This window comes from Athene noctua, chromosome 18 (genome assembly GCF_965140245.1).
Source record: "Athene noctua chromosome 18, bAthNoc1.hap1.1, whole genome shotgun sequence".
Lineage (NCBI taxonomy): Eukaryota > Metazoa > Chordata > Aves > Strigiformes > Strigidae > Athene > Athene noctua.
The window spans coordinates 3,239,607-3,504,521 of record NC_134054.1 but is presented as its reverse complement, the minus strand read 5'-3'; the positions used below and the strand labels follow the sequence as shown (position 1 = coordinate 3,504,521).

Genomic DNA, 264,915 nt, shown 5'->3' with positions numbered 1-264,915 from the left:
AAAATCAACCAGGTCTCCAGGTTTTGCAAACAAATGCAGGATTTCTAGTGAAAGTGCTTGGGGTCGGGTGCTGAGGTAACGTCCCAGAGGTCGTCACCTTGCAGAGATGCAGATGCCAGAGATGAGAAAGCACAGAGCAGGGAACAATTCCCCTGAAAGGGAAAGGACTGCTGCTGTGAGTACCTCCATGTGGTACCCGATGGGTGTGGAGACCTCTTTGAGGAGGGTAAGGGAACGTGAAAACATGGGAGAAGAGAGCTGGGGTAGCTTGTAAGCACTAGGGCAAGAGCTAGGGAGGATCTGCACGGGCTAAAAGTGCTGCTAAAGCTTGGAGTTAAATCCATCCTAACAAAGCCATTGAAAAAATCGGTGGCTTTTGTAGGTAGTTCCATGTTTATTGGGCTTTGAACCATAAAGATGCATTCAAAACAAACTTAAAGCTTGAGAAGGGCCCCAATAAAAACTGGTTTCAGGAAGAAGTCATTCTTAGATGAGTGTTTTTTTCCCCTTGGAGCTGGTATACAGATGGCTGAGAGTTTGTGCTGCTGGCAGTCCCAGATCCCTAACCACCAGGATACTTCAGTAGCAATTGCTTTGCTTCTCTTTCTAAGTTTTTGTTATTTTTTTTTCCCCCTGCAAAAATCTTACTTAGCCACTAGATCTGTCCATTAATAGCTTTATTTAAAGCTAAACTTTATTATCCTCCAATTTCTCTCTGTGGTTAAGAACTATGGTGTTAACTCTTTTCCTAATGCATATATTTAAGAATGTAATAATACTGACTAATTAGTTATAAATCATTCAAACATTTCAATGCAAGGTAAGTGTTCAGTACCGTATGTAATGGTGTCTTTTATTATAGAGAGGAATTCCTGTGTCAAATTTAGCATTGGTACCTTCAGCTGGAATAAAACCTCATGGCCATTGCGAGTCCTCAGCTTCCCGTCAATCAAGATTTCACCGTTTGCAGAATATAATTAATTTCTTTAAAATACCTGTTCCAGATCACTGCAGAGTCCTATGCCCTCATTCACTGGGACGGAGCAGCTGGTACCAAAGATACAGTAGTTGGTTGATCTGGCTATTTCTAAACTCTTCTCACTAAGCTGTTTGCTGTTTACTGCCGCTTTCCCTTATTTTGCAGCAGACCATGGTTCATCCTGCAGGATACTGAGATCTTAACTTCTGCCTCCACAATTTCCCCCTGTCTCTGAGAAGGGTCTTACAAATAGGACTGGAAGAATCAGCCACTGTAACAATTTGGTTAAAAACTGAAAAGCATTCTCCAGGAATATTATTTGCAACTATTTATGCAGTCAGCTATAATTGGGAGGCTTAATTTATGCTCATTAAGTCCTCTCAGGTGCTTGATGAGAAGCACTGCAGCAGTGCTAAGTATTACTGGTTATTCAAGCTGCTTACAGCAATGGAGGCATCACCATTTGTCTTGATCTTTTCCCATCCCACCAGGAGCTGGTAGGGAGGACATTGGTAGCATCTGTCCTCAGGAACAAAGTCTGATCTGGATATTGGGCTCTTGCCAGAAATTACATGCTGTGGCCTGGTAGCAACCAAAGTTCTGAACAAAGGAATGAAGTTTTAAAATAATATGCTCAAAAATTGTCTTGGCAGAGAAGATGCAACTGGCTGCTTTGACATCTAGGTTATTTAGCTGGGAATTTATGTGTCAAAAGCTTAAAAGCTTCACCAAAGAAAATTTAAGAAAGCACCGTGTTTCCAACTAATTAAGTAATGTCAGCCAAATATAATTTATTTCTCACCATCACTCATGTCTACAGCAGAATTATCTCATTTTTGATTTCTAATGACTTTCTCTCTCTCATTAATCTGGCCATGAATTATTTTTATATAACTTTTTGGCACTGAAGCAAAGAATTTTTTCTTTTTAATAAGAACAGCATCCCTAGATAATTCTGCATCACCCTGGAAAGGGGGCAGGGTCTCTAGCTTGGGTTTCATGGCATAACTCTAGCCTCCCTCCCCAGGAATCCTTGTAGACTCTACTCCAGGTCTTGCCCAGGACCTCAGCTTGTCCTTGCTCCCTGAAGCCTCCCTTGTCATTTTGTCCAGTACAAAGTTGGGCATGCAGGTTCTGGTTTAGCCATTTATTCTAATAGATGAAGAGGCTTTCTCCTGCAGGTCTCAGGGAAATTTGTCAAGTGCTTTTCACAGAGTATCACTGGCTATTCTGTTCCTTGCAGCAGCCCTGGCATTCCTCATAGATACCAGCTGTTGCAGAGATTTTGAATTGGTTCTTCCACCTATCATCTGTGGCTCTATCCCACGCATGTGTGTCCTGGTTATTGAAAGTGTTTGTTTTTCTGCTTTACTGCTTTGGTTCACATCTTGGTTTTTGCTAATGGTTTGCTATCTGAAGTTCAGCTCTTTTCCAAGTCCCTGGAGCAGGCTCTGAGAATGGTCCCATACAGGACTTTCTTAGACTGCATCAGACATGTAGTTTGCATCCAGTATCCCATCTCCACCCCCAGCTAGCTCTATGAGCAAGGAACTGGAGGTGAACAGAGGTGAATCTGTAGTTTGGAGGTCCATGTTCTGCCTGGGTTTTCTCTAGCAGTGCATCTGAGTCCCTTCTCTGGTCAAAGCAGACCTTGAACATAGTCTAAAGAGATTAGCAACTACCCCTTCTTATGCAACTTCCAGTCCCAGCTGCAGATCAAAGAAACTTGGGTAATTTAGAAAGGCATCCAAGTACTGAGTGCTTTATATATATTGGCCTGAACCTCCAAAAAACCCCTTTGTTTCCAGCCACCGCAGAAGCAGAGCCTGCTACCCACAGTCACCGAGAGCATCTCCTGTGGGAGGAACTGTTGTTTCCAGCCAGCCCGGGCTGCTGCAAGGTAAACTGGTTGGCAGATGACCCGGACAGACAGCTAGAGCTGCTCCAACACCTCCCTGGGGAAAGCAGGAGGGAGCACACAGCCAGAAATGCCAGGCAGGCAGAGCCTCAGCTGGCAGAGATTCACTGCCTTCAAAGGGTGAGCTGGGGAGGAAGCTGCAGGCAGTAAACGGATCGCTGAAGGGTGATAGAGAAAATGGTACAGGGATGCCTCAAACATTGCCTTTCTGTGCCCTTTACACGGGCAGCGGATGCTTAGAGGTACTTCAGATGTAAGAGGATTTCTAAAACCCAGTGGGTCATGCCCACTGAGATAATAAACACCTAATTTAAGTTGGATATGGTTGACTAACTGCAGCTCTTCAGACTCTCATCAGGAGTGAAATTGCACTTCTGGATGGTTTGGGATAAGTCACCTACAGCTCAGCATTTCCCTAGTGCTTCACCAACAGCACTCAGGGGGAATATGGTTACAGCTGGCTTGGATTTACCATGGTCCTCCCCTCTCACCTGTGTACTCTTGGATGTCCAGTCAGGCTCCAGTACTGAATTCTCAAATCTGAGCTCAGGGAGGAACAGGGGGAAAGTGAGCAGGTAAACACATCCATGGGGTTGCAGCCCATAAAGCTGGAGGCTTCTGTTTGGTTCTTGGCGTGTCACTGCTGAGGGCTGGGAGAGGCTCTGGCCAACCTGCCCCAGATCCAGGGTCCCACATCTCGGTGGCACATGAGGGACTGTGTTGTTTTCAGCCTGGTATAGGAGATGCAGAGCTGCTCTACACTATGTCTTACTCTACCCTCCTCCTAAGTCAAAGCAAAACTTGAAAAACAAAAAGCCTGACAAGCAAAACTCCCTTAAAACCCAAAGGAATTTTTTGACTCACTTCTCCCCCCCAGATTTTCATTATTTCCTATGGAAAATCCACTTCACCTGTGGAAAACTGCTCTGCAGAAACTTCCATGTAGTTAAAAAACTAAGAAAACAACTTTTTGGAAAATGGAGTGGCACTAACACTTTTTTACTAATTCTGACCCAGCATAAGGCAGCCAGATGGGGCAGCGGGGATCAGAGCATGGACCCAGCCAGCTGGATGTGTCTCTGCAGCAGGAAGGGAAGTGAAAGCCCAATGTCTCAGCTGGTTTCTGAGCAGACTTGCAGATGAAGGTCTCCCAGGCAGATACGGAGGTGTGCTGGAGCCCCTGGGCTGTGCTGCTGTTCAGTCTCAAGCTAACTGCTGTTCAGTGATGGACTAAAACAGAGTCGAGACCAGAAGTGTCAGACTGCACTTGGCTTTCATTAATCACAAGAATGATGGAAAAAGTAAACTTCAAGCCAAGTACTAACATGGCTCAGCTAGGGGCAAACTCAAAAGCAAAGATCTCCTAGGGCCCAGCAGCACCAAGAAAGCATGGGGAGGTCAGACCTGCTAAAATGCAGCGACAAATTTAGCAAATACTTGCCCAAAAGTTGGGACCACAGTCATGTACAACTGTGGGTGTGTTGCATTTCCATCTGCAGTATGGGCTGTGAGCTGCTCAGGTGATCCTGAGACATGGACAAATCAAGATCATCACAGAATAACACTGTATTAATTATTTTCAGGTCTTTCTGTCAAATTCCAGCGTGGAGGGCCAGATCCTCAACTTGGTGTAAATCAGCCTCACTTAGCACACTGCAGCTGAAGTTGTCCAAGGATTTCAGTGGATCAGCAGAGCTTATAGCAGCTGCTGGGATCTTCTTCTACAGAGCTTCTAGACTAAGTACAAGTCTTCAATAGGCAGCAGCAAATGCCTGGGCAGTCAGATACTTCCCCTCCACTCCATCCTGAGCAGCCCTGTGGTACTGGTCGAGATTGTCTCTTACTCTGCCTACCTTGACCTGGCACAGATACCCGAAGCGATACAGTTGTACAAGAGATCCAGCTGGCTGTCAGTCCCTGGGGAACTCATACGCCGTGTGTTGGGCTGGCGTTATTCATCCCTGGAGGGGTAACAGCACAGCGATCTCATTATACTTCCTCTGTGTATATTTGCTTTATACTGCTTTGTTTGAGAACATGCTTGGCAACTCAGTTGTTCCAGTATTGTGCTGGAAAATACACAGTATTTATGTATCAACAGTGAATAACAGTCTCCAGACAAGCAGAAGGATGCGAGGGTGAGGGCTCTTGCACAGGACCTCTCAGAGTAACTGGGGCTTGGGACGTGAGAACTGGACTAGCTGTGGAAGGGCAGCATATGATATATTTGCTGAGTACCTGTGTCATTTGTGGCAGAGCCCACCAACAGCCACCAGTGAAACGGGTTAACACTTGTGCTCACATGTAGCTCTTCAAGGATGAAGCCAATAGCCCCTTTTTGGGTCTGCACAGATGACCAAACCAAGAGGACACTGCAGATGGAGAAGGCCACATTCAGAAGTTCTGACTATTTCAGGGACTCAGCTCCCCTTTTTGCCCTTCTCAAGAATAATGGTGGGAGACTCGATCTTCTGGATACTTCTTGGCATTTCACAGGCAATCTACAAGATTTGCAATTAAGTGCTTTTCCAGTTCTGCGCAATCCCATTTCCAAAAGTAACCTGGGCTCTTAGCATTCATTTTCCTATGGAAAGCTGATGGGAATTAAGTTCCTATGGCCTCTAGGTTCAAAATATAACAGCAATTTGCTTGCATTGGCACTGCTGGAAGTTAGATGCCTAATTGGGATCTGGGCTTCAGGACCAATTATTTCTGAAAATGTTACCTCAAACATTTAAAACCCAGGTGCTTGGGCAGTTTCTCAGGTTCTTCACAGGTTCGCAACTCTGTTAGGAGGTCAACTAAAAAGCGGAAAAGAAATCCTGCATTTTGAGAGGCTTGTTTTATGTTACTGGATTGTTTGGATTTTTTTTTTTTTGGCAAGCTACTTACCATGCCTACATGCCTATTTTCTTTCCATCCTGAAAGCAGAGCTCCCGGTTCTGCCTCCGCTTACCCTGATGGCGTTGTTGATCCTGGTGCAGCACTTGGATACTACAGCTGGATGTATGTTTATCTCTCTTGCTGTTCACCACCTTCACTCTCCTATTATAAAGTGTAAATAATGATGTGTCCTGGGAATAAACAGTAAGTTCAGGAAGAGCTTATAGGTTAGAGAAGATTGACAAATTCTTGGCAAGGGCAAGTTGGCATAGACTTGTTGACTTCAAGTAAGCTGAATTGATTAATGCTAGCAATGTGGCTGGCCCTGTTTCTCCAGATGTTCTGGTGAATGCCTGCAGACAATGAATCCTATCTGGGAATCTGCAGAAATCTATGAATATTTGTGGGATAAAGATGATGTTACATGGGTTACCATGACCAGCTCCAGGCATGGCTCAATGCAGGGCAATAAGCAGCCTCACTCTGCTTGCTGAGGCACTGAATGCTGCCAGAGAGACCCTGATTCAGCTGTGGACAAAGCTGCTGCAGTTGCTGCTGAAGGTGGATTTATCAAGTGAGTGATCGTATCTTGCTGCTTCTCGTGTGTGTGTGACATAAACATCTATTATCTTCATTTGTAAAATTTCTCTGCGGCTCACCTCAGGGCAGATACTTCTGAGAGCTCAATTACAGGCAGTTAGTTGCTTGACAACACTTCTGGCAGATGCTAGCGGAGTGCAGGCTCTGTATCCCTGTCAGACAGCAGATCTCTCTGTTTATTAATGTACTGTCATCAAGCAGTGCCTAAAGTCACCTGGGAAGCTGCTGGGTTTCTCAAGGGGATAGAAAGGGATGCAGCCTGGAGCATGAGGTCCTTGTGACTGGTACAGGAGGTCCCAAGAGGTCTCCAACCCAACTGGGATGGAAGGGCAGCATCCCTGTGTAACAGTCAATCCTTGTCCCTGAAGACCGTGACATTCAGACACAAGAAATTTCATCCCTGTACCACAAATGTAAAGGGACAAAGTGATTTACCCAAGGACATGCAGGAAACCTGTGGCAGAGCTGGCGATCAAAGATGAATTCCTGGCCCTCAGCCCACAGTTCTTGTTCACAGCATTAAAGCAGATAGAGATCACATCTGAGGACTGGAACTCTGCTCTCCTGCAGGATCAGAGAACAGAAACTCTGTCCCTGTGCCAGAGCCACCAACTGGAACAGCCCCTCGGGTGCCAGAAAGGATGGTCCCTGCTGTCCTTTCCCTAGGTGTCTCCCCACCTGGCAGGTGACTATGGCGAGGAAGGATCTCCCGTAGGCTTACAGCACCCAAATTATGCCTTTTGAGGCAGCTCTCTCGCATCCTCCTGCTCTGCTGACTGACACTATAGGAGTAGGACAGGGCTAAGAGTCTCCTGATAGTGGTTTGGGATCTTTTAAAGTTTTATTTATTTAAAGAGACTTTCATTTCCCTTCTAAAAGGCAATAGAAGGGCTCTGCATGGCCAAATGGCACCTCCAGTGATCAATCAGTTCTTCCTAACGACCAACATCATGCAGCAGTGAAGGGTCACAATCAATCACTACCTATTATTATTACATGATGAAATTGTAATTATGAGAGGGAAACACTGCATTACACTTTCCCATCCATCACACCAGAGCTGCATGCTTAGGTGGCACCTTTCAGTCAAGTTCAGCAAAGTAGTTAGCGAAGGTCCATTAGCCCCCTCTTCCCTCCCTGCCAACAGGCCTATCTGCCTCCTTGTTTGACACAGGCAGCGCGAGAGGCAGAAACAAGGTGAGAGAAAAGTATGTAGAAGAGAGGTTATTGCACTGAAATTCTTCAGAGTGAATCCCTCAAGGGTCCTTAATGCTCCACAGGTGGCACGGTATAACCCCAAACCAACTTGTGTCCTTGGTCCTAAATGAATGGTCCTTGGATCTGTGCAAATCGGAATTAGTTCTTTTTGCTGGCAATTCTAAACAATTTTTTTAAATGAAACCAGCTTGAAGTTCCTGGCAGATCACAAAGCTTAAAAACAAGTAAAGAATAACCCCCTGGAGTTTTGGTTGCCCCAAGATGATTTATTTTGCTGGAAACAATCTGAAAGTTCAGAAGTGTCTCTCTTGATCAGCACATTAAAGAGTTTGATTCTGTTTTGAAAATACCTGAAAAGGTGCCTTTAGAGACTTTTTATACATGAGAAAAATGAATGGGATATTTTGTACTCAGACAAAGAAAAATATTTTTTTTAAATATTGGTCCGAAGCTTCCCACTTATTTCAAAGGGGTCAAATATCTGTCAGAAATGAGCCTTTTGTGGGGCAGTTGGATGGATTCAGATGACCTCAAGGTCCCTTCTAGACTACCTTCTATGACCCTATGACATTAATCTCTGTTCTAATGGCTTGATCATCAATTATTACTGGATAAAGGGAAATGTCATTTGAAAATACCCCTCTGGCTGCATTTGCACAGGCTGCTCCCTAGCCCTCACCCCTGCAATGCAACGTGGGAAAAGGGTCTGTGGTGCACCTGTACCAATTTTTGGTTTCCACTGTGGATTGTTGGGAAGCTGCTACAAATTATGCTGGGGCTGGATATGTTCCTGTACTGCCCTGAAGCATGGAGAGAATAAAATTCCCATCATATCTCCCAGCAGAGACCTCCTCAACAAACCGAATTGGCACAGATGGGCCCAGGTGCCTTGCTCTGGCTGTTGAGGGTAGAGGGGACCCAGGTCAGTTATATCCCTGAGTTAAGCATTTCCTGGGACTGAACTGAATCTGAACCAAAATAAGCATGTGACTGATCTGTAGTCCCAGGGCAGATCTGATAAAGTGGACAAGGAGGTTTCTCTGCAGCAAAACAGCAGTAACTCGTGAGCTGCTCTGGTTGCACATACACGAGTAGTTGTTTCTCTCTTGGTCAGAAGATCTCAGCCAATTTAACATATTATCTTTCTTCTTTTTCTCTCTCCTTGCTCTTTTTTTTTTTTTTTTTTTAGGAGGATTTAGTCTCTAGCCCTGCCTTTACCCCAAGAAGATGGCTTCCCTGCCCTCATGAGGTGCCTTTTTTGTTTTTTCTTTTCCCCTTTCTGCCCCCAATTGCTTTTATATTCACATGGTCAATCTTTGCACTGTCCTGTTAGGTGTTTGTGTGATGTTGAAATGCTGCTGCAAAACATCCAAAGTGTCCTGTGGCTGTCTCTGTTTGGAGTAGCCAGGTGCTGTGCCAGGGAAGCTGGTACTCAAGCACTTAATCTCTTTGTCAGCTTCTCTTGATCTTGAAGATTGGATTCACACTGAACTCCTGGTAAGCTCTGCCTTGGGGAGGATGCCGTTGAGCTGGAGAAGGCCCTGAACTGCTGGTTCCAAAGACTTCTGAAGGTCCAAAAGACTTCTGACTTTCTAAATACAGAACAGAACAGGAGTGGGGGAAAAAAAAAAAAAAAAAAGCAGCAGCACTGAGATGATCTTTCTCTTACAACAAACAGTACTGAGAGTTATCATGTCCGCTGGCAAGGGAGTCTCTCCAATTATTCTTAGACAGACCTCGTTTATAAAAACGTTAGTACAGAGTTCACAATAACAAAACCCTAATCGACCTAGAGTATTAAATAAATAATAAATGGGAATAAAGTATCAATGAATGGTGTCTATAGCAGACATCTGTTTTCTCACTGGCCTGCAGCCATACCTCTCTGGGCTGTGAGCTCATCAGCCAAGCGAGGTCAGCTGAGTTCAGCTTTTGGATGACTATAAGCATGTGGATGGCAATGCTAATGGGAGTTGTGTGCTGGTAGGGCAGCGCCTGGGTTCACTGGTACCTGCCCAGTCTGAAAGCAGAAGGAAGGACAGGCAGGTCATCAACCTCCCAGGGATCATCTTGTAATCCTAGACCCACTGACAGATTTCAGCAGATAGCTGTGTGCTGCCTGTAGTTTAGCAGCAGCTTCTGTCTAGAGATTGTTCCTGAAAGCTATGATATATTCCAATGTTTTTATGGGGTGCTGAATGGCAGAAAGGCGCCAGAGTTGCTTCTTGGCAAGCAAACAGCATAAACACCCAAACAAATGTTGATCAGTGCTATTCCCAGGAAGGATCCAAAGGTGTAGCAGATTTCAGAAGGGTTTCAATAAAAAGGAAAGCAGAGGTGTGTTTTCACAGTGATAAAGCAGTTTCAGATGGAGCTGACTGATGTTAGTGGGGCTTTGGCAGAGAGCAAGAGGAGAGCAGCCCATAGGATGACCAGATGTGGGCTGCCTGACATACAGGAGGAGAGGTTTTGGTTTGGAGAACTAGATCGTCCTATCTAGAGCATAGATAGGAATAGATGCAAAGGTCTTTCCCGAGGTAAAGAAGCAGGTTTTTTCAGTTTTAGCCCCTTATTCCTAACAGTAGACTCAGCTGTGCCTTCAGTACACTTAAGATTGTGGAATTGCCCGTTGCAGTGGCCCATAGCTGTCAGTCCCTATTCTGTGCACGCTGTGAGCAGAGCTGAATACAACTTGCAATGTGAAAAACAGCATCTGGGTTGTAGCTTCGGTGGAAGCAAATCTGCTGTTTCAAACAAAATACCCCTTTCAGGCCAGAATTTCCCTTCCCTGGCTCCCATGGCTGCCCACTGACTGTGCTGGCGTGGAGCTTTCCCTGGGCTGAGCAGAGCATTTTGCTGCTTAACTGCACTTCAAAGAGCTTTTCCTTTCCGCATCTGCCCTCTGCCACTCCTAGTGCCATCAGCTACTCAAAACCAAGATTTCTTTACCATTGCAGAAGGCTACGTGGGAAAATTTGCCAGAAAGGCAGCATTCACTGGGCTCAGCCTAGAAACCCCTTTCCTCCTATCTGGTTATCTCTCCTTTCCAGTCCTTTGACTTGGACAGCTTGCCCAAGGCTGTGTGTCTCCTGCATAATGCTTGTTTTGGGGCAATGGATAAAACACCTGGCATAATTACACTCGTTCAGGCTATTTGGAGGAACAATTTGGTTTTGTGAAGAAACGGGGTTGCCTTGTTCAGCCAAGCTTGGACTCTTGGGCTGCCCCTGCACACAGAGAGATGTGGGAGATGGTACAAGGTCCCTCCGTGCTTTTGGGGGTTTAGTGCCACTTTGAGTGCATTAACTGGAGCCAGAGCCTTGTTCCTGACACATCACTTGAGCTGAGTAATATCTTAAGTGATTCTGAGTCTAACTTTGCTGATGGAAATGAGGGCATGATGGCGGGGGCTGTATGTCTGTTTTGCTTTGAATTAGCTTCTACTTCTGAGGCCTCAGTTACACTCGGGTCATGATTTCTAGTGTACTTTTTTTTTTTTTTTTCCTTCCAAGCATTAATGCTAGAAATAGAGTTAAATTAGAGACTTGAGAGTTGCATATATAATAGTGTGTGTCCTTGTGTTAGGGACTTAAGAGAAATGCCAGATATAATGGATTTCATGATAAAAAAACCTGCAGAAAACAGTAGTTCTGTGTGATGACAGCTCCTGGAGTGGAGCAGAAGTTGTGTTGATGTTATCTACTTAATTAGATGTTTTAAGCCTGAAAGACTTCACACTGGAAATGTCATTGGCTGCATGTAGTTTTAAGGGAGGGTTCATAAGTAGTATTTGGCCTCTGAAAAAGACCAATTAGTCTAAATGACACTTTAGCCAAAATGACAGAACATGAGCGATTGCCCAGGAGGTGGGTTACTAATGGGTGGCTTTCAGTTCGTGTCTGTCTGCTTAAAAGCTGTCAGAAATCTTATGTCGAGACAAGCAGTTTCTTGTTTCCACCTCCTTGGTGTATTGTGGGGAAATGGCTGCTCCTCTCTGGTGTGCTCCAAAAGGTGTGGACATGTACCTGCCCCAAGGGGGTGGAAACGGAGCCAGAGCCCTTCTCCCGCTGTCGGTGAAGGGTCAGGGCAAGCCCCAAGGGGCTGAGCAGAGAATTACCCAAAGCTACCTCAAATCCAGGATCTACCCAGTACTGTCATGATGAAATACCTTCCCCTTCTGCTCATGGTTTTCCACCTTGACCCAGCTCCCTGCAGCCCAGGCGTTCCCCCCTCCGCAGCCCCTTCGGCACTTCTTCCTTGCCAGGCATGGGGTCATCCTGCAGCAAAGTAGCAGGGCATGCAAAGACCAGTACCTTAGGCATCAAATTCCTCCTCCGGTATTTATCCATGCTGGTTTCTTGTTGTAAGAGGTCAAAATGAGACACCTTCATACCTTGGAAGACCTGGATTAGAGACCATGAGTGGAGCGAACTGGGAGAGTCTTGGGAGAGCTGGTCCCTCCTGGCTGCTCAGACAAGGTGGCTCTGGAAGCTGTGAGTCTCAGAGATTGACATCTAGGGACAATGCAGGTCTTTGCTTCACCAAATTGGTGAGAGGAGGAGCAGGGCAGCTCAAGGTGCTCCATCTACACTGCACGTGGGAGTGAGTCAGGCCAAGAGGTGCACCATGCTGGATTTAATTCAAATTAATGAGCTTTGGAGATTCGCCAGTCTATGAGGGAATGGGAATGCTCTTTCAGGATGCCCACCCACAGTGTAGTCACCATTTTTGGAGGAAAGCTGTCACATGTTCTGTCACTTTGTTGAGAAACAGTAACCCAGTAGGACTCAGCATCAAGAGTCCCTTGCAAGAGCCATGCTTCAGCTCCCAGGCAGTGCAGAAGTGGAAATGAATAGGAAGCTCAGGGTTGATTTCTCCCTCTTGAGGCTGATAAAACTCAACCAAGGTTCTAACTCAGCAGCCAGGAGCAACAGCACTGAAGCCTGGGGGGAATAGAGCTGGTGTTCCTCCAGCACAGCAGTAGCAAATACAGCTCAGGTGGGTCCTTTCTATGCCACTGTGCTGAACTTCATAACCTCACACTTCTACAGAAACTTGCATTCAGGCCTGATCTTCCTTTAAATTTATCTTAATTATTAATGCAATACATCTGTTAAAAATTGTGTAAACTCAGAGTAAGGGAAGGGGTTAGGATAAGGTTTTGGATACATTTGAAGTGTCTACTGTATTTAGTATTTCTAATACTTAAATGTTTAAATGAACAGAAAGGTTTTCCTGGGGACCTGTGTCATCAGCTCATTACTGAATTTAAGGTACAGTATGACTAATTAAGATTTAGGAGATTGCATTGTATAGGTAAATGCCCTTCCTGTGCTTGCATGCAGGATGAGACTCAACATCAGAAAACCTTCATGGGTCTCATCCGCCTGGGCTGCGCGCTACGGCTTGTGTGCAAGCCCCGAGCTGGGATCAGAGGCAAAGCCTGAGGGGTTTGCATGTCCATGTGCACACCCCAAGGCAGGGCTGGGGGTCTCAGGGAGCACATTCCAGCCCTAGTTCTGCCACTGGCCTTGGAAAATGGCTTACCATTCCCAGCCCTGCAAATGAGAATCATTTTTTTTAGGCCGTCACAGAGCTTTCAAAGGCTCCTGCCTTTTACTAGTGAGAAGAGGTAGAGTGTAAGGGTGCACAGCACAAGGAAATGTACCTCCAAAATGTCAAGGACTGAGCCAGAAGTAATTTTATATAGCTGTGGAGTCCTAAATCCACATTTAGGCTCTCTCAGTAGTCAGCGGAAAGCTGGGTACGCTTCCAAAATGTGGCTGAGGTTAGCTGTCTGTGGAAGCATAGACCCAAATGGTAGGTATGATAGATCTAGGCCGAAGCTAATTATCTCAGAAAGAGTAATCCTGTTGGGTGCAGGCAAAATACTGTTTGGCTTGCATTTACATGTTGTCTGAAATAATTTGTCAACAATCTTCTGTAATTAGATCTTGATTTAGGCTAATCATTATATGCCTTGTTAACTCAAAGTGTGTATTTAAGTCCCGATTGAATGTAATAGGACACAAGCACATGCTGAAGAAATATGAAATGCTTCTAGAGAGTTCACAAAAACACTGAACTAAAATACTCAGCCTTTTTGCTGTTTCAACTGTTCTCTCCTCTGGTAAAAAAAAAAAAAAAAAAAAATTCCATTAATCAAATTACATGAGCTGTCTCCAACTATTTTGCCAAGCTGGGAAATTAGTGACAATTCCACTCTGGAAGTGTGCAAGCAAAATGCACCAGTACATTAAAGTGTTTTAAAGCCATTGCTGAAAAAATGGTGATATGGTGGTTTTGTTCCAGTTTTCTATCTATGTGTTTGGGGGTTTTTACCTTTGTCCCTACAGAAATTCCAAGACTGAGTCAATTTTGCAAAAGTCACTTAGATTCCACCAGGACTGATTTTGCAGCCTTGCTAATGTAATTAACATCTATTAAGCACGTGTGTGCCCTGAGCAGCTTAATAGGAAAATCTAATAATGTTTCCTATTGGAATGTTCCCTGTTAAATCGTCAAAGTGCTTTAGTGTGTTTTCTGTAGGCAGCATTGTTTAATGGAAATGTTACACAAATTAGTATTAGGCCCTTGGTGAAATGGGATCTTTAATTTAATTTGATTTTACAGCCAGGACGCAGAACGATTGCCGCTTTGGCCTTGCCAGCATGCGGCCAGGCAGAATTAGGCTTTGCTGGGATCACCTTTGTAATGACTCCTCCATAGCTCTCGCCTACAGAGCGGCTGAGGCTCGGTTATTAGCTGAGCTGTAAATGGCATTAATAATGTCCTTGTGGAGCAATAGCGTGGCAGGATGGTCTCCATAAAAATAGGAATCCTGTGGCTGACCAGTGTTTTGTTTTATTTCTTAAGGTGGGTAATAAAAGAAGAAAATGGAAAGCTTGTGCCTTTGTTTTTGTTTGGCCTAACGGGTGATGGGAGCGGAGGTGCAGATGTTTATATAAAGCCCCGCTTGTTCCACGGGCGCTGCTGCCCGCCCCACTTTCTGTTTGCTGAAGCCCCTGTTGAGTTTGCTTGGGGTTTTGCAGTGGTGCTTGATGGAGCAGGGCCAGTGCCAGAGCTCCCCAGGGACCCTCGTACTGAGCTCCCTCCCCAACCTTGTCTGTGTCCTGAGGTTGCAGAGAAAACAGCTGGTCCCGGGCCGAGGAGGGACAGGCAGGATGGGAAAGAAAATACAGCCACTGTCTGCACGGCCTGTGTGGTTCCCGTCAGCAGCTCTGAGTGCCCATACCCTGACTGTGTCTCCATCGTCCCTGTTTTACCCCTGGTGGCAGAGCTGCAAGGAGGGCGATGCTCCCATCCCCTCGAACCTGGGAAAGTGGTGAAATCCCAAAGAAAAGGAGTTTCTTCTCTTTTCTGTAACTACACAGTCTCCTTGGTCAGGGTCTGGCTTACAGGGAAGGATGCCAGGGCTAGTAAATGCCCCAATTTAGCTACAAAGTCAGAGCAACAAACGCTCACACTGCAGGAGGGAGATGCTGGGATTGGCTCAGGCTGGGGTGGTGTAGCTCTGAGAGTTTAGTCTTGGCAAAATGTTAACTGTAAAGGCAAGGTTTCTTCCTCTTTTAGTTGTTTCTCTTCTGGAAAGGGGAAGGGATGAACATCCCCCTGGATTTGAGGAGAGCAAGGAGGGCAATTTGTTTAGGAAACACTGAGATGGTGCAGTGTATGTGCCGTTTATATGTAAAGGGAAAGGTCTGCCTCTCTCTTCAGGCTGCTGCTTTAACTCTACCCAGGAGGAAACTGCCAGGCCAGGGGTTCTTAAATTTTTCATCATACAAGCAAAGCCGTTTCCTTCCCTAGCAAGGAGATTTTCTTCTTCAGAGTAGACTGATTAATTCTCTCCTATGCACCATCTCGTTCTTTGGGTCTCATAGCACAGTTCCTGCCGTCCCTTTTGCAGTGTCAGGCGCTTCACAGATGTGTCTGAAGTCAAGGTCTCCTCCAGGAGCTGCTCCTGGTGTAAATCGGGCTGATTGTGCTGCAAGAATAGCAAATTACTGAACAATTTGCTGAGCATCCCTCTTCAGCTCCGCTTCACTTAGAGCACCAATATGCGTGCAGGCAGCTAACCCTGGGCTGTCCAGCCAGTGTCCAAGCCAGCCCTGAGCCTGGACAGCCAGGATGGATTTGGATTTAATTGCAATTTCCCCTAAAGCACTGGCCCAGCAACCCACCCCTACATACTATAGTGTCTGAGTTCTCTGGGGCACTCTGTCTTTCAGAAAAGCCCCACGAACAAGGCAGGGGCTTACCTGGGTACAGTTCTCCTCTGAGCACTGAGATGCTAAAATGAAGCCAAGAGCCCAGGAGCAGCCACAGTTTTCCTGGCACAGCGAGCTGCTGTCCTGATCTGGAAGAAAATTGAACTTTTCTTTCTAAAAAAGTGGATAGGTAGGGGAATTCTGACAGACAAAATTTCCTTCCTGGCTTACAATAGCATTTAAGCAAAGTTAGAGCTAAATCAATACCATTGGTGTATAAGGGCAGGGGAGTAGGAAGGGGATGTAGACAAGGAGAAATATTTGGGCAGTTCTCAGTGGAAAATGGTTTTAACAACAAAAACCCCATTTTGCCTGCTTGTAAAACAATGAACTTTAAATCCTGGTATCCTTTGAGAGAAAAGTCCCTAAACAGTGAGTACTTTGACCAGAACCATTGAACAGGGAAATTTACACTTCCTCTGTGTTCCCATTGCCAGCTATGAGTGTCTGTACCCATGTAACGTTCTTATCATAGATTTCTGCTCTTGCAAAGGAAAAAAAAGGTAGTTGTTGGTTCCTCATACTTATGAGTTGGTAAGAAAGCCCTTTGCTTGGCTTTGGTGGTGGTTTCTGTGTTGGCTGTTTCTTTTCCTATAAATATTAAGGCATTTTTCAGAAGTTGATGGGGCTCACTTCCGCTTTAAATTAGGGAAACTGAGGAAACTGGGGCTGCACCTTGCCCAAGATCATGAAATGAATAAATGACAGAGTTTGGGGTAGAACCCAATTTTTTCCTGCTTCAAGCTGGCTGTGCAAAGGCTTGAGAGGGCACTAACTGTGCTTCCCTGGAATTGCCAGTCAGGACCACTTTTTTTGCCTGTGAACCAAGCTCTCTTCTAGCAGCAGGGCCATACACCCCACTCCCCCTCATTTAAGTAATGATTTATATCTTCACTGGAAGACCTTACACGCAGGCAGATCTGGCAGTAATGGTACTTGATAAAATCCTTCCATTTTCTTGGTTTGGTAATTAATGTTAGCAGTTTAATGCCTGCATGGCGCATGTTTTCATACTGTCAGCATGAACCACAAGGAAATGATTGACGAGGTGTTGGGACCTTGGTAGGAGTAGGGGCAAGAGAAGAAGCTGCCTTTCTCTTGAAGTATTTGCCTCTTATTTGCTACCTGTAGATGCAAACAGTAATGTTGGGACTTACCTGGTCATGAAACCACTTGGTCTAGGAACACCATAGAGAGTGACCTTGTCTCATGCCTGTGGTGTTGCTGTCTTGGGTCCTCACCCACATTATGCTCTCCTTGGTTGAATATTGCCACCGCACTAAATTTAAATTAATTTATATCTTATGTGACATCATGTTCCCTGAGACAAAGTTTCTGTGGGCGCTGGGTGAAACAGGGATGGTGGGTCAGAGGAGAGTGCTGTGGCAGTGTGTGTGTCCCCACTGACGTCCTCTGGGCGTACTTGTTCTTGCTGCACATCTCCTGAAGGCATGAGAGACATGATCTCTGCAGGACCTCTGAGTCACTTCCATAAATATGAGGTAAGAAAGTTGCTGTTCAGGAGGAAAATTAATAGAAGCTGTTGTCTGGGGTGGTGGGACACAAGCTACCAGCCACGTCCCAGCCATTGCACATGCTGTGGCTGTGGTTAAGGCTCTCCAAGGAGATGTTGATTGTGTCCGTCCTTGTAGAGGTTGCAGCTGAATTTCCCGATGCAGGGTTTGGAAGCTACTGTGGTTTGAATCTTCCTATGATTTGGAGCAGTGAAACTAGAGGTAGATGAATGAGAAAAGAGGATGAAGGTGGAAAAGACGAAGTGGAATATTCTGCTAGCTTTTATCTGCAGCAAAACCCTAATCTCTGTGTGTGCTGTTTGATTTTGTCAGAGATGCCTTTGTCACAGACACCTTTTTCTGCTGGGACAGTGTCTGGGTGATGCTGATATGAGCAGGAGTTCTGGATTTGGGCTATCTGGTTTGAATCAAATAAAGAACCACTCTGAATCCCTGCCCAAAACACAACTGAAGCCTGTAGCATGTTAACAAGATGAGAAAGTCTGGCCAATTCATTTAATCTGTTCCAGGCTCCTCTTGGCTTCCAGGTGTTCATCTCGTATCACAAGCCAAAACATCCTGGGAGAGGCTCTTGCTGACATATTTCCAGCCCATCTGATAAGGCTCACGCCTCTGAGCCGGCATGCTGCTGCAGGATTCCCGCTCTGCCTTAGCCTGGGATGTCAGGTTAGGACTCAAGACCAGATCCAAAGTGTAAATGTAAAAATGTAGCTTGTGTCAACCAAATGGCTCACCAACTCCAATGCATTTGACCTCTTACATCTCCTTTGGGACGTGTGCTTTTTTTTCACAGATGGGGAACTAATTTTCTTGTCCAAAGTCATTCCAAATCCTCATGGAAGTTTCTCTATTTAAAGGGATGTAGGGGGCTGTGCAAGCAAGTGGGCAACCCCATCTATAAATCAATCAGTGCTAAGAGCGGTCCAGGCTCACTTCTGTCCCCAGATAAGTCTACATACTAGCCACCTTGCATACAGAGCCATTCTAGGACTGCTCAGGTATGTCCAGCCTCTTGGGTTGACTTAATGAACAGGGAGCCCTGGGCTAGTGTGGGAAGTGGTTGGGGCTGGTGATGGTCATGCTCATCATCTTGAAGCATGTCAGCTACAGTTACATCCCTTACAGCAGAGCAAGAAGCACTGAATTTGGACTTCCCTTCTCTTCCCTGTCTCTTTGAGCTCTGACCTGCTTTGGAGACAGCAGAAGACTTTGTGGTGGGGCTCAGCAGCCCATGCTGGAAGGAGAAATCCCCCTGAGCTGTGCTTAGCCTCCCCAGGAGCAACCTCCTCTAAGGAACCTGGTGGCATGGTGAAGGGGGAGCAGGGGTAATGAGGAAGCAGGGAAGACTCATCCCTGATGATCTTTCTGAGCACTGGACTGCCCCAGATGCAGCTAAAACTCAACCCAAGGGACTCGTCCTTGCCACAAAACACTGACTTTTCTCATAGTTGAATTGAAGATGTTTCAGACTGGCTTTTCAGCATTTCTCTACATTATCTGTGTATTCTCTTACCAACACTACAAGTACTTGCAATTTTTTCCCCCTAAAGAGCTGAATCTAGTCACTTTTTTCCTCTAGGCTTCAGAGGAAACGGAAAGGTACTTAACTTATGTTTTATTCATTGCAGTCACTATCTCTTGTTAATTTACTTACATTATTTACAGAATTTTAAAGTATTTTGTGTGTCAGGCCGCATCCAGGCCCTATAAAATGCTAATTTTCAAACTGTATCAGAGGCAAACATCTTTCCTGAGCCTCTAGGTAGACAAAGGGTCATCCCCATTCTTAATTTATTTTTCATGATTCTATATATAAATGCAATAAAGCCTGCTTGAATGGCAGATCTCAGGCAACTCACTCCTCCATGTGGTTAAGTTTTATGGAGATCCATTGTAGTTGTGTTACTGGTACAATAAATTTAATTTTTGATCTAGTGCCCTTAATTACTAAGGATGACTGAACCTGGTTTAAGTACAAGAATAACTACCTTGGATCTTTGCCCTAAATGGGAATGAAACATAAGGTTCAGAAAGTTCAAGTAACTTTCTGCAGAGAAACTGAATTTTATTTTCACAGTTGCTTCTTTGCACTTCCTGATTCCAGCAAGAGAGGAAGTGGGGGGAAACCCAAACCCCAGAAGGCTCTTAATGTTTTAGGTTTTAACCTTGTGTCTTTGAGTTTTCAGCAAATTGGTCCTGTTCCCAGCCTTGGGATGTCTGAATCTTTCAAAGTGCTGGGACAGTTGACACCATAAAATTGGGCAATATGGGAAGATTTAGGGACACTTTGAGATAGTCTAAATCATAGTGACATGCCTGAACCATGTGTTTCCTGCTGGTCAGCTGTCTCTAAAGGTTTAAGGTCAGTCAATAGGAAACACTTGATATTAGATTCCAGTAGCTTTTAGCCTGTCACATAGCACAACCTATGAGCCCCTTTGTCTCTCAGCCACAGTGGCTATTGCCACTGGTATTTGCCATACTTCTCCCAGATGTCTCTTAGATGCCTCAGTGGTCCTCCCCAGCTAAGAGGACGTGGGTGATCCCACTGCTCATGGGGAGCAAGGCTTATTGAGACCTCTGCTAATTGCTCCAGAGAAGTATTAGGGGGAAATGAGATATTTTGATACGAAGCATTGCATTCCTGCTTGCTGGACATGGGAGCAAAGAACCCTGCAGGTCTGGAGTTGCTTCAGAAGAAGGGAGGCCAAGGCTGTGGACGCAGAGAAGGTGGGGTGTGGATGGGTGCATGGGCCAGGCATGAATCTGGGGGTGACCAGGGCTGGATTTGGCAGGCAGTGTCAGGACACTGCAGCACCAGCAAGTTCTCCTTTGCAGACAGAGCCCTGGGCTCCTGCCGTTGTTCACAATGCAGACCATTTCACCTCTGCTCCTCCTGAGGGCTGCCTGATCTCTCCACTCTCCAGCAATGCTGGTGTGTCAAGGCAGTGGCTCCACCATTCCCTATGGGTGTCATGTCAAGGAGAGGTCAGACTGTAATAAATAAAGTGACTTAATCTCAAAATAAATTTAAAGGTGGCATTGTTCTGGCTTTTCCTACCAGAGGGGGATGCTCTGATGTAGTGCCTCTGATCAAAAAATGTTGGCAGACTTGAAAACTTCATTTGAATTTTGTAGCCACTATGAGAAGCACAGCAGGGATATCAAGTTGCAAACACATGGTCTTGGCAATTATTTTTCAGTGCTTGGAGTTTCATGAAAGTTTCAAGATTTTTCCAGTAAATGCATTTTGGTATGTAGTGTATGCTAGCTCTGTGAGGTGCCTCCTCAATTAAATGCAAAGTACAGGGCTCTGTTGGTGAGATGATCTTGCATGAGGTAGAGCAACACAACCCCCAACCTGAGCACAGGCAGCCTGTGGATCACCTTCAAAATCACGCTCCTTGGAGGCTGATGCCAAGTTCCCAGCACCTCACAGTGCAGATATCTATTGGCTCATCTAAAAAAACAGCTCAGTGACATGAGCAGGCTCGTGACATATACATGTGTATAATGGTGTCAGCAGAGGTAAACGTGGCCCTGCATGTAGCACTTGTGGTACGTGCTATTGTGATATGAAAGAGCCCCAAAATAGCACTGGGGCATGCTGTGGTGTGTGAGCACCTGGAGTTCTCAATGGCCCAGCTCTGCCAGCAGCCAGGCAGTGATGGCTGTCACTGGGGTAGGGTAGACCAGAACATCATCTTTAAGGCCTAGCTTCTTCTCTCCATACCACTTTTGTCATTCCTGAGGATGTTTTAGGTGTAACTGTTAAAGTTCTGGTGAGGCTGGTCAAAGTTCCAACACATGTTTTTGGAGAGAGCAGTTGTGATGTTTCCAACCATGAAGATATCTTTTTTGGAAAAAGGACAGATAGGTTTTTTTGGAAATGACTGGGAAACCTCAGAGGTTTCCTACTGCTGAAAGCCAGGGAGGTCTTATAGTGTGGCTGTTATGTTCTTCCAGCCCTCACTTTGGAAGCAAATGCCTGAAGGACAGTCCAGTCCAGTCCAGTTGACAATGTGGTCCTGACCATTGTCTCCAACAGAGCACAGCTAAAATCCTTTTGCCACTTTGAAGTTAGCCACTGTGTTCCCACAGAGGTGCAGCACACCTTTGATGGACACTAGGAAGACAAGTGGTTCTACTCTGTCCAACTCCAAAAGAAGTGAAATTCAAGGCTTTGCAAGACTGAGAAGACTGTTAACAATAGCTAGCTGAGGTTTAAGGCTCTGTCCTTGATGCTAGACTTTGTTTGGAGGGGCTTCTTTTCCAAGTTAACAACCTGCATGTATGTGGCATTATTCTGCTTAAAAATTCTTTGCATGTGCACTGTAACTAGAATGAATACACTTAACATACAAAAGCTGTCATTCTACTAGGGGGAAAAAAAAATCCTATTTACAAGCTTATTTGAAAGATTTCCCCCTCCCTTTCATCTTAAACAAAATTTTGTCATGTTAATAAATGCAAGCCCCACAGATCTGAATGCTGTGCAGACACCTATGAATGGGTTTCTCTGCAGCCAGTGTTGGCCTCTCTGGGAGCCTGGCTGGTGCTCACATGCCCTGCTCCAGGGCTGGCTCTGCTCCTCCAGTCAAGAAAGTGACACAGTCCTGGTTTAGGATGTGTTAGGTTTATCTGCAAAGCAGAACTGGTAGAATATGACCTTCTATAGGAATGAAGAATATCATAATTTTACAAGTCATCTCTTTAGAGTCATTATGACATGGGGAAAGACATCAAAAGTTGCCCACTGGAAATTACTGGCCCACTGCAGGTAAATTTAATTATGTTCCTCTTCCATCCACAATCTTGGTGCCACCTTGGTGCCATGTTCCAGTGAACTCATGGATCTGCACCACCACCCATACATCAGGCCTTCTTTACACCAAATGTAAGACCACCATCTTCCCCAAGCATTCTCTTCAAGTTGACTTGAATACGCATCGCCAAATACTCTCCCTTTTCCCCAACTTCAGTTTATCGTTTATTCCACTGTGAGGTGAGAAAATCCTTCTTGAGGATTTGACAAATATACACCATGTGGCATTTGCCAACATTGGTTAAATCTGAATAAATAAATGTATCTGTTCCCAAAAGGAACCTGCTCATTCTGTGATACCACAGCCGGGCCTTGATGACATCGGTTAATCATCACAGGAATTGCTGTGACACCCCAAGCAATTACTGGCTAAAACAGACAGGACTAGTTGCTGAATGGAGGAAGAAAAAGATTCTCTTCAGATAAGAGCATGGGAAAAGAAATAATGGAAATTTCATGATAGGTTAAGGAACTTTTTATGTGCAGAATGTAGTATTTCCCTGTCTGTGGCAGAGATAAATTCCTTTTTTTGCAAGGTAAAGAACCTCCAAGGAAATACACTCTAAATAGGCTGATGTATCCAGATAGAACAGCAAGAGACTGCTTTTTTGAATGGGCTATAATTACAATTCCATGTACCTGGAGATAAATTAAGGGGCGCCACTGATTCTTTGAGGGCTACACTGGAATGTTTCCGGAACCCAGAAACCTACTTTATAAACACAAAAATTAATGTATTCCAAGCTGAATCTCCCATCTGATCATTTCCATTGCACTTGCTGAAGTGTATTATACTTCCAGGATGTAATTTGCTTTAGTGAAATTGTCATTTTTATTCCTAAATAGCTAGCGACCACTGGGCTAAAGACAGCTCTCCAGAAAGTGACCTTGAAGATCACACACCATTACCGATGCCTTGTTTAAATTGCAGAGAAATGTGAGGACTGCATAATAAGATGTTGATTGTCAGGCTGAGCAAGCAAGCTGAGATGAAGAAGATGTTGGGAACTACTGCTTTGCCATCTTTGCCTGGAATATTTAAAATGCTTTTCTTGATTCTCTGTTCATCCACTGTCTTTCCTCTGCAAACCTCCTGGAGATAACTTTCAGCTCTTCTTGGACAAATATTGTTCAGAATAAATAGGGAGGAAGAGGAAAAGTGTTTGTTTTATACCTCGGTGGGGTGATAGAAAAAATCTCCAGGTAGATTGCAGCCCCTGGACCATTGTTCCTTTGCGGTTTTTGGCAGAAAAGGTTTGGGCTGTATTGATTTCTTGTGAAATGAAATGTTAACAAATGTGTAGCAACAATGGAAGATGTTTCCTTTCCTCACTTGTGAATTTTCTGAGCCTGGAGGATTTTATAACCTTTATCCCCCAAACCCCTGGCTGGAAATTCAATGAGGTTCATGGGAAAAATCAGTGAAGCTGTGTGTTCAGCTGGCTTCTCCCCACAGATGGAGGCTGCAATACCTGTGTCACACAAGCCTGCCTGAGGTGTCTGAAAATAACAATTAAATCTCCATAAAACTTTGGACACAAGGCAGCATAGAAATAATTCTAACTTTTTTTTCCCCTTAAAAATCCTTATTATTTTAAAATTTATTAACAAATACTCTCTTGAGGAGGGGAGCTCCTTGGCAAGTTAGTCTCGTTCTTGTCTTAGCCTTCATTTTTTTAACCGTGCTATAAGCCCATACAAGCAGTGCAATACCCCGCAACCTGAGGCAGCGGCTGACAACACATCCTGGGAGCAAAGCTGGGTACCACGCCGTGCTTTAGAGGTGCCAGCAGCTGTGGGGAAAAGAATCTGAAGCTTGCTTTGCTATTTTCCATTCCTAACAGGAAAAAGGCCAGTAAGAGAAATTAACGGGGATCAGCCCCTCCTGGTGTCCACTGAACGCTTGGTTTTAAGCAGCAGATTTCGTCCAAATCTCAGTTAAATGCATCTAATCCAGGTACTTTGTGTTATAGTAACTCAGCTCATAAGCTGCCCTCCAGTGCTGCTGCTGTGTACCATGCTCTGATGCATCGATCCCATAATATTCTGCTTCTCCATACTTGACCTCTCTGCATTGTATGGCTGTTCGCAGGGTTATATAGGTGCACCACAGTGTAAGTACAAGCTCCCACACGCTCTCCCTCCTGTAGTTTACAGCTTTCACTGTTCTGGCAGGGAACAAAAGGATCTGACCTTCCTAAGGGTGAGCAGGGAAGTTACTAAATAACCAAGTTCTTCCTTTCCCAAAAGGTTGTAAATTGTGCTGAAATAGTGGTTTCAGGACATGCCAGATGAGCAGCTGTTGTAGGCCACCGAATGATTTTTAATTGGACATGAGCAGAGGAAATGCTTTACCTTGGAAAACTCCCACCTTCCCTCTCTCGCAGAGCACACACGCTCGCTGCTTGCTCTGGGTGGAAGCACTGGCAGTGTCCATGGGCCGGGGAGGGTCATGGGCCACCCCAGGAAAGGACACCTCTCCTTCCCCCAAGGCACAGAGATATCATCCAGCTTTCAAATTGCTGTTAGCATCAGCTTTGAAAACTCAGGAACAGCTCAAGGTCTTTGGATTTGCTGAAGATTTGGCCACATTGGAAGGACCCAGGTGCTGTGGTCAAGGTGGGCAGTGCTGGAAAACCCACAGCACCTTGTGGATTTGGACTGGTTGGTTTGTTTTGGGGCCAAGTCCTTGTGAGCTAGAAAGATGAGGGCAAATGGAGGAAATGACTCTGCTCTGTTGAGAACAACTCCATAAACAGTAGCAAAACAAGGCCCCAAAGCCAGCAGGTAAATGAGCTGGATTTGTGCCACCTGTCCTTCAGCTGAAGCTTACATTCAAGTTCTTGCCTCTCTGAAGAAGGCAAGACAACAAGCACCACAATACACTTCTCTTTTTGCCTGTGTAACTTTTATTAAACACCATAAAAAGCTCCGCTTCTTTAGAATATAGTCCTTCCAAAATGACTCTTACACACTCTTTCTCCTCCTCATGGTTATTTTTTCCATGCTTTGACATCATTATGAGGGACATTACCGAGATCCTAACTGTGGAAGAAATGGTTCTGAGCCAAAATGTTCTGCTGAAGAAAAAAAAAAAAAAGTATTTTCCATGGCTCCATCTAAATGCAGCCAGCTCGATTTTCTGTAGATTCAGTTTTATAGGAGAGATTTCTGAAGTTGTACCCCGAGGTCAGCAACTTGTGTGAAAGTAACACGTGGTCCATCAGACTTGTGATTTCTCCCTCCCTAGCCAATAAGTATCCGTGCTACTTTTCACACTACTGGGGAATGACCCTAATTAGGTTTATTAAAGGTAGTTCTATATTAATTGTGTGGCTATGATCCTGCAAACACCTCTTCATATGTACAAACATTATTAATGTTAAGAGTTCCCACTAAAGCCACTGAGCCTGAATCCATACTGAAAGTTGAATGCATTTATTAGGGCTGGTGAGAACAAGGTCTGCACCCAGACATTCACTGCATTTTGGTGTAAGAGATGACTTTCTGATCACTGATGCAGTGTTTTAGATCAGTTGTCTAGAGATGGAAGCAAGAGTTTCATATAAAATAGGAGCTGAACTAATCATTTCCTCAAATTAAAGCACAATCCCAAGATTAGTTTTATCTTTTCAAGGGGAAGATGAGTTTAATGTATTTTTATACCAAGTTATTGTGGCTGAACACTCTACTGGTGTCTTTAGAGCTCCTTACCAAGCATTGCCACTGCTGCACCAGTTGCAGTTTCATCGCATTTCAGCTGCAGAACAGTGTAGTCCTTCCCACTACCAGGACTGTTTTGCAGCACAGGCAGGAGCAGCATTGTTCACAGGGTGTTGCTGAGACCATCTGAGCCACATGAAGGCTGGCTCATGTCTCATGCAGCTTTACCGCCCAGAAATGCTGTTCCTGCCCATTCTGGTACCGTGGAAGTAAGCAGTAACTGTGAGAGATGACCGGGGGCTTGAAACTGAGCCAAGCCTGCGTGCATCCACCTGACCTGTAAATAATGCTGGCCTTGCACCCTCTGGGGTTGGCACTCTGTCTTGGCTTGAGATCAGATGTCCCCTGGCGACTGACAGTAGCCCGTCTCTCAATCTGCTCTCAGTTGCTTCATGCTTCAGTAAGACAGAGAACTTTTCTTCATGAAACTTTAGAGTCTTCTGCATGTCAGGTCTCTGATGCTGGGCTGTGATCTCCAGGAAGGGCCTCCTGGTGTGTTTCTTTGTTCTTTGACTAATTGGAGCCTCAGGAAGGAGATGTGCACCGTGGACACAAGAGTGCTGCAGGTTTGATTCACTATAGCATGTCCTGTTGAGAGCTTCCCAAGCTTCCCTGCTGCCATGACTCACCATATATTTTCTCCTCTGGGCTACGGTTCATTAATTCATGTACTAAACTTACTGCTTCTTTGGATAGAGGCTATATGAGAGCATCCCACTGAGTTTCTTAACAGTTCTTGGTTTTGGTGATCCTGAGCTATTCAGAAGCTTGGTTTTGAATGTGTTGGAATAGATGGAAAGAGTTCAGTTGATTTGGGGAGGAAGTTTGCTTTAAGTCATTCATGAAGACGAAGAGACACCACCTGAAGATGTTCCTTCAAAGCAGTTCTTCCTCTCCACTGATTTCACAAGAGCTGCAGAGGTGGGCAGTCTGATTATGCAGAAGAGCCACCACAGGTCAAGCAAAGTCCTCAGCCCTTGTCTGGACCCAGTAGGCAGCTGAATCTGAACAGTGGCTGTTATCACAAATGCAAAGCTTCCATTTGCTGTGGAGATCTCTAATGAGCCAGGAACGCTGGAATTTTTCCAACGCGTCGCCCCTGTTGGCTGCCCTCCCATTTGGTCATGCTAAATGACTAGGTAAATAGGCCTTTCATAAAATCTAACACCCGCCCTACCTAATCCCCCCTGCCTTCAAACTGTGGAGCTAATCAGTTGTTTTGACATAACTGGGATCCAAATTCTATAAGGAACATGGCCAAGAAAAGTTCAAATCCAAGACCAAGATTAATGAGAACTTCAAAGAAATTTACCACCAAATGTTACTAATTTAGTACACCCTGTGTTTGAAACCAATGACCTAATTGGAAACTATATTCTTTAAAAGCCATTATGTCCCAGCTCTTTAGTATTCAGGAGGTGGCTTCTGAGATCAGAGTAGGTTTATGTCATTTGGTAGGATGGGACAGTGGATTTCCATCCCCACCTCCCTAAAACTGGGATAAAATATCCTGCTGTTGACTGCTTTAGGTGATTATGCTCTTAATGCACAATAAATAACAGATGCATAATCAGACAAACAATTTCCTCTGCTCCCCAATAACGGACTACAGTATTACAAATCCTTTAAAGCTGGTTAGAGAAATGAAAGGTCTGATGAACTTTGCTGTCATGTTGCCAAAAAATCAGCACATTAAAAAAAAATATACTTGGCATAAAAATGTATGTTATTGCACGGGGCTGATGTTGGTACATCTGCCTTCCCGGGGTTTTGCAGAGGTCTAGACAAGTATGTGTGCAGGAGTCAGTCCTGCAGTTGGCTATGGATTTGGGTCAACCTGAGAAGAAAACTTAAGAGAAAATCAGATCACTGTTCCCTTTAACAAAGACCTATGTACCTGCTGCAGAGGTCAGGCACGCTGTGGTCAGCTCATGCACTTCTCTGTGTCTTACCTTCTTCCTAGCACTGCCACAGGGTTCCATACTTGCCTGAAAGGGTCCTGCTCTTACCTGTGATGAGGCTGTTTGTCCTGCATCAGACCACACTGATCCTCACGCAGAGAGCCAGGATGGAGGTGCTCATGTTGAAGAGCCTCCAGGTTCTCTCCTGCAGATGAACTCAGTGAGGCCAAGGTGGGATTCATCTCACCTGCTGCTGCAGGTGGAGGTCTCCTGTAGATGTAGACTCTAAATCACAGCTTTCTGTATATAAGAGAGAAAGAAAATGTTTCTACCTTAGACATCTACTTTAGTGTCAACTGTACCATCTTCTGGCAGCAGCTGTTTCTCTGCTCTGACTGCAGGGAGACTGTGGTGACAGCTCAGACTTGCATCTTCATCTCCTGAGCTACAGTGAAGATGCTCAAGAAGATCCCCATCCTCAGCAACGACCCAAATCACACAGCCATGCTACGAAGGAGCAGCACAACCACCCCCATTTTGCTGAAGACAAGGTGCCCTCTGGGTTAGACCACCCTTCCTGTGACTGATACCGAGCCCTTTCCCTTCTCTTTAGCCCACCTTTCTGCAGCTAAATCAAAACTCCCACGAATGTAAAACAACAGGGAGAAGAAGCTTCCCCAAGCCTTGGTGATATTTCAGCTGCAGGGATGCCTCCAAAATAAGGCACCAGATTCAGCGACAGCTGCTGCAGAGATCTTTGCACAGATACCCTCCCATGGGCTTGCAGGTGTGTGTGCGTGTGTGCACGGGGTGTCCGTCACACCGTACAGGATGTCTCTGTGGTTTTGTGTGTGCAAGGGGAAATGCTGGTGGTTGCATAGTGAGGCTACACCCGACAGCAGAGATGTAGGTTTTTACAGTTAGAAGTTCTTCAGTCCAAAAGATGTGAGGCTTTTTGAAATAAACTGGGTTTATTTAATGAGAATTATTTCTTGCTATTGAGAATACTAGTGTCTAAGAAGCAGCTGTGAAGCAGTCTTCCCAAAAAAATCTTGATTGATTGATCTAGACAAAATAACAGCTCTGGAAGTATCTGTAGAGAAAGTTTTGGTCCACACACTTGAATAACCAGTAAGTTAATTGTTTGGGACGTACTGCAGTCCATTTCAGACAGTGTAGAGGATCTGGAATGCCTCATCTGCAAACACTACCATCTCCCATGCAGTTCATACCCCAGTGCTAAAGTGGCAAACAGACCATGAAAGAAGAAATATCATTTTTCAGCATAAAGCCAGACTGTGAGCTGCTTACCTGCTGCTGCAGAGGGGAACGAGGAGCTCCTCTGGAGCTATGGGACTCAATGTTGAGACTACCATTCTCCAAGGATTTTCTAGTAATTGGAAATAAAAGTTAATTACTAATGAATGTCACATGATATCTCATCAGCTAATAGCTGGTGTTTTCCTTTCCTAAATCAAAGCAGAATTCCCCCTTTCTGCCTGACTTAAATGCAGAGAGCAGTTATCAGTTAAAAAATAAATAAAGGAATAGCAAAAAAGAAAAGAGGACTTGACCAGGATGGAGTAATTTGGATACATTCAACCTTTAAGAAAGATTCCTTGTTTTCACATCAGTGATATTTTGCCAATAACTGCTAAACGAACATCAGGGAAGGTTTTTCTTGGGCCATTTTCAGAAAACAGCGCTTTTTTTAAAAAGGCAAAGAAAAACCCCAAACCAAATGGGGTCCTTTGCTGGCTGAGGAGCTGGTTCCTGCTTGGGTAATGTCTACCTACTACATGTCAGATACTCAGCCTGGTGCCAATCAGTGAGATTTGAACAAGTTCAGCTGAGCTGTACGACTCCCACACACCCCAAACGCCTCGACATTTTAATGTATGGCCAGTGTTACCAAATTCATCTATTAGACTTTCATTCATTTATGACTGGCAGTGCTCCTTTCCCGCTGCAATGCAGGATAGCATCCCCTTTCCAGGCAGTGCTGAAGCAGACACTTAAGTTGAAGCACTCAGTTAGCAATCCTGCATCTGCTGAGGAGGGCTGGATATTTAAGCGATTTCCTCTTCAGGGCCTTACAAGCCTTGTGGGGTTTATGCCACCTTAGGAGCTTGGGCAGAGCTTGAAAGGTTTAAGTGCAGGAGAGACTATATTTCCCAGAAAAGGGAAATTTGTATTTTATAAACCCCGCAGTACTCATTTTGCTCACATCCATTTTATGATTATAATTACTTAGATTACTTTTATTTTAGATGAAGAAAAACAATAATGAAAGGGTAACTAAATAAAAAGGCTCAGAAAAAGAAGGAAAACACTGTGGTTTCTGTTCAGAATTTTTAACCCTTCAGCAAGAGGAGCAGCTGGATCTTTAGAGGTGGAGGAAAGGGTTGGCTTGTAGCTACACAGACTGCTAAAATTTCAATCTGCTCTTTTCAATGGGGCATTCATTCCTGCCATTAAGGAAAGGTGAATCTCCCGTGCCTTTTCTGTGCTTAAATGAGTTCTGACTCTCCAGATATCTGCAGCAAAAGTGGGCATTATAAATACATCTATATAATAAATATTATATATATACACACAATAAATATATATATATGTATAATGTCATTTAAGTGAGTTTAGAGGGCAGGTGCAAACTCCAGAAGGTCCCTTCTATCAGCACCTCTGAGTCATGGGCACTACAGAGGCCAAAGGCTCACCTGTGGGTGCATCTCTGCTGCTGGCTGGTTTGTCTGGATGAGTTACTGATGCACAGCTGCTTTGTCAATGCTGGGAATTTCCAGGCCACTTTGTCAAAACTGGGAGGTTTGAGGGGAAAAAAAACGAGAATTTTCTAGCAGTGGAAGGTCTAATTCGCACAGAGACACCTATTGCAGAGACACCCACTCCCTCCATCCTCACTGGGGTGCACCAGGGGGGAATGCTGTAGAGCTCAGCCCAGGAGAAGTTGGGGGGTGAGAAGGGCATCGTGTGCTGCAGCGTATCGCTGCTGTTGATGCATGGTCCTGTGCTCCAGCAATGGAGCAGCCACAGAATCACAGAATCATCAAGGTTAGAAAAGCCCTTGAAGCTCCTTAAGTCCAACCATGAACATCACCATGACCGTTCCCAACTCCCCCAGATCCCTCAGCGCTATGCCAACCCAACTCTTCAACCCCTCCAGGGATGGGGATTCCCCCCCTGCCCTGGGCAGCCCATTCCAACGCCCAACAGCCCCTTCTGCAAAGAAATCCTTCCTCAGAGCCAGTCTGACCCTGTTCAAGAATTCAAGAGACTCATCCTCACCTCTCTGCAACCTCCTTTCAGGTAGCTGTAGAAGGCGATGAGTTCTCCCCAGTCTCCATCTTCATCCCTGGCTCAGCTTGTCTGAACTTCTTGCAACGCTCACTGGCTGATGAACCAAATGCTTGTGACCCCAATGCCCTGGGTTCCCTAATGGGATCTGAGTCTGAACGATGCTTTTCAACCTCAAACAACTGATGTTGTGTGAATTAGATAAATAATTAAGATAACCATCAGTCTGAGGATGTTGCTGGTAGGCCGAGGTTTCAGGTTCCAGCGCAGAGTCCAGCTCCAAGGTCCAGCGAAGAGAGCTTTGCTTGTTCTCAGCGACGGCTGTATTTGTGCAGGTAGAGTGGATGAATTGAGAAAGGCATCTCCAGTGCTTGCAATCGACTACAGTAAGGCAAACAGAGATTATAATCCTGTAAACACCTTTGAGTGTGATAATTGCTAAAATAAGAGAAACCTCGAAGCAGGGACTCATGACCACTGGAGACCCCGTGTCTTCAGGAACACCCCTCATCCCTTTTCCAATTCTCATGACAGTGGTGGAAGCTGCCTTTCCTTGCTATAAGACATAAAACCCCACAAAGGCCATGAAAGTTGTTCTTTCCAGGGGCTCCCCACTGCACTGGCCTATGCCTGCATGCATTGAGATGCCTAAAGCTCAGAGTACCTGAAGCACTGCCTGTATCAGATTTACTGAATTTTATTGACCTTTTCTGAGTGTTTCACCCCAAAAAAGGACACAGTGTCTTGCTGGATACTTGATGAGCCCCAAGAATCAAGTGCCATGTGCCTTACACTTGCCGTAAAGTGCATGGCAGGCTCCTAGGAAAGCAAGCAGATGTATTGGTCTCTGTACAGCGGCAATCAGGAAGGGAATTAAAATTATGATATGTTGCCATGGTAATGAAGTCCCAGGATTTGGCTAGGAGGAAAAGTGAGGTTGTAGTTAGTTGTTCATGAATTCCTCAGTAGGCTTTTCAATACTCTGTTTCCTTTAAATGAAATTGGAGAAAGACTTGCAGCTCATAGTGGGGATAAAAATTTTATGAAGCTAAATCTAGGCAGTGTTTTAGTGTCAGTCAGCATTAACCCACAGCATGAACACATAAATAATTGAAATTTCAAATACCCCAGCGCTCTGGGTTAGAGCACCGGCAGCACTCGAGTACTGCTGGTGCTCCACGAGCAGCCCTGGGCAGCCCAGAAGCTCACAAGCCTCTTCCTGAGCAGCCTGAGCATCTTGGGCTGGATGAAAACCCCCTCCTCTGCATCCTCCTACTGCCCCGCCTCCTTACAGGATGTCTTCTGGCCAAAATGAAACAATGAGATAAATCTGACAGGCTTCCCCTGTCTTGGAGCAGGTGAGTTTAGCTGCTTAGGGAAGTATTTCCAGCTCTCTCTTGAAGACCAGGTTTCTGTTTATCTGTAGGAGCCCGTCTGCGGTCAGCAGAGTGGACGTCGGCTGGGGGGTGAGTGTGTGAGATCAACTCTGCCTCTGCCAGAAGCCCAGATAAAGAGAATCCTGAAACAGCTGAACAGAAAAGTAAATGCAGTTAATAAAAAAATCATAGAAATGTAACGGAGTGAAAAGATTGCAAAGCACTGCTTGTTTGTGAGGGTGGTGACAGGTTTTGAAAATGGATAATTAATTGAGATTTTAAAACAAAAAAGGTTTTTGGTTTTTTGACCAACCCCGGTGTTAGTTCCCCCCTTACATCTATAACAAGCTTAAGCGGAACTGGCTGACAATTAATTTGCAAAGAGAAAAAATAATGATAAAACCCAATTTTTAATGTTTTCAGCAAAAATAACATTAGGAAAAGGAAGCTGGCCCCATTTTTTTCCTCAAATTTGATTTTAGTCATTCTTTTTTCTGCTTTTCTCTTCCCATGTCCCTTTTTCAGAGGTAAATGGGGATGGTAGAGGCTGAGAACAGATCACTGATCTGCAGGGCAGGACAGAGGGCCAGCAGGAAAAGAATAGGAACAAAACCAAAGCACAGAAAAGAGGCAGTTTTGAGGGCTTTCAAGGACCATATCAGGGAGAAAAAAGAGACATTTTCTTGTGACAGTGAGTTGTTCTGCAATGAAAAAGAGGCTCAGATGAAAAATGCTCACTAGAGAGAAAGAAATGCCATGTGGAGACTCCTTCCCTCTGCTCGAATTCACTGAACAGCCAGTCGGGGAAGATGGGTTTGAGGTACCTCAGCTGGCCGCATCCTCGTGCCCTCCACTCTGCAGCTCTGCCCAGCCCCCTGCTCCTCCTGGGACCCCCGTACCTCCCTCTGCAGAGCCAGCGAGCGAGCTGGATCTTGCAGCAGACCCTGCCAACGTCCAACCCTCCTGCTGCAGGCCTTTAGTTTTCCATGTTTATTCCCTTGCTCCCATGCAGAAGCAGGCATTAATGCCAGTTGGGATTGCAAGCTGCTAGGAAGGGGAAAACTGAGCTTGTCGTGGCAGCATAATGGATGTCTGTTGGGTAAATACAAGTGTACAAGTAGAACTTCACTCTTGCTGTTGCAGGATGGGTCGCTGTTAACCTCAGCGGAGGCTGGCTGGTATCTCTACACTGTGATGCAACAGGCAGTGGCATTTCATTCAGGTCTGGAGGTTTTTAATGTCAGTCTCAGAATATTCTTTCCACCATGGTTATAAAACAAACACTTCATTGTTAGAGGACACGAGTGGACGTGGATCAGCTTGATATTGGGAAAACTGATGGATAAGACATGCCACAGCCCCCTTCACCTGCTTCAGCATGGACCCAGAGCCCATCCACATTATAATCAGAGTGACTGATAGAAACTAATATCTCAGAGCTTTTATCAGCTCTACAGTAACTATAAAAAAAGTGAAAACAGGGTGAAATAAAGAAATCATCACATCATCACCTCCTGCAGTGCTTCTGACTGGTGCCTCTGCTGTGCAAGAGAGGAAGAACTGCAGGTCCCCAAGGAGCTACTGTTGTACTGCAGGATGGCACAGGGGCACACCAGTACAACTGTGGCCGTGACCCTGGTAAAGGCTGGAGTGCTGCAATCGGTGAATTTCATAGAGCTTGGGGATTTGTGGACCATCCCAAGAGCAGCACCTCGCTCTTCTCTGCAGGTGTTCCCATTTCCACCAGTGGTTGCATTCCCTAAAACCCACCTGTCAGAGTGGCTGGGTTTGATTTTTGCAGCTGTGACACAGACCAGCTTGTGGATCCTCTGCTGAGATGCCCAGCCAGCTCAAGGGTTTTTTCCCCTTACCCACCTCTACCCCTGCACCTTTTACTCTGGGGTGGATTTGCAGTGGACCTCTGAGAAACAGGCTCTGTGTCTTGGAGATATCTTTGGTGGCCTCCAAACCCCTTCTGTCAGCCCACCTTCCATATTAGTTCTAGACAAGTGTCTTTTGGGCCCTTATAAGAGGGAGAACCAGCACCTCATGGCAGCTGTGGAGTGAGAATGAAGTAAGGACCTCTGAGCAACCCAACCTTGCAGAAGTGCCTGGGGGAAGAGGCATCCTGGCCCTGCAAAAGGAGGGTCTAATGGCCCTGGGGAGGGATGGTGCTGGAGGAGGTGAAGGTGTTTCTTGGGGGGAGACTCTGCTTTGCACCAAAGCTCATCTCTGTGAGGCTGAGGGATCAAGAATTTTGAGTAAATGTCAATGACAGTAAAATAAATTATAATGGCCATTGCATGTTCTTTGCCTTCCCTCTCTACTGAGCAGCCAGTGGGTGAGATCCTGGGTGTGAACCAAGGGGACAGAGGGTCTCTGTGTGCTCGTCTGAGTGTGTGCTCTTCTCATGGGCCGGTGCTGTGGAGCCCGACCTGTCTGTGTTCACTAGTGCAGAAGAAGCATTTTGCACTACTGGGAGGTGGGTGGTACTCAGTGGACCTTCTCCATTGCCCAGGCCCCTGTAGTGCCTCCTGTGGAGCTGTCAAGGGGGAAGGGGGCAGCGCACTGAGACTCACTAAAGCCTTCACAGACCTGCAAAATGTAGATGCTGTTCAGAGCTGTATCTGAATAGCAGTTTTTGTAGTCTCTACAGGACCTGATCATATGCCAGGGCTTTTAATGATGAGCCTGGTTTTGGGTGGTAACAGGCCATTGTGAAAGATATCACCATTGCATTTAATACCACACTTTCCTCTAGAGCCACTGAGGTCAGAAGTCAGAAGGACTGGTTTTGCTAGGCACAGTGATGGGGTTTCTTTCAGCTTGGAATCTAAACCAGGCTTTTCCACACTAAGGAAAACTTGAGTCCTCCTGAATATCAAACCTTGGAGCCTTCCCCTCTGTCGTCCTGAGCCTGGCTCACAACAGCCCTGCTGTGTGCCTGAGAGGTGAGTGGTGCTGCCTGGCAGGGACTCTGCACGCCAAGAGAAAATAAACACGAGGAATTACTCCTGGCTCTTAATCGCTGGTGCTACACTTGGGCTGGCTCCATGGTGGTGTGTGAATAAAGTGTCAGGTTGGATGCTGTCGGATCAATAGGTTGATTTTGAGTCCTTTTTTTTTTTTTTTTTTTTTCCTTTTAGGCTTTGAGAAAACAAAAGTACCAAAGGAAAGACGTTTTCCCTCCCTACTGGGCTAAGCCAAGCCAGACTCATGTGATTGCTCAGTCAGCCCAGGAAGCAATGATCTTCAGATGCTCTGGGTTGCAGAGGTAGACAAGGGTGCTTATATAAAACAACTTTTCTTTTTACTGCCAGGTCTGAATGATTTCTAGAGCTGGTCAGAAATGAAAAATCACTATGAAGTGTGGCAGGAATCTTTTGTGTCAATTGTTTACCTTCTGTAGACTTCCAAATTTGCCCTTTTTTTTTTTTTAAATTAAATCAGAAATAGTCCCATGAATGTTTTTTCTTCTTTTTAAATAATATTACTTAGCAACTTCTTAGATACGCTTTCCACTTCGAGTACAAACTTGAACAATCGTTAGAATCAGCAGTGATGTGCAATTTTACAAGGCACTGATCCTGAGCAGAGATTTTTAAAAACTCTTCCCTTTAAAAGGTTTGTCACTCAAATGTTTGCTAAGTCAAAGCCAACAATCACAAATCTCTGGTACCATGTTCAGGTTAGGGCTGTTAATATAGCTGAGGCTGGGATTGACTCAAATTTCCTGCTAGGGACCATGGTGCAGAACAGACAGGGAAAAGTAAAATCTGAGCAGGACTACAGTGTTATTTAAGAACAATTCTTAATTAGACAAAAATTTCTCCAAAAGTTTTAATGGTCTTTTCTGATAAAGGCTCCCATTTAGGTAAGTTTCTTTAATATTTTTTCAAAAGAGTAAAATTAAACTGTTAAAGCCCCAGAGGTAAAACCATGCCACTTCAGCCAAAACAACTAAAACTTCCAGCTTAAAAACAAACCATATTTTACTGAAAGAATGAAAGCTTCCAAAGGAAATAGGATCTGCTTCTTCAGGAAGGGTGGGGAATGGGAAGGCCCCCCACTTACTGAATATGTTCTTCCATCAAAAGACCTCTAAAACAAATTCTCATTTCCCATTGGACATGTGCAGATCTCCTATCAGCTGAAAAACATTCTGTTTTGACATTAAAAGTAATTGCTAGAAGTTCTTAACCAGAAACAGGAGGTAGGCTGCATAAAGGGAAACGTCCATGGCATGAGTGTTGCCTCCCACTTGCAACCGTTTCGAGTGTCAGAAAGCATCTGACGAGGGATGGCAGGTCCGCTGTGCCCAGCTTAATGAGGCAAATCATTACAAAAAGGCAGGTCTCTAATGGAAAGCACTGGAAGTGTTGAATCTTTATTACAGCGTTCTCAGGGGTGTTCGTTTTAATCAATGCCTGGATGGTCTGATTAGGTCTGTCTGCTCTCTTTTGTGAATTACTGTGCAATTCAACATTAACAAAGGTCTAATTTTACAGTGTTATTGTTAAAGAAGGTAATACAAGCCTGGGAATACTGTCAAGGAAGTAAACTTCTGAGTTCCATGCCAGTAGTAGGCTCTCTGAACTAGCTCTGATAAATGAGCAGATCAAACAGAACAACAACTTTCAGCTCACAGAGTCACCACCCATTTTGCAGACTTTCCATTAAGCTCTCCCTAATGCTTTTTAATTATGTTTCTGTTCTTCCTGTTTCTCTGGTGAGAGAAACTGGCTGCAGGGGAAGGACCACAGTTCCTCCTGGTACCATCTGTGCCAGTAAGACCTGGGAAGCACCGGAGACTTCAAAATGCTGAAGTTCCTGCCAGAGGGCTGGCATGACCTTGACTTCAGAGCCTTGACTGTGCTCATTGGAGCTTTCTTCATTTGCCTCTTGGCAGATAGGCTTGGCAGAAGCATGATGGGTCTTTTGGCTTCTGTTTTGCCAGGTAATTGGGTTTGTGAAGGTGTAGAGATAGTATAAACCTTCATCGATGACAGAAATTAATTCAGACCAGTGTAATCCTAACAGAGATCACTGGGCTGTCCGTGAGTGTCCCCAGACCAGACCTCTGCATGCTGGTGCATGAAGTCACAGCAGTTTCATTAGCTCAAGTGTGCCGTTCACCATGTGTTGCAAGACACAGGTTCCGGAGGCCAAGACCAGAGCTGAGAAGTTACTTTGTGCTGTACCTATCTAAAGAACATTTTTAAGGGCAAAGTGACTTCTCAGCTCCTGATAGATGGCCTTTTGGCTGAGCCTGGAGCTGTCTGTTTCTCACTATCCCAGTGTCATCCTACTGCTACTCTGACTGAATTTGGTAATCTGGGATGACTGTCAGCTGGCTCCAGAAATGGGCAGCATGAGAGTGGTTATAACCGTTTTTCTGGTTTGCCTCCTACATGCTCTTTGGCCAGAAGTGAGAGGGTCTGAGCCAATAACTAAAAATACAGTCTCATAGCCTTGGATAAAGGTAAGTTTGCCAGCAGGAGCTTCTCTGCAGGAGTCCTCGCATCCGTTCTAGCACAAAATCACATGTGATGGGGAGGAAGTTGCTGTCCCACTGTCCCTATGTCCTGCCAAGGTGCCTTTGTCTCAGCTCATGCTGAGTCACGGCTGGCTGCAGCTGGAGATGTGTGGGCTCTTCTTCCAGTCAGTTCTCCATCTCACCAGGGGCACCACCACAGAATAAATAAGAGGAAAACCTTTTTGAAGTGGGCCCTGCAAAAGCATTCTGGTGGATGGCTGAATTGCTCAAGGCAGTAGAAGACAATACTCGTGATAAGTGGGGACCCAGATTGGGTGGACATACCGGATAGATGGTGGCAGGATCATGGGTCTAAACAGCAGTATGTGTCATGGTTGTGAGTAAGTCTGAAGTTGATTTCTGTTGTGGGGAGCCAGGACTGATTTAGAAGAGATTTGGTTGATGTTCTCTGCAGATTTTCTTTGTCCTGTGGTCACATCTCTTCATTTTCTCTCCAAGTCTGTCCTTAATGTAAAAGGAGATGCCAAGGTGAATCCAGGCATTACATCATGGACATCCTGTTGCTTCAGACCCTGGCATGTGTTTGACTTGGCTAATGTTTCTTTCTCAAGATCAATGAGTGCCTATCCTGTTTGCCTTTCTCTGAAGATAAAATAACCTCCCTCCCCAGCCCTCCTGGGATTAGATTCCAGGTCTGGGCAGCCCAGCTGTGACAAAGGACAGGTGTGGGTCTGCAGGCAGGACAGGACGCCGAGGCATCCCTGCTGCCCTGCAGGCATTACTCTGGCGAAACAAACTATCTCCATGACCATTCCAATTAGTAGGGGCCTCTGCTCCCCGCCCTGCTCGGCAGGCTGTGTGTGTTTGGGGAGAAAAATGAGAGGGAAGAATTGGAAGATGTTACTGTCTGTGGAAAGTGTGGAGGAGAGATTAACAGATGTGAAGAAGGGAAAAAAAGACAATAGAGTATTCCAAGAGTTGGGTTAAGAATGGGCAAATTGATGGTGTGCAACATATCATCAATTGTGTTTAGGCAGGCTGTGTTTCTGATCTTGGCTATGTGCTTGTTTCTCTTAACTCTCTTATTTTTCGGTCTTGGCTGGGTCTGGTCCCAGGCATTTTGGGAAGGATCCTTCCCTCTAGAAAGCAGAGGATCCCCATAGCTCTGCAGTGTCCCTGGAAGAGCCGAGCACAAACCCACTGGGGCTATATAAACTGATAGAGTTACAGCCATGGAGCAACCAGCAATAAAGACAACTCTGAGCCAGAGCTTCCCATCCATCAGTAATTCAAGCTTTCTTTAAACATTGTTAAAGGCTCTGGATGGCTGCAGTAGCTACAGCAACAGTCTGCACTCAGTCTTTAACAGGCAGGTCTGTGATCAAGGAAACAGCATGAAGAGGGGTGTTGGTTTCCAAAGTGAAACTTAGATGGCAAAGCCAAGGTGGGTCACAGGTTGTAGGACTGGAAAGGGACAGTGGTTTGGGTAAAATATAGGCTCTCCTGATTTCTTGGGGTATAATAGCAGTTGAAGATCCCATTATAGGTTGGGGTATCACTGTGCTGTGCAACCACCTGTTCCCCAAACTGCAGGTGGGAATTGTTTTCTGCTGAAGATCTTCTGCCTGCTTTACAGGATGGACATAACTGATTTTATTCTTTCCTCTGGGTTAGGAAGGAGTTAGTAACAGCCAGGGATTGATCCTGTCCCAGGCTGGTGTTGCAAAATCCCTCCTCTGTCCTTCAGCTGGGCTAGCAGGCAGAGCCTGACACAAACGTGACTTTTCTCTTACGCTCACCCAGGCTGTGACAAGCCCCAGCACCGCTTGTTATGGGCCAGGGAGCGATCCAGAGCTGAGCTGGGACCAGCTCTTCTTGTGACTGTGTGGACCAGGATACTCACTTGCACTCTAACTGCAAAATGGAGCCTCTTTACCTGGGTCAGAGCAGGTGGTCTTGCAACAACACTGAGCACAAACCCCACGCTGAAAGCTGTTGGTGATATAGGTGCAACTTAGTTTTCCTGCACTGCTGTTGACTTTATATGTCGCAGTAGATGTCCCTGCTGTGCTCTAACACCAGCGACGCTGTGAAGACAGAGGCTTCAAACCACAGAAAAAAACCCAGAATTCCTGTGACCAGTTATGCTTGGGGGAAGGCAGAGAAAGCAGAGAGAAACTGCAGAACTTAACCTGGGTTAACTAAACAGACTCTTAAACTCTCTTTCAACATAAGACTTCTAACATTACCTGCTTGGCATGTCGTAGCCAGGGATAAGAGCCACCACACAGCGCAGTTAATCACAGAGCCAGCTGCCCACAGATACACTGGGACATAAAGCTTGTAAGGGAGACCTCTTTCTCTGACATCATGACACAAGGAGAAAAATTAATAAAGGATGGAAAATCTCAGATGACAGGGCATATGCCAGCCACTAAACGGGGCTGAAGTGCAAATTCTTCTGCAGAATGACTTATGCCATAAAGTCTGCTCTCTCCCCCCACCCCCAGCTTTCTGGTCCTTCAGTTCTTTAGATTCTGCCCAAGACAGATCCCACTGTCTTTCTTTTTAATAGATCAGTTTTTCTGGGGTATGTGGAACTAAACTAGGCATCTTCTCCAGATCCTTGTGGTGTCATTACACACTGAAGGCAGATCAGTTTAGGCTGTTACATCCTCCCCTCCTGTCCCAATTGCTACCTGATTTTTCTTGCCCTTACTGCTTGGAGAGTGAGTTCTTGACCATGGCATCCCATTTTTCTCTGCTGACATAGACACTGAGGAGCAGCTCTGGGGCTGGGCCAGCCCTGCCTGCTTTCCTCAGAGATTTGTGTGTTCTTAGATGTTGAGTCCAGACTAGGTATTTTTGGTCTCTGCTTTTTGACTTAGCTTTTGTCAAACTTCTGGTGTTTCTGCCATACCCACTTTCAGAAGTTCCTCTTGAGAACTAAGCATTTCTGAAAGTCTGCAGTGATTCCTTACAGCTCCCTTTTCTGGGCATCTTTGCAGGGATCTGAATGAAACTCTGGAGGAAATACAGGAATTTTTTTGGACAGCTTCATGGGTAAAGACACTTGACAGAGACTTGAGAGCGTTCTTTCCCCAGCTCTGTGTCACTGACCTCCAGCAAACCATTTTATCTTCCCGTTTCCTATCTGTGACAATGATAGAAATGTTCCCTTTCTTTCTCCCTTTGTCTGTCTTATCTATTTATATTTTAAGGTCTTTGGGGCAAGGACTGTCTCTTGACTGTACAAAGGCTGACAGACAAAGGCATTGACCTTATTTGGGATTTCTAAGTGTTAATGTGATAACAGAACCAGAACAGTGGATGAGTGTAAAATAGCAATACAGACTATTTTGGAACAGAAAGCAAAGTATTTTCCTGTCCTTGGAATAGCTTTTGGGATGCAATAATTAAGGCATCACATAGGACTACGTGAAAAACTGCATGTTCTACAAAACACTCTGAGATAAATTCTTTTGTCAAAATTGAGGTTATCTTCCTCAATTTTCCAGACTTCACAGATGTTTTTGAGTGGGGTTTTATACGTAAAACAAAATCTAAGCTCTGGGAAGGGGAAGACCTGGGATGTAATGTGTTTGTAGCTTCCAAAGCTTTTAGGTCACTTGGGGTTTTGAGGACTAAGGTAACAGCAGCTTTGCCACTGCAGAGAGCTTTCAGGAGTAGCTGCTCCTTGCTTCAGCCAGTGCAACTGTGTGACTGCTGCGTGATGCTTGTGAAATGGCTCAGACAATTTTCAACCATATAAAAATGTTTTGGTGCATTTTTCTTTCCTAGAAGAAATTTTATTCTTTTACAATGCAGAGGAAAAACTTGCAAACCTTGTTAGAAAATGGGTTCTTTCCCTCGAGAAGGGGAACGTCCTCTCATCTCTGCAAGTAATCTGCCTTTTCACCCAAGCAGGGAAAAAGCGTTAATATGCTGGTCATAAGGAATCTAAAATTTCTGCTATCCTCTCCTGCATCCTAATCTAAATCTATTTTGTCTCTTTCTGATACAGAGATTCAAACAAAAATAAAAATGTTGGTTTTAAAGGTAAACTCAGCAGGAAAGCCTGCTTTCTCTCTTCAGTAGTAGATGTGGGCTTGACCTCCTAAAATAAGACATTTTGTATTAATTTAATACTAAATTCCCATTAGATTAAGCACAATCTGAAGACACAATAAGAGAATGGCAGAGGAGGGGAATCCAAGCAACACTTAATGTCGTCTTTACTTGTGTTTCACGCTGAAAGAACAGATCAGGTAGTGAATTATTAATGCTGCAGTCTGGCACAATCATAGACATGCAGCCTGCCAAAATGTAAAAAGTCCATTGCAAAGACAGGATATTGGATCCTGTCGGTGCAAACAGGCGTGCTTCCATGTTTGAACGTTCACAGTGGGAGAATTCAAATCAACCTCTGAGGTTGGCTGCAGATTAAACTCCTCCATTTTTAATTAGATGCCAAGCAAAGGACCTCATGTCTGGAAAAAGTAACACTAAACCCATGGAAATATCCATAATAATTGTCCTACAGATTCGGTCATTGTCAGTGGGGTAAAACATTAACATCCTTTTATCGTGCTTAAGCATTTGCTTGGTTTGGGTTTTTTTCTGCAGTCCAACAACTTTAAAGCCTAATGAGTTAAGAATTGCCCAGGATGATAATGGGGCTGCTAAGACTCTTTAATGATTGGCATGGCTCATGAAGGGGAGAAACAAAACTGAAGGAGGCTCCCTGGGGAAGGGTGTAAGGCCACAAAGGGTTGAGTGGGCAACTTGGAGAAAGGGACTGTTGCTTTCACACAGTTAGGTGTTTAAAGGAAGACAAACCCTGGCCACAGCTGACTAATTTTGGCTAATTGGAACCTGCATGGGTCAAGGCCTGGAGGCCTTGCTGCTGTTAGGTCAGGGCAGCATCCGTCACTGGCCTCTCCTCTGAACAGCAGCCCATCCACAGACTGCAACAACGATACAAGATGGGAAGTCTGCAGAAAACTATTCCCCGAGGAAGATCACACTGCATTCATTTATCTTGGTGCTGCTTTCCCATAGCTAGGGTGGACAATCAAGAAAGTTCATGGATGGACCAATCTCATGGGCTGTCCTTGCATTTCCTCCTGCTTCAAGACCCATTTGTCACCGTGGAGACTTTTCCCTTCCCTGCTAACTGATCAGCTATCATTCAACAACTGTTCAAGCCCTAGCTGAAATCCTAGTTAAAACTTTCAGCTGATGCTGATAGGTATGTGGGCTTTGATCCTTGGCAGAGATGGCTTCAGTGTGGGGTTTTAACGTGGGAGTAGAGTGCAGCTGAATGATTCAAAGTGCCTGTTTGAATTTTTGCTTCCTAACAGCGAATAAAAGAGTCTTTCTTGTGTAGCAACACTTCCAGAAATGCAGAATTCTCCTACAAAAGGATGGAGGCTTTTGTGGTGGGTACATGGATGTGTGGGGTCAGCTATGGCTAGAGGTGTGGGCTGATACTGTGCCTACTCATTCCTTCCATCTCCTGAAGCATGGAGGACTGGCCTGATTTTAGACAATGATCTGCCACTCAAATACATTCGTCCTCAAATACATCGGGCAAAAGTACAATTTTGATAACATCTCTGCCCATTCACCTTTTCTCTCCAAAAACGTGATCACACTGCACACTTGTTTGATACAGTTATTATTACTGGTAAACACACTGCCTTCGCTTGAACACAATGACTCCTTAAAGCCTGTTACATATTATTTTAATAATAATAATAATTATTATTATTATTATACTATTTTGACGGAAGTTCAGGAAAAGGGAGGAAGGATGGTCCAAGTGTTCCCAATATAAATCTCATGGTAACCTGAGAATTATGGTTAATGAAGAGTTTTGGTCTGGTGTTTTGGTTTTTTTTTTTGTTGTTGTTTTTTTTTTGTTTTGTTTTGTTTTTTTTTTTTTTAATAATACTGAAGTAGTTTAAAGGGGTTTGTTGTTGTTGTTAGGGTTTGGGTTTTTTTGTTTTGCTTTTTAAAGGAAACACCAGATGGACCTATGAATGTCTCGAGAAACTTTGAACTTTGAATAGAGTGATGCTCCATTTATTGTACAACTCTAGAAAAGGTGGGGAGGTGCTAGCTGACAGCCTGGGATTTCAAAACTGAGGGACATCTAGATCTAGTCATTTCCACCAGCAACTTGCTGGTATTCAGTACAACATGGGATTGCACAGTGGTAATAAATCAGAGCTTTTCTTCAAAGTAAAAATTAATATGAAATAAACCTAGAAGAATTTGGATGAAGGATGTAAAACCTTTCTGAGATTATTGGTGCCTGCTGTTTCTCTTTTCTACACTTGGTTTCTGCTGCGATGGTGTTGCCCTTTGGCATTTGCTAAAACCAGCAAGTGGAGGAAATGACACTATGGCATTTATTAACCTGCAGCGTGGATGTTAAACAGAAGAGGTTTCCCTGAGAGAGGGATACAGCTACTCTGTGAGATAGAGCCCTTTAGGACTTACCTGGATATAAAATATTATAAAACAGTCTTATTATGAAAATAATACCCAGCTGCAATGCAGTTGTGATTACAACATATTATAGGAGTTCTTTAGCCATAAAATCTTGCTCTGCAAGGCTAGGTCTGCTTTATTCAGAGTTTCAGCTCCAGTTATCTGACTTCCCTGCAGCTGACAGCTAGTGTGCAGGTGAGGATCCAGCTTCCAGCACCAATCCTTTTACAAGTAATCTGATGTCTTTGAAATGGGATGGTCGCTGCACTCTTGTAAGAGGTACTGCTCTCCTTTGGGCTGGGTTTTGCTCAGTGCTCTCTATTAGATGTTATTCTTGTAACATGCTTCAGCCAAGATCAAAGCAGCAAAAGTGAAGAGAGAAACAGTCCTTGCTTGAGTCATGTATTTTAAAAATAAAACAAATTTCTTACTTATCTTTTGGTAGTTGAGTCAATGGTCTCATTAAAAACAAAGGAAATTCATGCTGCCTTTGGTGAACCAAATCTTTGGATGTCCAAGACAGCATCAAGATGGACCTGTTTCTCCTGTTCCCTTCACCAAGGCGGACAGAGATAAATATGTTCCCATGGGATGAGCTACAGAAGAAGGCCAGGGTGGAGGAATACATTCATCTCTCTTTCTCCTCATCTTCCAGGCAGCAAGGTCCCATCCCAGGGAAGTTCTTGGTGCCAAACCATACCTGTGTCTGAGCACCTTCTGGGCAGCCTTTAGGCCATAGGACTAACATCTGCCCTGTGTGTTCTCTCATTCCCCTACAAGTGTGAGACTTTGAAACAATTGCTATCTTCCATTTTACTAAGAAAAGTCAAAGAAATGCACCTTATTCTTGGAGCTACAAGGGCTCCAGGAAATTCTGCTCAGCCAGGATAGACTTAGAATCCTCTTAGTGTAAGGAAAGGAGGATCCTGGACAACATCAAAGGGATATTACACGCCAGAGTGGTGCATGTGCTCCTCTTGTCTCATCTACCCAGCATGGTAAAGACCTGCAGAGAGACTGCTGGAGAAGGAAACGGGAGGGAGTAGCAGTTTGCGTCATGGTGTTTCTGCTAAAAGACCTCTTTTTCCTACAGCATTTTTTCCTCTGCACCACTCCCTGGTGACTTGCAGGCAGGGATGGCACTGCTCTCAGGCTGCTGTCCAAACTGATGAGAATTTGAAATCCCAGAGGGTTTCTTGAGAAACGTCAGCAGTTCCTGTGGGTTTTACAAATGAATATTTGTGCAGACCTGTGAGTTAATCTGGTTTTATTAACCAGATTGTGGTGTGAGAAATAGGCTTTTTCACCAAGTGTGGAGGTCATTAAAACAGCACATAGCAGGAATGAAGGGTTCAGCTCTTCAGAAATACACACCGGGTTCCTCCCTGATCTTCCAGGGTGAAACATTAGTTTTGGTTTGCAGTTTGTTGTATTTATTCCCTTTCTCCTCTTAAGCTGATTTTTTTTTCTTTTCTTTGTTTTCAATACTACTTTTGCACTTGATATTTAGGAAAGCTTTGTTTTTGTTTTTGTTTTCTGTGAAACCTACCCTTTTGCTGATTAACAGTTTTGTGTATATGTAAGTGGAACACAAGAAGTATTTCATACTTCTTGAGTGTGTAGTCACTCATGGAATACACATATAATATATTACCTGCTGCCTATGACATTGATTTATGTGAACCCTAGGAATGAGGAGTGATCACTTAAAATGAAATTTGAACCATGTTTCAAGTTCCCATGAGGTTCAAAACAATGTCAGTCAGCTTTAAAGCTGCCTGTTGTTTGTGCCACTTCACCTTTCCTCTCTTTGAGGGGAGGAGAACTGCATGCTCCAGAGTTCATGGTGGGCATGTCCACCCTGTTCAACGCAGCATGGGGCTGGGATCGATGAGTGGGGCCAGACTCTCTGGGATTGGAAAAAACATGGTAGCAGAAGGATTGTCTTGTGTCTAGAGGACTTTATGGTGCTCAAAAAATGGGCTCCTTCACATGAAATAACAGTGTTGGGTTAAGGAAACTTTACTGCATTTGGTACCTCAGCCAGTCTCCTTGAGGCCCTTGCTGTCTGCAGTGAGGATGAACCAGCATAGCTCTTGTGGTGCTTAGTCTCCTTTGGAGCTGACTTGCCCAAATTGCACTTTGGTTTGTATCATTTATTGTACCGAGTCCTGTAATGAAGTAAAATTAATCCTGTGAAGACCATGGTATGGATGGAGAAGGTATTGCACTAAAACAGGGATGGAAAAGCTGCTTTCTGTGACCATGGCTCTTCACTTTGGAGATGAGAAAGCTGAGATGGGAGAGGTTTGCAAAGCGATGGGGGTGGCAAGTCTGCAAGTTCAAAGAGGAATTTTAAAAAGTCATGCACAGCAGCTCGATCAATGGCCACTGAAATGACTGGGCAGGGCTGTGACTCCAGTATCCCACACCCAGGAGCTGCGGATGCTTGACAGGTACAAAGGGCTGGGACTGCAGCAAGTGGCCAGGCTCACGGGTGCTCTCTAAATAGCATCTGCTGCCACTGGTAGAGACAGATGACCATCCGGGGCAGGACAGTTTGAGCTGGTAGAGCATTTTTCTGTGTTATAAAGCAGCTTTAGGAGTTGTGGAGAAGCAAAACAGGGCTGTGTTTAGGACCCGTGCTAGGGGCAAAGACTTTGCTGGCAAACCAAGTTTAGTTCAGTCCAAACTCCTTTGCTACAGGGAAGCAGGTAGATCTCTTTTCCATATGGAAAGCTGCAGGGAGAGGGCAGATGTTATGCTGGTGTCAACTGTTTTATACATTTGGAAACATTCAGGTTTTATATTGAATCAGAACTTTAATTGGCTGATTTTTAATCATGCTGCACACTTGGAAAAACGCACCTTTTTATTAGATTGACTTTTGCAATTTCTCAGCCCTAGCTGAGGCAGGGGAACCTGTAGCATTGCTTTAGTCTTTCAAATCCACTAGCTCTTCTTACACAGCCAGAAAATCTGTGTGCTATGTTTGCTGATTTAAGAGTTGAAGTTGCTAGAAAAGGAAAAGAGCAAAACAGAGCAGAGCCTTAAGGTTCATCATTTATCTGAAGAGATGTGCATTTATCAGCTTGTTAGAAGTAGCAGTATTTTAAAAGACTCTAAGTATGAAATGATTAATCAGACAGAAAGAAAAGGGTGTTCCAGAGAGTTTGGCAAGCCTCAGTTGAGAAACTATGCTTTCCATCCTATTGAAATGCAAATAGTACAAAACACAGCCCCTTCAAAAACCCAGCATTATTTGTTTCTGGGGATCCTTGTTATATGCTTATTACTTTTTTTTTTTTTTTTTCCTGTGATGACTAGTTAGGTAGGGAGTGTTTCTTCCTAAGCATAGCAGTAAGAGAATTAAATTAATGTCACACAGTCAAAGACACTATGGCTCAATTTACAAAACATTTGCCTTCTTATCATTAGGGATATTTATGTTATGGCTCTTTTTTGTAGACTGTCTTCTGACACCATGGTAGCAAAATCCAATTCAGATGTGGCAGCTGTAAACAGCCTGGAGTCAAAATTATTTCATTTGTAGACACATTTTATTTTTTTTTTTTAAAAGTCTCAAACTGTAGTTGCAACACACATTCCCCATCCTTGAGCACCCTTTCTGCACTGATCTGCTGAGTGATAGGAAAGGTTTGCCCAGGGTGTTGGTGCAATGGGCTGGGCTTTTGCAGGATCTACAGTGGTTTTCAGGGAAGCCCAGCTGTTAGCACATCTGCAGGTCCTTACAGGGCTTGGAAAAGCAGGGAAGGTGCTCAACATCAGGGCTAATGGGCCAGGAAACCTTTTAGAATAATTATGACCCACTTGCACCGTGGTTGTGTTCATTGCAGCAGGAGTAAACTAGCTCAGAGTAAAATCCTGGATTCCCCAAAAACTCAGGGCCAAATGTGTTTTGGATCACATAGTGCCAGAGAGAAGGACATGGGAGCAATTGTATCTCTCCTAATCTTGGAGTAGCCGTGGAGCACCATGGAGAAAGAAAAAATATGTTAGGAGATCTCAGCAGAGTCCCTTTGTATCTGCCACCTCTGATCCAGCTCCATCAGCGATGGGGGATGGAGGAGCCTGATCCTGTGGGTTTCTGATTAAAACTGGGTGTTTGCAGAGCCCTGTACATGTCGCACCACTGTCCATGTCCCCTGATCTCACTGGTTTTATTTTTAGTGGAACTTGCTGAAGCTGGATCAGATTGATCTGAAATTTTTGGGTCAGGAAAGAGGGAAATGAAGGCAATGGGTTTGATTTGAGTTTTTTGTTTTTCCATTTGACCATCTGGTCCTGAGTCAGTCAGAAAATATTCTGTTGGCTTTAAGTTTTTAATTCCTTCAAATTCTTTCTATAAACGAAGCTTGTTCTCACTTCAAAAATAAGGACACTGTTTCAAAAGAAGACTGAAGTATTTTGCTTTGAAAACACCAATATTTTATTTTATGGATTTTTTATTTTCAACCAAGATACATTTCAAATTTAAACAATTTGAGTTTGCAGAAAAGTGTGCTTTTTTGATGGATAATGCGTTCATCTGAAATGCTTGCCCAGCTCCAGATGGCAAATAACACCTCTGGGAGGTAGCTGTGATGATATACCTTGAAATCACCCACAGAGCTGGCTGGGGGGAGCTGGGGGACATTTGGGGCAAGAGCTTGGGTTCACCAGGCCCTGTTAACCAGCACTGAGCGTTAACATATGGACAGGAGACCAGAGGGGCCAGATGCGGGGACACATAATTTACTGCCTTGCCTGGGGAGATTGGCCTAACAGGGACTGTGGTTGTACAGCAGGGGCCAAATTAAAATCTTTTGTGATGAGAAGTCTGAATTTGATGCGAGGCAGCAGCAGATCCCCATTTTTGCCTCTGGCTCTGAGCTGCGTTTTTTTATCCCTGGTTGAAGCTTGTAGCCTGTCTACGCGTAGGTAGGCTTTAGTCCCAAACAAGCTTTTATTTCTTTGGGTAAAAGGCCAAAATTAATACCATTTTATACTAATTTACAGTGACCCAGGGAGGTCTACCATGCCAAAGGCAACAGCATTCACCCACTAACCACCTCAAGTGAGACCCTGGCCCCACCAATGGGAATGGCAGCAATCCCGTAACTTTTATGGAGTTGGGCTTTCATCCTGCTGCTCCATGCTAGGATTAGCACCAAAATTTTTGGGTGCTCCTCCCTGTTCTATTTAGGAAACTTTGATTTGGAAATCCATCGATGACTGTTCTTAGCACAAAGGTGCAATCTTTGAGTATGCTTTCTGGTTGAAATAGTAGTTAGTTCCTTTTTTCTTTCTTTGTGGTTTGGTTCTTTGTGTTGTTTTTTTTTTTTCTTTTCTTTTCTTTCTTCCCTGTTAGAAAAAATGCAACTGTATAAACTCTGCATGGTTACAAATCTTCCCATGAGCAAAGCCCTGAAGTGGACTGTATGGTTTTAATCAGGAATAAATTGCATATAAAAAGGCTGGTAATCCAGAGATCTGGGTGATAATCCTAATTCTCTTGTAGGATTTCTGTGTGATATTAGATAAATCACTTAATGACTCTTTGCCTCTCTTTCCACAGCTGAGAAACTGTGATGAATAGTACTCAGCCCATCCGCACAAGAGTTGTGAGGCTTAATAGTATAATATTTGCAAAGCTTTTTGAAATCCTTCAACGTGAAATGGTACGTAAGTGCTCGAACAGCTTTGTCTATGGAAAGAGCTGCGTGTCTCTGGGTGATGGATGCTGGCTAAGCAAGACATTAATATTGTGTTGTGTGGCTGCGGAGAGGAGGATGGGGCTTAGCAGCCAGCGTGGGTCTGCGCAATTGCAATTTGAGGATGTGTTTCGATGGACTTGTGTTTAGCTTTGTCTGGAGGGCTCTTCTTCCTCTTGTACTGTGTAAGATCAGCATTTGTGCTGCCTTTCTTTGAAGGACAATGCTTAGTGGTGAGGTGGCATTAGCAAAATCTGCGTCTGGTCCTGCTGTGCCGGCAGGGAGCTCATGTCCATAGTCTCACTTTCACAGCGATGCCGAGTCCTTACAAATAGAGCCGGGAATGCAATAACAGCAAAACATGCTCCTTTAACCTACTCAGCACCAATGTGTAAAATAATACCCCAGATAGGTACCCTGAATGCTTTTATAATTTATTCATTCAACAATTTCTTTTGATGTAGTTAATGTTGTATTTCCCTGACCAGGGCTGGCATATGAAGCGTGAGAAATCCTTATGGACAGATTGCTTTGCCTTTCCAAAAACAAACTCATGTTATCTGCCGAGTGGCCTAAATGAGCTGAATCCTCTGGGACGTGCTGCTGGGCCACAGGAGATGCACCGGCTGTCTGCTGGAGTGCTCAGGCTCACATTTAACCAAGGAAGGGGTAAAAGAGAGGCCAGCATCCAGGGGATCCTGATCCATTTTATTCAGGCTGGTCAGCACCTGGACTATTCTTTCTCTCCTGCAGAATTTTTAATTTATGTAAATAGCAATAAACAGGGAAAAAAAAGTATGGTTGATCTCTCTGGTGCACAAGTCATCACTAGGCTGTATCCATAAAAATCTTCCTGTTTTCTTACACCTGTTTACCCCACTAAGAGACATCCCTTTCCTTTACAAAACTTCACTCCTGTCCTTAACCATGCTTTGTGCCTGCCTTGGTCTTCTTGCAACAGCGAAGTGCAGCAATGAGTGGTTTTCTCCAGTTGAATCTGATGAACTAGACTTTCATGATTTGGGCCAAATCCTTAAAATGCCAAGCTAGAGGAAACAAAAGAGATCAGTGTAAATCAGTGGTTTTGCATTTGGAGGGAGATTTTTAGTCTTTGACTTTTCATGGCCTGGAGATATCAAATTCCCAATTCTTCTTATTCCACTGAAGAAACTCAAGGTATTTTTAAACAAAGGGGTCCCTGAAGCTATATTTTACCCCCAGAACAAGAACTCCAAGGGTAAGTGTTAATCTCAATCTGATTTCATGTGCAAAACAGCTGCTTGGATCTCTCGCCTTGCATCTGTCTCAGATGGGGCTGTTTTCTACCACTCTGTTTAGTTCAGCCAGAAAGTTAATTTAGTACATATTGGGAAATTCCTCAAACGCCATGAGACTTAACACCATTTTTTCCATCAAACCCTTGGAGTTTGTGTTGATATTTAGAGGTGTGAGACTGCAGTGCTGGGGAGTGGAATGTTTCACTAATTTATTGTAGGGAGCTGATCTGGGGTGTTATCTCCATAGACCAAGCTGTTATTGTTTCACTTACAGGCTAAGTGCAATATAACTCAAAGTCACAATGCATTCCCTGTAATGCGAAACCCACAATACTCTCCTGTGGCTGACACCTGAAGTAAAGTATGTGTCTGCCAGCCTCCTTGAATAATTTGCCAGTGTATTCTAATTGGGTTTATATAAGACCCAAGTTTATTTATAAATGTGCTTTTAAGTGCATTATCCAGTGGTTAGGGTGCTAGTTTGGGAATTGTGACATGTGAGCTCTTGGGCTGAGTTTGCTCCTGCCTTTGCTGTGATTTTGGGTGAGTCTTTGATAGCAGAAGTGCCTCTGGGTTCTGCCTGAGCAGCCCGGCATTACCCAGCGCAGTCCCCATTGCAGATGGTGGGAAATACCAGTCGGTTTAAATGCGAGTAACATAATTAGAGTTACAGAAACATTAATGTTCCTTCAACTGCAAGGTCTGGGAAGTCTGGTTGTGAGAGAATCTCTCTCTGGCTCAGAGGAGGAAACGAGGGTCAAAAAGCACAGAGCTGTTGCTTTTGAGTTCCCAGGGCTCCGTACAAGGGAGGCTTCCAGAAGGAAAATGCAAGAGAGTGGCAGAAGGGAGAGAGGACCCAGCTGGCTCCGTGTGAAAGAAGGACTTGTTGGTAGAAAGTGATAACAGTTAGTTCAGCACAAGAGCAGGGAGCTGTGGGTCATTTCAGTATCCCTGGCCAACTATGTCATGGAGACATAACGGGAGCTCAGGTAGCTCCTGCCAGTTCCAGGGCTCTCCATAACACTTGGTTTTAAGGAACAGTCTGGGTCTGCACTGGAAAGTGCTACAGAAAATGCACAACAGGAGCAACAGTGGATAACAGGGCGGAGGGCTTCAGCACTCTCTGCACACCAGTGTCTCCATTATGGCTAATCCATAAAAAAATATGGCTATTGCAGAGATGGAGAAAACTGGGTAGGAGGTAGCCCAGAGGAGTTAGCAGATGGGAAAGCTGCAGGAAAATGAGCAGCCTTCGAGCATTCAGATGTGCTCGGTGAAGGCCTGCTGGGCAGGGTCCAGAGTCTGGTACTTACAGCAGTTTTGGCTTCTCTCCAGTGCATTCGCAGGTGATTGGGAAATGTTCCTGTGATAAATAGTCACATCCAGCCCCTACACAGTGATGTGCTCGGTGGCTGGTGGAGGGCAGGAAAGGGCTAAGAGGTTATGTACACCCTCCCGCCTCGCTGCTGGCCCAGTCAACAACTGCACAGTGCCCCGATCTCACCCGTATCATTGAATCTGTCCAACCGCCGTGGGCTGGAAGAAGGTCAGGTTTTGACCTCGAGGTTGTTAACTAGGATATCTCATGCCAGGAGATGAGCTGCAGCATAACAACACGTACACATGGGTTGTATTTTCTCCCTCCCTCCCTCCCTCCCTCCCTCCCTCTTTCCTTCCCCACAGGGTGGCTCTGCTTTTTTGCAAAAAGTCCCCTGACTTGTTTTCCCATTATGTCCCCAGGGCAGCATGGAGCAGATGTAAGGCACCCAAAGATGGGTGAGTTTAGGTGTTTCAGGCGTACTATTGCTCCTGCCCTACACAGCAAGATCTCAAACTCCTTTGTCTTGGACCCAAAAGCTGTTTTGGGGCTCAGTCCTACTGAAACTCTGCTCTGAGGAGGGCAGGTAGGGTGAGAGCAAGGCAAGCAGCTTGTGGAGACACAAAAAGGAGCCTCAAGATCCTGCCTTGCATATAAACCAGATCTTGTTTAAAAAGAAGAAAAAAGCTCGATCCCGCTTGCTGCTTTTTATGGGGATGTAGGAGGTTATTCAGTAACTCGCACATTCACAAAGGCACTTTTGTTCCTAATAGGTCCTGAAATGTTACGACCTAATGTGTAACTTCATAGTTTACTCATGTAGCAGCATCGAGGTTACTATGTAAGGACATGAAATAGCTGCTTCTTAATGATACTGCAAACCCTCCGCCCCAGCACCTGCTCCGGGGAGGAGTGTATGTGCCGACCTGAGCGTGGACGCTGTGACTCCTCTGGGCTCGGGGCTGGGCGTCAGTGTGCATCGTCCTTGTGAATGGGGATGGCCGGCTCTTGCAAAGCGTGCTCTGTGCAGTGGCCTGGGGCAGAGGAGTTCAGCACCCAAAACCCGATGATATGAAGCCACCTGAACGTGCCTGGGAGGTGCTGGCAGATGACGAGCGTGAACTGGGCTCTTCCTGCAGCCACAGGTGTGGTCTTGTTCAGAAAAGTGCAAGCTCCTTACAATTTTAAGGTGCTTTGTATTTTTTAGGTAGTTGGCTTGAAACGAAGGAGAGGCATCCCCATTAGAGAAAGGCTTCCTCTACACTGTAGGGGAAAGAGTATTGGCAAACTAAACCAGCCCATGGTAAAAGATGCAAGCAAAACTGATGCTTTATCTCCTGCACCAGTCAGCCTCCAGAAACAATGCTTGAGCCCTCCTTATTACCTGAAGTTGTGTCACTGATACTGAGATAGTGTTTGCTTTTCTAATCCCAGCAGGAGATTGGTTTGAAGCACAAGGACCAGGAGCCTTCATAATACTAGACCTAGGCAGAGAAACTGCAGCTGATGCTGTTATTCAACTCAGTAACTGAGTCTTTGAAGAATTATTCTGCATTATTTGCCTCTCTTGTATTGCATGGCAGGAAGCGCTGCAGGATAATTACTCACATTAGAAATGCTTCCTTTGGTCTGTTTTGAACATTTCACGTTTCATTTTCCTAGGTGCCCTGTGTCAGAGGAGTGTCCTGTGGACTGTGGGGCTCTTTCAGGGTGCCACCACAGAGGGGTCTCCTGGAAACAGCTGAGATACTCCTAAAATTCTGATGTAAATGGGGCAAAGATCACTGAAGATGGAGACAAGACAATGCCATCTGGTCTATTGTCAGATTTTGTATGCCCTCATATTTTACTGAAAATGTCTAATAATAGCCACAGGGTTTTACACTTTTTGGTGGAAAATTTCCTTTCTTAAAGAAGGTGAAGTAAGAAATAAATGAAACAGGGATGAGGGGCTGGGACACAAAACTGCAGAATAAATAAATTTGACGACTTTGTTTGCTTTCCTTTCCTAGACATATTTCAATGCCTTTTATGATTTTATTTCATCAAATCCAAGTTTAGAGGAAACACATATTCTCTTAATTAATTTCCTCTCCTGTCCATCCAAACAGAGCTTCACAGACTGGCCTCGTCTTGCCTGGCCGAGGAGCACTGAAGCACCATTTGGGGTGCAGGGTCCAGGAACGCTTGTCCAGGCTGTGCCCCCAGGGCTCTGGAGATCTCACATTAACTCAGAACGAGTCTGCTCATCCTTAAGGCAGATTCTTGAATAACAGCGAGCAGTGACTTACCCCCAAGTGCAAACTATAGCAAGTGGGATGAGGTGCAACATCCCCTTTCTGGTGGCAGCAGTAGTGGTTTTCCAGTCACATGTTCTGGGGTTTGTTTCTCACGGACACTGCTGACCTTGTTTACTTTTCCCTTTATCTATCCGGCCTTTCCGCAAATATTATTGCATTTGTCAGCATAGACCAATTAAGTGGCTCGAGCCCTTAATGAAAACCTTGACTTTTCTTTAACCTTCCTGAGGAATTGCTCATTAGTGGGAAATGGTGCCGCTGGCTTGTACTCACAGGCAGAAACTACTCCAAAATGGTCATGAGGGATGGTGCCACCTTCCAGCAGTAGGAACCCACTTGTCCCTTTCTTACAGACCCTGGTAGCTCAGAAATGGCAAAAATAGGCCTTTGGTGCCCTGTGAATGAGTGCACCTGTGAGACCTTTCTAAAGAAACAGCTGAAGTAAGTGATTTGCTGAGCAATGGCCTCTCTGGGTTTCGTTTTTTTGGCAATAAAGGAATCTCAGTGATGCACACGGAGGGGGAAACCCCCTTTCACTTCTCCCCCTTCCTCCTGCTCTGCGCCTCAGTAAGAAAATGGGTTCTTTCATCCTGTGCCAGTGGGCTGAAATGATAAGAAAAGCAATTTTTTTTCTGCTGCCCAATTTTAGGCTCTGAGTGCTTTGACTCTCAACAGAGAGCACAAGTTTCCTTTCCTCACCGCATCACCAGCTGCTTTAGTTCCTCGTGCAGGCAGAGGGTTCAGTCTCCTTTCTCCCTCTCAGCTGTGTTATCACCAAAATCACCGACTTTCCATTATTTTTATCCCTACCCCAACAAAAGTGCTGAGGAGCAATAGCAAAACACAGCCCTGACGTGGAAGGTCTCGCAGCACCGTGTTGCACTGGTGGCAGGCAGCCGTGGCCCTGGCGGGCAATGAGGATGCCCACCACTCCAAGATAAAGTGCGGGGCCCCCCGGGGGTCCGCCAGGGTGAAGTGGTATTCAAACACACGCACACACACTCCGGTGCCTGTCTGTGCTCTTACCCTCAGTATCCTTCACGTGTTCCCTCTGCTGTTATATACATCCCTGTATAATACCTTTAGGGCTGTCTTGAGCAGACTTGGATCCTGCAGGTCTTTACGTGCGTGCTCAGGATGCTCCTATGCTCAGCACTGAGTGTGCACCTGGCTGACGCTGACACCAGCATCTCCAGCTCCAAGACCTCAACTCCTTTTTGTCACCCCAGGTTTGTGCAACACTGGACTCTTGCATCCCTGAGTCTGATTATCATTAACTATAAGCTTTGATTCTTTACAAAAAAGCAGCATTAAAACCCACATATATTAATTTCACCAAAGAGTCTAAGTGTCTGTGTGAAGATGCTGGAAGTGCTTCTGACTGAGCATTGTTCCTAGTAGTGAGTTTTTCAAATGAAGCTTTTTTTTAAAAATTCATTCATCCTTGAGAAAATATTTCTCATCTTTCAAGTTGTTTTGATATCATTTGGAAACAAATAGTTTTGCAAACCTATTAGAGACAAATCTTTGAATAATTAGAATAAATGGAGCTGAAGCACACAGCTTCATAAGGCGCTTTTTTTTTTTCCCCCTCCTTCTTTTCTCTCCTTATGCTTCACACAGCAATTGTTCCAGTGGGAAACAGGTGGAAGAAAAATTGAGTTTTCATTGCATTCATTCTAATTATTGCTTTTTATCACTAATGGGTGTGGGATGCTTAATCTTTGAACTACAGTGTCGAAATATATTTGCAAGATAGATCAAATGAAAATAATTCCTCCCCTTTTTTTTCTCCCAGCATAGTGATTGCTCTGTTTTATTTATATATCATGGACGTATTAACATTTAATCCCTTTTGGTATATTGACATCCCAAATGACCATGTGCTGGGAAGGAGAGGATGAAATAGTGGAAGGTGTGTTATATTTCTGGGTTTGGTGATGCTCTCCTGTACCTGCAAAAGGTGATGAATGAGTGATGCAGGGCCAGGTTAACTGTACTGACATTTGCTGTGTGCTCCGTTTACATAACACTGTGTTACATGGTGTGAAACAAAACAATGATGGCACCGAGTGTGGACTTTGGTAACGGGCAAACTGCAAACTTGAAACACCACCAGAATTGTCCCAAACTATGTTAAACTTTATAGTCTGTTTTATTTGCATTCATATCTGGGGTCTTAGTTCAAATCTTACATGGTAATAAGTCAAAGTCAAGTCTACATCTGGTCTTGAGTTAGACCTTGTTTAGATCAAACTTAGAGTCAGGTACCTGGATCATGGGATGGTGTTTAAGCATGCTTACTAGCAAAAAGTGGAGGTTTAAGAGTTTTGCCTGTAAGATATATACAGTCCTGGCCTGACTGTGCGTCCTTCCCAAGAGCCCGGTGGCCCAGGCTATGGAAATGAAAATATTTTTTCATGCAAGATGAGGGCTGTGTCAAGGGACAGTAGATCTCCTTTGAGCTTTGCTTTCTGTCTGCAGATGCAGAGACCCTCCTTTTCCATTTCTATTTCCTAGGACCTTTTTGGGGTTTTGATTTCATTTCTAAGGTCTGACCTGCTGCTTTGAGACTGCATTTGGGAAGTCTCCTAGGTGTTTCTCTGAAATGATTTGGTTTTTATTTCCTGTTCCAGCCCAAGAAGGAGCATTTGGTCAGTGGGCCCAAGAAGTGTCCACCCTTTGTTATTGCTGCCCTCCAAGGCCCCTCAGCAACCACTGCCAGAGAGAGTGGCCCCCAAGGCTTGAATTACAGTGAAGCCATGGATAGAAAATACACCATGAAATTTTATGGCTCCTGCGAAGGGGCTGCCATCTGCTTTTTCTTCCCCCCCACCCCCCCACTTTTTTTTTTTTTTTATAGCCTTTCCACAGTCTATTAAACCATTACTGTCTGCTCCCCCATGTCTGCTCCCCCACTTCCCGCCAAGGTCTGTGTCCATTTCAAAATACACCACTTTGGATTTCAAAGCAGCCCTTGGGAATTCCCCAGATCATTCATGCTGTACAGATCTTTACTGATTTTTTTTTTCTTTTAATTGAAATCTATTCATTCACATACAGAGGTACATATTGCTCTCATCCCCTTGGTCTCTCTCATCCACTTGCTCTTTCTTCATGCAAAACCGAAAAATCTCACTGAGATGAGCCTGAGCAAGTATTCCTGTGTCTGATTGCACCTTGCTGGTCCTGTGTAGGGGGATGCTCTGAGTTTGCAGCCTGAATGGTGTTTGTCAGGCTCCTCCTGCGATGGGAGGCAAAGGCTGCAGGCACTGGGCTGCTTTGCAAAACAAGCTGCAGCGCTATGAGTACCCTCCACCCGAAGACTTAGCTGGCTCCAAACACCAAGCGTGAGTCCCAAGTCCTCTGTTTCCTCTTGCTTTCCTGTGCTGCCGTTATTGTATCTCTCTGCTGTCATTGTACAAAAAGGGAACTGGATTCCACTTGTTTCTGGAAATCACTTTTGCACATGTTGAGAGGCTTGCGATTTTTTGTGGCAGGAGGGTTTTCCTTTCCTTTAAACATTTGGGAGGGTTTCATATCTCCCTTCCCGTGTTTTCTTTCTGGAAGGTGGAACAAAACCCCTTCAGCTGTAACAGGTGGGCCCACGAGCAAAACACGCAGAGACGGCCGGGTGCCCGGCGGCTCTCTGCAGGCTGCAGGGAACACATGAGGCCACATCCCGGTGCAAGTCGTTGCTGCCAGTTCCCTCCTTAAACTGAGCCATCCATCCCTAAACCAAAACAGCTTTCCATAGTAAAAGTGTCTCTGCAACTTACAAATACATTGAAAGGAGACTGCAGGTGCCAGGGTGTGTGATTCTGCCTTTGATTACAAAATAGCTCTCCTGGGGCCCCTGACCAGCTGGAAAAAAGCACAAATTTTTCTCAGGGTGATCTTACACTCCATCCGTGTCTCCCTTCCCTGCTAGTCCTGCACTGCACAAATCGCCACAAGTATCTGGCCAGCCTGGCAAGGCCCAGGGCCGTGCTGATCCTGTGGTTACCACACAAGCAATGTTGCTGACTTCTTTGTAACAGGGTGCAGATGGCTCAGATATACCCTGCTTTCAATGAATTACGCTCTGTAGTTATTTCAAGATGCTGCCTGATGGTTTAGGGCCACCTGCAGCATCTCAGGGAGGAGGAGAGTTTCAGTGCTTAGCCAGCCAAATCGAAATGCTGCGCGTATTTAATCTCCGAGCTGTGCAAACGGGGCTCTGTACAAGCATCTTGTTGCAAACTCTGCTTCCTCTGTGGCTGCTCCTTTCTATCTGCAATTCTCTGAAAACACCGCTGCCTTTTTGCTGCACAAATCCCATGTCTGGAGTCCGAAGAGCTGAGTAACCACTAGAGGGAGATGATAATGACTCTTAATATTTGTAATATTCATGTTATCTGTAACAAATAACAATTAGCCTTTGCAGCTGCACAGCCGTAACGAGGCTAAAGTCGCTCTCCGAGACCTTCCCATACCTGCAGAGGGGAGCTGAACCAGAACTAGCAGGTCCTTATTTCGGGGAACATCTTTGGTATTTTATTAATGTATATCACACAGCCTCACTATAGCACTCCGTGCTTGAACCCCACATTCAATACGTGGTTGATGCCTCCATTTAGACTAAACAGGTGTTGTTCAGGTTGTCCTTTGTAAAGTTATATAATATATAGGACCAATTTGCTGTTCTTCAGCTTTTCCACCTGGGAACAGGCAGAGTATAGGGGTGCCTGCAATTCCTCATCCTTGATTTAAGCCAGGTTTATCTTTAAGTTAAAGACTAGTCTGTGATGGCAGTGGTTAACTGGTAGTTTGAAAACTGAAACTGGAAGGATAAATACTTCCCACCCCAACATGTGGGTCTTGCTTGGTAGTACATGGAAACACACACAAACAGTGGTTTGAAATAAGGTCATATGATTAAAATGAAAAAAAATCCTGTTTCCAGTGTGTTCCTCTCAAACATGGTCTTTCTTATTTTCCCTCTGCCTCCTGTGATTAAAAAAAAAAAAAGAAGGAAAGGGAAGAAAAGCTAAAAGCAACCAAAAGAGCGTGTGTGTATGTGCATGTGCATGAGGGAAGGATTGTTGAAAACTGAGACAGTTTCTTGGTTTGAAACAATGTGAGAATTTTCATTACTTGAATTAAAAAAAAAAAAAAAAAAACCAAAAAACAACAACCCTGAGCAAACTGAAACCTCATGTGCAAACTGTCAGATTCTTTCAGAAGCTATTTTTCACTTGAAAGCACTTGCTCATAGAAAGCATTATGCCCAGCCTTATTATGAGCACAAAAGCTGCACCTAATTGGTTTATATGTTGACAGGCATCTTATTACTGAGAATAACAGTGCGTGTGCACCCCACCCTCGGCTGCGCCGGGATCGGCCCAGCCACCGTGCAGGAGGGAGCTGCTGGCCCCTGTCATCTACCAGCAATTTGCTGCTGGGAGAGGAGGCAGCAGTTTTGGTGGCTTCGTTTCTCACTTTTCCATTGTAAATCGGCTGTTTGTAAATGTAGCTTGGGTGCTGGGAATTACAACATTCGTCGGATGTGATGATGTTTTGTGCCTGCTCCTTCAGGGCTCATCGCGGTCTGGCTGGGACATCAGGTGTCCCGGGGGACACTGGACCTGGTAAAGGGGGGAGGTTTGGGGCTGAACAGATCCAAACTTGGATCTGTTTTGAGAATCCATCCTGGAGATGTGCTGCTGGAGATGTGCAGAGGCACCACGCTGCCCTGATGCTCCTTGGTTTTCTCTCTTTTTAGGTGGTCAACGTTGATGCCTGGAAGCTGCAATCAGAAATACAGACTGCATGCGATTGTGGTCACTGAGGGGAGCGACTTTTTGCACTGGCTGAGGTTTTACCTGGGGATATCATGAGACACCAGAGGAAGGCTTCCCGCTTGCTGAGCACTGGCATGTAGCTAACACACTATTAAACATTAAGGGGGATTTCCAGAAGTGCCTGCACAAGGAAAGCGGCTGAGATCTCAACAGCTCTGGCGCTTTCAAAAGCCTCTCTGCAAGCCTCTTGGCTCCTCTTTGAATCCCTGCTCTCTGCTGGGGTCTGGTTGCAACCCTCACTTGGTCACAACTTGGTGGCCCAATGCAACCTCCAGCTCAGAGTCAATCAGAGCTGGTGTATACCCACGACAGATATCCCATGAAGGCTGGCTCAAGAGCACAAGGACATCTCTCCAAGGCCTTCGAAGGACTTGCTCCCCAGAGGGTTTTCCTGCCCAGGCATCTGTGTGAGCATCCTCCACCAGCTCTGTGCACCTCTAACTGGTGCAGAATTGCTGCCTCCTGGTTCACCTCATCTCTACCCCAGCTCCAAATGATGAACATCTTGGGGGAAATGAAGGGCTACATGGTAGATAGTGGCATCAAAAGGCCATTGAATAGCTGAGAGGTTGACGACAAATGCGTTTGTGCCAAATGCTATTGCCATTGCACAGTTGTCCTTGGCCCATGTTTATAGAATCCAAAGAACTGCTGCATATTTAATATATATAGAAAATCAGAAAAACTAGAGACCAAAATACAGTAGACTTCAGGAGTTACAGATAAACTCGAGGCTTTCTTTGCACTGGGGAGTTGCCTGCAACCTAACTTCTGGCATGTGAGAACCCCAGGGGTAGGAAAGGAAAAGTAATGGTTACACCAATCAAGCTTGCTCTTGCTAGAAGCTGTTGTGTGAACTTTGCATTCAGATTAATCTCAAACTCAAAGGGATGCAAAAAGGAATTCAGAGACTGTTCATTAGCTACAGGGATTGGGCATTTTTAATTAAAACCTACTATCTGATATGAGACAAAGCCTTTGACTTTGCTGGCTTTGTTTGGGTGGAGAGATCAGTGCCTGGCATCGCGGGTGAGCAGTGGCAGCAGCACGTCTGAGTGAGTTAACGAACCGGCTGTGCCTGTGCTGCCCACGGGAACGACCACCAAACCTGCCTGCCTGGGACCCAGCCGAGGGACTTTTTCTGCTGAATCCCCCCTTGCTCATAGGGCCAGAGGTCAAGGGTGGGCTGAGCTGGTTCCCCACAAGGGTGGGTGTCCCTGCCTGGGGATTTAAGGGCTGTTTCTCTTCAGACGAGGATCAGCAGGTCTGAGTTTCCATCAGTGAACAGATAGAGCCTCGAAGCAGAGCCCTGCTCCAGCCTCTCCGTCAGCTCATCGGCTCTATGAACTCCGCAGATGCAGAACTCTCTCCTCTGCACCTCTGCATCTTCCCACGTTGCTGTTTCCACGGCTGGGTTGCATTTTACTAACATCTGTCATCCCTGGTTAGTCTTTAATTGCTCCTGGGGCTCTATGTCGGAAGGCAAAGCATGGCTACACTGCTTGTGAGGTGACTGCAGGGCTGAGCAGAGGAGCTGCTGTGTTTGAAGATAAAGGAGTTGAGCTGGGAGGAATGCTTCAGCTTGTTACTTTCATAGGGAATTCAGCTGGTAGTAGGCTCCTGGGTTATAGTCCTTCTTGGTCTGTTCTGATCCTTTTGCCCAGAAGCCCGGGGTAGTGCCCCCTGCATGGACTGGGAATGTTACAGGGCAAAGCCAAATCCCTTGTTTAGCACTGATTTTCCTTTTTATTTTCTTTTAAACCAGAGCATCTGTCTCTTTTCATGATGTCCTGCCCAGTTAATACCATCCAAAACAGACACTGAAAGCAGCACCACCAGGCACTAAGGAACAAACGGGTGGTGTGTGTGTGTCCTGAAGCCATCAGAGGACTGTCATTCCCCCCGGGAGCTCAGGCAAAATGCAGGGCTTTCTTGCAAAGCTGGGTTGTGCTGGAAAGGGCTCCTGCTTTGCAAAAGAAAATCTCCTAATGTGGAACAGGGAAATGTCTCCTAGGGCATCAAGGAATGACTTTTTGGGGAAAAAAAAAAAAAGAAAAAAAAAAAAAGAATTTATTTAGAGAGTACTGGAAAATGTCACAAGACATAACAGTATTTACAGTCAGGCAGTTCTCAGCTTCCCAAGACCAGGGATGAGAGGCAGACAAATTAAAATGCTCTGTGCGCAGCCATCTTTGCTGTATTTGCAAATGAGAGGACTCAGCAGAAATCTTACCTGGAAGTGTGCACTGGCACAGCCTGAAACCCACGATATGAAATTCAGATGAGCAGCGGAAGGGGCTGTCAAAACATGTAGGTGTTTCTGCATCTCAGTGAAGACTGACATTGCCCAGCACCAAAGCCAAAAATGATCCAGGGGAGCTGTGAACTTATGACCACCTGGACTGTCTGAAACATGGAGACTGTTTCTGTTCAAAAACAATGCCTTTTGTTTGTAAATATTTTTATTTTTTTTTTTCTGGCATATGCTTGACTGCGCAGTGAAGATGTGTTGTGCTACTTATGTCTATTATCCTTTAAACCCCCAAGCATGTCCACTGCCAGTCATACATATCTCTGAGCAGGAGCGAATGTGGTCTGGCAGAGCACTAACATTTAATAAAGCGATGGATTTTCGCACCAGGCTCACATGTGCTTGTCAGCATTTCTACAGCACTGGAGCACGCATGGTGCTGTGAATGCCATGTGGCATTCCCAAGGCTGTGGCATCTTTTTAAATCAGTCAAACATGGCCTTGATATAATAGCCAGCAGCAAAGCTCGCCAAGGATTTTACTGCTGAAGGGGTTTCTGTAGAAAAAAACATCCTTCCCACAAAATCAGAACTTTGATTAAAAAACAAATTCCCATCAGGAAAAACATACCAATGTCTTTCCTTTGGTGTTTAGTGAAACATTTCATTTCTCAAATGGAATGGAAAATATTCAGTTCAAGAGTAATTCATGTTTACTGCCTGAGAGCCTCCCCTGACCTGAGGATGTTTCTTGGCTTTGCTGCTGTGAAAGCGGCTGGGGCACGGCCTGGGCAGAACACCCAGTTCAAAGAGGCCACGAAGCAGGAGGCATCATCACCTGTATGGGTGCAACTTGGGGCTGAACTGGCTAAAACAAGCAGCCAAATGGAAATTCCAAATTTTGATCAGTCTTAACTATTAGTAAAGCCCTAAACACATTTGCAGAATAGTAATGATTTCAAACTCCCAGACAGAGAACTGGTGTTTAGTTAGAATTATTTACTCATAGAGATGGGGGTGGGGGGTGTGCAGGCATGAGAGAGCCCTTAACGCCATAGGAGATCTGCGCTATAAGGACCTTGCAGTCTCTGGTAGGATTTCTCACCTAATGCTAACCTCTAGAAGTGAAACAAGAGGATGTTTTCCTTCACACTGCTAAGGGGAATGCTACCCTGGAAAATTTTTAATTTTAGGTGTTGAAATTCAGCTATTTCCTGCATTATACATTTGTGTGACACATACATGGTATAATTGAAACTTCTGGAAACTCTTATAAAATTAACCTCCCCCTCTCAATGTCATACAAATTGGAAAGCTGTTTGGAAAGTTGTTTTAAATAGCGTGTGGCATGTGAAATTAATGTATGCATGTATAAAATCCTTGCTGGTGAAGCTGAGGGGTTAGGTGTTCCTCAGCCTGGCTATTTCTTGTTATGGTCAAATACTGCTTTACGCCAAGGCTCTGTTTGTGTGGCTGAGACTTTGCTTATCAATCAGCAATAAGACAAGGCCTTTGGTGCAAACAAACATTTCTTCTTTGCTCGTCCTCACTGACAAAATACTCATCCCGATCCTTGCCTGAGTACATGCCTAACTGTGCTCTCTAATTAGCCCGCTAATTAGACCCCCAGTATCTGTTTAGATTATTAATGGAGCTGAAAGACTTTTTAAAGGAACATTAGATATAGCTGAAAAAATAGCTTTAGGGGATGAAAGATAATGTAAGTGTGGGTCACATCTTCTGCTTTGCTGTGTTGAGCCGTGGAGATGTTTGTTCAGAAATCTGCTGTGCGGGGGGTCTGGTGGGATGAAACAACGCCCTGGGTGCATGGTACTGGTGCTGGTGGGAGGGGGATTTGATGGTAGAAGTAGTTTTTCAGGGGGATCAGTCCTAGGTGGAAAAGAGAAGCATGTGGGAGAAGGAATCTACCATCGGGTAGTATGTTAACAGGGAAATTTTAAAATAGAATGTTTCAGGTAATTCCAGCAAAAAGAAATGTTCCTTTTTGGTTTAAACTAGTCAGAAAGGAAATGTTTCATTTTGATTTGACAGATGAAAAATTCAATTTGGTTGGGGGAAAAAAAAAAAAAAGAGCATTTCCCATTACATAGTTTAACTTTGTAGAAATGTTTTTTTTTTCTGATAGAAAAAAACAACTCCGGTAGAAAGTTCCCAGCCGGCTCCTGGTGCAACCTCTTCTGGCTGCTGGGGAGGAACAGTAGGACTGGCTTTTGTATTGTCCAAGGCTTGCCCTTTCCCTTTGATCAATGCTGATTCACTTCCCACCGGTGGGTGCTCTGCCACCTGGAACACTCAACTCCATGCATTTTCACCCATTGCTGCTTTTTGTTTTGGGGAAAGCTTTTAGCATCCCAGTGGGTATGGAGAAAGGCTCTTTTTACAAGTTCCCACTTGGCCTGAAATGTCTGGCTCTTCTTTTACAGGAGCTCACCCTGAAGGAAAAAAACAGCTTTTTCTGACCTGATGCCCCCAGAGTTATCTTTGTTTGGACTGCACAGTGTGTGCCTTTATCAGGCTTCAGGCAGACTGTCCCACCTCTGCTCACACACGTGACACAGGGCAGCAGGAGACACGTTCTGTGCTGAGCAAGGACAAACCGCCTGTTCATCACCAACAAAAAATGACTTTCCTTTCTCAGCAACCCTCAAAGAAAAGCGTGGCTGTACCCCCAGTACAGCTGCTTCATGGGTGGCGTTTGCTTTCAGCACCCTGGGGCTCTCATGGGTTCCCAGGTGGGTTTGAGTGGTGGACACCACACTCACAGGCAGGAGAAGAAAGGGGTTGGACATCAGCAGAAAGTCCTGGGCATGTTTGACACCTGTTTGACACTCCCTTGTCTTGTTCTTATCTTCATGTGCTTGGGCTTGTGATGGATGTGAGCACCCGCACCTTAGACCCCATGGTGGGTGCAGACCAAAGTCAATCACAGCTCCCAACATCAGCTCTGTTCTGCAGGTGGGGGCGGTTGTCTGCGATGGTCCTCTTGGAAGCAAATGTCCAGATGGGCTCTGCCCAGCCCACAGCCATGGACCTCAGCTGGTTGGCGCAACAAGCAGTCATCTGGGTCCATCACCGGTGTGACAGGAGGGAGAAGGGAGCCTGCAGCTGGGTCCTGCCGGAGCAGGATGCGGGTGACAAACATGAGCTCACCCAGCACGAAGCCTCTCTCAAGGCAGCGTCAGCAGCCCAGCAGCAATATTTAGTGGGCACAGCTCTAAGCTACGTTAAGCAAGCTGTCTGAGGGGTCCAAACTGTGTGGATGCAATCTTAAGTTGAGCTGCAAATGAAAAGGAAAAAAAGGCTGGAAATTTTGAATCCAGCCTTGTTGGTTTGTTTTAATTTAAAAAAAAAAAAAAGCACAAATCTTCTTATCAGCAGGCCACATATTTTCTTCCCAAACTCACATTTTTCGTCTACAGTGACAAGGTATTGTTAAAAGAGAAAGAATCTGGTTTTGGTTTGGGTCAATGAGGAACTGAGCTTTTGGGGTTTATTTTCTTTCTTTGCTTAAAATTGCAATATTCTGGGGACCTGCTGCAGAGTGAGCCCCACATAGCACCGGATCTAGATGAGGTTTGGAGAGTGCCAAGATCCCTGAAGGACCAAGAGTTATTTCTGTGTTCAGATCTGAAGAGAAGTTCTGCCTTTGCTCCTCAGCTTTTACTTTTATTAGGCCAGGCTTTTTTGCGCTTATAATGAAGAAAAATTGAGCAGGTTTGGGGGGGGAAGGAGGGGGTGAAGATATTAATAGAAACGTTTGGTCTGGCAAAATGTTCTGCAGTCTACTGGCATACTGTGAACTGTCTTAAGACCTAATAGGAAATAAATTACTTATTGGGGTGCCAGTGAGGACTAACAAGAGGTCTGGTTGTTTGGGAGACCAATGGGACTGTCCCAAGGACAGCTCTTATCGGGAAGGAGAGGCTGTTACAGCAAACACTGGTTTCTTGTCAGTACAGAGTGCACATCCCTTGCAGCAAAATTAACAGACAAATTGTCCTGGTCATGAATTGAAGGACACTGACCTGGGAGGTGGTTTACAGTACACGGCATCTCTCCAAGGCCTCTCTGATAGAGATGTGGGGGCTTGTTTGGTCTGTGACTAACTAGCTTTCTCTTCTTTGAACCCTTCCTGAGGGTCCAGCAGCTTCACCCTGACGTCTTCTCTTTGACATTATTTTTTCAGTTGTTCTTCTGACCCCTTTTTATCAGTTTTATCAGAGATAATTTTCCTCAGCTTGTTCTGCATTGGGCAAGAACTTCACAACTCATGTCTGAATCAGCATGATGGCCAAAACACCAATTTAAACCCACATGTTTCCAAAACACTCTTTTTGTTTACCTCACTTCTCTGTTGCCTGTGTTACTCTCCTGTTCACAACTGGAAGGCTCTGTGCCAAAATACCTTGAGCAACTTTACGAAATGTTGCTTTTTAGAAGCAAGGTGTGATCTTAAGTGAACAAAAGCCAGATCTCAAGAAACATTCAGGCTGACATCTTTTACTGTAAATAACGTGATTTTAAATTGAAATTAGTTTTGGTAAAAGATTATTAGTAGCAAGTTGAAAGAGTGAAGGATAAAAAAATCCCAGAAGTTTTGTTTGGCAACGTCTAATCAAACCCGCACTTTGCCCCAGCTCTCACAGAGCAGTCTGTTGATGGACTTCAACCTGCAAAGAAAGTTCCGTGGACACCACTATTAGTTCCTATTTTTTAAACCTGAAAAATAGGTTTGGTTTGCAGGAAACGTGCTGATATTTCAGCAATTATTTCACTTGAAGGTTGGTCCCTCTGTAAGAATTTGGGAGAATACAGGCAGTGAACTACAGTTTCAATTAATTTCCAAGATTTTTTGTTGTTTTCCCCACTCCATGCTAAACAGAATTTTGCTGAGAGGTGGAATTGCTTCTCTGAGCCAGGTTGAAGATGGTTGATTTCCCTGACCAGTGCCATATAATGAAAGTAGTGTTTCTGTCCTTCTACCTTTAGGTTGCCCTACCCAAGCTGTAAGAAGGTGGCCTTTGGTGTGATCTCAGATCTGATTTATGCCCCCACATCCACAGAGATAGGCTTTACCTGCTCTGCTTCCACCATTTAGTGCCTGGGCAAAATTCCCAAGAAATATCTCCAAGTGTGAACCTTCCTGAACCAAAGAGTCAAACCAACATGTTCCTGGTTTGCAGAGCCTTTTGTAGAGCCTGCCAGCCCTTGCCCCCAGCAAGCGATGGCACAATGGCAGGAGCTTCATGTGGATGGTCTCGCCCTTCCTTCCACCCGGGCACTGCTGTGAGTTTCATGCAAAACCTCCTTTGCCCCTTGGTGAGGAACACCCAGAGGAAACATGGGGCACGCGGGAGGGAGCAGGGCGTGGCCCCGCCCTGGCATCTTTGACTTGAACACAGGCTGCGGTCGCATGTCGCTGCACAAGACTCACGTCTCCGGGGCCACACGTGGAGCAGAGAGGAGGTAGAGCGGCTGCAGCTGCTGTTTCCCTTGGCAGAGGCACTGCCTGTTTGGCCTCCCCATTGTCTGTGCACAAGAACGGCACGAGGAGCACAGGGTTGGGAGAGCTGTCCCCTGTCAGCCGCGGGCACATAAATTATCCATGGAGATGCTGTATCTGGGCTCTTCTGGCATAACGTGGGCAGGAGCGCTTGCTCCGGGCTGGCATGTCCGTGCTGGATGGGATGCTTGCAGCTCTTGATGATCTGAGCAGATGGAGACCTGGTGGAAACCTGCAGAGCTCACATGGTGAGAGCTGTGTTTGTTTACGCCGAGGCTGAATTCAGCCCTCAGCTGCTTGTTCCTCCTGTTGAACAGGATTGTGTTGCTCTCTCCAAACACTGTAACTAGGTCAGCCTGAGGAGAGGGCCTTGTTCAGCGCTCCAGATGTCTATCTGTTTGGGTTTTTTTCCCCTTGGTTTTTTTTTATTTTTCCAAAGATGAATCTTTTATTCAAGCTCTCCCCAGAAGCCTGTAAAAAACAAAGACCTGGATGTGTTTCACAAACCCTAATCCTCTGCCAAAACACCTTTCAGCCACATATTATAAATAGATCACCTCTGTGGCTAAAAAGAGAGGCCTCTTTTTTAGCTTTGACTTGAGCACAGGTACTGATGAGGTGGTGTGGGTCCAGGCCATGAGTGGGCAGTAGGCTGCATGCCTATATGAGGGGTTTGGGTATGAAAGCAATTTTTTGCAACTCACTTCAGGTGCAATTTCTCCTCTCTGGATGCATCTTGGGTTCTGAATCTGGGGATGGTCCTCCATTCCCAGCTCTTTGGCCTTCCTTGGAGTTATGCCTGGTTTCTGCATTTGTGTGTGAGTATGAAATGACTGGAGTGTAAGGATAGGGCCTCAGTTCAAAACCTGACCTCTGATGCTTCTCTAAATGTAATCTCTCCGCCTGTTCCCAAACCCTAAGTACCTCCAGTTGCACATTCTGTTGATGAGAAAACCCTAAATCCCAGAGTGAGGGTCTGACAAAGGTGGAGGTCAGGAGTGGGAGCCGGGTGGTGGTGGTGGATGAGCAAGGATGTTATGAAGTACATTCTTATAATGTAATCTGGCCAGTGAGAGGGAGAATGAATCAATGTCACCTTGAGTAAGCATGGAGATCAGCCTGGCTACATTCCTGAGATAGCTGTGTGGAGATCTGCAACTGTTATTCATGGGAGACTTAAAAACAGAGTCCAGAAGCAAGGGTGTAACCCAGACTCAGGAGCAGTGGAAACATGAATAAGATCAAGGTCATCTCAGGAGGTTGCAAAAGAGAAGGTCAGATCTGGTTCAGCAAGTGCAGAGCAGCTCAGGTTAATTCCTCTGTCATGTCCATGTCTGTGAAAGCAACTGCCCTTGCTCAGCCTTGGCAGCGCAGTCTGCCCTGCAGAGCAGAGTCCCCGTTCTCCAGAGATCATCTGCTGGAGGATGGCATAAGAGCAGGATCTGCAGTAACTCTGGGCATAGAGCAGTCTCTTTGTGCTCTGTGCGGTGCAAAGCACTTGCTTTGCAGCTAAACCTTCATGGTGCTGTTTTACTGGAGAACGCCTTCTGTTTTAGCAAAGGGAATAGGGAGCAAGGGCTGGTACCTTCAAATGGCTTTTGGAGAACTGTATATTAGATAGCTTTGAACTGGAGCTCTCATGTGGCTTTAAAAGAAACAGGATTCACCTCATCTCTGATAGGTGTCTAGGAAAGTCCCACCAAATGGCCATGGGGACTGACTCCTTCATAATTTCTAAAACTTTCTGTGTAACACTTTCCACCACGATGTGGCTAGAGGTGAGATACCAAGGGTGGGGGAGATCCGTAAGCAGGGTCCTAGGAGCTACTCTAAAGCTCGCAGGTCCTGCTTAGGACAGGAAGATTTGGACAACAGCCTCCACATGGGTCCCTCCTGTGAGGGCTATCAGTTAAAGCTGATGGTTCAGTCCCAGCTGAGAGGGCTGATCAATACCCTTTGCTCTGCTAATACATGAAGTCCTCTCAGCCCCACTAAATGCTTCCAGAGTGCTTTGTTGTTTATGGGGGCAGGGGGAAAATCCAGCCCATTTTTAACTGTCACGTTCGAGTCTTGTGCAGGCAGAGATGCATTCCATATGGCGACGGGATCCGAGCTGCCCGGCTTGGCACAGGCAGGCAGTTGATGGGAAAACGATACATTTAATTGTATGGATGTCATAGTACTGGAGTAATTTTCTTAATCCTGGAGCTGGAAATAAATACAAAAAATAATGAATATACAGTTGGCTGGGGATGATTCAGAGCATTCATGCCTTCCTTCATTGTGAGGAGTTGGAGAGCAAACATATGAAGGAGGTTCTCATTTTCAGGATGAACAGGACATATCTGATCTGGTTGTAAGTTTGCTGGGTTGAGCGTATGGAGATGTCAGCCAGCTGAAAATTTGGCCCCATGTTATGAAATGGAATTCCAGAGTCTTTTCTTACTTTCAAGGAAGCACTTTTTGACGTGTGGAATTGGACTACAAAACCCAAGTGAGGGACAGCTGCCCTGGGCCCAGAGCTGATTCCTTCTTCTGCTTGTGGTCAATGCAGTGTCTACTTTTCCCTGAAAATCCCATTTTTTTTATCAGCTCCTGCTACCTGCTGGAAATAGCTGCAGTGCATCCCACATAAGAGCCACATCTTTCTGTTTTGCAGGCTTCTCCTCACACTCTGTATGTCTGCGTTTGCTCCTACCCCTCCGCACACAGCACTGTAGCACCCATCTGCTGGGGTTATTTGCTGGCAGTGCCTATTCTTGGAGGCAGAGGACAGCGGGACAGTCTCACCATGGAGGTAGCTATGTATAGGTGGCAACCAAAGTCCATATGGTGGGGCAGGCACACTGCTGTACTTGTAAGCCATGAAGCAGTGCTTTGTGAGGGCACAGAGAAGATCTTAGATAAGGGAACAGAGCTGTCAAATCCAGCATCTTACGTATGACTACAGTACCCAGAGCTGCTGCACATTTGTTAAGAGTTTCCTAGACAGATGTGAGCTGTGGGGCTCGTGTCCAGCCTTTCTGGAGGCTGAGGTGCAGCCGGCACCACTGTGATACACTTGTGGTAAGTCCAGCACTTACCAGAAGTGTTGGTTCTACCACACACTGTTTGTTGGGTTTGCACATGCCTTGCTAGTCATCAGCCTGGATGGAAACCCTACACATCTGCTCCAATCAAGAATCCTAGAAAACCAGAAACACAGGTAACCCCCTCCCCTGCCCCAAATCTCTGTGGAGAAGTGTCCAGGAAAACTGAAAAAATCAGTCTTCCCCAAACTGCTGCTTCTGCCAGACTAAGATGCAAAATTTCTAGCAAAAGCAGAAACGTGGTTATCTGTAACCCACAGTAATTTCAGCTTGGTTTCTAATAGTGGTTTGTTTGAGCTCTAGAGTGTGAGGTTTAACTTTTGCTTCCAAGTTGTTTATTACACTAAATACTCCTGATACTGTATCAACATCCTCCCCAGGTTTTCTGTCTTGAGACAATTAATAACTCTTGCCAGCAGTGGTAATAGGAATGGCTTGCTCTGACATAAGGCTGATAACTCTCAGGTCATTCCAAAGTGTCCTCTCTATCCGAAGTGGATCAGGAGCTTACAAAAGGGTGGGGAGGGAGGTTAAACACGCATCTCAGCCTGTGCTGTTATCTCCATGAGCTGCACTCTTCATTATTCACATTCAGCCACAGACCTCACAAATCTGTGGCCCTGAAAATGGTCTGCACGTGCCTGGTCAAAATTAGGGATAAATTTGGCACAGGGAGCAAGGCAACTGCTGCTGGGGGTGATTTGTCTCCTGCATGTCCCACTTTGAGAGGGCCCAGGGCTTCTGACAATAATATCAATGACACACCTTCTCTTCTGCTCCAAAACACTTCATATTCATCCACCTGGATTCATTCTGCTCTAGATCTTTGGGGCTGTTCCCTGGGAATAGTGAAGGACATGGCTCTCATCCATTCCCTTTAGGAAATCTTCCCATTTGGTACTGGTTCTATTAAATATTTCATTTTGCATTTTCATAGCTAGGCACTTATAGACATTAATTATTAAATGGCCACATTTCTTGAAATAAATGTATAGATAAAGCCAGCTGGTGGTGTTTTCTAAAGGGGGTGTTCACTAATCAGGATATGCTGTTCTTACAACTTTCAAATAAAAATCTCAAAGATCCCTTTTTTTGTTCAGTATTTTCAAAGCCTCGCTTTCTTGTTCAGTGCAGGATGGCACCTTCAAAAACACTCAGTGTTGATCTGACCTTGTTCTCACTGCGGTCCCTAAGAAAATAGGGCTGAGCCATTTTGAAAACTCTCCCTTGCCCCCCCCCACCCCGGCCCTGACTCCAGTACTTTAGCAATATTCCCAAGCTTTTAACTGCGGCTACATCAGGCCAGCAGGAAAATCTTTCTTTTTAGCCTCATTTCTATTAATTTGGAGCAATTCTGTAGCCTCAGCAGAGTTGCTCTGGAGGCACAAAGGGTATGAAGGCAAAGTATGATTTTCCTCATCTAACTAAGGATTTTGTCTTCATCCCTCTCCCATCAGATGGTTTGGGTCAGGCTCAGGGCTCAGGTGACCAACACGGGAGGGGGTGGTTGGACAAGCACTGTTCAATGCAGGTGTGTGTGGATGTGTTTTTCATGTAGACGGAGGATATGAGAAGGCCTGAGGTGGAGGGGACTCATTGGTGAGATGGGAAATTGTAGCGTGCCAGCATCAAAAGGCAGGTGATCTGAATATTGCTCTCAAACACAAATTCCTCGTTAATCTTTGTGACTGCTGTGCTGTCTCTGTTTCAGGGGGTTGGGTGAACATTTGAGGCTCCTTACTGTCTGGAATGGTTGGACCATGGCTCCCTCTGTCATCAGCAGAGGGGGAGCTGCCCGGGTTGGCACAGCAGACAGTCTGATGCGGCCCCACAGCACCAGCTGCAGTGTATATGTCACATACCACCATTAAGATATTTTTGCTTTGAAGAAAGGCAGCTTCACTTCTTCTTAATAATTGATATTACTCAGATCTTTGAAACTGAGAGAAAGCAAGCCAGCCTTGTGAACCTGCCTCCTCTCCAAGCCCAGTCCCTTCTCCTGGTGACATTTCTCCTTGGTTCTCCAGCCAGCCTCACTGAATATAGAGACTTTATAACTGTGGAGATCTTGTACCTTGCAGTTGGAAAAAATGTGCATCTTTTGGGAGGGAATCAGGGCAGGTCTTGGTGGCTGGAGGAGACCTCTCAAAAGCTTTCCTGGAATACCAAGTTCACCATGAGCAGTCAATCTCCCTTCATTAGTCCCAACAAGATGGAGCAGGACAGATTTGCTCATGGGTGGAGCTGGAAGAAAGTAATAAGCTCCTCTTAATGAAGAGAGTGCTTTGGTTTGCTGTGTCTGGCAGACTGTTTTCATCTTTTGTACTTCTGGTAGTTGGCATCCCGGGCAAGACTGAGGGACTTCAGTTTGGGAGTGGTAGGCATGCACTCAATTTGCTGCCTACCACTGGCAGGGGATCAAGGCTGGAATTTTCATTACACTTGCTTCGCCTGCCAGAAAGAAGAACTTTGATTTAATTCTGGTGGCTTCTTGTTCAATGCCAAGCTTGGAACGTGATGCTCTGATGTCTTCCAGCTTCTTAAAGTAACCACAATGTCCCGCCGAGGAAATATATATTTATACAACAGAGGAATTGCATTTAAGTATGGAGTCACTTTATTAACAGCAATTGCACGCCATGCCATAGGTGGATCCTATGGTTTGGAATGTAAGACTGGCTCCTTTCGTAATCCTATGTACCAAGCCCTGATATGATCAGAAATTCATGATTCCTCAGTAACTATTCGTGGAAGGCTCATCTTGTTAAAAAGCAGTCACCGTGTCGCTATCCCTGGAAGAGGAAAAGGGATGCTAACAGAGCTGATCAAGTACTTTCTGGCATAAACATCCTTTAAGAAGTAAGATTGTGCTTTTGACAAGATGACATTTTCCTACAGAAAGCATCTGCTTGCCTCAAAATGTTGCTTTCTTGCCAAAAGAATACCTCAAAACCCAATTGTATTATTTTTTGGACAAAAATCCAAAAGCTTTGGGGTTTTGGCAACAGATTCTAAGTATTCAACTGAAAAAAAAGTTTTTGTTTTCCAAAAACCAAGAAGCCCAAACATATTTTTTTTTCTTTTGAGTTCTGTTTAAAAATGAAGGAAAAATGTGACCGTATTTTCCATGTGGTGGAGGGGACCCTCTTTCAAACCAGCTCTAGATGCTTGCAAATAATGAGTGTTTGTGTGTATTTAACTACAGCAAAGTTCTGTCATAAATCATGTGCAAAGGCAGTAGCTGTTAAGGAGTTCAGTCAAAGAACAAACTTTTTTTCAGATTAATTTAATTCTGTTTCGGTTTGAAACTTTTTTGTTTCTCATACCAGTACCTGAGCAGTTACACCGTCTCCTGCTTCTCTCAGTGTCATCAGAAGAGGATTGAATGTGGGACTTTACACTGTGTGTAGTGTGATGGGCTGGAGGGAGTGTGGAGGAAGGGACCCCATGAACCTGGAGCTGAAAATGAGAGAAGGAGGATGTGAAAATGGCCACACATTTAAAACAAGACTGAGGGGACAGGTCTTCTGTCTAAAGGTCTTCTGCCTTGTGATATGGAGGACATGTGGGAACCTGGCTAGAAGCCAACCTACAAGCTTTTTCTTCCTTGCAGCTCTCTCTGAGATGGTTTGGGCTGATCCAATATGGGAGAAACAGATGAAATAGGAGGTGGAAAGAAATTCTGAAAATATCTGGGGCCATGAGGAGTTTCATTTTTGATAGGGCTCACACATCTGGTATGTGCACTGGCACTTCCATTCATTTTGTATTGACTGTTACATTATACCACAATACTAATGTATTAATATATTAATAGAATGTCAACATTTATATATAATACAATTAGTGTTTTAATATAAAAGTCAAAATGAAATGAATCAACATGACATTTGAAACAAAACCTTTTGACGCTGTTGAAATGAAATAGCCTTATGGAAGAGGTTTTACCCATCCTACACACCCCCCCACCCCCCCATCGACTCCCGTTTCGTTGCCAGCTGTTTCATTCCAGATGTGGTGGACAGACTTCATTTGGTCCAATGGTCACATTTGATAAAGTCAGCTCAGTGCTGACTACATTTAAGACACTTTCCTTAGAGAAGAACATGCAGTTTTCACTTGAACTTGATCTCAGTTTACTGAAAAAATAGATGTAATTATTTTCTGTTTTCTCAATTGAAGTATGGCTACCCCGTACCCCAGACAGGAGAGCAGGTAGTGCCTGGACTTCTTCCTATTACACGCTGATCCAAAAAGATCAGACACAAACTGATGCATCATTTCCTTTCTCTCCTGACCCTGTGTCCCTAATTTCTTCCCAAGAACTCAATTTGTATTTTCTTTGTTAAAATATCTCCTGTCTGTTGGTCGGGCTATATCTTCCATTCACCATGAAATCCCACCTAGAAATCCCTTCTGAGCCTACAGGCCAATCCTGAAGTGTGTCTGTCCCCACCCCATGGTATAGACTCATACTTCTGACATTTCAGCAGCTATGAAATCACATGCCCTAGGCAACCCTTTAGCTCTGCTCTGGCTTTCCTTTCTTTTACTTTCTTCATTATTTGCACCATGACCTGAAGTTTGTATTAATTTGTTCTGGTTAATGGAAAATCGTATGCAGTCTAAACATAATTTTATTTTTCAAGTGGTTCTTCCTGGGAAATGCAAAACAGGAAAGGATAAAGATCGCTTTCTTTTTCCCCCCAAGAAACCAGTACGGGATATGTTACAGTCTAGTCTTGCTGGATCGAAGGCTAGGGAACACAGATAAAGAATTAAAGACCACCGTTCCATAGTAAAATAATAATATACAGATATAGATATATTTATATACATATGTTCATGTATATGTGTATTTATCAGGAGCCCAGCTCTCTTTTCATTTGCACTGGCTTTGTTTCACCACAAAAGCCCATGGGAATGAATCCAAAGGTATCATGGTGTACAGGACGAACTCCAGACTTGGCACTTACTTATGTTGACCATCCTGTAATTTCAACTATTCTTCATGTTCCCCCCACCACTTATTTAGGGATCTGGAACTGCAGCCTTGTTTGGGATGTACCACAGAAAATTTGGGGTTATCACATTTCTGTATAACGGTAAATAGCCCCCATTGACCCTACACAAGTAACAGCTAAGAGTGCACTTGAAAACAAGAGCATTGCTCTTAACACTATCTGCTCTGCTTAGTCCCTGTTGACATAGTTTTCACCAAATCCCAGTTCAGCTGGACACACCCTTAAAGTGTCCATCTCATCATGTCCAGCACTTGATGAAAGATGTACAGAACCTTACCTATGGAGCATGAGATGCAGGCACTTGGCTCCTGAGGCTGCACATTCGTAAAACAGATCTGTGTCCACCCCTGCCCTGGGAGCTCTGAAGCCAGTCTGGGGGCTGCAGGGCTTACACCAGCCTGAGGGAGCCCTGAGCTTTGGGAACTGCAGCCACCAGTGCCTGACACGTGGGAGGAGAGACCGGCATGTCCAGGCACTCCAGTGCATGCAGGAAGCATTTAATTTAATCCTTAATTCTGTCTGGAGAGGTCACTGCCTCCAGCCAGATTCTCCTGGCGATGCCCTCTTCTCTCCGGCTGGGAACATCAGACCTCCAGCACACTGTCTTTAAGGCTGATTGATAGCTCTTGTTTTTAACAGCCTTGTAACAGGAACGCACACAGGTTACACCCCAACCATACAGACGTGGAGGAGCGGTTGTGATGCTTCTTGGAGGAGTCAGACTCATTGCCTGCAAGCTATATGGTGCAAGCACAGACATTTCCAGCTGGGAAACCCCAGACAAAAGTACAATAAAAGTGCGTGTGAGCATTCCTGCTCTGCTCTGCACCAGGAGCAAAATCCCCTTGGCATGGGCATGGTTTTCACTGAACTTTCCTGTTTATTTGTATCAGGAGCACAATTTTTTCTAAGTCAAAGCTATTTGAGTGAGTCCCCAGATTTGTACTGTTCACCCCAAACTGATTATAATTATATTTGCATATATGATATACAGATATAGAGAGATTTAATCAAAATGTAGCTGCCAAGTGGAGACCTGGTGAGTGTATGTTCACCAGAAAATCATTATTAAAGATCTTCCAGGTTGCCAAACTACACTTCAGAATTAAAAGTGAGATTTTTCATTATCCCATTGAATATTTTCAGTTATTTCAGATGCAGGACCCAAAAAAATAAATCAGTGCCAGCTTGCAGAAATATGAGTTGGTAGAATGGTTGTTATTATTATTTATTGGATTGCAGGGAAGGATCTTGGAGGGTTTGTCTTGATGGGTGGGTTAGAGGAACACGAGCTCTGTAACAGGAGGGTGAAGGAAAAGCATTCATGTTCAAGACACTGCTCTGCTTTCTCTACATCAGATTTAATTTCTGTAGAAGCAGTAATGGAGAAAAACCTGAATAGATCTCTACAATTACAGCTGCAAACAGAAGGTTGTGATTCAGATTCACTGTGGGGGGGATTGGAGGAACAGGAGGAGAGTTGTACCAGTCCCTCAGCTCTCTGCTTGACCCCAGTCCCAAACTGGGAGGGGGTGGCTGACCTCCACCTTACCTGTGGCAAATAGGTGTTGATGCTCAGACAATACATGGGGCCACAGCATAACCGACTGCAGGCCCCTGGGCATGGTTCTGTGGTAACACAACAGAGCAACTGCAGAGACATGGATATGGTGCATTTCTTGCATCTTGCTTTTTTTTCAGGTATGTTGTATTTGCAATCCCTGGAAGTCCTCATGTCCTCACCGTAGCTGGGGGACATGAGGGCAGAGGAGGGATGATGGTGAGGCCCTTGGTGAAGCTAAATCAAGATAAATCAAAGTTATGGTTTTACTTAAACACTTATTTGCCAAACCTCTCTCACCAGGGCTGCAATCAAAGAGAGAAATGAGGAAAATCCAGCAAAATGAGCAGAGTTCTCCATAGGACTGGGAGGAAATTGGGTGATTTTTCTACAGACTCCAGTGTAGGTACATCTATCTATTAGAGCTAATTGTGCAGGACTGAGGTCACAGTGATGGCCTGACAGATCGACAGGTGGATGTATGGATATATGTGCCCATCTGAACGTGCTAACAGAACACAAAAACATGTGCTAACACACCCACAAACATGATATGTGAATTCAGCTGTGGAAATTTTTAAGCAGTAACAAATATTATTTCACAGAGAAGATCACAGGGATAGAAGAGTCTGGTAGGGGAGGTTGTTGATGCCCTTCACGAAAGATAATGAAGGTCACAAGCACAGAAGGAGTAAGATAAACAAATGTGTAGAGTTGTCTCCAAACTAGGTTGAAACTAGAGTTGTTTTGGTACCATGGACCTTGCACAACAGCCTAAAATGTCTGAGAAGCAAATATTTCTCTCCATCAGCGGTAAATCTTGCAGCACCAGATATGGATAGAAAAGGTCCATTACAAGTAGCACAGAAAATCCCTCTCTGTAGCACGCATTTCAGTGGCACCTTTTATGAAGTGAGATTCAGGAGGAGGCAGGCAGGAATACTTGCCCTCGATTAAACTAAGAAGCCAGATGAGCCAAAAGGCATGAAACTCCTAATTCTGCCGTATTGGAGGCTCCAGAAGGATTGCTTCGCTTTGCTTCTCCCACTGTTTTTCATCCCTTCACACTTCTTCCAGGGCCCTGCCTGGCCAACCTGAGACAATCTTGCTTTGCTGATCTTAACAGTTAATCTTTAATTAAGCCATGGGCTGTTTTGGTCATTAATGTAATGTAGCAGGCAGGGAATAAAACCTCATAAAAACTCCATCCTAGCTCTGATAGATCATGCTGAACCTCAGGGGAGCATCTGGGAAAATGGGTGCTCCATGGGAACGCCCATGGGGACAAGATTTCTTGGGAGTCTGACCCACCACCATGCTGCAGGTTTCCCACATCCCTCCTCAGGGAAGCTTTTCCTAGAGCTGGAGAGCAACTAGCTTGGTCAATTTGTGATTATTCAAGTAGGAGGTTTGTTGGGCACTGGCCAAAAGCTTATTGAATAAGAACTGCCTCAGAGGATTGTGGGGCAGACCCAAAGCTGAATGTAATTACCGGCTTATTTCTAAATTAATATTTTGTTAGGGTTTTGGGATAGAATTTACTTTCACTCACTCTCCCTCACTGCACACACCACTGATCTGGGTTTGTTCAGCCTTGGAGCGTGCTTCAGGTTTTACTGCATGTGTCTGAGATTGTTAAAACCTGTGAAAGTTGGGACCGTTTAAAATCAGAGCAAAAAAGGGGAGGAAAAATAGCTGGGAATGGGTGAACGTCATATAAATAGCAGTAAAACTGTTAAATCTATTTGCATTTCACACCCAATAATTTTAGACTCCACCTCAAGAGCACTGCTTGAAAGTCAGCACTTTTAATTGTCCAGTAAATTTCCTTTCAGACAGCTGCTTCATAAACTGCCATTGCCTGCACAGTGAGAAAAAACAGATAACTGATTTATCTTAGGATGGAGACCAAAATGGTCATTTGTGTGTCACTAGTTCCCCCCTCTGTTTCGCTTAAATCAGCGCGTGAGGGCATTTGGTTATGGCTCTGCAATCTGTCCTCAGACGCTCAGCACCAACCGGCACATCTGAGATGTCACTTGACCACCATAACCTGGAAGGGTCCCTGGAAGGTCCGTAGCCCACCCTGCCCACTGACCCTGCCATGGGCTCGCTGTACCCCACTGCACCCGTAAATCATTCTCTGCTGGGCAGGGAATATGCAGGCTTTGGAACACGCGGCCATAAAATAATGGCTTATAATTCAATCAGAGCTCAGGAAAATCTGCTGAGTTATGTCACATCTATTTAGCTTGACATTGGTTTCTTGGAGGTCTAAGAACTTGCCCAAAGGAGAACTGAGCTGCTTTTATTGTTTGGTGTTTGTCTTGGGTTTTGGGGGGTTTTTTGTTTTGAATTTTTCTAAGTGCCCTTTTTTATTTTGGAAATTAAAAAAAAAAAAAAAAGAAAGAAATAAAAGGGGGAGAAAATTAATTCTGGCCATATTTTTTTAATGAAATTGTTACAGCATCTGTAGGACTGTTCAATGTCCTCAAAAATGGGCACAGAAAGGACCATTCTGTTTTGATTTGTACAGCAGTTTCAATGAAAGTTGACTTTGATCACTGCTGCTTCTTATGTCCTGTTTCAGGCTTTATGGACTCGTATCTCTTGATTTTTGAAAGGTCCGTTTCTTCCTTCCTCTTTCTTTTCCTTTTCCTTTCTCATTGTCTTGTCTGTCTCTGCCACTGCTGTCTTTCCCCTGTCCCTGTTGAAGCAGATGGCTGCACTGCTGTGCACCTCAGGGGTGACACGTTATCACAGATTCTCCAGTTATCCTGTGATGAGCACCAGTGACTGGACTGTAGAGCAAGGCAAAAATTAAATCTGATCAGTAAAAGTAAATGTAACCAAATGTGGAAAATAAGCTTTTGGCTATTCCAGTGGGAGAAGTTTCATCTGAAATCTCCATGACTTTCATGAAGGTCTCAGGAAGTTCTTTATCTCCAGCATTTGGGGTTGTGCTTAGGCTTTTGTTTGATTTCCTCAAATTTTAAAGATTCAGAAGAACAGATGGGAGCAATAGCTTTGTATCAGATGCAGGATAAGTTTCCTCAGTGCCAAACCTTAACTCACCAAAATGGATGGGAAAGTAGGCAATCTTTAGCACCAGGGGCCGAGGGCACAGTTTGGGGCTCCCACCCAGCTGCTCCATCCTCATCTGTCTCCACACAGAACTCAACCACAACCACAGTTTTATTCCAAGTTGTTGTATCTTCGGATCACTGTGAGTGAAGGGTAAAACCTGCTGCCTGGAGACTCTTGGCAAGACAGAAATGTTTACACACCATGGTCCAGGACAGGGGCCATAATGGTGAGTCAAGGCCAGTGTAAGTGGCCTCAAGCACCTTCCCAAGGTGAGAAAGTGAAGCAATAAGAAGCAATGGGACTGGGAGTGCAAAAGCTGGGAGGGAGATCTTGTAAGTGAGCTCTGTGAAGAGAAAATGGCTGCAGAAGGTGAGGAGAGAAGCCAGAGGGTCATTGACCAGGTGAGAAGACCATGATTTAGGGATCCTTCCCCTCCCATGGACATGCTCTGGTTTTTGTTTTGTTGCTTTGTCTTCATTCATTGCATCTGGGGAAAAAAAAAGAAAAAAAAGAATTTATAAAAGAAAGGTATATGTTTATAGAGCATGGTTGTCCTGTTTCTCCCCAGAGGCTGGTTAGGTGGAAAATCAGTTAAAGAAAAAAAAAAAAAAGAGTACAGATACTCACGTTCTTGATAAAAACATCTTGCATGGTCTCCTCTGGGCGTCTTTCCCTGGTGCTGGAGATAAGAGCTCGCTCCCATATAAACACATAAGCACGCACATACCTGCACGCATCTGAAAGAGGCCACTGGGACTGTGAGCAGGTCTGTAGGCAGTTTCCTGCAATCTGTGCATCTGACCCGCCTTTGCCCTGCAGTCACAGCTGCAACAGCAAAATGTGTGTGTGTGCATGTGTGTCTGCATGGTGGTAATGCTGGCAAGTGCTTTTTTCTTTTTTTTTTTAATCTGCTGCTTAATAATTACTACTTCCTTATTCATTTTAAAAGGTCCTGTGTGATCACAAATAGATTTATTTACCAGCTATTGTTTAGATGGGTACAGTAAAGTAACCACTCGCCTCATCTATTGATGCATATGCTTTTTCATGCATTTAATAGTCTTATTTCTCCATAATGAATGAGTCCTCCAGTGGGAAATAAATCGAAATGCCAGTTTGGGGATCAATCAGTGCACATATGCAGCCTCTATAATGGGAAGTTCATGTTCTGTAGTGAAGGTATTTTTCTGGAATGGCTTGACTGCACTTTGTTACCGCATGTTTTAGCTCTGTACATGTCTAGAAGATATGGATTAATAGAAAAAATCAGAGCTGAAAGAAAATTTAATAGAAATATGCATGGCCCTGGATGATAAAGATGCAGTTTTCCATTGCCCTGCATTTTTGAGACACTTCCTTCAGGAAAAAACGAAATTCAGTGCCCAAGTGGAGCCTTTTCTGCCTTCAAATAAGAGGAGTCCTGGTCAAGGCTCAGTACTGATGTTTATGGAGTCCACAGAAACAACGTGTGCTTTCAGCTGAGCAGTTGACCAAACATCGGCAGGACCAGACCACATTCCAAGAGGAGCAGTTAAACCAAAATTAGAGGATGGCACTTCGAGACCTGTTGGATGGGCAGCAGATGAGAACTTACTGCAGGCTGGAGGTCATCATGAATCCATCATCCTCCCCTGGGCTGGCTGAGAGGCTGCACTGGGTAGGCCTGGGGGAATGTGCCTTTATTTCCAGGGTGCTCTCTAGGCCTTGTCCAAAGCTCTTTTGAATCAATGAGGTTTTCTTTATGTCGTCATTGACTTGCATTAAGGGTCCAGTAGGAGCAGAGCTAAAGGAGTTCAGTATCAACAGCCCAGAGAGAGCTTCAGTCTGACTCTGGGTGCCTTTGCCTTCCTTGGAGCACAGACCTGTCCTTGGGGTAGGGTTCCTCCCATGTAACTAATCTCACCTAGCCTGGGCTTCCTCTGGAGTCAACAAAGAGGGATGAGCAAGAGAGGGCAGTTTTCCTCTCCAGAAGATCCTAAATCCATTCCAAAGCCTCAGGGGTGCTGCCAGCCCTCACCCAGTACTGCCCTTGCAACTGGTGAGGAGCACAGATGTTATTGCAAGTGTCAGCTGCAAATGTGATCTTAATATAAGGAGGGAAAGAATATGTTAAAAGGTAATTTGCCATAAAATATGTCCAAGTCCCTTTTTTGCTTTTACAAGGGGTTTTTAACTGGGTAGGTTGAAGTGGTTTGCGGCAATAACGGGTCTGTCGTAGGTGTGATAGATATCACTTTACTGATGGTAAAACGATATGAATCAGGCTTGTCTGCCAGCGTGATTACCTAATTGTAGCGGGAGAGTTCAGCAAGGCCACGGCAGTCGCTGTGATTAGACAGAGTCTGTGGGTTATTCCACTCCTGAGCCTTATCACTCAGGTTTCAAGGCTCGGGAGAAATATGTCAGGGCAGCTGTCGGGGACTGAATGAACCGTCCCCGGCAGTGGGCGATTCTCCTTCCAGTGCTGAGGCGAATACCCTTGAAAAGATGAAGTATTAAAAAGCGTGGTGCCTGGGAAAGGGAGGGGCGGGAGGAGGATGAATGGTAAGAGCTTTTATTGCGGCTTCGGTAATATTGATCTTGTTATTAATAATGTGATGAACCTTAAGTGAAATTCAAGTGTCAGTGCCAAGGCAGGTTATTTCTGTCATAAGTGGCACATCAGGCATCTTGAGAACAGTGATATTAAGAGGGATGGAGAGAAGGGGAGAAGGAGACAGCATTTCTCGGGAACCTGTGCTTTGCGGGTGCAAGAGAGGCGGTTTTGCCTCAGGGTGCGAGTTCAGGGGAAGTTCAGTGCTTCTCCAAATTGGAGAACTCTCGGTGAAACCCTACAAATTCAACAAGCCCCCTTATTTTCCAACAAGTAATTGCATCATCTCTTGCAAGGCTGCATGCTGATCTCTCCCTCCCTTGCACTCAGGCTCTGAGAATCTCATGCAGTCTTCCCCACTTCTTTCCATTTCCCACATTTCTCATTTTTATTGTCATTTTCCTTGACTCTTGGGGGTTATTTTCAAATATTACAAAATTAAGATTTTTTTTTTTTTTCTGTCCCTGAAAAATGTTCAGGTTTCTGTCTTGAAAAAGAACCTAATGTTTCTTTTGAAAGCAGTATTTTTTCACAACATATTTCTCTGCATAGTTAACTGCTCTGTTCCTAGAGCATGAGATGATATTTTTCCAGGTAGGCGCCTGAAGAGTCTCTAAGAGGATAATTTTGACTCCTAAATGGAGATGAGACCTGCCTAGCTAGCAGTGCTGTAAGTCCTCCAGGTCCTCATGCCTGTTTGGATCACCAGGTAACAGAACCTGCCTTTCAGTAGCTTGGAGTAGGGTCAAGCCTAGGGTTTTCCAGTGAAGGGCTTAAAGACCTTCCCTCTGTGTGCACACAGAAAAAAATTGTCTTTCAATATGTTTCAAACTCCTGTTTTTCAGCTGTTGAATTTTAACTGTTATTTACCAGAAGGACAGAAGGCCATTTTTAGGCCAGGTTTGAGAAGAGGACAATACAGTGAGTTATTTGCTCTAATGGCTGTGCTACTTACCACTTTTGCTGATTTTGGATGTCTTAAAACATATCTGTATTGCTTATAGTCCTGCCTTCATCATCCAGCTGGGGACACGACCTCAGGTTATGGATGAGATGTCTTTATGGACGAGATTTCTGCATCCCCAAGAAATTCTTACCAGCCTCGACAGTATCCTGTTAGCATAATTCATTGCCTTCCTCTGAAAATCAAGCCTTGTTGGTCAAAAGAAAAGGAACCGGGGATAAGTAGTTGGGTAGTTAAGAAGACCCAGGGTGGATTTGGTATCTCGGGATACCTCGGGCACGGCTATTGATTGACTTCATGAAGGGGCCTGAATTCTCTCACGGCATTTTGCTGTTCACTGAAAAAATGTGTACAGGTCATTGGCGTCCCAAATCTTACGTTTAATATTTTTTTCCCATTGCAAACCTTCCTGAAGGCTTTTGCTATGCAGCATTTTATCTTACTTCTGAAGGTTTTTGGAGGACATGGGAGACCTCTAACATTTCAGATGCTTTAAAAATGCACACTGGACCATGCAGATTATAACCTTAAAATTTCCTTCCTGTAGCAAATTTCTTCTGTTTTAGCATTCAATGAAGCTACTCAGCTTGCTTTTTTTCCGGTCGGAATGGGACACAGAGAAATGTAGATATGTGCTCCAGATAAGATGTTGATACAATGCAAACACACTACAGAGGAAATCCTGGCAGGATCAGATTCCCTCCTTAGATTCTATCTTTGCAGTGGGTTGCTCAGCATGGTAACTCAATCTTATTTAAGAGTTCCCTTCAAACCAAGGTGATGCTGTTTTCCAAAGCATTAAAAAGCTGGAGCTAATTATATCTTTATTTCCTTAAACGTCCAGAATATTACACATATATTTCAGGAAATATCATGACCTGATTTACAAACATATCACCACATGTGCAGTGTCTATGAAAGCATTTTCAAAAGTATTTCTTTTCTGCTTCCAGTTCACTGCCTATATTTTCAGCGGGGCTTGGTTAAAAGATGCTACCACAAAACTATCCTTTGTGTTGCTTTCCTCCAGGAATGCCAAGCAGTCCTAGACATCTGTCGCCTGGATAATGGGTCTCTTTAGAGAGCTTTGAGACCAGCAACCCAGGAGAGGTTTGAAGTGGAGCCTGGCTGGAGAGTATCTGCCAATGAGGAGGAAAGAGATCTCAGAAAAACAGTCTGGGCATGGGACTGGAGAGGGACCATTTCACAGCTAGATGTTGTCCTCTGGGATACGGAGAGGAGAAATGCAGCAACCCACACATTACAGCTGGGCAGGAGCAATGTGGTGGGGGAAGAACAGGGGAGAGCAGTGAGCTATACAAAATGAAGTTGCTATCTTTAGCATCAGGACTGTAGATTTGCTATTTCAGAGCTGGATAAAGAGACTGAGATCAACAAAATGATGCATGAATCATCTCTATAAGCCTAAACTCCTGTTAGGACCTGTCATAGCCCCCTGGTCAGGACAGCAGTGTATGATTCAGACAGTTTCTTGCCCAGAAGATCCAGTCTCTCTCTCCCTATGTAAACAGGGAGCATCTAAAACAATCCTCAACAACAAGTGGACCAAACTGCCATCTTCTTTTTTTCCATTTGATGTACTGGAAACTGGCAGCTCTGGTACCAGTGGGTGTGACTTGGCCATCACCATCCTCAACTTGGGTGTTAGACTGTGTGGTGTGAACATGGCATAGAATTGCTAAATCTGGACAATCTCCTTCATGACTCAAAGTCTTACAGTTGTGTGATGGAGTAAATGCTCCGGGAAGGATGGCAGTGTCTCACTCAGGTAGCCTTCTCAGAGGAAGTCCCTTGCTAGGCACTGCTTCCTGAGAAGGAGCAGAAGGAAGGCGTGGGAGTGAGTTTACAGCTCCATGTAACAGTGGATCAGAAAAATGGTCTGTTACCTCATATCCAGGCAGTTCTAATCATTGAAAAAGATTCCTCTTCAAACCCCTTAGGCTCATGAAGACACTGTGACTAGTTCAGATCTTGATGCATTTCCAAACTTGACACCCCAATGCTGAAGTTTTCTATCATCCTTCAGCAGCCAAAACTGTGGCCAAATATCTCTGGTCACAAAATGGGGGGGCTGAGATGAGGGAGGACACCTCTCGCAGTCTGGTTTGGAAGGAATCAGTTTGTGGTTTGACATCATCTCTGGATTTGCCCTTCCATTTTTCTCATTGCTCATGGGCATCATCAGGAGTCACGAGTCTCCCACACTTCAAGCTCAGTGCTGGGCACCCGAAAGATCTACAGCCCCAAATACTGTGTTGCAAACTGGTGGCCAAGTTCCCTGTTCCCCATGAACTCGCTGCAACTTGTCCTCCTGCAGCTTTTCCTGCATGATGGCCAGGATGCTCGCAGGTTTGCTGTCCTGGAGATGGGTTGCCTGTTCACGTGGTGCTTCCAGCGGGAAGCTCAGAAAACCTCTGCGACACACGTGGCCACCAAGATTTATGGTTTGCTAGAGGTATGACCACCAGCAACATGCTTGCTGGAGGGGAGGAGTGAACAAGCTGTCCTGCCAGGGCTTTGTTATCACTCCTGAGTATATTTGGGAGGTTTGCATCTTCATGACCTGATATGTGGTGCTCCTTTGCATCCCAGGCTGATAACAAAGGGGCTCTGAGAAACTACAATGTGATTTATCAAACACGTGGCTTGGACACAATCTTTGTGCTTTGTGAATAACCCAGTAGCTTCCGTATGCCTTGTCCTGCCTTAAATACAGCTGAGACTGATCAGATTTGGGAATTCTCCCCAGAAAACTAGCAGCGCCCAGGTAGTGCTCACCTGATTCCATGAGATCCAACGCCAGGGGCTGCTGCCTGTCCCTCTGCCCTCTCTCACCCTTCGTCCCCCCAGGCTCTTGCATCTCCTCTTAGAGATGCTCTGCTTTGCACAAAGTGCCTCGCAGCCTGCGCCAGGCATTTACCTGTTGTGACTAAAGCGTGGCTGCACCATTTCCCTGTTTCCAGCAGACTAAGACCAAGTTTGACTGATGGTGGCTGTAGCAGTCCTTCAGGAATTGTATTCCTATCCACATTTATTTAAAGGCTTTCTGCCAAGCACCTCCAAGGTCTTGCGAGGGCAGGAAGCAGCATGTACCACCCAACCTCAGAAAAAAAGAATATTTGGGTAAACTGTAACTTAGAACAATGGGATTTGGCTGTGTGTGGAAATTATATATTTGACATGAAGGGCCTTGCCATTCCCACATTGGTATGGATAACCCCAACAGGCACACAAGACTCAGAAGCAGCAAGTGATTAACTACAGACTTGGAAGATTTACTACCTTTAATGTAACTCACACTGAATTATTGTTATTTGTTGCCTGGTTTCTAAGACTCTACATTTGTCTCATGTTTTTGACCTTCTCCTTCCAGTCTTCAGGGATGGAAAACAGAGAGCTCTGACTTGGTTCATCCCTTGGTGGCGAGAGGGGATCAACGTTGTGATTCTGGGACTCGGCATTTTCAAAAAAACCTCTAAATATTAGAAGAGTGAGGATAAAAGTCTGAGATGAGTTCTCACAAGTCTCATAATTTTGTTGTTTGCCTCCAGTCTTCAGCTCTTGGAGCCTTGCCATTAGGTGAAAGCACTAATTTTCATGTTTTTATTGAATATATTTCTGACACAGCAGTGGAGACAGCACATGCAGGGTAGGGCCAGCTGATACCACCCTCCATTATAAAGCCTGAAGCAAGTTAAATGAACCAATAACGTACATATTTGCTTGAGCTCCTTATTTAGGAGCTTTTATAGCCCCTCCTAAAGGCAGAGTCTGATCCCTTTGTGCTCTTAGTATGGGTCCTACTGGCCTAAAACCTGTTTCAGCATTGCTGCTTGTGCTCTGGTAAGATTAGGGCAAGCACCCATCACACCATTTGTCTTGCCGTGGGACAGGGTGCTGGTGAGGTGCATTGCATCCTCCTCCATCTCCTTCTCCTCCTCCTCCTCCTCCTCCTCACAGGGAGGCTGCAGGCTCCAGGTGTTTGGAGTTGGGATTGCTCTGCAGCCACCCTCAGTGCTGCACTCATTAGTGGTAAAATTTACCCCCCACTAGAAACATAACCAGATGTAATCAAATAAATAATATTCTCTTTCTCCCTCCCAAGCATTCTTTTACAAAAAAGTCACCACCTTTAAAAAAACAATTTAAAAAATCAAATCAGCTGCTCTCTCCAAGCAAAGCTTGTGTTTATTGCCTGGCCAAGGATGACAAAACCCTTCCCTTTTTTTTTAATCAACATGAAAAACGCCCCTACCCTACCCACCAGCTCAGCCTCCCATCCGTGACAGCCCCCTTCCCACTCCCAGACAGGCAACAGATTTCAATTTAGCTTTGAGCGAGGGAAGCTCAATTGGGTTATTAAATTTCACACACTAATTGACACGCCTGCCGTAAAATATAACTTGCACAAACACAATTTATACTAATGACACAGGGGGTGAAGCTTTCTGCTTCCAGTGCCCCTCTCCTTTCCCTCTCCCACAGCTCTCATGGGAACCCAGCTTAATTGCACCTTCAGCGCAGGGGCGGTTAGCAGGGGTGGGAGGTTAAAGAGAAATAAATACTGGAACACTGATGGGATGTTTCCCGTTTCGGCAGCGAGGGGTGTGCAAGCGGCGGGGTGTGCAGGTTTCAGTGCGTCCTTCTCTTCCCAGCGCCGTGGATGCGCACAGGCACACCTCCCGCACGCCAGCCTTCCACTTAATAAATCCTGAATGGCAACAGATTAACCTCAGCCGGGTCCCCTGGCATGAGTTAACCACTGATGTTTTACAGATAGGTTTCTGCAGTCCTGTTTGGAGATCTTAATTTCCCTGTGACAGACAGGCTGGCAGCTGCCCATCACCATATGAATGCTCATCCTTCACCTCCTATTTCTGTTGGGGAAAACTCTGCGACAAACAAATTTGCACCCAGGCATTTCCCTCTGCTGCTCCATCGCAGAGCTTTGGAGACACAACGCTCACAGCACGGTTTTCCTCCAGTTTTCCCCCGTGACAGCTAACTGGATAAAAGCAATCTGACAAAGTGACTGGCAGTGCCCTGTGCAGGCAGGTGGTCCAGCCACGAGGGCAGGGGTGGATGCCGACGAGGCTCCTGGGAGCAGCAGTGCTGGCTCCTCTCTGTCCCCAAACCTGCTTTCCCACAGAAGTTAAAGCACAGCCACACTTGCTTTTATTTCTTATGGAAGACGTTTTTAAATAATTTATGATGGAATCTTAGCAATGCCTTGCAGTTTTGTTGATTTCATTCTTCAGTTTCCCTAACAATTTAAAATAAACACTCTTTTTTAATATATAAATTTAAAAAATAATTTTAAAATTCTACTTTTTCCAAGTATGCGCACTTCTCACATTTTAAATTCCACTGTCCAGGCCAGGGTCCTGCTGGACAAGGAATGGAGTTGGCATCCATAGTAAGGGGATACTACTGTAGTAAGGCCATATTCCAGTAAGAAATGGGGCTGCACAGCTGATTTTAGATAGCTGCTGGAGCTGCGTATCTGGGCTGTAGTAGGCTATAGCATCGCATCTTTGCCTAAGTTACACCATCCTTCTGAAGCAAAAATCAAGTGACTCATAGAGTCATGGTCTAATTTTAGCTGTATCTGAATCACAATGTCAGAATTCAAAATTTGTTGCATGGGACAGTGACTAGGAAAAATCTGAGTTACTTAGGTGTCTTTCTCCTGCAGGTCTTTTCATGCAAAGACCTGTCTGAATATATATGTAAATAACAGTTTGGAGGGCCAGGGAAGGTATAGGCATACCTCCATGCTCTTCATGCCTTTTTATTCCTGATCTTCAATGAAAAGAAGCCAGGAATTTATGGGGGAGAAATAATCCAAAATATCCAGGCTGGACCTAGCAGTGATTTAAATCTGATACTTGTACTCAAGAAGAAAAAATGTTCGGGTTCTTCATGCCGTAAGGCAAAACTCAGCACCTGGGGGACACAAACCCATGGGAGGATGAACATCTCACCATTCCTGTACTGATGTTTGTCTGTTCACAGCCGCCAACCTGTGGCTGGCCCAGGAACAAACCCAAAATTCAGCTGGGCACTGGGTCCTGGCTGGCCTGGGCATGGCCCCATTTTCTGGAGGGAGGGACTGAATTCAGCCAGTCATCGTCCCTTTCGCCCACCCAGGGAGAAGGCAAGGCTTGGACCCTGCTACCTCGGCCACTCATTAATGTAGAGCATGGATTTCATTACACTGATTGCTCAATTCAGTTATTAACAAGGCATAAATCTCCACAATAGCTGCTCTCAGCCTTCAGGTCACAACCTTTGGGAGAGGTCATCAGTGGATGCTCAGCCCAGGTCATGGCCCTCAACCCATTACCTGCCCCGTTAGCTGGGGATGCAGAGGTGGGCTGGGGGACAAATACTGGGGCTGGCTACCCCTTTTACACCCATTTCCAGATTTTCTTTACACATTACTCTGCTGGAGCTTTTTAGACTTTCCTAGTCATGTCTGTGATCCTGGGGTCACAACATCACAGTCCTGAGGAGGGTCTCAGGGATGGATACAGAGAAATTAGTCTGACCACCTTCACCAAAATCACGCTTTCCACCCTCAGGGCCTCCCAAAACCTCACTGCTCCTTCAGTGTCCCCAAAGAAATGGGAATTAATACAAACACAGAGAGACAACAGGTACCTGCCACCAGGCTATTTCTTCCTCTTGCTTTTCCTCCCACCTTTCTTCCCTGTGGTCTTTTCTTTTGTTCTGAACCCAGCACTGGATCAAGTCATGTTCCCCACAGATTTTATTATCAATCCGAGGAGGCAGCAAACAGCTATTGAACTTCATGCACTCATAGTCCCCTTCCCATCACATCCCTCCCAGGCTGAAGGGCCCCAGCTGCCAGCGCAGCCCATCTCACACCTCGCAGACCCTGCTAGCTCACACCTCTGCTTCTTCCCTATGTTGGTGTGTGTTGCTGACAGTACAGACCAATCCAAAGAGGATCTTGCACTGTAACCCTTAAGAGGGGAAAATATTCAGGGCTAGAAAAGTCTTGTTTCCTGCTGCAATGCTCTGAATTTCTTTAGTAGGTAGATCCGGGTGTGTTGTGTCATTGGCAACGCCAGCAGCTATCCCGGAGAGCAAACAAGGACACGTGCAATAGCCACGTTGAGTTATGGCACGTTATCGGGTCACAGCTTGGAACGGTTCTGCTGCACCGTGGGGTTGGAGGCCCCCCCGTTAGCACGGCTGCTCCAGGGCACCGCTGCTCACACTAAGCACAAAAGCTCTACACCACACCAACTCTGTTTAGTCTTTGCAGTTTTTTTGGCACCCAGTGGGGGAGAAAGGGTAGGGGGACCAGGTGGCATCCATCCAAAATCGGCAAGCATTTCATTTTTGTCTTTATGGGCATTTTGTCAAGCATAACTGTAGACGGTAACTCTACAAACAGTAATTAACCACAAGCTGTGGGCAATGTTAAAGTGCTTGCCCCCTAACCCGCTGGTACACAGGAAACCCGAGATGCTGCTAATAGGTTTTCAGCAGCTGAGTCCATTTCTGGCCCAAATCTATTTGATATGGCTCTCAGATAACGCTGTTGATTATTTTCCTGAGCACTCAGCAAACACTTCCTGTTGTGTGAGTCTTGACTGGAAGCACAAACAAACAGAAAGGCGGGCAGGGAGCTGGTGAAATCGATACCTTGTCCCATCAGCAGGCATTGGTGTCAACTAGAAATGCAGCTATGAAGCAGCATAATTAATTACCTAAAATGCAAGGCAAGCTGACAGTCCTAATTAAGATGGGGAGTGACAGTCTGGAGGTCCCTGTACTGCCCACTCCATTTTCTCAGGGCTTGTGAAATATGGGGGGATCATCCCTCCTGCCTTCCAGGTGGCCAGATGGGAGAGCACGGGGCTCCCCCCGATCAATAGTTCATCCCGGCCATGCCCTGCAGCAGCTGCTCTGGAAAAAGAAGTGGCAGGACCCGGTGGTTACAGCATTAACGTCCTCCCTCCCCTGTTCCGTCCACAGGGAATTTTCCTCTTTCCTCCCTAGGAATGAAATTTTGATTCACGGCCCAAACTGATAGGATCCAGCACCCCTTCCAAAGAGGTCATCTTCTGAGTCATCCCTCTTTTGTAACTCTGGTTGCTCATGTTACCCCTATAAAAGGGAGCATCTGATTTTGTCACACAGCATTTTCGGTCATACCATATCATATCAGTGAGTACCGCAGGGAAACTATTTCCTGGGAAAGTGTCTGACCAACAGTTCGCTCTCCAAATTCAGACTCCCAGTCTGCATGTCTCTGTGCTGGGGTGAGCTCTGGAGGGTGTTGTGCTGGTGGGGATTGCTGGGGTATGGAGCTGGGATGGCCAGATCCCTCCTGGCCCACAGCCATGGCATGCCGGTTACTAAGGTCGATCTGAACGGATGCTCTGACCTTGCCCAAGTCTATTTGTGGCTCTCACCCTTCACGTTTGATCCTGCCCCATCAAAGCTGCCAGGAGCATCACATACAGGGGCTCATGACTGACTCCTCTGAGCACAGGATCAGTCCCAAGAGGAGAAGGCTTGGCATTTCTTTTTGACAGTTAAATATGTTGTCTGTGCTGGTCCTTTCATGCTTTCCTTTTAAATACTTTTTTTAAGGCTGCATTTCAAGGGATTACCCTCCAGAGCTGACGGACAGACAGGTCTGTCAGTCTGTCTGCTTAGCACTCTATCTTTTCTGCAAATACCCTTGCTCTATAGCATGTGAGCCAGGGATTAAATGCACAGAAAGAAACAATTCACTGTGACTTGGCCTGTAAAGTCTTTTGAAAGTTAAGTTATGGCTGTTAAATGTTAACACCATATAATGCCTGTCTTTATCGTATCTTTGCAATAAAGTGATGACATGGCTCTATTATGAGCTAGTCACATAGAAGCTCCCAAACCTACAGTATTGTAATGGCATTTAATCTCCTTTCCAAGTGCCTGAGATTTTCACACAGGCTTTGTCTGCAACATTTCTCTGGGATCGCTGAGTGCTCACACTATGGCGAAGACATTTTAAAGAGAAAAGATGAAATCGTCAAGTCCACCCCCAGCTGTGCGAGGCCTGGGAAACCTCACACTTTCCCTCAGCCACCACAATGCCGTGCCTGCCTTGCCTCTGCCACGCTACCTGTCCTTTTCCCATCCTCAAGGACAAGTGCAAAGTTGCTTATCAGCCTGTAAATCAGCTGTGGCAATAAAACGCTGGCATCCAGAGCAATAGCTTTTGTACTAATGTACAACTTTGCAATTGCTGTGCATATCCAACATATTAATGACACAAATTCATTACAATAAATGAAGACACTGACTGGCCGGGGGCCAGAGTCGACTAAGGACAAAAAAAAAGAAAGGTTGCTTTTGCTCCTGCCAGTTGGCAAGTTTGTGAGGCAAAGCTGAATGTGTTGGATATAGAAGGAGCAATGGGAAGAAGTGGCTGCTAAATATAGTAGTCATGGTGCCAGGGATCTGGGGAGTGAAAAGGAAGGCTGCTTCCTATGTGACTAGTGAGTGGAGATGATTTCCAGGTGAAATTAAGGAGGCAAACGGCTTCATCAGCAGGGTGATGGATTATGTAAACCAACTCACAGTTTTCAGGTAAGAGAAACTGTTTGCTAATGTGAAGGACTCAACACAACCTGGAGAGGTGGGATTTTGTTGATTTATCTATTTCTCCCTTTCTTTGTACTTTTGGATCCACTTCTCTCCATTTACTGGTCTAGCTGTGCCTCTGTCACCCCATGTGCTGCTCTTTCTATTGGCGGTCTTTTGATCTATGTATTGACAGTGGATACAGAAATTATTGAATGCCTCAGATAATTTATTGTGAGAGATTTAAAAATCTTTATGTTTAGTTTAGCAAAGGAAGTGCAATGCAGTATGTACCAGATCAAAGACAAGACACTTAATACTGTTTAATTTAGTAACAAGAGCCAATGCCTTCTAATTAAAATTAGAGCTATTCAAATAAGAAATAAGGCATAAATTTTTAAGGATGAGGAAAATTAACCATTGGAACAAGCGATCAAGTGAACGCGTGGATTCTGTTGCTTGCAAACAAAATCTTCGTCATTCCTGAAGTGAAATTATAATCAGCTACATATTATTAAGTTAAAAGTTGTAGTAACTCAATATTTTATAACCCTTGTTCTACAGGGTCATATCAGGTGATACAACCTTCTGGATGTGTGCTCTGCTGGCAGCTGAATGTGAACTGCTGAATCCAGCCTGCGAGTACATCTATCTACAGAGCATTGGCCCCAGTTATGTCTTGGAAATCGGGCAGTTGTGCAGCAGATATTCTGTTTTGGAAATGCATAGTTTGGACTTGGGGCTGGACAAAACAGACTTGGTTTCTCCCTCTCCCTCCTTTCTCTCTGGAAGTGTGGGGCATGGAGGGTTGCAGTATGGTGATACGAGGTGCTCACCTACACGTGTTGCTCCATCTAGCAAATTAATTCATGCTGATGAGAGAGAACATGAAATTAATGATGGACATAAGCCAGTAAGGAACTACTCAAAAAACCTCCTGCTCCTGATGTTCCATCAGAAAATGTCTCTACGCGCACAATGAGATGGCAGAAATTTTTAGTTCTGCAACTTCTGTTTTGGAATAATGTTGTATCGATGGATGACAGAGGCTGGGAGACCTGTCCTCAGCCCACCTGCTCCTCCTGGACCAGCACCTGCCTGAGGTGCCACCACATCAGCTGCAGGGCTCTGAGCTCTCTCTGCCCTCACTGTGGATGCGCCCAGGGTCCTTACGGCAAAGCCTGTCTTCAGGTAACAAACTGCCCTCCAGTGTGCTGTGTCAGCACTCACAGGCGTTACAAGTTTCTGACCAGCACGGCAGCTGGTTTATGAAAGCAGAAAATGGCTTGCCATGCCATGAAGGGAGGTTATCCCCACACGGGCCTGCAAGTTCTTGCATGTTTGGAAGTTATTCTGCAACTGTGTATTTTTTACAGATAAGAGTCAAACTCCTTGGCTGTTTTTGTTAGGAAACACCTTTTTTTTACCACCTCCTGATCGCAGATTCTTTTCTTTTGCCAAGGGGAATATAAATAAAACGTCCCACACTAGGGCAGATGTTGAGCTGTTTCCTGACACAGCTCTGCTGGGACTCCTACGCCGCGCTCCCAAGCACCCATTCATTTAAATACTGCAAGGCAAGAGCAGTTGTAGGAGACAGAAAGTTTCTGTTCAGACCAACAAGGCAATTGAAGACCTTCCCTGCACAAAATGCCAGCGTGCATTCATGCTTCAGAGGGTCTTCAGAGTTTGCTACAAATTTAGTGGCAAATTCAGCTAGAATGAAGGTTGATTAAAGCTCCCAGATAATTACTCGTTTAGCTGCAGAGCGTGCGCTCGAGAAGAAGTGTTGCAAAGCTTTCTAAAGACTGGAAAGCCCAATGCCTCAGCCAGAGCTGCCAAGTGAACGGATGTGCCAAGTGGAGCACCGTAATGATATCAGTAACAGTAATTATACAGAGAGGGAAGCAAACACTTACCCCATACAACTGCAAATCTGCTACAGCCTTGTGCAACTGTATCTCTGTGCCTGTGCCTCTAATGGGAGCTTGGCTGCGGATGAATTTACAAGTGGACTCTTTCTTAGGCTCCTGTGTTTAAGTTTGCCCTTCCCTCCTCCCTCGCCTTTCGGTTATTTAGCTGAGGGCTTACTGGCAGCGGCGTGAATCGGGGGCTAGCTCTCCCCTCACTCTGTGTGACCTGAGAATCCGTCCCCAGGTGTTTGGAAAATAAACTGCTCCTGTCATAGGGTGGGCTGAGAGCTGGGATGCTGAGACAAAGCTGTGCACGGCGGGGATGGGGGCCAGGCTGAGCGCTGCCTCTCCGGCTGCCCTTTGCTGAGGCTGGTGGCTGAATCTGCTCTGACCTGGGACCAAGCTCTTTGAAGGGCAATGCTAAATGCAGGGTTGAGTGAGGAAGGAAAGTTTTCTGCACCCATAACTTTGGGACCCCTCAGCTAACTTCACACAGATGCAGCAGGGGTGCTGGGATGTCAGTGATCATTCAGATCCTACAAGTTAGGATCAAACCCACGGCTTTGCGGAGGAGCGAGACTCAGGCTGACATCTCAGAATCACAGAATCATCAGGGTTGGAAAGGACCCTGAAGATCAACTAGTCCAACCACTAACCTAGCACTGACCGTTCCCAACTCCACCAGATCCCTCAGCGCTGGGTCAACCCGACTCTTCAACCCCTCCAGGGATGGGGACTCCCCCCCTGCCCTGGGCAGCCCATTCCAACGCCCAACAGCCCCTTCTGCAAAGAAATACTCCCTAATATCTAGTGTAAACCTTCCCTGGCGCAGCTTGAGGCCATTCCCTCTTGTCTTATCACTTATTACTTGGTTCAAGAGACTCATCCCCCCTCTCTGCACCCTCCTTTCAGGGAGTTGTAGAGGGCCATGAGGTCTCCCCTCAGCCTCCTCTTCTCCAGAAGAAACTGCAAAGAAGAAATCTCAGCAAAGATACTGCGAGTGAGGAGGGGCACAGCTCAGTCTGGCTCCAGTAGGTTATTTTGGCTTTGTGTACAGCCCATTATTTAAAGAATAGCTTCTGATGTGGGGTGCAAAGCATCACTTACCCGCACTATTAAGGTGATGCACTCCTAAACGAGAGTGCCAGTGCCAACAGTTCATGACTCAGTGCTTTGGCTCCCAAATGTGTGGGGTAAAACAGAGATCAATTTGGCTGCTGGCAGCCCCCTCTCACCTTACCCACCCCCCCCAAACCCCCATGGGGCATACAGGCAGCCATCCCAAAGGAAGAACTGCCCTGGTACTGTGGGATTAGATGGGTGGAGTAATTGTTTTAGGCACCATGTCATTATCCACAATTTCCAGGCCATCACAAATAGCACTTTGGGTCATTTCCCTCCTATTAGAGGGGAGCTGGGGAATGCAGGGGGCTAAACCAAGCATCAGGCCATGCTGCAGACCTCTGAGAGGGGCTGACTCTATTAGCACACAAATTGCAGACTTTCAGAAGCTGTCTTCTGAAGGGCCCCTAAATACTCTGAACTCTAACTAGGCAGTTAAAAATTTTAATCTGTCACCCAGAGATGCTTGTTTGTACTGTGTGAGTTTGTATGTAAGCTTGTCCCCACCTTAAGTCCCGTATTTGTCTAAAAGTCAAACACAAGTCAGTTTCGACATTGTATGCTGAGCTGAATCCTGCTATTTAATTTGTCTCTATCTCTCCGTCCTTCTGCTAAATTCAACCTTTCTTTAACTGATGAGGTCTTTAACACCATGCTGATATAAATGCTGATAAAGTAAAAAGCAGATGAAGTTTCTGGTTATAGAAAAACTGCCTAAATATCAGTACCTGTTAAAATAATTGGCTCCATTAGGTAATTTGGCTGCATTCATGGCCCATTATTTTGAGAATAGCTCCTGATATAGGGGGCAAAGTATCCTTTACCTGTGCTACTAAGGTGATGCATTCTTAAAAATACCTGGGATGAAACAATGGAATGAATGTGCAGTGATTTGGGAGTGCAGGGACCAAGGCCCCATGCTGAAATTTTGTGGGTTTTTTCCCCCTAAAACCTGTGGGTAGTTTCAGAGCTGAAAAAGATCTCTACTGTAGAGTGCATTAATCCTTTCTGGAGAGTTTCAGCTCCCTTCTCTGACTCTAGGAAGCTGGGAATATTAGCTAAAATCAAGCAATGTATTTGCTTGTGAGCTACTCTGTACAAGGAGGGGGCTGCAGTACAGGCTGCGGGGTGCTCACATGGGAAAAGGAAAAAGGCAGGTGAGTCCCCAGGTGAGCAGAGCTTCAGCTTTGGCTGAGCACTTGATTCAGTCACTTCTCGGGCACAAACCTACAACATGAATGGAAGCTCATTTAATTGGGAAGAGGGAAAGCCCAGAGTTTCTGTGTAGGGTAGCTGTTGCTATCAACGGAGCTGTGGTGATTGAACTTTACTAATGACTGGGTTTTCCTTTGAGGTCTTACTGGAGGCTCCTCAATGAGGCTTCTGTGCTTCCATCGGAGCCAGTTTTTGGCTTTCCACAGAATAAAGGAAGCTTTCCCCTGGTGTAATGAGCGTTTAGCCGGGGGTGCTGATACTGGCAGAGTCTGTCACTGTAGGATCAAAACCAGAACTGCACAGCCTCTGATAAAAAGGCCAGATGTGCCACTTTAATTAATGCAATTTGCTAAACACTGGAACAATTAAGTGCAATGCGATAGCGCAGTAATCTTTGGGGCCAGGAAGTGCCGTCCCCAAGGCATCCCCAGCTGTTCCAGATTTCTTTTCTATTCTGCCATTTTCATAGATGTAGAAACTTAAAGGATTTGCTGGGGAGCCACGTCATCAAATAAAGAAGGAAGCTGAAGGCCTGCAAGACAAACACAAAAAGTTAGGGCCGGTGTACCTGCAGGTGGTTTGGATGAGGATCTGTTGTGTGAATGGGGACAGTTCAGATCCACCCAAGGGCACACGTACAACCCAACACAAATACAGCCCCTCGTGAGCACCAAGAGACACAAACAAACATGTGTATAGGAGCTGAGACTATCAAATACCCCAGACACAGCAAACATGTACCCAGGGTGTTGCACAAACACCCTGTAACACATTCCCACACACCTCTAACACTGTGCAGGCATCAACACCAGGCTGGGCATAGACCCTCACCCCTTCCCCTCCCCAAACACACGAGCTTGGCCCTCCCTGCCTATTTCCCCAGCATGGTAGCCTAGGCATGTTCCCTGTTACTTCTGGGTAAATTCATGCAAGAAACAGAAGAGCTCCAAAGCTTCTCTTTGAGGCACTTAAATCCTCTGGGGCTTTCCTACCTAAGAACTGCAGGAAGTAAAAAAGAAATACAATAATGAGGGTAAAACGACGAAGTTTCTTTAAAAGCCCACAGGTTTCAGGGAAAGTGATGGGAAATTAGAAACATGATAGATGGGCTAATTTCCCTAACTGACAACCCAGACAGCTCGATGCAAAAAAAAAAAAATGTTTGGGTTTGAAATGTGTTCCCCCCCCCACTCCGCATCGTATGTAAGCCCAGAGTTGTGTATGTGTGTGCGTATGCACACTTTTGGTTGGGAAGATGTTGCTTTTATGTTGTCATGCACACACGTGTCTCTACCATCCACTAACAAAACTGTCTGGAAAAGGGAAAATGCAATTAGAAGAAGTATTATGAAGAAACTTCTGATTTGTTCAGGTTTACACTAGCTCAGTTTTCCTCCTCTCCCTGAATGCCCACATCATCCAGTTATCATACAGTTTTACTCTATTTTGGGAGGAAGTTCTTCTATGTCAGAAAAGGAAATTGTGGTGGGGAAAATGGGGGGAAAATAGTGAAAAAAATAGTTTCTCCCTCAATTTCACAGTAACTGCAAAGCCAACACCTCTGGAGCAAGGCACTTACAGAGGTGGTTTGTGTCTGGTACCACCGCGGACTTGCCTGACTTGGAGAAACAGTGTGAAAATGTGGTCAGTCTCCACAGTGCCGTGCCGCAGCACTGGGATCTGAGGTTCAGCAGCACCCTTTCGTGTTCTTCCATGGGAGCAGGAAGGTTAACAGCAAACTTAGATGATATTTCCAAGGCAATAGATTTTTTTATACCCTTCCCATAAAAAGCAAATTCTGCTCAACTAAGTTGTTTTGCAAATGCATGTTGAAGGATCTTCATGAGAATATATGGGTTAAAGATCCCTTTCCTTACCCCTGCACATGTTTTCTGTGCTCTCAAGCAATACAGTGCTTTTCAGGGATGTGTTTTCAGTGGGACATGACGCATTTTTTCAGTTCAAAATGGAATCTGATTTCCAGACGTACTTAAGTCCAGTTAAACAAGACCCCGCTCATGCACCCACATGTCCTAAATAAAATGGAACATGTTGTATGCCCCGAACCACTTCTTTTGCCAAAAAAACTGAAATAAAAATATAACCTCTTACTTTCTATAGGACAAGTACACCATTTCACTAACTCCAGTTGCATTTGCAACTCCTGCAAATCCTGTCTCAGGCCGTAACAGTGCTGTAGAGGAGAGGAGTCTTGTCCACCCTTACAAGAATGCCATCAACTCCAAATCAAACCCAGCAAGAAAGCTCTGAATTTGTGGCACTTATTTAATAAAATAGCTACACTTTCGTTTGGTGGGGTTTTTTTGTTTTCTTCATCTTTTTTTGCAGCGTTTTTAAGCTGAGGACAATTAAAAAGCATCACAGCAAAGATGAGAGGGAGCATTGCCCTCTTCCAGCCTGCTCAGAGAAGGGAATGTTCTTGATAACTTAAATGTGTCTGACAACCTTTAAACATGGACAGCTGATTGGAACTGCTGAGGATCTTAAAAAAAAAAAAAAAAAAAAGAAGAAGAAAAGGACAGAAAAAAAAAGAAGTTCCTGAGAAGCTCGGTGAAGGAATGTCAGCCCTATCACCACTTCCAGCACAGTACAAATGAGAATGACGAAGAGGCATAATTAGGTCTTGGGGAGAAAGGGACAGAACAGCATCAAGGTAGAACATTTCATGAAAAAATCATGTCTAAAATCAAAATGTCTGTGGCTGACACTCACCTGCAGAGAATGATTACTGCCATCCTCGGCGAGCAACATCCTGGAAGAGGGTGGTGATGAGGTGGATGACCTGTCCCATGATCATGTCTTGCCCGTGAAGACCTGTCAGACCACACCAGAAGGAAATTAAAGCACTAGGTGATGATCAGTTTGGGATACATCTGCCGTCACCCTGTGAGGAGACAGGGTGCTGTGAAGATTGTGCATGACACAGGTCCTGATTTTGGTGGCCCCACATCAGTGCTAAGGAAAAGCACACGAGTTCACAGGGGCAGCAGTGTCTGGTTGGTGGCACCTGGACCTTAGGTGGGGCAGTGGCTCCCAGCCTGCCTGTAGTCTGTGTCGTGGCCTTTTCCCAGCCTATTTCTAGAAGTACATACAATTACACTGATGTGATCCTGTGGCATAATTTTATTTGGATGCATGTCCCTGTCTTATGCACAAAGGTGTGAGACTGGTATAAAAGCCTCTGCATTAGGTGAAGATTCAGGGAGAGGTAAGGCTGTACCATAGCTCTATAACTGCTCAGAAATGGGTCCTTTTAGGATGAAAACAGCTCTGAGCATGTTCTTGAATTCTGAGTGCACATTGGAGGCTGGGATTTATGATGAGTGAACTGTTAAATCCAGCTGGATGGTAGCTGTCACTTTATTAGAAATGTGATACAGGTCTTACTGTTTCCCCAGTCCAGAGGGGACCATCCAGCTTGATCATCACCTTTAGGGTTCAAGGGCTGGGTTGTCCTTCCCCACCTCCCAGGAATGTCCACAAGACACAGCTTCAGAAGCCATCCAGCCTGGTAGTTTGGAGTTCCTCCAGGAGAATGAGCTTTAGAAGGAAAAATGGAGGCACAGGTAGGCATGTCCAGCCATGGGTGGATGTGCCCTCAGTTAGCCTGTTGGACTGAATTTTTGGAAGGACCTGGCTGGAGGAGAGCCTTGCTTCTTGCTTCACAGCAGGGCTGGTCTTCAGAGACAACTAAAGTACCTCTGTGCACACCAAGAAACAGAGCCTTGGTTCTACCAAGTGCAATAAGCAGTTTGTGGACCCAGCAGCAGGGACTAAGCAGAGAGGCTGGAGTGCCACATTGGACTTAGGCGTGGAAATTCCTCTGAGGCACCTCAATCCTCTTTTGCATATGGCTTTAAGCATCTTTGAAAATAGGAGGTAAGGTCCTAGGACACTTAGTTACTTTAAAAGGCCCTTTTGGACCAGAATGATTGTTTTGTTGACAGAAACGGTGCAGGTCTGTCTTGTGAAGGCAAGCTTGTCTGTCTGTGTGTTTGCACATGCATACTCACACGTGTATTTTGCTGCATAACTCAGAGCCAAACTCCCAAGCTGACTTTGACAGTCTAAATTCGCAAATCCTTTCCTATACCACCACACTAGTTTCAGGGAAATGCTACCTTTCAAGTAGGGATAGGAAATTAAAAGAAATTAATATGCTACTCAGCAAGATTAATTAATTCCCTAATGTGCATACATCACTTAGGAACGGTAAAGCCCTAGATAACTTTTTATGTCTGAGGAAATATGGTCTGAAGTGGTTCAATTTCAGCCCAGTAAAACTAGCATTCATTAGGGAAGCCGATCTGGAGAGGAAGGTGCGGAGAGGGAAGCGGTGCCAGCAGCTACCTGGTAGTCATGAGATGGAACGAAAAAGCTGCCATCTCCAGGATGAAGGACTTGAGGTTACAAGATCATAAAGCATGGGAGTCCATAAAGTTTCTGAGTTCTGAAGGCATGCTTTAAAAGTTAATATCGTGCAGTATCAGAGCCATAACAAGAAGTCACCTAGAGCCATTTATTATTCATTGAGAGTCACCCTCACTACACATATACCAAAAGTCCTTTAATGTCTCAGGTATGTTCCTCTTATCTAAAGGAGATTTACAGGAATATTATTGCATCTTAAGGAAATGCCAATCAATTATTTTAACACTAATTTCTGCCATCTTAATAACTTTCCAAAGGCACAGACTGACCATATTTAACGGTGTAGCTGTTAAGCTTCAAGAGATGTCATTTCCCCCTTCGTAATTGGACATTGTGTCAGTCATGCTGTCGATAACGGCTGTATAATACAACTGTACTAGTATGTTAAATTGCCATGTATTTCATATTATAGCCCTGTGTTATGCCTCTAAACATCCTCTGGAAACCTTTTTACATGATCTTCTGTACAGAGAACTAGCCTGGCATGAAATTCATTGTTTCAATTTTAACTAAAGGGAATTAGGTGCTGACATTCCCCTGAAGTACAATAGAGGCTGGGTGCTTCATTGTTTTGAGCTCTGAAAAAAATAATTCTCCTCTTCAAAATGGATGTGTAGCACTCAAAGTTTTTCAATTACACTGACTGTTTGTCTTCTCTTGGTTGTTTAAAATGGACTGGTTTCTTTTTTTCAAACAAACTAATACATTATATTAAAAACTCTAAAGAAATTACCCTTAGGTGACTTTGAAAATCCAACAAATATTTCACAGTGATTCTTTAGGAGGCACCTTGTGTCTCTGAGATATACTTTACCATTTGATTCCTAACAGTATCCATCTATCCCTACATTTATCTCATCCATCAATGAAACAGCTCTTTCCTTAATGACCACTTCTGCATGTTGCCTCCTCCAGCACCCCTTTGCCTTTTCCTTGTCATTCATTAACAAATTAATCCTGTTCTCTTGGATAGATGGATTTCATTCCTGGCACTGCTGACCAGGTGTAAAGTGGCAAGTGGAGTGAATGGTGGTACCTCTCCTTCTCCTGAAGTATCTATTAGGTGCCCTTCAATGCAAATGCTCTTTAGAACAAGGAAAAACTCTCTACCAACCCTATGACACTGATCTGTTTCGACTATGAGACTTGGTAAGAGCACTCACCACAGCAGGATGGTCCGTGCAAGAAAGCCAGGCTGAGACATGGCAGTTGTGGGTCTTCAAAAATGAGGTGGTGTGTTACATTGCTGCTGAAGTGAGTGACCATCAGTGATGGACACTTTCAGCCCTCTTCACACATCTAGCCTGAACTCTGCTGCTCTTCTTGCTTATCCTGACACTCTAACCTTGACCTTTGCTGAAATTTAAGGCTAGGGGTTTTCTCCTCCATGGGCAGAAGATATGGGTGATTTGGCCTTTCTCTATTTTAGGACTGCCCTTAATCACATTTACTTGTTGCTTTGAACTATCACGGTTTCCCCATACCTTGTTTTTGAGGTGAAGTGCCCCAAACTGGAGACATCCTGACTAGTATTGAGCAGACTAGAGGCAGGTACTGCCTCTTCCTGTAAGGGGTACAGCATCCAGCAGGGATGGGAGCTCAGCCTGGGCTGGTGATCTCACTTGTGCCCAGTGAATGCCCTAAACAAAGAATTAGCAAACAGCACACACACCTTTAGTGGTTCACACCCATGGGATGGATATATTCATTTCCAGGCCAGGCTTTGCGGAACCAGGGAAAATGCAATCAAAGCTGAGTGTAATGCTTCATTCAAACTCTGCAGCTGACTATATTTTACTGATACATAAAATAACTGCAGGAAATGAACCTAACAGCTGTTTACACAATTGTAGATAAGGTGCCCTTGCCTCCATTCGAAAGCAAAAGGTGGTTTTCCTGTGAGTTGTATCTAGTGAACGAAATTCTAGAAAAAAAGAGGGAGACAAACATCTGCCTTTGGAAGTTGCAGCACACTTTGGGCTGGATGCTTTGGGCCGAATAAAGTTGTGTAGCTCCACTAACTTCAAAAAAGGAGCAGGCTGGTTTACCAGAGCTGAGCATCTGAGCTTTCTGATTGAAAATAATCAATGAGCAGGAGTTGCAGACAGAGTTAAATGAGTTGCTTTTCTAGCTGAGATTTTACAGAAGTCTCTTCAGCTGAGAGGAATTAAAGCAGGACACCGAGGTCTTTCAAGTAAAAGCTTACTGAGCACAGAACTGGCAGTGGTTACCTTCTGCAACCAGCATTCTGCTTCCCAGCATTTTCCTATCTGCACAGCGTTGCAGAACAGCAAAGCAAGAAAGATGCTTCTGCTCTTCAAAGAGCCTTTTTTTCTGCTTGACTCAGCACTTTTAAGATGGTGGTTATAGTGTATCTATATAGGCACCTTCTGCAATGTGAGAATCTGATATTCAAAGGAGAAAGGGTGCTGCCTTTCTCAGACTTAATGGTGTAGAAGGAATTGGCCAGAGCCTTGGATAACAGTGAGGGCGGAGAAAGGGTAAACAGGTTTTGGAAATTCCTCCCTAATTGTTTTTCTACAAAATGATTCAATATTTTGAAGATAAAAATATGTAAATCAGAATGGAGAAAAAAACATAATCAGTCTTCTAGAGAGTGGAGGAGAGGAGGAGATGCGTAATATTTACTATCAAAATTTAGAATTTCGAAAATTTGATGAAATGTGAAATATGTGACATACCTTCAACCAGCTCTTAGAATAGAAAGAACAGTAAAATCCCGTCTAGAACAGATGCAGATGGTATCTCTTGGCTACTGCGGCTGTTCTTTTCAGTGTCAAAAATTATCTGGGTATGGAGCTTTTCTGAATTTTTCTTGATATAGACTCTTATCTTTAGAATCCCACTTTAAATCCTGAGCTGGAAGGGCTCCCAGGGTGACCAAACCAGATGTTCTGCTTGGAGAAATAAGAACTGAATTCTGCTTCTGCAGATCCCCAAGTCTCCATTAAAATGAGAGTATCAACTAAAATATCATACCATCCAGAACGTACCAAACCAGTAGAAATGTTGCCATTTCCCTTATTTTCAGTTAATTTAATTGTCCATGGATTTCAGGAAAGCAGGGGGACACTTCCAAAGCCTTTCAGCTTTGTTGTGAAATTTGTTCTACTCCTGAAACAAATCCTGATGTGCTGAGCAGATACTTGCTACTAGTCCGAGACCTTTCATGTCTCTCTAGACCTGGGAAACTGGCAAAGCTCATGGTGTTCTCGGAAAGACATTGCAATGGCTAGAACATGTCAGGTGGGAGAAGTTCCTTCGGTGCTGCAACATCTACAGACAAACAGATGAACAAATGGATGGACCCTGTGCAGACATATTTGTTTGTTTTCCTTTCACTGTTCCTGGGTTTGGAACCTCTTTTTATTGGATGAGTTCATGTGTTGTACCAAAGTCGTGTCTTGCACTAATAACATTTCCCTGTAGAGAATGACAGTCCTTGGAGCCTTCCCTCCTTCCTCCTCCTTCGGGAGGGTGCGCAGCTGGCAGGACCAAACCACTCTCTTTATTGATATAATCAAGATGCTGCAGTTACGCTGACATTGTAACACCTGGGATGAATATTCACATTTGTGTGATGTTATTAACTTACCCCACTGGCTGGAAATGCTCTGGAGAGCTGTTCACAGGTCTGGGTTTTGGTCAATAATCGTGGCTAGATTGTATGCTCAGCAAGTTACCTGCCAACCCAATACTCTTGTCACAGTCCAAGCCATTAATTATCCTATGAACATTGGACAATGTCTTTTCCATTTAAAATGCAGATACTGCCTGCAAACAGTCACAACACAGCCATATTTGTGCCATATTTTCTCCTGTTTGCTCAAAGCAGGTCTTGACTCCCATCAGCTGATCTAACCCACCCTTTCAGAATTCCAGATGAGAGAGGCATACATGGAGGGGAGATACCCTAGTGCAGTTAGCATAGCACAGAAATGAAAACCCAAGACCCTGCTAAGCCAGCCTCTTCATTGTCAGTAATGCTCTGGTTCATCCGTTGCATTGGCCTGAGCTGAGTCATCTTGTGCTTGTACTGAGAGCAGAATACCGCCCAGTGAGAGCAGTGCACGCTCTGCCAAGGTCATCGCTCAGCCACTGACCTTGATGTGGGATTTCTCTGTGCTTAGGGAAGCAGTCACATGTAAGAATCAGCAATGAATCTCCTTATTCTTTAACCAAATTAGTGTCAGAGAAATTGGGTTTTGGGGGCCCCCTCCCAAAGGCTTTCTAACCCCCCTCACCTCTGCCCTTGATATATCAAGGGCAGAAATAGGACACCTGAGGGAACATAAAATTTTAACTACTTACCTTTTCACTCAGTTTTCCTTTCCTCCCTCTAAGGACAGTGTCTGGGACACCCTCCTCTTCATTTCTGTTTAACCTTCCCCTTTAGCTGTGGGAGGACAGATGCCCTTGGAAAGAATAAACAGGAAGGGCCAGACCTGCCTCTGGTGTAAACCACTGCTGTTCCCTGGAGTCAACAGTTGCAAATCCTGCCCTGTGTCTGCACAACAAGCCTTCAGACAGAAGAAACAGCCTGAAGCACAGTGTGCTGAAACACCCTCTGACACCCTCTGACCGGCCTGGCTGCAGACCAGCAGGAAAAGCCAAGGGACTTTGTTATGAGAATTTTAATTCCGCTTTCCTGGAACTATGGTGAAGGGCTGTCTCCTTGGGGCCAAACATGGGTGTCTTTTAGATCCCAGCAAGAGGTTGTGAGAAATCATCATTCAGCCTTAGCTTTCACTTTTTCATGTTCCCAAACCCAACAAGACAACAAATGGTCTCCCCTTGGCTTGCCCAGATGCACAGTCCGTATAGAGTACTCCGAGCAAAGTGCTGCTGCTGAGTGGTGGGACCATCGGCCTTACAGCTAGGATGAGAATTTTACTTTACAACCCGGCATAATTCACATCTGGGCCAAGAGGTCTGGGGGGCTCTTGAGCAAATACCAGCTTATGTCTGAAAAATCATTCTGGTTCGCTAAGTTAGGAACAGCTTCCAGTGAATCTAGGGCAGATTGATGGTTTTGGTGTAAATTTATGTCTCTGAGTCATTTCAAGCAGCAGCTATTTTTGATTTTTCTCCTTCCAGCTGAAGCTGGAGATGTTGGTTGAGCTCTGTTGCACCAGGTGCCATCAGACAAACACGAAGAGTTGGCTCCTGCTTTGATATATGTGCAGTCTGAGTTGAGACGATTCTTTCCTGAGAGGACTCAGAGGCTCACCAGCAGCCCTGGGGGCATACATCATGACTTACACCACCCCATGTCCAACCCTCCACATGGTACTGCCCTTCCCAAGCTTCTGAAAACCAGTCAAACCCTCTGGCCTTTGAAAACACAGGCAAGCAGCTGGTAGAGACTGGAAATGTAGTGGGTCCCCACATCAGTTTTGGCTCTAATGGCAACAGAAATGTCCTCAACAACCTAAATTCCCAGGAAACACATAACAACTCCTTGATACCTGCAGATGTGACCCAGCTAAGAGAATCATGTGAAAGCAAATGTCTCTGGGCTTGACTGTTGTACATCTTTGTCGTATGTGAATGGTGGAAGACCTTGCTGGGCTTACATGTTGGTGAGAAAGAGTGTGAGCATCAGCTCTGTGTGTGGTGTGTACGGCCATGTTTCCAGTGCTGGAGAGTGATCATGCTGTGCATCTGCAAATCTCATAGCATCCCTTCAGCACTGCAAAGCAGTGATCTAATCTTGAGTAGGGAAGTTACCACGTCTGTGTCTGCTATTAACATTTAGAAGGTAATCTCCTTAACACCATAAATGCTAACTACTCTGGCATGCCCTTGACAGGTATAATTGTCTGTAGTCCTGTAAAAAATAATAGCCATCTGGCAGAAAGTACTGATGCTGTGAGAAGAAAAAGAAGATGGGCACCAGCAAGAGACCAAAGCAAATCCCTCAGCACAGGTTACCTTGGGGCTATTTGATTGCCTGGCAATCTGCTCATGTCCCTCTTTTCAGCTACTTTCAATGTCATGGGAGGATCATCTTCCAGTTTTAGCCTTATGGCCGGCACAAGCCCTATCTGAATTTATTACAGACAAGGAAGCAGAAATATTTCTGCTTCACTGGAACTGACAAACATGAAAAAAGAGCTAGCCTGGTGGAGATCAAACCCATGGGTTACATAAGAAACCTTGCTTGATTTCTGAAAGAAGTGTATCACCCAGCTAGAAGTATACTGTATATCATCTGATGCTTGCAAGGATTGACCTGCCTGTTCCTCAGCATCTCTGGCTCTCCTCATCATTATAGCCCTTGTAAAAAATGGCATATTAAGTGCAAAGACTAACAGTCCTGGAAAGGAAACAATCCCCGTTATGCACAGAACCAGAGTGCTGCATGCAGGCAATGCAAGCTTCTGCCAGGGCATCTCTTGGCTTCAGTCTTGATCTGTAGAGCTCTTTCTTGGGATAAAGAAAGAATCCAGTTCAGACGGGTTGTTTGGTCACTGGCCTTTCTGATAAGACTGCTGAAAAAATTTCCTGTGGAAATTTTAGGTAGTGGCAAATCAGGAATATACTCCAGGAGGTGCCCGGCCAAGACTCACTGTAGAGCAGCTGCCAACCTGTTGACAGTTGACTGTGAACTGGAGTGATGTGCTGAGTATTGCCTGCAATGAACATCAGCCTTTGCTGCAACCACCATACCTGTGAAGGGAGGGCAGAAGGATGTGGGAGGAGGGAAATCCTTCAGCCAACGTTGTTTCCAGGCTCTGACAGAAACCAGGAACCCTGATAGCTCAGAAACTGTTTTTATCCAAATCCTATGAGCCAATATACCCAAACAAGTTTAAACCATCTCCCAAAAGTCATTCACAGTTAACAACAACTTCTCTGAACTTCCTTAAGGTTATGGTCAGATTTTCACTGTAGCAGTGGAACAAAATCTGTCTCCAAACAGTGAGAAAAGAAATTTGAACTTTTGCATAAATTAAGAGCTGTATCCACAGATTGGTCTGATTTTGTTGATGGATTTTACCTTTTCAGTTTTAAAGAAGTGCTAAGTTCACCCATCCCAGTGTTGGTGCATTGGCATAATTTCACCTCCTGGTCCATTTTTGAGGAGAAGGTCCATTCTCAGGTTTACCTGAAATCTCCCTGTGGCTTTTTAATACCCCCAAGGAAACAAAGAGGATGGTCTCTGTTAGCAAAGTCTCCTGAGGATGGCTTAACTACAGTTAATGATAACAACAACCACCAGAGCAACACAGAAGAATTTAGGGAGGAAAAGGGCACATTTCACTCCTTGCTCTCAGAAAAGTTGATCTTGTCTTTAACCTCTGGATGAGCATACATGAGCTACAGATTGAAGACATCTGCTGCAAGACAGCTGGATTCACATGGTCGAGCAACTGTCCACAACCTTCAAACAAAGCTCCACCAAAAAGAAGGCACTGCACCCCACCACCTGCCTAATTCCTGCCATGGTGAAGGTGAAATCTGAAATCTCTCTAAATTGAATGCACTTTGGCAAACACCCCACAGCCAATGCCATAATGCCATCCCAGCGTGGAGGTGGGGCAGGCTTTAGGGCCACCTCATTCACGAGATCTCTCTTACACAATTGTATTTATTTCATGGACGTCAACTCACTGCCAGGATCTGAGAATCATTTTATTAATGACATCTGACTTAATTTTACTTTTTTTTTTTTTTTTTTTTTTAATCTGTAGACTTGTTGCTCAGGACCAAGACTGTCATATAAATCAGTTAAATGGCTCAACCCTTTTCCAGCCTTCTAGCTGATAAGTGGTGGCACAGCTGATGCAATGTCTCACACTAAAAGTCTCATAGGAATATTTTCTCCAGAGGATTCATATTTAGCCCTTTGCGTCCCGTTAAATTGCATTCCCTGACCCCATTTGAGACTGTTTAGAAGGATACTGACACTTGTTTTTCAGATTTTCATCTAATCCTTCTTCCACTTTGCATAAATCAGGAGTAACTGCACTAAAGTCTATTTCTTCCACAAGCATTAAGAAAACTGCTAAAACCACCAAGATTTATTTCAAACACTGGCTTCAGTCCTAGCAATAAGTAACTTCAAGCACAGCTATTGCTCCTCACTTAAAGGACCATGACATGGTGTTTGCTCATCTGGGTATTCCTGCTTGTCTGCTAAGGGCTGGGCATACCCTGCAGCCTCCCCAGGGGTCTGCCCAACTCCCTGCCCCCTCCTCAGCCTCCTATTTCAGTACTGTGTGCCACCATCCCCGAGACTGCCCCTCCTCAGTTACATGTGCTTGAAACTGGCTGGTGGGAGTAGGCAGAGCCACAGCAGCCTCTGTGGTAGCCCAGGGTGACAGCAGTGGGTCAGAGACATGAAGCAGAATCCATGGTTTGGATTTGAGCAATGCTGGCTTCCAGAGATTACAGAATCACAGAAAAGGTTGGAAAAGCCCTTGAAGCTCCTCCAGTCCAACCATGACCCTCACCCTGACCGTTCCCAACTCCACCAGATCCCTCAGCGCTGGCTCAGCCCGACTCTTCAACCCCTCCAGGGATGGGGACTCCCCCCTGCCCTGGGCAGCCCATTCCAACGCCCAACAGCCCCTTCTGCACAGAAATCCTTCCTCAGAGCCAGCCTGACCCTGCCCTGGGCAGCTTGAGGCCATTCCCTCGGGGCCTGGCGCTGGGGCCTTGGCTCCAGAGACTCATCCCCCCTCTCTGCCCCCTCCTGGCAGGGAGTTGCAGAGGGCCAGGAGGTCTCCCCTCAGCCTCCTCTTCTCCAGACTGAACCCCCCCAGTTCCCTCAGCCGCTCCCCAGCAGACCTGTGCTCCAGAGCCTGCACCAACTTCGTGGCCCTTCTCTGGACACATCCAACCACAGCTCCATTACATGTTTTTTCATGATGTGCTAGCTACATCTGTCTGCTTTGCTGTCCTGAGCTAATGTTTTGAACATTTCCAAAATCCATTTCTGAGAAGATTTGTTTTAAACATGCTGCTATTGTGAGAGTGGTTTTGTTGAGCTTCTCTCCTCTCACCTGCTCCTGTCTAAGGCTGTATGTCTCTAACCTTCCATACCCCTCCTACCCACTGTCCCCAGTACTGGCTGCCACTGGAGTGATACCAGACAGGGGACTTCATCTTGCTTTATTAGATGAAGAGTAAAATGATCAACTGCAGAGCCAAATGCATCTCTTAATTTAACTATGTTAAAATCAATGCTGTTACCATAGTTTGATTCAGTCCATCACTTTACAGCCCAGAAGAACTGGGTGGTATCGAATGGCCATTATCTGCTGGCAGCACTGGGGATAGTGTCAGCTGCATACCCACCCTCCCATCTAGCAGGATCCTGATGCTTCCCACATCTCTCTCTTCCTCCACTGACATTGTCCAGCCATTAAAGCCCACAAAATAGACCTCATCTTCTTAATGAGGGGCCCTCCCTGCCTGATTGACAATCTGCCTGTGGGCTCCCACTAGTTCCATTCAACACAGCCACAACCTAGAGCATTTTGTAAACCAGTCCCTTTCCAGGGAGGTTTGTGACCCTTAAAGTTTGCAGTAACATTTTGTTCAGCAAGAGTGTTAAGCAGCCAGAACTGACTGAAATGCAGCTCAAACAGGTAATTAAACATCAATCCATCCACAGCCAAGTTTACACTGTTCCAGGTGAACACATCATATCCAGGCTTATGTGGTAGTATAGCCCTTATTTCTTAATGTGTGTAAACCCAGTTCCACAGCCTCCTTCATGGTATACCCTGTAGCAAACCCATGATTTTAAAAAATCCCCCTATACATTTGAACAAAAAAAGGAATAGAAACAATCCAGTTTACTGGAACATCACATCTCTGTTCCATGGCTCAGGGGGACTTGGGATAACAGGGGCCTCGCTAACCATTGTCCAGGGTTGTTGCACATACACAGATGAAGACAGAAAGACAGCAGTGCAGTCACCTCGGAGCAGTGCCTCTGATCTCTACCAGCAATGCTGTTTGAAGCAGGGTTGATTTTTCATCTGAGTTTCTTTGTGTTACTATTAACTCCAGAGTGACTCTAAATAGTCATGCAGCTGGGGACAGGCCTGGTGACACACCTGATATGTGCTACTGAACTTTGAAATATCCTGCACAGGCAGGTAACTTCTACACTGCCAACACTAAATTGTGAGTCTAGCTAACTCTAGTAGCATCTTGGCATTCACAGGTTTAAACCCCTTAGGATCAGCTCATCACTGCCCTGTGTCCTGCGCCGTGAGTGCCACCACTGCCGAGGCAATGCAGGACAGATGTAATGCACTGAAAAATCAGGAGGTGTCCTAGTTTTGGCTGGGATAGAGTTAATTTTCTTCCTAGTATCTGGTACTGTGCTGTGTTTTGGATTTAGTATGAGAATAATGTTGATAACACACTGATGTTTTAGTTGTTGCTAAGTAGCGCTTATCCTAAGTCAAGGATTTTTCAGTTTCCCATGCTCTGCCAGTGAGGAGGTACACAAGGAGCTGGAAGGGAGCATGGCCAGGACAGCTGACCCCAACTAGCCAAAGGGCTATTCCATACCAGAGGATGTCATGCTCAGTATATAAACTGGGGGGGGAGTTGGCCGGGGGGGCAGATTGCTGCTCAGGGACTGGCTGGGCATTGATCAGCAGGTGGTGAGCAATTGCATTGTGCATCACTTGTTTTTTCTTGGGTTTTATTTCTCTGCCTTTTTGTTATCTTTCTTTTTATTACTATTATTATTACTATTATTATTATTATTTTATTTCAGTTATTAAACTGTTCTTATCACAACCCATTAATTTTACTTTTTCTTTCTGATTCTCCTCCCCATCCCACGGGGGCAAGGGGAGGAGTGAGTGAGCAGCTGTGTGGTACTTAGTTGCTGGCTGGGGTTAAACCACAGCAGGAGGGCAAGATTTTAAACCATCTTTCACACTCACTTTGTAGAGGGGCAAAGCATAATGGGTTGTGCAAGGCAAAAGAGAAACAGCAAAGCGAACCAGGCAATATGATGTCCCATAGATATTCAGCATATCTATGTAGATATAAATACACTTCCTATCCTATCCTACCAAGTCAGGGATTCAGCATCTTATGGAAATGGGTTGGTGAGCTTCTGCGTCTCTTCCTGGCATTTGTCCCCCTTTAAAACACCCCACAGCATTTAGCCAGGCAGCAAAAGGCTGCTCTGGAGAGGCTGGTGGAGGTGCAGGGAGGGCTGCAGGCGGGAGCACACTGTGCTGGCACATGTCTGGGGCAGCCAGAACCGTGCGGTGGGTCAGATGTGGTGTGTATTAGCCCCATGGGGATCGAGGCCAGGGTCTGCTGGGCAGGGCTGAGGTGTACCTGGCTCCCTGCCTGCACTCCTCCCACTGTCTGCCAGTTTAATGAACACCAGATTCACACAAAGTGTGAATAGCAAATGGGGGGGGGAAGGGAAAAAGTTGCTCTTGGGATAGAGTGACAAAAGCTGCACATATTTTCATCAACCAAAGGCCAGGACATAATAATAATCACTTTCCCAGCCCAGAGGAGAAGAACAAGACCAAGGGTTTCTTTTCAGAGGAGTTGAAACAATAGTGACAAAGGGCCACACAAGGTCAGTGACACTTTTGCAACTCATGTCAGCTGAGGAGCTGGTCCTGATCTGTCATCTCTGCTGATCACTGACAACTGAGACCATGAGGCACAATCCACCTCTGTGTTACCGAGCGGCAGAAACCTCCCCGCACTCAATGGGGCTACACAACACAGCAGCAAATGAGAAAGAGCTCTCCTGCATTCAAGTACGGGGCTGCTGCGCTCCCTCCGCTTTGGTGACTCACCATGATTGTCACATCACTCTTCCCCCACCCCAGCACCTTCATCAAACCCTTCAGCTCATTTGCATGGCTGGGAAGGGAGAGAAACTCCACAGTTGCTGACTGTCGAGAACTCCCAAAAAGTGTCATTAGTTAGCATGAAATTTTTCTGTTGTTTAGCAAGGTCTTTGGAGGTGCAGGGCTCCACAGACACTTTTACAGTCCCATTTCAAAAAACAACAAACCCAGAACAAGAAGTGGCAACTCTTAAAAAAAATGGCAGCTCTTTTCTATTTGGGGTACCTGCCTAGTATGCAGCAAAAATCATATACCCTTCTTAATTCACTACTAACCAGCTGGGCTTTAGTCCAGGAACCCAAAGCTCCCTTCGCTTCTTTCAGCGCTGAGGTTTGTGTCAAGATGGGACATCTCTGCTGTCATCTGTGCACAGCAGAGGATGGAAAACCTGCAGGAGTATTTCACAGCACCTCACACCTAGCTGGATGACAGCAGGCAGACTATCAGTGTGAGTTTTGCCCTTTCTTCCTTCTTTTTATAAGGCTGATCGAGAAGAGGAGGTGGTAATACAGGTTGCCCAGGATCACATGAGTAGTATGGAGCCAGAGGTATAAACAGCTGATAGTTAACACCTTGACTGCCTTTAACATGCACTGAGCTCCTGAGCAAGAAAATTAAAGTTTTAGCAATAGTCTCCCTTTAGCCTTCAGTACTGTTTCTTTCCTAAGACAGAATAACACATTTCCAGATGAGGAAAGGGCTGTTGGAGTTTTCCAAACACACAGGGCCAAATCTTCACCCCTTGAAATCCCCAGAGCAGCACAGAGTCAGAGGAAGGCTGTGGGTTTGCCCCAGCTGCATGTTTTGTTGTTGGTTTGAGAGCTGGGGCAAAGCCATGGTGAATCAGGGACTGGGGCTCGCATGCTTGGTTCATTATTTCTTCTAATGTAGGAGTGACTGGGAGAGGACCCTTCCCAATCCCAGTGTCAGGGGCTCAGGAGGGGCAGAACAGATCAGGGTTCAACCTCCATGTCAGGCTGCGATAGCCTACAAAGTCACCCACCCCAGATGACATTCTCTTCATGTACATGAACAATCTCCATTCTTACAGGTCTTCAACTGCATTTCACCAGAAATTCCTGGTCAGAGCTCTCCACAGAACATAGTGGTGGGGTAAACACGAGCTGTTTGCATCCCACCCAGGAATACGGGCTGGGCAGGAGAAGAAGACTCTCCACCGGCGGAGGCAGTGGAGCAGCAGAAGGCCAAAAGTCCTGTGCACCTACCTGCCTGCCTTTGAGGCCCCATCCTTCCAAAGGACTTTTGCCATTAACAATAAAGCCTTGTGCTTGCCCAGGAGATAAGGGTGAGCTGGGACATGCAGCCAACCCTCCCAGTCACCATGGCTGTGCAACCTATTGCACCCTCTCCTTTGAGCAGCCAGACATGGATCTCATCTGAGACAGTTTTACAGCACATAAACCCACTTACTAGAGAGCCCTTACTTAGGGAATTGTCTCAGGTACATTGACCTCCTTTTGCAAGTAAAGTCAAGGTACCACTTTCCAAAGCAGCACGAATGGAGGTTGCATCCCTCCCCATCCCTCCAGGCCCCCTGCTTGCAGCCCTCGATTCCTCCCAGAAATGGTGGCTCATACTGTACTTCCCGGGATGAAAGCACCCAGCCTTTGTGCTCCCCATTCCAGCAACTTTCCAAAGTATGTGTCTGCCAGCGAAAGAAACACTTTAATGTTTGCAATGCGAGAGGAACTGTTTATACCCCATTCTGGTGCTGTGTTTCACTGGGGTGAGAGACAGCTCTGGGCAGTGAGGGATTAAGGGGGTCCATTGTATCCTTTTCTGATGTTGCCCACCATTCCCTGCCATTTGCATACATCCTGCATTCAGGATCCGGGGGCATGGAAACAGCCACCCCACCTGCTCCTGCGGCCGGACATCGCCGGACCAGGGGACGCTTTGAACAGATTTTGGGGGGGACGATTGCACACAGGGAGAGGGGTTGAGTGTGTGTCTGCGTGGGGAAGGTAGGGCAGAGGGGGAGGGGGGGAGAGAAACACGAGTAAACATGAATTGGGAGGATTTTCAAAGCCGGCAGAGGGCCTGGAAAAGGACAGGCTTTGAATTCTGCATGTTCTTTTAACTCGGCCTCTGATTTGAAGAGGCCCCCGAAAGCCTGGTAAGCCTCATTGAACTTGAAAAGCTACAAGCTTCCTTTCTTCCCCATTTGCTTTGTCTTCTCTTATCTCATTCATGTGAGACATTGCTCTCACCCCGGCCCTTGCAGGAGAGCGGAGCCAGCCAGAGCCCCCAGCATCACAGAGAAGCAACAATATCACATCGCTCCCAGAAAGCCCCTGGACAATAAGCAGGAATTATTAGTGAGGTGCTGCAGCGACCCCGGCTCAGCCTCGGATACAGGCTAATCAGGAGGGACGAGGCTTTCCCTGCCAAGGCTGGGCAGATAGACCCTACGCTGAAGGAGGAGGGTTCGGGCACTGGTTTTAAGGGGACACTTGTCAAGAGTGGCAGAGCCTGCAGTTGCCCTCACAATGGCAGCCCCACATGCCGAAAGCTCTTTGGGAGCAGGCAGCCCCTTACTGGAGGTCCCAGCCCCTCAGTGCTGCAGCTCACAGATGCAGGCTCCGGAGGGTACAGTCCCACGTATTCCCAAGGATATCAGGACCAAAGCCAATGGGGAATTGCATAACTGTATCCTCTCTGTGGCTCTCCTGTGGGGCTTTGCACAACGCTGCCGACTGCCAGGATATCAAATCCCTGTTCCCACCTTGCTGATGGAGGAAGGCTCGAGACAGTATTTCCTGCACCCTGAGGAGCCCTTTGCAGCCTGTGCCATGTGCTGAACCGGTAGAGTCCAGGACCCAGGAAGGATTGAGCAGGAATGTTCCACTGCATGTGCCTAACTGTGTAACAGGATTTATCAAGACCAATTCATGGGCCCAACAGCTACCTTCAGTGAGGACAGGGATGCACCTGCTGGGTTCAAATACTGTTTAACCTCACTGGGAAGGGGAGATAAAATCCCCAGGTGTCCCAACACACCTTAGGGAGAACATTAAGCTGCCAGTTATAAACAATCACCGCGTGCATGTTGTCCCCTGATGCTGACTCTTCCTAACAGACGTTTACAGTCAGACATTCCCCTGCAAGCTGCATACAAAAGCTGCTAAAAGTTACAGCCAGGTGGGCCTTTTCTGATGAATACTGCACTAAAAGGCAGCTTCCTGCAACACTTCTCCCACTGCGTGAGTGGGGAAAGGGTGAGGGTTTGGAGACTCTTCATAAACAAGTAAAAGCTCAGATATAATGAGAAAACCTTTTGTGACATAAGGACCTCTGCATGTCAAGTAAATTCATTATATACCAGCTTGAATGGCAATCCGACAGCCTCCAAGTGTCTAATGCAATTACGCTGAGATGGGAGAGATTGTACAGCTGTGCTTCCCTGCTAATAAAAGAGAGCAAAAGTAACAAAAAGGGGATGACAAGAAACTGAGGGCTTTCCACCAGGCATGGCAAAGCTCGCTGGAGTTCGAGGGTTCATGAAACTCCCTGAACTGATTTTGGAGTTCACAGGGTTCACAATGCAGGCAGAGTTCAGAGGCCTTTCCTCAAAGATCTAAAATTGGGTTTTTTTCTCCCATCCCTTGTCCCTCACCTTCCAGGGGGAGATTTCTCATTAAATACATAGAAGGGGCCTGCAAACCCTTCCTCCATTCATACAAATCTGGGACAGCTCTGGTAAATTCGGTAGATTTACTCCAATATATGCAAGTCCAGCATGTGTTTTTTCATCTGTGCAACAGTGCAGAGTGCTTTTCTGCCCCCCTCCCACAGCACCACCCAAGTGCGTGGGACAGACACAGAGGACGTGGTACCCAGCCAGGCGGCAGAGTGCAAAGATACCTGGGGAAACCCTGTACCCTACACATATACATAGCGTCCCATTATTATTCTACACATACAGGCCCAATTTAAAGTAAGACCTCCTGCCACCGATGGCTGGAAAGTAACAAAATCTCACCCATGCCTGTCTCCCTAGTGCCTTTCTTGCATCTTTGTTCTTCCCCTGCCTGAACTGGCAGACAAGTGTGAATGGGTTTGCTGGTGTCAACACAGTTTTAACCCTAATCCCACTTAAATCGTAATGGGATACCTGGGTCAGCACAACAGCTATTGCAAGTTACTTTTCTGGTCAAGAAAGGGATCCTCCAGAAATGGTTGTCCACCTTGATAGGACTTCTGAGTATTTCTCCCTGCTCAAGGCCTGGTGAGGCTGTCAGGTACACTCTCTCCCATGAAAATGGGGCTTTCGAACCACTGAGACATAGCGGCTGCTGACTCTTATTCGTGCCTTTAAGTTCCTTACGGTAATTGGGGCTCTCAGGCAATGATAGCTGACATTGACCACAGATCACATTCGGTTTGGGTATAAATGGAGTCCAGTTAAGGAACCATTCTGAGCCAGTCCTCTTTAGAGCAACAAAGCTGCAGTCGAGGACTCTCCCCTTGGCTCAGGATGTTGCCCAACTCCTTGAGGTTGAGAGTCCTCACTTTTCAGGTGAGTGATTGTGCATTTTGGATTTTTGCTAAATCCTAGGAATTCCTTGAACTGGCTGTGTAATAATAGTTTCCTCTCATGGACATCTGGGCCTGTAGTTTATTAATTATTGCTGGAGTGCTAACTGATTTTTCTCAAAAATAAATTTTGAGTATTTGTCTTGTTTCTTTTGAGAGCTTCTGCAACATAAGTTAAAATTATCTTTCTTCTCTTCCACTTGAAGGTTTGCCTTTCTCAGTCTGTCTCAGCTAACTGAGGCCTTGATTGCCTTTCCAGCTCAGGTTTATGCATTATAATGGTAGATTTACACCTACACAAGAGAGCCAACAAAACAGCATGGTGGCCTGGGGACATGTGTTGTGTACTTTAGCTTAAACCTTTCACTTAAACTTTTAGCTTAAATCTTTTTCAAAATGACATGAAATAACCTGAAAATTATTTTCTGAACTGGAAATAGCTTCTGCACAGAATATTAAACCACCTCTTCCCATGCTAGACAAACCCTGAGACCAGCACGTTCTTCCCTCTGCAGCTCTGTTACAGCACTTTGTGCATCCAGCCCTGTGGGCGTCAAGCCAGCCCTTTGAAGGAAAAGTGCACAGGAAAGGGTATTTCTCTCATAGGCGATAGATTCTCTGTAATAGTACTAAGCATCAAGATGAAAAAACTGAATCCAAATTATCTGTTGAGAGTTCCCTGTTAGGACACCTAACATTAGTAATGAACGCCTAAAGAGAGCCAGAGTTAAAGGCAGGCACTGGCATTACATTTTGGGATATTTTGATTTTTCATGAATTAACTTTGAAAATGTAGCACATTTTCTATTTACACTCAGGTATTTGTGCTATACATTGTACTAGATGATAGCCTTCTTTTATTAAAGTTATGGCAAAAATTTAGGCCTTGTTCAACTCAACAGGGAAATTCCAAATAAAATAAATTTAAAAAAGAGATTTCATTTCAGCTGTGGGTGAATTAATTGTGTTTGGCTCTGCAGGGTTGTCTGTCTTCATTATTTTAGTTTAGGCTAGATTAGATTAAATTAGATTAGATTGATGGATGGGGGGAGGAATGAAAGGACAATATATTCCCTTTTTAAGAGTAATATACAAAATAATTAAAGTCAGATGAATTTCACAAGAATATAAATCTCAATAAAGTTAGATGACCACTGTGGACTCTTTAACCTTGAAATAGTTAAAGACTCATTTTAAGACACGTGTAATTACTTCTCCACACCATGTACTCATTTACAATATCCATATAGCACAAAATCATTCATATTGAAAGATATCCTAGTAGATCTCTCACTGAAAACTTCAAAGATTTTCAAAATAGCAGGCATTTGGCAGCAAAAAGGTCCTTGGCTCAGGAGATATCATTGCTTTACAGACTTTTTTTGTGACTGTGCCTAAGTTTCAGATGATTTTTTGTTAACCCAGAAATACATCTGTCTGCTCCTATACAGAAGGAAAAAGGATTCTCTGCAGTGAGACGACACCTAGTAGGCAATTCTTAGCTCGATCAAGTAGTTTTCCAGCTCTTCAGAACAAAGCAATTGACTTGGCTTGGAAACTCAGCCAAGTAAAATCACAGAATTCCATTGTTGACTACAATTTGAAGTTTATGAAAGAAAAACCCATTCCTCTACCAAAACTGGGCAGTTTAGAAGCAGGAAACACGAGTTGGAACTTCAAAGCTTTGAAATTTTTTTTTTTTTTTTTTGCACTGTGCACACTGAAAGATTTTCCTCTGTCCAGGTTCATCTGGAAAGCTATCTGAAATTCAAAAGGTGCTGAAAATTTAATCCCAAACCTGAATTATCATCACAGCCTCAGCTTCATGATCCTTTTATCTGATATTTAACCTTCTTCAAACAGCAGATACATGCTGCTGAATGAGGAATGCTACAACTAGTCCAAAAATAGTCTAACCTTAGTTTTTTGCCAAGCAGAAATTGTTTAGTCCATCCTTTGCAAATGCTGAGCTATCTTCTGACCCAGTTCAGCTGTTCCCTTTGTTAGTCACTCCTTGGGTAGATACAGCCATGGCCTTTCTGTACTGTGAGCCAGCAATTCCATAAATATCAGTTGAGCTTTTCCCACCCTTCATCATCCAAATACTTCATTGAATCCTACTCCGAAGCTAGAAGATGAGAGGGCGTAAAACTCAATTCATTGGCTCTGTATACTGAAAGGGTTTGGTTGATTTTTTTAAATGATTATTAAAAAGACATTTTGTCTACAAGCTCCTTACTTACCCCACTGCTCCTTAACCTTCAGTGATTATGCATGGGCTTCTGGGTCTAATTTGAAAGCCCTGGATGCTGTGTACCATCATGCCAAAGCAAACACTCATCCACAGGCAGTACTGGTGCTGCCCAGAGCGTGTCTGGGAATATGCAAGTCAGGGCTGGATTACACGAAGGACTGAACTACCACACCGAGTCGATCAAAACCCACCACCAATCACCGCTCCAGCTATTTAGTGAACATCACAGACTGAGAGCCTGAATCCTTCTTATCAGTCAGCACGTACAAGAACGTGTTACCTCCCAGCAGAACGTGAGTTTTCCTCTTGAAGGAAATGCCATGTGAGCACCAGGGCAATCCAACACTTACAGACACCCCATAGCTTTATAGTCCATCCCTCCTGCTGACACTGCTTGGCTTCTCTCACTTCTCCCACTCAAAGCTGTGGCTTAAAAACCTGGGGTCTTGTCTAGACAACACTTCCTTAAGTCTGTGAGTCATACTGAGTAAGGACTTCTCAAAAGCTTGTTTTGTGGCAGGACCCTCTGCTTGACAGAAAACAAAATCCTGCCTAGTAGATGGAGGGAAAATACATTGAGAATGGACCTTAATTAAGATGTTATGTCTACTGCAAGTTAAGCTATCTGGAAAAGTACCCATGTAGCATATGTGTTTGATCTTATCACTCTTGGTTTTGCCACAGCCTTATTTAAGGCTAATGAATAGGAAGACTGATCCATTTCTATGTGGCAAGGATGGACAATTTGAGGGAAAATACTGAGTGACACAACTCGTCACATTACACTAATAAAATCCACACTTTTAATGGGATTTAAGAGAATTCCACACCATTCGGTAGTCAAGAAGAATAAGTTTTAAAGGATAAAGCACTAGTTAAGTTTGTTTTTTTTTTCCAACGACCAGAACTGTGGTTTCAGTGTGATGTAATTTCATAAAAAAGCACCTCTGCCCCTAGGAGAGGCATCATCCTGGAAAACCACTAGTACAATTCAGTTGAGTCCTTTTCCATGCCTGCAAGTTGTAGTTGAAGCTCACACAGTCAGGAGCTTCTGTATTACACCAACACAGAGACCTGCATGGAGGAAACCTCCATTGCTCCTGGTGTCATCCTGAAGAGTTGCCTGGCTGCAGTCAGTGTCCTTGCCTTGCCTTCCACTGATTGTCCAAGGTAAGACCTTAGAGTCATAACCTGTTGCTGATCTCAGTCTGACTTAAATACCAACCTTAAAGCAAACCATTTCTCCCTGCAGAAGCTAAGCCCAGCCACATTATTTCAAACATCAGTATGCTTCACAGTAGCATGCTTCACTCACAGACACTACCCAAACGCATCAGGTGAACCTTCTCACGGCTTGATCACATGGAGACCCTAAAGGGAGGTCCCTGTTCTGCCTTTGACACCCTGCAGAGTCATTGACTTCTTCACTCGTGTGCCAGATTTACCATCCCAGCCCTAAATGGAGACTACATGTACTGCTGATAACCCAAGTTATGGATGCTGAAACAGGTTTTGAGCAGAAAGCTCCCTATTTTTTGAATATATGTTTGAATTTCCTGTCCTGAATATTTTAACTGGGCCTCCCGATGTTTACCACTAACCACAAAACATGAGCAAAGGTGTCTACTCTGATTTGAGGGGAAGGCCATGATGAACCTGTTTTTCTTGGTTACATCTATAATACCAAGAAAATAAATAGGACCAGTGACCCACGGTGGTCCTCCCTATCTCACTGAACGCATGTGCCCTAGCAAGGTGTTGGTCTGTGCCAGTAAACCATCTCCAAGGCAATGTCCAGACATGAGATGGGGATCAGCACATGCCAGGGCTTCCTCACAAGCAGAGGCATGGATGAGTTACATGAAGTGAGCTGAGCTGTGCCAGCACCCTCCAGGATGTAGGATGAGCCTTTTCCCATTTAATTTATGGATAGTATAGATGTAATTTTTGAGTCTTAGGTTCATCCTTTAGCATGCAGTGCTGGTGATGGAGGAGGAATGGGTTTTCAGTTTAAATTCTCCCTTTACAGCTGGAAAAGGAAGGAAGAAACTACCTCCCACTCCCCTTTGTCTTTAGCAACCAAGATGCTTATCATCCCTGATACTTCTCTTCCCCAAACTGAAAAGAACTCAGCTGAATTACACTCTATTTCACTCTGTGTCTCCCCTGCTCTCTGCTCCTTTTCGTGGCAATTTTGCATCCAAAGACCCTTTGAGCATGCAGGGAACACGTGCCTGAGAAACAAAATGCCTCCTTCTTTTCAAAGAAATAACTTTGCTGGCCTTGCTACGCTGTTCTCGCACTGTTATGAGCTTCAAACACCCCCATTTATTAATATGGCTGCAAAGCTGAAGAAAAATTGGCAGTCAGGAGAAAGGCTCTCAGAGCCTTGTCGTACAGCGGAGCAGGAGGCGAGCATCACGGAGCCAAGCACCTCATAAACATGGGGGATGATGGGGAGAAGAGAAGGAGCCAGGAGAAGTCACTCCTAGAACATCTTTCTTATATGCCATAAGCCTGAGCACCTATGGTAGCACTTGCTTTTTCAGCCTTGTAAATTTTATTCTTTCAGAACACAAAACTGTTTTGAATAGGAAGATTTGGTTTTTAATCAAATTATTAATCTTCTGTGTTTCATCCTTTGGGGTCCAAAGCAGGGAAACCTAAAGGAGGTTTCTGAATATCAAACATTAAAATGTCTCAGTTCTGGCAGCCAGGCTCTCTGGTGACTTTGAAAATCCTTTGCTGATGTGTCTATCTTACCACTAGTTATTTCTGGAAGTCCAACATGTACATAAAACGTTGCTTTGTGCATCAATTAAACCTGGTCGTGCATACCATACTTAATATGAAACCACGCAGGAAATGAAAAGTTAAGCTACCTAACAGCATACACCCGCTCTCCTTCACCCCGAGCCCCCAGCATCACCGCTCACACGGCCACTACAGACCACAGAAAAGCTATAGCAACTTTAACCCTGCTTATAGAGGGACTTCAACACCTCCTGCCCCCTCCCCAGAGCGCCGTTTTGCTGGAGCTGTGTGGTCTGCAGCAGCAGTGCGAGCAGAGCAGAATAAGGTCCGTGCAATCGAGGGGCTGAACGCTGCGAGGTTTTGCTCTTGTGGGGCTGGGTTTGAAGGTGCGGTGGCAGATGGCAAGTGGTATCTGTGGGGGTGATTTGCTCTGTTATTAGTATCACACAATTCTGCTTCCTGTTAAAAAAGGTGAACTCCAATCGAATACCTTTGTATGTCCAGGTAGACACACAAACACACATATGAGGATGCATTTATATGTGGGGAACATGAAGGGCAGTGTCTTCAAACTAGAGGCATTCAAAGCAGAAGCTAATGCTGCCAAGGCAGGAAAGGAAACAGGTTCAATGCCATGGATTCTGTCTATACATAGAGCCCTGTTCACAAAGTAGAGTCAGTTATGATTACTGAGAATTTGGCATCATCTGTCATACAAGGACTTGTCCCAGCATTTTTCTTCTGGAGATCCCTGCTGAGGCACCAAAACCCTCCTATTCTCAGGTACATGGGGCCAGGCCATGTCTGCCCACCAGCAGGAGTGGGGTCAGTGGTCCCACCCAGGTCTTTTCCTTCAAGGAGAGACCTTTGCTTCTCCAAAGAACAGCCACTATTACTCCTCACTGTCATCTCCTTGACATCCACATCATGCCCAGCATGCAGGGGAAACCTGGATTTTGCCCTTGGGCTGGGGACCTGGGTTCAGCCCCCCACACTCAGCCCCAGGTTCCCTCCTCAATAAAGGCCGAAGTGCAACGTGTCTAAAACTACCTGTGGGCGACCAGCTGAGACACCACGATTCAGGCTTTGGGGAGATAAATCCTGAACTAGATTCCTGACTCGGGGCTGCAGTTGGTACCTAAAGGCAGGAGGGCTAAGCCCTGGTCTCTGCTCCAGCCTTTGTCCCCAGGATAACAGCATAGCCTGCTCCCACCCCATGCCTGGCTGGTCTGCTCTTTCTGCAAGCTCCTGGGGACAGGGACTGGCTCCTCAGTTTTTTGACAACTGCAAAGCCCTCGTCTCAGCTGGAGTCTCAACTGGGAAGACCTAAGGCACTGATAGGGAAAAGTGAAGTCCTCTGCAGTGGAAGACTAAGACCTAACTTAGCATTCATGGAGTTTACTCAATTCTTCCAGAAATCAGGCAGAGATTTATCAAAATCTCACCAGGAAAAAGCCAAAACAAAATTCAGGTGTTGAAGCAAGCCATTTCCTGTAAGGGAAACAACTGTTTTTACAGGTATAAGTGAGGCCAGCTTTTCTACAGATGCAGGGAAATTCTTCATTTTGCGAGTTGGAATTGTTTTTTTCTTTTTAAGTTGGGGGTAGGGGGGAGTGGAGTAGGCAGGAAATGTAAAAGATTTTGGAAACATGAAATGAATAGGTCAAGACACGTCATTTTGCTGAACCAAAGCAGGAGGCAACAGCTTGAAATTGAAATTAAATAGACCACCTGCAAGAAATGGAGAGGAAGGGGAGATGGGGAAGAGGGGAGGGAGGGCCAGTGCTGGCATGAATATAAACCACACATTTTTTAAAAGCATCCGTCAGTGAATTATTAAAGATGCTGTGCTGCTCGTTTCAGGTTTGGACATCTTGGCAGTTGTGATGGGAAATGTGCCAAGGCACATGAGCACAGATTGAATACTTATTTTTGAATTCCTGGCAGGCACCTTTCCTTTAAAACACCAACTCTGGCGAGTGTTTGGAGGAACACCAAACATTAAAATGCTCTAGGACTGGAAAAGATATCTCCTCCCACCGACACCCCCCCCAAGAGTGCAGTGAAGTGCTGGACGTGACAGGGGTGTTTATGCAGAGGGACAAGTGTGTATTTGAAGCATTATAGACTCTTCTCCCCACTCTCCACTTTAGCCTGTCCAAATTGTCACTGCAAAATTCATCTTCCTCCCACAGGCACACACGCAGGCACTCCTGCCCTGTTGGCTGGATCCTCCATCGGCTTCTCGAGTGCTGGCAGCTCAGTTCCAAGCCTCTCCTCCCCTGCTTGTGCCATCTACCTCTCCTGACCTACATCTCATCAATCCTTTCTCCTTCGGGCTTTCTCAGCAGTCGTTTCTCCCAGGGGCTCAGGAGCATCTCCCCAGCAGCTCCTTTGGCATATCTCGTTAGCCTACGCAGCACTGTGATAATTCCTGTCCTCCCCCTAACTAGATACAATAAATCCTGTATCTCCGAGATAGGCCCAGGGCTCCTGCTAGAAAACTGAGGCACATCCCCAGTGGCCTTGGCACCACTGCATATCTGTCTAGACCATTTGAACCCCAGTGCCTAGGGCTCCACATGCTGTTGTAAATCTCATTTGAGCACATACCTCTCCTTCTTTCCCCCTCCCCAGTTTGATCAACATTTTGAAATGGGGAATGAAGCAAAGCAAAGCTTGGCGGAGGGTGAATTTGATCCCTCCCCATGACAAAGGAAGGAAACCACAGACCCTGACTTGAGAACGGTGCAGACCAGAGTTACAGGAGCATGGGACAGAATAAATTCAAACAATTGCCAGAATATTTGTAAATAAAATAATAACCAGTGAAGTGAAATAAGCTGACACACGAAATGTGCATGTTGATTAAAACAGCCCTGGAGACCATTAAATGACAAAGTCACTGTGTATGCCAACAAAACCCCAATCATAGCCCTGATGCATATTCATAGCAGCTGAACAACGTCCCATCACGACACTAACGAGGCACTGTGCTTGGGAACACGCTCACATGGAGCCAGGGGGAGACTGTTTGGTGCCTGACAAATTTGGGAAGGCTACAAGCGTTGAAATCTCTCTTTGTTACTTAACAAACATGGAAGTAAGGGAATGCCATACCTCTTGTTATGGAAATAGCACACAGTGCTGAGGATATATGATAAGTCTAGGAGAGAATTACAAACATTCAGGACTGATCCCTTTGAAATCTCTGGGAGTTTTGCCATTTATTTCAATGAGGGCTTTACCAAGTCCTTACAATGGATGTAGTCATTTATCTGCAGGCGTCAACGCGGTTCCCTTTCCCTCGCAGCCGTGTTCCTCGTGGACACCTGGGAAAGGGGTTCACACTCCTGTGGAGTACACACTTGAGTGTCATCGTCCCCATGCATAAGTGGACAGGTGCAGAGGTGGGTCACAGTGACACGAGGAGGGAGGGACACTGCAGAGCTCTCTGTGTGCCCTGCTAGGCCGTCCTGCCCCGTCTGGGGCAGCTTTCCAGCTGGAGCGCCCAAGGGACATTGCAGCTGCGTATGCAGGTACCAGGCAGGTGCATGGTGTTTGCTCAAAAATAGCTCGAGGGCCTGGACTAATTTAATCCTAAACTAAGCAAAGAGTGCGCAATGGGCTCTGGGGTTTGAGATTCAGCAAATTGCTTACGGACATACAGAGTGAGTGTTGAAAAGCTCAAAATAACACAAGATCCCTGCCCCTGACAGGCTCCTCCAAAAGGGCACTTGGGCAGGTCCCCTCTGTGGGCAAGGGGCTGCAGTCCCCTGTCACAGGACTGGGGGAGCAGAGTTTTGCTGCAGCCAATTGAAGTCAAATGAAATTTCTTCCTGCACAGCCTGTGCCAAGGTCACGGTGTCACCCATCTGACAGCACGGCCCTAAACAGAGGGTCAGTTAGGCTCTACTCTGTGTATCAAGAGATGAAAACCCAAAAGATGTCAACCAGAGCAGCTGGGTGCTGTGGTCCAGAGCCTTATCCTAGAAACTGGCTCAAGTCCAGGAACTGCTGCCCTGACCTATTTGCAGGGGTAGCAGTGTGGGAGTGTGCAGGTGCGTATGTAACACCAGCAAAAAGCAAGTCCTCCACAACAGCTTAACACCTCACCCTGCAACACAGCTGTTTGTACCCTAGCAAAGCTCAGCCCCTGCTGGTTCAGGGTTAATCGCATTAATTGACACTTTTCCAAAACCCTCATTACAAGATTCAAATCTAATCTACCTGTAGGATTGCTTAACATGCTTAAGGTGACCAGTTATTTACTAATATCAGAGGGGAACCAGTAAATGACAGAATTACATAGGATGGGTTAAAGGAACTAGTACTAAAAGACTTGTTCTTTTGGTCAAGTTAGGGTATCTCCAACCACAGCTCCATCATGGAGGAAGGCAAAGAAGGTTTCTTGGGAGTTATCTTAATTGCAATTTCCACCCCTGACTGATCTGTTACCACATGATCCGTTCAGTCAGACCCTTTAATTTATCTTTATGACTGATTGTAAGACACCCAGGAAGAATAAACAATTTGGGATGGAGCGGGGGTGGGCAAAGAAAAATTGCCATAAATCTGCCCTGCCACTTTAAGAAGGAGCAAGTGGTCCAAAAGCATTTAGAGAGTGGATTTATTCTGCCTGTATTTTCCACCTCGGGAAGGCAGAGCTCCCAGTGGGGCAGGCGAGAGGATGGAGAAAAATGAGCCGGGGACTTACAGCAGAAGCCACTGATGTGAATGACAGTTTGCTGGTGGGAATAAAATGTTTCTTGTTTGTTCCAAGGTGGAGATAACAGAGTCAAGAGGTCAAGTGGTGTGGGAATGCGAAAGCCCTGTGGGTAATGTAGCATGATAAAAAATGAGGGATCCAGGGCGCAGGGCGTCATTACCACAATAGGCCAACTTACAATTCAGAAAGAGCTTAGATCTTGTCTGTATTTAAATATTGACTGATAATTTCACTCCATTACCTCCCTGTCGAAAAGGTATGCAGATAGCCTCCTCTGACCAAGCCCATTTTAGTACCCTGAGGGGTACGTCCTGTGTTTGATGAAGTACTAATTGGGGTGGGGGAGAGTTGTCCTTTCTCATCCGTCAATCTTTTAGTCATATGAACAATTAATGGAACTATTTAGATACCCAGGAGTGACCGGCATACAGGAACTGACCTGAAACCCGCTGAAGCCTGCAGAGTTGTGTATGGCAGCGAGGGGGATGAGCCAGGGCTGGGGGAAGAGGTAGGGTGGGGAGTGATGCTCAGTGCATGGCCTGAGGCTGTGGGCATGGGTGACCCAGGAAGCATCCATGTCCAATAACATCCCTCACTCCCCTGGATTTGGGAAGCTGTTTGCAGTTTAGATGCACTGACAGAAAAGTGGAGCAGAGCTGGGTCTGGGTCCCACAGCAGAGCTGGGCAGCATGAAGGAGGGGGATAGGAGGCTGAAACTGGCCAGTGGCTGTGGAAGGACACAGCAGGGAAAAAGTTATATAAAAATAAAACCCACAGGAGTTCTTTAATTACATTTCCCTGCTTTCACTCCTTAGACTCTGCTGAGACGGCCTCTTCCTCCTCATCCCTTTCTGAACACTTTTGTGGGGAAATTTCCAGTTCTAAATATCTGGTCTGGCACAACATCAAGGAGCCCATTAGTCCCAGGTCACCCACAGGGAGCAGAAAGCACTCAGGGCTCCCACCCACCTCAGCATTATTGTCTTGCAAAGTGCTGCAGATGCTGATCAATACTAATAATTTCTGGTGTGGGGGATTATCTGAGCTGCTGCCATGAGCTGGGACCTGGCACAGCATTGGACAAACAAGGCAGAGAGGGTAGCCATTAACTGGGTCTTACAGGCATATGGTAAGGAACACCCCATCCCTTTGCACGGGATAGCAAGGACCATCCCTCAGGGAACGGAGGACAAAATCTCTTTGTGGCCTGTAACACAATGGTGAGAAGCAGCTTGAACAGCACAGACTTCTCCTTGTGTCATGCTGGAGGGGTAGGAGAGGATCACTGCATTTCACATTAGGGAAAATGAGGCACAGAAGTATTAAACAACCCACCTGAAGTCACAGGGAAAATCAGAACGGAAAATTAAGCAGCTGAGCCTGGGTTTCCTCCTCTTTCTCTTCCATTTCCACATCTCCCCACAGCTGTGGAGCCATTGGCAACGCTGTGCTGGGCATGTTTACTTAATGGTGAAACCACTTCCCTTTCATGCAGGCACAAAGTCGTTTGGAGATGCCCTCAAAAAAGCCACCAAATCCAAACCAGTATTATTCTAGCTGGCTGGCGACCCATGCCATCAGATGCCAAAGCATGATGTGTCAGCAATAAAATGATTAGTCATTCCATGTAACTTTTAGGACTTGATGTATTCACCAGAATAAAAAACATGAGGGTGATGCCAAGACTGGTGTTTAAATAAGGTGTCTCGTGCAGTCAAACATCTGTCCAGCTATGGCTGTGCCGTGCTCTCTGTAAGTACAGCAGCTTCCCTGACTTATTGTTACCAGATTAACAGCATGGGAATGTTCATCTCTTTAATTCTCAACAGTATGAAACCATGAGGGAGTGTGGATTAGGCTAACAAAGCAAACTTGCTCCTCAAACCCTGCTCGAACAGCAGCTTTTTATTAAAGAAGTGGGAGGTACAATCAGCTGCCTTTTCTCATTAGAAACTGGGTAGTGCTGACCATGTAGGAGAAGAAAACAATAATAATAATAATAAAGGAAAAAAGTCAAGGTGTCAGTCAGGTTACCATTGCATTGCAAGCAAAATATGTGAACCAATTTCCTTTCCAGTTTTAAAAGAGAAGGAAGCATAACCTCAGGGTACAACCAAATTCAGTGCATGTTTAATGCTTCTTCCTCTTCCCAGAGTAAAAAGAAGTGGGACCAACCACAGCTGCCCCAAAAGTCCCGTGCTGAGCTTGCCTTGAGATGCCAAGTCTCAATCTTACTCACAAAGCAATAGCAACTCCTTTTTAATCTGCAGCCACACTGTAAAACACATTCTCCATCTCCAGAAATGTCCCTGGAGACCAAAGGCAGGGGAGAAGCAGGAGAGAGGAGGTTTACCTAGAGCTCAGCCCAGACTAGAGCCTCCATTATGTGGTCTCCTGATCTAACAGACCATGTACTCCTCTGTGGGGTCTCTGCAGCATGTTACCACCTCGGTGTGCTCTGTTCTTGCAAATCAGAGTGCCAAGTACATCCTCCTGCTACTGTAAATGCATCTTAGCATCTCTTGAGATGCTTGCTATTCTAATGTAAAAACAGGCCATAAAAACTTGTTAGGTAAAAATATTTCTTACCCAGAGAAGCAAAATGGAAGGCCTAATCCTGCCTTCCCCATCTCTCACCCAGGCCAGCAGCTTTCACTTTGGCCAGCAGAAGTATCTGAAATATCTTTTCATTATCTGAAAGTTGATGAGAAACCCCAACCACTACAGTGGCTAGAGGAGACCAGGTAACATGTCAACAGGATGGAAAAAACAAAGAATCCTCCAGCTTGGACTGTAAGGGCATTTGTAAGGACCCAAAGGTGTCAGCAAACACGTCAGGTAACAAACACGGGGTGAAGCCTGGGGAACAGCAGGCAGCTGCAGTTTTAACAAGCGGCCTCAGGTTACAGTAAACCCTAGGACTCGCTCAGGGTTTTTACTTCAACCTGCTGATCCATGAAAAAATCCAGAAGGAAAAGCCCACACCTGCCTTGGCTGCGGTAGGACTGTGACCGTGGTGTTACTGTGTGCTCCCCACAGCCAGGGAGAAATGTGGGGTTTTTGCCAAGGCAGCAGCTTTGGATGCATCGGTTTTGGCAGCTGATCTGGCACAGGACATGCACCTCCCTGGTTTGCTGACCCTGCATTTATGCCAGAGCAGCTGGTTTGGGGGCTGCATTAGAAATGGATCCGAGTTAAAAATAACTCTTCTTCTCTTTTTCTGTTCTGTAGATTGTTTTATTGCTGAATCCACACTGTGATCTGCTCTAAACCCCACAGTTGCATCATATGGATGCAGGAAATCAGCAGCTTTGCTGCTAAAACCAGTCCGGCATGAACCCATGCTGAAGCACCAGTGGGCTCCAGTTCACCCGCCTGCATGATCTTGTTTGCATTTTCCCCCCCTTTGTGTAGTAACTGCTAAGGTAAAGGATAGACACAATGGTGACACACTTTTAACACATTCACCCACTGAATCAGTGTCAGCTCTTCAAGTTAGAGGGATGCTGGCTGAGCCTTCAGGGTGTTGCCTGGACAGTAGATCATGGTGAAGTCTCAAGATGAGGTAAAACTTAATTAAAGGAATCTCTCTGTATGAGGGCCTGATCCAGAGGTTATTAATGGGATGAATAACCTTTACCTCCAGGTTGTCAGTTAGAATTTGGCTCCAGTTGAGAGTGACAGAAAGTCAATGTCTCCCAGCCAGAGGCTGCTCAGCCTCCACCCTTGAAGATTTTAAAGACTAGACTGAATAAAGCCCCCAGTAATCTGGTCTGACCTCAGGGCTATCCCTGCATTGAGCAGAGACCTCCTAAGATCCCTTTCAGCCTAAACTATCCAATTCTAATGTCAACATTTTCCCAAGTCACAAATGTACCAGCAGCTCTGAGAATGACATTGGCCTCTGCAAAATGAAGATAACCATTTGAGACAAATGGACATTTTCCATACTGATACTTTTCAAAATAAAAACCAAGCCGATTTTTTTGAGAGAGTGGAAACATTAATGGGGAAAAGACCCGGGGATCACTATTAGTGCCCTAGAAAAAAATCAAGAGGTAGTTTCTTGTGGGCTGGCAGATTCCCGTAGTACTTCCTGGCTCAGGGATAGCAGTGCTGATCATCATGCTTATCTCTCTCTGTCAACATTGATTTTAACATTTTAATTGTCTATGACCATGAGCAGTGCTGGCAGGATGCTCAGGCATCATTTTCCTTGCACAGAGACAGCTGGGGACAAGCTGGTTCAAACCCCAGCCACCCAGCTCTAGCCTCTCTCAGAAATGCAGGAAGGTGGCTCCTTCCTGGCAGTGTCCTGATTCCCTGGGAGACACAACTCTCCCACACACTGGTTTGCAGTGGGGACACCTCTGTATTGTGGCTGGCATTACTCCAGGGGACATCGAAACCTGCCCAGCCCACGGAGGCTGAGCTCAGTGTTAGCGGTGACGCATTCAGGTCACTGATGAAAGTGCTGCAAAGAGGTGCATGTCCTGTAGCAGCCAGGGCAAATACCTTCCACTGCGACAACATTCCCATGAAAAATTTATCCAACAGAAATAAACAAACAAAAAAAGCCATTATTAACAGAGAACGCCAATGCTGGGCTTCAATAATTGATGCACCAAAAGCATATAAAAGAGCCTCCAATGATACATTATTAAAACCAGCTATTTGTAAGGTGTTGTGAAAACAAATGTAAAGAGAGGTGGTGAGAGGGAGACTGAGAAAAGCAGTGCTGGAGCAGAAAAGAAAAAGAAAGGCAGCAGAGGTGGTGCAGTCTGTCCCACATCCCTGGCCCAGCTTGGGGTTCTCACCTGAAGAACATCCAGACTGATACCTAGTGAAGGGGTGGTGGTCCTTCAACATGGCAAAAAGCTCTTTCTTGATTCAGCCAAATAAATGTAACCTTCCTGCATACTCTGGAGAGGGGCAGTATGGCTGTTGAGGGAACCTGGATGCTATTTTTCTGTCAACGTACGTCTTTTAGTTTAGCTCCTAAATTTTGGTGGGCTGAATCCAGACTTCTGGTCCACCTTTTTTGACAGGTTTACTTGTTAAGCCCCCAAATTGCACATGCTCTACACAAAGTCCACCAAGACCATGTGACGCTGGGGACAGCTGGAGGACACACATGACATGAGTCAGGAACATTTGAGGTGCTTCTGGGGTTTTTCAGTTGAAAGATAACTCTGTCAAAACGCAGACTCATTTATGTCAAAACAGCTTGTGGGAAAGAGTTGGTTCTGACAAATTTCTTCCTTGCAAGCTTTTTTGAAAGAAAGTTTTGAAGTCATCTTTCTGACATTCTCAGGTTAAAACGATTTGCTTTCTAAGGCCAAATGAAGTTTTCAGCTCTAACAGAGTCTCCTTTGGACAAGTGACGTTATGTGAAACCAGTTACAAAGAACTCGTTCAGACAACTTTCTGGCCACAGACCGACTAACAAGGATAAAGGCACAGAGGGATATTTTGTGTTGACAAAATAAGCACTTTCTTCCTTGAAAGTTGGCTGCATCATTTATTTAAGCATAGTCAATATTTAATGGAGTGCTAACATGCACATTAAATGTATTGTGAGTCCTCTTGGCCTGACGTCCCAAGTTGCACAGCAGCAGGAACAGCTCCAGAGCAATCCGTGGCAGGAGCTACATCAGCTCTGCTCTGCTGCACTTGGGATATTTCTTAGGACCATCCTGAAACACTTGTTATCTCAAAGGCTGACTTGTCGGGCTCAGACACGCAGGCAGGCTGTGGGATCATAGTGAGTGGAGAAGGTGCCAGCTGAGCTGCTGTGAGCAGCGGTGTGAGTGCCTCCAGCGCATGGCCCGGAGGAGATAACGTGTGTGACCACCACAGTGCTTCAACAGCGGCACCTGCTCAAGGACACCCTGCCCCTGGGGCTCTCTGCTCACCCCCACTCACCTGGGCCTGCAGCTTTTGAGACTAGAAACTGGTCTGTCTTGAAAATGCTTTATATTAGGTGGGAAGGAGCAAGAGGTGAGGTGGGTTTTTTTAAGCCCTTGCATTGACTACCTGTAACCTTACTGAACCAGCAGTTGAAGAGGATTAGGCAAACCCACACTCCCTCCTGTTTGCCACGGGCTGATGATAAGTTGCTGCAGCTCAGCATCTCACAACACCCTCCCGCCTGCTCATGTTGGTCCTCCAAGCCATGTTTCCTGGCACTGCTCATTTCCACCGGGCTCAGACTCTGCCCCAAGGACCTATTTTCTTCAATGGTTGTTCCCTGCTATGCCACAGCTGATGAACACCCCTGTTCTGCTTTTGCTGGGAAGTTTTTCCTCCTGTCCCTCTCACCCAGTGAAAATGCATGCTTTGCTGATGCTGCGGGGAAGCAGAGCGTTCAGCCCTACGGTTACCTGCAGGGATGCTCACACACCACTTACAGGAGTTCAGCACAGAACTGCTGAGAGAAGTCCATTTGCAGGGCACACACAAGAGGGGATTTCAGGGATCTTGTGTCACCTATTTTACTGCAAATATGCAGACATGTGCCATCTGCAGCCACCTTCTTTGCTCTTTACATAAACCCAGGGACAGGACATTATGCTAACACTCAGACAGCAGGTTTGGAAAACATCCAGCCCTTAAGCCATGCTTTGAAAACCTGGACTGGGGGCACATGTCCTTTGAAGAGGCCCAACATCACACCCTTTATCAACCTCTCACCAGAGGAACCAGCACCTTTCTGCCTGGGAAGCTATTTAGATGTCAGACATATGTCAGCAGCTGGGGGGCTCCAAGGGACAAGTGTCCGCATGGAGGCCCTGAGGGACTGAGTGTCTGCACGAAAAAGCTCTTGGGAGGCTGGAGAGGTGACAGCAGGGATCAGTGCACCCCTAAGACGTGCCCCAGTCCCAGCCACCAGGAACATCACAGCTGCTGGAGCTGGAAACTCCTCTTGTGGCTCAGATCAATGGATGGGTTGAGGTCTGTCGATTTCCACCGTGGCCATCCGGCCAGTGACACCTAAATATTTTCCTCCTTCAGAAGACAAAGGGAAGGAGGGCAGCCTGGTTCCTGTCAAGTGTGGAGCTGACAGCTTTACAGCCTCGCTGGGGAGAGGAGCTGAAAGAAAGAGCGTTAGATTTAATCTGTGCTGACAGAGGTGGGTGATGGGTATTTTTATAGTGGAGGAAATGTATCGAACAGGGGAAATTAGACCAGAAGACGATAAGGATCTGTGCCTGACACAGCCAATTAATAGATGTTTACAAATGATAAAAGCTGATAGATCAAAGCAAATGCACTCCTTTTTACTCCACGCCTCTAAATTGTTTGGAAGTGCCCCACTTGGTGACGGCTGTCTTGTCCCCAGGCTCAGGGCCCTCTCCAGTCTGTGGCTAGCCCAGGGCAGCCGAGCAGTGCAGGTTTCTGCAGCAGCTGAGCGCGCACATCACCCGCAGTGCCTGAACACATTTGGGAACAGTCAGGGAACCTCCTGAACAGGTCCAGACTCACAGTGTTTGGGTGTGGGGGAGCAAAATTTCTGTTTTTTCAACACACAGAGAACTTTTCTTCACCTTGTACGTTCCTTTGAACACAAAAAGTCAATTAAAAAAAAAATGTACGAAGTATCTGGCACAGAGATACCAGAGATCCTGGTCTCCAAACAGCATCCAGCAGCTCATCCATGGAGCCCCCTTGGCATCCCATGGCTGCTCCAGAAGGGATCTGGGTCTCCCATATGTCCCATGTCACATCTGGTGAGGAGGCTTGGCGGGAGAAAAACATGCTGGAATTTTGAGGACAATGCCATGCTGCTCCCAGGGAACCTGCATGTGCTGTGCACCAATAGAAAGCTTGGCCCCTCTTTGGGTTCTCTGCTCAGGGTGACAGTGAGTCTGCTAGTTAATGGCAGTTTTAGCAATGAGAAGGACTGAATGGCCAAACTCCTTGCTGTGGTGTGTGTGCACTGCTAATTAACTTCTGGTTTGTAAACCTCCATGATCCATATCTTCCATATTCTGGGTTGCTCCTTGTATTTTTTGAACTGAATGTGCTAAATCTCCCAGAGATAAAATCTAGGAGCAATTCTCAGGATTCAGGCCAAGACTGCTTCCTGCAGACCGTACAGATGAGGCCATTCCCAATGTGGTTCCCTCCGGTCTGCGAACGATCCAACACTACCCAGCCGGCCCTGTGTTCCCACACGACACATCAGGCCGTGCTCCAGGACATACAAACCATGTCCCTAGGAAATGAGCAGTTTCTTTTCTGAGCCTCCAGTTCCCATCAGACCACACCTGGAAGCTTTGAAGAGGCTTAGTGGGGTAACCACCCGCAATCACTGCCAGCTCAGGGCAGGATTGTCCTGGAAACAGCTATCATTTTCAGCAGCAGAGCTCTTCCCTGAGCTCTCACTGAAAGGGAACACCGTGAGGATGAAACTAGGAATAGTTTGACACAGCCATGGGAGATGGAAAATCAGTGTAAGCTGCAGCTTGCGGAGTGTTTTTAACACAAGCATTGCAACTGGCAGCAGTTCCTGGGATATAACAGCCATACAAACCCACAGGCTCTCGAGGCAGAGCGCATACAGCAGGAACCATCCAGTCTCAGCTGGGATGGGGACTGCTTTGTCTTTTCAGCCAGGGCAGCTGGCAGAGCCCAGGCCAGCTGTGACCATGCTCCCCGGTGGGTGTATGTCCCTGACTTCAAAGGCAGCTTGGTAGGAGCTCATCAGGGCCTCAGAAAGACCTGAAGCATAGGCTAAGGCATTCACTCACATGCCTAGTGGGCACAAGAAGAAAACAAACCCTAAACCCATAAAGAATGAAAAGCTTCTCCAACATTAACTTCTATTAACCTCACCACTGCTGTGTCATCCTTTCCCCGTACCAGATGGGTCTGCAGATGGTGGCCTGCCCAGCAACGGATGCATGTTAAACCAGCTTGGATCAGCCCTCATTTCTCCACCCTACACGTGTTCGCGGCAGGGGAAGCTGCACATTGGCCTGGCTCCATCTCAGTCAGGGCAGGACAGCCCAGGCTGGGATGTGGAGCTGGACACCTGCCCTGGTACACAGCTTACGGAAACACTGAGCCTTCAAAACAGCACTGCTGCACAGAGGGATGGGGCATTTGACATCACATTTCCTACTCCTTCTGCAAAGTGGGCTGTTAGTCTTATCCTCCCTATAACATGGTAGCACCTAACAGAGTCTTGTATTTTCAGATTTGCTGACGTAAATGAAAGCATCTAAATTCATATTTAGGAATAAAAGCAATGGGCTCTGCTTAGAAAGGGCTGAGCACAAACAGCTCCCACAGACTTCAGAAAAAAAGCTAGGTCAAATCCTGAATTCAGGATCTTCATACAGAAGACTCAGTTTTATTAGCTGAAGCATGATACACCAAATTCCACTGTCTAGCACCAATCTCACAGCTAAGCAGATAGTTGGAGGTCAGGGATGATGAGCATTGCTTGTTTAACCCTAAAATAGATTTCTCCTGGTGATGTCCTTAGATGTGACTAATGAATCATTCAAAAGTACAGCTCCAGGGCCATCTTAGGTAGTGATATCTCAGCTATTCCTGCACTGCTGCCTGTGGCATTTACACAAGAGGCCTTAACACAGTATTATCCTACATTGCTTTAATTTGCTATTAAAACAATTACAGGCTTTTGAGTTTGGGCTTCTTTCCAGATACAGTAAATCTCCTCTGCAAGGCAGGCAGTGTGGCAGCACCACTGTGCACAGCACCCATTAATTATGCTGACTCTGGTATAAACAACGGCAAGGTCTTATCACGGAAAAATTCTCCATAGCCAAAGGCAGCTGCCTTAGTTCCACTGGCTCAGCAAGCAGATATCCTGACCTGGAATGGGCACAGTGCAGATGCCTTGGCCCTGTCATACTCTTCTACAGATGGTTCTTTCTCGGCCACGTACAAGTGGCAGGTCCAGCAGAGCCCCAAAATGCTGGCTTTACTTTAAGCAGCTGGAGGGATGTTTGGGATAACACCTTTTATACAAATTGGCGTGGGTGTCAAGGCAGAAGATGTTATGATGCACCACAGCTCAGCTGCCTTCTGGACTCTGAGTAATGGGGAAAGGGAGGAGTGATTAAGGTCATTTTAGGGCACTGTCCTACCAGGGTCATGCACTTGGCTCCAGTCTGACAAAAATCTTTATCAGATGCCTATATGAGCACAGGAGGTGTTATCCATCTCGCCCTGCACAGAGACAGGGCAATTCAGCTTATCCATCTTTGCCACCCAGTACCCTCTCTCAGGAGGTGCGTGGCCATCTCCATCGCTTGCCAAGGCAGCCCATACAACTGGATTGCATTAAGCTAGACATCCAGCTTGGAAAAAGTACGGTGCAAATCGATAGCCTGGGCTTACCAATATAACTGAGCTAGTCTGATTTACCATGCTTCCAACTGCTAGATTTCTTGGAAACTGTATTTCCCATAAGCCCAAGTAATATTTTTAAAGGTGCTTAGTGATTTAACAGCTTATATCTTATAGACTTACACTGAAATTCAGGTTTCAGTGCCCAGATTCAACAAAGTGCATGTGTGTAATACCAGCCTGAGCTCCTGTCTTGAAGCGAGGACCCAAAGCATGTGGTTGGATCTGGGCCTATGCATCTAAGTCACTTAGGAAAATTAGACTTTGGCACCTAAGTCACCTAGATGGTATATTTATATTTAGCCTTGACCAAATCTGTGGCCTGCCCACAGCTTCTTCTCCATGTGAGAATCCTCAGCAGCATCAACATTTATTTTTTAAATCCAATTCTTGGACAAGGCACAAACCAGAATCCTGAACATTATAAATATTAAAGTTCCTATAGCACTTTCCATGGATGAGAGGTGTTAGCCCCAGGACTCTGGTAGGGTTCCAATTCAAGCAATTGCATTTAGCCTCCAACACTTCAAATTCCCTCTCCCGTTTCTGTTTCATTGTGTTGTATCCCTCTTTGCTTTGACTAAGCCCTGCGATTTTATTAATTTTCTTCTATTCATTTACAAACCTATCCTAGCTTCACCAGTGGCAGAAATGGCAGGACTTGTGTTGTCCTGCTACAGGAAAATAAATACAAAAAAATGGTAGTATTTTCCTCTAAATGTGATCCTTTGGTCTGCCCAGGTTTCACTTTTTCATTCACAGTAGAGATTAAAATATTATGCAAAAAAATACAAGTTCAGAGGAAGAGATCTGCAGTTAGATGCTTGTGGACTGGTTACCCAAAAGGATGTTGATCATTTTAGATTCTGCTAAGGGCTGTCTACCAAGACAGGAGGAGATTTCTCACTTCAGACTTCCCTGATGAAATAATAATCATAATTGAGAATTATAAGTAGAATTGAAACACTTCCGTAGACAACACTGAATTTTTAAAAAGAGACATTTTGCATCAGAATTATCAGCTGCATTTGCAACACTTGACAAAACCAAATATTGATTTTCAGCTTTGTTCTCCGAGAGGAAACACTGCAAACTCACATCCGTGTTGGCAGACTGTAGACCTCTGCCTATGGCATGAACGTTCCCCAGTGCTGGCAGCCAGTGTCAGTCGGGAGTACCCCGGGGAGGTCAGCTTGGGATGGGGCACAGCCACGGCCAGCTTCTGAGCAGGGATCATCCCATCACACCTGCTGAAACCTGCTGTCAGCAGCAGGTGTTTGGCCAAGTTGGATGTGATCTCACTGCAATGCCTGGGCAGTCAGTGAGCATTACTTTCTTCCCAATTAAGTAAATCTGAAGTGAAGCACCAGCTGCAAGACTCTGGTGTAAACACGGCGTGAGATTGAACTCAGGACTTGGCTAATAGACTCTAGACTAAAATGGGGTAACCTGTACCCACCAACCTCCCGGGAGGGAGCACACACTGAATGTCCTGCAAAGGGCTTTGTTAAATCTTCTCCTTACAAACACGATGAATGCGGGACACACAGCGATCCCTCCCTGCCTCCTTTGAAGAGCAATGACATTCCTGGGATGCTTGAGAGTTGATGGTGTTGAAGGCTTTGAAGTGAAGTACTTGAGCAGTCTATTTTGACTTCCCTGAGTGACTCATGTTCAGCTCCGTATCTAAGATGGCTTTTCAGCTTCCTTTGACTGCTTTCCAAAAGTTACATGTTTGCTCAGCCTGACCATGGACTGTAACTTTTCTGTTCACCATTCATCTTTCCTCCTGAGGGTGGATGAACAGCTTTCTAACTCCAAAGGGGTTCAATGGTTCAGACAGTGTTTTTCACAAATAGCAATGTCTAAAGGCATTTTTGTATCAATAGGACAAACCTTAACCCTTTGACAAGCCCATGCTACTCCCAGGGAGCTGGCTTGGAAAGCGTCAATGCAAGGCACATAGCTGTGAAGCCACAGCTGATCACATGGCAAATGGCATTTATACAGAAATTCAGAAGCACAGGGAGGTCTCTTACACTTTTGTTGTGACACATATAAGGATATAATAAGATATTAGAAATAACTTCACAGAGTGCAGCTGAGAAGAGGATTTGTAGGAGTGACTCTAGGCCTGTATATTGCATCATTCACCCAAACACCTGCAGAACCCTTGCAATTGTACTGTTTTTAGATAATCTATTGTTTGTACATAATGCCATGTGCCTGTGCAGTCGGACAGTGTCCACCCACAGTTCCCCATCCTAAATGAAGCAGGGTCCTGGCTCTTTCCCAGAGGAGTGGGTTGAGGTCCCAAGACCCAAATCAAGAAGAAATGCACATACATTCACAGGGACCTTGATTTGACATTTCCTCATGCCATCCACACACAAACCTTTCTCTAAGAGAAGATCCTTAAAAATTATTCATGAACACTCTACTGCCAGACCCAGCAGGCTGGGACAGGAGTTGCTGCAAATGGAACAAGTATCTTAAGTAACAGCTTTTAAGTTTTAAATCAGTTGAGAACTTTATTTGATTTTCATTTAAATTTACTACTAGGTGACTATTTCTAAGGTTACAACAACTTGCCTTCCTGACATTTTACCTAGTAATTAGCAGTTTCCTAAATAGTTTTTTTTACCTTCATGGTTACAAGCACTTGCTTTGAGGAATCAAGTCATCCCCATCGCTCTTAGCAGTGCATGTCCCGCAGAGAGGCACAGAAGATGCAGTACCTGCTGTGCCACACAGCCTCCCTGTTGGCCCTGGCTCAGCACGCCCAGGGAAGGATATTACAAGGATCAGAGACAACACGAGGAGTTTCAAGGTACAGAAATGCCATGAGCTTGAGCCCAGGTTCACTCAGGAAATCTTTTCCCAGAAGGATTACCTGGCTGGCATTCGAGGCACAGCACTTTCCTACCCTGCAACCATCATCCAAGTGAGGCAAAAACATTTATACAAGTTATACAAGTTATAACAGAGTGAAGAAACAAGTGCTGGATCTGGCTGCAGGTTTCCACTTACTGCAGCTAGAGCTTGCAAGTGAAAGGAATAGTCTCTTAAGCACACACATACATCTGACACCAGTTAATCAGAGCACAGTATGTGGAGATCATTATGCGACAGACCCAGATCCACATCTGGGTCCTTCAAGACAGGATCAGATCCTGAGTCACTCTCTCAGTGACACAGGCTGCCGTGGCACACAGGCAGCCTGATACAATTGTACACTGCTATAAATCTGTGGACTTTCCCTTGTTCCACCTGCATTTTATCCTTGACGTGGAGGACAGGTTTAAAGTGTTTCTGGCACTGCAAGGGAGCAGGATTCACTTTCCAGTTCTCATGCTGGCACCACAAGGACCAGTACCAGAAAGTTATTTTACTTGAGGTCACCAAAAGGCACTTCTTATGGTTCTAGCTCCTGGTTCTCCTTTACTTCTCCACTAGAAAAAGGATCCCATCTGGACTGGTGGGATGAAAGATACAGAGATGAGGCACCACGGCCTCAGTCTGCAAGGCCACAGGAGCATTGGAGGTGGCTCAGGAAGGAAGGAGGGCTGGCTGTTTTCAATGCCTTCATCTGAAGGAGCTGCTGAGCACCCCTTTGTGCCAGGAAGCCAATGCATTAAAGAGAGATAGGTGGTGGTGTCATTTTTATCAGTCCACAAAGCCAGACAAAGATGAAACCATGGCAAACACTCCACCTGACTGCTGATTTCCCTTCTACTTCCATTCTCCATCACCACGTTCCTCTCACCACAGAAGTTTTCACTTCCCATCTCTCGCTGATGTCTTTCCACCTCTTCTGTCTGCTCTGGTGTGGTGGTTTAGGCCCTGCCGGGACCGGAGAGCACGTTGCTGTTGCCCCTCACCCACCCTCAGCTGGTCAGGCTGGAAGTGAGGCACAAACCCGGGTTAAAATGAGAAGAAATTTAATACAACAGTGTGATAAACCATCTGAACAACAACAGTAGCAATGATAACAACAATAAACAGCAATAACAGTGAACAAGACAAAAGATATACAGAGAAATACCGCAATGGTTACGGAACAGCTTCCAAAGAGCAAGTAAAAAAAAAGTTTCTGCCTGGACCTGACGCCAGCATGGTATGAATAACCCGGCTGGAGATCCCTTTCCCCTCTCTCTCTGCTGGGGAAACTTAACCCTATCCTAGCTGAACCAGGACATCTGGGACACCCTTGTGACAGCGAAGCACATGGAACCAACCTTTCAGGGATGGTCCCTGCCCAGGTCACGTCCACGTCCACAGGCGTAAGCACAGAAAGACTCCATGCAATCCCTCTGCACTTCTGCCACACAGTACAGCTATCAGAGTCACTGCCTGGGAGAACCAGGCCCTTTTGTACCCTACCATGACCTTTTTGTCTTGGCTAATTACTGTCACTGAACAGGGGGGATGCCTGGGAGTGAGGTGTGTGCGCATGTGAGTGCACATATGCTATTTCTATAGGGTATTTCTTTCCAGTCCCTCCTCTACACAGTCCTATAAACTAAACAAAATGAAGATTTCTCAGGGCATCCTGTTTTCCCCCTTGACAGAAAAAAGGACTGTTCCCTCTCCTGTTCTGTGTCAAAAATGCTTTGCTTTTTCCTCTGAGAGAGGGTGACCTCTTCCAAACAGATTGTAACACTAAAAGGCATTTTCACTGGGAGTCTGATCTGAGCTATGGCACTGACTGCCCCAGGGTTGGGACCAGGCATCATTTCTGAAGATCAGATCAGGTTTTTTCCTTTACTTCCTTCCTCCTCGCAAATCCTCTCTGCTATTTTCTGTTCATCCTGAAAAAAACACACCAGGGATAACTGTCTGGAGGAGAGAATGCTTCCCATGGCTAATAGTTCAGATGCTACCTTGTCTCAAAGATAAAAACCAATAAACTGTGATGCCCAGAAGTGTTTGGACATCTAGGCTGGGTGGCTCACCTCTATCTTGGTTTAGACAGTGTAGGAAATGAGAACATGGGTATTGAACAAGGACTGAAAATTGGGCCACCCATTCCATGTACTTCTGCATATACTTAATACATAAATCAGATCCCTAGTTCCCCATGATCAGGAAATACGGTGTTTGCATCCCTCTACATTTCTCCAGAAATGTTGGCTCTGAACAGCCCCCTTTTACATCAGTTCGAGATCCCACTGCCTGCTTTCACACCTTATGCTTTGCTTAACCACCCACAGTGGTCTGCCTGCTGAGATTTACACACCCTTTACGTAGTGATACACAGTTCACCACCCAGAGTCATCTCCTCTCTGCTGATGTTCTGAGCAAGGAGAAATACTGAGGGCATCTTGGTCAGTCTATGTTCAAAGACCATCCCTTCTCTCCTGGAGACACCAATGGACTGACCTCCAAGTTGGGGCTGGTTAATGAACCCCTGTTACAGCTGCCATTATCCCAAAGGCTCCCTTGGAGACCGGGTGATCCCCCACCAGATGGTTCCTGTAACTGTACTCTCTAATCCTCCCACTCCAACTTCACGTCACTGCATGATACAGAAATGTTGCAAGTGCTCTTTCCAGGGCAGGCTAACGGCAGAAGTTAAATAATCAAATCTACTACTACAATGAGACTGGGACATGGGAAGGAAAGGAGCCAGGTATGATTAATAATTGTCTTTCCTAAAGGGCTTTGGGGGAACCCCAGCAGTGCAAAACTCACGGTCAAGCTACACACTGGAGAGATCCAAGAAGGTTCATTCTTTAAAGCTTTGTGGACCACATTAGAGCCTTACTGACAAGCTTAGGTTTGGAGACACATGACAGCTACTTGAAAGGAAAAGAGTACCACTTCTGCATGAACACAACTCACAAAGCCTTCCCCAAAACAGATCTCTTCAGCTCCAAAACCTCATGTGATGTCCACACGTTGGTGTCTCCTCCTCCCTCTCTCTACTCTCCTGATATCTCACTCATCTACTTGAGCAGGCCAGGCTTAGCAAAGAGAACATGCACCCCACAAACAAAAGTCAAGAGAAGGCAGGATTGAGCTTGAATGGCATTCCCACATTTCCATATTTCCAGATTTTGGGCTCTATGTAGAGAGCGTGAACCCTCCTCCACGTCCTGCTCCTGTCTGTGTCCCTTTCATGCTGGTGAGATTTGTTGCGGGATAATTCTCAACGACCATCTACCCACAACAAAGCCACCCCCTTTAGATGTGGGCAGATAATATAGAAAATGGGTGGTTCAGGCCGATTTCATGAGGCCTAATAAATCTTCAGTAAATTAAAACTCATCCCCCTTTCCTCCCCTCCCTGGGCCTTTGTCTTGCTAATACACATTAAGCCCTGCCTGGCTACACACTTTGAGGCATTTCGGAGGTGAGGTCTGTACAAAGCTGCAGATGTGGGAGCTTTAAAGGACCTTTGGCCCCGGTGTTACCCATTAACATCAGCCATGCCAACACAAGAATCTCACCATGGTTCTCTTCCCTCAAAAGGGCTCCCAAGTAACAACCTCGCCTTTTGAGGGGGGGAAAGAAATAAAAGAACAGAAGGAATGAGCAAGGGAGAGAGACCTTCCAAAAGAGGTGTTCCCTGTAAAGCTAATTTTGTCCCTAAATCATTGTCTGAAGCTGGTTGCTAGTTAGAAATTGCTTCAGAAATCAGTGCACCTCTTTCAAGCCAGGCGATGCTGGCACTCACAACAGCATTTGCTGATATATGATTCATTTCTCCCATCTCCACTGACCGTTTCCACCCTGACCTTCCTAGTTTCAGACCTTGAAATAAAGAGCCCTAATGCAGTCCCATATTCAAAGAGCCACTTTTGTCCCATATTCACGTTTTTATTCCTGTTCAGATGTTCTCTATGCTTTCCACCCCTCTTTAGAAATCAAAATTAAGCTGCCACCCGGACTGGAAACAAAGCGACAGGCCAAAAATGTGTCCATGAATGTAATGGCCCTTCTGGAGTATCCCCTTTTGCCCTACTGTCTTCCGTTATCCTTTTACTAGGAGCATGCTGGTGCCCTATGTACTCGCATCCCCTATCCAACACAAGGGAAAGTGCAGCCAGGAAAGCCACGTAGTTAGTGAACCTCCTGCTTTCCAGTGGGCAAAGATTTGAATAAAAGCTTCGAGGATGTGAACAATTCACTTCTCTGTTCAGCGTGTTCACCGAGGTGCTTTCAGGTGTGATTCAAACAAGAAGTAACAGCTCCTCTCCCCAGGTTTCTCAGCAGAGGCTGCACCTTCCATCCCTCGGAGCACTTTGGCTAAAATGTAAAGAGAAACTTTGCGGCCCTATGTGGGTGCTTTAGAAGTTGTAAGGTGTGATGAATGAGCTCTAAAAAACACAGATCAAGGGGGAGATAGCGGGGATGAAAGGACAGACAGTTAGATCAGACTAGACATCCTGGGATGAAAGGAAAGGTGAATAGGTAGCTAGATTAGACAGTTACGGTAAGTGGAAGGCAGGAAATCCAAACTTGTAGGTGTTTATTCTAAACTCCAGATCCACACCTGTAAAGGCTGCTGCCTTGCTTCATTTTTATTCAGTTCTTTCATAAGCAAATTTCTCAGTGTAATCTGGAGGTGCCCCTGGCACAGGGGCTGTGAACAAGAAAGATAAATGAAATAAACTGACCAACCAGCCTCATTTATATCTTCTTTTTTTTTTTTTTTTTTTTTTTTTTTTTTTTTTTAAATCTCAAAGGAAAGCTTATATCTCCGTTCCTTTTAAATTTGGGGGCAAAGGCACAGGTCAGTTGTCATTTTATCAGACTTGCTTTGTCCACCCCAGTGAGAAGGGATTGTGCACTGTGAACAAGTTGCAGTATCGTGGACTCCAGGGGATTACAGACGTGGTTTATCTCTGGAGTGTGGAGCTTGTTAACTCCGGTCTGTGGCTGGAGGCAAAGGCTGAGAGTTCTCCCTGTCCAATCAGATAAACATGAATGCCTCTCACTCTGCTATAGAGCTAGCATGAAACCCTAGAGTGTCACACTAAATAATGGTAGTGAGAGGAGAGTGTATTCTATGTTCATTCGCCAAATCAAATCCCAACAACATCCAAAGCAGTTCAGATATTTATCTGGGGCTGCTCATCTATCCGAAAAGCACAAGGAGACTTGTCATGTTTCTATGCTTTCCTGGTGAGACTATTTTACCACAAAGCAATTATCCCTTGGGGATCATATAACTATTTGCATATTCATTTCCTAGTGTTGTACCTATCATTTCCTATCATATCACAGGAAAGGCAGCTGCCATCCTCTCACACTGTGCACTCCTCAGCAATTCGGGCTCATAAGCAGCATGGAGCTTAGAAATCAGCTGGAGAGGCACACCGGGGTATCATGCTGCTTTCCTTTACAGGGCAAAACTTCAGATAAGTGGAGAAGTGCATCACCGATGATGTAAAATCTATGCCACTCACTTCAGTGGAATTTCATGCTGACAACTTCAGCTGTCTCATGTAACTTTGCATGTTAGCTTTCTATGCTAAACCTTGACCAAAAGCTACAGCTTTGCTCCCTACTACATGAAGGACACATGAAAATTAGCCAAACAGCACCTTTTTCATGTCAAGATCTTTGTAAAAGCATTTTTCAATAGATAGTTGAACCATAGCAAACTATGTAATTCCATTTTTGCCAGTAATTGGGTTGCATGTCATACCCATATGGCTACATTTACACATCAAAGATTCCTGTATTTATTTCTATGACATCGATTAGTTTTATTCCAAAATTGCTAGAAAGCCCAAAGTTGGTCAATACCTCTGTTAAGGTATAATAAAAAGCCATAATGTGGAGCAATGCTGCCTTCCTCTGAAGCTTAATAATTTTAGCCTTGATCAACTAAAGCCCAACTGTTCTGGGTTCCTGTACAGTCAAAGAAAAGGTCATCCTAAAGCCTGAACACCTCCTGAAGATGTCTCTGCTTGTCAACAACAATAAATGTGGTGAAAAACAATTAGATTCTCATCTGCAGCACTTCAGTTATGTGCCAAGTTTAGGTGAAGAAAATCACCTTTTGGATCTCTGAAATTAGTGTCATGGTTGCCACCCTAGCAGTGAGCAAACCTATTCAGCATTTGGCTCTTTATACTTTGCCCTGAATAGGAAAAACAGTCTTGTTGCCCGTTGATTGCAGTTTTCACTCCATTAAATCAAACCAGGAAAGGATGATCCAAATCACATTTTAAAGACATTAATAAAAACTCTGGCAGTAAATAAACCCCAAGAGGGTAAATATGTGTTTCATTGAGAATACTGCAAGCCTCAAAGTGTCTACAGAGCACTAACTCTTCTCCTTTATGAAGGACCGTCCCCCTGAGATCCTGAATGTACTTCAGAAACAAATGTGCTCCATGTTCTAACATCTACCTGGCCTGACTGACAGAGATTTCTAAGACTTATGGCCTCATCCTGCTGAAATCTACCCCTTTGTTTGGAGCAGAATGCAGTTTCCTTGGCACAAAAATGCACACTGCTCTTTGAAATGCTTGGCAAAGTCTTTCACTGCGATGGGCATGCTCAAACCTGCTCCACTTGAAGGGAAGCACAAAACTATTATTGACTTCAAAGGCAGTGGGACTCAGCCCCAGGGTGGAAATTAGCTTTAACATTAATTGAATTAAAAGAGGGGGATTCCCTTCTAAGAACTGCCACTTCCTGGGCCATGGGATGAAGTTTGTACTGAACACTGTTATAACTAGGCCAAAAGACTGGAAAACAGGTGCCGGATTCAGTGGCTAGACACCTCAAGATCCAGTGGAAGAGAACAAGTATGTATAGAAACTCAAGGTGGAGTTTAATTTGCCTGAACACAACCCTGCTGAAGGACAGGACAAGGGCAGAGCCTCCTGAAAACACCACAGCTCCTGGAGCTGGGAATGGAGGCGGGACCTCAGCTCCCATTAGGCAAAAGTCACACGTGAGTATTTCTAAACATCTATCACCTAATAAAAGGTGAAAAGGAAAAATAAATATGAATTAAGTATGATCTACAGAGGCAGCTGGGAAACTGCATCCCAGCCATGTGTGAACTGCTGCATTCAGCCCGCAGGGCTGGAAATGCCGCTAGCCTCAAGGCTTGAAACTCCTTCATGAGGTGTCCATGAGCCCCAAAAATCTTAGCTCAGCCTTGTCTCCGTGTATTTGCCACCTTTGGGAATGTGTTGGGGTCAGTAGATTTTGGTTAGGGTATGTTCTCCATTGAACCTTACCTCTCCAGGTTTATGAAGTCCCTGGTATCTCTGAGACCTCTGCATTTTTGAATGTGGTCTCCTGATCTTTGTTCCTTTCCCCCCCCCCGTTTATGCACATCTACACTTGTGGGTTGGAGAATCTTTTCCCAGCCCTGGTAATGCAGCAGATCTGATTTACTTTCACTTTTGAAGCTTACTCAATGAACTACTTAGAAAAAATTATTAAAATCAATAAACTGAATTACTCTCAAAACCAAACAATGCCCCAAATCCTCAGCACCCTCTGGCCTTGGGAAGGGTGCAATTCTTGCAAGAACAACCCTCTCCATACATACCAGTAGCCTCCCTTTTTGACTCACAAACTGGACAGCATTTACATTGAATAATCACCATGCATGAGCAGGATTTTGCCATTTGCTTCCTCCTGATGCACATCAGGCTCTTACAGAGACAAAGCCCAGGCCGCTGAAAGCATCGCTCTTCTCTGTCTCACTGAAACCTACTCTATTTTCTCCCCTCTCAGAGAAGGCGGCTCTGAATCGGTGATTTGTGGCTCAGGGCAATGCTCAGAGCTGCCTTTCCCAGGAATTGCAGTAGTCCATGAGGTGAAGGTGTCAACATCAGATAAAGGAATTCACCCACCAGACAGCTAACGTATCTGATCTCAGCTTAGGTTACTTGCTGAGCAAAGATCAGCAAGATGCCTCAGAGCAGCCAACCCTCTTAAAAAAGGTAAAATTTAATGAGATCAAATGTGTTCAGTGTTAGGAGGTCAGAAAAGGAAGCAGGTAATGGCATCAGAGAGCTGGGCAAAGCCTCTACAGGCCACAGGATTGCTTGCTCTTGGCAAAGAAGAGCCAATCCAGGGGAGCAACAAATTGGGCCACAGATATTCAGACACCAGTTTTTGATGCTGGTCTGCTTTAGGATGGAGCCAAGACTTGATTCCCCGAAGTGGGTAATGGAGTTTCCATCAGGTCCCCAGAAAGATCTGTAACTGGGCTGATTGCTCCTGGCCTGCAGCCTCCCCAGCTATTTCTCCTCCAGGCTGAGGGTTGGCAGTGCTTCAAGTCTGCCCTTATCCCCACACCGCCTGCGGTTGTATCTCCTGCCTCGCACCTTGCTATAGCTCATAGCACCGAGAAAATGTTCCTTCAACCATTGCATAGACGCTGTAGAAAGCTCTTTTCATCATCAGGTGTCACACAGCTCTGCAACAAAGAACAAGGTCCCTATTGCCATTTTCTACGTGAAGAATATAAAGCAGAAAGAGACTTGACTGAGGGCATTCACCAGACCAAGGGCCAGGGAGAGAACAGCTCTCCCAAGATTCTGTCTTGTGCTTTTTTATAGCAGACTTCTGCCAGCCTTCCTCTTGTAGTAAAATGAAACAAGTGCTATTCTGTGATAAAAAGAGCATTGCACATGAATAGCCATCAGTCAAAAAGGATGTGCTGTGAGGATGGCCCAAATGCCCAGTTTGGAGAAGAAAAGAACAGTGTTGTGACCTCAGCAAAGGGCAGGACCCCCGCACTCCACCACTGCCCTCTGCTGCCAAAGCCTTCACCTCTGACACCCCGACCATGCCCTTTCTCCAGGGTCTTTCTGCAGCCAAGGCTACCAAATTCACATCAGCTCTCCATGAAAGGCCACGAGTTCATCTGAGTCATCCTCGCCTGTGAGCAGTGCCAAAACTCAGAAAGAGAGGCTAAAGCTGAGAGCCTCTGTAGCACAAACTGACAGCTCTGGACCTTTGTCGTTCTGACTTGAATTTCACAGAGGTGAGTTTTATCATATGAAATACATCATGCACTCATGATCTGAGTGGCTGACCTTGCAAGACATGCCACTGGGTGCTGGTGCAGTGATGGCTGAGTCTCCCTCACAGGCAAGTGGAGTCCCCTGCCAGGACCTACCTTGCCCTCCTTGCCTTTGTTCTCACCTGCACACGAACCACATTTCCTCCGCCTCCCCTGCGCTCACTGACCAGTCCTCTGCACGATGCTTGGGAGGAAGGGCACAGCAGTGTTCTGGCTGCCTCCTTTGGGGTTTCCTATCTATTTTGTGCCAACCAACTGCCTCTGGGTAACTCTTACCCCAACATGCCTCTGCCCAAATGGTGCATTTCTGAGCCACTCAGATGGGTGTTTCGTTAACCTCAAACTTGCTCTAGCAGACAAGATTTCTGTGCTTCTCCGAGAGAGCAGAGCCAGGCAGAGGTAAAACTTCAGAAACACCCCATGAATTAAAAGAATAAGTGAAACACAAGCTATATTTTGTTTCTATCATTTATCCTGCAGCTTTTAACTAACCAACAGTGCCAGAGCACCTCGGGGAGACAAACTCTCTCCCTCCTTCCTCCTCCCTCCCTCCCAGCAGCATAAATAAGAAAGCTCCATGACACAGAAGCTCCCTGAGCCAGCATGAGAGGAAAGATTAGGCCTTAAAATTGACATAGACAAGGAATACTTCTATTCATCTGCCGCTATGCTCCTCTATCTCATTTATGTATTTCTAAATGCACAGCGCCCTAGTTCTCCCACAGCAGCAACCTGGCTTTCTGAGTGTTTAATTGAGCTCAGACTGACCCAAGCTGCTCAGTCGCTCCCAGGAGTATGACAAAAGTTCACCTTTCCCCAGACATGGGATAATTTTGGAGCACACTCACTCGTACACACCCCACTCCCTATCCACTGCATCCTTCCCGGGATGCTGCAGGGTGCAAAGTGAGAGAGGTATGCATGGATCTGCCAGCATTAATCTCCTCTCAGGCTGGCCTTTTAAGCAGGAGAGGTTATAAATAAATAAAGGAAAAAGGATCTCCAGCCATCATCCATGAGCTGGCCTCCTTCCCTCTTTCTTCCCCGAGATCCCTCCCTCCCCTTTCACAGACATCCTCTGCATCAATGAGCGGGACCGGAAGGCAGCAAACTTCCACCTCCCCGCTCATGCAGAAAGAAATTGCACTCCGTTTCAAGAGTCCGCTTTGCCTGGCTTTATTTCAGCTCTGCACATTGTTCTGGCTAGGGAAGTGGGGGAGGAGGTAGAGATGGGGCATTGTTTGCAATTCAAATGGCAGGACCTCAGGAAAAACCAATAAATTTAAGTCACTAGAGAATTTCAACAAGCAGGGCCACTTTCACAAATAGGAAGCCTCCTCCCTATCGGTGGGGGCTGTTGAGGAGCCACTAGACAAGAGAATAACTAAGCACTCGTGGGGCTGAGAGCTTTTCACTCAATGAAGTCCAAACCAAACAAATTCCCCCTTTAGGAGATGCCTTTATCCAAACACTCTGAGCACACACAGAAAGGGGCTTGGTGCCTCCGGCTCTCTGAATCTGCTAAATCAGGCCTGTTTTCTTCTCCCCCTTCCCTGCCCATCATTGGTCCCGGCTGCAGGCTGGTGGAGCTTTGGAAGCGCACCCTTGGCACGGCATAGTTTGTAAAGCCCTGCAGATGTTGGTGGTGGAAGGGGGATGCAAAAATTCACCCTCCATAAATCCCCATTCACGTAGTAAGTGTGGTGCAGGAATAAATTGCACCAGGACTGGATTTATAGGTGAGGTGGCTTGTACCAGCTTAGTGTTTAATTTTCAGTTCAGCTTTAACTGCCCTTTCTTAGGAGGATTTAAGGATTTCCATAACTCATTCCAGCTAGCACACCACGGTGCAAATCCCGCTGCTCTGCCCCCTCCTCCCCTCCTTCACATGGGTTCCCTGGAGCCGAGACAAATCTCTGCCAGGCAAGGGAGAGGAAGGCTCCTGCTGCAGAGAGGCCACAATTCTGCAACGTCCTCTCGGGCATTATCTAGAGCTGTTCAAGAAGTTACTCGTGTTCAGCCAGGGGTGCTCTTTGTCTGCATCTGTGCCCCACACAACTGTTTACACAAGTCAGGCAGCGATAAAGGCAAGGAAACGATGTGAACCAGAAGACCCTTTGACACCACCTAAGCACTGTATTGAGGCATCTGATAAATCAAAGAAGCGTTGGAGCGGCTACCAATGGCCCAACTTGTGGTATAGCATTGCTGAGGCATACACAGAGAAGGAGGAAATGAGGTGATGGTCCTCCCTGTCCCATCATCCCATTTTGGAGATCCCTGATTTGATGCTGACCCAGTAATGTAGGGAGACTAAAAGAGCTGACATTGCTGGCCTGAGACAGGGAAGGGGACCTAAAAGCTGCTTCATTTCCCCCAGTGCAGGCCCCATCCTGAACTAGCAGGAACAGAAAATTCAGACTCCTGCTTTCCATCCCTTCCTTATGACTCTTTTTCCTCCTTATTATTTATCACACTTTTTCCTTTTCCCTCTTTCCACCTCTTAAGAAACTGCTTGGTTTTCCTAGCCAAGACTGCAGGTTTGCAATGGTGCTGTGAGCAGTTACCCAAACACACAACTGCTCTGTCCTGCTGTATCTCCCCCAGCCCCACGTTGCCACAAGCTTCCTGGGTCCCTTGGAGACTTGCTTTCCATCAGGCTTCCTTAGAGATGCCACATTTTCTGTCTTTGATTTCTTTTTCTGCTCTCTTCTGCACTAGCTTATTCCATGTTATCTTCAAGAGAACAGGACGAAGTGTGATCTAACAAGGACTGCAAAAATTTATTTCTCTCTCCCAACTGCCTTACCCTAACAGAAATGACAATTCTCATCAGAGAAGTGGGGAGTACTCACCTGACATGGAGATCTCCGAGAGTCACACATGGAGTATGAAGTGGATAAAGTCACATAACATCCAGGTTGTCTTCACACCTTTCTTGGGTCCACAATTTCATGTAATAAGCTCATGGGAAGAACTGAGGAAATCTCCCAGGATCACCCTTTGCACTGCCTGGCAGGCTGGCCAGGAGGTCAAGAGGAACAAATGCCAAAAAAATATTCCACGGGCCAGTTTCTGCTTGCTTTAAAAATGCAACCTTTTCCCTTTTTTTGCATAGCTAGTTGCTTGCAGGAATGTGGCTTCAGGGATGGCCCATGTCTTGTGAGAAGAAACGTGGAATTGTCAGTGTGGGACTGTGAGATGGAGCTGCAATTGAACGTACTGCAGTTCTTGCTCACTGAGATCCCACCAGTCCACTTCTGAGCCCCGTCACAGAAAGAAATTTGATGTAGACTAACAAAATAGATGTTAAGCAAACCCATGCCACAGATGTGATGCAGCTCAGTTTCTTACTAGTCCAGCTAAACCCAGCAGCACCCCAATGGCTTGCACCAGTGTATTCACAGCAATGCTGCTACGTTCTTCTCAACGTTTCCTGACCTGGCAGGACTTCAGTCCAGTTGAGATGCTCCTACAGCTACTAACTGTATGTCTGGTATCTCCATTCTAGACAGAAGATGACAAAATTACTACTGACTTGCCACAATGTACCTCAAAATAGATTTATAGGAGGAATTCAATCTATAGTCATGCAGATGTTTGGTACACAGCTGCCACTTAACATGAGGATGCTTAATTCCCTAAGGGGTTATGACAAAAGGCAATAGTTCTTCTGAATTAACTACAGGAGAACATTTAAGGTGGACATGTTAAACTGCAACCAACTCCTGTGCAGATGCTCTTGTCTGGAATTGTCTATAAGTTAATATAGCTTAATTCACTTTGAAAAGAAAGATAAATCAAACAAATCAGCTCTGAATAAAAAGCACTTTAGCGGTCCTGAACTCATCAGTGAAATATATATTTTACATATATATAAAAAATACAGAATATGTATGTGTGTATATGTATATACACTATATATGTATATGTGTGTGCATATATGCACAATTGTCATTTTTTTCAGATTAACATTTTCACATGACTGTGGCCCTCTGGGTTGCAAAGAAGAGAAAGGCTTCCTCTAAGCAACACTTTTTTTAACACCAGGCAAGCTGTGCTTATCACTAAGCAGCCACCTCCATGACTATTCTGCTCCTGTTACGTTCATTTTGCTGGTTCCTGGATCTTATTAATGTAGGTGTGAGGGGGTGGGGGACGACAACTCGGACCCCATTGTTTATGTCTTGCTGGTAGGAAGGGGGACTGAGAAAAATAAAAGCTAACAATAAAGTAAAGCGTTAGCCAAAAGAATGCTTTTATTGCCACCAGGAGTAATTCAAACCTTTTGTGGTGGTTTTGAGACAAACTTTATGGTGGTCAAGTCATACATTGCTGGTTGGATTTAAAAACCAGGCAGGATATTTTATGACCATTAATAAATGTTTGTAGCTTGCATACTAACATGGGAGAGGTAATCACACCTCTCAAGCTGATCACCTGCAGTGGTCAGAGAACTGACTTCTATCCCCATCTACCCTCTCCACATGAGTTACCGCTAGATGCATTAAGGAAAGAGTTGCCGTTACTGTTCTTATCCTTTCTCTGAAGTACCAACGTTTGCTGGTTCAGTACATGGGATACCAGACTCAAATGGGCCAGTTTAGGCCAGTTTGCAATCTTACAGAGCTTCACAAAATTACGCTGGGTCAAGTCTCCCTTCACCCGGAGACTCCAGATAGGACGTACTTAAACTGTATGGAAATTACCTCGTCACCCATTTAAGGCCCCTCATCAGATTGCTATAAAATGGGGGCACTGACTCCTGAAGAATTGCACTTATTCATAGATTTTAGGGCCTTTGTGATTCCTTAGCTTGACCTGCTGCACAGCCCAGGTCAGGGCACCACCCCACGTTGATTCCTGCTTCAAGACCAATAGCTGTGGCAGAGTAAAACCTCCTGTCTTGAGTTAACAATTTACAGCATTGGGGAAAGAAAAAAAAAAAAAAAGTATATATACACATACCAAATGTTGAGGCAGCAGTTCAGAAGTGCCACCTCTATTAAAAAACATGATTCTAATCTCCCACTCTCCCCATGGATTGTCAATCCTTCTGCTGTTCTTGCAGTGGTGAAGTTTGCACCATTAGCATCCCGTAACAGGAATATACCATCTGAATTTTCCCAGATACAGGACATGCTGACTGAATGCTTCTGGTTTCTGTATATCACCATCCCAAAGAGGAAGATGTCAAAACCACTGACTTTGTTTGTTTGTTTGTTTTGTTTAAATACTGGTAGAAATTACTCCCTCTTTAACACCATTGGCCATGGATTTCCTCCACTATTCTTTTGCTTCCTTCATCAATTTTTCTGTGATCTTCAATTTTTAATTTAGCCAGATTGATAAATGCTTCTTTCTCCTATTCAGTCATATTTCACTCCGAGGGAATTGCCTTCCCTCTTCTTTCCTCCATCTCCAACTTTAACCATAGCAAGCACATTGATTTTAATGGGGTTTAATGCTTTCACAAGCACTCCTGACTGCTCTACACTCATGTCCCTCATCACTATTCCTCCAGGACAATGTATGAACACTTATGTCCATTTCCAGATCATTGAAGGAAATATTGCAAAGGATCAGGCCTACCAGCCCAGATCCTTTGGAAAACCTGTGAAAATACTCAGAGCTAATGACAAACCTCCGGTCTGGTATCTGTCGATGCCTAATTGGTCAAATGCCCTATGGAAAATCCTGGGGTGACGGTCAATTCCTTTGAGTTCAGCTGTATGAAGGTGAGGTGTTTGGTCTGAGTTAGTTGCATGCACCCCTTGTGTAGTCGTCAGCAGCAGAAGGGGATTTGGCCCATAACAAAATAAAATGTTAAATCTGGTGGAGTTGCCATCTCAGTTCACTAGCAGGAAGGGGAACGAGGTGATTAGCACTCCACATGGCGAGGGCTGTACGGAGGTGAAGCTGCTGTGTCCATCACACACATGCACAGAGCAGTCTTTATCAACCAGCTTGCAAATCAGGTTTCCATTTTCAAAAATACTGGCAAACAGAAGTAGCAACCCACCAGTCGGACTGTGTCCTAATGACTGACACTGCTTCTCTGCTGGATGTCACCCCTCCATCCTTCTTCCAGCAGAGATGCTGCTGGGTGTGCTCCCTAACCCATGTCAGTCTACAGCAGCCTGGTTGCCTTCACCAGTAACCAAGGAGCACTGTCAGCTGAACACCTTGCTGGGCAAAACAGTGATTTCCAAGAGAGATAGGATGTGCTTCCTTTATCACTTGCCACTTCTTTACTTTCTGAAGGCTGCTGTCAATGTTCTATATGGATCTCCTGTCAACAGCATCTCCTAGGGCCTTTTTAGCCTACGAGTTAGGTCACTTGCTTTAAAGCTGTCAGTCTCTAAGAAACAGATACTGCTATTCCCAGCCCACCCTTTTTGCCCACTTTCTACTTCTAAACCAAATCATAATGAACGATTCTAACATTTTGGGCTTGTAATTCTCCCCACAACATGTCGGTATTTTCAACAAAATTGTTTTCCCCATCCTCTTTTCTATGTTTAGGAACAATTCAATAGCATCTTTCTTCAATAGTCTTACTGCCTTGATTAATGCCAGTGGTGTTGATGTAGCTGTGATGGTTTAAGGATCTATCAATTAATTAACCTTGTCTCCTGATTAATTTTGCTCTCAACACCTTGATTTTGTGCTAAATTAATTCTCATTTATTCCCACTTCCACCTCCCTCTTTCATAGATCACTCAGATTTCTATAATAATAATCTAAGGAGATTATCTCCCCCCTCTACTGAAATGGAGATCACCCAGACAATGCAGCCACTCCAGTCCTTCAAGGATTGACTTATCTTCCACAACACCCACACCTCTCTCCTCTGGGGAATTTCTCACTTCCACACACCCCTTTTTAACCGATAGTATGAGAGGATCCTCAGAAAAGATCATACAGATAATCCCTGGGTGCAACAATCTTCCATTCATCGCAGACCAGGAACCTTTTGTCTGTCTTCTTCCACACTGCACATGCTCCCTGCCTGAAAAAAGGGCCACAGCTCCTGTGTAAGGTCCCTAGATGCCACCATGGAACTACCACCAACCCCAACCAACCCCATCAATTTTAATATGGCACTGAAGACTGAACCAAAGCCCTTCTGGTTTTACAGCATCCCTATCACGTGGAGTCAAGAGATGTGAGCCAAACCTGCTGGGAGTGAGCACAACCAGCTACCCAGCGAGGGACGTCTGAAGGCAGCGGCACTTTCCCAGCCAAGAACTCAGTAAGAGCCCTGACGAGTGTTTCTGACCAAGATGCAGGGGCTGGGATGCATTCAGATAGGAGGTGTTCAGTTAAACTAAATCTACCAAACCCCTTCCAGGGACTCTTGCTGGATTTTATCAACAGCTCTCCTCCTCCTACCCTGCTCCCAAACAAAATCAGTTAATCAAATGGGGTTTGCTGCCTGGAGACTGAATGAGTGGAAACATACCCTTCAGTCCTGCCAATGACTGGAAATAGCCCGGTGTAAACTTAATTATTATGCATTGCGAATACCAACACACCCTGGTTATTACAATCACTGTCCATCAATTCACGATCCACGAAAACGCCATGGTTGGTGAATTCCATTTTATGATGCAAATGTAGCCAATCAATACAGGGATTTTGTTTGATCAGAGGCTCTTTTTTCCTTTTGCAGAGGAAAAAAATCTTATTTTACACGTCCAGCCCCTCGGCTGGAAGAGATCCGCAGAAGTCCACCCGTGCAAGTGAGCTCTTGCTCATTTACACTAGGTGAAAGTCTAACTAAAATAAAAAGGGGAGATATAAACTCACTGTGCAGTCAGAGCAGGACACTTCACAAGTAGAATAGTTAAAGGAGAATTAGGCATAAAACCTACAGGAAGACAGCAAAGAATTTTGGGTTTGTGTACGTACATGCTTAGGAATTAGAAAGAAAAGTCTATACATTTTTAACCACAAAAGATTTCACTGGACAACATGGTCTAGCAAGAGCTTTAAAGGGGAAAAGCAGTTCACAGACTCTTCTGAATGCATCTCCAGTAGCCGGGTTGTTAAGACATTCAGGGCTGTTAATGTGTACTGTCAGGCCATTGTAACCAAACCTTTAATCCTGGGCCTGTCAGACTTGAAGGAAAACTAAGGGGCTGACAGTACTGCAGCAAATGGATTTTCCTTCTCTGCTCTCATCGCCTCCCCCCCTTCCTCCATTTAAAGTTAGAATAACATTGAGTCTATTCCTTTCAGGGCTTGCAAAACAACTAGGAAAAAAAAAAAAAAAAAAAAAGGGGGGGGGGGGGGGAAGGAAAACGTAGCCTAGATGGACAATCTTCCCTTTCCAAATCCCAGTCTCCAAACTGGGAGCACTTGATATAGCCTGGTCACACTCAGGCTGTTTGAAAACACTTCCTCTCTAACTCTGGTTATAAAGTTCTTCTGAATTTATTTTTAATTTTAGCTGTCTCTATATGAGGAGAAACACGAAGAGCTACATATGAAGCATCAGGCAGAATTGCAAAGTCTTGCATTTTGGTTTTCGTCTTGGTTTCAGACCTTACCCATGTGGGACATGAGAGCTGACAACATGACATGTACACAGACACTTTTCCTGTATGTCTAGCAGGCTCTTCCTCACCCACACATCCCTTACAGCCTTACTTCATGAGGTCTTGGTCTGGGATTTCAGCTTTTAAAGCATTATAGGTGTACTCTGTGGAAGAGCCTGTGGCTGCTACCCAGTGTTGCCCAAACCTCCATCCAGCACTTCCCTTCCAAGTTTATCTGCCCTTGTTTGGCCTGTTCTGGATGATTAAGAAAGGCAAAGACAACAGGTAAGCTGTGACCATTTGCAACCTGTTCCTGGCACGTGATGTACCGCTCAGAGGAGGTGATGGCATCCTTGATTTGCCATAAGCTCCCCAGAAGTTTTGAGAATGTCTCTGCTCTGACAGGTGGAGATACTACCCACTCTGCAATGTGAGATGACTGCACGGCACATTAGAGAATGAAAGATGGACACCAGGAAATAGGGGCAAGTGCTATTTGGAGTGAGCACAGTGCCAGCAGCCCGTTCTTTGTAGGATGGGGTTGCAGCCAGGCTTCCCTTGGAACTTCAGCCTTCGATCTCAGCCACATGCTGTGTGACCCCCTCAGACTCCAGACACATATGAAAAGATCAGTCTCTTGTTTGCTGCCCAGAAGCTCCATAGTTTTGAAGGCAAGGCTGAACACAGAGCCTTTCCTACAAAAGTCAAGGCATTAACCTCCAGTCACCAGGGTCCTGCACCTCTAGCTGCCGTCCAGGTTGAGTTGCTGAAGGCTGGGTTTATGCTGCTGGGTCAGCATCATCATCTACTGACTGTGGAGTAAGAAACAATGAATAAGGCTGCAAGTTTATGAAAACACATGACTACATTGTTCAAATGCTGATATCTCTGTCTACTAAGGCACTAAGTGGAGTAGGATCAGTGGTAAACAACCAAGGCAGAGATGGACCTCAAGTTGGGTAAAAAATGATGTGCCTCATCTGTAGCTATTTACTAAACTTTGTTTGAAATTACCCCAAGGTTCTGTAGAAATAAACCAGGATATTACCTAGGGTGCTGCTGAGTGGGTGCACTTTCCCTGTATCTTTATCCTAGATACCTTGTAATTGCCAGGAATATGTTCTCCCAGTCTTTCCCTTCAATTCTTTAAAATGTGCCTAAATAAAATCACAGCTAAAATTCAGTCCACCTGTGGTAAATATTTCCAGAAATTCTGTTGCGCAGGATATCATGCAATCTACACTTCTAACCCCAGACCAGAACGCAAAAATAAAAACGAGCGGACAGAATGTCCCATGAAAAGAAACTTTAAAGTTTTCACATTGGTCTGGTGGCTGTTCTCTAAATTTGGGGTTAATTAGAGACCCTAATGATTTCAGACCAGTACTTAACAGCAGATAACAGTTTCTTTAGATATGTGTCAGGGAAGTTTCTTTAGGTATGTGTCAGGGAGCTCTCCTTTGTAAGCACAATACCACTCTCCAGCAGGAGGTCTGGTAGAGAGGAGTAACTCCATCCCTCCTTGGCATCCTGCACCACGGATGAATCAGCCAGTCATAAAAGGTCTGACTGGAAGAAGGGAGCATTTCTGCATGTCTCTAGGACTGACAGCATTTCTTGAAAAGGATTAAATAATAACATTATTATGTCAGTAAAGGTCTTGATTTTCTTCTCCCTCGCCCATGTATGTGTTGTACAAAGCAGGAGGCAGCAGGTCTGTGCCCAGACAACAGCCCGGGTGGTTACTGCCTCCCACGGCAGCACCTGTCCTGCGGCTGAGCACAGCAGCATTGTTAGGGGCTGTCAATCCAGGACTTCTCACTAGCTGTGAATTGATCTAAGAAGGTGAGACATAGCACTGAGAATATTATTAAATGGAAATGAGCAAAAGCAGCAAAATCAATCTGAGAACTTGGTTCACATTTCGAGGGAAAGAAATACATCCAGAATCAGGTTAAGCAAAGCCCTACTGAGCCACTTATTGATTTCTTAATGAGCCTGGAAAAAAAAAAAAAAAAAAAAGCACAGAAAAAAAAGAGATAAAAGAACAGATTCCAGACAGAAATGGTCATGCAGTTTCCTTGTACATGTAAAGAAAAAGTCAGCAAACCTCCGGAGAGCAGTGCAATGGAGAGAAACATGTTTGTCTGAACAGTGATGTGGCAGCAAAAAGGGGCTCACAATTTGGGGGAGGTCAGGGGGGTGCAAAAGGCCAAGAAGAAAGAGAAAGCTTCACAGAGCAGCACCTCAGGAACCTGCTCCAAAATGTGCAGCCTGCTGGTGCAAGTGTTAAGGATGCATATCTCATCTGTCTGGCTGCCCCAATGTGGGTTATTTTATATTTGCATGCACCACCACACCGGACTTTGAAACCATCAGGTAGGGTCTGTGCATGAGCAAATAACTCTTATTGAAGCATCTTACAGGCAGCCCCCTTATCTTCTTAACTCAGCTAAGCTACTTCTGCTGGTATAACCACGTGTAACGGCCACAGCCATGTCCTGGGCTGGGTTTCAGCTCTAGAAAAGCCCTCTGGTCAAGGCGGTGATATTGTTACACTGACAAAAGCTTCCAGCACAGACCTGACCCCAGTCAGAGCCCTTTGGCAGTGCACAGGGATAAGAACACCTTCGCCCACCAGCAGCGCAGCGTGTCACAGGTCAGGGCCATTGTTACAGCAATACCCAAAGGAAGGATGTGCCCACACCACAGCCTCTGCAATACAGAACAACTCCTCAGCTCAGCTCTGAGCTCTGCAGCCACCCGGCAGCTATTCCTGATTCACAGTCACATCCCTGCTGGGAGGCAGGTACAGCCATGCCCCCTTCACAGCTGGGGAGGACAAGGTCCAGACTCCTTAATGATCGTGTGATGCTCAGGTGGTGTCACTTCAGAAAAGCCAGAAGGCTGAAAAGGGGCTGCCCCAACCCCTCCTTCCAGGGCAGGTTCAGTCATATGAAATAACAGTGCTTCATGCATGAATAGGGAAAGCAAAATATGAGGCAGCTCCATCACATGTTTAACTAAATCCACATGAGGCATTGCAGCTGTGAAGCTTTTCCAGGAAAAAATGGAGAAAAAAAAAAAAGAGAGAAATCATGCTCCACTGTCAGTAGCAGAGCTGGTAAAACATCTCTGGGCTAAGTGAGATCTCAGGAGCAATGCAAAGAATGAGCCTCGACCCCACCAAAGCTGTGAGAGGGGCTGAGACCCTGGTACAAAGAGTCAGGCGTCAAGTCCCATAGGGCCCATTACCCGCCGGGGACAGGAGGTCCCACAGGCACTGGTTTCAATGGTATAGCCAACTCAAGCCAAAGAGCAAGAGACCCTGACTGGCAGACCAACACCTCAGTACCATGGTACAACTCTGGAAGTACAACTCTGCTAAAGGTACACTGTGCTGCCTCTGAGATAGCTCAGGTTTGGGACAAGAAAAGAGAGGAGCTGGGAGCACAGCTCCAACTCCAGGGGAAAGACATTGTAAACTTTCAGTGTCCTGGTAGATTCCCAACTAAAATTAACAGTTTAGAAAGGAAGTCCAGTAAGGCATAGAAATGCACCTTGCATCACATCTAATAAGAGTTTGCCCCAAAGCAGGTCTTTCCCTGAAGGACAGTTGAAACTGAAATGAAGGAGTGCCAGCCTTGCTGTTTCCCACACAGTATCAGAGAAAATCAACACCAATTTCAGTGTTTGAAAACCACTGACTGTAAACTGCAGCGGTTGAGGCTATTTGTCACAAACAGCTGTCCGTCCCCAACACAACGAGCCGTGACCTCCGAGAAAGGAGCTAGGGCCATGGGAAACAGTCACAAACCCAGACCAGCTCCGCAGCGCACGCCTGCCTCCAAAAATCGGCAGGGACCGGGCATGGGGGAAGGGGGAGAGAACATCTATTTCCTTATTAAGTAGCACTCTTTCTCTCTTTTTCTAATCTATGGAAAAATAGGAATGCAAAGGAGAGCAGAGAGGAGCCTTTCTTCGCAGCAGGGGATGCTGCCCGGTGCCGGGACAGCGGCTCCGCTGGGATGCTGCAAGCCCGGAGCTTCTCAGGGTGTTTGCAAAAGGGGAGTCAAACCGCCGGCCGGAGCAGAGGCAGGGAGACCAGGACGAGCATCTTAAGGTTTAAAATGCAAATTCCTCCACTTTATTTTAGGTGGAGGGGTCAAGGTTTGCCTAATTCTTCCTCTCCCCCTCCCCAACACTCCTTCCCCCTTCCTCCCCGAGTTTTGTTTAGGAAGGGACTGTAGATGCGACAAGGTCTTTGTGCTGGCCATTCAGCTGAATGAAAAGGCCGAGGAGTCCCAGCGGAGGGAACAAACTTTTGGGGGTCAGAGCGGTCAGCTTAGAATAAATGTGTCGTATTGTTTGTATTAAGGACATGATCTCAGCAGGGTGCCCAGAGCCACCGCATACAACATGAAGGACTATTTATTCAACACTGAAATACGCAGGGCACAGGACTCCTCTCCCAGGGAAAATACGCACTGCTGCTGCAAACGTGCCTGCCTATTTCTAGCAGCAAGATTTGCTGGAGAAGGAAAATAAAACTCTTTTTTTTTTTTTTTAAATATGCATCATAAATAAGGATGGATGTCAAGCTCTCATGGCAAAAATTAATCATATTTAGAAAGCAGTGGCAGCCACAGCACAGCGAAGTGCCTTTTTATTGTTGCTTTTCTCCAAAAGATGGACAGTTCAGGTCATTAAAGGCCTAAGATAGAAACAGTTTCTCTTAGCACTGTTTGAAAACAGGCTTTTGTTTCCATGGAAGTGGCACAGTCCTTTCTTGGGTTGCCTCCACCGCAGAAGTGGCCCGCAGCCGCGGGGTGGGAGCGGGGCTGCCAGGGCGAGGGGAGCCCTGCAGCCCCCAACAAACCCACATGAAATCCAACTGGAAAAGTAACACAAAGGGACTGGGGGCCGGACAGCCTGTGGTGCCCCCTGGGAGGGCTCCACAAATGGGCCCCCCAGAGGAGGCAGCCAGCGGGGAGTGGGAGGCCATCCTTCCTATCACTTCAAAAACAAAACCCTCATAAAGAGACTTTAGAGATGCCCCTGGCTGTCAAATGATCCCCCCTCCCTCTTCCTCACTGATTCACACAGAGGAGCATGTGCTCCCCCAGAAAGTATCTTTTCTTCTCACTGACCTAGCTCCCTCATTTGCAGAGGGAAGGGGTGTTTGGTGAGGTTGTTCATCCAGAGTTTGCAAACCAGCGTTTCATTAAGTTGCACAATTAACCCAGAGGAACAGAGCTGAATCTCCTGGGACAATCTCCAGCCAACGTGGCTGCATCATGGCCAGACTACCAAAACACACAAGGTCTAGGAAGACCAGATACCTAGGGATCCCAGCAAGAAGCAGGATGAATTTTAACATATCCACATGAATTCCTCTCTCCATCACAAATGATAGCTTCAGCCCAACCTCAGTGGGAAAATAAAGTGGCAAAAAAAAAAAAAAAAAAGAGAGCGAACTGAGAAGAAGAAGAAAAGTTTCTTATTCTGTGAGGAGACCACTCCCAGAGGACAGCCGAGTGCACAGATGCTTGGGCATGTAAGGTTTGATGCTGAATCTGCCGAAACTAACCGTACACATAGACATCAACAGCTTCATGGTGGGGTCCTGCCCGGAGAGCTAAAGACTCTTATTCTGTCCTTGTAAACCTGACCTCCAAAAAAGGTAACCATACCTTAAAAACCCACAACCAGCCCCCTCTGCCCAACTGAAAGAGCTGCAGCAGCCTTCAGGGAGAAGGGAGTGCAGGGACCTCTTAACCCAGGTCTGCAATCAAAAGCTTCATGGCAGGGGCTACACAATCTGCACGGCAGCGTGTGTGCTGCCGTGTAGGCCAACACCTGGCAAACAGCACTGAGAAAGTCATGGGGACGACATGACAAATATGACTGAAACCCAGTGGAGCAAGAAAAGGTGAAAATCTGGATTATGGAAATGTATGGAAAAATCCCCTGGGTTTTCACAGGGCTGTGGTGAGTCTTTGCTTATGAACCCGGGAGCCTGGTACAGCTCTCTTGGAAGTCCCCCAACATGGGACACCTTGACTTCCACCCCCTGTGTGCTGGATGCCCCCTTCCTTTTTTTGTCCACCCTATTGCCTTTTGTGCCAAAGTGACACAGACTGATGAGGATTATTTCCACGGCTTCCTCAGGGACAGGGGGGTTTCTCTGCTGCCCTTGTTCAGGGACAATAGAACCATTAAGCGTCTTCCCAAGGCGAGGGGAGCGGGGCATACCTGGCCCCCAATCTGAGAATGGCCACTGCCCCTGACAGCCATTAGCATCTGAATGAGAGTGATGCCTGCAGAACAACAGGCAATTATCCCACTGAAAAGCTTTTAAGTGGCATTAATTGCTGGCCACAGACTCCAGGATCTCTCAGAATGAACCGTGTTGACAAACAGGATAAAATATATTTGATTTCCTGCAGGGGAAAAATTTGTAAGATTCTGTGTCACTGAGTACAAGCTCCACTTTCGTCCTCTATTGTCACACAGTTAGCAACACTCCACACCTAGTGACAGCAACACAGCTTGGGATGTCCAAGGGAACCTAAATTTGGCTCTGGTGGCTTTGCAATGCCTGGCTGGTTTGATGAGAAGGCGCCCAGGGGAAGGGGGAACACCTGCTCTACGCATTGTTGGACTGAATTAGCAGCCCCTTTGTCCCAAACGTGTCTCTCAAGGCCCAGGTGTACCTTTTTGTACTGCTCAGAGATGCAAAAAAGTGGTACAGCCCTGAAACACAATATCCTTTCACTAACAGGCAGTGGCTTTATCTTCCACTCGCTTTGAACATGATAAATATCCCTCCACAACCCAGGAATGGGGGTGATGTGGGAACATTTTACAGTTGAGAGAGGAAAAATAATTTTATTGATGCATGTTAATTTTCATAAATCAACAACACTATTAACAAATAAATATTGTCTTGTCTGTTATGTACCTTCAAGAAGTTCGTATGAAGGTCATAGCTAGCATTTTTCTGTGCTTCCCTGGAAAATCACACTCAAATGGCCTTTAATTCCTAAGAGCTGAAATTATTTCAAGGCTGATCTTGCACATGTGCAAGGCACTTCTTTCTATAGCTCCTTCCTGCAAAGTGCAAGTCATTGACCTTAAAAAAGTACTGCAGCACTATTTTTTCCCCCAGAAGCATCATTTCCTCTTCAACACCATGTGGCATACAATCATGTCGATTCCTGGATTGTTTTGAGATGTTTGCTCAGCTTTTTGTGTATATCCAGACATAAGGGCTGTCAACTAAGGTGGCCTAACTTCTGTGACACTGGGTAAAACCCATGTATGTATGATCAGACTCTAAATTGTGACAAATGCCACAGCTCTATTGACTCAGAAAAGTTCTGTGACAACTCTTAATGTGATGATCTGGCTTGGAGAGTTGTAAGTCTTCCATTCCTTACCTCTACCCCTTGTATATATGTAGAGATCAGAGGGAACAGCCTGGCCACAGGCAGTAACCCACATTAACATACCAGTTCCAGGAACTCTTGTTCATTCTCCTGACAAAGCCGCTCCGTGAAGCTGGCAGAGACAGACCACTCTAATGTCTCTTATAGCCAAGCAGCAGCCTGGATGCTACACCTGCCTGGTGACCTGCCAGGCTGCTTTTGGCAGCTGGGTGTTTCAAAAGCAATGGCTCTTCCCAGTCCCCAGTGAGTTTTCTAAAACATGGGAGGTAAGCCTTCAGTAACCAAATGTAGATGCCACCATGCACATGTCTCTGAGAGCTACCAAGCTTTCTGTTTCTTCATGGCCAGTGGGCAGGGAAGGGCATTGTGGGTGTAATTTCCCTATCCTAAGCCTCGCTGCAGTGGCACACACTAAGCCAGCAGCCCTCAGAAAGGTGGGACAAAGGTGGGACATCATTAAAAGCCTGGAAAAGAAGACACCCTTTTCCTGACAAATAACCTTCCTTTGAAGGTTGGCAGGCCAATGGCAGTGAGGATTACTTTCCAGAGCTTTAGGTCACAACATTACCACAGGTGTCTCCAGCAGTGACCTGGCTTTCTAGCAGTGATCCCCAGTACTCACCACGAGGTGAGCTTATACCTGTTACTATCTCATTTGCCACAGAACCAATGCTCACCATTAGTAATGCTCACAGGTCTTTGACTATGAACAACTCCCCTTAGTAGAAATAGTAGTGCTGGAAGTGCTGGAAGCACAGAACAGTGAAAAACTGCAAAGCCCACACTTGCTGAACACCTGGTGCCCAGATCAGACACAGGACAGGGTGAGGATCCAGTGGTTTGTGTTGACATGGCACTAGAGAGGAATGTAAAGTGAGGTGAAAGCTGCGCAGTCCCGTTCTTCTGCTTTTTGCAAGAAATGCTTTGCACAACTGCTCAGAAGTTACACCAAGAAATGTTTTGTGCTCCAGCTCAAGGAATAGTGGTTTGACCACAGTCGCCCCCCCCCCCCCCACACACACACATACACACTTGACACACTTGGCACAACAGTGGATAAATACTACCCCAAGTTTGTACCTAACTCAGAGGGACAGGAACTCGATGCCAAATCAGAGGGACAGATTGACAGTTTTGTTCTCCTAAACCCCTCCCCTAGAGGGGATCCCTAGAAGGGATGTCTTTTAGTAAGATTTGTGAGTTCAGCTACGCCGAGTGACTACCTGGGAAATTAAGTTTGTGATTACAATAGTTTTTTGTTTGTAGAGCTATATAGCTATTCTGCAGTATAGTGCATTTATCGCTGGCAATCTCAAAGAATCTGTAGATGTTGCATAAGAATAAACTGTACTATTCGTGAACCTGACTGCTCCTTTTGAGTGCGAGCAGACCTACAGCAGGCAGGCTGTTCGTGCAGCCAGTCAGGCAGTAATTGGCCTACCTAGTAATGATAAGTCCAGCTGGATAAGTCCAGCTGCCCCAGCCCCTCTAATCTTTGAGGTCCAGCTAGAACACAAGGGGATTCATCTCTTACTAAATGTATCTCTCACCCAATGCAACAAGTAGAAAGAAACACCAATTTCTACTTGGAGCTACAAAACCTGTCTACAACTGAACCAGTATTCATTCAAGTGAAGAGGAAAATGAAACTTTGCCTGACATTCTGTTGCCTAACAAACGTGAAATGTGCTTCCTATGCACTGTGGCTCAAGGACTTCTAGAGGATTCCCGATAAATATGGGTCATTTTATGGCTCAGAGTGAGAACCATGTGAAAAACTCTGCCTTTTGCTAATTTAGACCTCCAGCTCAGCAAGTGCATGTGGGTGGCCTTTTGAAGTTTGAGCAGCACATCTTCTGCTTGAGCAAAATGGCTTAGTTCTCCCGCAGTCAGTGGCACTAGGCCAGCCTGCACCATCTGAGGACAAGCCCTCTCACATTTATCCCAGCACAAAACTCCAGGAGGAACTCAAAAAATGTTAAGGCATCTGTGGAAAAAGCTTTGAAAAAGTCTGTGCACAGTCCAGTCAACTGAAACTGCAAAGCTTTGCCTCCAGTGGAGAATGGACTGCACAGTCAGGAAGCCAAAATATTAATGTAAGCTCCCACAATATGTCTGTCCAAGAAAGACAGTGCTAAAAAAAGCGAGCATGGGCTCCAGCAAACAGAAGATGGACCTCATTTGCTGCTAATAATATCCAGTCATCAGGACTAGACTAATTTCCCTGCATATTGCCAGATCCAGACCACACATAATTAACTTAACTGCAGAAAAAAAATGCAATCTTTGTTGTTGATTTTGTTGTTGTTGTTGTTTTAATAAAAAGAACAAATCCAGATCCACAGAGGATATGAGGCTAGTCTGATTTGTTCTTGCTGAAGGTTTGGTCCTTGTCATTTGCTGCTAAGCTAATAAGACGATCAGCAGGATGAGAGCAGGTAAGAAATGCCATGTGTTACATTGTGGGGAAGCAAAAAGCTGAAGCAAAGGACCTGGGAAATATAGAAAGTAGCACATCTGTTGGAGGAAGGACCATTCAGCAGGACTTGTTAAGCAGTACTTGCTGAACTGCCATGTGCACACGAATGTCAAAAAACCTTCTCCAAAGTGAAACTAACCCACTTGCTATTTCCTAGGATCTACAGAATTTCACCGTGCCCAGCATCGAGAGGCAACTAAAGGGGTCAGGTTTTCCCCTTCAGTAACCTCCCCCCACGGCTGAGGAGGAGGCTCCCTGCCAGCTGTCCTCCTCCAGGGAAACAGGAGGATTAAATCTTTTTAAGGCATCCAGGACTCAAAAGTTAAACGCTGACACCCATGAAACGGGTCTGTGGAGTATTTAGACACCACAGATCCTACCTTCCTCACTTGAGTTGACTGACAGTCTATGTATCAGGGTTAAAACAGGAGGATGACATCTAAAATGAACAAAATGAGTCATCCTCAGGTGGTTTCTCCACTGACTTTTAAAGAAGCCAGATAACTAGCCAAGACTGGCCTTTACACAGCAAGTCCTACAGCTGTGGTCCAACCAGAGGCTGTCTCTCCCACAGCAGGCACAGTGAGTAAGGGACTGATGTAAACCACTGCTATGGCTTATCTACTTTAGCTTATTTGTGTAGTTTGGTGCTTTATCCCTTCCAGCCAGGGAAAATGGCACCATCTGGGGAATCAGTACTGACCCCTTGTCCCACCCCTCCTAATCTGTGTGTCTGTCACACACAGTCTGCTGTCAAAAAAAACCCCACAACCCTCTACTGAGCAGCTGAGTCATAACTGAAACCAGTGCCTTGACACCTAAAATAGCTAAAGTTTTGCTAGTACCCACTGTTGACCCAAGAGCTCATGCCCCAGCTGCTCTGTGCATGTTGGAGTGATCAAACCACCTTCACGAAGACCAACCCATCTGGTCCCCTCCCTCTAGTCCACAGGGGAAGCCAAGTGAGCAGCATCAAGACAAACTCATGGAAAGACAAGTTGTCATAACAGAAATAAAACCTGTTCTTGTCACGCCTCACCCCAGCGTGTACACACCCACAAGACACACGAACACACCTCCAGGGTTCATTGTTAGGCCAAAGAAGCATCCCCAGGGGTGGGGCTGCTTTCAGACTTACAGCTTATCTTGCAGACACTGAGGAGCTAAAGGTACCTGTATGGAGCACATGGACTTAGAAAACCTGAATTTTGTACCTCTAGGTGGGTACATGAATACCTCTGGGGAGAGGTGTACTCAGGAGGGAGAGTTTGCAGTGTTGGTTTGGAGAGCAGGTGTCTGCCCCAGGGACTCCCTGACGCCCCTTCCTGCGCTCCACTCCTGTCCTGTCCATGAGGGCCTGAGGGTCTACCCACGTCCAGACCATAAACTCCCTGCTCTCAGCTGTGATTCACAAGCAAAGGGACCCCAGGTGCTGCACGGAGTGGGGGCACCCATGCAGAGCACATTTTGGGAAATACCCAGTTTCTAGAGGGTTAAGGACTGATGGCAAGTGTACCCTGGGGCGGGCTGTGCAGGGCTACACACCCACTGGGAGGTTACAGGTTTGTACCAGCAGCTGGTGACTTGCTGGTCTCTATAAGAACCTTTTAATAAACCCCTAGGTATCAACCCTTTCAAAGGGCTGGTGTAAACCAGGACCTCAAGAGCCATTGCCTCCCACTCTAGGTAGATTAATTTTTCCTTCTGCCTCTTCTCCTCGGGAAGATGGAACATGGGCATGGGCAGAGCCGACAGCCAGAGGAGAATGGACCCACCAGCAGGATTCAGCACACAAACCCATGGCAGCTGCCAAACCAGCCTGATCCCACCAGCTGGTCTTGTTTAACGGGGCAACAGGGGAGTTGCAAGAGGCAGGAAGACTGAGAGGGAAGTAGTTAAGTTGGAATTAATTTGTCACTCCATATTTAACTGACCTCAAAACTATTAAACAAATCTAATAGGAAATATCCTCCAGATTCCAAATACCTCTGTGTTGCCTTCTGGGGACCAGCCACTGTGCAGGGCTTCAGCTGTCAGGCAAACTGGTACAGGGGAAGGGGGGCTTCCCTCCTCCCCAATCCCCAGGCCTGGTTTAGTTCACCCTCGCTTTTACCCTAAGGCAGTTGAGGGGAGAAGCACAGGGAGTACCCAGCATCCCAGGCTGAGGTGCCTGAGGAAGCTGCGGGATGTGTGTAGCATGGCTGCGGGCTTTCCCGGCTCCTGCCTGAAGGGAGCACAGAGGATGCTCAGGAGTTAGGAGCAGTGACTGGCTGCCCAGATGTCACCAGAGACTTTTCCACTCCTGAAAAACAAAACCTATCCCAACTCCTCGCAGGTTAGTTACAACTACCACCCTCTCTGTATCTGGAATAAAGAGGGAATTGGGAGATTTAAGGCTCCAGATGGAGTGGAACTGTATTTTATTGCCAAAAACACACAAACTCAGCAGCTAGAATATGGAGAGAGGCTAAGGGGGGAAAGCTGGCATAAAAACTAACAAACAAAAAAAGCAGCTTTTTCTTGCAAATAGGTGAATACAAGCCAACCCCTCTGCATAGCTTAAAACACTTGGTGACAGCATATTTCTCATTGGGGGATCGTTAGTTATTGCCTCAGGTCTGCGCTCTGCTTTCGAGCGCACAGAATTGCAGGGGTACCCTCCCCTGGATGAAGTTAGCCAGGAAGTAGCAAATATTACAAAGAATTGAGAGTTCAGCCTGATTACAATAGCTGAGTGTATAGGGGTGAATTTTGCAGAAATATCCCTCCCTTCTGAGGCCGGGCACTTTAGACTGATATGCCTCAGTATGTAAAAAAAATAAAAATAAAAATAAAAAAAAATTTAAAAAACTAAGAAGAGGCGAGGCAGATCGCTGGTTGGAAGGGCTTGCTCGAAAACTGCAGGCTCTGCTCGCCCTCGGCGTTGCCGAGATGAAAGCAGCTCCCCCGCGAGTTCCCGCGGGCGGCACCGCTGCCCTGGCGCTGGGCGCTGCGCTCCGGGGGGCGGCGGGCTCGGGGCCGGGGTGCCCGGGGCTGGCCGGGCTCCGAGTGCCCTCTGCCGGGGAGGGGCGGCCGGCTCCGCCCGCTTCCCTCACCCCCGCCACTACCCCCTTTATTTTTATTTTTTTCAGGTGTTCCAGCCCTGCTCGCCGGCTGGTCGCTCTCCCAGGCGAGCCGCAGGGCTGCGCCTCTCTCGGGTCGGGGCTTTGGGGTCCCATCCTCGGGGGTTTGGTCCAGCCGCGCTGCAGTGAGCGGGAGGGCAGACACTGAACCCCCCGACAGCCAGTGAAATGCCCCAGCACCCACTTTGTGTGCCGCCCCCCCATCCCATGCGTCATTCGGCAGAAAGCTGCAAGCAGAGCCAGAAAAGGAGGGCAGCACAGTAAGGCTGACATTCGGGAGAGCCTTGCCTCCTCATGAACCAACCTCTGATCTCAGCTCCCCTCTCTGTGGGAGGAAGAACGTGCTGTTCCCACTCTGGGGAGATTGCAGAGATTAAATGTCTCAATCAAGGTCACTCCTACAGCACTGGGAAAAAAACCCAAGAGCTTTCACACTGCAGCTTCCTGGGTCAGAAACTTTGCAAGGCCCACTCTTATTTTCTTCCCTAGAAACCCAGAGGGACTACTTTTACATCTGGGCACACTGGTCATGTCCATGTTTTGAGGAATATTTTTTAAATAAATGCCTAAATAAGTTTGAGGTATTCAAACTAACATTTCCCCAATACCTCGGGGGTGGTTTTGTCCATTCTTTCGGTGGGTGCCAAGAATCTAGCAAAGTCTATCCAGGCAACCTGAAAGACTCAATGAAGAAGAAGGTTGTAGTTATAAAGAAAGCTTGAGCAAAGAGGACAGGTTATTTAGTCCAAGTGTTGCAAACCCTGTGTTACTAATTCCCCTGTACCCAGACACCCACTAAACAGGTCAGAGCAAAGATGTTTTCGCAAGAGCTTCATCCACCCCCTCCCATCATACTGAGGTTCAGGGCCTGAACCAGCTCCCGCTGAAGTGAACGGGCAGACTCCCTGCTTTTAATGGCATGAGATCAATTCCCAGTTCTGCAGGCAAAAAGTCAAACAGAAACAGCAAGCCTTTTCCCCCCAGATATTAGCAATGCACGCCTCTCCGGTTCGGAGCGGGCAGGTCTGTTCAGGTTTCAAGGTGGGAAAAGAAGCTTTAATGTTTCCTTCCTTTTTCTTTGACTGTTAAAAGGCATAAAACTGCTATAGATCTATCCACACACATACCACCAGCAAAACAGTGGTGGTGGGTTGTTTAAAGGTAACACTGATGCGCAGAGGCCCCTGGAAGGAAGAGGAATCTCAGTGCAAGCATCCTTATTTCTTTCTCATGAACTTCTCAGCTGCCACACGTCAGCCCCCTTTCACCACCCGCACGGCCCTCTCTCCATTAATCCCAGGCACATCTGACATTTGCTCAGTGCTAAACACACATTGTGTCTGCCACCCTGCTCCGTGACAGCACACACCCATCCCCAGCACAGTTGCTAATGCCTCGGAGAGGGCATTCACCAAGGGACAACTGCAGCGTGTGGAAAACTCTCCTGCTCCAACTGAGAGGAGGTTAGGTTCTACCACAAGGCTGGGACATAAACTGGATGGGGAAAGCCTCAACTTCATCCTTTCCCTGTGCACCCCTCCTGAAGGACCAGGGCAGAACTCCAAGGCTCTTCCAGGCCAGACCAGAGCTGAGGCCCGTCAAGCCAGCCCCATGGCTTTTCCCCTCAGGAACTTGCAGCTAGTGGTGGACAGCTGACAAGTTAGCTTTACACCAAGGGATGCTTAGATTTAAGAAAGAGAAACAAAACACACCTTGTACGTATGTCCCTTCTACCCGAAGGCTGACTCGCCATCCTGCCGTGATGGACCAGCTCTAGCACCTCCAAACACATCTCAGCCTGAACCATCCTGCAGTTGATCACCCTGGGAGAGGGCTTGGCACAAACACACACTTTTTTACCCTGCTGAAATTCTTTTGTTTTCTCACTTCCTAAGGTTAGCTTGTGGGTTTGTTTTGCTTTTTTAAAAATCACATGGTGGGGCTTATTAGGGCTTCAAACTCTATGCTGGTGCCTCTGTCCTAATCCTCTAAAAACCCTTGAGAATTTGGTGTCAAGCATTTCATCCAGAGCCATAGTTTTTACTTTCTTGAGTGTTTTCCAGTTGAATAACTCCATATATTCATATAAGGAACATCACAGCAATGGACATGCTTCAAAAATTACATGGCATAGTCATATTCATCATAGGCTGATTCCAGCTCAGGATTTGCAGAGAGCTGCAGTGAAAGTCTGGTCCAAGGATGTGGTGATACAGTTTTCAGAGTAGAAATTCCCAAGTTCTCCAAGGGGAGAAAGACCCTATGTGAATGTAGGATTTTTCTAAGCTCTTCTGTAAGGATAAATCTCTTGACTTCATCAAGGTATTGTCAGGTAAAGAATAGTTGAAAGAGGTTTAGAAATGCTTTCCCAAAATCTGAGATTTAACCTAGAGCATGATTTCCATTAAACAATGCAGGAGTTGCCATTTGAACAAATCCATTCCCCTACAATCATGTTTTCTACAGTAATCCTTAGGAGCTACCTTGGGAAAATGTGTAAGAAACAAGACAAGAGTAAGGCAAGGTATGTGTAGCAGCTGGCAGTCTGGGACTTGCATCTGAACTGGACTGCTACTCCTGAACTCTTGAGCATTAGCAGCTCCTGTTTGAGCTATCTCTCACAAATTTGTCCTTTCCTTTTTTTACTCCTTTTTAGTTTCATCCTCCACAAGATCCAGCAGCTGAGAGTTCCACATTTTAATTGCACAGAGAAGAAAAATAATTTCCTTATGATTTTTTTTAAACCTACTGACTGATGATTTCATCACCAGACAGTAAATTATAAGAACACAATGCTTCACTATCCATATTTTCTACACCTTTCATCTATGCTCCTTGACATCTACAGTCTCATTTTAAATTGGAAAACAGACTATACTTCCTTCTCTGTAATTTCTCCATCTTTTCTAAACCTTCTTTCAGCGTGGGGACCAGAAGAGCACACAGTATCTTTGCCATTTTAGTGCCACAGGCAGGCATCTAGCACAGGCAGTGGTAAATGGTTGGGAGCTACTGGGATCCAAGCAGCATCTCATCTTGTTGCCAGCCCCATTCCACACCTGGGGCACAGACTTAGAAGGTGTAGAAGAAAGTCCAGCCTTAGAGCTCTTCTGCTCTTCCCATGGGATTTGGGAAAGTGCAGAACAAACAATAACAACAATTATTTCAGCTGGAAAATATTATTTCTCCTGGCTTCTTTTCTGCCTCAGAGGGAGAGCTGGCTGGAATTACATAAAGTATTTGTGATTGAGGAAAACAGCTTTTCAACTGAATAATAACTTCTCAGCAAATGTTTTGAAGTTACTGTTATTGCTTAACACCTAAAATTAAACATTTTCTGGGTTGGGTTTTTTTGTTTTGGTTTTTGGGGGTTTTTTTGTGTGGTGTTTTTTTTTTTTTTTAAATTTAATTCCCCATCCCTCTGGTTTTCTGAATTGAAAGAGAAGACTCACAAAAGAATAATTTCTGTTTCCCTGACTGGTTCAAATCCCTCATAGCCATAGCAGAAACATACTCAAGCACACTGAACTGATGAGCTGGGACACAGGGCTCCAGAAGCTGGAGTTTATTGGGAAGAAACAAAATTTCACCAGAAATGCTTGACCTGTCCAGCTCAGAAAAATCAAGGCTGATCCTGCTTCCACTCCACATCCCATGGTGTATTTTCTCCTCAGAAAGTAGGCAGAGATGTAGGACTTGTCCTGCTTCATAAGAGAAGGCTCACTTGGGATCTCAAATGGCTCAAAGCTTCTTAGAAAAAGAGGATTAAGACATCTGCTGGGTGCAGTGGACTACCTGGGATGGCCTTCAAAGGCTGTTTTTGCTCCACAGCAGCTGGTGCAGATTAGACCTAGCTGGGCTTTGACTCAGGTCGAAGCTTCACAGACCACCAAAGCTGTAGTCCTCTGCCCTTCTCTTCTAAGCAAGAGCATCAGTTGCCCTGGCACAGAGACATCATCCTCATCTAATAGTAGCCCCATGGATGAATGTATAGACACAGCCCTTTAAACGCTTTACCAAGAATTACTCTCCAGCTGTCTGCAGCCCCCAGCTTGCACACAGCCTCTGGGCCTGCAGGACAACAGAGCAGGGCAAGGAAACCCACAGACTCTTCCTGTGGCCAGCACGCTCCATGCCCATCCATCCCAGCCACGCCAGTCTGACAGCTCCCCAGTTTCAGCAGCTGTCATACGGTTGTCATTCGCCATCTTTGCCTGAATGATTCTGCGTGAGGTTACAAGGTCCAACAAACATGCACGTTCAGACCATGATGGTCTGATTCGTCACTCTAAGCTTTGGGCAGCCTTGCCTTACATGAAGATACACAGATTTTGTCCTTTCTAATGGCATAGAGAAAGAGTTGTCCATCAAAGCTTGCCCCAGGCAACACATTTAATGCTGCTCTCCAGAGAGCCTGGTGCATACTAAAGGCACAAACAGTCAAACAGAACAAATGAAAAGATCTTCTGCTCTATGGAAAAACACAAGGGCTTGGCTGCTAAATATTTAATACTGGGAACTCCCCTTCCTTCCTGCCTCCTCCTGTCTGTACTGCATTCAGCTCATCATGGTTGCAAAGGGTAAGAGTTCTGGGGCACAAGAGAGCACTCTCCAGCTCTGACACCCACCACAAGGAACCAACCCCAATGCAACTGGGAACAGGCCGTCTGGATTCAAAAGTCAAGTGGGGTGCTAGTGGAGCAAGATTCTTTGCAAAAAGGCTTTGGGACAGCTGTGCATCCTTGTCTTCCAGATCTGTGTACTTTCCATGGGGCCGTTGCCTGTAGACCATAGCAGCGTGTCAGAGCCTGTTCTTCCCAAACCACCGCAGGGTGCTAGATGGGCAACAGTGTAAAACCTGCTTGTGCAGAAGTGGATGGAGAGTGGCAGGGCCCCACAGCCAAGCACCCAAAATATCTCTGTCCATTAGAGAGCAAAACCAAGAAGCTGGAGCTATTCGGAATAGACCTGGGGGCAAATTTCCCAAATAAAGAAACGACTTGGCAAAAGAAACGACTCATGGAAGTGGTGCTTTCAGTGCAGCTTTATTCTGAGGGGAGGAAAAATGAAATAACACGCACTTGGTGGCAGCTGGGAGAGTTGTGCTTCAGTGGAGCAGGAATGAAACATCTGACTTTTGGAGGGACATTTTGCAATAAAAAGGTTTTCAAGCACTGACCAAGTAGGACTTTTCAGAGGACCCAGAGGAACGTATCCATATCTAATACATATTTATGTACATGTATGAATGTTATTTCAGGGGTTTACGTAGTTTTGATCTACTTCCAAACAGAAAAGAAGGATGAAGCCATCCAGGCACAAATAATCCTCATTACAGCTGTGCTGACTGCGCTTCCCAGCACCCCAGAGAGGAAGCAGAATTTCTGCATGGTGACCATCTGTTCTTCCCACTGTGCCCGAATTTCCACAGGAGGGAACTCAACCAGCCTTTGTCCTGTGTCAGTTACCCAACAGTCATCTTAGACTCCCAGCTGGGTACTGTCACCCTCCATCTCTCCCTGGACCAAAGGAATAGGGAAGAAGTACAGCACCAGAAAGAGGACACAGTGAGATGGAGTAAAGGCAGAAGTTGGGGCATTCATGTAGGCCACCAGCATTTCAATGAGCCAAGTCCCTCACTGCAAGTAAATAAAGAAATGGAATTCCACTTCCCAAAGCACAGCTTTCCCCTCACCATGCCCATAACACAGAGAAAGTTCCTTGTCCCTTGCATGTAGAAGAAACTCATGTTTTAGGAAAAAGAAAGCAATTCAAAAAATCAAAACAGACTGAAGTTACAAATTGAGCTCTTCTCTCAGTTAATATTTAATGTTGCAATTGGGTGGTTTTCAATGGGGGGAAAGCACTGGGATTTCTTTGCTACAGATGGTCTATGTGAAACTCAGTGTGTCAAAAAAAGAGAAAAGCAATTTTGTTGAATATTTCAACATCTGGAGCCACTTAGTGGCAGGAAAAAGCAACTTCTTGAGAAGCACTTTTGATCTAGAGCAGTGGTTTTTAAACCTTTTTCTATTTGCAGACCCATAAAATTTCTCTCTTCATAACAAATATAAACCTACTGACAATCAGTTCTCTCATCTCAGTCAACTCTGGAGATCCCTTAGATGTTCAAATGCAGGAGAGGCAAAGCTGTGCTTTCAGAGACCTGCACAAGACTGTCTCCCGGACCCCTTCACTTCCCGGCACAGTGAGCTGGTCACTTCATTACAAGATAATCTGCAGAAATGGGATCTTGCCTCCCTCGACACGGCGTGGCCTTTTTTCTAAGGCTGAAACTGTTGTTATCTGTGGAACTGGTACTCACCAGGCCTGTGTCACCCTGATAAAGCTGCTCAGCTCTGTCCACAGATAATCAGTGTATTTCTGCCTTTAAAGACTCTCTCAGAGCTGCTACACACCAGAGAGCTAATTCAGGCTGTGTGTACCATCTTATCTCTCCTGCTTCCCACAGTCTGCTGTGCCCGGCTTTGTGGGCACAATGCTCCACTGAGTCAGGCTGAGACTGCCTCGGTGGAAACACCCTGGGCTCTGGGCAAGTCCTGGGGAGCCCGTCTGCTGACTCTTTTGAGTCAGAAGCAGGCCAAGCAAGGGATACAATTCAAGAGGGGGAGTAAGGCCACAAGTTGCTGCATTTGAAGTCAGAGGATCTAGGCATCATCCTCATCTCCTGGTGAATTTTTCTCATGCCATGGTGCTTGGACATTACCTCTCCCCAGCTCCCAACCTAGGCTTTGGGCTTAGCTCTTGCCTGATCTGACTTGCTTAATTTCTCTGTACACAAGGTCAATACACTGCCAAGAAGGAGGTAAGTCAGTCCTCTGCATTGTACCTCACAGTGACAGGGTAGGGCAAGTATGGTTGTAAGTTGTCCTAGGGGAGCCTTTCTTACTTATTCGAGCAAGAAACCTGCCTTTTTAATTGGTCAAGGATTTGTTAGCATATCACTGGTAAATCTGCTCAAAGGACTAATAGGAAAGCACATGAAAAACAACTGCTGTGCCCAAAGAATAGCATAGATCAGATCTTTGTTTCCATTGTATTTCTTCTCAGCACATTTGATTAGTTTGGCTAATTGAACAAGTAACACACTCTATTATCATGCACCAGCAAAAGAGGTTTTATGACTCAAACAAATATGGCCATTATTAGCTGCTTCTGACATTACAAACAGGACTACTAGCTCTGGAGAGGCAGTATTTTGTGTATGGCTTTTTGGTAAATTGGCTGCTTAATCATGTTTTTTTTCGTGAAAAGACGTCTCCTTTAGTGGCTGTGTCTGAGCATTCAGTGCAGGACTGCAAGGGGACACAATTCACAGCACGATTAGAAGGTCTGTGTAATACAAATATTTTCACTCATTTTAGATTTATCTCCCGCAAGGGTGTCATCACAAATCACTCTAAGCACCTCCAGCAAGCCTGCACCCCTTAAAACACCACAGACCAGCTCCAGCCAGGCCTAGGCTCATTTAGTAAGAGACTAATGAGATTAATTAGCAAATGTGCTCAGTGAATAAAACCCAGCCCCATACACACCTGTTGGACAGCTTTTAGGTACACTCACCCCTTGCCTCTCCCCCTTACAACTGCTCTGGTTTCCACGTTAGACAAGGATGACTTGTTTGTAGAAACTTGTACTGGTTTTGCAGTACCAGTATAGTTAAAATTGTGCTGGAATGTGTACAGGCCTACTGGTACAACAGGGGAAGCACTGACTCTCTACATCCACCTGACCTCCTCTGTGCGTCTGGTGTCCACATCTTAGTGCCTGGTGGTGATCAAGGAGGAGCAAAGCAAGTCTCTGCTGTGTTTGCACAAGAAGCCAGACAGAAATCAGCTCTGGTGCTGGGCTGGCACTACCCACCCCGGGAGAGAGAAGAACCTGCCCTAGAGCATGGCACTTCTACTGCTCCAAACACCCCACAAAGGGGTTTTGTCATAACACGACAGATACATTGATAGTGGGAGGCAAAAATACCACGTGTTCCCCATGAAAGGCACTTCAAGAAATCTGAAATTCTTACACATTTGTTTTAAGCTATATTTGTCTAGAGGCTTTCTGTTTGGCCTTGGGTCTGTGACACGTGTAAGTGTTGCCTTCATTTGCCATCTGCTCTTTTTTTTTTCTATTTGGAAAATGTGATCATCAAAACAACTTTTCATAGGAAATGTTTCAATACCTTTCTCGCTAAAAAGAAAGTTTCAAAACTGCTAAAATGATGCTTTGACTTTTAATCAGAAATGCACTGTTTTGAACAACTTACATTCTCAGTTACAACAGTTCAAAGAATTCAGCTTGAAAATATATTATTTGTTGATTAAAATTAAAATACTGGTTTTCAGATATTTTGGATTGGGATTTTGGACTTCCCACCCAGTTTCGGAATATTTTTTGTTTAGTGCCAAACATTCTTAAGGGAGGACAGGTCAATTCTTTCTAGTCTGTTCATACCAAGGTTCCTGGGTAAAATATAATGGCTAGGACATGAGAAGTATGATGTAGTTAGGTGATGTAGTTGTTTCTTGTGACTTTAACTTCTACAGATTTGTCAATGACTGTGAATTTGCGTGACCTAAACGTAGGACAACATTGAGTGATGCAATTCACATGCATGTGGATGGGGAAGTGCATCACTTAAGTACCTCCTGCACTGTGGTCACTCTGAAATTCAGAGCTGGTGGAATAATAAACTGTGAATGAGTATCTGCATCTTTAGAGCCGCACTGAACTCCACAAGTCATCTTGTAGAGATCCAGAAGAGACTGCTTGGGGATTAAAACGTAACTTAATACAGAGCACAGGATTATTCTCTGCTTCCCAATCAACTCTCTTATGAATAAAGGTGGTTGATGTTTTCACACTTCTAACTGAAGACGTTTCAGTCTGTATTTCTAATTTTGCTTCTTAAGTGGCTAAAACTGTTTCACAATATTTGCTGGGCAGAGGAGGATTTCCCACACAGAGAGATCTGGCAGCTTTTCAAATTTTGTGCAAAACCCTTCCCTTTCTACATTTGGTCCCACAACTAGTATTTACCATGGAGAGTAAGCTCACCAAAAAATAACAACCTCCATCCTTATTATTTGCCAGCATTTTGATTTGTGTATAGCATCCTGTTATCCAAGGTTAGCTGATCTCAGACAGACCTTTCAGCTGCTGATGTGTAAAAACTGAGGACTACCAGACAGCTTAATAACTACGTGAGTACCTGCTATAAATGCTGAAATGCAGGGCCAGAACGAGTGCCTGTTACCCTTGTAACATTACTAGAATCTGAATGATATCCCAAAAGCATTAAAAATCCCCTGTGGATGCTGGTAAGCTTTGTGGATGTAACTTGTTATGCTCTTAAATGAAGGGATCTTGGTCTGACGGGTACAAGGTCAGAAAAAATACAGGAAAGATTATACAGAGGGTGGCAGCAGCTATTTCTCAAGAGGAGAATGGACCTAGTGTAGGCACAATTCACAGATGTACTTGTGAACCAAGGGTATTAGCCAACCCTGGTATGGAAACTAACGTTATATCTGCTCTAGAGACACTGAGACTATATTAGGTCTGAATTATTTAATTTGGAGCTTAAAAGGTCCAGTTCTGGACTGTCTGTAAACTGATTCTTCATTCTTGTCATCATCAGGTGGATTTTTTTTTTTTTTCCCCCAAGCTGATGATTCTCACAAGTGTATGATGACAGTTTTGAGGAACTTTCTCCATTTTCCATCACCATCTTTTGGAGATGCAGATGCTCAACAATATTCTAGAACAGGTTGTTCACGTCAGCTTCTGAGTGATGACATAGAGGGTCTACATTCATCCTACTCACTGAAAGTTCTTGCTCAAGGTGCATAGGCTAGCAGCCAATTCACCCTGTGATCATTTTCTTGCCAACGGAGAAAAGCACCTTCAGAGAGCAATTCAGATCCATAGATAGATAGGGACTTAGAGGGACCAATCCCCATCCCCTTAGAAGGACAGTGAGGCAGCTGCGTTCCTCATTAGGAGCTGACTATATCTCTTTACATATCGAGGAATAAACCTGAATGCTGGAGTCACTCCAATCAGTACAGAAGCACAAGGTCTGCAGGACTGAAGGGACTTGTGCTGAGGTCATGTGTACAAAGCAGCATGTGAGATTCCAGATGCTCTGAACCATCTTAAAACCCTTTAATATTTATTTAAAACTATCTAACTGAAACTTCTTTCAAATGTTTCATTAATATGTGCCAGTTTATATTTATCACCAGAGGATGTCCCAGAGTGGCACTGCCAATGTTGAGCTCCTACTCCTGAGCAGTGGGAAACGACGTTTTGACCTCTTGATTACATGTGCATGTGTTCAGGAACCATGAAGCTAGAAGGCTGTGAACATCCTAAGACATGATCTTCTCATCCTCTGTCACCATGCTTATCCATTGCTCCACTGAAGGGATCTCTGAACTTCAGAATGGCAGTCCTCTTACCTCTACCCACCTTCACCACATTGCTGCAGTAACCAGCTGCTGTTTACTCAGGGTTGCTGGCAAAACACAGTCCCTTGAATAAAGAGCTCACCAGTGCTCTCTGGATTGTGTAACACTCCTGCTATTATCAGCTTTTTCAGGAATCCCTAACAGAGATAAAACACCTGATTATGATTTAAAAAAAAAACAAACCCAAATCATCATGTTTCTAGCTGCAGAACATCTTCTACATGTTTTTCTGCTCAGGATCGCCTCTCCCCTACAACACAACCGAACACAAAGGTTTCCAATATGCCTCAAACTACACACCCCACTTGCCAAAAAAGTAATGCAAGCAATTAGCGTGGCAGACCAATTTAACAAATAGTTCCATTCATTGCAGTGGCATCCCACATTTGAGCAGGCAGTGACCCGCACTTCCTGTCTCCTGTACTTGTCCTCCCTTATGCAGATGCTCAGTATTCAGTGGAAATACTTAGATCACATTCACACTCTAAGCTGTTGGGGAGAGGCTCCCAGACTAAATGTGTTGTCTTCCCTTTTTCCTCAATGCTTCAGTGCTAGTGAGACGTGCCAGCCAGAAACCCTAAAAGATGAAAACCTCTATATTTTCTTAAACGCAACAAACCTGTTTCGTAGGTATAATCCTGGACACCACCGCTATTTGAATCCTTGGGCTTCTCCTTCCCTCCCGGCTCGATGCAGTCACCTCTAAGGACCAAGGAGATGATATCCCCCCGGTCCCTTCCATACTGCAGGCTCTCTGCCCACGCTGCCCGCAGATGTGCGCCCCGTACCACAGTGTACTGCGAACCGAGAGGGCCAGTTCCCCCCCAGACTGCTGCAGAGAAGCCTTTGGCAGGTGGCTGACCTGGAGCTTCCCTGGAGGCACCGCCGAGCCCGCAGCGCCCCGGAGGTCGCGGGGAGCGGCCCCGCAGGCGGCCGGCGGCGGCTTCAGCACCACGGACAGAGCGCGGGGCGGGGCGGGGCCTCTGCCTGGGCCCTGCCCGCCCCTGCCCGTCCCTGCCTGTCCTTTGCCCGCCCCCTGCCCGCCCCTGCCCGTCCCTGCCTGTCCTTTGCCCGCCCCCTGCCCGCCCCTGCCCCCTCTCTGTCCGCCCCTGCCCCCTCTCTGCCCGCCCCTGCCCGCCCCTGCCCGTCCCTGCCTGTCCTTTGCCCGCCCCCTGCCCGCCCCTGCCCCCTCTCTGTCCGCCCCTGCCCCCTCTCTGCCCGCCCCTGCCCGCCCCTGCCCGTCCCTGCCTGTCCTTTGCCCGCCCCCTGCCCGCCCCTGCCCGCCCCCGAGCGCCAATGCCCCTCTGCGGGCTGCGGTGTGGGGAGCCCGGCGATGCGGGTCCCCGGACGGACGGACGGGCGCTGGGGGTTTACGCATCACCGAGCCAGAAGGATGCACCGCGCTTGTCACAAAACGCGTGACCAAACCCTCTAAATCCAGCGAGCCGGCGTGCACCGCAGAAGGCACCAAACAGCCCTTGACCTGAGGCCAAGCCATGCAGGCGTTTGGGCACACAGATGGGATACGGGTAACAATGACTGAAAAAAAAGGATTTTGACAGAGGTGGGCTACACCAGACAGTTCCATTGAACCAGACTAAACAATCTCCTGCAAAGCTCAGCCTTGGCCATTAAATTGTGGGCGTACGGTAAGGAACAGAGAGTTGAGAGACAGCAGTACATCAATAAATCATTTATGGATGCTGCAAAACAGAGCTACCTCACCATGTAGAGACCAACAGCAGAAGGATCTGAGTTCCTTCCACTACCAAATTCCTGAGTGCCGACAGAGAAGTCACTACATATTATGACCTATTTGTTTTTGTAGTTGTCTCACAAACAATAAAAAGGAAGGCCCAATTGCCTTAAACAAAACAAAATAAAAAACATCCTTGAAAGAATTTTATAACCTGCTCCACTCTGAGACAGACAAAGAACCAGAAATGATGGAGATGGATTAGAAATGAGCAAGTACTACTACAGTAAAACAAAGCCCATTAAAATGTAACATCCTGATGAAGGCCAAAAACTTGTGAATGGTGTGTTGTTTGGATAACTGCCATCCTGAGGATGGGCTGCTAGACAGGCACTGTAAATTATCTGAAATGCCTGCTTCTACCAATAGTAGCCAACACTCCCAAAGAGATGGCAGGGCTGTGTTTCTCTCTGCCTTGATATATTTAATACAACGAATGGCAGTAACTGGTTTGATGCGACTGGGCAGGGGAAAGGTAAAATAACTCTCCAGAAGATTATAATCCAATTCCTTTGCAAAAGAAATAAATCTCCATTACTGCCTCACACCTCTCCTGCAGTTTCCAATCGGCCTCTGTGTCAAAGGAACCACTTTTATGATGGATTTGGGGCATTTATTATGACAACACAAGGCATAAACACTGCCCAGCATAAAACAGCTTGAGAGCTCTGATTTCAAGCTAAATGCAATAAGAGAGGAGAACCTTCCTACACCAGGGAAATGAAGACTGCTTTATCAGGTTATGGCATAACATTTTCACTACAGAGAATTTCATACTCTTCTCTAGCACAAAGTTCATGAGGACTACTCTTACTATTCCAACCACTCTGAACCCTACTCCCTCTCCCAAAAAAGATGTGCCTCTGGCACATGGAGGAAAGACCAGGACACAAAGGCAATAACCACACAGAACATCCCTTCACAGCACCAGTTTCATCTCTCATAGGAAAATATTTCAAATGCAAGTAGTGCTGGAGTCCTGCTTGCCAGAACCCCTGAGTGTCTGGAGGAAAGTGATTTAGAAAGCGTACTGCGGTGCCTGAAGGCACACAGCTGCTTACCAGCTTGGCACAACTTAACTTATGCCAGTCAGAGAGCTCCCCTGGTCCTCCCTGTAACTGCCTGCTGCCAGAGCTCGCCCACGGTGGTACCTGCACTGGTAGCCTCTTCACTTCTCCTGCTGCAGCAGTGCTACCATGCAGGAAAGACTTGAACTTCTCCAATCTCAAGCGAGCCTGTTAACAGGGTTCTCCAGCCAGGGAGTAGGGGCATTTACATGGAAGGGCCAGGAGTCAGTCTCCTTCCCTGAAACTAGTTCTGCTAGATGGGGTCAGGACAAGGTCCTTCTCCTTTCAAGTGTGTTAGAGGAGCTTTCCTTGCTGTCGCTCTCTATTTTCTGTATGAGACATTTTCAGCTGGAGAAGAAGAGACCTCTTTCCACCAGAAGACTACAGTCTTGCATCCTCTGAAAGCATTAAGTTTTAATTGTCTCAGGACAAAAACGAAACTGGAAATGTCATGAATGAATGGTCCAGAACCCAGGAATTGTGTGTCCAAGGGCAGAGCTCTTCTTTGCACAATGTCTTTTTAAAAGAAACGCCCAGCTACCGTGCAGGGCTCTTTTTCTCATCGGACAGGCACACTGCACAAATGCCTCATGGATTAAGGCCCCCGGCACAAGAATTTGTAATTTGTGGATCCTGTCCCAGTTTACGTGTATGGTAGCCTTTCAGCTGCCTGGCCCTGACACACTGGGGGTTTTGCTGCACAGGCAGGAGTAACATTTTCAGCCTCTGTGGGAACATCATAGTCACAAACTCTAGTGCCTCTAAAGTTTAAGAGCCCCTAAAGTTAGACTCCAACTAAAAGGGGTTTTCAGGATGGCAACTTTAGATTTAGGAGCCTGAACTCCACCTAAAATATGATTTTTTGGTTGGGTCCAGATCCTCAACACCTCTGCAAACCCAGCCTTCAGCAATAAAAATTCAATTACCCAAGACTGGAAAAAAAATTTACCCTGAAGCACATGTATATTATAAAGGACACACTCCACCCTTTTGACTCAGTGGCATCTAAGTAGGTGCTTAAAGTTACAGTTGGGCAAGTGATTTTCTAGACAAGCTAAATCTACGGGTGCTTGAATAGTTGGCTGCACGCTGGCTGTCTCTCAGCTTCCTCCCCCTGGAGAATGTGCTGCTGTATCAAAGCTCTAATCAGACTATGTTGCCTGGGGCAGTCATGAGGTCAACATCTAGCTCCAAGCACAGGATATCAATGCATCCAGACTTCTGCATTTCCCTTCTCATGCCAAATGCTTTTTTTTTTTCCTTCCTGCAACAGAAGATGGAAGATGAAACATAAGAGATGGGAGAGAAATTGAAAATTGCTAATCTCTAATTTCAGCTTGATAATTTTCTTTGGCCTTTGGGGTATTAAAATTATAACACTTCCAGACTGTATTAAAAAAGGCATCAACTCTTTGATTGACAACTTTCTTAATAACTTTTTTCTTTTCAGAAGGCATTACATTCAGTTAATCTTTAAATGAAGTCAATTACCACTTCTATCTTTAAGATCAAATGCTCTCTTAATCATACCGGGGAGAAAAAGACACAATTTAAATGTGCTTTCTGTCCAGGTTTGGAAACCAATGATACAAAACAGCAAGCAAGAATGTCGTGCCTAATCACCCAAGATAATGTGATCAAAACCTTTGGGCTACCTTTTCTTCATACACCAAACCCCATACTTCCAACAGGTTTCTTTAGTAAAAGACCTCAAGTTGTGCAGACTAATCAGTTATGTTCATATTGTAAAGGTTCCCTTTTTATTTCAAGCAACACCATCAGGCTGCACAACCAGACCTCTGAAAAGGTTTTCTTTGCTGTTGTAACAGCTAACACCTACGATGCCTGCAGCTAAGCAAGAGATTGCTGGCACATGGAGTGCTCTCCACATTTTTCGTCTGCTTTCAATACATGACAGGGCTTTGTACCAGCCACTTCCACTAGGGCTGCTTGAAGGATTTTCTTAGAGATTATTTTTTCTTCGAAGAAAGGGATGATTTAATGAAATTAAGCCACTTTGCAAGACTATAAATTCATTTCACTTTTTGATGGGAAATCACCAAAGCATTTTGTTCTGATACACTCAGAACGCCTTGTCTGGACTTTGATATCACAGCAAGCCAAGGACACAGGAAAATGAAATCTTTTATTTTTTAGATTATATCAAAACTAAATGCTTTGACTACACTGAAATGAAATATCACAATACTGTCAAAACTCAGTAGCCCAGGAATATGTGGCCTTTAAAAAAAAAAAAAAAAAAAGCCTAATCAAACAGAATTCCAGTTTTTCATCACTGTTCTGGCCAAAATAAAATCCTGCTATCCCCCAGGGAGCTGCCTGGCCTATGCTAAGGCACTCTGAGTACCACCAATCTAGGAAGGCATCAAACCGCAGCTCCTCAATCCCTCAGCGAGGGCTCTAACCATCAGGCATTTACAGCCTGAGTTCAAGAAGCAACCACGCTAATGCAGCTTTTTAAGGCAGCTGAATGGAGGTGAATATTTTAAAACCTGCTTTCAAACAGCTCTCAGGCACAGCGAGAGTCTCTCCCGAGATCTTCCACTGAACACATGCCTTCGCTGGGATTTGTTTCTTTGGTGCAAGTGGAAGAGCAACCAAACCCAACATCCTACCTGAGAGCTGTGCAAGAGGATTCTCACCAGGGCAAAGCAAAACCTTGGTCTGTAGCAACCAGCCTTCTCCCACACTCTCAAGCTTCTAAGCTCTCTCCAAAGACGGGTTGAGGCCACCACCCCTCCCCAAAGCAACTCGTGAAGCAGAGCTCAGGAGCCAGCATCCCCCTCGGCCCCCAGCGCCTGCAGTCAATGCTGTAGGTGAAGGGATGGGGATCTGCAGCCATATCAATTTGCAATCAGACTCTTCAGTGCCGCCCCTCTCTGCAGCACTTTGGTTTACTTCCCAGTAATGGTATCTGATTGGGAACAGGCAGGGCAGCACCTAGGATTAAGGGAGCCCGTGTTAGCTGCTCCTTCCCTGCTGTTTTGGCGGGGGTTGGAGCAGGTGCCTCATCCAGCATTCCTGTAGGCTCTTGCCTGGCCGCCAGCCAGTCTGAGGACAGCTCGGAGCAGCTGTCCGGCCCGATGGGAGGGCCTGGACATCTGAGTGTGAGGCCACATGTCACCAGGAAGGGCAAATGCCATCATTGCCTTCACTCTAATCTGGGATAATTCCCTCTTAGAAACCTGATCAGGCTTGGATACCCCCAGCGTCAAGACCTTGGGTAAATCCAGGTGAGGAAAGCTACTATTTTTCTCATCTTTGTTAAATTACAATGAGGTGTATGTTTTCTTTGCTGCTTCTTAGCAGTCAGGCTGGTAGGAAAACAGATACCAAAAGTCCCTGAAACATACCAGTCTGTTCTGTTCTCCCAGCACCTCACTTGAAGAAGCTTGAAAGCATCTGAGCACCTGGTGTGGCCACTTGTGCATGCGAGTGCTGTCTCCTGAGCAGAAACATGGACATGAGGGAGGAAACTCCACCTTTTAGAGCATGTTTTTCAGCTCACCCACATGAGGCTTTCTACTATTACCACCTCTGTGGATACTATTGGGAATTCTGCAGATGATGATAAGGGACATAAGAAGGCAACCAGACATAAAGTCAAAATTTAACCTCCCTTGAAACTGTTGGAAACTGATAGAAAGCCATTTGGTGTATTAGATGTGAAATGATGTTTGTACACACATGACCCTTTTAAAAAAGTGAGTTATCTAACAGCTGCTCTGGAGCCATGGGATGGAGTTAACACTCAAGCATTACCATGCTTTTAATAGATTATGTGTAAAATACCTCTTTTAGTCTAACCTCAAGTCAGGCACTGATGTAGGAATCAATAGCAAAAATCCTGGTGTGTTATAAAGAAAGTCAAATCAGATGACCACAGTGGTCCCTTCAGCTTCAAATTCTATTAGAGAATGTGAAAGGGAGAACATGAGTAGCCATTACAGAGAGAAACAGAGCATCTACCCTCATTTTGCTTCTGCAAATGCAAAGACCTTTAAAATAGATAAATAAAATCAGCTAGTGCACCAGTACATCAGCATTAAGTGCTAGCCATGTAAATATCATTCCCTCTAGGAGACAAACCAACTATGGTAGCAAAGCTACATAATTTATCTAACGTCAAAACCAAGACTAGTGTCAAGATCAGAGTCCATCAAGGCTCTTACAACTACTCTCCTTTGATGGGGTTGGGAAGAGAATAAAGGTGAAGTAGTTAAGGCAGGGAAAACCCAAGTCCTGTATTCTATTTGTGAAATCCAGGGCAAAATAATATCACAAAGCACGTTTTCAGGACATGGAGACAGGGCTGTATGTTCCAGACATTACCTTAGTCTGGCAGACTTCGCTCAACAGTTTTTACTCCATACTCTGCAGATCACTTCTGACCAATGCTAGAACAGCTGCTTTCTTATTTTTGAAAAGAAGAAACACCAAAAAGCCAGTGCTGCTTTTCATGTAAGAAATTTTTGTAGCTGCTAACTTATGTTACTTAATGGCTGGGGAGGAGGAGTGCTGTACCTGAAAATTTCTCTGGTGAGATGTCAATGTTTTGAGAATGCTCAGTCAAGAAAATAAAAGGCAGGCAACATTTCTTCTGCACATCTAAACTTTGACCCCAAAGACAGTGGAAGTCTGTCATTGCAGAACTAGAGAAATGTTGGTTGGAAGGTTTCTAGTCCAACCTCCCTCCTCAAAGCAAAACTAATGTCAACAGCAGAACAGGTCAGCCATGACCATGTCGCCAAACCTAGGGATCATATCTCCAAGGGTGGATAGTCCACTGCTTCTCTGACTGCCTGTTCAAGCCTGCACCATCCAGTGACTTTTTTTTTTTTTTTTTCCAAATATCCATTCTGACATTTGGAAAAATCATTTTTTGGCATTACCCCTTGTCACATCATCTTCTGTTACCAAGTGAAGAAGAGCTTGATTCGAACATCCTTAATATTTTAAGGATGTTGAAATCAAGATGTGGAGAAGGACTTGGGGGGATTAGTGGATGGAAAACTGACTGTGAGCCAGCAATGTGCACTCACAGCCTAGAAAGCCAACCGTGTCCTGGGCTGCATCAAGAGCAGTGTGGGCAGCAGGGCGAGGGAGGGGATTCTCCCCCCCTACTCTGCTCTCACGAGACCCCTCTGCAGTGCTGGGTCCAGCTCTGGGGCATCAACATCAGAAGGACATGGACCCGCTTGAGCAGGACCAGAGGAGACCACAAAGCTGCTCGGGGGGCTGGAGCACCCCCCCTGTGAGGACAGGCTGAGAGAGTTGGGGAGTTCAGCTGGAGAAGAGAAGGCTCAGAGGAGACCTTAGAGTGGCCTCCCAGGGCTGAAAGGGGCTACAGAAAAGGGTGGAGGGACTTTTGATCAGTGGGGTAGGGACAGGATGAGGGGTAACTTTTTTAAATGGCAAGAGGGCAGATTTAGATTAAATATAAGGAATAAATTCTTCCCTGTGAGGGGGGTCAGGCCCTGGCACAGGTTGCCCAGAGAGGCTGTGGCTGCCCCCTCCCTGGCAGGGTTCAAGGCCAGGTTGGACGGGGCTTTGGGCAACCTGGGCTAGTGGAAGGTGTCCCTGCCCATGGCAGGGGGTTGGAACTAGATTGTCTTTAAGGTCCCTTTGAACCCAAACCATTCTAGGACTCTCCAGATCACCTTCCTAGCAACCTGGTCCATCTATATCTTCCTTCTTTTTACATGCCAATCTTCCCTCTCCTTGCTTTCTTCTCACATCATAATATATTCCTTCACCTGCCCTCTGCATAGCATCTTTCTCACATCAAGCAGCCTTGCTGCATTTATCACATTGTTGGGGAGCAAGAGAAGAGTTGTGCTGCATGGTAGCCTGAAAGATGGCGGTAAAAAAAAAATAAAAATCAGGATACCATAAAGTTATCAACATCAACAAAGTGAAGAGCTAAAAACCAGCAGCAATTTCCAGCCTCTGCCAATGGCGTTCATTATGTATTCACTGCACAGAAATTTTCACAAACTTTCTTTCAAATGGACCTGTTTAAATGTATAAAATGTGTAGCGGATTAGGTGATTCTTTAACCAGGTTCCCAATGGGACTTACTTAAGTGGAAACAGCTCTTTAGAGGAACATCCTGAAATTTGTTTTGACTTATCTCCTGAGCTGTCTAGAGATTTAAATCGTCACTCTCAGATGTGGTCTCCTAACTGTGCCTGCAGCTTAAAATAGCGGAGGAAATGGGTTTCTAAAAGGCTGTTAAATAACAGAAATGCTGGGGAAAAAAAAAAAAAAAAAAAAGTTAATTTTTCTATTCCTCGCCAAATGGGGGAAAATGTTATTGACCTGTTCAGGCTCAAAAGAAATTTTCTCACAAGTTTAAAGGACTTGTTGTTTGAGCAGATTACATTACCCAAATTGTCTCCTGTGGGAGACTTGATCACTTGCTGCCTTTTCTAAGAGCTGTTCCTTTTCCTGTACATGCTCATGTCACCCCCTTTGAAACTGCAATAGAATAATTAAGACCATCCAAAAAAACTTCTGTTTTTCAGAAAACTGGATTTCTGGGCAGCAACAAATACTTAGCAAGAAAATGTAGTTGGGTTTTTTTTGAAAGTACTTTCTTTAAAAAACTGAATGCTCCCAACTTAAAATAAGGCTCATTTTTCATCCTAAAGCCCAAAGATTTCTCTTCTGAAATGCTACTACACTGGTTCAGAACAGGAAATATTCAGGCATCTCCTGTGGTTTTGGGCTAATTCTGGGATCACATGTCATGCCTTAAAACACATTTTGGAGACAATGCCTCCCCTCACCTGTGTTGCGATATGGGAGATGTAGTTCAAATTCTACCTGGTCTATAAAGAAGAAAGAGAGTATGAAGCAGCTGAAATCTTCCCATAAAGTACCATCTGAGCCCAAAGTGTTAATACAGGTAAGTGCAAGTGATGGATTTTCTTACCAGAAATTAGCTACTAATTAGCCTCTAATCAACAGAATAATTAGAAGGAACCAAGGAGGCAAGAGGCACCTGAATAAGTATAATTCAGGTGCAGTTTAGTCATTTCCCCATCTGTAAGGTTAGGTTGGCCATATTGCTTTTTCCTAACTTTAGTCTGCCTTTGTCTCTTGAGACAGCGATTCTTCAGGCTGTCTGCCGTGTGCACACCCCTTGTGTCTATCGCCCTTGAGGTGCTCCCCATAGACGTGAAGAGATACCTACATGGGACCATCAACATGAACACCTTTCACCTGCTTCAGCAAAGCACTTACTGGCATGAAATTAGTAGAAGTAGAGAGTGATGGTGTGAATTTTGACGCCATGAAATACTTCAGTGAGAAATGGCTTGTACCAACTTCAAAAGGTCAACGCTCTAAAGTAGTCTTGCCCTCACAGAGGTGTCAGAGGTTCAACATCTCCTGGAGACTCCATGACAAGCTGGAAGAGAGTCACCAAGGCTAGATCTTACAACTTTACCCCTTTCAGCTGAGGTGTAGCCCTGGATCCCTCCTCCTTCCCTTCCCTTCCACTGATTGACTTGTACTGACTCTTAATTGTCTGGAGGCCCAACTCCCAGCCATACTCAAAGCATCTCCTCCTTCACAGTTCTGCAGTATGGACACAGTCCTCAAACTCTTGAAGGAAACACTCTATGTTAGGCCTCTGTGTGGCGTTTATGCTCAGCTTCCTGCAGAGAAGTAATTTAGAGAAGACTTTGATTCTCTCCCCCTACCCTTGTGCACTCGGGCAGGTACCAGATGTATACTTTCTCCATAATATTAAGCATCCGTGTGCCCTGCTGCCAAGGCAACAGCTCACTGCATAGTCATTTGTCTCATTCAGGACCTTTGCAAGCTTGTCCCTGGCACTCAGAGTCCCACTGTCCACGCCACACTGTCTCCCAGCTCCCACAGACCCCTTACAATAGCCACCTTCTTGAGGCAGAGACTGCATCTGCCCAAGGGTCAGCATAGGGCCTCCCAAAAGCTGCTGGTGTCCTACTGAAAGCTGTGGCAAAGGTAAATAACATGAAGAAGGGTCTTCAAATCATCCAAGCGATCCAGAGCCTATTACCTGTTTTCAAACAGGGCTGAACCACATAAGATGGTTTTCAGCTGACTCAACTTTAGTTATCAAAAGCTGCATCTATACTGACGAGTAATTTGGTGTAATGGGGCAGACCTGCAGCATACCTGGCACTGATGCTGGACCATCGGCTCTGTATGCATCTTGGAGGGACTGACTTTGCACAAGGTTTAGTCTAGTCCCCCAGAATAAACACCCTGACCGTTCAGAGCCATTGGAAAAATGAGTCTTTGATTTGGACCATTACATCTCCATTAGGGGTGGAGAGCATCTGGACCACACCTGGATACAAAGTGGGGATTTGCTTCCAAATTGCACTCCTCTGAACCAAAATGCTCATCTATTCACAAGCAAAATACTAGGCATTCAAAGCAGTTGCCAAGGCACCGTTTATGGTCACTGGAGAAAGAAGACTTCCACAGGGTGACATTAAAAAATCTTACTTTTTAAAAGGGTACTTCAATGCTTCAGTAAAGCTGCCTGGAAGTTTTTTGAAGATTTGATTAGAAAACGCCAATTAATCTATTTCATCAAAAAACAACTTTTCCTGGGAAAGCATCTGTTTTGATGTTGAGTTTTTTGTTGTTTGGGTTTGTTGGGTTTTTTTAATTTAAAAAAAGAGACACAAGTTATAAGCAAAAAAAAAATCCTGTTTTCTGGTTTTAACCTACTTTGAAATTTAAGCTAATTGGAGTAAAATAAATCTTTTAAAAATAAGAAACATTCAAAACCAAAATGAAACATGACCTTTCTGGGGATTTGCATCTTCAGAAGGAAAAGTGCACTTTCTGAGCTGTCATCTATACTGTGGGTAAAAAGAAAATAAAAGGGAGCTGTAATTTTTTTTTTTTTTAAACTACTTTTAGTAAAATAGTAACAATCCATGGACTCTATTTGATGGCTCTGTGACATCCCCAAGCCCCTTTAGGTGGAATATTGGGCTTTGGCTGAACCATCTGGAGCACAGCGCCTGATGGACTCCATTATCTCAGACATCCGCGGGGGAAGCCTGCCCTCACCTGTAACGTGGTGCCTTTGAAAAACTTGACTCCCAAAGTTCCCAGCAACATCCCAGAGTATCTCTGCTTGAGTTCAGATGTTCAAAATAAACAAACAGATAAATAAACACAAAATGGCCCCACCTCATGCCTCTGTCTCCCCTTCCCTCAGCCATCTGCACACCCTCCAAATGCTGCTCCACAGAGATAAGCCCCTGGCATTTTCCCTCCCAGCCTCCAATCAGTCATTATCATAAGAAAGTGCAAAGCATCTATCAGCCACGCAGCCCAGTGATTTATGTTCAAAGTTAGGATTATCTATTCTGCTCAAATCCCTTCAAACAGGAAACTGGATAAAAGAGAATCGCGCTCTGCAGATAAAATTGGAATATAGGTTCATGCAACAGAATGACAGGCAGGTTTTTATCTCAGAATGGTTCCAACCACCTCATTTTGTCAGGAATTGTTCGTTATCCACAGCCAGGGACTTGCGGCCTGACCTTAATGACATTCTTGCATCTTTCCCCCGCTGCACTGTGTGCGGGGCACGGTTTGTGGAGCTCCTTACCAGGGAAGGGGTAATAACCCAGCAATAATGCAGGATCTAAAGCATGAAACCAAACCTCCCGGGGCATGGAGCCAGGTAGAGGAGCTCTCCTCAGACCATCTCTGCTCCCCGTCTATGCAGCAATATGCACTTCTGCCCCTTATAATGGCCAACTGATCTCATCGTTACACTGCCTCCACCCTAATGTCCACAGTTTTGCTCTATTCATTAAGATGAAGAAGAAAATTAATTTGCTGTATTCATTAAGATGAAAAAGAAAAAAAAAATCTATTGAGGCAATGCACAAATAAATACCAACCCGAGCTGGTTAATTTATCAAAAAGAAAAACAAGTTTCCAGTGTTGTCTCTTTTTGACTACATCTTTTCCAGCATACCAGGATGCAGGACTCTGTAATTTACTACCTCTGTCTGACTAATAACTTCTCTATCCTGTAACCATTACGCTTCATCTCTCTTTATTCTGCTTAATTAGACACTATTATTGCTGGCACAGTAATGAGACTTTTGCAAGCAGGATCACAACGGGCTAAGGTAGAATGCTTTCTTAATACAGTAGAAACCTTTCTGACAAGACAGCCATTCATTACAACTGCAAAGCGAGGCACAAAGGCACTTTGTTGGGCTTTTAATTGATTGCCACTTTTTCTGCCTCACTTGGACTACCTAGTTTTATTCACAGGCAACACTGAGTGGTTTAAGAAGTAGCAGAAATTGAGGGAAGAGCAGATGACGACTCTGAGTGAAAAGGAGGGACAGAAGGCAAACTCAGCCCACTGAAAGCATCCTCTGGGGTGACTGCTGGGATATGGGGGCGTTCCTGCAGCCTGCCCACCACCATGGCTGATTTACCATCACCCACTGAGACAGGAGCAGGCAGAAGAGATGGGACACTTGACCAGCTCAGACGGTTTTTGAGTCACATGAGGTTACATTTTTCTTTCCTCCAGACACAGCTCAGACATTGAAGAATGACGATTCTGTCCAAAACATTTACACCATTTAGGTGTCTACATGGCTTTTTTAATACTTTCGAGAATGTCCCCATTAACCACCTCTTGCCTTGTTTTCCCTTCTGGAAAACCTACCCAAGTAAAAATAAATCCTTCTGACAACCGAGAGGCACTCAGACTCTGTAGGGATATGAAGGTACCACAGCCAAAATGAGTTTTGGCAGCTGATGTGTCTTTTCATGGAGGACTGGAGGCCCATTAGAACAGGGGACTGAGAAAACGCCAGGCCGGTGCTAGCACTGTTTTCAGCAAAGAAGGGAGACTAGCTCTTGTGATCCTGGACCAAACAGACATGAGAGAACACCGTGAAAACCCTTTCAAAATAAGTGTTCAAGAAAAAGGTCAGGTGGCCATCAGCCAGACATGAGTCTGACACCCTCCTGGAGCAGAGGGATGGACCAGCCGGTCCCCTCTGGCCCCACAGATCACTGCCTCCGTGGTCCTCTGCAGCACTGCGACAAGGTGCCATGAGGAGGAACGATGGTGATGAAGAAGGGATGGTTTGCAGGAGATGTCAGCAGACTGGGTGAGGGACACACTGAGACAGTGACGGAGTTGGAAGACCTGGATCACTGGGGTAAAAGGCAGCAAAAGCATGTTTGGCAAAGGCAGAACACCATGCAGGGACAGAGACCCTCTCTGAAGCCAGTGTCTGCAGATCCAGCCCAGATCCATCACAAACCTCTCCGCTAGCACACAGCTCCTAACACAGAGCCCTGAGGTGCTGCTGGTATATGATGAGTGGAAAAATCCCAGCACCCTGGAGGTTTGGGACTGAAGAGGTGTCTCTCAGTGCAGTGTCCCGCACCTATCCGGTGTCCCCACGGATCTGTGTCACTACATCTGTGTGCTCCCCCAGTCGATCTGAACCTATACCTTTGCCCCCTGGCTTAGACTGTAGGTATTCTGGGTGCAGAAACATCTGTCTGATCTGCTTGCACAGCACCCAGCAGAATGGAACCCAGGTCCATGGTTGGGTCTCCTAGTCATGACCACAGTGAAGATCAGATATTCACAGTAGGGCAGATCCTAGCAGCTCTTCATCTCCTCCCACCCGAAACAGTTTGTGCCTATTTTTCCCAGTTATATCTGTCAGTCTCATGACAGATACAAGCCTTACATGTAGTCATCCTTAGATACTCCCAACTACAACAGTACTCCTTCTGCTCTCATACAATTTTCAAAGTTGGAAGAACTTATAGTCTTCAAAACAGGGAATCAGGAAAAAAGACATTTCCTTCTTATCCTGGGTAAGTGAAAGAAGTTCCCATCTGTTTCTATTATTTTTAATGATATTTTAAAGATTAATATTGTTAACATTATTCTTTAGCATTTGAGGTATTTAAGGCAAGAATATGCTGAGTGAGGCTGTGAGACAGCCAGCTTTGAGTGAACTAAGCTGAAAGGACAAGTTCAGGGCAATGCAGTGTTATAAGTTATGTTGCACTACTTTACACTGGGGAAGAAGCAAACCAGGATCCAAAGCAGAGTGGTGTGCAGCCAGGACTGTTTCTCATTTACTCCAGGATGAGGAGCTCATCGCGAGGAAAGAAAGAAGGGGCCACGAAGGCCTTTCCTTACCTTTTCTCATTTACTCCAAGGCTTCATCTAAAGATTCACAAAGGGCAGGAGATTAATTGTACCAGCCGCCACCTCTGTCGTGTATAACCAGAGGCTTAGGACCTTTCGGCTCTTTCTCTCTGGTGCCTGACACAGCTTTGGGAGATTTATAGTTTGCCAGCCCTAAACATCCTAAGGTTTTGTTCTCCTTGGCCCTCTCTCACTGGTCTCCCCTTCATCTTGGGTCCAATTCCTACCTTAGATACCTCTTCAGTGTTTTATCTGAGAACTGCCCATTTTCTACCTTGAAACTCTCACAAGTTGTGTCCAAACATTGCTCTCTCTGCTCCTGGCCTCTCCATGGGGACTGTCTTGATGTGTCCCTGTGGTCCTAGAGCAAGCTCTCCAGCCTTGGGTGCATAGACTGGAGCCAGTCCATGGACCCCAGAGCTGGGGAGCACCCTCTGCCCCATAATTTAGATACACAGACTATGTCAGAGCAGAGTTGAATACACAACTCAAGCTCCAGAGCTCGCTGAGCTGAGCTGGCTGCTTCTGGACTTCCAAAAATTGAAGGGGAGATGAGATGGCCCAGATGGTGGATGAGGGTATGGCCAGGGTGGCAGACTGAGTCTAAGCCAAAGCAGTGCCCCTATGGCTCTCTAGTATTCCCCGGCAGCAGCTGCTGCACCATATCCTGGGGTCTCTGGAAAGACATGGTTGTCCCAAAGGTCTCTTTTCTCCTAGGAAATTCCTGCTGAGCAGAGCCACGTTCTCTCCAGGGCTCCCTATCCATTGCCCCAGCGCTGGTCTTCCATTCCTGCTGCTTGCAGGCAGATAGTGGACATGCCCAGCACTGGCTGCACAACCCATACAGCCTCCCAGGGGAAGGATGAAACCATTTAGAACCAGTCCCTGGCCCTGGTCATCAGGGGACTGACCTGCCTGCCACATGCCTGGGAATGCGTGAGGACAGCACTGAAACGGCTGCTGCCGGGCTGGCAGACCTCGGTGCAGGTACAGCAGACCCTGGTCATCCTCACTATGACAAATTGTTGTTCCCAAGATTGAGGCAGAGACAAGTTTTCTTGCTCTTGGGTTAGACAAACAACTCACATGAAGTCTGGTTTCAGGGTATAAAAAGAAAAAAGAGAAAGGATGATTCTTGAAATTTGGGGCAGTTTTTTTCCTGGTGCAAAGCGCTCTTGGTCCTGGGTGCTGTCACCAAGGGGAAAGCATCAGAGAAAGGCATCATCTAGGTTAGTACACGGCTTGATTCTGTTGTTAATCTGAGCTGCAGTGGCTTGTCTGGACCGAATCTATGAGCCTCTTGGGTAAACAGCCGTTTCTCTGAAGCAGCCCTGAGAACAACCAGGAGCTCTGGTGCTCTGATGACTCTCTCAACCAAGTTTAGGTACCAGCCCTGGAGACACAGAGCTGCATTCAGCTCAGGGTGGGTACATCCCCTCAAGCTGCAGCCACTGCAGTGGAGAAATACCCTCAAAACAAAATGATAAAATTTCCTGCTCTCCGCTGCTCCTCCTGCTCCTTTCCCTGACATCCCACACCACAGCCGTGTAAGAATACATCCCAGAGCTGCAGCAGAGCAGGCCAGGACTCTGGCAGGAGCAGACTGCCGGTGCAGCTTCAGCACCGAAGTTCATGCATGTCGGCATGGTCAAATGCAGATATTTCTGCAACGTCTGCACCTCCATGCAGTTTTGTTTTGAGCCTAACAGGTCTGCTATCCTGCCATGGTCCAAATGAATGGTGAACCTGTCTGACGTAGATGCCAGATGTGAAAGTCTGCTGATGTCTGCCAGGAAGAGTTTTATATCTTAAGCTTTCACAAGTTAAATGAGGATTGTATTAAGAGCCTGACTTAAAACCGTAAGAGACAGAAAAAAAAAAAAAAAGGTGGAAAAAAAATCATGACTCACATTTCTCACGCTATTTCATGGTGCTGGCAATATCAAATGAGCCATAGGACTGAAGACCAGAGTTGTAAACTGGGAGTAAATTCCTGTAGTAAATCTGAATTTCCAGTTTATGCTATTTTTACATCTCTATTTAATCCATCTCCCCATATCATAACTGTCTCAGCAGCCCCTAATAGCTTCCTACTCTTCCAGCCATTACAGCTATCATGTATCATTTCATTTTTTTAGCATTCATTACCACCTCTTCAGGCCTCCCCTGGAGCAACACATCCACAGTGAAATCAGTGACTACTCTGCTTTGAACCCGAGCAGCCACAGCGTTACTAGGAGGAATATTCAAGCCAGGCTGGCCCAGCTCTGATGAAAGTCTCTTCCTAACACACCTAATCAGTGCGTTGATTACAGTCATATAGGGGTTTTTTTTGTTAGGACATCACAGAAAGCAGAGCCAAAAAGGAGAGTCCCAAAAAAGGATCAAATCAACCCAAACCACTGATCTCCTAAAAAGCTCCCTCTGTGCAGATTCCTCTGTCCTCCCCCTGCCCAGAAATCTACCCCACTGATAGAAAACCAAACATATTTTTTCCATAGTGGTTTAAACTCCTTTCGACAAATTATGCCACATCACCTCCTTCATGGGTGCATATTGCTTTTCTGCAAAAACACCCCAGGGATCAGCAGGGCCAGCTGGGGAGCAGGGGGGAATTCTCCCAGTATCCCAGCCCCCAGCTGCACCATCACACCATCAGTCCCAACATCTCAAATATCTCCAAATCTGGGTTTGTCTTTGCACCAGGGTTTTGCATGCCCACCTGCTTATGGTGTGGAGGCCAGAGCCACACAAAGACGGGGTGGGCACACAGAAGTAGGTCCCAAGGTTTGCTGACTGCTGCTCTCCAAATTACTAGTGGATCCACCACTTCTTTGCACTACTGTGGCACCACAAAATGGCCTTTAAAGTGGATCAAGTTGTACTTCCCTGAAGCTATCTTGCACTGTAGGAGAGATGCAAATCGATCTAAGGCTGAAGCCCAGGGCATCCAGGAGACTTTGATCTCAGGGGTTGAAGTAGGATGCCACCCCCAGCAGCTTGAAAAACTGCCTTTGGAAATCCACACTGGGTAATAATGGAAACTCTTCCATTTCTGACCTCCCCCAGGCTGCTTCTCTACTACTAGTTCACAATCGGTCCAGCTCATGGGTCAAGCTCGGACCCTGAACAGGTGACAGTGCTCAGCTCCGTGGCTGAGATGGCTCCGTGCTCCTCTGGGGAATGGCACCACAGCTCGCCCCCAAGACCCTCAGGAATGGACGAACAGCCTGGACTGGTCATAGACCCAGTGCTTGGGCAAAACCAACACAGTAATGTAGACAACGTTCCAGTGAGCTGCCTCTGGTATGTGCATGCCCTGTCAGTGAGTACAGGGTTTTAGCTGCTGAGTACTGGTCCAGCTTGCCTTGTGCCAGGGACAATGCACACAGGGAGGCAGAAGAACAAACCCTCTGGGTTCTTGATTTTGTGCATGAAAGGGCTTTCCAGCTCTGTCAAAAGGCTGAGTGAATTGTTTTTGCAAGGCTCTCTGGTGTCCTGGGACTCAAAGTGTTCCAGTGGGGCAAAGCATCGCTGTTAGTAGAAATGCAAACATCAAAGTCTGGCTCTGCAATGGGCTGAAGTGTTCATTTGAAAATATTTCCAAAATGTGTTTTGCATCTGGAGAAACCCAGTATTCTAGAAATAAGTGGGAAAGCATTCCCATGCAAAGGAACATTTACAAATAGGTAAGAGTTCTTTGGAGACACAAGATTTGAAAAATCTCCCTGAGCTTAACTCTACAAAAGCCATTTTCAGTAAAGGAAAGAAAGGAAACAAAACCCATTTCCCTTCTGGAACATCAAACAGAATTTTACTGTTGCACTACTCTCCATATTCAATCCTCATCAATCCAATAACTTTTCCTACAGTGATTTTCTGCACCTCAGCTGTTTATTTGATTTTTTTTTTTTAACAGTAAAAAATTATTTATAAACCCCTTAACCTTTATGTTTACCCACATAGGGGCAGAACATATCCTTGGCAGCTAGTAGCCCAGAAGGCTTTTACAGGTTCTTTGGTCAGAGTTCCTGAAACATTTTGACCACATTATAGCTCATCCACATCTTCCCCTTTATTGTACAGTCCCCAGTATATTTAGAAGCAGTTAATCATACATCTGAAATGAGAGATAAGCATTTTACATTTATTGCTACTCTCAGGTGCTGTATCGTTTTTATCCCTTTGGCTATTATCTGATGCATTTGATCTTTCTGTTTAATGCTTGCTTCCCCCATTAACTTCTTAACTTCCGTAGGCTACTGTGCTTAACATAATAGGGAATAGCTTTGATAAAAGCACACATCAGTCAAATTCCCTTACTTCAAGCTTTCACTTGAAAGGGACACAGCTAAGGTGTTTGCCATAATGTTTAAAGTACGTTCCCCACCCCATCAATCTGTGTTGGCAATAAGCCTTTGAAAGCTAGCAACTGAGATCGCTTTCCTTAACAAAAACTTTTCCACCAAGTTGCACACTACTTTGTGAAGAGAAGGTGGCCAGACCGTGGTTTAGAGCAGGAAACAGCGAGGCAAGCGTTCTGCTTTCTATTTCCAGCCCTGCCACACAATGTGCTGAACCAGTCCTTTCAGATCTATACGACTCAATTTCCCCATCCATAACCGATCACTATCAAATATCCCTGAAGAATTGTCAGGAGGCTGGATTAATTAATAGTTGTAGGATATTCCGAGATCCTTGAAAGGCAAAAAAAATTTTAAAAAAATCTGTCTTCTTGTGGCTAATGCAATGTGACTACACAGTTTCTTCCAAATGTGTTGGTATTTATTTAATTAGAAGGAATAAGACAGGGGGAAACCACTGGGGGATATTCGCTGTTATTAAGAAATCCCATATGCTGAAACAAGCCACCAGGCGAGAGCCCACACACCATACGTTTCCAGCTAACTTTGTCCTCGAGAGCTGGGTGCTCACATAGTGCCCGCTCAGCGCCCGGGGCACAGCCCTGTCCTCAGCAGTGTCTGCTCATGGCGGGGCACCCCTCAGCACCCTCCTGCCACTCCACTTCCAGACACACAGAGCTTGTCCTGCAGCCTGGGACGGGGCAGGCAGGGTTGCTGGGATGGGTGCACAGGGTAAAAACAGCACCCCAAGAGCATCAGGAATGAGACCGGGGTTTAAAGGCACCACACCCACCCCTCCACCCCCTTCCCTGGTCTACTGGAACCCCCCCAGGTTACCCTGGCCCCCACACTGGCACTCAGGCCATGTACAGAGGTGGGCATGTTTGTTGAGAACTTGCTATTGGAGATGAGTCTTCTGGCTTTGGCAATTACTCACATTTCAAGGGTTAGCTGCCTCATTCAGTCTTCCTTGCCAGGCATGATGTACCAATCCTGCTCCCCTGCTCTCAGTCTGTTCCCTACTCACGCCTCCAGGGCAGGGCATTTTGGCCAAAATTACCTTCTTTCTGTAGCAAGAAACCAACACAAAGTACGTGAAAGATCTCAGCCCCTGCCCTGAGGAATGGGTCAGCCAGGGATGAAATTTCCAACATCTTCCTGCCCAACACATCTCCCTCTTTCCTGCACCATTTACTCTGCTGAGATTCCCAGTGACAGATCAGGTTTCCCCATCCTGAGTAAAATGAACTTCTGACAGCTCAGTTCAGAGCAGAAACCACCATCTCCCTGGCACAGGAAATTCTGAGAGATGAGACTAATCACTGAGGCCATCAAAGCCTCTTCAGCTGGGCAGTGCGCCGGACGCGCTTACAGGTGATCCAGATTCAGACTTCAACCTGTACGCCCCTCACACCTCCATCTCCCCTGCTCAGAGAGCCCACTAATTGCATGGTTATTATTTCCTTGAAAAGTGCTATTAATTTTGCTTTAGAAAGGGGAAACCAAGGCATAAGGCACCTACCTTTAGCTAATCAAGAAGTCTCCTGTATGATGGGGAGAGGTTGAGTCTCCCACATCTCAATGGAATCACCTTCCCATTGTTCCTCATACACCCTCTGATGCTTTCTTACAAGTTTCCTTTTGCTCCTCTCTCCCTCTTTTTTCCTTCTCCTTTTTAATACATTCCTCTAATATCTGCTTGGTTTCTGGAGGTCTCTGAATATTGTAAAAGCTTTGAGGAGTGGGCTGGGAACTGCTCCATGCATGTTGCCAGACAATGCAAGGAAATTTAAGATATATATCCAGTCTGGCCATAATATTCCGCCTTGAAGAAAATACCCTTTCCCCAGTAAAACCATGGCCTAGGCTCCTACTGCTGCCAGATGATGCAGAGAAGAGGTTGTGTTGTTATTGATGTGTACTAAAGTGAGGAAAATTTAAAATCAGTGCTGGTTAAGATTCATCTAGAAGCAACAAAATAGCATGATGGAGATAAATCTGTCCATCATGCAAGTCACTAGCAGAATTTATTAAGACTTAACACCCCTGGGTTACACTTGAACTCTGTATCTGTTTCACAAAGCAAAGAGGGTTGTTATTTTCTTTCTGACCTCCTGTAAGCTGGACTGAGTAATAAATTCTTGTGTCATATAAACTTGCCATATCTAATCTGGGGACAGCTTCTCCCTTCCCCTGGTGATTCTGCATCAGATCTGAGCCCACCAAACTTCATTTGGCAACAGGGGGCAGGCGGCATGAGCAACTTCTCTTGACAGCTAATTACTTTCCAGCATACTGATCTTTCAAGGGGTAGTATCACTTGGAAACAGGCTTCTTTTTACCTTATTTTGGCACTTTTGCAGAGCAAAGAGACCAGCAGATCTGGAGTTCCCCAGAGGAGGCATATATACTCCCTCTTATTAAAACCCAAGAGAAGATGCGACATTAACAAGTGACATAAGTCCGTGACCTTGACAGTTCTACTCCTTTCTCTTCCCCCAGTGAAGCTGATGCCACAAGCATGGCACGAGAAGCCTTGAACCAGAAGCACAGATGGCTACTCAAGTGATCCCCAGACTGCAAAGGGGATGACCAAGGTGAACTTTGCACACCTAGCATTCCAGGTTTTATGGGGTATTTCTCACTATTAGTAGGAATTCATGGACAGGTCAATACCCATGCTCCAGGAGAGACTTCCCATGCTGATGAAGCACAGGCAGGTTCAAAGACGGGCTTTTGTTCCAGGGTGATTTGCAGCAAGTTACAGTGTGTGAACAAGGTGGACACCGAGGGAGGTGTGGGGAAACACAATGGTTGCTCATAGGGTGAGCACAGAAGCAGAGGCTTTGACCAAAACTCTTCAAAACTTGTCTGGAAAAAGACCACTCAACAGAGCAACATCTTGGAGAGAAGAACCTGCTTGTGTTCAGAAGTGTAATTAATTTTTTTAAAAAAGATAATCAAGCTAAGGATTTTTCATTACAAAAATGCCATTTTCCGTTTCCCAGTGACATAACCTTTTGTGCATGTGAGAAGAATGGTTTATTGACCCATTTAAGTGACAGCAGTGCTCAGGGAAGCTCTGTAGCCCAGCCATGGCCAACCATTGAGTTCTTCCAGTGCCATGGCAGGCAAAAATCTCAAAGGGGCCCAAGCAGAGCACTTAGAGGACTACATGAAAGAGATGAGAGTGTGAAGGCACAAGGGATGCTGCCTGGGAAGTGGATCAAAAAACCAAAATGCAATGATTTGTGGAGCCTTAGTAAGCAGAGAGAGCCTTCTGAAGATGCTGACTTCAGGATGCGGGGGAGAGAGAGGGATTAAGATTGGCACCATGCCATCTCCTCGAAATTGCTATTTATAAAATTCTGCACCTGCAGGATGAGGTGATTGATTAACATGCTTCATAAATCTCAGGCAGTTGAACAGCTACGACATGGTTACAATTTTCTTCATAAAGTTCTAGCCATGAAAAATAAAACAGGTTTCCAAGGGAACCCAGGAGTTTCCACAAACATAGTTGATTTGGTTGAATTCTTTTTTTAATGAAAATTTTCAAAATGAAACAAAATGATAAATGTTCATTTTGAAAGGCGTCATTTTGGTTTTGTTCTCCAAATCTGGGAGGATTCTGGCTTTCCATTCCTTTCTTTCTCCCTTCCTTTTCTTTCTCTTTAAAGATTCCTTCTCTTTCAAAGTTTGTGGAAAAAACCCACAGAACAGTTTCCCTTATATTTTTCCCTTCTTAACTTCTCTCATTTTTGCAAGTGGAAAATAAAATTTAAAAAAAACCCCAAGAACAAAAAGAAAGAAGTCTAAACAAAGCTTCAAATAAAAGTGAAATCTGTCTTCCATGGGATATATAATTAAACTCATCATCCTATTTTAAGTATTTCACTTAAAGGAAATTTCCCAAACAGACCTACTGTCCGTGCTTACTGGATTAGTGACGATGGATCTCAAAGGGAGTTTAGAGGATGTGCACGACTGTATCCACTTAAAAAGGGAGATAATCAAGGCACAGGGCTGTGAAATTATTGCTGAGTGGGGGAATCACACACATTCAGGTGAGAAGAGGTGCACTATAGAGCTGACTACTGAAAACAGGGCTCCTGGTGATAGGCTCCGATATAAACACTGTTATTTCAGCATATGAATCCCGTCTTTGCTGACAAGAACTCAGTGATAAGGCAGGAACATTAAATAACAGATACCATCTCCAAGTCCACTGAGAGTTCGGGGCATCATTGTAACAAACAGCCCAAATGGTCTCCACACCATCTCCATGCTCCAGAGACTTTTGTCCAGCAGGACTTTTGGCTGTGCCCAAATATGTCTGCAGGATTATTGTTTCAACATGAAAAGCTTGTTCTAGCAAAAAAAAAAAAAAAAAAAATGTCCAAATCCTCCTTTTTCCCCTCACTCTGTAAAAGTGTCTCCCTGAAGACAAATATTTTAATTGCTCACATTCATGTTTAGGGGTCCCTAAGAAGCTGTAGGATAATAATAAATAGTATAATTTATAACTCAGTATTAGCTTAATCCTTGCAGAAGGCTTTCACCAGTGCAAAACAGCTGCTCTTGCACAGCACCGAAGGTAGCCCATCCCACCTCCAGACAGCAGAGGACCGCACAGCCTGTGTCCCCCTTCCCGTCCCCCAGCACTAGCCATGCGCCACCTTCAGCAATGCCTCTCCTGACTCCATCACTTTGCCCATTTTGTTGCATATCTTTCACCGCAGAGACACTGTCATCATCATGTCATTGCTGGAATGTATCAGAAAATACCAGTTGCCATATGCCACCTAATATTTCAGAGCAGATGAATGAATGCAGCTTGGCAGAGAACTTCCTAGTTTGATCAAATTGGCCCCATCTGTCTGTCCCTTATGGAAATAACGAAGCCGCCAATGAAAAATTCTGTGTACACTCTATGATTTTCCCCTCTCTTTCCATTTTTATGGGCACAATTGTGCAGTCAAGGCTATTTTTATGTTGCTGTACAAAGGCTTCATGCCCACATCAGAGCTTTTGCACTTCATTCCTGGTGCCCACATTCTCCCATAGCTCCGTAGGAAGGGAAGCCTTCAGGGCAGATGATCATTTCTAGCAGTAGGAGCTAAAAGGGAGTTATCAGAGGCCAGTTCACCCAGTACTCAGGAAGGCTGCACCAAGGAAGCAGAGCCCTGATTAACTGCCCCGTACCCAAGGAAGCCTGCCTGCTGCTTCCAGGTCCCAGCACAGAGAGTAGTTCAGTCTCAAATGCTGACTGCAGGCATTGCTGCAGCGCAGCAAAACAACAGGGTGTTTGATGAACAGACCTTGTGCCTGAGCAGATACCTCTTCCATGCTAACACCAGTGCCTGGGCATCACACAAGCACATGCATATGGAGAGAGGAAGGGCATGGTGAATGATCTAAAGAAAAAAGAAAAGAAAAAAATCATTTTCCTCTCTGCTTTTGGGGGGAATATTGATTTTTTTTTTTCCCTTCTTTGAAGTGTCGCTTGCCTTTTCCTTCTGCACATAAATTGTCTGAGAGTTTTCAGCTGAAATGGAAATGTTATTCAGGAGTAATTTCTTTTTTTATTATTATCTGTGGCTTTGCGAGGATTGCACATTTCAGGCGGACAAAGTTCCTCTTCCAGCATCTGAGGCTGCAACCTTTTCCTGACCTCTTGCTCTGAAGGTTAACATGAGGTTAACACTGGAAAAGCAAATCAAAGCCAAAATGACACCAGTTACCTGTTCCGGTTTGTGTTGCTTTATGACTCCTGGGACCACATGCCTGACCGCCTGCCATCTCCCCCGGGGGGTTATGAAGTAATAATGTCTCTTTATTTCCTGCCTGGGAGCACATTTCAACTCGTGCCTTTAAAAACAACGAAATAAATTTCTCTCTTTCAAGATTTCATTGTGAACAGAGAAAATGAGAAGTGGAGATGATGATAACCTAATCACTGGACTCTTTCAATAAGTGGAATTTCCTCTGAAGTAACTGGTTTGAATATCTGCCAAACAACAAAGCTCCCAACATTTCTAATACCCAGCCAGCGTACCATGAAAGCAGATATGATGAATCGCTCTGGATCGGATTCTTGCATGAAATGAAAGCGCCAGTTGGTCACTAAAGAGAAGGGTCACGTTCTCATCTCATTTGCAATCATGGAAATATGGTGCAACTCTACGGAGATGCCGAGCTTTTCCCTGGAAGAAGCAACACGAAGTTATAACTAGGAGCAAGCTAGTGAAAGAGGAAAATCTGGTGAGGTCAGAGTCTGATCTGCATGGATTTCTGTGAGGATGCTATTTCTGGAGATGTTTAGGGGACTTGCCCAAGGTTACAGAGAGAGTCTGTGAAAAGCAGAGTTTTACTCAGGACCTCCTGAAAGCCAACATGGTGCCTTTGGCAGCCAGACATCAGATCAAGTTACATGTCTAAATACAGATTTAAGCGCCCTGCTCTGTGCACATTTGATGATCTGATACATAATCCCAAAAAAGAAATAATAAGAACCATAGGAAGCTGATTTCTCTGTGCAGCTCCATGCAGCCAGCCTCTTGATCCATTTGCTTTCATCTCAACCAGAGGAATTTTTCATCTCCCATTTTATGATCTCTTTTCACAATAGGTTGGGGCTGGGCAGCGGGGCTGCATGTTATCATTACAACGAGAACAATCAGAATAGAGCAGTTATTAATCACCCAGTCATATGATCCATTAAAACAAATTCTTATTAACCACAAGACATATGTTTTTCTCCTGAACTCCAGAGATAATGCCTGAAAGCAGATGGAAGAGCTGCACTTACAAATTAAATTTGATGGGGCTTTTAAAAATAAATTAAGTCTGGCAGGCCTCTCCTCCTTTAATTAAGCTGCTGTATAACTTTGAGAATATACTTGTTGCTTGCTACAGGTGTTGCTGGGGGGTCTATTTTCTACCTCTTTCTTTGCTGCTAGTTGCTTTAAAGATCATGAGCTAAATCCTCAACTGTTGTAAAGCAACATGAGCAGGGATACAGGGAAACCTCTGGTGAGCCACTGCAGCTGATCTGGACTATTTGACTTCCAGCCAAATATCTTAGTGTTTTATTGCAAGTAATGCCTATAGACTCAATTCTGACATATTTGATAGCTCCAAGTCTCACCGTATTTCTCCATGGAGTAATTCAGGGTGATTTCTGTGCAGTGGTACACTCTTGCCCCTGCTCAAGAGCATCTCCCTGTGCACGACCCTACGACTACAGCACTACGACTTTAAGGAATAACAACCTGACAGTGGGATTAAGTTGTTCTCAGACAATATTGCCTTGAGCACAGGATACCAATTGATTCTGGAAATACCTTGTGGTTATACATATATTAGCACCCTGGGACTGAAGGGACCCTACCTACAGTTGGGGAGCATCAGGACATCAGAAGTGACATAAGGCTTTGATGAAAATAGTAAAACAGAAAACTGTGGGCAAATCCAGTTATCCACAGAAGGTCATGTACATAGAAGCAGCTTCTCCAAAGCCCTGGAAACTCCATGAGCTCTTTTTAAACAGCAGGAGGAAAGGGCTGGATTTCGCCCATGTCACTCCAGCTCCTAAGGTTATGAAATCCAGTCAGCAACACCCCTCACTAAATTTGAGGTTCCTAAGCATTAGGCATGGGATTTAGGTGCCTAAAAAAGTAGCTAGTTACATTTTAAATTCCCCAAAGTATCCTTCTCATAGTGGCCAGAAGAAAGGTGTGCATCTCCTCAGTAACACGGATCATGGCATGGATCTCCCAGAGTCATTGGGAGTCATTACATACACCTTGCGTACGGTATTGGGTTTAAAATGGCACTGGACACCTATCTTTAGACACCTGAATCAGTCCTTGGGTATCTAATCTCATTAATCATATAGACTCCTGGTCAATGGAAAGAGTCAGGCACCTTCAGGGACTGACTCATTCCTACAACACAGACAAATTGCCCTCAGAGGTGCTCCTTTGGCAGCATTGACCACAGGAGCCTAAACAAATGGCTTACTACAAGATGCCTAATTTTTGGTAGCTAAATTTAGATTAAATGAATTGCTTTGCCTGTGTCTTGTTCCCTAGATGAACACAGAAGGGGCCCAACTAGCCCAAATGGTTTCTATAAAGATTCAAATCAATACTCTTAGATTGATTTTTTTTGTATAGCATTTTCCCCAATTCTGTCAAGCATAACTCAGGAGGGAAGTATATTTTCACATAGTAAGGCAAGGTAAAATATTTTTTAAGAGTGTAAATTTAGGAGGTAGATTCACTTACATACTACAGGGGAAATTTAAAGTGAAGACAAGGAGAAGAAAATGCCTCAGGAACAGCAAGTGATATATCAAAGGATTTCTATGCTACTTTCATATCCTCTTTTCATCCACAACCTTCACTAATCACTACTATTTCCATTACCTAGGAGGCCCTTTCTGCCTTTGGAAAAGTAGAACATGAATTGCTCAAGTATTTGGGAGGGCTATTTATAGAACACACTAAACTTAGTTAGGGCAGGTTTAAATACAAGGAATTCACCCCTCCTTTAACCTTAGTGGAGTATATATATGCAGAGTTAACCCAGAGTAATGACATGTTTAATCAAGGGAGTTATTTGAACACATTTGTTCAATATGCCTGGAAGTATTTGAAGTGTGTACACAAGCATTTCTCAAGGGTGCTAAAACATAGCTGGAATGAACAGTTATTGCAATGGATATCTGTTTTTCCTTGCTCCCAGAAGCTATGGAAGTATTGCCTCTGTCAACCCAGACAGTAGCCACACATTAAAATCTGATTGACAACTCTTCCCCTCTATTTCTCCATTTATAAGAATTATCTTAATTGTTTGGATATAGCAGTGTTTCTTCAGTGTAATGGCAACTGTGGAACATTGTGAAGAGGGGGAGTAACTCTCACTATGGCTTATTTTGCATTAACTACCTGTATGCCAGCCAGGGGCCCCTAATGTACAAGTATTTCTGAGTCCTGGGGGAGAAGATGGCATAAGGTCCCACAGATTAACAGAGGACTTAGATCTCCAACAGTCAGCACCAAATCCTCTGAAAAGGATCTGTGGACACAAAGAGATAGCAGATTTATTAGAAGTTCCTCAGCTTTGTAAAGAGCCTCCTAACTTATCTCTTAAGCCTTCAACGTGTATATAGTTTGAGACTGCCTGGAAGCAGGTGACCTCGCCTCAAACTGCATTCCACAAAATATTTCACCAAACCACTGTCCAGGCAATCAGTAGCTGGCCTGAACAGAAGGCAGCACATAAATACAGTGGAAAAACCACAGCAGCCCGGCAGGAATCTACCCAGGTGACAGGGTAATGCTTCATGAGTTCCTCATGTCCTACAAGGATGCCCTCGCAGCAAGGAACCATCACATTGCTATAAATAGAGCACAAATGGCCCTAAATGGATATTGGCATTCTGAGCAGGGACTTAATTTATCTCTGAAGCACCATTTTAATATCGAAACAGAAAGGCACTAATCACTCTCCAAGTACTTTATGCCCATTTAACAAGCAGCCTTCATGCCCTGCTTTATGGCGATTCTCGTATTTTTTTTTCCTTCTATGTTTTAAATAACAAGGTCTTTCCAAAACAGAGTCTCAGTCAAGCACCAGAAATAAAATCTGCCCAATCAAATGTCAAGTAAAGTGTCGTGAGACAGTAAAGATCAAGAAGAGTTTGACTATTATTTATTATACTTACTTATCTAAAACAGAGAAGACAACTTAGCACTTGGCAGACAGATTCCTCCCTCTTAAATATTACAGTATCAAGGCCAAGTATCTATTGGCTTGCTTACTACTGTAATGGATAATGAATAATGTTTCTGATCTTCTAATGAGCCTGAGTCTCCTCTAGAGTGTATAGGAAATGGATGGTATCATTTAAATACAATCAACCATGCAAGAGACCCCATGGGACCTCAGAAGCTATACTGTCTTGTGTAGCTAGGTAAACTTCTGTTTCTATTTATTACACTCAACAGCTCCAACACTTCATCATGCAGTTCTGCTGATTTTTCATTGGGACTGGAATAGCAAAAGCATGGCTGTTTTCCATGTTTCTTAGGTCAAACTCCAGATCTCCAGGTCTGCTCTGCCTTACAGCACACACTGGTAAGTGGAAACCATGGCAGGATCCAGGCTGTTATATTCCAGGACAGGGGAATTTTGCAGTGGATATAGATGTAATTTCCCAGAGATGGGTAGCTAGCTCAAAAATTCACTGTACCCCTGTGTCCTCTTCAAGTCAAAACTTGTTGGGGTGGGCGGGAGGTGGGGGGGAAGGTGAACCCACACATTTTTTGCTCATTTGTTGACACCAACACTTTTCAGAATCAGTTATTAACAGGACATGAAACAGAAATGGGGGTTTCTGCAGGCATGCCTGAGCAGTGCTAGAGTATGTCAGGTGCTATAAGGAACCAGCCTGCATATCATCACCTCTTGGCCTGCTGCAACCACGGCTCAACAACTATATCAATGACCATTACATCACTGGAAACATGTGTTTGTCACGTTGCTACAGGTCTGCACAACACAGAAACCTGTCTCTAGGGGTTGACAGCATGCGGTTTCTCCTGGTCTTTGAAGTGTCAGCAGCCAGACAGACTTGCTGCTGCAAAAAAAACTGCACATGTGGTGGCAGCCATGGGGGAAATATAGGAGAGTTAGTCTTGTGATCAAAGCAGGGTGGACGAGCTGTGATTGCAGCAAGTATCTGTGCCTTGAGTTGCTGAACTGTCCTCCTCCATCATGGCCAGGGCAGACCGTGGGCACACAACTGGCCAACTGCACAGATTTCCAGAGGAGAGAATGCAGCTGCCAGCTTGACAAAGAGGCAAGCAGGACAAGTACAATGTGTGCAAGACAGCTTCTGGGCTTCTGAAGAATCTCCAGCACTTGGGTTGTTACCTTTGGGGAAGCAAAGTGACGTGTACTCAAGAATGAGGTGCACCAAAGAGCTCCAAGGCTGACCCAGTTGCTGCAGAAGTCATCAAGAAGTTTTCTCTTGGATTAACAGGGAACTGAGCTGCAACCCAAGGGTGTAAACTTCCAAAGGCCTCAGACCTTTCTGAAGGGAATGAAAAAAGCAGACTTGGTGACCAAGGATGAGCTTGTCTTGGGGAACAGTCAGGGCACAGCAAAGTCCAAAACACTGGGACCTCATCAAGTGAGAGAACCTCTTTAAGCTGGGTAAAAAAGCAAGTTTGGACTGAAGGAGGAAAAGGCCCATGCCTCCACCATGCAGCCCCCAAATTAGCACCAGCCCTAAGCCACGAAGTGCCCAAAGCAGAAGTTGCTGCCCCTCAGAGCAACAATGGTTTTGGCCCACTGCACAACCCTGGTGCCTAAACCCCCATCGAGAGGAGATGAAGTGTTCAGCACTGCCAGGACAGAGATGCACATTAAGTTTGTAGCCTGAAAAACAGTAAGTTTGAGAAGATGACAGATACTGATGGGTTATGAATAAACTGCATAGGGGATCTCTATGCTCCATGCACTGCAGCAGTCCCTATATCTCTACCTCCCACAATCCTCCATGGGAGTCAGGAAAATATGAAATTTATGCTATCTGTATGAAATGGGATGACCTTGTCACACACACAGCTCTGAACAAGCAACATCATGGCATCTATTAGATGCAGTCCGAATCCTCTGTAAACTTAGCACACAGTTGATTTACTGTCCTCAAGCAGGGGTCTGGAATGAGATGCAAAGCCAAGGTAAACTTGCCCAGGCCCAAGTCGTGCTGCCAAGCTAAAACCAAGTCCAGGCTCTGCAAAGGTTTGATTAATAACGGGCAAAGTGTCAAACAAGCCTAGTGCAAACTATAAGGCAAATCAAGGTTTCACACTTAAACTAAGCGAACCTTGGAGGTTTGGCTTGAATTTCCACAGCCAAAACCTCTATCAGAAATGCTTTGAACGCCACTGTGAGCTTCTGTGGTCCCATGGCTGGGCTAGCAGGGATATCTGCTCCCACCTCAGCTGCTTCTTGATTTCCTTCATCCCCTCTCCCCTGAAGGTTTGCCTGAGCCGAGAAAGTCTTCCAGCAGTAGGTTCACATGGCACACACTTCTGATATAAATCCAACAAGAAAAAGCCACTATAGGAAGCCGCTATTCCCCGGACCTCGAGGAATTTTTCCTTTGCTCACACAGGAGCAGGACACTTGCAGATTTTAAGGGCAGAAAGGAACATTGTGCTCCCATAGTCTGCCCAGCCACATTTCCAAGCCCCAGAGCACTACTTAGTAATTCCTGCACCAGTGTTATTCCCACCGCACAAACAAATGGTACCAAGCTGCAAGCCAGGCTGATAAAATGAGATTAGGAAAGAAATGCACCATGCAGGAATATTTTCCTTCTGATTTCACAGCAGAGGCAGGATCAACTTCTGCTGCAGTGCAAGTCCAGCCTTCTGCCTGCTAAAGCAGACAAAACCAGCCCCCGGGAGCACGCGTTTCTCCCTGGTGCTGTGAGCACATGTAAATTAGAGGCTTCTGTGGGCAGGGGCTGGCAGAACCCTGGCAATGCTGCACAAGGGGCCACTGCAACTAATGGGAGAAAGACGAAAACTTGGCAATTCATCTTTAAGTCTGCTTCTGAAGCATCTCTCATTTGTACCAATTAGCCACATTGCTGCATTTGGGAGCATTAGGTATCTTTTTTTTTTTTTTTTTTTTAATCCATCTTTTCATCTTTGTCTATGGCGTCTTTTAAGTTTTCAGCTGGTGTGATCTTTACTGCCCCATTCTTTGTTCAGATTACAATAATTTGTCATTTGTGTGCAGACAGTTTCTTAACTACTCCTGTGTTAGAAATAACCTTTGAAGCAATATTGGTTCTTTCATCTCCAGGGTCCTGCAAAGCACAGAGCTATTGAATGGCAAGGCATTAAGGATGCAGAGAAACCCCCATAAGGCAACACATTAAATGTGGGATCTCTTGCTATGGAAATGGAAGGACTGTACAGTACAATTGCTCAAATCCAGCCTGGGATAGGAATAAAACCCTGCTTGAAAAAGGTTCATGGCACTAAAGCTGTTTTATCGTCTGTAGCCTTAATTTTGGAGGCTGGAAAAGTACTGCAATAGTTTTATTTTTTTGACAATCCAGGCATATTCACTCACTCTTTTGCATTTTCTTTCCCTCATCAGAGTCATTCATGAAGTCGTACACTTCAAGGCCAGACTGGAGTACAATTGGGATGATCTAGTTTCAGTTGCTGTATAACAGAGGAGAATGAGAGTTCACACCATGAAGCCACATAGAATCTACTGGCACTATGTAGTTAATCCCAAGAACCTCAAAAGACCTGACTGGGGAACTCTGGACCTGTGATTTTTATTTCTAGCTTTTCAAGACTCCAGGAAGTCCCAAGGGATTAGATTGCAGTAACATAATTCCAACATTTAAAAGAGCAAAATGAGCAACCTGCAGAACTATAGCACAATTAGCTCTGATGCCAGCGCAGAAGAATAGTACATTTAAAACTACCAGGGAATTACAGGCTAGCACACAAAGAGTGCAAGTCACCGTAAACCCTGCTTTTGGTGGAGTTGTCAAATCAAGCTATCTTTTTTTGACAAGATTATAGGCTCGCTGGATAAGCCAACTGCTGAGAGTGTGTGCTTGGATTTCTCAAAGGCATTCAGTTTAGCATCATGTGATGGCTTTATTTAAAAATATGCATCATAGGCAGTAAGTGGAGCACATGTTACATTACAAGCTGCCTGGCACATTTTAAATGTAGCTGTTACAGGAAGATATTTGGGGTCAAGGGGCCGTTATAACGAACAGATTCCTCTGGGGACCTGCTCTTAGGACCAGGTCGTCCCCCCCCCTTTTTGGGGATGTAGACATGGAAAATAAGTTATTAACAAAGAGAAATCCCTTCTTCCTCAATAGCACATCCCTTATCAATGTATTAGTCACCGCCTCTTTTTCCACTGCAGGCACAAGTTTTCCTAGGAGGGCAGGGAAATCTCCCAAGCAAGACCCGGTATTGGTGCACACACGTGGCTACAGACACACAAGGCAGCCCCCAGCCATATAGATCTCCCCAGTCACAGCACAGATCATTTCCCACCCAGAGGGATCCCACTCCCATTTACCCAGGAGAGTAAGTCAGGGTGTTCAGTTAAACCCATTAGCAACAGAGGTTTGAAACTCCCATCACTGAAATCCTCTAAATTACAGAAAAATCGCTCAGGATGACAAGGTGAAGCTGATCGCACGTGAATTAGGGGCTGGACTAGATAACATCTTGAAAGCCCTTTAAACTCCATTTTCTACAGTTCCTTTGACACGCAAATCTTAGGTCCAGTTTTATAAAAAAAAAATAGCTCTCAACTTTTACACATGCACAGCAAATAGAAGTGCAAACTTACTTATATAAATTCGGCTCTGCAGGTGTTGAATGTCCTCGTTCAGGGGTGCAATGGGACTGTAGATATTAAGCATTACCACACATGCAGGCATCTGACTTTACAGCTGACCAGGTCTCTCTTCGATGCATCTCAGATTTAACTCCTTCACTTGTCAGAGGTTTCCTGGATTACCTTAACCAGCTTTCTGCCTACAGCAGAGCTCCACATCTGTAAACAGGGGACACCCCCATCCTCCTCAGACCAGCTGATGGGCACATCACAGCACAGCAGGGAGTTATGGGCTGCCTTATTTTGCACTTCAGTGCATGGCATGCTCTGCTGTCTCATTGCTGATCTCAGAAGTTCTCCTTTAGATTACACACACCATGAAAAGCACCCATGGAGAGCAACAGGCTCATCTCAGGACCCAAATACCATCATTTACAACTGGGGTTCAACATGATGCACACAGGCAGGCTCAGCTGGAGTTTCTCCCATATTGATGGGACATGCCCTGACCCCACGCTGCTTTTCTCAAGGAAAATGACAAACTATCTCAGAGGTGCAGCCCCACTTGCCCCAGCTACCAAAAGCAACAGATACCAAGGGCTATGGAAGCAGAGGAGAGCAAAAGACATGCCTGCTGCCAGCACGATGCTTGCTGAGGGTTAGTGCCAAGACTCGATGATATTGGTAACAGTTTATGCTCACTTCTTCCAAAACATCCCATCATAGGATGAGGAAAAATCGCCCCTCTGGGGTGAGCCTGCTTGCTCTCCACTCTGTCAAATCAGGAGAAGATGGATGGCACTTAAAAGTCACCGGTCAGAGAAGGACGAGGGTCAGAGCACAAAGGGCGTCTGTTGCCATCTGAGGACATCCGCTGAACAAAGAGGGAGCACCAGGACCACGCTGGAACCCCCCGCGGAGCTGTAACCTTCATCCATCAAACAGGGCAGAGCAGCGGCCATGGCAGCATCTGTCAGTCTCCAGCAAGAGTAGCAGGTCCCTGAATATGTGCAAAACATCCCAGCAAAGGGATTTTTCCTCAAGTTGTGCTCCTGGAGGTGTAATACCTACCACTACTTAGAGATGCACGTGTGCCTGCAGCATATTGCAAAGAGCCTTTGATTACCGGCTCCTAGGAGTGATCACTAAGCCTTGCTGGCTGCTTCAGTTTTTTGGGCAGCCCACATGAATTACACAACTCAAATCCTGGGCAATGCAGAAGAGATTTTGTGGTATAAATACAGGCAGCCATAGTCATCCCAGGCTTCGGCAGCATTATATATAACCAAGGAGGAATGCAGGCAGCTCTGTCCATGCATGCCTAAGGAATTATTTTAAACATGTTCAGGGGATTTAGAGCCAGCATTTATGAAATAGTTGAGGCGTGTGGTAAGAAGTGTAACAATTAAAATATTGATGAATAACAGGTTAGGGTCATGATATTTGTTGGAGGCTTGCCAGCACCAGGCCAGTAAAGGTGCAGATTGGTCACCTCGAGGCAACCTGCAGCAGAGAGGGTTGTGAGCAAGGAGCAGATGCCATGAGGCCCCAGTGATGGGTCCTTATGCCTCCCTGTGCTCAGGCTCACCACTGCGGTTATTCTCCAGCCACCTGCACCAGCTTTGGGCGAATTCAATAGCAAGACCTTCTCTTCTGTGCCCTTCTAGAAAAGCTACAGCCCAGATGTTATTGGGCTTCTTCAGGGTGCACATGTGCCCAAGGGCTAAATCAGAGGTACTTCACCAACAGAATTAGCAGGAACCTAACAATTTCCATCAGGACTTCCCCTGTCTACTCCAAACCGGCAGTAGGAGAGCAACCCACTGCTGGTAGCCCTTTGCCCTCTCCCCATTGTCCTGTGGGCTCCATCTCACCTCCCTCCATCCCCGAGTGAACCCCAGTTTCCAGCAGATCTGCCAGCAATGCCTATTGCTCTGTGAAGAGCCCTCAGGGCAATTAATCAGCCAATTTGTCACAACTCTTCCCAGCCCTAACACAGTCTGCCTGCTGCACAAGGACAGGGCTGTCCTGTACCTCCTTTCTCAGACAGATATTTAGACCACAAGGGGAGACACATCCTAGAAATGAGGGCACCCCATGGCGACAAAACCCCAAACAGAAGATGTACCTAATATGCCCCAACTTCTAGTGGGGACTAATCCAGAAGATCAGACCAGAAACATCCCAACATAAAAATCCCTCAAAGGTACGTAATATGAAATTCAGCTCCTCAGCACCAGGAGTTTATCCCCACAGGTCGCTCCTATTGCACCATGCTGCTCACCAGCACAGGGAGCCTTTGACTCGCAGGATGGAACCAAAGGACACAATCTGCTCACCTCTGCAGGAGCATCCACCAGCCTGGGACCAAACATCTGAGCCTGGAGTCTCTCCAGAAGAATCTGCTGCTACCATCAACAATCTCTCTTTTCCAAGGCTGGATAAACTTTACCAGCATGTAAACTCCTGATGAAATAATGCATTTCTAATCAATAACCAGTTTGGGAGACACTTGGATTTTCCCCAGGATGAAGCCCTGTCGCAAACAGGCAGTGGAGGTGTTTTTCCTTAGCAGCTCGTGACTGGGTTTGTCAGTACAACCTGCTAGTTTGTATCTGAGGATTAAGAAACAAACAAAAAAAGCTGCTAGGGATTTCTATTATCCCCACCAACAGTTCACATGTTAGAGTTCCCCAGCATCCTTCATTATCACAGCCTAGTTTGCAAATAATGGCTCTAGATCACCGCATTACCCGTCTCCATTTTATGACGGGTTTAATCTACACACACTTTTTTTTTTTTACAGTATTTGCCGCAACAGAATTCCCATCAACAAATGGAAGCTGACATCTCATTTTTACTCCAATTCAAGCTAAAGATTGACTTAAGTTTTCAAATAAAACTTACTGATGTTTAAAGGCATTTTGATTGCCTGCCCAGTCACTCGGGCATTATGAACCACATCTTTCTTCTTCAAACAGAAGCTAATAAATAGAATTACAATCACAGGAAAGGAGGGAATTTAAAATTTGGTGGTAGGGATTTTTCTTTCAGCTATGGAAACCTTCTTATACAGCCTTGCATTAAGCAGCAAGCACCAAACCTGTGCAACTTTATACCACATTTCCCTGTAAGCAGCACTTAATCAGCCAGGTGTTCAACTTAATGGGAAAGTAGTACCTGGGGACACTAACACCATCTCCAAACTCTCCCAGCACTCATGCAAGAGGAAGACTTCAGAATAAAATATCCAGCCAGAAAAGCCCTTTGGAACACGCTGCCTCTCTAAGCTCATGGATTTCCACCCCCTTCCCAGGCAAACCCCCATCATATGCATACCTCCTGATGCTTAGCCTTGTCCATGAGGCACCCACAGACCTTTTCAGCAGCTTTCTTGCAGAGCTGCCATAACACACCTCCCTCCACCCCCAAAAGCCCCCAGCTGGGGCTGCTTCCATCTTTATCTCACTGCAGCCCCCATAGCAGGTAGAGCCAAGCTGCCAAACTGGCTCCATTAAATGGTCTGCAACCCCTCTGCTGGGGTGGCCAAGGAATGTTTCATACCAGGACAAGCTAGGTATCAATACCAGAAGCATCCAAACGTGTTCTTCTTGGTTGCCTTGGAAAAGTAAGGATTTAGTGCTGCTTTAGACAGGACAGGCAGTGTTACAGAGCTTCTTGCCATGCAGAATGCATCTTGCGAACTTGTTTTCTCTTACGTTATTTGCTACCTAAAGATTTAGTGCACCAGTGCAGCTTTGCATGTCTTTCTACTACTTGAAGTAAAGGATAATTTTATATATATATATATATATATATATATATATATATTCTGACTTTTTAGTCCTAGAACCTTCCAGCTGAGCCCACAGTGTGACTACCATGTTACCCCTTTCTCTGAGGCAGGGATGCTGAATCCTACCCTATAGGAGACTGCTCTGATCTGCTGGGGAAACAGGACTAACACTAGGATAGGCTTCAGCTACACAGTGGAGATTCAAAGCCTGGATAAAGAGAAACACCAGGGATTTCTATCCACAGGTTCACTTCAGGCCATCTATAGCCCTTAATGATGTTCCCTGGAGAAGAGGAGTCCATGCACATAGCAAAATGTGGGAGTGAAATTACATAATCAGCATCTTCCTTCAGTACAAAGAGAAGCAGCCAGTACATTCTGACTTCGGTATTTTCCCCCTCATTACAAAGACAGAGTTGTAAAGAGCAGGGCTGGTGCTCTTGAACCCAGTGGGTCTGCTTTTCAGGGCTTTTTTCAATCTCCGCACTCCCTGATTCCCGCATGGCAGAGCAGCATTACAGTCAAAATGAAGTAATCCTTTGATAAAGTGCAGTCATTTATTTGAAAAGTGTAGTCTTGCCATTAAAATGCAAATGAAATGAGTGCTAATATATTAACTTGGGATGGGAGTTGAAATGGCTTGTGACAAGTGTGCTTTCATGTGGAATATAGTTAAGTGATAACAGTGGGTATGTAAGAGAAAGTAATGTTCAGATGTACATATTTGTTTATTGAAGATATTAATGAAGGGTAATGCTTAAAGCATATTATTATTTCCTCATCTTGTCTGTCTTTTGTCCCTCCCTGGTTCAAGTCTACTACTGAGAGGTCCCTCCTAAGGGGAGTTTGATCAAAAGTCATGTTTGATGAAAGATCTGAGTCCACACAAAAGTCGACACGAAAGCTGAAATGCATTTAATGATCTCCTTTGAAGTAGAGCAGAAGGTCCCCCCCCATGGATATCCCATGTGCTGCTGTTGGCGTGAGAGCTGATTCAGAAAAAAAAATGGGAAACCTTGAGCTCTTCCACTCCTTTCCCAGGGATATCCCGTGGGAGCATGGCCAGCGTCAGGGTCGCTCTGGGCCTTCTCTCTGGAGACAAACCTATCCTGGGACACACCAAGGGATAAGATGGATTAGAACAGCCTTATTGCCACTATTCATGAGAATAACCCTCTGCACAGAGAGTAAACTCCACTGCTCTGAACGAGATAATGTGACACCTCTGGCACAGGCCAGAGAAGCTCAGGCTTTCAGCGCTGCGAGGTGGATACCCATGGACGGACTGGGGTAGCCTGGGAGCAGGGCCTCTTTGTCCTCCTTCACAGGACATGCACTGCGTAACAGCCTGTGACAGCTCCACATTTCTAAAGCTAAATGAGATCTAAACAAGATGTTGCAAACACACCAGCCTCCCTGCAGTCTACCCTTCTGCACCCACTGCTGCCCCTTCACAGGCTGATGACTTCAGGATCACCCCGAGCACCAACCCCAACCCTTTTCCTCCTGACCAAAGCCTTCAGAAACAAAATCCACTCAGCCAGAAAGGACATGTTCCTTGAATTACCCTTTGCCAGATTGGGCACCTTTACATCTTGCAGCAATTCCTTGGCTTTCCTCTGTGCCACAGACCTTCTGCCCCTATCTAACCATCTAACTTCAGGCTTTTGGGTGAGATGCCCATAATAAGGATCTTGACTCGCACTATGGTCAAAGGAGGTACCTTAAGAGGGCAAGAGAGCCCATTCAGGGTCTATATCACCTATAGGAGGGGACTATCTGCAGAGGAGCCCACAGGGATTAGGGGCCCTGCTTGGGCAGCTAAACCTCCTAAAAACATGAGCACAACCTCAGCCCCAGCTCAGACTCTTTCCCAGCACTTTTCAGCTCTGGGTGCGGTGGCAGAGCCTGAGCCATGGGGAAGGTGCTACAGCCAGGGCCCCTGTTCCCTAGCCCAGAGAGGAACTGCAGTGATGGTGCTGGGGAGAAGCGCGGCCATTTCTGTGCCTCGGGCTTGCAGCAGCAGCATGTAAAGCCATTTCTAGAGCAGAACTCCTTCAGCTTAGCTTCTCATCCATATGCAAAGCACTGCTAATCACACGGGACATTCGCTTTTCAGATCTGCTTATTTTTGCACTTTCTTGGCAGTTGTCAGCAGAGAACATGCTGCTTGCCGTGCTCTCCCACCATGTCCCCTCCTGTACACTCTCCAGCTGCTCTGACCTCCCTGGAGTGGTGGGCACGTTGCACAGGGACATTCCCAGGCAGCAGCAGGGCACTGGGGAAGCAGCTGTGAGAAAACACCAATGCTGCGGGGACAGTCACAGCACCAGGGCCGTGAGACGTTTAGTCCAGAGGATGCTTCTTCCTCTGTCTCTAAAAAGGTGGGAGTCTGCATCCAGGGAGGACTCTGGTCAGTACTGGGACATAAACATCAAATAATGTTGTCTCGCTGAGATCTTATCAAGCACCAGGATTTCTTATATTTCATCCAAGCAAGACTTCTATTAATATGGACCTCATCATAGTGCAAAATCAAGAGCTGGAGTTGTACTGAACAGCCTTGTGCTATTTTCCTCCTCTTTCTTTCACAAAGGAAAACAAAGATGTTTCTGGAGCATTGGTTTGCTTTGCTAGGTGTTATTCACGCTCAGCAGAAGTCATGTTTTCACCACAGCTGTGCTGTGAAAACAGAAGAGTCCAACCTGTTGGATTACATAGCCTGCCTTAGTATGACACCCGTTATTGAGCATCACATAACATACTCAGTGCTTCGGTGCCAGCGGGGTACATGGATAACCTCCAAAGGGTCTGTAGCAGACAGCTGGGGAAGGCATCTATGTCAGCAAGTTTGCACCCTGTACAGAAACAGCCTAAAAATCCAGATTTTTATTTTATTTTTTTAAAGAGGACAAAGCACACTTGACTGTGGTATTTCAGGGCCCACAACTGCAGGAAGGGCAGAGGTTTGGGCCCCTTGTTGTCTTGCAAGAATGACCTGAAGTTTTTCCTTTCCACAACAGCATGTTACTACTGCACCCCCTGACAGATCTTTATAAAAAAGCCATGTGGCTTTTTCATTCACCTCTCCCCATTGCCCTGCTTAGCACTTTCCAAAAGTGCAATGATCAGGGCTCACACAGAGGAATACTCCCTGTCCCTCCTTCCTCTCGGCACAAGCTGTGGGTAGAGAGGTGCAAATTTTGCCTTTGACCCTGTTATGAAGGCAGGTGCTTGCCAGCATCTGAAATAACTGCCTTGATGCTTTGAAATGAAATCCTCTTGCTACTGCCACCCCCTTCCCTGTCTGCTATGTTTATGCACATACGGGTTTGTTATTGTAGGGTTGCTCATAAGTGCTTTGGCTTTGTCTCCATTACACAGAAGGTCTTTTCCATCAAAACAGGTAATTAAAGTTCATTCTCTTGTTGTGAGATCATTGTCTAGACAAAGAATTATAGATTTTGCCTAGATATACCTAGTCAAGATAAAGCTAGCTAGTCACATCTAGGTAACACTATCTTATCGCTGTTTGCAACGTGCACTAGGGTAGATATCTCCAGTTAATTATCTCCATGTAGAAACACCTCTCCTTTTGTAGTGAAGACATAATATGTCGTACACATGCTTGATCTGCCTGGATTTGGGTGTTATTACAAAGTTGTCATCGACTTCACCTACATTCTGTTGTTACTTTACTGCTGTGAGCCAGGACAAGACTGCCAAAAATTATTTGTAGTTCTCAATTTGCATAAAGAAATGCAAACATATTCCAGCAGCATTCGGAATCGTTCATTTTCACAAACATTCACAGGAAGGAAATGTTGTTTGCAAGGACATTTTTGGAAATGTGAGACTCATCAGGAGTGTTTGTGAAGAGGTATATTCGTAGGTGGCTCCGTATTTGAACCGGTGCTGGGGAGAACACGGTGGCAGAGCAGTTAAAGTCTCTATCCAAGAGAGGGGAGGGAAACCCACAAAAAAAGGCTGCTCCCAATTACCCCATCCGTAAGTAAGCACCTTGTTAGTCGGGATGTGCCTTTCACACCGCAGTCCTGGATGCAGAAAACACAGCACTTCCATGTCTGGGGCAGGCTGCAGTAGCTGCCATCAGAACTGAGCTTGTTCCTCCCGCGAATCACCCCAGCATTCCCCAGTGCATGGTGCAATACTGGGATCTCATTTTGTTCTGTGTGTTGTATTTGCGTGCCCTTGAGCAGTCTCTGCTGGACAGATACTTGTGTGTTCTCAGGAGAGATATACTGGATATTGCAAAGTGTGATGTGTCAAATACCTTTGGCAAGATGACTGAAATCTTTATGATGCAAACTGTGCCTTAGTTTAGGAAGGGGATTTTGAATTCCTTTGCACTCATCTGTCTGCACTGAAACCCTTGATGTGACCAGACCCATCCAGGGAGTGAAGGAGCTTTGAACTCTAAGACCTTTGCCACTGATCAGCTAGATGATCTCAGGCACATCATTTAACTGCTTGCTGACTCAGTTTCACAAATGCAAACATCAATTATATACAGACAAATCTCCCTGGAGTATTCCAAGGCATTTTTTTGTTGAAGTACTTTATCATCTTTGGACATGAGGTGCTACAAGCTAGTAATACATTTGTTATGATTAAAGTGACAGCAAAGATCCCACAATTGCAGGTTAGCGCATCTCCATACACCAGCTGGTTACTGCACTTCCATTTATTTCTGCCTGCTTTTGGTTTTGAAGCCATGCAAGCTCATGATACCTGATCCATGCTAAAATTAATCCTATATCCTCTTTGGAGAAGATCGTTTTCACAAAGACTCCACATATCCTTGCACGGTCAAAAAAAAATCTCCATGCAGCTTCAATTAGTGTGCGCATTGCAAGGTGCAGAAAGCAGAGGAAGCCTGGAAAAGCAGGATAGAAAAGATCAGATCATCATGGGGCAATTCTCACGTAGCACATTCACACTGCAGCAGTCAGCCCTTCAGAAATGCTAAGGAGTTAAAACTCTTTGCTCTATTTAATCTCTAGCCAGAAATACCTAGAGATCACGTCAGCATTTTCTCTGGAAAGTACATATTGCTTTTGCTGTCTGCCACCCTGAATGAGGGCATCTTGCTGTCAGACTGAGCTGGACCACCAGATGATTTTCTGGTTTGTGTGTGCTCCAGGGGCCACAGAGCTGTGACTGTTACCAGTAACCGCACTGGTGTGTCCTGTTCTGCCAGTGCCGTGGGAGCAGTGGTGCCTGTCTGAAGTAAAGGGGCACTGCCCACAGCATCGTGGGCACCGTGGCGTTAGGTGCTGTGAGAGACTGTGAAGGATCATGCTGTGTAGCATCGATGCATAGGTGCAGAATTTTCTGAAGTCCAGTAAAACCCATCTCTTTTCTCAGGAAAACAATAATTGAAAAATTCTGATGTGACACTGCCTGTGTGAGAAGCAGCAAAAGGCAGAGAGGGAGGAAAATACCAAAAGTGTGCATTTCCCCATGGAAAATTCTGATTTTGCAAACAGGACACTTTTCTTTAGGTAATTATTCCAGTGGAAAAATCTCCAGCTAGCTCTTGTACTTACCACAGTCCTGGCACTTAATGATATGGCTTATGGCAGCAATCACTTGTAACACCGTGGCATACTGTCGGAGGGGATTTTTATTGCAGTTTGTTGTAGCATGAATTGCAGTGGAATAATATAATGTACTTTGAGTTAGTGCCCATTGCAGAAAATGAAACCTCCCATTTGGGATCAAGGTACAACGATATAAACCCAGAACAGCTCACATTTTGCAAAAGCATAAAGCTCCAGCAAGGCAGCGGAGATTTCTCCTGCTGCAAGACAGACCAGAGTCTTACTCTGCTTGAAAGAAACCCTGCTATGCATTTTGCAGGACAATATTTTCCTACCTTCCCCACCTGTTAGGAAACATTCCTTTTGAGCTTCTCTAATTGAAAACTATACATGTGCAATATCCAATATATACAAATAACTCTGCTTAACATTGACCTGGCATTGAAATTTAAGCGGAGCTCCCATTGGGTTACAAGCAGCATTGACTTTTCATGTGCTGTCTCTGGTCACATTTAGACACTGGAGCCAAACCAGCCTGAAAACCTTGTGGGAATTCATTGCCCTCCTTGCCACTCCTTCCCCCTCCACTGCTTTGGAAACCTCCCTGCTAGAGGCGTTTTGATGGAGCACAAGCAGGACTGACAGCCCTGCGCAGTTGTTCCAGCTGCTGGAACACGCTCAGTAACCTTAGAAATGAGAGAAAACAAACCTGGGAGTCCCACAGAGCTGGTTTTAAGGTTTCCATTCATCCCCAAAATGCACTTAAAAAAGCTCAGCCCCTCTTCCCTACCCCCACTTGCCCATCTGTCCAAATTGAGCCCTTTTGGGGCTGGATCCTGCGGGGTGCTTAGCATGGCCAAGCACCAGGGTCCTCTCCGCAGCTCTGCAAGGTGCCTGGCCATTGTGGAGGAGGTGCTGAGCCCCCCCAGCATCAGGCCCTGCCAAAAGACAGGGGGAAGAAGCGGTAGCACTAGCAACAGAGAGACAAAAGTCAATTGTTCGCTAACAATTCAGAGGGAGGGAGCCCTGAAGTCCCTCCAAGCCACTTGATTTATGGCTTGCAATAATATGTGTTGGAGCACCACAACCCAGAGTGCTGTGCGGCGTGACCTGTAAAAATAAGTCTATTAACCCTAATCAATCTCCCATTATCCACCCTCGTCCGCAATTTAGCCAGCAAAGGAGTCACCAAGGCCTCTCAACTCGGTTTGAACTAATCCCATTGTCTTTCCTAATCAGGGACCATGAAAGAGGAGCAGCTTCTTCGCAGTGCAAAATTATCACTCGGTGTTTAAGAAAAAAAATTGGGGAGGGTGGAGGGAAACGAAGGCTCTCCTCTTTCATCTTTTAATGAGAAAATGGAGAATTGTTTTCATTCTGAATTGCCGGGTCTAATTGAAGCCCTGGGCTCTGGTCGGGATGTGGGGCCAGTGGGTATCGGTTCCCAGGGCCCGCAGGGAGCTCCAGGCGCAGCAGTAGGTAAACTGATCTGACAAAACTTCCTGTTGCAATTAGTAAAAGCATGTATTCAGATTAAGTGCTTTATTAGGGAAGCTAATTATGAAGTTTATCGGAGATGGGATGCGGCTTGGCTCGGCGCTGCGGTACCCCTCCCCGTGCAGAGGGGAGAGCTGCTCCAGTCTCTGCAGGACAAAGGGATCTGGTGTGTCGCTTGTGTGGACTAATGGTAATGGATTCAACAGAAAATGTCACTTGAATCCAGACCAGGAAAACCAGGAATACAAAGCCTCTTTCTGACTGAGGTCTTTTCTTTCCTTTCCATCCCTTCCCTCCCCCTCCGGCCTTTAAAAGAAAAAAAAAAAAAAAATAAAATTGGAGGTCCTATCAAACTGGCAATGCCCAAATTAGCAGTAAATCAGGAAACCCTGCAATGTCCCCTGTCGGGCTCTCGTACAGCAGGATAATACTCAGCAATGAAAATGTTCTCCGTGGTGAAGCATTCACTAAATTAGTCCAGTAACAAGTTAATTTTCTTTTGCTCTTTTACGTTAATCAAAAAGAAAAAGACAAAATAGGGACATTATCTTGCTAGAAATTAAAACAATCCTTGCAAAATTTCCCCCTTTCAGCATGAATTAGAGCAGAAGCAAACACACCACAGGAGTCCAGCAGATCTTTCAGGATTAATTATCATATTCACTAGCAGATCAGCGTTTTCTTGTAAAATCACATTTTTCAAAACCCACTCTTGTGTGCACACAAGCCTGTTGCCACCTTGCAGTGTGCCCATGAGGCTGGAGGACTAGACCTCCCACGGCTTCAGGGTGTTTCTCTTTCAAGAACACATAAAAATCTCGTGGCCTCAGAGCAGAGGGATGAACTTCCCAGATACCACCATGGTCAACGGAAGGCATCTCCCTGAAACTGAAGAGCTGGAGCCAAGGCAGAAACTGAGCCCCAAGGGACACTCTCCCCGAGGAAGCACAAAGGGCTGGGGAAGCTCTGCTGGTCCCAAGATCACGGCAACAGCCTTAAATCTGCCCTTGCCCCAAGCTCAGCTCCGCAATGGGAGAAAGCTCCCTCCAAAGCCAGGATGAAAGGATGCCCAGCCCAAGCATCCCCCTCACTCCAGAACACCGGTGGATGGGTTTCATCACAGCTTTGGACAAGCATGAATTATTGCATGGTGTAAGAGAGGGAAACCTCATATGCACAAAAATACCCACGTACAGCACACAGTCTGAAGTATGAAGGTTCCCAAATAGAAAGAAAAGAGGGACAGATACTGAAATACTTGGTAACACTCTTTCTCCTTCCAAAAGGGACAAGCTTGAAGCGAGTCCTCTGGTCTTCACAAGGCATCAGAGGGCCCGTGTCAGCGCAGGATCGTCTCTAGTTTGATCTGTGCATTTAGCGACAGGCCCTCAGGCAACCAGTCAGCATGAGAAATTGTACTTATTAAGGGAACTGTGGGGACAGGGGCTCTCCTGGAGTGACAGAAAATATCAAATGTGGCCCACAGATACTCCAGCGCTCTCCCCACAGCCCTGTGTGTGCTTCAGGTGTGTGCACACACAAGCTTTGCTTTATATACATGGGGAGGTATGGAGAATTATATCTGTGCCTATGTGATGCACTCAGCGTCTGCCTCAAAAGGGAGGAAAGCACTGACACCCTTTTTAGAAGGGACATTGAAGATACTGTGTGTTAGCGACTGAGTAAGCTATTAGATTTATTTAATGAATTAAGATCCTGACGTGTTATTTACAAGATGTCTTTGGAGATAGAGTTGTAACTCATGGCCTGCCATGGGCAATTCTCCACACCAAGGCCTTGAGGAGAAAACATTCATTTTTTTATGGTGTCTGTTGGGGAGGGAAATTAATGCTAAGAAGGCAGTGATAATTTGCTGCTTTATAGGACTGAATTATCACCCTGTCAGCACTGAGACGAAAACTCTGAGCCATGAACAAATATACCTTTGCACCTGAAGCTGGCTGGATCAGCTACCGTGAGCTCACATCACTTTGCGTTGGCTCTGTTGTTCCAGTAATTAATTCTGAAGGCTCCTGGATTTCACCTTGCCCTTTCATTTGCTGGGCATGCCTTAATTTGGCACTCCAGTATTCCATGCTCATTCTCCAGGCTCATAAATCACACGCAAACTCTTCCTGAAAAGAGAAAGGGGGTCTGTTCTCCTCTCGATGCACATGCACAACTTCCCGGACAGTTAATGTGAGTTTGGCACGTGCATGAGAGAGGTGGCTGAAGCCCATGGACCAAAAAGTCATTGACATAGAAAAATAATTGCAAGAGAAACAGCTGTCTGAAAAGCAGTAGTACTGTGACTTTTGATCAAATGCATTATGTCGTATTATAAAATAGTTTTATTTATCATTAACTGTTCTGTGTTTGCTGGAGGGCAGAGTCCTTACCTGTGGTCTACCTTTCCTTGCTCTATTTCTTACTGTCCCTTTTCCCCATTGCTTTTACTGACAAGAGGAAAGGTAATTTTTCTCTAATTGCTCCCAGATGTTCAAGAAAGGTCTTTTGTCCTGTAACCACACTGGGGTCAAAGGGATGTAGAATGAGAGCTGTGGTGATGAAGAACTCCCATGGGTGAGGAAGTGGTTGCGGACCTCAGTCTTCCTCAGTCTGAGCAGTCCCTACTGATGGACTTGAGAATTGCCCAAGGACTTCTGGTCTTCTACTCTGGACTCCCAGCATGAAAAGGTGTGGATTTATCCTAGGAGCAACAGACATCCCTTCTTCCTCCAAAAAAAGGCTACAGCCACTGTTGTCTCTTCTAAAACACAACTGCCTCCTGGGCAAGAGCTTCTTCAGCACAGGCTCTAGGCTGCCTCTGACCTGGAGGGCAGATGCAGGTAGGAACAAACTGAGCTCAGTTTTACTAGGAAGTTGAGCTGGTGGTTAATCTAATACAGTTAAAGCACCCATGTACATCCTCCAGTGCCCTCCCAATTATCTACAGTTATAAAGCTACAAAGAAGAGCAATCAGTATATACCATATAATGAATTAAACAACAACAGATTCCCACATGCACGGGGACCGTGCTGGGCGAGGACAAGGCACCCCTACACCAGCATGCATTTACCATTTTCTGTGTCCAGGTATAAGCCTGGCAGCCCAGCTGATGGCCAGCACATGGGATTTTCCAGTTGTCTGTATTGGCCTGATGTTGCGCCCACAGCAGGTAAATACTCAGCTCAGTGGTGTGTACTTTGGCCAATCACCCCTTCAACAGCAAAGAGACATTTTACTTAAGCAGGCAGAGAATACAGCCCAGGATTGTTACTCTGCTTGTTTTTCAGGGCAGGAGGAGCTGGGACATCTCTCTCTTACTTTGCCATTCTGCAAAACCAACAGCTCTGATAGAGCAAAGTAGAGCTGATCAAATGCTTTCTGATGACCTGAGTTGCACCTTTTTCTCATCCCCAAAATGCTCATTCATCAGAAGTGCAAATTTTGCTAAATTGGGCCAGTTGCAACAAGCCAGGCAATGTTTAAGAAACGGACTGTTTTGACATTTTCAAATTGCAGGATGCTTCACTCAACACAACGTAGTCTCAGACATCTCAGGCATTTCTACAGCGAATGGTTATAAAAAAAAAATAGGTTTAGAAGATTTATTTTGATGAGTTAAAGTTCATGTTTCAGGATCTGAATTGTATGTGCCCATTTGGAATTGGAGTGTTTTCCATACTCCTGGAAATCCTTGTCGGGGGGTGGAAATCCTTCTCTCACCCAAACCTAACTGCAACAAGGGGAGATTTCAAAGTGACCATAGGATTGGTGGAATGGCTACCCACTGCTCAGGATCAGGAAACAATTGTGCTTCATTCATCAATATTTGCAAAACTCTCTGGTGTCCCTGGATTCATGCAGCTCTAGATGGGTCATGGGTAATTATTTGTATAAAAAGAACCAGTGGGACAATGTTGTTCAGCCCTAAAGTCATTGAAAGATGTTAGTGAGTTTGTCTTTGAGGGCGGTGGAGAGGGAGTGTGAAAGCCGATTATCCAGCTTGGATTCTCCCTTGAGTAATTTCCATCATTTCCATTTAGTTTTTATTTGTTCTCTAGGAAGCCTGATTATAAATCAGAACCAGGCTACATTCGAACACATTTTCAGACAGCCTGCTTTCACCAACAGGACAAAACTCAGTAATTTATCCATGTGGCTGGTAACCATGATATCATTTGCTATGTACAATCCTTTTTTCTATACTGTACCTCATAAAGGGTCTTGCTTTATAAGGATTACTGTACAGAACAGACATTTCATAGCAAAAACCCCATCTACATAAACAGGCATTTCCCCAAATGCAGGAAACATCCCTTTATATCAGTGCTAATCCACCCTCTGCCCTATCCTTATGGATAACCAAACAGCCATAGAAAACAGGTGTACGTTAAATGCTAAAAAAATTTAATAGCACAAGATTACATTACCCCTTTCTACAATTTTTAGTCTCATTCAAAAATGACTGCATCAGCTGAATGTAGCACACAGAGGCAGATGTAGCTATTCAGGGAGGCATTTCTTTTAACATCTCGGACCCTATGCAGTCACTGGTAAATTTTCTAAGAATTTGAACAGGAATAGTATTTATCGTTATCCTCATTTCACTGCAATACAAAAGTAGTCACATTGTTTTTATAGCTGCATCTGCAAGACTGAAGGAAAACCCAGCTGGGTCTCAGAGATGCAAGAAGCAAGTTGGATAAAACCATACCACCCCACCACGATCACTTTTCTGCCCATCATTTATTCCAGCAATCAAATGTCACTGCACCACAAGGCCTACATGTCCCAGCAGAAACTCGAGAAAAAGGGAAAAAACAGTTGCTATTCCATAAGAAGGTCAAGCTGTGACTACCCTTCAGCTACACATCCCATTCATCATCCCTCCTTGCCCAGCACAACATTCACAATCTCTATCTGATCACCTTTCATGCTAGAAAAAATAAAACAGTGTCCAGGAGAACAAGGAAATGGTGATTGGAGGGTGTTATCCAGACAGCAAATACCACATCCATCTATCATGAAGACAAAAATAACTTTGGGACTCCACGCCTGCTGAGGAGCAGTGGCTGGCTGCACAGCTCTGGCACCCAAAACCCACCCAAGCACACAGCAATCTGCCCTTTCAGGTGTCAGCAGAGATCTGATCCTCTGGTCTATATCTGAGCCAGGGCTTCCATACGCTTTCTGTGGACCGCCTGAACACTGATGTGTCTGTAAGGCAGCAACACAGTTCGTCCTTAAACTTATATTCTCTGTTTCACTGAGGGATTTTGAAAGCATTTGCACTACGATCAGAATATTCTGCAGAGCTAATCTGCTTTTCACATGTCATCAGAAAGGAGAAAACAAGGCACAGACAGGATTCCAAAGCACCTCACTGTGTGTAACCCAGATGATCCCTCTCCAACCTGCAAGGACATCTTCAAATTTCTGGGCAAGTTCGTTCTCCGAGGCCTAGGACTGCCCTTGAAATGCAGAGTTTGCTCTGTGCTACTGAAACAGTTCCCACTGAGTGGAAGATTGACTGGAAAATGGTCTGGGTTCAGGGTAAGAACAGCCGTGAGCATTGCTGCAACAGAAGAATTCATCTCAGAGACATTTTTCCCTGTCAGAGTAAATGTAATTATGTACGTGTTACAAAGGAACAGCTCCCCAGGTGGAGAAGCCAGTTAAACCTGACTTGTGTCCCCAAGGACGAGTTTCTGTTGTCTAATAAAGACCGAGCCTCTGCCAGGTTTCTCCTAGTAGGGCAGGTCTGCCTGCTTATTCTCACATCACAGAATCCACCTCTGGGCTCCCACCTCTCCGATATTTGTTACAAGGGAGATTATCATTGCCAATGACTTCCAGAAATCCTGGGCGAAAGGATAGTGGTTTCTGTCTGAAATCCCTTGGGTGCTGCCATGCTCCCCTCCAACTCCTTGCCCCCCCCGCCCCCCCCCCCCCCCCCCCAAAAAAAAGGAGAAATGTATGAAAGGTAGCGTAGCAGATCAGTCTGCATCTAAGACACAGGAGATGCAGAAAACTTGTATTTTACTGTTTTTTTCAATCTAAGGCCTAGGGTTTGGCTAGGACACAGAAAAACTTGCTGGAAACCAAACAGAAAGGGCTTCTATCCAACAGGGCAGACTCTAGATGAGGGCTGTCCAACTCCTTGGGCAAGGATCCTGTTACATCTACAGCAAGAAGCAAAAATCAGTCACTGCAAGACAAATTTTGCAGCCTTGTCCAGCTATAGCTAATGATATTTATTGAATATATAGACATTGAATGCCCTAATTGGCACCACTTCCCATGCTCACACAACATTCCCTCTCATTCTTTCCCATGCTTTTTTCTACTCCAATCCCCTGCGGGGCAGGACAGAGTGTAGAGAAATAAATTCTCTGAGCCTGAAGTGGAGGGTTCAGGAGAGAGAATTATAGGAGATGCCTGCTCCTAACAGGCCAGCAACAGAGAGAGGAAAGGGAAACCACCTCCAGCCTGAGGTGGCAGAGCCAGACATACCAAAAATCACTGTGATGGTTACAAGCTCTTTTTCCAGTTCTCCCATTCCCAGTTACTCCATAGAAGTACTGGAGGAGAAAAGCATCCTGTACATTGGACTCCTGGTTCACACAAGGTTGGCTCAGCCCTGCATGAACACTGTGGGAGCTGATATATCATGGTGTCCTACCCCAACAGAGAAGAAAACTGAGAGCAGACAACCTCTGATGAAGCAGATTTCCTGAAATTACAAGAAAAAAAAATAATAGAAAGCTAATGAACATCTAGACAACAGAACTTCCTCAGTAACTCCTTCTTATGTGTCACTAATTTTTCAAGATTCGTGACCAGACCTTCAGCCCTAGACATGGTGTTTTGTGGACCTGGCATCTCCTGTCCCAGCACAGGGCTCATCCCTCGCTGCAGAGGGGGCCCATGGAGCAAGGGGGGTGGGGGGTGCATGCAGTCGACTACAAGATCAAAGCCCGTGTGAGTGCGCTCCGTGGTATGAGGCCGTCTAGCCAGCTGACGCCAACCACGTGTAAAACCCAGCAAAAATGCCTATGACAGTAACCTATTTGCTATAACTTGCTTCTCTGAACTTTGGATTCTCCTTTGTTGCTCTGTTTTGGTTTTGCAGCTTAGCCTGACAGCTTGAGTGACTGGCTCAAAGCCTGCCTTTGGGCACCATTTCTTTCACTAAAATTCCATCTACCTCATCTCATGTCTTCTTCCCTGTGCTTTGCCCCTCTTTAGAAGTGTCAATTCTTTGTGGGTTAAGGGATTCACTGGCATATGCTTGTTCAAATTGCAAACCAAGAATTATTGGAATTGCAGTTCCTACAGTCTATAATGTTAATTTGATCCTAAACCTTGGCCAGGTTGGCTAGAACTTTTTTGTTCTTCGCTCTTGTTTTTCCCCATGGACTAAATTTCCTGAAATGGGGAAAGTAGAGAGAGTTCCTGTCCAGCATCTCCCAGTCAGAGCTTGGACCCTGGGGAGTACCCGAGGTAGCCATATGCTCCCTTCCAGAGATGATGATGTCCTGGTCTGCTGTGAGCAGCCCGAGGTGGGGCAGCACACAGGAACGTACCCCCCAAAACTCCCCCCAGCCTCTTGTGGCTCGAGTCTAAGGAAAGAATCATATTCTAGCCCTAAACTACAAGTGATAAAAGTTACCTTCCAACACAACTCAACTTTCAGATAGAGGACTGGAGATACCAGCGTACCGGACTGCTGCATGCCCATTACCAGCCTTCCTGGTACCAAGCCACAGATGATCTGAGCTGTACCAGCACATCTTCCCAACACCTCTCTTTTGTGCTTTTAGCTCTAAGATGCATGATGCCACTCAACAGGGGACAACAATCACGGTGATACTGAGGATACCAACATGAGGAATGCCATCCTTCCAAAGAGCACAGCCTCGTGAGGTTTGCACCTGGTGTTACGTATTTCTGGGAACGGTCAAACATCTCCAGTGACATTATAATTTGATGGATGCAACAGTTAATATCGAACCTTCTCCTCCATTGAAAGTGATGTCACCTTTCTGCATGACCCACAGCAACACTTCCAGCTCTCGACACAGCCCTGCTCACGTCAGCCAGGATCAGTCACACTGCCTCATTGCATCAGTGATATGTTAGCCAGGTTAGGAAGTCAAGTGCTTCTTTCTCCACTCACTGCTGCGTATCTACAACATTTATGAATCCATGAGTCAAAAAAAAACCCAAACTGCAGCTGATGTAGATCAGTGTGTACACTACAAATCACCACAGAGAAACACTGCATACTTACCTGGTAACCTAAATTACCAGAGTGAGTTTTCATTAGCAGACATTAAAGCCATTTACCATTAGATCTTTCTGGCTTCTGAATCCATCAACATCACCATGTATACATTGATTTTAGGCACAGATAAAGAGGCCAAAACTTCTCCACCAGATGTCTGATGGGCATTATTTTTCTATTAAATAATTAAATACTTTAGAGCCAGACCCACTGTGCAGCATTACCATGTCCAGATCCTTTGGGATATAGGGACTCAGTGAAGATTCAATTAGGGCACCTCTGTGGGTCTGGGAATACTTACTGCTGATCTGCCACACACTACTCTAATTGTCTCGTTCATGCCGAAGAATTCAGTTCTGCTCATTAACATAGCAACTACACCTTTTACCTTCCTAAGGGAGAAAGCTCAGGGAACAGAGACATCCTAAGCAATTGCATTCACCCTGGAGCATTTGAATTCAGCAACTCCTCTGGGTGGGTCGGCAAGCACCTGATCCAAAGCACACTGAAGGAAATAAGGATTTTTCTGGCGACTTCAAGGGACTGACAAAAGGTCCCAAGGCAACAGTCTACATTAACCCAGTTTTGCATGAGCTGTCTGTGGCTTGAAGATGGAAAGTAGTTTGGCCCTTCCTTTTCCTTCATCTTTGGACTCATTCCTTTCTCAAAGAGAGCTTGCATTGACTGAAACATCCAGAGGCTCTATGAGTTTTCCCAACAGCCATAAAGCCCAGGATACCTACAGGACCTGGAATACAGCCCATAACCTTCAGAAGTACCTGGTAGTATCAGAGCTAAACCAGCAATATTATTCATGCTAAAAAAGTGACTAACAAATGGGATCTACCAAGAAACGCCTAAATTAATTGCAGTCTAATGATAATGAAGAAGCTGGATTGGTTTTCCACAATTGCTGTGTGTTAGCTTCACTGTGGTATCTGTTTGCAGAGCTCTCATGTACGTGTCCCACTGGATAGTATTGGTAGAGCTGGCAGGAACAGAAGCATCCTTCAGGATTAAAACACCTGACCTACCACAAAAGATGTGGTTTAGGTTTTGACAGTCAATAAAAAGACAAAAACATTGGGCCAAATTTACTGAAAAATAGGAATAAAACATTTCAGGCAAACACTTTTGTTTATTAGATGTTCTGCTTCCAGGCATCTGTTACAAGAAGAAGTAAAAAAAAAAAAAAAAGTCAAAAGCTTAAACCCCTCTCAATTTCCAGGAAAAATCTTAGTTTCTTAATCAGGACTTGCCATCATAAAAAAAGTTTCAGGCACTTTACAACTAACACATGAATCGGGACTTAAGCTCTCGGATCATCCAGCTTCCCTAAACACGTCTGATTCATGATGCTTCCACTTCTAATCTCCATCCTTCACTCTGAGACTGGCACCTTTCTTCCATGGGCAGCAAATGAAGGCATCACCTTGCTTGTGTCTTCTGTGCCGTTATGGAGGGGTCAGAGGACAGTGATGGCTCAGGGTTACCACAGCCAGTGGAAGGGACAGTCTCAAAACACAATGGGCTCTTCTTAAGGGAAAAGAACAAATTCTCATAGAGTCAATGTCTCCTCCAGGATACAGGACACCAAACCTTTGACCCTCCAGGTCACCTTTTAAAGCCTTGGGCCAGGAGCTGCTGAATGCCATTACCAGGAGCCATCTCTGTGCATGGGGCGAATGGTGACCCCTCTCTGGCTCGTACCTTCATGGACACTGAACAGAGAAGAACCAAGGGGTATTTTACTTCCTTCTTTCCTAAAAATATGTCTGTTTACACTCACACATAATGAAGCCAGGGTCTGTCATGACCGTTGACAAATACTGATGTCACTCTGATTTGCATCCTTGGCAGTTTTAAGGAAGCTCCTTGGGCAACTTTAGGTTCCTGAATGTCATTTCAAAATAAAGACAACTGGAAGGAGGTTTCCAGAGGCAACTGTGCCATGCAGACACCTGATTACTGCTGAAAGACTATGGGATTTGGGCACACTGTTATCTCTGGTGTCCATGAATGCTTCTTACTTAGTAGCCTGCAGGAACCTTCTTCAAAACACATGGCTTTTCTGTCATCTCAGGCCTCACTGAAAAAACAGTAGGAGTTTGGTACCTTTTTGCTTCCAGCTCTATGATCATCAGCAATGCCCCGTCCCTTCATAGTCAGCTTTGGTGAGAGAGCTGTTGAAAACCTTAAGGCCATTTTTAAGTTAGACTTTTGCAAATCCCAAAAGGCATCTATTAGCATCATCAGCCTCCCAGATCTGTTTGCAGCTACTTAAATCACTTTATAATGAGGCTGAGACCATAGGAAGAGGTTCTCCCTTTCTCCTCTCCTGCAGACCCATAGCATTTGGTTCCCTGCCCCCCATCAGCTCTGCTGGGACAGAGAGGGTTTGTCCTCCTGCCCTGCAAACTGAGAACGAGCAACTGTCACATCATATTTCTGAAATCATTGTTTAGTACTGCCACTGCGGACTGAAACACGGAGGAATAAGAAGGAAGTTCAGAAGAGTCCTGAAAGAAAAGAATAATGTAGAATATGATGAAGACAGAAAAAATCCAATTCGTTTAAATCAGATGAGCTGCAAAGGGGAAATATTAACTGGCTAAACAAGGAGTATGTGAGGGCTGGGAGGAGGAAGATGTCCCTCCTTAATATCAGAGACGATTTAAATGAAACAAGAAGGCAGCAGAGGCTGAGAGAGAAAAACATCTTTCTGAGTCGGGCCCTTTAAGAAGAGTTGCAGTTGAAGTGGAAGAATTAAGAGCACAGCAGCTGAGGGCTGGAATAAGATTGATTTAAGACTAGATACAATTTAAAGGCAAGGGAGAGGTGGAAGCAGAGGCTGGAATGAAATCAATTTACACCAAGATGCGATTTAAACTGATGAACTCGGGATGTAAGAACTGGAGCTGGGGGTGGCAGGCGGAGGGAAGAGGGGGATGGGGAGCCAGCAACTTCAGGAGAGATGTGGTATGAACCTGCTGCTAAGGTGCTGGGAGGGAACCGGTGGGTCTGGGTGCTGCTGTTGCTGAAGAACAAAGGACTAGTCCTGAAAACCTGCACAGAGCCAAAATTAGGAATGTAGGAGACAAGGGAACAGCCTGCAAGGGCTATCTGTCCTCATGAACCTGAACAGGCACAAAAGGATGGTGTTTAAGTAATCCCAGCTGGCCTGGTGATGCCTAAAGTGTTCCTTATCCTAAACTATGGTTACTATTTAATAGCGATACAGGACTCTAAACACATTGACCTGTGTGACATGAGCCAACTTGGGCAAGCAACCAAGAGAGCTGCTACTCAAGGAGCCCAGCAAGTCACAGCTTTCCCTAAGGTCTTTTCTAAAATCAGGGGGGTCGATAGGACCTTGCTCAGTTGTTCTTAAATTAGGACTCAGCTGAACATGTTTGCAAAAACCTAATTTTGAGGTTTCTTTAAAAACAAAGTGTCCATCCACTATGAATGGATTCATTTTTTCCACTTACTTTTCTACTTACTGTTGCCATACCTATGCCAAAGTTTGTCCACACAGAGGGAAGTGCTAGAAGAACTGAACCCAACTAAGATTTAGTGACTTTCCAGGCAAGCTGAAGAAACCCAGCAATTCAACAAGAGAATCAAGCATATGTTTTCCAGGCTGCTGAGAGATGGCTTCTGCAGGTACCTGGCTGCATTCTTGCTTCAGGGCTGCCAGCTGCTTTCCAGGAGTTGTGGGGCAGCCATTCCTGTCTGCACCAGCAAGTCCCACCTCTGGGCCATTGCCAGCTCACCACCACTGATGTTGCTGGATGGGACACACGCTCGGCAGCTGCTCTCGGTGCTTTCTGGGCACTTGCAGCAGGTTTGATGGAGAAGAGCACCTCAGGCAGAAATTCAGGGAGTGGGTCTGGGTGCAGCACTGGAGCATCCACTACTGATTCACCTGCTTGGTCCCTGGTGGGAGCACAGGCTGGGGTTTTCCTTGGGTGATATAGGCTGGGTGATGTGGGCTCATAACTGATGTGTGAGAAGGTGGTCTCCAAATTCCTGAGATGGGTAGAAAGCCATCAAGCTTGTGTCTGCAGCAGCTTGAACTGCTTGAGGCTTCTGCATTATCTGAATCAAAATACATCCAGAAATATTGGTGGATTTGCCAGGGAACACAGGAGGCAGGGTTAACGCCATTGTTGCACCATGGCTTTGCTTAAAAATTCAAGCCAGTCTCTTGCACCACCATAAATCAGGGAAGTGTCATTGGAATCTGCATTAGTGCAAAGATGTAAAAGGAGCCTGGCAAGACATGGGCACTGATGTGGAACAGCAAAAGGCAGCCTGGGATGACATGGCCGTAGATCCAGTGGGTACAGCAAGGAGAGACCCTTGTTCTGCCCTTCCTGTGGCATCTCCCAGGGCTTCCCACCTGGCTGAAAATAATAGCTAAAAGGCCTGATCCTCCTCTTACTTACACAGGGGTAAATCAGGAATGTCTTCACCTTCAGGTCAATGAAGGAGAAGATAGGTTGTGCCTACCCTTTCTTGCCAGGATGTTTCTGGATTAGTCCTTTCCTCTCCTGCTCCCATTAAAAGCAAGGGTAAAGGAGGAATATGTGTTTCCACATTTGTCTCCCAAGGTGATTTTTTTTTCTTTTTATATATGTACTCCATACTTTTCCTTTCTAGTTACTATTGATTTTGCTGGTTGGTTTTTTTTGGTGGGTTTGTTGTTTTTTGGTTTTTTTTTTGGCTGGGGCTGTAACAGCTCCAGGGTGGCAAAAGGGAAGCTATGCATGACAGAATAATTGCGGTGCTTTAGAAGGTCTCTCTCTGTAGAGCATGTCTGCAAGCAGGAAGCAGCGTGGGTGTGTAATGTACAGGAGATGCCCTGTAAATAAAGCAGTGATTGCCTGGAGGAAGAACAGGGAACAACAAAGGCTGCACAGAACATAATGTGCTAAACCTGAAACTCAGCAGAGAGGGGACTGGTATTGGAAAAAAAATAAAGACAAAGAAATTCTAATACCTTAGGGAAGGGAGATGTTTACATTGCGAAGTCATTTATGGAAACAGAAAAATTTATTTTAAGACAAGGCAGGAATAATTACTGGTCCATCTAAACACTCACTGGGCAATCTGGATGTAGTTCAAGAAGAGCAGCGGATGCTGTGTGTTATTCTTGTCAAGACATAAATTTATTCCCTTTACATGGATTTCAACCAGCAATGCTGTGTTTAAATGAATGGATTGGTGGCAGTGTGTGGGGGGACATACTGGCCTTTCCATAGAGGTGCAAGCACTCAAATAAGTACCATATATTATAAACTTTATCCCTCAGGTCACTGGAAGTAAGGAGCAAGGAAAATCAATAGGCAGAGAAGATCTGAGTAGCTCAGAAGAGCTACAACAAGTTGGAGTTCCCATATCACCTTGATATTTAGGGACATCCTTGAGACTCCTCAGTTGAAGCCTGATGCCTGATGTAGCTTTTTCACTCAACTGAAAATCACCTAATATTTTCCCTGCAACTTTCTGAGAACATAGCTGGATATGTCCCATTTGTTCATGGCAATGCAATTGGGCTCTAAGTGTTTCAGCATGTGACATGGATGGAAGCAAACCCTAAGACAGCACAAGTGCCATTTCTTTGTCATTACGGTGCGTCAGCTAAGAAATAGAGCCCCTCCCTACCCAGACCCCACAACTCATGTCTTTAGGGAGCAGTAAACATTTCCTGGAGAAGGCAGAAAGACAGGCACTTTAGGAGTGGAAGGAACTAGTTGGTGACCTTCATCTCTCCAAGTCCACTGCCCAGGGGCCATGGAAAGGACACCCAGAAAGTTTCTCCCACTCCTCATCAGCTCCCAAAGGGTAGAGAATAGATTTGCTCTAAAAAGGTCCTGTGGCTCAGCCTCCCAAAAAAGCCATTTCATGCCTTTGCAGGGAGAGGGCCAATAAAGGTAAGACAGCAGTTTGCACAGGGCTCAGCAGCCATGCCTGAAATATGCTCACTGGGGGCAGTGGGTGCGTCAGCACACGTGCATAAATACCCACTGTTTGCCATATCCCAACTCCAGTAAATCTATCACCAATCCATGAAGTTGCCGCGCCACTGAGTCTAATAGTCTAGACTAAACAGAAAAAAACACAGAGGAGTTTAGCCCTACACGCTTCCCAGAGGATTAACTGACTCTACAGCGGGTAGGTTTGAGCTAATGCAGATATATGGAGTGTAGCGTGAACAACTGGTGTCAGCCAGCAAAGCACCGATGTGGAGAGAGAGCACTGCCAGCTTCCCAACCCAGACACTCCCCGCGGGATCTTGTTGGAGCGTATTCCTGAGATCACAGGTTTGCTTTCAGGGATGCTGTGAACATCCCTGTGTATGGGTGTGCACCCTCACCCCATCACCCAGGCAGGGAAAGGCAGTCCCCATTGCACAGTTCATGGGGCAGCTGTGTACAAACCTGGATGACAGTTTTTGCATCAAATTGTTTCAAGACCACTCCTACCTCTCCCCAGCGTCCCATAAATAAAAAAGAAACTTTCCCCAGCACTTTCAAAAGAAAACGTCTTGATTTTTTTGGTCCATCAGCTTTTTGTTGCCACATCTACTCTTCTTGCCTTTAAAAATTTGTTTAGCAAATTCAACAGTAACATACAAATCTATCTCTCTATTTCATAACCAGCCACCTAGCCAGGTAGATTCACAGACCAAGCACTTTCTGCTAAAGGTGAATCCTTCAAAGTCTTGTGAAAAAAAGAAGAAAACAAAGGAATTACCTTACTCAGTAGGAAACAAGGATCAGTTCAGTCCTCTCTAGCAAATTTAACCCATTGCTCTTATCCCCTTCTTGTCAGCCAAACCACAACGCTCTCTAGGATTTGCCACAATAAGATCCCCTCACCAAGGTTTCCATGGCCCACAGGTGACCACATGCTCTGGTAGCCAGCAGTGGCTCCCCAGCAGCCTACACCCATCTGGGTGTTTTCACTTAGTATCATGATGAAGAATGCACAAGGTTGTCTGCAAGAAATGCTGACAGTTGACAATATTAGGAGATTGCAGGGGTTCCCCATCATTGCTGGCAATTAGCAGATTAAAATACATTTAATGCCAGACTACAGAGAGGGGCCAAAAAGTCCTAGGAACATCTGGAAATGGTGGAGCTCCACCTTTGGGCTGTCCCTGCCAGGCTCTGTGTATGCTGATTGTGTTGGGGGAGCCTGCACTTGTTAGCACCTGGCTGGTTTGGGGTCCTTACCATTACCCATGTCTGGGGTCACTGTATTTCCTCAAGTCCATCTCATTCTCTTTTCAGAACTTGCCTCAAGCATCCACTCAGTTTCCAATGCATTTTAAACTCACCCTAAAATGATGTCCCTTGTGGACTCCAATCACAAAACATAGATCTAACCTGTAAAGAAGCCACCTCTGTCCCTCCATAGCGATCCAACACAGTTGCTCAAAAATTCCTGTCCACAAGGGAGCATCAGCGATGTGTGAAGGTGTCCCTCTCCTTCATGTCCCTTTTCTCAACTTGTGAATGCAAAAGCACTTTCCTTGTCCTTTGTCATTAGCTTGATTTTGAACAGGCTAAGAATAAAAGAAAACCAGACATTTCCAGTACTTTTAAGCCCCATTTGGTCTGATTAAAGAAGTCTTTAAAAAAAGAGAAAGGAGGGGGAAAGCAATAACTTTTAAAAACTTGTCCTGAATGCAAAGGAAAATGGAGTCCACTGTATGAGTAATTCAGGATTAATTGTAGAATTACGTTATTCATGCAATGCTAGTTGAGGGAAAGAATAAGCACTCTTGAAGTCATTAAAGAAAATCCCAGTAAAATATTACTTAACTGATGTGTGTAGTCTTATTGGCCCTTAAGGGAATGCATGTGGCAGAAATGTCCGATTTATAGCTCAGAGTCTGTCTATAAATATGTACTCCAAAGCTACCTCTCTTTGTAGATCCAAGGAGGGGGGGAAATGTTTATCTGCAGGATATTATGGCTGACCTAAGACCATGTTTCAGGAAAGCATCGCTATTCAGGAAAACATGGGGCACATAATTAATTTAAAGTCATTGAGATTGAACTGAGGCTTCAGACCACAAGCAGTTTCTTTCTTCTTCAGCAATTGCTTATTTGCCTGTGTGATATGTGAATTCAGTCTTAGTTTTTTACAGAAAAGTGATGTAAAGATGTCTGAAAGTCACCTTGCTATGAGCATGACTATGGGGGCAGCATCACTGCACTGACACAACTTCCGTCCTGGACATTTTGCCTGCAGCAACAGTGGGATTTTCTCAGTCAGGTCACATCATTTTAGGCAAGGGGAAGGGAATTCTGCTCTACAATGAAACCAGAAAGTGGTTTGACTGTGTACAGGGCAGGTTTCATCCCAAGCAAGAACAGCCTGGGGCGGTGGATGAAGGGAAATGTGCTCAGTCATGCTGCTGGAGGTGTCCCTGGGGGACAGGCTGCTGCTGAGCACCGCAAGGGCTGGGTGATGCTTCTGGGCTGGAGCTACTCCCAAGGGCAGAAACTGCAGCTTCTGCTTCAGTAGGAACAGCAGTACCCGTCCTCCAACCTTACCTACACACCCCACCCGCCTCTTCATGTGGCAGCAAGTTCTTCGTGGAGAAAAGGCTTATTTTTGGCTACTCTCCTCCTCCTGCTATTTCTCCTTACATTTGTCATCTGTGGGTCTTCATCCTCATAATTCCCAACACAGAATTACACAGAGTTGTTGCCATATAAATAAATAGAAAAATAAAATGGGAAATAGAAAAGCCAGCGCCTGCAGTACTATCAAGCAGAAATGATGTTTAATCTTAACCCTGGGATGAAATCAAAAGCATTTATCTCAACACGTCCCAGTGTCAGCAGTTGTGCAAACAAGATCCCGAAATCAAATGGTTGTGGTAGCTGCAGACCCAGCTTCATGTGTTTTGGCAGAGATGGGTGATGGCTGGAGGAGCTCCCAGAGCTGTGGCTCTGGACCGACGGGCACTGGCAGAGTGTGCAGGAGACCAGCCAGACCTGCAGCCTCAGGACACATGCGGGTGTTGGAGGGTGGGGGGCATGGCATCCATCTGACCACCAGTGGAAAGAAAATTCCCATGCAATTGGCCAGTCTCTTTCCAGTCCCAATGTATCTTGACAAATTTGAGCACATTGAAAATATATTATGTCATGGTATGGAATGGATTTTAAATGCACCAATTGGCTCACTCTGTAACATTTTAAATACCTGTTAGAGTGCTGCCACATGGCCCAGCAGGGTGTAACTGTGGGTAACGAGATGAAATTGAGCAAAGGAAAATTAAGGCCAAATAACAGGAGCAAATTCCTCAAGAATGAGATCTCCCATTCCCAGACCACATCCAGGCTGGAGAGCTGGACTGGGACAGCTGAACTGCAGGGAAGGCATTTCAGTGCAGAGCATGGCCCCCTCCAGCACAGCATCCACAGCGCCACATGCACTGCAGGATCCTACCGTGGAAAGCCAGCAGAGCCCCCGGACGAGCCGGGAGCTGGCTGAGCACAGCACTGCAAGCAGCACCCCAGGATGAGCTGTACCGCTGGGACACAATTATTTTACTGGAAACTCCCTTGAGTCCCAGTTCCTGCCTGAAAACCCGAGGCCAGAAGAACTCAGTGCTTTTTCTTCAAGAAAACCCTTCAACAGGGCATCCTGCAGCTAATGGTGGTGCTGTGTGAGGGCTGGGGAAGATCACTGGTCTGTTGGAAGGAGATGCAGAAATGCCAGTAAACCAGTTATAGACCCTCACTTCTCTGTCAGTACTTCTAGGAGCATCTGACTGTGAGGAACCACCCACACCCTGCAGCCTGGACCTCCATCCTCACCCACAGCTATGGAGAAGATGTTTAGACCTGATGGATCCAATCCTCAGGATTCAGCAGCTAATAGCAAATTTGAGATCAGAGTTCAAAAGGTGTAAAAGCAGCATGCTAGCCCAGAGAGGCGTATGTGGTATATAGGCAACTTCAGGTCCTATCACATTATCCACTGACTTCTCCTGGATCCCCCTCAGCTATAGCTCCACGGTTCCTCTGCAGGTCCCTTCATCTGATACCCACTGCCACAGCAGGCAAAATTTCTGACTGATGAGTCAGGGACCCTGATGGAGCATTTCTGTCCTTCCTCTGACTTCACACCCTTCTCTGCCAAAGCTTGTTTGTGCTTTCCCAGGTGTACCAGGGAAGAGCCCATACCTAATATCCGTTTGAGATTGACTCTTGGAGTCACTTTTAACAAATATGGACGCTGTTGCCAGACTGCCATGGTACAAAGTGTGACAGCATCTGGAGAGGCAACCTGTGTCCAGCAGACATGGGGCAGGCGGAGCTGTCCTGGGGTTTGCATCCCATCCAGTAATGCTGAAGTGAAACACACACAAGCTGCACAGAGGTTTTTTGGAGTGGGAATTGCCTTCAGGCTTGGACGGTGCTGAGTGGTTTCATCACCTGTTAAGCCCTTCTCAAAGCCCAGCCATGTATTTTAATGAGCGTTCCAGTTGTGCTATAGAAAACCTTTGTGAAACACTGGCCAGCTGCCTAGAAAATGACTGAATGAGAAACCTCTGTTTTCTGGCTGTGGAGTCATCGGTTACGTGGCTATCTTCGACTGCTCCACTGCATGTCATCGAAGGACAATTCATTCATTCATTCATTCACAGCAAACTCCATTAACCTCCTACGTGAGCCAAAAGGGTTCTGAATCTTGAAGATGCCCCATGAGTGTCTCCATGACACCAGCTAATTATCTCCTCATTAAAAACATTAGCATTCCATTTGATATATACAAGCTAATTTGTTAATTGCACTTTAATTACAAAGTTATTAAGAGCTCAGAGGCATTCAACAGAAGATTGCAATTAACACAAGCTGCAAAATTGCTCCCAGCAATTTAGAGATGTTATCAGAAACTGATTCTCTGTGTTCATCTGAAGACGGAAAAGAGACAGGAGATTTATGGGCTGACATCACAAATTCCCTCTGCTCCCTCTGAAGATGTTTTCACTCACACCCTGGGAAGCACCAGGAGCTGCCATGTTGAGATACTCTTCATATAACTGATTTCTCTGGCCCCGGTTCCAAGAAACTTCACGGCTTTCAGTGCACCCAGCAGAGGAGGGAGAGAGGAAGGAGCAAAGGGGGCACCCAGGGGCTGAGTGGACTCAGTAACTCACATGCAGTGTTTGGCATCTGACAGATCAGGCCTGCACATAGCCACCAACCTGTAGGTGCTGCCTTCTCTTGTGGAGAGCCCATGGCAAGACCTTATTCCTCTCCAGTGTGGAATCATGCCTACACCCTGCATTAGTTATCACCTGCGCTGCCAAGGATCCTGAGCACCTCCCGGCCATCAGTTCAGGAGAGCGACTCTCATCTGCTCCATGCTGCTTCCTCACTCATCCTCCTCCCAGCGCTGCTGTGTCAGGGAAGGCTCGGGTTTGTCTTACCGAATGTCCACACAGGTCATGGGCAGGCAATCTTGCACTGAGCACTGGGGTGAAAGGTGAGGACTATGGATCTCCCACCAGGCAGCTCCACCATGCCTGCAGAGAGGTCTCTGGGCATGAGGCTACACCCTGGCGATGCTCCATCCCGGCCCCATGTGCGCCAGCATCTCTTAGATAGGTCAGTCCAAACCACTGAACTCTCAATGACGGAGAGCAAGATCTCCAACCCTTGCAGCTACCACAATTAAAAAGAAAATAACCTGGTGTAACCAGACGTCATGCAACGCATAAAATTAAGGCTTTGTTTGCTCCTTCCTAGCGTGCTGGTGTTCGTGACTAATGCCATGATCTGCCCTGTGCCTCCTGAAGAAAACCAGGCCATGGAGGCTCCCCCGGGCTTGATGAGATTTCCCGTTCTCTTTTTCTTTCTTTCCATTTATCTGAAGTGTCTTACTGCAACGTCATTCTTTAGATTAGCTGTCAGATCTGCTGGAAAAACGCACCGGTGAATATGGCCATTATCCACCCAGCCAGGCAGACCAGAGCCCTCTCACTCCTGCATGAAAGGGGCACTGTGGATGGGAAAAAGCAGGACACTGGCTGTAGTGCAAGCCAAAGCCAGAAATAAATGATAAATAGGGAGGATTTACAAATGGATTTAAAATGAAATTTCATTTTGCTACTTCCTTTAGTAGTAGTGTATTTCTTAAATGCTTTCATTTTGTACCTTATGAAACACTGTGAGTTATGAAATGCCAATGGCACTTTATTAAAAAGGCCCCAAAGAAATTTTCTAACTTCTTTGAAAAAGAACTCATAGGGAATAATCACCAGCCCAAGGATTAGGACATCCTAAAGAATGGTGGGAAAAAAGAGAATTACATCCCTGCTAGAGAAATCTATAAAATAGTGTTCAGAAGCCATGCAGATACAGAAAGGAATTTATTCCCTATAAATTGTCTGTATGTAGGCTCATTTCTACAGATCCGTATTATGCTCATTTCAGCTGGCCTCTGTTCCTTTCATCCCAGTTTTATTGCAGTTGCCTTTGGGAATTCATCCCACTTTTGCAATGTAAGACACATCTCTGGAAATACCGATTTTTTCCCTGCTTAAACAGCCCCCGTCGTTACCCCTGGATCTGAGTGCTTTTCCTGTTACACCGCTGTCACCCCTTTTTGTTCAGACTCCCTCTGCCTTAGCAATGCTGACATGCCAGCTGAACACTGGCTTGGTGAAAGTTCTGTTGTATCAGGATAATTTACTTTATTTCATCCAACCTTACATTTCATAGCCATCATCATCACATCAGGGGTGCTCGCACCCACCTTTTCCAGGGAGCAAGCTTAGGAGGACTTTGAGGATGACATGGCAAGTAAGGAGGTAAAAAGCATTCAATTTTTTTGGTCTGTCTTTTCAGATATCTGCTATAGCAGTTCCTAACAGCCAGATCAAAACTCAGCCAAGTGTGATAGGAAATTCAGCAGTCCAAACGGCGATTCCTAGGGAGAAATGTGCTAGTCTTGAAAATGCTATTTTCCACATCATATTCCCCTCTCATACCTCTTTTAATGCACTGTTTGGCTTTGTCAGAGCAAGAACAGGCTATTGTGGGGTTTGTGTGCCAGCCAGGGAGGCAATGCACATGCCCTGTGCTCTGGAACTACATGAACTCCCCACGCAGCACTACAGTAATTACTGCAGTGCACCACGGCACAGCAACTAGATAAGATTTAATGTCAGAATGATTCGAACTGAAGCTTGAGTTTCCTAGTAGCAAATCAAAATGTGTCAGCAAGTCACCTCCCTAAATTAATTGTGCACAAATTGCAGAATTAAATAATGGTTCCTCCATTTTGGCCCATGCTTATAGCAGGAATAAAACAAATTATAAATACAACTTAGCTCATAAGCAAAACTCTAAAGAAGAAAAAGTCTTCCTACTCCTTTCAGTGAAGCTACAGCTCCTCAGATTTCCAATGCCAAAGCACTGCTGGGCTGAGCAGAGGGAAAGCAGTTCCCAAAGGGGAGAGCTCAGTAAATTTTGCTTTTCATTTCTCTGTGCTAAAAGAATCTCATTCCAACTAGTTTGTAGTTATCAAAGCTGGAAATAACATAGGAGAAATTGTAATAATAATTATTATTACTACTTTGAAAAAGTGACATTTCCAGCAGAAAAGTGTCTTTGATGAACTAAAAACTGTTCTTGAACTCATCAAATATTTCTATCCAAAGCATGGGCAGAAATATTCCTAAAATTATGATATTTCAAAGAAACATCTAAGCCTTCTTGGACAGGCACTCACTTATTTTGATGAAAACTGGGGAAAAATGTAAGCAAACAGAGGCCAGAGGGGTTCTTGGACCTCTGCTCAGTAAAGCTGCAATCATCATGTGCTGCAGACACTGCTCCTGTGTCATGGGCAGGTAATCCTGCAGGGAGCCTGTGTAGGAGAGGGGAAGGGAAGGGAAGGGAAGGGAAGGGAAGGGAAGGGAAGGGAAGGGAAGGGAAGGGAAGGGAAGGGAAGGGAAGGGAAGGGAAGGGAAGGGAAGGGAAGAAATAGAATATTGTATTTTGGTGGGAAGTGACCTATAACAATCATCTAGTCCAACTGCCTGACCGCTTCAGGGAAAATTCAAATAGATAAGGACACTGAAGAAAATTCAAAGTAGTAGGGAAAAAAAGGGGTAGTTCAGGATAAGAGGTCACCAAAGGTAAGGACTGCATGGAGTTGGTGGGAGATAACTGGGGGATCCTACACCTAGGCAAGGGCAAAGAGGCTGATACAGACCTCCTCGCTCTTCTTCAGCTAATCAGACATGCTGCCATGCCATGGAAGGGGGCGCGTGTGGGTGGGACCCCTAGGATGAAGCATAGCCCTAAGCATGATGGGATGAAGCAGGAAATAATGTCACGGTGCGAAAAGGGAGGATGCCAAGAGCCCCCGATGTGGAGAGGACAAAAGTCTGAGGACATGAGGAAGATAAGGCACTGGTGTGGAGGAAGGGTAGGAGGATGCTGGGCAGTCAGTCTGGCATGGAGGTAGGTGTGGAGAGCATGATGTGCGAGCAAGTCTTTGGGCTCAGCATCCTGGGAAAATTCATTTATTTAATTAGTGTGTTCAGCAAGAAACTGAGAGGGGCCCTTTTATGTTGGCATCTCTGCAAGGCCAAGGGCTCCTCAACCTTGTCCATACCTGGGTGTCTTTCTGCAAAGAGCTATAATGCAGTGGCCCAAAGGTGTTTGCTCTCACACCTTCCCTTGAATTTTGCAATGGGTAAACAGAGCTGTTAGACACCAGGACTTTATTCACACTAAATATTAAATGTGAATATTAAGTGCCCCAGACTTCCCACGCACTGGCTGGAAAAAATAGCACCAGTGTTAAATTGTTTGGCACCATCTCTGAGGGCTGCATTTGAGGCTCCAGAAAAACAAAAAAACAAAAAAACAAAAAAACCAAAAAAACCCCAGCTAACCCACACCACACTTGAAACTGGCAAAACTTGCCTGTTTTCAGGGGAGATTTAAACACAATCCCAGCTGCCTGAGGTACACAAGCTGTTCTCAGGAAAAAGGCATGGGTTTGAGTAAACCTGGGAGAAGTCAGCATTTCAAGCAACAGTGATGTGAAACTCAGTGCCAGTCTGTCAGCTGGAGCTAGTCAAAACTTTTAATTCAAGGCATTTTTAAACCAGACTCATCTGACCCAATGGAAATGCTCATCCTGATGATATTCTGAGGATTTTCTATCAAAGCACAAATCTTTCAGGACTTCGACAGCTGAAAAATGAAATATGCCTACCAATCAAAGGAAAAACTCAATAAAATCCATCTATTCTGACCACACAGCTAATTCTCTTCTATTTGAATTGCCAGAGAACTGCTTGAGATGTTTAACTTGTCAGCCGCCAAAACCCAGAATATTTAGTCTCTAGCATTTAAACAAAACTCAACTAATCTTATTTAAAATTGATCAACATTTTCCCCCCAGAAATTGTCTTCATCTCATCCATTCTGAATTGAACTGGGGTGACGGCATCTGCTGGAGACTGCAAAAGCTTTAATATTTATTATTTGCAGAGGACAGCAGCTAGGATGGAGCAGATCCTTCCCACACAATCTGGGACACCTGAGTAGACACAAATATATGTTAAACGTGACCATGTTGCTAGCAAAAAGCAGGATAAAAGCACTCTTTCAGGTGAATGGCATCGACAGGACATCAGCCATGGGCATGTGTCCAGGAAATAGGGAGCAAGGACCCCCTCACTGCCAGAGTGTGCAAATCTGGGTAGGATAGCTGAATAGATGAGGATGGTTTGCTGATTTTCAGAACAAAGATGAAACTACTCACTCTGCTACTGTCTGGCCCAAATAAAATCAAATTATCAACATTACGTGAAATATCACCACAAAGTAAGAAATAGGGCCAAGCATTTGTAGCACTGACTCCGTGTTGAGACACCCAGGATCAAGCCTGGAGATCAAACCAAGCAAAGGAGAGAGCTGAGTTTACTCCCTCAGATCCCAGAAGGTGCCTCATATGTTCAGCCCCAGGGGGGTCTCTTCTGCTATTCAAGCATAAGAGCTTGAAAAACCTTTCCAAGTTTTTGAAGATCAGCTACATTCCCGTTACTGTTCTCGCTTCAGTTAAAAAGCTTGCAATCTCCATCCTGGACCTTTCCAACAAAACACTTTGGCCACGGTCTTGTCCCAGGTCCACCCAAGGACAGGATCGTGTTGGGCTGATGGAGACCATCAAGGCCAGATTGCTCACTATGGAGCTCTTGGGGTGGTCTACTGTAAAAAGGCAGACAATGACTACTTGCCTCTTCCAAAAGCTCTGTAGTGGCCAGCCAGTGCTGCTGATTTTACTTTGGCTGAACCAGCTTTCTAAAACTCAGCCATGAGAGCACATTGTCTCAGCAGCAAGACCCTCTCCTGCATCTGAAGCTGCCCTGCTCTTTCATTCCTGTCTTCTCCTCCTCCAGAAAGAGCAGGGATGGTTCAGCCTAACGAGGCAGCTGCTGTTTGGCCGATGTGGGCTGGTTCCCGGGGAGGAGAGCGACTCAGAGCTTGTGGAGGAATGTGGTTAAAAGCCAAAGAGTTGTCAGGGTCTCTCCCACTGCAGATTTGCCAGGAGGTCTATAAAAATGTCATTGTCTCTCAGCTGCTGGTGATTATATTCCCCTTTACTATGGCTGCTGGTAATATGTATGTGTATATATAAGGGGGAATATAATTTCTGCACGGTGCTGGCCTCCCCCTGGCCTTTTTCAAACAATAATAGACTAAATATAAAGAGACAGAAGCCGTTACTTGGCTCTTTAACCAGTGCCAAGGAAAATGAATAATTAAGAGCATATTACTTGCAATGAATTTATACTGATGCTTTTAAGTTAGGACCTTCTAAGATCCTTTTTAAAATACATCATTCCTCCTTCATCTTTCATACAGAGTTCATATTCCAACCTAATACTTTATAGCAGCTACTGTTTAGATCTGAGTTAAAAGAAAGGGAGGCTTTAGGTTTCCATTAAAAGCCAGAAAAGAGCTTGGGTGTAAAGGAATGAGGCAGTTAATCTGTTTTGTCTGTATTTTACCTGCCTGCAACTTCACATTTCATCAGCCAGAAAAGATCACTTGGGGATCTTCAGTCCAAGCTGCCAGAAATGTGATTCCAAAGAGAGAAAGAATTGAAGCCCCCACTAGCAAAGCTCATTTACATTGACACTGGTCCCAAAAATGATGGTACTGGGGAGCAGCTGGTCCCAGGGGAGCACACAGAGACTATGAACTCAACTGAAAGTTTTTTTTTTTTCTTTTTTTGGGAGCGTCTCAGTGTGAATTCAGTGAGGTTTTTTAAAGAACTGGTACATCAGTCTCTCTTCTGATGCCCAGTCAAGGTTAGTACTGGCAGCAAACATGACAGGGAGAAGCCTGGCCACAGGGGAAGACTGTCTGACTGTCCCTGTGCCTTTTCTGCTGTAAGACCAAGGCGGCAGCACACCCGTCTAGCAGCCTGGAAAAAGGTTTGATGGCTAGGGAACCCCAGGAGAGCTTGTTTAGTGGAGGGTTGCAGTCTTTGGGGCCACCCATTTGGAACCAACACAGAATTAATTTCTCAAGGGGAGAAATAGGTACTATGTATTAAGGAAAGAAATAACACCCTCTGCCACCTTCCACTAATTGCATGGTCAGATGAGGATTTGGTAGGCAGCTGTCCAGTGTGGGAAGCTTTGTGATGTGAAACAGAGATGACAGCAAAGGACCAACAGTCAGAGGTTTAGGATACTCTATTTACTGAGTTTATTCAAGAAAAGACCAGAGAAGTGACTTGATCACAAAACCTCCAGAGAAGGCTCTGAAACCAAGAGGCAAAGATGCAGCAAGGTTTAGTGGCTGTCAACGAAAAGTTAGAGAAAACTGTCTGAAAATAAGTGCAAATTCAGAAAGCTTGTCTGTCTCTACACATGTATTCAGTCCCGCATGAGCACCTTAACACAGAAATAATTTGTGGGAATCTCAGACCTGAATTATGCAGAAGGTCAGACTGGATCATCCCTGGGGTCCGTTCTGGCCTTTCACTGTGTGTTTTTGCAAAAGGCATCAGATTAAGTTTATTCCAAATGTGGGAACACAGCTGTAAGGTCTCCAATCAATGACAGAAACACAAGGCAAATATGTAGAAGTCAGTGGCAATGTAAAGCCATGGCCTACACCTCTGTTAAACTGACTACTTGGCATTATTGATATGCCAGTAAGAATGTCTAACCATTTTGAAAGGAAGTGCCCTTCAGCTGGCTGCATGCCTTCTCAAACTCACACGTTTGCCCAGGCCATCGAAGGTATGGAAAAACACTGTAGGAAGTGCAAAAAGGACAGAAAATCCCTGTTTCACAGTCAGTTCAGCAGCAGCCCCTTGTGACTGGTGCACTGTGGTGCAGTTAAACATGTAACTGCCATTAATTACGAGTCCTTTGTGGTATTTCTCTGAGTAGCTCCCATGCAATGCTCGGAGAAGGTACATGTAGATAGCCATCGTTAGAGGAAGCCACAGAAAGCTGTAAAGTTATAGTGGATTCCTACGGACAATCCACAAGATCTGAGATAATACATTTTCATGGGATCCAAAAATCCTTCCAAAGTTTTTCCTTTGAAGTCTACCACAAGGCTAATGAAGAGACCACTTTGCTACTGAGATCTGTAATTTCAAATGTGTGGTGACTTAGCTTACATAAATAATAGAGAAAATACAAATTACAACAGCCCTTCCAGAACAGCAATAAAATTGTTCCAAATTACATTTGTTTTCACTTGAAGAAACATTTGTGGAGCATTGTAGGTGACCACCAGAGATCTCCCACTCACAGCTGCTTTTTGGCAGCTCCATTACAGCAGCCAGCAAGTCCGTACATTTAATGGATCTATGAGTCCAGCAGGTCTCGTGAATCAAAGGTGTCTCATGAATCAGCCTCTTGCTGGAAAACACAAGTTCATTAAGCCCCCAAATGTTTTGTCTCAAACATCTTCCCTTTGAAAGAGCTCTCACTGAGGTTTCTTTTCTTCCATTCAGCTCCGTCTTCCTTTCGACTCCATTCAGGCCTGGGAAGTGCCTGAACCAGAGCGATGCTTCCCAGGCTATTGAGTGGGTAGGTCTAACTTAAATAGTTATTCTTACTATTTGCCATCTTCCCCAGGAGAGCTGTCAGGCAAGAGACTGGACAAACAGGGGTGTCCCCATCACATGGGACACTGGTTAGAGCAGGGGACTGAAGGGGACTCATCTAGGTTTGACACTAGCTTAGTGCTGTTTTCAAATGTCGATCTCCCTGTAGCTCAGTTTTCCCTGATGAAAACAAAGTCAAAACCAGGAAAACTTCAGCCAAATTCTCCTGCAGCCTAAACTGCGCTGGAGGTCTTTGCTCTTCAGGTCCCACAGACATCTGAGGTATCCTCTGTGCCCAGAGGGGATGTGGAGGCTGGCTCAGACTCCCAAGAAAGTGGAGTTAAGGACAGAGATTTAACCCTCTCCTCTTCCCCAGGACAGGAGATCTTGACATCCCCCCAGCATCAGTAGATTAGCAGGGTACCACAGGGAAAGCAAACCCTTTGCTGCTCAGAGAGCCCCAAATCTACCAGGAAGAAAACATGCCCAGGCTATAAACACCACACTGCTGAATGCCAACAGTTGCAAAGGTTTTTTTTTCCCTTTTTTTTTTTTTTTTACCCCCCCCCAAAACAACTTCATAATAAATAAGGTCTTAAACTGAAATTGCTCTTTAGAGAAAGGAATTTCCACTGGGCAAGTTCGACACACAGGAGCAGTATTCGCAGGCACTCGATGGCTCTGATCCCAGAGGCGTTAACCACACAGCCAATACCCAGGCAATTTAAAATTTCTGTTTGAATATTCCTACAAGTGCCACTCCTGAGTTGATTTAACACCACGGCTGTGGTGTCTAATGGCTCTCCAGTGATTAATAACAGCCATTTGTTCAAAGCTAACAGCCCCAGTGTGACAGTAACAGATAAATTAGCAACATTAAAAATATGCTAAAGAAAACATTTATGTACTGGATCAGTGTAGTATGTGATAGTTATACACATCAATTGTGCCAATAACAAGCTATTAATGATGAGTGCTATATGTTTAAGCAATTTTTGCCCAGTTCTCCTGTAATCATTCTGACACTGTTCATATTTAGCTTGATGAGATGGGCCAGTTCTTATGGACATTAATGTTTTTTATGTGGTCAGGCATGAATATTGCAAGCAGATGGTGGGAGGAGCAAGAAGAAGGCATGGCATTGTATCCCTATCAGTTCCATTTATCACAGAGAAGCCAATGTGCCAAGTAATATTTCAGCACAAATTACAAGGCTGTTTACCAAATTACATCCCCAGCATTAGATGTCATGCAAAACATTTAATAATGCAAATTAAAATTCTTCTGTTCAACAGATCCCAAGATTCTACGCTTGCCTACCAGAAATGTCTGCATCACTGCTGTCCCCAGGGATGACCAGCAGCTGGCTGAGGGGAGCCAAGACCACACCCTGTATCCCAGCAATATTCCAGCCCAGAGAAAAGCTATTGAACCCAAGGTTTGATGGAAACCTGAAGCTGGCCTGAGCCATGTCCTCAGGGCAGGCTGAGACAAGCAAAAAAAATTTTTCACAGAAAGAGTGGTTGAACAGTGGAATAGGCTGCCCAGGGAGGGGTCCCCATCCCTGGATGTGTTTAAGGGTCGTTTGGATGAGATGCTGAGGGGTATGGTGTAGGGGAGAACTTTGTAGAGTTGGGCTGAGGGTTGGACTCGATGATCCCAAGGGTCTTTTCCAACCTGAATGATTCTATGATTCTATGATCTAACACACCTCCACTTGATTGTCTGGAGCGTGCAGAAATAATCCCAGGGCATCACAGCACCCACTGTATAAAGAAACTGCCAACCCAGCGGGGTGCACCCTTCCATTTTGCTATTATCTGCTCGTGACACTGAAGGAAAACACCAGACTATCATGTTTTGTTCAGCTGTTGAGGCAAGAAAGGAAGGTGCTTTTGTTGAAATTACACATTGCAGTACCAAGCCCCTGTAGAAATTTGTGTATTATTGGGATGGATTGGCTTTTATTTCTTCTGTTTCCGCCACTGATATTCAGGTACTTGCCATGGGACAGCACGATCTACATTTTACCTGTACATATAATTCACAGCATGCAATAGATGCTGTCAGTTTCCCCAGTTTTGGTGGAAACAAAAATGAGTGCTGTTCAGGTGACAATATCCCTGAGCAAATCTTGCAACGCAAGCATAAAACCTGAAATTTAGGACTAACAAGTAGAAAACTTTGAAAACCCTCCAAACCTGAGTTCCCAGACTCATACAGACTCATACAGACTCCAAATCTGAGTTCCCAGACTCATACAGACTCCAACCATGCGAGCAATGACTGCTCATCTAGTCTGGGAGCAAAATCTACCTGTGATGTGCAATCCTGCATGGCCTTTCAGGAGACGTGTCTCCAAATGGCTCCAAGTACGGGATGGTGCTGTCAGCACACACACATGCGTGCGGAAGTTGGACGCGGAGGCCGTGCTGACAGATACATGATCTCATTGTTTCGAGCAAGCAGTTATACAGAGTTCAGCCTCCACTCAATAAGCCCATTGCAACTGAGATGCTCAGGAACTATTTATCTCTCTTGTCAAAAAGTAATGGACCAATATGATTATGATTGTTTCATTTAATCTAAACACTGCTTCCAAGTTATGTCTTGCTTTTATGTGTTTGTTTAAACACTCCCATTTTCCATTTTGATTTTTTTTTAAAAAAACCCCAACTATTTTCAATCATAAGCGTCTCATTTAGCTGATACTTAATTTATTATTTAAAAAAAAAAATAGTGAAAAATTTCCAACTACCTTCTACCTGGGATGTTCTCCTTGGGTCTCTGGTGGCTTTTGCAAGGGAGGGGTCCAGCCTGGGCTGGGGAGGAGCACAGCCCGCAGCCCATCCCCATCACTGCCTGTTGGACGGAGCCACCTGCTCCCTGCGCACCCGTGTCGAGCCTCGCCAACCCAGCCCAGAGTGAGCTCATGGGACAACCATCCCCTTTCAAGCATGACCTCACAGCTTAACAGCTCCTTGGCTCCAGCATGTGGGAAAATGTGAACATTTCTCTCTGCTCCTGATTTTTAAAGTCACAGTTCTCAGTCTTCCCCAGGAGCCAAAACCACCCCTGATGACTTACAAGGAAGTAGCATGGTCTGGTGAACAGGGAGACAAAGAACTTCATCTGGGTTTGCTGTGATTTATAGCAAGGAGCTTCCTAACCCGAGCCCTAATTTTCCTACCTGGTCACAATAGAAGCTTCTCCGCAAAGACTTTGCAACCTTGCCCTGCTAATGCCTCAATACTGCTATTTGGAGATGCAGCTGGCTGTCACTGCCTATTCCAAGGCTGTTTCTGCAGAGACACGGAGATGTCACCTGAAACTCACTCCTGAGTTACACAGTATAAAATCTGGGATCTGCTGCCCCACAAACGCCAGCTTGCAGCCCTGGAGCAGGAGAGCAATATCAATGAGTCACCTCAGGGTCAATGTCTGCATCCTTTTTATAAACTCTCTCATAGAAGCAGGAGAATCATATTTGAGAAGATTTGATTTGAGGCAGAAAAAGGCAGGGAAATATATTTACTTAAGGAGAGAGCATGGGAACAATAGACCAAACAATGGCTGAGTAAATGAACACTTATGAATTATGGTGCTATACAGTATTAGTCTTGCAAACGGGGTTGGACAGTTTTTCTTCTCGATTACATGACTCCAAGTCTCTTCGAAACTAGTAGTTCTGCAGCTTTGTTTTCCATCTAGGATTTCTGCCCAGACACAATCCAGCATGTCGAGACTTTGCAGTGTGCCAATAGTTTACCAGGTACCCAGCAAAGCCTCTGCAATTCCCCACCCCTGCCCAGCGCTGAAAGGGGATGACCTGTGATTCAGCATCTCTGCTTGCTGTCATGCAAAGTTGCCTTCTGCTCCCATATTTCACCCCACCCCGGGCTGTTTGCATGCAGTAGAAGTGTGTTGAGCTATTTTTTCGCTTGAAAGATACCTCCTTGGCAGTGCATCCCTGCAAGTCCTGAGCTGCAGGGAGCTTTCTGACACATCTCACAAAATGCCTTTTACAGATTAATGTGGGGCACATGTTACGTGTTGGCTGAGGTCGTTTGTTTGCTGTGGCAGATTTGTGGGAAGGGCAGCTGTGATCAAAAGGATGTGGAGGGGGTATAGCAGCAGTCACAGAACCTTCTCCAGATTTAATGGACATGAGGAACTGCGCTGAAACTTGGCAGTTTGGTTTTGCTTTGAAGGCATGAGTTATGGCTTGTTCCCAAACAAGTAGGGGCAGATGTATCTCTAGAAGCAGATGGTGCCAGAGCTCAACCCTAAATAACTCACTGCTGTTGCTGACCATGGCTTTAGCTGTCCGACATCGGGAAGGGAAGGGCCAGCAGTTTCTGGACGCCACTGCTGTGCAAGCAAGACAGGCACAGACTCAGATGGCTCTCACAGGCCTGGTCCTCCTATGCCTTTATTTTGTCTCTGCTATCAACCCAGCCAGAAGCTGCAGCCGACCATGCTGCCACTCAGAAGAGAATTCCAGATTTCATTCATTCAAGCCAGATCTCAGTCTGGTTAAGAAAACACGAAGCAATGTAGATCAGGCCTATCAATCACTTGGATTGGCTTTCACATTTCTTACAGGCAGAAAAAGTCTTAATAAATATCAACTGTTGGATATTTCCGACATTGCTGAAGAAATTTTCCAGGTTGCTGGTGGAGCAGAAGCTAACCAGAACCCAGTGCACATGCTGGAGCCCCAAGGCTGAGGAATGGAGAGGACCACAGGGAACTGAGCCGCAGCCAAGTGTCCATAAACCACCCAGAGACTCATGGTGTGCAGGAAGGGAGAAGAAAGTGAATAGCTAAAAGGCTGGAAAAAGCAGCCCAGGGAATTGCATGGTGGCATTGGAGGACAATAAAACCCAAAATCTGTTGTTCAGAGTCAAGTTAACTGTTCATTGCAAAGAAGATGGAGTCAAAATTCTCCTGCCTTCAAGAGGAGTCTGTCCTTTAACCCTGAGTCCCTGAATAGTGAATTTAAGTCCCCATGAATAGTGAATAGACCCCTAGAAGCAGCTCACTGGACCCAGGCACAGACTCAGAGCACACATCTGTGCACCTGGCCAGAACTGATTTTTATGCTAAGACATCTCAAGGTGAAGCACGTTGGCTAAAATACAAGTGAGACCTAAGGTACACCTGTAGAGCTGCCAGAGCCCAAACACATGCATGAGCAAGAGCTGTGCCCAGAAAAACAGGGCTGGAGGAGCTTCTGCTGAAGCAGCCCCTTGCCACCTCTAGCAGCCGAGTCTCCCTCTTGGTTCACATTCCAGCATTGTAACACCACTGATCCGCAAGTGCCCAGATATTTCCTTTCACATTATTAGTCAGGAAATCTGCCTACATTAGTGGTGCAAGCTCATGTTGCAGACCTTTGCCCTGACGGTGTGAACATTGCACTTTCCTTCCCTCCCCGTCGCTAGCTCTGCTCTGTATGTGAGTTTGTGCAAGATGCTTACTCTTTTCTGGCTTGTTTCAGACCAAGACTCATTTGCAAAAGCCCAACTGTCATCACGTTTATTTTTCTTCCTCATGCTTTTCTTGGCTTGGCGTGCTGGGCAGTGATGGTATGTGGGCCCAAGGGACCCCAGATGTGCTAAGAAATGACGCAGGAGCATCAATATTTTCACTTTGAATGGATGGGGTTTTCTGCTGATCTCCAACTCGTTGCAGTCAAGGTTGTTTAAGGGCTCAGGCAAGAAGAAAAGGATTGATGGAAACAAAGGAGGGAAGAAATGCTTGAATGCAATGGTCTGGGGGAGATGGCTTGGTTTTGACAGATCTGATTATGATGCAGAAATGGAGTTGCTGAAAACCAGCTCCTCCAACTTCACTGCTGATAAATCTCTGTGCTTCACTATGAACGACTCAGGCAGCAAATCTGACAGAGGCACATTCCTTTTAGCTTTATTTTAAAGGCATTGCCTCTACAAAGGGCAGTCTGAAGGCCCTGCAAAGATAGGGCCTGATCCTGCCAAAAGAGATTCCTGTCCGAGCTGTGAGCCTGTGGGTACCCCCACAGGGGATGCAGATGGGTGTCTTCTGGTGCAGAGTCAGAGGTGGCATATTCAAGTGAAAAGGAGAGAGGAGTGGGAGGCTCAGGGGCAGGTTTGGAGCTCAGCTAGCCCAGTGGTGCAAAGACTGATGGCAGCAGCTGCTCAAACTTTATGGAGAAGATAAAATCATTCCTTCTCACAGTACTGATGGATTGACCGAAATAAAAGCAGAGTAAGCAAGTCCTGAAAAACCCTCAGGGTTACAGTGATGCTAACAGCCTTGTTTATGAAGAGACCAGGTTGGTTCAGCTAAGGTAAGGCACAACTCTGCTAAGTCCTGTGCAGACACACCGGGACCTGTCCTGCCCCAGCTAATTTATGCCATCAAAACAGAAATAAGGTGGGAGAGGAGCATGCTTACCCTCCCAGGCGACTCAGAGGCATGCACGGTCTTTCCCATGCCTCAGTTTCCCAGTTAGAAAATAAGGACAGCAATATCCACCAATTTTTAGCAGATACCAAAAAGTACTGTCATATTCATGTGTTTTTATCATTAGTGCAGTATTAGCATATGCTGGTTCAAACTGCAGGGAAACAGCCATGCTATAATTAGTTAAAGCAAAACCTTGTGATCAAGTATAGCTTTGATATAACTGTGTAAGACAGAGGCATTCTCTCTTACAGGAGGAACTGGTGTTCCTGTAATAGAGCCCTGCTGATCTTCCAGGAGCTCTCAGCTGTGCAGGGAGCCTTAGAGTGAGCCGTGTGATGGTTTCTCCAGCACTCCCTGGTTTTTAAACCAAGCACCCTCAGTGTGATTTCTTTTGATTTACTTGCTATAGAAGTTTTTTTTAAAACCTCTGATCGTCTGGTTTTCATACGTTGTGTGACACTGGGGAAGAGAAATTTGGGCTGTGCAGTTTCTAGTGCAGTTCCAGGACACATTAACACCAAAGGCGGGAAAGTGTTCCTAAGTAGCAATAATTGTTAAATAAAAAGGAGAGAAATGCAAGCCAGAAAATGGAGAAACAGAAGTCTATCAAAAATATCATTAATAAAGGAGAACAAATACACTGAGCAGACTCAAATGGAAAACCACAGACACTGCGGGGCACTTTGCCTGCTTGCAATAAATGGAAGGTGTCATGAGTTGCTCCGTGCCATCAAGGACCGCAGGGCAGCGTGAAACCACCAGAGTACACTGAAAGAAGGTTTAAACCCAGAGCCAGGTGCTTTTGACAAATGTTTATAATTTTTCATTCTTTGTTAAATTTTGCTGTTTCTCCCTGCACTGGCAGACTCAGGCTTCTGTGGGAATGGACCAAACTTCACCTACTTCACAGATGGTCTCTGAAAGCAACTTCACCTTCACAATCAGGGCTTAAAATATATATATATATATATATATATATATATATATATATTCAGATAAAAAATAAATCCAATGTTCTTGTTGAGAACAAAAAGGTGTTTTGAACTCCCACCTATAGACAGGAGACCAGCAGTCCTGTGAACATCAGAGTGAATATATTCTGTTTTCCTATGGATGCATGTCTCTCTCTCTCAACTGATTTTGTAAATGAATTTGTCTAAGAGTTCTGCCATCTCTGCCCATACCTATAAAATTCCTTTGTTGTTCCTTGTACAACTGCCCTCACAGTACAAGTTGACTGTGACATGTCAGCTGCCGTGCTTGGCTGCGGGAATTGGGCCAGAGTGATTACAGCAGACTTGAGACTGGCCAAACCTCAGCAGGGTTTGGGTTTTTTTCCCCTTCAGCAGCCAATTTCCCATATAGGTACACAAATTTGTTATTTAGATGTTAACCCTCCTGTCAAATTCAGTGGAAATCAGGCAGCGCATTCAAGCGTGAGAAGAGGCATAAGGACAGACAGAAATACATGTCCCTCAACCAACTGACGGCCCAGACACCCTTTCCCTTTCCTAGGCAGACTTGAAACGTGATTTTCTCTTCATATAGGAAGAGAAAGAAATTTGCAGGAATGTCTCTGGTCTCACAAACAAAACTCTGAGGGTTGTAAGCATCCCTCCTGGAGCTACAAGGGGTGCTCCCTTGGTTCTCAATGTCAGCAACATCTTCAAGCACTGTGGTAAATGCTCTTTATCTGAAAACAGCATTTCCCAGAGCACAGACAGTTTCAAAGACCTTATTTTTTCCCAAATGTTGAGAATATAGCATATGGGACAGAAAAGACACCTCATGTGCACCCGGGGCCCATCCTGCTCCATCTATGTGGTATCCAGCAGTGCCCAATACCTACACCTAGGGAAGGATTATAGGAAGCAAGGCAAGAATACAGCCCTGCCTCTCCTGGACAGCTCTTGGCTCCTAGTTTCACCAGGATGGGAATTTGTTGGGCTGAACTTTGTTTCTGAGCCTCAGTCCCCGCATAGGAAGAACCCTAGAAACGGGGTTGTTCCCCTTGCTACAGAAAGAGGCAAACAGCTCTGATTTTGCTGGCCAATGTGACCAGCTGAGGATGGGGATAGAAGGACCCTTCCAAAACCAGATTGGATGTCTGGTTTCAGCAAGTGTCAGGACAACATTCCCAACCACATCACTCACCCACAGTAACTCACAATATGAGATTTTAATGGACAACGTATTTTTTTCCTCTACAACATTGTTTTGCTTAAGTCCAGTTTAATCTTC

At 45.4% G+C, this 264,915-nt stretch overlaps 1 long non-coding RNA gene across 1 annotated transcript; it reads right to left on the bottom strand.

Moving 5' to 3' along the window:
- Positions 1-80,894: 80,894 nt before the first annotated feature.
- On the bottom strand, positions 80,895-185,017 carry LOC141967710 (uncharacterized). The gene is made up of 3 exons (XR_012634739.1): positions 184,700-185,017; positions 101,711-101,812; positions 80,895-82,027 (listed from the first exon to the last, which is right to left on the bottom strand). It is a non-coding gene; the product is annotated as an uncharacterized LOC141967710 (long non-coding RNA).
- Positions 185,018-264,915: the final 79,898 nt, after the last annotated feature.